We start from the raw sequence: 234,341 nt of genomic DNA on the forward strand, positions 1-234,341 counted from the left end.
TTTAATAACATGCTTTATTATACGTCTAATAATTGTTTTTTAGCTCCATTATTAGATTCCATTGCATTGCTTAACAATATTGCTGAATAAAGGTGAATACAGTCAGCATAATAGCTCTTATGCCACTATGCGTCCATGTTTCAATTGCATGCTTTGTAAATGCTTTACAAACGGCGTATTCATTCATTATTCCACAACACTGTTTCAAGTTAACAACAAAATGAAATTGTTAGCATAGTGGTTACCGTTTCCGCTTGCCAAGCAGAAGGTCGCGAGTTCAATCCCAACCTCAACCGTTTTTTTTTTTTTAATTTATTTTCTACGCCTAATTAATTTAAATCTTAAACATAGATTGTATCACTCACGGCAACCAATTCATCAATCTATCGAAAAGAATAGCCCAGCATCCTTTCCATCGAAATTAGAGCGATGGAAAGGTAAAATTGGTCTCATGTAAAACAACTATGAATGAATTAATCATTCTCACATCTCCTTGAACTAGGGTTACCATATCAAAAACTTGAAAAGAAGGATATTTCATTTGAGGTTTGGAGACTAAGGAGGACAATGATTCCTTTTCTTAACATTAAATGAGGACAATGAGCATTTATCAAACGTTTTAATAATATGAGCGCTATCACAAAATTCATGAATTGGAAAGGTTCAATTGAGATTGCTCATAACTTTTAGTCGTTACCAATTCAATTCATCTTCTCGTTATTTTTCTAAAAAATGCATCAAACTAGCATTCATAATTAAATGTTGATACTTGGAAATGATGCAGTCTAGCTGATTTGCATGAAAACTACAGATATACAGCCTTAAAACCATCCCAACTTTTATCGTGTACAAAAATCAGGATACATATTATCGCTGATTGATACCAACATGGAACATCTAAGCAACCTGTTAATTTTACCATTGATTCAGCATAGGACTCTAAGGCCGCTGGCATAGTGGAAGCGAAGAGGCGCGCTTAGCGTTATATACAAAAGAATTCCTATTGTTGATATTATTCCTTACATTCGATTTCGCGTGCCTCTTCGGTCTCAATATTTAAGCAGCCGAAACAAAATACCTAAAATCCCAGTGAACCAGAACGTCAAAATCGAACACATGGTAGATTCAATCTGTGTGGTTGTGTTCCATTTGGTGAATTTTAACTTAAATTAGACAGATAGGAAATTTTTAAATAATCCTGCTATTATATCAGACCAGGAATCAATTTGACAAATACCTTCTCGAAAATCACACGATTTTCGAACGTTATAATTTATTTTCGAAACATCAAATTTTAGTAAAATAAATTATAATAGTTGAAGATGCTAATTTCAAATAACAGACTAGAGTGGTAATTTTTATACGATAGATGAGGAGATGTAAGTATAGAGTTGATAGTTCCGTTAGAATACGGCAGTGTGAAATTGTTTATATAAAGAGTAGAAAGCGAGCAAGGACAACTTTTATGAATGAAAGTACAAATCGGTTTGATCATCTCTATTTACCAAACTCCCCCGTTGGAGAGGGATGGTGAGGGGCAGACTGATGCAAAATTTGAAATTTTTGCTCCACAGTGCTTAAACGGTTCCAAATTGGGTCCTGCTTAGCCTCCCAAAATTTGAACTACTTTAGTTAGAAACTGACTTGGCACAAACCATTTCATGTTTATATGGGAATTACTATGGGAAAACATATGTTTTTGTTCATATCTATCTAACAATTCACCACATCACTATGCTTTTGAAAATGATAGCAGTGATTGTAGCAAAATTTTTCAGCTACAACTTTGTTCAAACCCACTTTTCAATCAAATGTAAGGAACAAAAGTTATTAATGATTCAAGTCACTGATTTCTTATGATTATGCTCAATCAACTGTTCAGCAGGCAACATTGATGTTTCTGGTGCGAAGAATAGAGCACAAATATCATGGCTACTATGTCACACTGCAGAATGCAGTGTTGCCCACAGAACAGCTGCTTGATCATGCCATAAGATTCGCAATCTCTTAAGCAATTAATATCATTTTAATTTGACATTTGGCTAAAAAACGATATTCCGCAAAGTTGTAGCTTAGAAAATTTCCCGTAGGAATAGTTATAGCAATTTTCGAAAAACCAATATGGAAAATGGGTAGAAGACAATGAACAAAAAGCTTGGTTTTCTCCCATAGTAATTTCCATATAAACTTCGAATAGTTTGTGCCAAGTCAGTTTCTTACCAAATGAGTTTAAATTTTGAGAGGCTAATCAGGACCTGATTTGAAACCGTTTGAGCACTGTGGGGACGTAAATTTCAAATTTTGCATCAGTCTACTGAGGGGTATTCCCCCCACTATACTGTTCGAAAATCCCTCTGTTGTTGTCCGATTTTCGAGAAATTGTTTGCCAAAATTATTCCTGGTTTGTGTGAAATAAGTCTGGTAGAATAGCAGCTTTAACTTAAAATGTTCCATCTGTCAAATATAAGTTAAAATTCACCAAATAAACCACAGCCTAAATGTAGGGGGGTTGACGGCTGTAGTATACTCCTAGTCCCACCATCGAATGGCATTTGCCAGATAAGATGAGGTTGCGACATATTTAAATAAATAAGCTCTGCAAACAACGCTCTTTGAAAACAATTTTATGAATATGTTACTGGGAAAAAAATGCAAGGTTTAAAAAGGAGGACATTTTCGGGCAAAAGGAGGATGTAGAAAAATTATTGAAAAAGGAGGACATGTCCTCCTTTAAGATACCATATGGTAACCCTACCTTGAACTAGCTAGAGTTACGGCTAGGAGTGCTGATAGGTATTCAGATTCAAGCTTTTATTGCTTATTTAGCTGCCCATATGATGTATTCTAGGATGGCTCAAATTCAAACCATCTCTGCAAGTAAATCCTAGGCTGGTGAAGAGGCTCTACATTTATCAGTTGACATCGGTTGTTCCAATTACTGATACTACTACTGATACTGACCATACAAGATCGTTACCTCCCAACCCTAGATCCACTAGTTTCAACACAATGTCGAACATTAATTAAGGGAGATTGTACATCGCCGACCGTAGGTTCATCTCCCGCTCTCAATTTAGGTCGTCAGAAACCGATGTTAGGGAATCTCGATAGGCTTGACAAAGTCAGAGTCTGATCTCCGCTCCAAACGGGTATAGGATCCAAATATTTTACGAATTGACCATGTTCAGTGTTAAGTGTTTGCTTAGGCCTTTAATAGAGCTGACGCGTTCCAGTCCAACTGAATTGATCGAGTAAAGAAAGATTTGCTGCGAATGTGTTCTACTGTAGCTTATAACCTTGCAGCGTTCATCTTCATTCCATTGGAAGACACCATTTCGATACAATTTCGAGGCCTCATTGTAGAGCAGCATTTTATTTAATTAAAAGACTTTTTGCTTATGTTCTGTATTGTTTTGTTCCTTTCCTTTCAAAATACGATAGAGTTCAGATCGGTTGTAAGACAAATGCTCAGATTACAAAAAATCGAAAGGACAAAAGGTCGATAAAGTAATATAATGAGTAAAGCAATCAAATTAATTTGAGCAATCCAACTAAAATTCTCAAAACTGATTTTTCTCTCTGGGTAATGGATAACCCCTTATAATTCAGGAAATTATACTGATCACACACTGCTAATACATACTTAAGAACTTGGGTTACCTTTTGTAAAATGCATGCATCTTCCTTTATTAAAGGGTGTCTCACATCACGATCCCTTTCAAACTTTCAGGTAATACAATATAACCCATTAGTAAGTTTTTGGCATATTTATTTCATTAAACTTCAATACCATAACCGTACGGTCGCACCTTACGCTTAACTCCACTCATTAGGTTCTGTACGACATCTGGCTGCAGCTTCTTCTGTACGGAAACCCATTCTTTCTTTATGTCTTTCTCAGATTTGACCTTCTTGGGATGCTTCCGTAGTGCCTGCTTCATAATAGCCCAGTATTTTTCGGTGGACCTTATTTCCGGTGCGTTGGGGGGCGGGGGGGGGGGGTTTGGCTTCGTACCACTCCAGGACAACATTTGAATAGTGGCACGACGCTAGATTCGGCCAGAAGATCGTAGGGCCCTCGTGTTGCTTCAACTGAGGAAGCAGACGCTTCTGTAGACACTCCTTGAGGTATATCTCCCCGTTTACAGTCCCGGTAGTCACGAACGGCGCACTCGGATTGCCACATGAACAGATCGCTTGCCAAATCATGTATTTGTCAAACTTGTGCTGGGCGGTGAAGAACAGTAGCCCCGGAGGCTGCCGGAAGTCCGCCTTGACGTAAGTCTCATCATCCATGATGAGACAATGAGGCTTCGTCAGCATCTGGGTGTACAGTTTCCGGGCCCGTGACTTTCCCACCGTATTTTGCCGTACGTCACGATTTGAAGCCTTCTGCATTTTGGCCACATCCCTGACCGAAGCATTAGGATTACGCTTAAACGCTTTCACGACACGCTTGTGATCCTGATCACTATTAGAACATCCATTCTGACCGCATTTATCCTTCCGTTCGATACTCAGAGTTTCGTAGTAACGTTTAATCACACGACTCACCGTTGACTGCACGATTCCGAGTTGTTTTCCGATGTCCCGAAGAGAGAGTTGAGGATTTTCCAGGTGCTTGCGCAAAATCAATTCGCCACGTTGCTTTTCGGGTGACGCCATTTTTTCCCAATTTTCGAAAAACTGACAGCGATAAAAATACAGTGTAAACAATACACTTTAAACTACTTCTACCCAAGTTTTCAAGAGAAAATAACCAATGGGTAATGTTCTACAGCGTTTTTTCCGTGATGCAATTTGATGTGGGATACCCTTTATAGTGCTCCTTACCTTATGCAATCAAGAACCCTTCGAAGTTTTCATCCAGATCACCAATATGTATAGCTCTGACTATGTAGATCAATAGCTTTATAAAGAAAGTTATGAATTGGGATGTTAGTAGAATACTCATCCAATACAATGTTGAATCTGAGAATATTTCTACATTCAATTTCGAGGCAATTTTGCCGTTTCCGTTGTTCTCGAAAAAGTCATCGACGGCCTGACTATTGCTTCAGTAATTGAAGTTGGCCACTGTCAACGTCTTAATCGGTATGTCATGCATATTACATGTTGTGCGCACCTCCGAGCACTATGGACACATCTTGCGACGTACTCTACCAGAACCTCAAACGACGTTGATACGAAACGTCAGTGAAGGATCGAGCGGAAACTAACCAGCTGTGCGGGTGTGTGAGAATGGTCAGAATACGTATGAAACAGGAGAAGAACGATAATTAATTGAATGTAAACAAAGGCATTGGAGCAAAAGTGTAGTTGCATCGTTGCATTAAAGTGAAATTTAGTGAATATTAGCATATTAGGAGTTTAAATACTTATTCCAAAGCGGAACTTAGTGGGAATTTTTATAAAGTACAATCGGATTCAGTCTGTTGGAAAACTTCCCAGAAAAAACGTAACCTGTAAGAGAAAGAAGCGGATTAGATAAACCATAAATGTAAGTTGAAATGAATATTGTTAAAATTATTGATAGCTAACGCAAATATACTTAGTTTTAAGCTGTTCACAACACAAAAGTGAAGTGCTGCTGTGGAAATTCGGTTTTCATTAGGCTGGTCCGAACAATTTCTTAAAAATTTATGATGGTTCGACCAAACCCTAACCCTGATCCGGAACGGTCAGGATATAGTTGTGCGGGATGCCAACGTCCAGATTGTGCTGAGGAAGAAATGGTATTTTGTGACAATTGCCAAAAGTGGTACCATTTCGGTTGTGCTGGCGTTACCGAGGAGGTAAGAGACGTTTCTTGGAGCTGTCCGGAGTGCAAGATTGTTGACGTGGGTGATGCTGGTTCATCTGAGCTGCAAGAGGAGTTGAAAAAGCTCGAAGAGGAGAAGAAGAGGCAGAAGCAGGAACTGGAAAGGGAGAAGATTTTGTACCGCAAGCGACTGGAGATGCAGCAAGAGATGTTCGAGATGCGCCAGCAGCTGGAAAAGGAAAAGCGGGAAATGGAACTGGAGTTTGAAAAGACGCAAATGAAGAAGAAACTTGTCGAAGAAGAAGCCCATCAGAAGAAGCTCGACGAGATGCGGACGGAAATGGAGGAGAAGCTGGAACAGTTGAAGATGAAGCGGAACAAGAACACTGATGGTAAAAAGGTACAGGAAGAAGAAGAAGAAGAAGCTGAAAGTAGTGAAAAGAGAAGCTCGAAGAAGAAAAAGCAGAAGAAAACGAAGTCGGGGGAAGTAAAGCCAGAAAAATCGAAGCTCGAGAAGAAAAAGTCGGGAAAAGAAAAACCTGGGAACGTGGATCCGCCGGCAGTAAATGCTGCTGACATTCGAGGAGCGTACCGTAAACACTCGACACCAAAAGTAGCCAAAAAACCTGCAAAGAAGTCAGTTGAACGTCCAATAAGTCTGCCGGAGAGTTTCCTGATCGGTCGAGACAAGAACGATACACCCTTTGGACACCCAGAGGTCCCGAAGAAGAAGAAGGATAAGAATAACAGCGGTAAGCTGATGAACCAAGTGAAGGGAGTATTGGAGTCAGATAGTAGTGAGAGTTCCGAAGAAGAAGAAAGTTCGGAGGTGGAAGAAAAGAGCTCCGAGGCGGAGGAAGAAAGTTCCGAAGAGGATAGTTCTGAAAGTGAGGAAGAGAGCTCGGAGAGTTCCGAGGAAGATCATAATCAGAGAGATTATCGGCGTAGAGTGCGACATCGTCATCAAAAACCAACGAAGGCCCAGCTATCCTCTCGCCATTTCCTATCCAGGAAGTTGCCGACTTTTTCTGGAAAGCTGGAGGAATGGCCCATGTTCATAAGTAGTTACGAGACGTCAACAAAAGCGTGCGGGTTCTCAAACGTCGAAAACTTAGCGCGTCTTCAAGAATGCCTGAAAGGAGAGGCACTGGAGGCGGTGAGAAGCAGACTTCTATTACCCAAAGCAGTCCCGAAGATTATCGAAACCCTGCGGATGCTGTTTGGCCGTCCGGAGGGACTGCTCAATATGTTGCTGATAAAAATCCGCAATGCAGCGCCACCGAAAGCAGAACGGTTAGCGAGTTTTATCAGCTTCGGGGTAGTAGTTCAACAGCTTGCTGATCATCTTGAAGCTACAGGTTTAACCGCTCATCTGGTGAACCCGATGCTCATCCAAGAGTTGACAGATAAGCTGCCGGCGGGAACTCAGATGGAATGGGTGCGGTATCGCAGGAAGAGTGCAATCGTTACGATACGAACTTTGTCCGACTTCCTGTCTAACATTGTCAAGGATGCAAGCGAAGTCACGTCATTCGGAGAAGCTGCCCGGTTTGTGGAGCAACGGCCGTCGAAAGGGAAATCGAAGCGGGAACATGAAGGATATTTGCACGCTCATAGTGGGGTAGAGAGGAGTCAAAGTCCGCCAGTGAAGGAAAGGAAACCGTGTAGGATTTGTGAAAGAGTCGACCATAGAATTAGGAATTGTGAAAGATTTCGCAAACTCCGACTTGCCGACCGTTGGGAAGCTGTACGAAAGTGGAATCTGTGCCAGTTGTGTTTGAACGAGCATGGAAACCTTCGATGCAAGTTAAACTTTCGTTGCAACGTCAGTGGTTGTAATGATCGTCACAACCCACTACTCCATCCAGTGGGTTCGGTTGCTGGTTCAAACTGCAACATCCACGCCATCCTACCGAAACCCTCCGTCATCTTCCGCATGATGCCAGTTACGCTGTATTGTGGAAAGTTCTCTGTGAACACGATCGCCTTTCTGGACGAAGGATCGTCGTATACGCTGGTAGAGAAACCGCTGATCAGCAAATTGGGAGTACGAGGAGTGACCCAACCACTTCGTGTGACTTGGACTGCGGGAGTCTCCCGGATCGAGAAAAACTCGCAGAGAGTAGATCTGTTTATCTCCGCACTAGGATCAGCTCAGCGTTTTCAGATCAAGAGTGCGCACACGGTGGAGAGTTTGAAGCTGCCGCAGCATACTCTGTCTCTGACAGAGATAGTAAAGCAATATAATCATCTACATGGTGTACCGGTTACAGACTTCCAGCAAGCCACTCCGCAGATTCTCATCGGGCTGAAGGATATCCACCTGTACGCGCCGATCGAGTCAAGGATAGGAGGACCGGAGGAACCAATAGCAGTCAGATCTAAGCTTGGTTGGACCGTCTACGGACCAACGGGTCTCGAGAAAACGGATGGTGGAATGGTAGGACATCATAGGTGCAGTACTTTGTCGAATCAGGAGCTCCACGACCTCCTCAGGAACAACTACACTTTGGAGGAATCAGGGATTTCCGTCGCGTTGCTGCCTGAATCCGAGGAAGTCAGACGAGCGAAGGAGATTTTGGAGAAGACGACTGTGAGGGTAGGTGATCGCTTCGAGACGGGTTTACTATGGAAGGAGGATGATCCGCACTTTCCCGACAGCTACCCTATGGCAGTGAAACGTTTGCAGTGTATGGAAAGACGTATGCAAAATGACTCCAATCTGTACAACAAGGTTCGCAGTATGATTGGCGATTATCTAGCAAAGGGGTACGCACACATAGCTACGCCGTCAGAGTTGGCTGCGTTCGACTACAGCAAGGTGTGGTACGTGCCTCTGAACATCGTGTACAACCCGAGGAAGCAGAAGTATCGTCTGGTGTGGGACGCTAGGGCAGAAGTTAAAGGCGTTTCATTGAACTCCAAGCTGCTGAAAGGTCCGGATATGCTTACCGCACTTCCCGCGGTGATCTGCAGATTCCGTGAAAGAGTGATCGGATTTGGCGCAGATATCAAGGAGATGTATCACCAGATGAAAATGCGTGAAGTGGATAAGCGGGTACTGAGATTCCTGTTCCGAGATAATCCTTCGATGGCACCGGTGGTGTATGTGATGGACGTAGCGACATTCGGCTCAACCTGCTCGCCATCTTCAGCACAATATGTCAAGAATCTGAACGCGAAGGAGTATGCTAGGCAGTTTCCAGAAGCAGCGGAGAAAATCGTCAAGAACCACTACGTGGACGACTACTTCGACAGCGCGAACACCGTTGACGAAGCTGTGAAAGTGGCGAAAGAGGTTCGGTATGTTCATTCCAAGGGTGGCTTTGAGCTGCGTAATTGGGTGTCCAACTCAGAGATGTTCCTTCAAGCCATGGGCGAGCGGAAAGCAAATCAGTGCGTGAGGTTCAACGAAGACAAGGAATCAGGTTCCGAACGAGTGCTGGGAATTGTTTGGAGTCCAGCAAGCGACGAGTTCTCGTTTTCCACTAAGCTGAGAGACGACCTCGCTCCATACTTGTCAGGCGAGCTGCTACCGACGAAGAGAATAGTTATGAGCTGCGTGATGAGTTTTTTCGACCCGTTAGGACTGCTATCCATCTTCACCTTTTACGGGAAACTGTTGATCCAGGATTTGTGGCGGAGTGGATGCGAATGGGATCAGCAAATCGACCAAGAGTGTGCAGAGAAGTGGAGCCAGTGGATTACAAGGCTCCCAGAGGTTGAAGAAGTTCGAGTTCCTCGTTATTATTTCCAAGGTGGGTGCATCGGCCGCATAGACTTTAGCAGCATACAACTCCACGTCTTCGTCGATGCAAGTGAAAACGCATTCGGCGCTGCAGCGTACCTCCGCATAGAGACGGCTAACGGTCCACTGTGTTCACTTGTGATGGCAAGATCGAAAGTGGCGCCACTGAAGCATCTATCGATTCCTCGTCTGGAGCTTCAAGCGGCAGTGCTGGGAGCTAGACTCGCAAATTCCGTCGTCGAGATACTGTCCTTGCAGATTAAGCAGCGATTCATCTGGAGCGATTCGAAGACCGTGCTATCATGGATCCAATCGGACCATCGTCGGTACAAGCAGTTCGTTGCGTTTCGGATTGGTGAAATTCTCAACCTTACGAAGCTCGAAGAATGGCGATGGGTTCCGACAAGGTGCAACGTAGCTGATGCAATGACGAAGTGGGAGAAAAAGCACAGTCTGTGTTCCGATGGGCCATGGTTCCGTGCTCCACACTTTCTCTACCGGTCGGAGGAGCAATGGCCGGAGCAACATAGCGTCACGCCGAACGTTTCCGAGGAGATTCGAGCATGCCTTCTTTTCCACGACGTTACGGTGACAGAGCCAATGGTAGACCCACAGCGGTTTTCAAGATGGAAGGTACTAGTTCGGACAGTAGCATGCGCTTACAGATTCGTATCGAATTGCAGAAGGAAGCGAGATGGTTTAAGGATCGAGGCAGTATCGACAACCGAGAATGCGAAGAAGGTAATTAAGAGAAGTTTGCCAGCAACGAAAGTACCGTTGCAACGAGAAGAGTATCGGAAGGCGGAAGTGTACCTTTGGAGATCGGCACAAGCGGACTGTTTCATGGACGAAGTCAAGGTGCTAATGAAGAACCGGCAACTTCCATACGAGGAGTGGCATCAATTGGAGAAGAGTAGCTATCTCCACAACCTGAGTCCGTTCTTGGACGAGCAAGAAGTGCTGCGAATGGAAGGAAGAGTGGCGAGAGGTTCGTCTCTGCCATTCGAGCTCAGGTTCCCGATCATTCTTCCGAAGAAACATCCGGTGACTAACAAGCTGCTCGAGTACTATCATCAACAGGTTGGTCACGGCAACATGGAAACCGCCGTTAACGAAATCCGGCAACGCTTTCACATCCAGAACCTGCGAGCGGAGATGAAGCGGATCGTGAGGACCTGCGTGTGGTGTAAGGTGAGGAAGTGCCAACCGAAGAACCCCAGAATGGCTCCACTGCCGAAGTCGCGTGTTACGCCGAACTTGCCGCCGTTCAGCCACACCGGAGTAGACTACTGTGGACCATTTATAGTTACCGTCGGTCGCAGGTCCGAGAAAAGGTATGTCTGCTTGTTCACCTGTATGTCAACAAGAGCCGTCCACCTTGAGGTTGCTCACAGCCTGACAACTCAAGCGTGTCTGATGGCCATACGGCGCTTCGTATGCCGTAAAGGAAAACCGCTGGAATTCTACTCCGATAATGGGACGAACTTCCAAGCAGCCAGCAAGGAGATCATGAAAAGGATCGAATCCGAATGCGAAGACGCGTTCACCGATTCCAGAACCCGCTGGAACTTCAACCCGCCCAGCGCACCTCACATGGGTGGGGTTTGGGAGAGGCTAGTACGCTCTCTCAAGGCAGCGTTGAACGTGCTCAACGATGGACGAACGTTGACCGACGAAGTGCTGCTGACCACTCTTGCGGAGGCCGAAGATCTGATCAATTCGCGCCCTCTGACGTACGTGTCCCTGGAGCCGGGAGTGGATGAAGCTTTGACGCCAAACCATTTTGTCCGAGGCGTTGGAGCAATACGAACGGAACATTCCGTTCAACCAACGAACGAGGCTGACGCTCTCCGAGACCGTTACAAGCGGTCGCAATTGCTGGCAGATAAATTGTGGACTCGGTGGATTTCCGAGTATTTGCCGTCGATCAACCAGCGCACGAAGTGGCACTCAGAGTCGGTGCCATTAGAACGTGGTGACCTAGTGTATATCGCGGACGACACCACACGGAAGAACTGGATCCGTGGCATCGTAGTCGAAACCTACCAAGGAGCGGATGGTAGAATCAGGCAGGCTGTAGTAAAGACCGCTAAAGGTGAGTTCAGGCGCCCAGTGGCGAAGCTGGCGGTGCTTGAGGTTCAGGACCGTAAATCTGGAGTGGAAGGAACCCCGCCAGAATTACGGGGAGGGGGTATGTGCGCACCTCCGAGCACTATGGACACATCTTGCGACGTACTCTACCAGAACCTCAAACGACGTTGATACGAAACGTCAGTGAAGGATCGAGCGGAAACTAACCAGCTGTGCGGGTGTGTGAGAATGGTCAGAATACGTATGAAACAGGAGAAGAACGATAATTAATTGAATGTAAACAAAGGCATTGGAGCAAAAGTGTAGTTGCATCGTTGCATTAAAGTGAAATTTAGTGAATATTAGCATATTAGGAGTTTAAATACTTATTCCAAAGCGGAACTTAGTGGGAATTTTTATAAAGTACAATCGGATTCAGTCTGTTGGAAAACTTCCCAGAAAAAACGTAACCTGTAAGAGAAAGAAGCGGATTAGATAAACCATAAATGTAAGTTGAAATGAATATTGTTAAAATTATTGATAGCTAACGCAAATATACTTAGTTTTAAGCTGTTCACAACACAAAAGTGAAGTGCTGCTGTGGAAATTCGGTTTTCATTAGGCTGGTCCGAACAAATGTAATCCTGGTATCTAAAGCTTGAGTCATTTGATATCTGGACGCACTATTTATTTTACTGCAGTGCTCCTAGCGGTCGGATCTGGAATGTTCTAGCAGCAGTTTGTTTTGAAATATTTCTTCTTTCAGTGCTGAAAAGTTCGTTATGATTCATTCTGTTTAAAAGAAGTGTTCGTGCAAGCAACGATTACCGCCTTTACCCTAAGCATAACATAGTTATTAAACCAGTCCATAGATGTATGTCACCCCTTGTCCATCTATAGTTGTCACTGTTATTATGTTACAGTAGATACTGATGTGCTGTTCTTTTATGTATAAACAAACAATAAATCAATATATTTTAATGCCTCCGCCATGTCAGGACGGCCAATAAATCGGACTCTTTCAATTTATCACACAACGTAGAAAATCGGGTCTTACTGTGCGCAATCAGAAATTATACTAGGGGAATTTACGTATTCTCGTCAATCTAAGCAGTGTCCACACTTCTATTAGCATTTTCTCAGCGTCACGCACATATATGACGTGTCTGTTGGTTTACATTCATCTGCTGCTTGCTTCTCTATCCATTTTAATCGACAGAATTCTTCAAAACTGTTTGAAAGCGTTTTTACAACGCTCCAAACTTCTCAGGTGAGTGTGACTATTGTCGGCAGCCTCGTTTTCTTCGGCAACCTTCCCATTAGAACTGCGTGTTAACCAGCTGTTCTTTATCGGCAACTTGAAATCAACCCCATTTTAGAGTACGTATGCTTCATTTGAAGAAAAATCTGCCAAAACAGGACTGCTCAGACGTACACATACAATCAGATTGAAGCTGAAAGACTAAAGAATCGTTTGGATGCATTCAGGGAAGTGTGTTGATGGGAAAACATAGTGAAATTAACGTTTAAATTTTGGTTGCCGAAAACAGTCAATGGGTGCCGAAGCCGACATTTACCCTAGATGGAAACCGCGAACCGAAAATAAATTTTAGACACCCACTTGAAAAATCCCACGTGGTCAGGTTCAAAAATCGCGTAGTCGTCTAAATTGACTAAATCTACAGTGTGCAGTGTTCTCAAATATTTCCGTGAGCGGCATAATATGGATCGGCAGGATCATCATAGCAAGCGTCGTAGTGTAACTAAGGATCGGAAGCTGCATTTGAAGGTGTTGAGAACGGTTAGGACAAACCCAGGGCTGTCGGATTATGATATCGCCAAGAAATTGTCTTACTGAGACATCTTCTGAATAATAGACTACATGGGACAGTAAGTGGTTCAGTAGAATGACTAGATTTCTGTCAATAATCCTATTGATAATCACGAGAACTTCAACGTCATCGCACTATTATCAGTAAATCATCCCAGATCCATTAATACCCACAATAAGTGAAAAAATATCAGCCTACTCTACCTCCATTTACATGGCACATCCTGTCCGGCAGACAAACTGGCGAATTTCGAGTTAAATTATGCGAATCTAACCCCCCTACGCTACAGGTTTCGATGCTCTTTGGGTGCTCCAATTCCCGCCTACCCACCACCCGCTCCGAAGGGAAAACACGCCAGACAACATAATTTCATCAAAAATTTCAGACCTGTCCAAATTTCCATCACCATCACCATCATCATCATCATCACTGCACTGCACTGCGCTGCGTTGGTTGCATTGCAAAACAAGTTATCTCTCTCTCGCCCCCCCGATGATGGGTTCAAGTTCAGTCACAGTCACTTTTCGTTCCTGCCTTCGCTTCGCTCTCTTCGATGGGAACCAGTTCGCGAGCCATCCGTCGTCCATCTCATGTCCATCTCGTTTTTTTTTTATTTGTTGCCCGTTCCTGTCTCGCGGCCACTGAACGAATCGTGCACACATATTAGATTTCATTGGGTGCACGCACGCATCCTCAAATTCCTAACTGCCGAACCGCTGGATGTTGGTGGTGATGGAATGATGGTCGGGAGATCGTCGAAACCTGTTGAAAACACCGTTCATCTGCGCGCGCACGCAAAGAGTCCCCCTCCCAAGTTTGGCAACACTCACTCACTTGCTCACATTGCGGGATGTCTAATTTATTCCATTTGCTCGCTTCCCGTGGCTGTTTTTGTTGATGTTTTGGGCCCCGCGTTCGTCATCCCGATGCAGGATGCAACAACGATGAAGGGGTGTCGATACGAAGGGTGGCTCCTAAAGGCTTCAATTATGGAATGAAAATGTCAAAACCTGAACCCAGTCGTTTCCCCCGTCGTTCCGCCGAAAAAATAAAATTCCAGGGCAGGTTGCGCTTGCGGTTTGCATGGCCCAACTACACCGGTCCCCGGCCAGTGAAAGCCCCCAAAACTGCCGCAGCGAGACCAATTTGAAATCGACATAATTTTCATCATTTTCGTATAAAAGCGACGATGCATGCATAAATTTGATAAGGTTGTTATTGCTTTTATATCTTAAGTTTATGTTCTCCTCGGCGGGTGACCGACCCCACGAGCGTAGTGCAGGCAGATTTGGGAAAACGCAACGACCCTAAGTGATGAAATTTTAATTTTCCTGTTGAGGAGTGAATTATGTTGATAACAGATGAGGATTTTACACGCAGAGCGGTGCAAGGGATAAAACAATCGAAATTAGTCATTGTGCATCGGGAACATAACATACTTTGAAGATTCATAACTTATGATCCAAGCCTTTTAGAAACAATATGTTGTAGTAAAATAATTAAAAAAAATCTCAGCGATCCTTAAATATCCAATCTACTTTTTACTAGTTTTACTATAATTGACATTTTCATTGACCTCTACGACTCTCAGAGCTTGAAGCATTCCGTTTCTTCGTATTATTAAGAGGAAATCAAGCTTTATTTCCTCAATCTGATTATTCACTAGCATTTATGCTTCGTTTGTCTTTTTTGATAAATTCATGATATTTCTTAGTTCCTTGAATCGTTACAAGCCGGGTTCCGCCGATAACCGTCGATAACGTCTGCAGTAGAAAACATACATTGTAGACGTTAACACAGACGAATTAATGATATATTTTAAACTGATGTTTTACTGCTTCAGATGTTACCCATTCGATAAATTGTGGAGTGTTATTAATTTCTGTAGTCTTCGTAACACTAGCATCTCTGGCTATCCTTTAGATGTTGCCTCCAGTCTCATCAGATGGACTTTTCCCATGTGAAGTTGGAAAAAATGCCACTGTCTCTTTCGAGACAGCACAAGTTTTCAAAATTAGACTTATTTTTGTATTGTTTTGCACAGCCAGCCAACCATAAATGGTGTTTTCATGTTTTGGACACTTTTCTTTCAATTTGGGAAACAATTTTCTTTGAAAAGTAATAACAGAAATTTTTATTTTTTATCAGTCATGTTTAAAATTTTGGTAGATGATTCGTCATTGTAATTAACAATGAATAAGTACTTGAGGTTGCACAAAATAATGGCTATGAATGGCATCTTGAATTACACACGAATCTTCCATCAGAGCTTGGAAGCTTTGCCAGAAATCACTAGCTTCATCTTCTTTATTATAAATTTCACATCGAGGGGACGTTGTCCAAAAACAGTTTGATTTGTTTGGACAAACTGTACTGAAACAAAATCTATCATGTTTTGTGAGTTACATTGATCGCAACAAACAGTCACATGTTACTTTCTTTGTAAATAAGGAATCTGAATCACCAAAACAAGTGTTTTTTTAAAGACATAAATTCCATGAAGAGCTTTTTGAGTGTTTTGGTTTTTTTTGACAGATACCTACGTGTATTTTGTTTACTACTTGCAGACTTCATCAGTGCCAAGTACTAAATACCACTAAAGAATCCATCTTTTATCTACGACTTACGTACTAATCAATAGGTACTATCTGGGAGGGAGAAGCAGATAGCACATACGGAATTCATTGCATACTCGTTCTACTGTCATGAAAATTTATGCCATTGAAATCAAATCAAAACAGGTGTAGCAAAAGCGCGTGTTTTGCTTTGAGCGTGTAGTGATTGTTTGAGATTATTCAGCGTGCAGTGAGAAACTGTACTTTTCTGTTTGATATTTTATTGCGCTACTAGATGTTTTTTTCAATACTGATTTGTGTGTATTTTGAATGAATTAAAAAGAAACGGTGTCCCATTGAATAAAATAGGTGGAAACATCAGTTTGTCATAAATTGTTTTACGCAAGATTTCAATACCGCCTTGTGTATTCGTGTTCAACTGTAAGAAAAGCATCATAAAATTGCTTGGCTCCCAATGACAGTTCGTGACAGTTGCCGTCTGGCTGCATTTGACGTTCCATTTTTCTCTCTTCGCGACTCTCCCTCAGGGTACTATAAATCAGCAGGTAGGGTAGAGCGCTACTGCGTCGTAATCGCCCATTTCCATTCTATCGAGCAGAAATCATCAATAATATCCATGAATGGTGAAAGTACACAAATCAATAATACGTTTGTTTCGATGCGTTAGCTCACAAGCTACAACACAAAGCCTATGACGGATTTCACGCCAACTCGTCTTCGGAGTTGGCAGCACCCTCTCAGAACCTTATGAAACTTTGTGGGTGTGGAGACTTAGCAATTTTAAGCAACTTTGAGTACTTATTTTTTTCAAAATTTATCTCGCCTAACATTTGATAAGGGTCAAAGTTTTTTGTCGATTTTTTTTTCAAATCGATATAGCTTAAAAATGACAAGCCCTACAAAATAGTGATGTATGGCGAACTTTTAGCAAATAATCTGAAATTTTATAAAAAAATTTAAATAAATTAAAAAATTGGTTTCTACACTCTAAAAAAATATATTTAAAAATTAAAAGTCATTTTCCCAAAAATTGTACCCCTCAGATTTGCTTGATATTTTTTCTCATGAAAGGCAATATAATTACCTAACTTTTCTTCATACATCGCAAAGTGGGCGCTTTTAAGGAAAAAAAGTTGTTCGAACAACAACTTTTTCATGTTAATTTTTTTTTTAGCGTGTTTCACTCAAAGTCGAATAGTAATACGCGCACAACCTTATTAAAATCCGTTGAAACTTAATGAGCATAAAGATTTTGACCTTTTGATAATCTGGGCGTGCTTAAAACAAAAATCTAGCCTAACATTTGAAAGGGCCTAATACAGAGGATTTTCCTGCATTTCGAATGGTGTTTTAATAAATGAAAACTCTAGTGTTTTTGTTTAGTGCATAATTTATTTTCCTATAATTCTCCATACATAATTTGAGTTTTTCATTGATTATTAGTCTATCGGAAACAGAGTGAAATTTTTCGGAGTTTCCTTTGAATGTGAAAATCGCTTAGTAGAAATTATGTTTTGAGAAATAGGTACAAAACAATGAAATTTTTGTGTACCAGGTATAATTTTTACATGACTGAACAGCTCCTTGAGTTCATCGGACATCTTTGTGTATTGATCATTTGATATGAAGCAGAAGTTCAATTTTGTTATGCTTGTATCTGTTTTGTTTAACTGCCCAGTCATACAGTTCTTGTGGAGTTGTGATTGTGTTTCCATAATCTCGAGCAAGACTTGCTCTCTTTGCCATTCGTTTGAGAGTTCCTCCAATTGCGTCACATGGGCCTTTCCCATGAGACGTTGCGAAGAAGTGCCATTCTGCTTCCAATCCATACTTGGACTTGAAGTTGCACAAACTGGCAAAATTCTTTTTATTTTTGTAATGAGCCGCTGCTCCATCTGACATGAAAGTAATTTTTGTGAAACTAATAGATTGTTTAATGAAATCTAACAATTTTGATATAAATAATTGAACTGCTATTGTATCATGGGTCAATACTTCTGAAATAATAATAAAGCTTAAATTTTCCAACTTGTTTTCTTTTATGTAGTAAATTTCGAAAGGATGTATCGTAGCTTGATTATTGTTCCAATGATACACACAGTTGAAACAGTTAAAGTTATTATTATTTACCTAGTGTATCATCAAATTCCTGATGTTCTGATTGCTGATGACTTGTTGATGGTTGCGGCTCTTCAAACTTCCGAGCATGGCTTGATTCTTTTCCATCCGATCGCCTCTTTTTCGGGAGAGGTGTCCTATTGTGCACTAAAATTCCACGACACGATTCACAAATACGCATTGTTACATCCAATTGATGATCAAAGCCCCATGAATGTATTTTCTCTATGAGACTTGATGATAAATTACGTAAATTATTGCGGCTGCAATTGGGATTGTTTATGTTGGCACTACATTGCACCCTTTTAATAATCAATTCAGCAGATTTTTCCATTGTTGTATATATAAACACTTTTTCGTTTCAACAACTATGCAGCACTACACTTTCAACAACTATGCACTACAGCAACTATGAGCATTGTTGTGATATCACCAAACTTAAATATTAGATTATGACGGTAGAAACAGACTGCGGTGCTTTAAGTTTATACCTTATATCTCTCATGTGACTACCTGCGTTGTTATATAACTGCTATATAGCAGGTAACTTAACGATTATTTTAGGCATGCCTTAAATAATCGTTAAGTTACCTGTGCTATTATATGTATTCACTTGAGAGATGAGGTATAAACATATATGCATATTGCTTACTAATGGACACACCTAATACATAAAAATAAATGAATGATTATTTTTCTAATTAAATTAATCACAAATACATGAATTGAAATCTTTTCATGAATAAAACATACTAAGTGATTTTTACTTAGTTTACCTGTTGATTTGGAACAATTTGAGGGTGGTTTTATAGAAGTTGGATAGAGTGTATGCATATATTATAATACAATCCATCACAGGAAAGTGCAAACCATGCTGAGATGGCTGTTCCTCATTAGAACGTTTTGTTCTGAACTCTTATTGGACGATTTGCAGGTAACTTCTCTGTACCCTTTTCAAATGTTAGGCTAGATTTCGCCCAGATTATCGAAAAGTATACCCATAAAGTTTAATCGAATTTTAATAAGGTTGTGCGCGTATTACTATTCGACTTTGAGTGAAAAACGCTAAAAAAAAAAAATAAAAAAAAGTTGTTGTTCGAACAACTTTTTTTCCTTAAAAGCGCCCACTTTGCGATGTATGAAGAAAAGTTAGGTAATTATATTGACTTTCATGAGAAAAAATATCAAGCAAATCTGAGGGGTACCATTTTTGGGAAAATGACTTTTAATTTTTAAATATATTTTTTTAGAGTGTAGAAACCGATTTTTTATTTTATTTAAATTTTTTTATAAAATTTCAGATTATTTGCTAAAAGTTCGCCATACATCACTTTTTTGTAGGGCTTGTCATTTTTAAGCTATATCGATTTGAAAAAAAATCGACAAAAAACTTTGACCCTTATCAAATGTTAGGCGAGATAAATTTTGAAAAAAATAAGTACGCAAAGTTGCTTAAAATTGCTAAGTCTCCACACCCACAAAGTTCCATAAGGTTCTGAGAGGGTGCTGCCAACCACTGGATGAGTTGGCGTGAAATCCGTCCTATACGAGTGCGTTGTATGAATATTTAAACTCATTGTTCTCAAAACAAAAGAAGCGCTCCTTGAAAATCCATTTTTTTTTTGTATTCATTCGTAGAACGAAGAAAAACCTAGAAAAACCAATGGCGTTTCAATGCGTTAGGACGGAATTGAAACCCGTAGAACACATTTGCAATCAAGAAGCAAGGAATCAAAAACATCTCCAAATGACAAAATGACAAGCGATCAACAAACCGAATGATAACGCTACCCAAGTAACATTTTAGGTTTTATGAAGTAATACAAAGCTACTATAAAACAACATTCATAAAACCCTGATCAAGGCTACTTTGCCATTAATGCATCCACCAAAACCTCATTAAGACTAGAATCTGTCTAGTTGGCCCATCCTGGAGAAGGTTCTGAAGGTTATATTGTCGAAGCTCTCCAAGATTTAATTACTGCAAAAAGGTTGTATGACGAACGTATTGAGAACCATTTGAGACCCGTATGTAAGCTACAATAAAAGGTATTTGGCAACAATAAAAACCTTTTTCAAGCCATTTTCCCTAGCCGCTTGCTGAATCGACTAGAAAAATCATTAATCAAGATAGAAAAGGATTCAAAAATACCATCCAATCTTAACAATATATTTGAAATATAAACTGATCATATAAAATGCCTGTTCACGAAGTTTGTAAAAATCAAACTAAATAATTGTAATATGGCGGTGGCTTAAAAGTTGGTTCACATGGGCCATTTGTGAAAAAATAGTTTTGCTCTAATGAAATCCCTTACAAATTCATAAGGTTTTAAAATAGCTTTTATGAAGAAAACTTCCTGACTGAATTGTATTTATCTAAAGCCATTTTGCTTGATCCTATCCCGTTCAGATTTATGGAGGCAAAGTTGCCTGCAAAAAGTTAAACGTCAAAGTTTGTTTATGTTTCGATAGTTACGTTGTTCGATCATTGCAACGAGGTTTTACTCCAGCGTTCTTTCAGGGGATTTTCTCCCGCTGAATTGGAAGCAGTTACTAAGGAAGTGTGCGGAACTGTTTTGCAACATTTCGCATATATCACACCACAGTGCACCATTAAACGATGCAGTTGAAATTAAGTACGTTTGAATGAAATTTCGAACCTATCGCTGAATAAAATTACTGATATGAATCGGAAACCAGCCAATCTCCACATACTGACAGTTTCAACGGTTTGTTGTAGCAAATGCAAATTATTTCGTTCGTCCGATCTGGAGAAGGCTGGTCTGTTTTTAGACTATTTCATAAAGGAGACGGTCAACACCGGTCAGAACGTGATGCAAACGCCAGATGCTCAGTCGTTGCTGAAATTGACTTCCCTTCGGTCGTTAACATCGCTTGAATTTTTCATCCTACTTCGCCTACTCTTCGAGATTTCCTTGTCATAAATATTGCTTTTATTCACTATGAGGATCCAACTTTTGAGTTCAATTTGGAAACATAGTGATTGGGGATTTTATGGTACACTTTAACAAGTCTGAACAACAACAATATATGCTTTTTTCTCTCATTTAAACCGAATTGTTTTATGGTTGCTTTATAATGACAGAACAACTTTATAGAGTATTTTATCAAGGCATTAATGAACAATAGCTAATGAAGTTTATGATTGATTTACAGAACAGTTTTATGGAGGTATTGATAGCTGCTATTAATTATTTTTTAAACAACCTCGACAGACTATAAAAGGTTCTTAAAACAGTAATAGGCTGAATTACTAACCAGGAATGTTTGACACTTTGAAGTGCTGTATTTAAACTAAATGGATTGTTTATTTCCGTTATAAAACCATCATAAATCAGAGTGGATGCCAAGTAGCTGCTGAATTGTTACTTGTGTATGTCAGAAGTGGAAAGCAATAATGATTTACAGCTATCCCCCTCAGAACGCGTTACCCACTGAGTTGCACCCACCGCTTTTTCTCGGCGGGGTTTCAACCGGTCTGATTTTTTGCATGTGAGTAGGGTCAATGGAGAACTAGTCACTCGCAGAAAATCAGAGCGCTTGGTTGAAAAACCACCGAGACAAAGCGGTGGGTAGAACCCCCGAAGATCGAGTTACCCACTGAGTTCTACCCACCGCTTTTTCTCGGTGGGTTTTCAACCAAGCGCTTTGATTTTCTGCGAGTGGCTAGTTCTCCATTGGCACTACTCACATGCAAAAAATCAGACCGACTGGTTGAAACCCCGCCGAGAAAAAGCGGTGGGTGCAACTCAGTGGGTAACTCGTTCTTCGGGGGATACCTGTATATCATTATCCTTCTACCACTCCGATCGAGCTATGTTACACAGCGAGTTTGTCATGTTAGTCGTAGCAACCGTTTTGTCTGTATCGTTGGTTGCTTTATGTGTTTGGATTCACTTAGAAGCAGTTATAGATTTCTAAAAATATCTCAGTAATTTGTGACTCTTTATCAAATCCAAGGCTACGTATAAAGAGGTAAATAAATTTGGAAGGCATTAATAGTTAAATAGCTCCATTTTTGAGTTCATATCCGTTCGAAAAAGAGAGGTTAAGTGTGGGTTATGCTTAGTAGGGTGGAAATTAGATTCAAAACCCCATCCAACTGCCATGTCACATTTGCCTTGGTAGCTACATTTAGTTTCCAACAGGAAGCATGCCACGACGTGTGGTTTTAAGTAGCATGCTAAAGAGTCTCGAGTATCCGTGTCATTGATTTCTAATAAGCAATGTTGATGGATTATGTTTAAATATTTCTAAACTTTCTGCCACGTCCAAGGCGAAGATACACTCCGCAGGATATTAACATTATTCTTTGTCAAATTGGTCCTCTTTGTAAAGATATGTTCTGTAGCCTTGGATATAAATTAATATTGAAGTCCTGTATCCATCTCTTTTAAGCCTGTTTTACCTCTGCGATGTGTTCCTTATACCTTGTTTCAATGTCCTTTTCGTCTGACCAATGCTGATATTATTACAATCTGGACAAGAGATTTTGTAGACACCGACTTTTCCTAAGACATTTATTGAATCTTTTGTTGATCTTAACAATTACTTCAGCTGATTTGTCCTCCTTCTGAATACTAAATCTAGGCCAAACAATGGTTTGGTAATGTGTCGAAATTTACCGCTACCCGTTTTAAACCCTCAGTTACTGGTGTAAATAAGAGTTGTCATAGTACGTCCCTCGTTCTTTTATCGATTACTGCCTGAGTTAAATAGCGATTAAAAATATGTGAGCTAATTCCTTTGATTTGCCTGTATCGCTAAGAGGAAGAGTTTGCATCCTGTGAACCATGTGGTGAAAAGGAGCCATTTTGTGTTTATGGGAATGATTTGAAGAGCTTGGTGTTATTATCTTTGTATTTGTTGATTTTCTATAGATTTTTAATTTGAACGAAGACGTTTCTCTAGAAGATCTAAATGAGTAAATTGATATCCTTGTGAACGTTGCTTATGGCCTCCAAAATTTTTCATGAATCTTCCCTTTTGACAATGCTAGAAATGTCAACCACATACCTATACCAACACTTGGACAACAAGTGCCTATCCTCCAGAATATTTTCCATGAACAATTCACATAAAAATGGGGAAAGCGGAATGCCCATAGGAGCACCTTTAGTTTGTTTGTACAAATATCCTCGGAAAATGAAATAATTTTCCTCCATACAAAGACGAGTAAGCTTGCGATAAGACCGTACTTTGTTTGTCAAAATGGAACCCTCACGTTGCTGCAGAAGCCAGTCCACCAAAAGGCAGATGGCTTTCTTTACTGATACACTCCGAAAAGTGCTGTGACACCAATGAAACCATGACTTTGAAGTTGATTTGCGCATTCTTGTGTGCTGCGAAGATGACAATGTGATCTGAAATTCCTTTACTCTTTGGTAAACATTTGATACTAGGTAGAATAAGGTTTAAAACTTTCAATTGGCTCGTAGTGTTGCCAATAAACGCCTTGTATTCTTTCAAGGTGTAATCCACCATAGATGGGAGGGGTTCAATCCGCAACTGCCTTTATGGGCCATTAGTATTTTTTCCGTCATCCGATTGTCATAGTCCTCTTGTCCAAAATCACTACTGCATTACCTTTGTCCACTAGAATTCCGGCTTTGTTTTTAATTATTTGAGAATTCGAATTGCCTCCTTTTCGGTTTTACTAAGTGAATGTCTCTTTCCGTTTTGTATTGTATCTGAAATAATATTATTGAAGTGATTGTAGTCTCCACGTCAACGATTGCCTCTTGCACGTCATGTATTGAAGAGATCGCATATCCAAATCCATTGTTGAGAAGTTTTCTTTCCCTTGATTTGTTTTCCGTCGATCTTGTTTTCCGTGCTGAGCACCAATGCTACCGACACCAGGGAGGCAGCTCCCAAACCTAGACCCTACCTATCGACCCATCAGCTCATGAACCGGGGACCAACGGCTTTACTTCCCTTCCGAAGGAAGGCGTGATCAGGGACTGGGATTGAACCCAGGCCTGCTGAGGTGAGAGGCAATCACGCTTACCACTACACCACCGGCGTGTTAAGAAGTGTCAATCTGCGTCGAGCGATTTACAACAAAACCTTAGACGGGCTGAACCGCTGCTGTATTAACTGAACTGGTCCCTCTGCTGTGTTGTGTATTCCAAACCGTATTGCAATGACCTCAATTTTTTGTTTTGTAACTTTCTTTTAATTTTTTCCTCGCAGCCCTCTAATACTTTTATTTTAGTCAAAAACAGTGGAAATTCAATTGTGAATTCTTTGATTAATTTCAAATGCAAGGAATAACATTCCAACAACTTTGATTCCAACGTTAAGTAGAGACGCTGAATGTTCGCTTTTACAAATTCAGATTCCATCTTACGAACTACTTTTAAGTGAGTTGGTGTCTTAACCCTAATCTTATGACTGATAGGTATTAGATTTAATTTTCGGGATTTCTTAAAAAATGCTTTGCCTTTCGTTAGTCGATGGATTTCTTTAGTGATATTCTGAAAGTTTGGAAGCCATGATCATTTTTTAATGTTGTCAAACCTCTTAACGGAATCCCTTTATTTATTTATTTATTTATTTATTTAACCACCATCTTTGACATTTTTAGCCATACAGACTGTTTAAAGTGACTTAATCCTATTCTTAAAAACTGGTCTACTTATATTAAAATCAAAAACATCACACAAATCATTAAACAGTCTGCAAAATCAATCGAGAAGATTGTTATAACCGTAAGCAGTACGATGTCCGGGAGTCCACAGAAAGTAATAGTTGCGGAGACGGCGAGCTGGAGTGTGGAAATTGATGTTCCCGAGCAAACAACTGCAGTCAATATGATTACTAATCATGTCAAATATGAACATCCTCTGGAGAAAGACTCGGCGATTTGTTAGTGTTTGCAGTCCAATAAGCGCACATCTATGCTCGTACGGAGGTAAGCTATCTGGATTTGTCCATGGCAGACGTCGTAATGCAAACTTTATAAACTGTTTCTGGATTCTCTCGATGCGCAGTACATGAAAAGCATGATATGGAGCCCAAATTTGTACTCCATATTCAAGAACACTGCGGACCATAGAGCAGTACAGCGCTTTCAGGTCGTACACGTCGTCGAATTGTGCAGTATTGCGGTGCAAAAATCCTAGCATGGAGTTGGCCTTTGCAACTGTCATGGATATGTGCTCGTTAAACCGTAGTTTGCTGCCCAAGATGAGCCCAAGATATTTAATGGCATTAACCCTTTCCAGCGGCGATTGATTCATAGAGTAATCAAAAATGATCGGAGAGTGAGAGCGGGTAAGGGTAATCACTTTGCATTTGGCAGCATTGGCTTGCATTCCATTCATCTGACACCAGGATGGCAATCGCTCTATATCAGCGTGTAGTGCGCAACAATCCACAATCGATTTAATCACACGGTACAGCTTAAGATCATCCGCATATAGCAACTTACAGGAACTTAGCATATCACACACGTCGTTAATAAACAGAACGAAAACGAGAGGTCTTTGGTGACTCCCTTGTGGAACCCCCGATGGTATATGGAATACCTCGGATCTGGAATCACGTACCTTAACGAAAGCCTTCCTGGATGATAAGTATGATTTCAAGCAACAAACGATCCACGGGGGAAGACCAAGGCGGTTTAGCATCATAATGGCTAGGTCGTGAGGGACTTTGTCAAAAGCCTTAGAGAAGTCGATGTAAACGGAGTCCACTTGCTGACGCTTCTCGATGCTACCTATAAGAGTGTTCGTGTAAGTCATCAAGTTAGAGACTGTCGAGCGCTTTTTCATGAATCCATGCTGAAACTCTGAGATTATGGGTTGAACAGCTGGATACAACTTCTCATGCAGAAGACTTTCGAGAACTTTGGCCAAGCAGTTCAGGATCGAGATAGGTCGGTAATTTTCCACTTTGTGCATGTTACCGGACTTGAAGATTGGTGTAATAGAGGCGAGCTTCCAGGCATCCGGAAAAACGCCAACCTTAAGCGATCAATTGAAAATAGACATAACTGGAGTGGCCAACGATGCTGTACAGTTCTTGACAGGGCCCCACAGAGTCACTTTCAATCGAAAATCGTCAACTGACGATGAAGCTGTCAACCATCACTTTCAATTGAAAGTCATTCTGTCTTCTTTTCGAGCAGATCCCCGTCAACATCAATAGAACCACTTTCGATCAGTTTTCATACTGTTTGTTTTGGTTTGACTCGTGTTCATTTCTTCTTTCATTGTCAAATGAACTTTCTTTTGCATTGAAGCGAAGCTGTTCGATCCAAATTCGCGCAGTTTTTAATACTTTTGTTGATTGTTCACTCGGTTCAGCATATGCGCATAGATCTGTGCACGTGATGCGACGTCATTTCGAAATCCAAGATGGCGGCCTCCGATTTCTGAACAAGTGGGAAATATTGTCAAATACCCATCAATATAGGTATTTTTGGAATCGGGATGGCGTCTAGAGGCCGGAAATCGATATCCGACGCCATTTTGAAATCTAATATGACGGCTTCCTATTTCATAAAAAATGGGAAATGCTGATACCGTCCCATCAATATGGGTGACGTCTGGAGGTTGGAAATCAATATCCGACGCCATTTTGAAATCCATGATGGCGGCTTCCGGTTTGAGAAAAAGTTGTAAATTCTATCAAATACCCATACAAACGGGTTTTTCTTTAGAATCAGGGTAACGTCTAGAAGCCGGAGATTCATATCCGACGCCATTTTGTAATCCAAGACGGCGGCATCCAATTTACGGAAAAGTGTCAAATACCCTTAAATATTGTTATTTTCAGAATGGGGATGAGACGTAGATGCCGAAAATTGATGTCACATCGTCTTTAAATCCAAGATGGCATCTTTGTTTCAGAAAAACTGTGAAATACTGATCAATGTGGGTTTTTTTTGGAATCAGGCTGACATCTAGAAGCCAGATATCGATGTCCGACGCCATATTTAAATTCAAGATGGTTGCTTCCGTTTTCAGAAGAGGTGTCAAAAAACCTACAAATGGCATCGAATATCGATTTTCAGCATCTACGCGTCGTCAAATATTCTACAATACGCATATATTGATACTTTCTGAATCCTGATGCCCGCCATATTGGATTCCAACATACCCAAGTAACAATTTTGGTTTTATGAGGGTTCTGTAGACCATGATTTAGACTTTTAGAATGCTATAAAACTTCGATAAAGCCTGCAATGTTGCTTGGGTAGCGTCGGATATCCGTTTTTGGCATCTACGCGTTGTTCCCGTTCCGAAATACCCATATCTTAGGGTATTTAACACTTCATAAAATCAATGGCCACTATCTTGAATTCCAAAATGGTGTCCGGTATCGATTTTCAGCATCTACGCGGCATCCCCGTTCCGAAAATACCCTATTGTAGGGTATTTGAGATTTTTCCTGACCCCGTGACAAGTCGAATGAACCCCGAATTGAAGTGAAAGTGGAAAAAACGAAGGAAACAGTTTTCGAGTCATTCATTGCGTCAATTGAAACATGTATTTGCTTCAAATGAAATTAACTGAAGCACTTGACGAACGAAACAAGCGATAGTCCAGTCATGTTTGAAAAGAGGAATGATCATCGTGACTCGATAACAAGAAACACAATGACTTACACGAAAATGATATTGCTCGAAATAAAGCGATTCTGCGGAGAGTTCATTTTCTTTTGTTTGTTTCGAAAATGCAGAACCCTGGTTCTTGACGAAAGACGGTGGAATACGGTCCGGGCCTGGACCTTTCAATGGATCGACTGAGCAAAGGGCTTTGAGAATAGCGTCTTGACTGAAGATGAGCTGCTGCAGGTGAATGTCGTATCTTGGTAGCTGATCAATGTATTGCTGCGGTGGAGGAGTTTGATCGGGCTCGAAAACACTTGGGAAAAATTCAGCGAAAAGGTCAGCAGAAGCAGTGTCGATGGTGGAGCTTCTACTACCGTAGGTGACGTCCACGGGAATACCAGCTGATCTTTTCCGAGAGTTGATAAAAGAACAGAACGACGATGGATTTTCCTTGAAACCCCTCTGGAGGTTGTCAATGTACTCACGAAAGCGAGCTTCCTGCAAACTATTATACTCTGCTTCTACTAGCTGCACCGTATACTTGTTTGCTGCGGTCCGGGAACGAAAGTAACGTTTTCGAGCTTTACGCAGACGGTTACGCAGATTACGCAATTGCGGATTCCACCAAGGTTGTTGGAATTGCAAACAAGATTTTCGTGTCTTCACCGGAACAGTATCTTGGATTACTTTATAGATGTTGTCGTAGAATACGAAGACGGCGGCATCAATGGTGGGTTGGTCAAGTATTTGTACCCAATCCAAGGTGGCAATATTTTTCGTAGTTTTAGGATAAAGCGCAGAGCGAATGCGAATTTTGAATAGTACTGATTAATTATATAATATGTTCAATATTTTGATATTTTTTTAAGGCGGGCCAACATAAAATAAAAATAAAGTTAACATCAACCTAACGAGATTAAAATAACAATAGACGCGTGTTACTGAATTACAATATTTTAAAATGATGGAATAAAGCAGATGATTACTTACGTTTACTCAGGTTTCAAACACTGCATTTTACAGATTATTCAGAACATACAAATTGTGTACTCGAGATGTCTATCCTCCAAGTACACGAAATTTGTCTGAACACTAGATCAAGAGCCACATGTGAAAAGGGCATACAAGCTTTTTGTAAACAAAGCTTTGTAGGCCCTTTTCTCGCCAACCGAAGGTCACCCACGCAAACCAACAACATCATCGGGAAGGAGAAAGCTTCCCCTTACCGGTGATGTTGATGGTTTGCGTAGGTGACCCTCGGTTGGCGAGAAAAGGGCCTACAAAAGTTTGTTTACAAAAAGCTTGTATGCCCTTTTCACATGTTGTTCTTGAGATGAGATATTTCTGAACCACACTGTCCACTTTTCAAAAGGTCTTCGTCTCCTGAACTACATTGCAGAAAACAGCAACGTATTATATAGCCAAGATCTCGAGATATCGATACTGTAGTAACACGAAGTTTGCCAGAACACTAGTGCCATCTAGTGAGCGAATTTTGAATCGCGAAGAGTTCGATTCAAAAGGTATTAGCCTAAGAAGCCAATTGTAGAAAACAGCAAATTTGTATGGTTTAGGGAAAAAAAAGGTCGAAAGCAGTCGATAAACAACAGACATACAAAAGGTCGAAAGGCCAAAAGCTGATGTAACTATTATGAAACTGATTTGTTATGAATTCAAATAAATTCTCAAAAGTAAAATATGATTTTATACTATTTCCTAGCTAGCTACTCGTTATATAAAATTTAGTTTTCATTGATGTTGTGTAATATTAAATAATAATAAAAATTACTACCTATTCAATATATCCTTGCTATAAAGTTTAATCATGCAAATTATTTGAGATACTGTGCTTGAAATTTGCATCTTTGTAAAACTTGTGAGTTTTAGGATTTGAAAAATTGATGAAACATCAAAATCTTATATATTTATTAGATTTATCCTTCTTTTATGCATGATCAGTTGAAACTACAGTATAAGATATGAGAATCTCATATTTCATTCAAATGTTTGAATTCCCAGAAAATTCGTCCACCAACAACCCACCAACCAACGAACACGTCCTTCACCTTTCGATGTGAACTTTTCCCCAGGAACGGTTCCAAGCATTTAAGCCCCATCAAGAACCTGCACTCATCACGGAGAGCAAGACACACTGCCATGTTTCAACCGTGTTTTGCATGATCAAAAGCATTGATTTAAACGATGCCTGGGATCGCACATCAGGCCGGCCCTCCTTTCCTCTCATGCCTATCATCGTTCACCGTTGTTTATATGTAGCACTCTCTGCACATAACCACACCTTGCCATGCCGAGGGCTAGGGTCGTCGCAGCCAGAACTTGTACTCCACCAAACTCATCATTATCCATCAACCGAAGCAGTCTGCGCAGAGAACTTTGATTCACTCACTTACAAGCCAACCCTTCGCTCCTCCCGTTCCTACCTACGCCGAGAATCACCACTTTGGAAGACGAATAAAAGCATTGAATAATCGCAGCGCACACCAACTCTTACATGACTTGCAATTTTGGAGCATCTCTCGACTCGGATTGAGAGTGAGCTTTTCTTGTAAACTAGATCGGTTCGAAACGTTGTAACATTAATCACTTCAAAGTCTGTCGATCGGAATTCATTCAATTTCATACACCAGTCTATAATAGCCTTCACCGTCAGCCCGCGCCCGAGCACAAGTGTACCAGAATGAGAGTAAAATGCCATCGGAGATAATGTTTCGGAGTTGAATTTAAAGACATAATCATGTTAAGTGCACACCGTGCATAGTGCACACCGACTCCTATGTAACGGCGGGAAGGAGACCGAGAGACCCGGGGGTGAAAAAGTAGGCGAACGTTTTTTTTCCCCTCTGTTTCTTTTTCTTCTTATCCATCTCATAGAAAACGAACGTGCTCGGAGGAACCATTTTTTGCCAGGAAAAGTGATTGATTGGAGTGGGCTATTTCAGAGCCTGCCCAATGAGTCGAATGGTGGGAGCGACGAGGGAGATGTTTAAATGAAAAGCGAAAAATGGAATGTAGAAAGAAAAAGTATTCCAAATATGCGAACGGCGTGTGAAGAGAGGAGGGTCGGATAATTTTATGATGCTGCTGAGAGTGGAGCTTTTGGGGTCTTGTAGTTGCAAGTGAGTGGGTTTGTGAGCTTTCAGAGAGGCGGTGGTAGCCCGATTCTCTCGGTCTCTTCTGTTTTATGAGAAAATTGTTGGTGCTAATAGTGAGAGGCTGTGGCTACGCTCGTTCCTTTTTCGTCAGGTGCTATCTAGCTGTTGTAGGGTTTTACACTCGAAAGCTTTGGCAACGAAACTAGCTCTGCAATTTGAACTATCGAGGGTTCGTCGCTTAGGCTGCGTTGATGTTGTACACTTAATTATGTTTTAACGCGATCTTATTTTTAAATTTTGCCCTCATGCAGGATCAATACCATAATTTTTTTGTTTTTAGATTTTCTGAAACAAGTTGCATTAAATTTGGTTGCAATTTTAGATCACACGATCAAAAATAGAGACAAAAAAAATCGCACAGAACAAAATTTCAGTGTGTAATTCCATTTTTACATTTTATTTATTTTTTTCTGATTTTTTTAAACAAGTTACACTGAGTTTGGTTGCAATTTGAGGTCATACGATCAAATACGGTCGAAAAAAATCACGGTAAAACAGAATTGGGTGTTGCTGTATATGGGGTCGCATTACAGAAATTGAAACGGAGCGTTTTCGTTTGAACGCTAATATGAAATGCAGATGAGCGAGGTTCAAACTAAAAAGTGTTCAGTTTAAGAACGGTCAGATTACCGGGGGTTCACGGTATAACTAAAAATCAGTGTATTGGGGTGTGGAGCGACTTATGAAGTACATGTTCACTAGTGTCACGTATTAAGAAAATCCTGAATTTATCAGATGTATTACACAGAGAAAGGTCTGAACTTTAACCATCGTAATAGCGGCGCCGGTGGTGTAGTGGTAAGCGTGATTACCTCTCACCCCGACAGGCCTAGGTTTAATCCCAGTCTTCGCCGCCGGGATGTTCTGAGGCATAACATCTCTGATCACGCCTTGCTTAGGAAGGAAAGTAAAGCCGTTGGCCCCCAGTTCATGAGTTGATAAATCGATAGGTAGGGTCTAGGTGTGGGTGGGAGCTGCCTCTCTGGTGTCGGTAGCATTGGTGCTCAGCACGAAAAACAAGAACGACGGAAAGCAAATCAAGGAGAAAAAAACATCGCGTAAAATCTCTCCACGTTTAAAAATAAGTTGTAATTGGCGTAAAGAAGGAAATTGTTTACAAGCTTGTATGTGATATTTCACTTAAATTTACCTGAAATAGTGTGTAAAATTATGCCAAATCCACCGTTAACTATGTGTACCATCCCGAAGGCCTTGGTTACCTGAATAATTATGCAGAAGATAGCAACTTCCTAGATGTATCCTATACAGCAACTTCACATGCATACTATCGCCAAGTAAGTAAATTCTGATCTAATTTATCTCAAAAGATTTGCTCATTTAAAAACTTTGCCGTAACACCTCTTAAGCAGGCACCACATGGACAAAAATATTGTGAATACTCAAAACTATTAACAATTATATTGATACAAATGTTGATGTCGGAAATATTGATGAATATAATGAAGAAACATAAAAAAAAGTTTGATTTCGGGTTTCAATATTTACCCTCATTCCCCCTGGCTCTTTGACTAAAGCAGCAGAGAGAGCCTGATATTGGGCATCTTTTATCAGGAAAGTTGTCATTTGTCTCAGAATAGTACATCGGATATAACGAATTTAATCCAGAGCAGCCCTGTACAGGCATGGAAAATCATTTGCATTCATTTCGTGCATTCATTTACATTCATTTGCCTCTAACTTTTTTTATCAACAGCATTCTGCAAAATGATGTATGTAACAAAACCTGCAAAAGCTCTATACATCATTTTGCGGAATGCTGTTGATGGAAAAAGTTAGAGGCAAATAGATGTAAATGAATGTATGAAATGAATGTAAATGATTTTCCATGCCTGGCACTGTATTGATCACTCAGCTAAATTATTGTTGAAAATTAGAGCTTTTATTTTTGTGGGCCAGTCTATTCACCACCAACCGAATCACTGAAGAAATGATTATAACTTACTTCAAGTTAATACCTCATTCCTTCTGGATTTGACGCTCTTACACAAGCTTATGCCTGCCAATCCTCTGGCACGGCCATTGGTTCTTGAAGCTGCCGTCAGTGATAACGGTGGCGTTGATGTTGGAATGATTTTAAGCTTCGGTCATACGTTACCATCATCATGGCTTAGCAATGAGTTTCACCCATCCGAGTATGACCAACCGATAGGACGGTCATTTATTCTTGAAGCCATCTTGAACTCACTCTCATACACTTCTTTCTTATAGTTGCGTAGATCGATTAAACACACCGAGAGAACAATTGAAAACACTTATCACTTGATAAATTTTCATCAATACCACAACGTTACCATGGCCGTTTAAACAAACGCATTAACGGAGCTGAAACTCTTAATGTTTACATCAGCTGTCAATAACTGACGTATAATCGAACCAAAGAGCCAAAAACATCGGCTTCAAGCAAAGTGTTCTTGGATGACTTTTGTGCCACCGGAGTGATGCCTGCATTCAACTCAGTGTTTTTCGAATAACTTACAGTTATTATTGTAGGACTATTTATATCAATTTATGCATGAATTGGTATACTGTGTAGTAAGCACAATGACACCCTAAAACAGAGTTTCTCAATCTATTGGTCGCAAGCCACCGGTGGGTTGCAGAAATTCAGACAACATGATTTATTTTAAATATCGTGCTCAGTTCAGTATGCTGCTGGTTAAAAAAGCTCGATTTTCAAATTTATTCAAATAAATAATCCAAATTGATGGCAGCATTTCATATAATTATTTAAACTCCTAACTTCTTACTATAGCCAAAATCTTATTTTGGCGATTCAAAATCATTTAGGAATTAATCTGCCATATTTATAAGGTTTTGCTTTATTTGGACCTATTTTAGGTTCCTTTGAAATTTTCTATCATTTGATTCATGGGTTATTTTGACAGTTTCAAGGCTCTTTTGGCACCTTAAAGTCAATTTGGAAAGTCTAGGAGCCAATTTCTTCACCTTCGCTTAATCCTTTAATCAGGTTTAACCATATGGATAAAATTGGTTTAAAATTTAAGCTGAGGTGAAGAAATCGGTCTTAGGTAATATTGACTTTTTAGGGCCATTTTTGGCGTTTTGAGTAACATTTTTATGTGTCAAGATTATTATTAGAGTTGTTATTTTCAAGATTATTATAAGAGTTGTAAGGCTGAACACTTAGAAATAACTACTATTGCACGAGAGGTAAATCATGGAACGTAAACTAACTTTTCATGTAACATTAAGTGTACTCAAACCGAAACATAAGCAAGTCGACGAAGAGAACGTTTGATTGAATTAATTTTCTTGTTTCTTTCAGCTTATTCTTATATCAAAAAGGGCCTCTTACATGTGTCGATCTCAGGGATGTTTGGAGTTTTAGTGATTTTAAGGTCATTTTGGTGATTTTCAAGTCTTTCTAGGCCATTTGACTTTCATTAAAGTATTTTAGGTAATCATATAGACCCTATGAGATTGACACCGTCTCAGCAAAACATAAATTTGCCTAGAAGCTCGCTAATTCTAATTGCCAAAAATCTCAGTAAACAAAATTAACCGCCTGCTCGGCAAAAGCACCTCGAAAGCAATACCTTTTACTGAATGTCGGCAATTACGAACGCGTGATATGAATGTTTGCACCCAATATTCTCAAAAACAAATGAAGCGCTCCGACCGAATCAATTTTAACTTCATCCGATAGGCCAAAGTAAATCCATTGGCGTTTCAATGCGTTAGGCCGAGTTTAGAATCCGTAGGCCGAGTTTGGCGTCGAGAAGCAGTGTTAGACTTTTAACAATATCTCAACAATTTGTTTGTGCTTATCAAATCTTACGGTACGGCTCAGCAAAATTTTTATAGTAATTTCAGTGGAATCAATTCTGAAATCTCAGCCGCTTCAGCATTTTTTAACTGCCGAGCTCCAGAATCAGTTTTAAGTGTGTAGGCTAGTTAAACAATTGTGAGACAAATTGTGTATGGGAAATTGTCTACGCAGGGGGCGGGGGTACAACAATCCTAAAAAAACCGTCTACGTAGTTAATAAACAGCCCCTTTGACGTTTCCAAGACTATTTCGGCTTTTAAAGATTATGTTGAGGCTTTTCAGGACGTTTTCAAAGCCTTTTCAGCATTTTAAGGACATTTTGCGATTGTTAGCAGTTCTGAAGGTAATGTCGGCGTTGCCTTTAATTTGTTCTATGAAAATGTTTGGCAATTTTGGAATTGACTGTTGCCCCGGAGTTAGGTTATTTTTTAGTATTTCATCGTTTTGAAGTGCTTTTCTCTTAAGTTTTAAAAATTACTAAATCATTTTTGATACTTCTCATGTGTTTAGAATACTTTTTCAGTGTTTTCAGATAATTTCGCACATCTGGTTGTTAGGCATATTTTGGTTATTTTGGAATATTTAAGCAGATTCAATGCCATCCTGTTTTTAGGTTAAAAGCAAGGGGTAAGACAGCTCTTAATCATTAGCAATTTCAGAGTTGCTTTTGAGGCTTCTCGAGTAACTCACATTGCGCAGTGAGCAAAATCACTGTCATTTGCTTTCTCACTTTTCGCATCGAAGCAACATTTGGAGGTAGCGAAGCCGAAAAGCTGCTGTCAAACATAACAACAGCAAAAGGAAACATCCGGCGTGAAGTGATAGAAAAACTCAATCCATCGGAACAAATACTTCCGATCCGACAAATTATGTGTACCCCGTACATCATCTGATACTAGTAGCAGCGATCCGGTTACCATTGATGGACTTGGACAGCCTGTCACTGAATAAAACTGCGATCTGAGCTCTGGATTACTACGGCGACGTTCTGCTGCCAGCGGGTACCATCCCACTTCTGGTGCTACTGATGTGCCTTCTGGATAATCGTTATATGGTGCGATACACCACCAAGATTTTTGTGCGGCCGTTGACGGAAGTCTATATTTCTGCGTGCATATTTCTTTCAGAAAAAAAAAACATATTTTTTTCGTTAGTTTAATGATGTATTTTATCTATTATGTATTATATCTGGAGCATGTTTCTCGTCGGCAAAGTTCATAACGATGATCCTGTACTTGTTTAGATCAGATCTACTATTGAAAATCTTGAGATCGCCAAGCATCCTTTCCTTCTACTCTTTCTGAACCACATGCTGGATTCGATTTCTTCCAGTAGATCAATGATGGGATTGAAGTCCGGACGACGATCGAGGATCGTACTCACCGGCTTCGGCAATGGTGGCTACACTGGATACTCTGGCCTCTTCTATACCAGTGATTTCACGTTCTCCTCGGTGGACATCTGAAAACGATTCCTCTGGCTATTTTATGGGAACAAATAGCCTGTTTCCACTTACCTTCAGTTAATTCACATCCAACTTTTCGAGAAGGAAGAGTATACGAACAAAAATCACTTCCAAAACAGTTACAGCAGCTGCTGACGGAGGCCCCTTTGGAATCATTCCCAGCATAGTTCGGACCGTTCTCCGAACAAATTCCTTTTGATCCAAGTGGTACTGAAATGCACATCGTTTTAATAGCAGATCTGAACAATCTTACTATGTTTACAAACGAAATTGACGTCTAATATGAGATAAATCTTTTCAAAGAGAGTAAACGGAGTAGGCCGAAAGAAAGAAATCGATGAACGTCGATTAAATTTTGAGGTACATTGAGTTACTCGCTGCAAAAAAGCAGCTCAGAGTAAAGCAGTCTTACCCCTTGGTTAAAGGCAACAATGCAAATTATTAAATTTATTTTGTATCAAAGTCACTTTAACACAATTAAGGTCATTTGTGACCTGTCCAGAGTTGATATTCGAAATTGTGACGCTAGAGAGACATCGATATTAACTACTATGCAGGACCCGTTCCCAGTTTGATGATGGTTTTTAGCCCTTTAATGCCATGTTGGTGTTTTTAAGGTCTCTTTGGCCATACAACATTTTTATACAATATTGGTGCGTTACAAGCTTATCAAATTTCTCAAAACGGGTCGGAATCGACGAAAGCTTGAAAACCGCTGCTCTAAGACCAGTGAAGTTGGCAAAATTCCCAACACGAACGACCGGATCGAAAATCAAATCCACCGCCTCCGGCAAAATTTCAAATGCATGTTTCCTCTACCATCTAGCATTATTAATTGTGAGAAGTGAGCTTTTAGCTGCGAGAAATCGACGGCTAAAGCCATTGTTTACAAAAGCAATTGCGTCCTTTTGAAATTTTGGTACTGAAATACAAATTTGGACAAATTCTCTAAAAGGGTAAAACAAACATGCTAATCGATAAGCTTCCAAACCCGTCAATCAATCCGTCGATGTCCCAGAAAAAAGAAATCCTGTTATGTATCACGCTCAAAGCACGTCATCCTTGTCAATCATAAATGTGTCATCTTGTCTCGCAGAAACATAAACATTCAAAAAAAAAACGCACAATAACCAAAACAAAACCCAAAGATAGCAAATCAGCTCTCTCTCCTTCGCGAGGCACGCCCCATATACCCTTCGAATCGTGTACCACCGCATCAACAACGCTGCCATTCAAGTGCCCTTTCGCCCAACAAGGCATTATAATTTATGACCAGCCTCCGCCACCGCTAACCACCCACCACCATTGCTACCAATTGAATAAATTGATTTTCTTCGCTCACTGCTTTTCACACTGATCGATTCCGTCTCTGATTTACTTTCAGCCCTGCCCAAAGATAACTACAACAACAATACCAAGCAGACAACGGACGAACGGAGAACGTTGGGGTATCTCCGAAATAAAGTAAAAGCCCATCTCTAAATAAACCTGCACGTACCAAAAAGCCATGCACCCAGCGACGGCGACGATCAAGACAACTACTACGACGACGACGACGGCGGCCCGGTGATGATAGTGGAAAAACCGTTACCCAAAAATGCCACCGCCATGAGTCACGGCAGCACGATAACGTCCAGCCAACCGGCCTCCTCGATTGGCACTAGCACCGGGAGCGGCGGCAACCACTGCTGGTCTCTTGGGACATCGACTACGTCGACCAGTGGCAGTAGCAGCAGCAGCAGTACAACGAATGGAACCACAGCCGGACGGCACAGTTGGGATCCCGGTCGGATCGGTGTGGAGCATTTGGCGGGTGCACTGAGTCCACTGTGTATCACCGATGCGAACCACGAAATTGTACGACCGAAGCCGAGGCGGTAAGTAGATGAGCTTTTTCCCACCGAACCTCTATTGGATTTTCCCACCCCTTAATGTGCTCACCGAGTTGGTAGCGACGACGGGCGCGCTACCAAGATAGAAGGAACCCAACAAATGCGTGTTATTGCTTCAAACGGTTATGCGAGAGCTTTCTCGCGCCGTCTGAACCGTTAGAAAAAGCTTCTGTTTCGAATGAATAAGAGGAAGGAAATTTGTTTTGGTTCGTTTTGTTTTTGAACCACATTCGCGATCGAATATTATGTAAGACGCTGTGCGATGTTCTGTCGGCTTGTTAGAGATGTGTTGCACTTGTTCCCATGGGTGGGCTCTCTTCGCGCACAGCAAGCAACAACAACAAACAGCGGTAGCAGCCAAAACAAACGGCTGGTAGTTAGTCAACGGTGACTTGAGGCGAACGGACGTGAGGCGAGTGCAGGGCCAGAATGGTGTGATGTAGGTTCACATTTCCTTCTCTCTAAGACGCGACGCGATGATGGCCAACGGTAGATGGTCTGTTTTGATGGGTGTACGTGTGTTTTTATTGAGAGGAAATTACCGCTACTGCAGTGGTCTCTGATAGTAGAAATTAGCTTTATGATCTGTAATAACAAGTTGTGGTACGGTTATGGTTTCTTTTTACACTTTGCGATGGTGTTGGGAGATTGAGAGTGTAAAATTGAATCATATGGCCATTATTAGGACATTTCGCAATGATATCATGCAGAATGTTAGAGGTGGCTATTTTCGATTCTAATTATTTCAGTTATTCTTGCCAGGTAGCTTGATTCGATCCTAAACTTGTCCAAGAAAAACCCTTTACCTTTTTCAGTAATTACATGAGCCAAATCGAATCTTTGGACTTATTGACTTCAAACACTCGTTCACTTGTGATCATGCTATATATGCTGGATTTTAAAAGGCAAGGACTTAATCAAGACGAATTTTTAAGATCTCATACATAAGAATGTTTTCGCCAGATTGTTTAGAAGATTTGTTGATTTTCAGATATTCTTCCATGATTTCATTTTCGTTTGATCAGGAAAAATATTAAATTTAAGAAGAATTGCTTATCCAGTAATAGTGGAGGATAAATGTGGTTTGGCGTAGTGTTGAAATAATGGGAGATAACCAGTAGATTCGCGTATTTCAAAATTAAAATCATCCCAAATTCAATTAATTTACCTTATTGTAACTCCTTTACATCTATAGTTGTGATAGTGATCCCATAATAATGGAATCCATAAGAAACCAATGTGTTCCACTATTACAAGAACCAAAGTTAGCAACTAGTGTTTCTATTATTGGAGGACGAGTTTTCGAAAAATATATAGAATTTATTTACTATGTAATATGTTTTTACCAAACTAGAGGTTGAAAGCTATATACTGACGTTTAAAAATTGTATGTACCGTAAAAAGGGGTGAAGTGAATCACTAAGGTGAAGTTTAGTTTATTTGTACAGGCTGAGTGTAGCCCCAATGATGTTTAAGTGAATAATATTAAAACACATAGTCCAGCTTACTAAAATACACAATACAATAAAATACATGATCATTCAACGGTTTACTTCGTCAGAGAAAATACAGGAAAAGCGCCGGCGTAGCATCTCTCGTGTCAGGTTGAAATCGAACACTGAAGAAACTCGATTGAACACACGTTGAAGGCCGTCTATAGCACCGTTCATGCTATAGTTAGTGCGATGCTGAGGCAATCTTAACATAGCGTTATTTCGCAGCGCTCGGGGTTGGACGTTCACGTTGATCTTCTCCAGGATTGTAGAACAATCAATTCTACCCTGTAAACTATCCGCGATGAGCAGGGCCCGCGAAGTGTCTCTCCGAGTACGTACACAGAAAAAAAAAGTTGTTAAATATTACATCCAAACTGCTGCAACCAGGTCAATCCATCGGTTGTGTAATATAACGTTGTACGATGTACATCGATTTTGCGAACAAAATTACATCCATTGATGTAGTATTGTATCTGCTTTTTGCTATTACATCATTATTTCATACATCAGCTTGAATTACATTGATCGATATTACATTTTTTTTTTGCTGTGTGGAAGCTCCACATCAATCAGTTGACATCGACTTTCATAACTTGGTAGACGAAAAGGGTTTCTCCAAGGCAGCTTCCTCAGAGCAAATCGAAGAAATCGACGCTGAACGGATTCAACTCTTTCAGCACCATTGTTATAGCTTGGGTTCCATACTGCAGAGCAATATTCCAGGGTGGACCGCACCAGGGAACAGTATAGCGATTTGAGACAATATATATCGGAAAAATTCTTTGCAATCCTGAAAATGAATCCCAAAGATCTTTACGCCTTGTCGATAATGAACGAGATGTGTTGCTTATACGTTAACTGGGAGTACAGAATAACTCCCAGGTCTTTTACGTGCTTGACACGGCTGATAGTTGTTTCCTGAAGTACATAATTGAACATGATCGGTTACTTCTTGCGAGAGAAGGTGATAACTGAACACTTCGCGGGGTTAAGCTCCATTCGGTTCAAGTTGCACCAGTTAGTAAACGCTTCGAGCTGGCATTGGAGGAAGTGACAGTCATCGATAGAACAGATCCGGATATAGATTTTAAGATATGATAGACGAGGGCGTTCGAGGACCAGATTCACATCGTTAAAGTACAACAGGAAAATCAACGGGCCTAGGTGCATTCCTTGAGGTATCTCTGACGTGGCTGGGTAAGTAGCAGACTGACATTCACCAACGGTTACCATCAGCTGGCAATCACTGAGATAAGAGCGAAACCATCGCAGGAGGTTGCCATTTACCCCGAGTCTATCTAACTTAGCAATCGCAATTGCATGGTTCAGTTTATCGAATGCAGCCGACAAGTCGGTGTAAATTACGTCCGTTTGAGCCCGTTCTGTCATGCTTTTCGTGACATACGATGTCAGACAAAGTAGATTAGGGGCTGTCCATAAACGACGTAGACAGTTTAGGGGGGGGGGGGGGTTGACAATTATCCACGGTCCATACAAATTTTAAAAATTTTGTATGGGCAATTGTCTACGCAGGGGGAGGGGGGGGGGTCAAGAATCCCAAAAAACTGTCTACGTAGTTTATGAACAGGCCCTTAGTAGAAGTAGAACGACCGGAAACGAAACCGTGTTGATCACTACTTATATGCTGCTTACAATGAGAGAGCAGGGGCTCCATGATGACTAACTCGAATAACTTCGAAACTGAGCTCAACTATGTGATTCCACGGTAATTATCTACGTCCCGTTTGTTTCCCTTTTTGTGAACAGGAAACAAACGTGCAAATTTCCAACAAGATGGAAATATACCACTCAAGATGGACATGCGGAATAGATGCTGCAACGGTGTCAGCAAGCTGGCGATATGCTTCTTCAGAAATACTGATGGGACACGATCGGGTCCTGGGTTGAAGGACGACTTAAGTTGTTGTGCGGCAGTGGAAATCATCTCGACGTCGATGTCAATTGCACCCAACGCTTGGCCGGAGAGTGGTACCACCACGTAGTGATAGAGTTCATAAATAATATGACCACCATCCAAATGGAATTGGTCACCTGAACAACTTTGCTGAAGACAGCAACGTTCTATATGGCCTGGTTCTCGAGATACAGTTTATGTAGGAAGTTCACATGCACACTAGCGCTGCGTAGTGAGAGAGTTCTGAACCAACATGCCCACCATCCGAAAGGACTTGGTCGCCTGAACAACTTTGCTCAAGACAATAACCTTCTATATGGCCAGGATTTTTAGATACAGCTTATATAGAAAGCACATGTGCACACTAGCGCTGCGTAGTGAGATAGTTCTGAACTAATATGGCCACCATTCGAAAGGACTTGGTCATTTGCACAACTTTGCTCAAGACAGTAACTTTGTATATGTCCAGGTTCACGAAATATTCTATGTTATAACGCCCGTCATAAGTAACATAAAAGTGAAGCGCCTCTAGCGGCGTAGTTCCCAATTAAACCTGAATACAATGACACAGGCTTGTTGGTCTATCCCAGTACAACATATTTGTCCAAGGCAGTATAGCTCTATATATTGAAACAAATGAGATAATCCACCACAGCCCCCATTAGTGAAAATCCCATAAGCTGTGGGAATCCTTATTCGCGGATAGCCCGGCAATAAGGATCCGGCAATAAGGGATACCGGCAATAAGGAATCCGGCAATAAGGATTCCTGACTCTACATTACTAGCTGCTAGGGTAACGTGGTCGTCGGTTAATATCTCATCAGAGAATACGCTGGCAAACTTGTCTGAAAACAAGCGACAGATCTCCTGAGAGGTGGAAGCAACTTCTCCGTTGAACATCATTGACGATGGTAGGCCAGACTCTTTGCGCTGCTCGTTAACGTAATTCCAGAAGGACTTCGCGAATAGCATCGATGGCAAACTCGCTTGAACTCATTAATTATTGAGCCTAACGTAATGATGTTTCAGGGACAGCGTACGATACTTGGTGAATTTCCTTAGTGCCGCTCACTTGGTCGATTTCAACTTTCGTAATTGGCTCATCTGCCAAGGAAGGTGTGACCCTTTTCGGTGAACTCTCTTTGGAACGTGTCTGTCAATGACATACGCCAAGACATGTGAAAAAGTTTGCGCAGCGGTTTCAACGTTATCAGGGTCCAGGACACTTCCCCACTCTATGCTAGACAGCACGTCGATGATACTACTGTGATCAGCTTTCCGAAAATCGTATGACACGTTTGTGGAAATGTCTTCAAAATCCCGAACGTGGCTATCTTGGACAGTGACAACCAAAGGAGGATGATGAGGAACTTGCTTTACTAGTGGAGAAGGTGCCGTGGAGATAACTGGAACAGTGTCCTGAGCGGTAACGAAACAGAGGTCTAAGCTTCGATTGTTCTCGTTAGCTACGTCATTGATTTGAGATAGCGTTGCTGCACTATAGCTATCAAGAAGGCTAACTGATCCTGTATGAAATACAGAGCGTACAGGGTCTGGATAGAGAAATCCACTGTGAGATGGTTTCCACGAAACTCCAGCTAGATTGAAGTCACCCAGAACAATTATCTCATCAACTGGAGTTGCAGTTTCCATTACGGCGAAAACGGACCGACAATGGGTTTCGATAAGTTCGTTGTCACGAACACGGTCAGGAGCAATGTACACCGCACATAAGTACAGTGTGCGATCACTCAGTTCAACGGCAACCCATGCTTGTTCCACACAGTCCCACGCGTCATTTCCTAAAGCTCTCGTCTTCAAACCGGAACGGACTGCCACAAGAATACCACCTCCATTAGATTTCCGACTGTTTTTAGGATTTCGGTCACAGCGAAAGATTTCATACTCGCGTGCAAACGCCTGGCTGAAGAGCGTTCGAGAATCGAGTCAAGTCTCGGTTAGAACGATGATATCATAGCAACGGTCCGATACAGCTAAGCGGTAGTCGTTAACACCAGAATTCATTCCACCGATGTTCTGGTAATAAATGATGACGTTTTGTTTATGACATATAGTAGCACGAGGTTGGACGTTATTCCTGGAAATCACGGTTGATGACTAAACCGTTAATTTTTTGTTTTTCATAAATCCTTTTCCATGATATTGCTCAAATATAAGGGTTAGTATTTCATTGAATAGTTTAAAATAATACTTTTGCAACGGTTCCTCTAACGCACGATGCATTCTATCACTCTAAGTGTACAATTTTGTGGAAGTAATAAAATATGCCACTTTTAACTGTTCCTAAACATCCTATCAGAATCAGCAATTATTGTGGGGCTGTGTTCTGGGAAATATTTATATTATTTTACTTAATTTTGGGTCGCTGAATCTGAATCTGAAACTTTGTTAAATGAACGATTTCGTATCATAAAAATGATTTGTCAAATTTCGTGGAAGCCGTGAAAATCCGCAGTTGACATTTGAGTCAGATTGTGGAACGCATATATTTTTGAGAACCGTTCTAATGGTTCCTTTTCCATAGATTTCGTTTTAGCCAGCATGAAAATTCTTATTCACTCATTGGATATTCAACCAAAACGTATACACTTTTTACAGCTCAAAGTTTTGAATAAGTAGAATTAGTTCAAAAAGTTTTTATGTTACTTCATACGCGAAGTTTGCGATTTTCAGAGTTGGTTGGAAATGCTATCTAACATGAAGCTTTAGTGCGATAATTTATTAGCTACAGAATGATCTTTAGAAGAGGGTAGGTGGATAGTTCCGTTAGAGTACGGCAGTATGAAAATTGAATAGAAGTTGAAAATGAGCGAAGGGCCATTAATGCGACAGTACAAAGTCCAACGCACACCTTTTTGCCTAACCCGTACGATGTACGCGGAGATTTTAAGTATGTCTTCAAATCTACAGGCTGCCGTACTCTAACGGAACTATCCTGAACCCTCTTCTAAAGATCATTAGCTAGCTAATAAATTATCACACTAAAGCTTCATGTTAGCATTTCCAACCAACTCTAAAATTAGTTATAATCATTAAATTGGTGATGCTTACTTTGATATTTGATCAATTTGATTCGAAGTTGAAAAATCAGTTAGGGGATACTTGATCCCCATACAATAAGACACACTCCTGAGATATGAGTGTACAAAAAACTCGGTTTAGGGCCCTGATCCTCCAGAACATTTACACATTCGATCCCGAGATATTCTTCTTTCCTTTGTTTAACGTCGGTCTCTGTTCCGCAATCTAGTGCCATTCACCGACGGACATCGATTGCCATCCATTGACGGCAATCGAATGTGCAAGGAAGGCAGCTTCCACACCTGCGTAGGATATCGCACCCATTCAACACACATGGGCCGGGACAAACGGCTTTACTTCCCTTCCGAAGGAAGACGTGCCAGAGATTTTTATGCCTCAGAAAAATCCCACCGACCTCGGCTGGGATTGAACCCAGACCCATCGGGGTGTTAGAAAGCAGTCACGCTTACCACTACACCACCGGCGCCGGCTATGCCGAGATATGTATAAGAATTAATATTAATTTGTATGTCATAAAAAGGGAATCATGTCTCCCCTAATTCTTAAAACTGCATTTACCGGCAAATTTCAGAAAAATATACTTTTAGGAATGTATATAACATGCCCAGAAGAATAAAAAAAAACATCATATGAAAAGTCCCTGAGTCCACTCTTCTTTACAACAATGCATGTCATCAAAAGGGGATCAAGTCGCCCCCAATTATTCAATGTGAATTATTAAAAAAAAAAAAACGTACTTCTGAGAATTTATTTATCATTTTGGAGGCTTTAGAGCATTCATAAAGTTACATAAGATATTTCCCTGTGAGCACAGCCTCAAGTTTCGATTTTTCGTTGTCGTTTTTAGTTCTATGTGCAACAATCTCAAAAATTGATACCGTAAAATTTTAAACCATAAGATTTAGAAAAAAAATGTTACATCACACATGCCAATTACCGACCAAACCCTGCCATCTCTCGCCCAAAACAGTCCACCTCTTTTTGACGCTGCCGCTGAAGAAATGCAGCACAGCTTAATTACGCCTCCCACTGTGCATGATGATTTTTGCATGTTACTTGGCAGTGATTGTGTGGCATAGAATTCCACTTCCTCCTGCTCATTATATTAGGAGAAGAAAAAAAAAGTAAACTCACCAACCACCCACCGACACCGGCTGATGATGCGGTAACAAAACCGACGGCTTGCTCTGCTTATGTACCTACCTACTTAGTTAGCAACAATGAATGTGGTGGCCACTGAGACCCGGTGATTAGGGTAGCTTAGATCACTATCCGTTGAAGACAAAAAAAAAATAGAGAAGAGTTTTCCTTTCCTCTGTGAGAAGATGAATGCACCTAGCTTAGTGGCAGCTACACCAGCATCATCATCAGATGATAATCAGCCGTGAAAAACTCCCACGGCTTTACCACTTACCGGACTGCGGGGTGTGTGTTGTTTGCTTTTCATCATCACCAACCAGGAGAAAAGCGCCCGAGAAACATCTCGGGCGCCGGGTGTAAGCTCTCACTGATGGACGGATTGCGCAAGACTTTTGGCATCGATTTGACTGACTTGCGGGTAGGTAATGGCCGTGCCCGATGGAAGACTGGTTCAATTTTGAGATAAGTTTGTTAATTTGATTAAAATATTTTAGTAAGGTTCTAAGTCACGACCCACCGGTTGCTATGTGTTGCTACGCTACTATTTAGTGTTCTTTGAAGCGCATAAATGCCTACTCAGATGAGTCCGGGTGCGTTCTTACCTCTAATGAGCCCATAACAAGTGGAAGATTAATTTGTTCGTAGATTAAATGATGTTCTAACTTTAAAAAGTTGTAGTTGTGATTGTTGTATAGATGTATGAACTGTTTAAATTTAACCTCACGTCCGATCTCCACTTCACAACAGTCTAGCGCTGAAGTTTGGATGAGTTCAGATGATTTTTATTATTGCAACGGAATTGAATACATAAGATCTTTCAAATGGGTTCAAGTAAACTCTAATCTATCATTCACTTCATTACTAGAATTCACATTTTGCGAAGTGAAAATAGCTTAAAAGTATGTTAAAACTAATTTTAAAGATGTGCCCCAGACATACATAAACTTGAAATGAATTAATTAAATCATTACATGATTCTGCTGTACATACCTTCTATTCGAATATCCTTGATAGTAAATGTAGATAAACTAAGCTATTATTACACGAAACACTTATTGGTCGCACTGATAAAGTTAAATACGCACTGAGAAAAAACGCATCAAATCAACGACAGGATGTCTGACCTACACTGCCACTTCAAATTTTCTAGGAAGTAGGTAAATCTCCGACTCTATTGTGATTTAATATTTGCGTCACAACAAACATGGGACGCAGTTTTGCTATTGTATGTTTTCTGGTCCTAGCTTATATTCTTACTCCAGAAAATAGGAGATGACATCAGAGCAAAGGCTTCCAGACCGTATCACCTTAATCCCTATTGGAATTTTATTCATAGAATTAATTGGCGAATCAAATAGCAATAGAAGCTGGTGATACCTGGTTGTCAGCTAGCTCCAGAATTTAAGAAATGATGATGTACTAAAAAAAATCAACACGGTTTGACAAATAGTTAATCATTCATCAATCTGGTAGTTGATTAACACTTTGATTTCTCGGCAAATCATTAAAAAAAAGTTGGCTGTTGCATAAAAGTTTAGTAATGTTGTAAATATTTGTATAAAACGTATCAAATTAGTATCTTTTAAGATCAGTTTTATTTATGTTTTAGCATTTTCACAAATGTGAAAATTATGTTTTAGCGATCAGCACATATTGAAGTCAAAAGCAAATACCAACCATTATTCATCAATGAGAAGTTTGGATGGCAAACGTCAGTTTGCTGAAGAATGACGATTTAAAATTTAGATACTGCAGTAAAATTAGACACAACGGAAAGACTCTCTAAACGCCGTGGTCTGTCGATAATAGCAACTCTGTCTGATCCATTGGGGCTGGTCGGAGCTGTTATCACAACCGCTAAACTGTTTATGCAGCTCCTGTGGACGATGCAAAATAAGGATGGGAGCAAGCTGGATTAGGATGATCCACTGCCAACGACGGTGGGTGTGAATTGGTGCAAATTTCACCTGAAATTCATTGCTTTTCTGACGCCTCAGAGAAAGCGAACGGTGCGTGCCTGTACATACGGAGTCAAGCCTCAGAGGGGAAGGTCGCTATACACCAGCTGACGTCCAAATCCAGAATTGCACCTCCAAAGTGCCAGACAATCCCGAGGTTGGAGCTTTGCGGGGCACTACTTGTGACTCAGGTGTACGAGAAAGTAAAACGTTCCATCAAATTTTCGGCACCAGCCTTCTTTGGGACGGATTCGACCTGCGTGCTGCGTTGGATCCAAGCCACACCAACAACTTGGAGTAACTTCATTGCCAACAGGGTGGCAAAAATCCAGATTATAACGGAACAAGGGGAATGGTGGCACGTCCCAGTAGTACACAACCCGACGGACCAGATCTCCCGAGGAATCCAACCTCAAGATGTTCTCTGCAACAATATTTGGTGGCATGGCCCCAGTTGGTTGGCGAAGGATCGCGATCAATGGCCCGAATCTCCTAGCAACTGAAATTGTGAAAATGGAAACGAGATAATGCGTCGCACGACAGTTCATCGAGTGGTACACCGAGAAATTTTCGTCCTGTTTGGATTTGATTCGCCGAACTGCAATCTTGTTACGTTTCATTAAACTATTACGCATGCCAAAGAAGGAACGTACGTCAGGATTTCTTACTGCCGCCGAGCTACGCTGTGCAGAACAGGTACTAGTTCGTCTTGTTCAACGGAAGGCATTTTCGAAGGAGTGGAAAGCGCTAGCAAAGGGAGAATACGTGTCAGGACAATCCCCGGTACGATGGTTACATCCCATGATTTCGAAGGACAATCTCCTTCGAGTTGGTGGACGATTAGAGCACTCACAGGAATCGTACGAAACTAAACAGTCCCAGCGCATCATCATTTCACACAACTCGTTCTACGGCACTATCACGAACGTCTACTTCATGCAGGACCACAGCTGCTTCTGAGTGTCGTGAGGCTTCGATACTGGCCACTTCGTGGAAGAGGTATGACAAGGCAGACGGTACATAAATGCCAAGCAGTAGTAAATAAATGTTAGCCTAATCGTTAATAAATGTGTTTCGCGTAATGTGTATTTAACCGTAGACACGTGTGCTTAGTGCAATAAACGAGAAAGGCCCCGGAACACTATCAAACGGGGTAATTAAGAAACCAAACTAGAACTTCAGAGGAGAAGCTTGAATATGAATGCGTCATCCCTATGGAACCATAAAAGTTGGTGAAACCCCAATTTCATGGCGACAGAGCTATCGGAGCTGACATTTTGCCAATCAAGAAACAACATTAAAAAAAAAATGCTAGCATTTTCTCATATGACGATGTAAATTAGGGTTATGGGGGAACGGATCTAATGTTTGCCTGTGGATCTAAAGATTTAGCACGGCGATCTTTCAATTCTTTTAAGACGGTACAAATGGCTATTTTTGATTGCTAATGAAATATTGTCCAAAATATTATGCAAATTTGGATTTTTTGTCATAAAGCTTATTTAGTAAATTTCAAATGTCATAACATCTTCACAAAGCCGAATAACAGCGAATTGTTTCATTAAAAAATATATAAGACACATTATGCGTTCATCTTTTACTAGGAGGCGACTTGAGTTTTGTTTCTGATTCTTTTGCTATCGTCAGTTTAACAGTCGTGAGTCATTCGTTACTTATCCGGGGATGAGATTTGAACTCGTGACTTTGGTAAGAGAGGTATGGGTGTTAACCAGTACGCCGGGGCCAAGCTCCTCCCCCGGAAGATACGCATTACTTTTCCGTACTTCCTCAGCACTACCTCTAGATCCCGATCTGAAACCTCGTACACTCGCACGTATTGCCTCTCACAGGTAACAAATGAACCTCAGTACCTTACCATTCGCATCATGGAAAACTAATTCAACACTGCTGTTCCTAAATGCGTAGAGATCATACTTTTCCGACTTGAACATAAGAGAAAGTGCTTTTTCCTCTAAATCCGAGTTGCTTCCATCTGAGCAGCATTCGCATCCAGAATCTAGACGATAATGCTTACCCCTTGTAGGCAATTCCACTATCCAAGTCAAAACAAAAGGTATTCTTCACTTCTATAGGGGCTATTCATGAACCACGTTGACCCTTAGGGGGAGGGAGGTTGATTGGCGATTATCTACGGTTCATACAAATTTACAAAAAGATGTATGGAAGATGGCGTGGAGCGAGACGAGGAGGGTCTAGTGTCTCTCAAAAATGATCTACGTAGTTTATAAACTGCCGGTATAGGGCTCGTCATCACATTTAATTTACCTCCAACGTTAACAAAAAAACACTAACCGAGGCTGGCAATGAACAAAGCACACCGAAACAATAGCTTCTACTGGCTATGTGTGATCAAGTGCTCCTTAGCTGAGAGCGAACTGTAAAACTTTGTACACTTTTGATTTTATGCATAGGCCTAGTTCAAGGGATACTTAAGCCAAAATTAGGTATATCAGCCTAATTTGTCAATAGATATCAAAGTATGATGAAAATTTACCATCCCCTGAACAGAAAAAAAAACGTCTCCTGCACCATTCGAAAAATTCATGTAAATTTCTGCAAGATATAGCGCACATAAAATTAACGCTAGATTTGGCATAAATTTACGTGATATTTCGTGTAAATTTAAGCGCAATATCGCATAAATTAGCAATATTGTATGCAAGCTTGTAAACGATTTCGCTGTTTATGCCAAGTATGTATAGCTCAAAATTAAACTAAGGGAGATTTTACGCGATAGTTAAAATTCAGATTTTTTTCTGTGTGGGTGATTTTGATTTTGGCGTGTACACTTGCGATCATACCCAAAAAACATGCAAATTGTTATTGTTCATATCTCCGCCATTTTACGACCAATTTCCATTATCTAAGAGTCATATGAAAGGTATTGAATAAAACTTACTACATTGATATTTGGCCTAATATATTTTTCATGTTTTATATACTAAAACTTCATCTAAAGCTACTACATTTTCGAAAATTCACACAAAATAATCATGAATGATTTTCTCAGAATTTCGCCGGCCAAATTTTGAAATGAGTAGTAGTAGGAACCATTTTTCTATCCTTACTTTAGTGAAGATTTAGTGGAGAAATTAAGATAATATTTTCAATAAAAAAACAACTGATTCAAGTCATTGATCATAAGTTTGGGGTCACCAGTTACTGTTACAGTTACTGCTATAAGTTTAGGCGAAATTTTAGTGTAAAAAATGAAAACAAAATATATGTTGAACCCCATACCACATATTTAAATTGAACGGGCAATGGAATAATTACGACCAAAAATCATTTATACCTTTTCTTTTGAGGGTCACTTCAAACTTATGAGTGATAGATGCATCAAATTTTCACTAAAGTTCCTTGATAGGTACAGAATAAGGGTACAAAATTCACAAATTTCAGAATTTGTCTGACCCAATTCTAAGAAAATCAGTCATGATTATAAAGTGCGAATTTTGAAAAATTTTGTAATTTTAGCTGGAGTTTTAGTAGTTTTATGACGGTTTCGGCACCTATTTACTGTTTGAAAAATATTAAACGTTAGTTTTGTTCTATTTTCTCATTAAAACACTTTACTGAACGGTTTTAACGATCCCTTAGTTTTTCAGCTTCAACCTGATTACATGTTTACGACTGAGCAAACCTGATATGCAATTTCAAAAATGCAAAATTGAAAGCATTACGAAAAGTGGTTAGGTTTTGACCACATATAACTCTGTCAATAGCGGATGGATTTTAATTCTAAAAAAGCTAATCGATTAGAAATTTTGCTACGAATCACTGAAAATTACACAAATTTCCAACTGTTGCAATAGTGAACAAAATTATCACTGATTGCCTGCAAACAGCGCATTCCTCGGCGCATTCCCTAACACAGATTTCAAAATCGAATTCGGTCCTGTCTACCTGAACGGTGCTTATTCAATCACCGTGTGAGGTGGTGTCCGGTTGGTTGTCAGCAGCAGCAGCAGCAGCAGAAGTGCTTTCGGACGTAGCGTTGAACATTGTACACAACGAAAGGCTGCTCTCAAGCAGCGAGCTGCAGCCCGCATGAGCGTCCTTTCACCGTAGAAGGAGGAAGAAGCCTCACCGCTACTGATCGGGATCCATCTTAGTGAGTCGCTGTGGGCCATCTATGCCAAGCGCGAAATCCTCGTTCCAAACAACATACAGCTCGCCAGCCTTATCCGTGTTGAACACCCTTATACCTTAGCGTTATTCAACCATCATGGCAAAACGGTCCTTTTCAGGACCTCCATAAATTTGAAAAATAATATTTTTTGGACATTTTTCAAGGTCATCAATCGGATGTCAGTTCCCATATGTTTAAATCTAACATATTATATATTTTTAAGGCAACATTGGCGGTGCAATTTCCGAATCAAAAGTCGGTCGCAGCATGAAAGTAGTCTGATTTTGATCCAGAGATGATGGATTTTAATTCTGAATACTCAAATCGATAGGAAATTTTTCTACTAATCTGTTGAAATTAAGGATTAAACATTTTTCAAAATGTCACAATTCAAAATTGCAACTGTTGCTATGGTAAATAAAATGATCACCGATTGCCTGCAAAAAGCGCTTTCCCTAACACAAATTTTAATATTGAATTTCATCCAGTCTCATCGAACGCTGTTCATTCAATCACCGCGTGTAGTGAGTGGTGGTGTTCTCCAGTACACAACGAAAGGCTCCCCGCAAGCAGCTAAGCGATCACTGATCGGATTCAGTTGCTCGTCGTGTGCCGCTGTGTCCCATGACGCCGAGCGCGTCATTCACAAAACTGCATAATTTTGATATCAGAAAACGAGGCGTTTCCGTGGTGGGGAAAGTGGTTTCCCTAACACAGTCGCCACAGTCATTTCCGCACCACTATCATCTCCAAAAACATCGAGAACAAATTTCCACGGCATTGTTCAAAACTAGCCGCCAAGCTTCCAACACATCGGTCCTTCTCTGGACCACAAATGACTGATAAAAGAGTTAAATAAAGAGTAAGAGCTTGTATCCAAGACATATCGTCCAGGATTAGCTTGTACTACATGGACATAGACAGAGCACCTTACAAACAGAACTCTCAAATTGCTTCCGAAGTTCAACCTATCGAACTTTTTCACTGATAACGAGTTAAAAAATCAATTTAATATATACTATACTTTTGCTGTGACATACTACCTTTCGTAATCCTACGTCAAATCTACGGTCGTGTCTTGGATAAAACCTCTGAATTTTCTTCAAACGACATATACGCACTACAAAATATGGCTGGTTTCGAGTTGGCGATAATAGAACAGCTGGTTAACACGCAATTCAAATGGAAAGGTTGCCGAAGAAAAAGAGGCTGTTGACACAAACCTGGAGCGTTGTAAAAACGTTTTCAACCCGTTTTGGACAATTCTGTCGATTGGAGTGGATAGAATATCTAGCAGCAGAACAAGCAAACCATTTTGTTTTTGTTCACGACGCTGAGAAATGGCAAATAGGAGTGTAAACGCTGCTTAGATTGACGATAATACGTAAATTCCCCTATTACAAAAATTAAAACAAATTTGTAGCAAAATACCTACGAAGTAAGTTTCATTCAATACCTTTCAAATTACCTTTAGAGAATGGAAATTGAACGTAAATGGCAGATATAAGAACAAAAAACATTTACAGCTTTCCCCCGAAGAACGCGTTACCCACTGAGTTCTACACACCGCTTTGTCTCGGTGAGGTTTCAACCAAGTGCTCTGATTTTCTGCAAGTGACTAGTTCTCCATTGGCACTACTCATATACAAAAAATCAGACCGACTGGTTGAAACCCCGCCAAGAAAAAGCGGTGGGTGCAACTCAGTGGGTAACGCGTTCTTCGGGGGATAGAGGTACATGTTTTTTAGGGGGTGACCCCAAACCAGCCATGGTAAAAACACCGAACGCTTTGGCATTATGAGACCAATGCTTTGACCACTCGTTAATCAGCTCTTGTTAAGTGGAAGATGCTAAAGGCGCCTAAGAGCTACCTTGTGTAGGACGATAATCTTTCATAAGTTGCCCAAAGAAAATTACTACGAGCAGAAAGCGTGTTTTCCGAAATCGAAAACACTCGGCTGCGGTGTTTGCCGAAGTCAGAAACTTATTCCAAAGCATCCATACACCTGTACCGGTGCCCTGTTTGCTACGTTTGGTGTTTGCTATCGAGCACTGGTACGGAGCGTAAAACTCAATGCTCTTGGCCAGCGTTGGAAAGTATCGCGATACTTCACGAAGTTCACCAAGGGAAAAGTTCGCGAGTCATGAGTTTTGGTGAACTTTTCCAACACTGCTCTTGGTGGTGTGTAAAAAAGGCAGTATGAAGTGTAGTGTTGTACTTCGACATGCCTACCCCAAACTTATGATCGTTATGTATGTCGTATTGCAATCACACGGCATACTTCAGGCTGTTGCTGTGCTATAAAATTCGATTGCCAACTAGGTGGCTGCCTAGATACTCTTTGTAAAATTACTGATGTGCCCGTTGCCAAAGCATCACAATATCAGCTTAAATCAACAAAATTGATGCAACGAAGAGACGAAGAGAGTTGCATTAAAGCAACTCAGTCGGCGTCTACAAACAAATTTTCAATTTTGTCTTTCTCCCGTCGTTAGTCTTTCATGAAACATATCAACCCAGGTTTTATGACGTATATGACGGAAAATGAAAATTTATATTGAAAGCATTTCTCACATGAAGACACTTGAAGATTCCACGTAATATGTTAATTGAAAAAGCGGTGACCATAATGAGGTCTTCATTTCACTCGAAAATCAACGATTCTTTCATTGAAAGGGGTGAGCATAACAACGGCGAGAACATTTACAGACAGCCTTTCGTTCTAAGCGTGCTTCTTTTTCATTGTCGTTTCGATCTGATAGTCTTGCTAGGCGTTATAGAAATGATGCGTTTAACACGTGTTTGCAGATTACGTTTCATTGAAACTTGTCCTTATTGTGACCTTAGCGACTAATCGACGATATCTTACTTAGAGATGCCAATATTCCCATAGTTGGGTGTAGTCCTGTATTGAACTCACCATTTTCTACTTATAATGCAGATTATCAGGTGATTAGCATTAAGCTACCGACCCCATGTAATTGTTTAAAATCAATTAATAGTTCTGATACACTTACCCTCACAGATCAAAGGTACCCCAACCAAGCCATAAAACCCGTATGCTGTTTCCTAAATGGCGAATTAATCAAATTTCATGTAAATGGGATTTTTCTCCGCCAAAATTTAGTTAGGGGTCCTCATATTCCTAAATCGGTTCAATTTAAAATATCCTGTCGCGGGAAATTTGAATTACACAATTTCATCATAATTATCCATACAAACAATAGGTTATGGCTCTGATGTGCGAAATTCTCCCCATACAAAAATGGATCAATAATGTCCTCCGGCGGAATATTTTAAAACCAACCGATTTAGGAATTTCAGCACCCAAACTAACATTTGGTGAAGAAAAATCGTATGTACATGAAATAATCAATTTTCGCCACTTCTGACACGGCATGACCCGCAGATTAGTAGATACACATTCGATCGATATTAGTAGCACTTATGCACCAGTCTAACGCCCCGTAAGTTTTGGGGATGGAAGCATAACAATGCGATTACAATTGTTTATCACAGCCGCCCAGGTTTCTTCGCACATAACCATCAGATCTCGAAGTAGCTGTCTTCTTTATCTCGGTCCAATTGTGAGTTGTTGAACGGCGGCCGACGAGAAGATGAACTCCACATTCATCATCTGTGTGGAAGGGTGTTATCTTGCTTTGGGCTCACGAAGGGTGTGTGTGTGTGTTCTACGAAAGGAAAAACAACAGCTCCGGGAAATAATGGCAGTGCATGGAAAATAAATTAATTCCGATGGATTATGGCGTTGGATGCCTTTCTTTGCTAGCGAAGTTTGAAGTTTGGTTCGTTTGGCTGTCTGTATGCGCAAGGGTGTGTGCCTCCGCACAGTTTTTCACCCTTCTTTCGAATGCAAAACGAGGGTGATGACTCTGGCTGTGGGGAGGAAAATTCACACGCTTTCTCGTTTGTGATGAGGTAATCTTGATTTTCTGGCGCGTTCGAGATTAAGTTGGGTATGGAAGTTGTTGATGTGTAGTACTTTTGGATCTTACGTTTCAATGACGGCTATGATTGATGATTCCCAAAATGTCAAGATATGTATCATTTAAAATTTTAAACAAGGAGAGAAAGTTTAAAGAAGCACTTACTTTAAAGGCATCTGGAATTCAGAACGGTGCCTCGTGACAGACTTAAGCTAATGAACCATAATTAAGCACAATTCAATATTCTTCAACCAGATGTTCTTGCGTTCATCTGCCATGTTTTGCACATTACAAGCTCTAATAGCACACTGCTACTGCTAATCACCAACTTTCCCTCCCGAAGAAAGCCTCACGACACATGCTGCCACACATTTCATCTGCCCTTGACATTTGCTCCCTAAAATAACCATGCCACAACAACACGTGCACTTGACCATCAAATCGATTTGGGGCTCATATGTTTCAGTAACTCACAGCCGTCCGCGTATGCTTGTTTTTGGACTGATAAATATATACTCTTATCATCATCGTCGCATGCTGTCTTCATCTCATACCGAGTGCAACAACACACTGACCGACTTCCAGAGACCAGAGCCGGAGTAAATTACAGTCTTACGCCACCTTGATGCACTGCTGGCTGACTGCCAACCGAAATTGCGATAATTGCGCGACTCGTGCTCGTGGATAATTGATTTGCAAACATTGTTGCATGTGTTATCGATCAGCTGGACTGCAGGAAAATACTTTCTTCGTTTATTGCTATAATTTGGTGCAAGCGACACATATGGCTTCTTTAACGATGTACCTCATTGTTCAGGGGGCGAGTTTGTGTAATAGTGCGTGGTAATTAGTTCCTCAAAGTATTGTTAGCCCGAAAAATGAACCAATTTAAGTTATTGAATCAACTGCTCCGTACTATGAGCGAGCTAAATTTCATGCAACTAAATTCATTCGTTCTACAGTTCTACTCTACAGTTGTACACATACCATCTAACTGTGCTGCTATAGCCGCATGTTCCTCAATTGATATGTTCATTGTACGGTGATCTTTCGTACGGTAGGAAAAACCCAACGTTAAAATTGTACGCGTGCTCAACATGAAGACTTAGATCCATAGATCGATATGTACACATTCCCATACGCTTGTATAAACAAAGACGAAGGGAATGTTTCGCTTTATTGATGCCGGAGTTAAAACTGTGGACAAATTCAAAAACTCAGCATCACGATTCCTCGTCACTCAAGTTTTTCCTCATTTCTCTCACTGTTTTGTTTTTACACTGAAATACCTCGGAGTCTAGAATCTGTCACCTGTGATGTGGTCATATTGGGACATACAACTCTAGGTACATGCTTTAGGCTAGGCTTTAGAGCTAAATATTTACGTAGATATAACACTCGACCGTTACTTACATTCGATTGGGTTCTTTCAGAGCCCCGGTGGTGGTGGTGCTAGCGATTGTGTTAGTTTGAAGGGAAAGAAAATACCAAACAAGTGCATATAGTTGAAGCTGGTGGATTTTGTGTGTACCCGAGGGGACACCACTGTGACTCGCGGTTGGCTGGCTGGCTTAGCGTAATGTACAAAGCAATAATCGTAATTCTTGTCTGGAAGTTGAACGAACCAACCTTCAGCTCTCTGAATGGCAAGGGATTTGTTTTTATTAGCAATTGGGAAAACTGATAAAAAGCGGTTTACGCAAAATATTCCAATATGGCGTTGGTAAACGACCTGGCTACTGGAAACTTGAATATTTATATTTATGTTAAGTTATAATAAAGCACAGATAAGAATAGAGTTCAGTCGCTATGGTGGAGGGTCAACTCGTTACGTTAGAAAACTTGAATTAATTATTTACTATCGGTTGGTTATATTCTTATAGGAGAGATTCAGGCAGGGTGTAATATTTTATGAAAATGTTATGGTCATTAGTCTGAAGGTTTTTTATTATCTACTGCAAAAGAAATTTGAGATCCATTGTCTTCGTTTAGGCTATAATGTACATAATGGAACTTTACGCTGGTTCAGTTGTTAATTAAGAACTGTCAAAGACCATTTTTATTCAGTACTAGCTGAGTGTGCCCGGCCTTGCTCGGGTACGTAGTCCCTCCCCCCTCATATCTAAGGGGCTATCCCCTATGACCTTCACATGCCAAATTTGGTTCCATTTGCTTAATTAGTTTTCGAGTTATGCAGAAATTTCTGTTTCATTTGTATGGGAGCCCCCTTTACAGAGGGGGATGGGTCTCAAACCATCATAAGACCCTTTTCCTGCCCCAAAAACCCCTGCATACATATTTTCACGCCGATCGGTTCAGTACCCCCGAGCAAAGTCCAGACAGACAGACAGACAGACAGACAGACAGACAGACAGACAGACAGACAGACAGACAGACAGACAGACAGACAGACAGACAGACAGACAGACAGACAGACAGACAGACAGACAGACAGACAGACAGACAGACAGACAGACAGACAGACAGACAGACAGACAGACAGACAGACAGACAGACAGACAGACAGACAGACAGACAGACAGACAGACAGACAGACAGACAGACAGACAGACAGACAGACAGACAGACAGACAGACAGACAGACAGACAGACAGACAGACAGACAGACAGACAGACAGACAGACAGACAGACAGACAGACAGACAGACAGACAGACAGACAGACAGACAGACAGACAGACAGACAGACAGACAGACAGACAGACAGACAGACAGACAGACAGACAGACAGACAGACAGACAGACAGACAGACAGACAGACAGACAGACAGACAGACAGACAGACAGACAGACAGACAGACAGACAGACAGACAGACAGACAGACAGACAGACAGACAGACAGACAGACAGACAGACAGACAGACAGACAGACAGACAGACAGACAGACAGACAGACAGACAGACAGACAGACAGACAGACAGACAGACAGACAGACAGACAGACAGACAGACAGACAGACAGACAGACAGACAGACAGACAGACAGACAGACAGACAGACAGACAGACAGACAGACAGACAGACAGACAGACAGACAGACAGACAGACAGACAGACAGACAGACAGACAGACAGACAGACAGACAGACAGACAGACAGACAGACAGACAGACAGACAGACAGACAGACAGACAGACAGACAGACAGACAGACAGACAGACAGACAGACAGACAGACAGACAGACAGACAGACAGACAGACAGACAGACAGACAGACAGACAGACAGACAGACAGACAGACAGACAGACAGACAGACAGACAGACAGACAGACAGACAGACAGACAGACAGACAGACAGACAGACAGACAGACAGACAGACAGACAGACAGACAGACAGACAGACAGACAGACAGACAGACAGACAGACAGACAGACAGACAGACAGACAGACAGACAGACAGACAGACAGACAGACAGACAGACAGACAGACTCTCCCGATTTCCTCATTGAATTTATCACTTTAGACCAATTTGGCGCTATTTAGTATCGATAAATTATCTGCGCTACCTGCACTTAGTGTCTAGTGAAAATTTTACAACACCAGCGCCATCATGTTGTCAAAGAGGGTTTTTAAGTGAGGAAGTCGCCGTTAGCGGCGCTTAAGTCAAATAGGAATCTTTACACAAGTTTTTAGAGAAAGTTTGTTCGAGCCTCAACGTCTGTTCTCTGTGCTTTCTCTATAACTGTAGCGTTGTAGGATAGATAGCATCAGTGCTGATAATTTTCATATCATTCGATTGAAGATAAACCAATACAAATATTCAATCGATTCTGTGAAAAAGAATTCTCTCGTGCCCAACATTTGAAGAGCCCCTTTCTCATTCGAACCTCATCGTCACTGTCAATTGAGTCACTCACTTTCATTTGATATTCGACAGTCGAGTATGGAAAAAACCCAGCAAAATGGTCCCGAACAGACATGTCGACTCGATGTCGGATCAATGTAAGGCATATGTAAGGTAGATGTCAACCAAATATCAGGTTGATGTCGGATTAATTTTTGTCGTATGTCAGTTCAATATTGGGTGAACATCGGGTTGGGGTTTGATAGAAGTCAGGTTGGTCTTAGATTTTTCGCCGGAGTGTCGACCAAGGCTAACCCCCCTTGTGAAAAAAATTACACATCGATCTTAAAAAAATCTCTTTAGGAAAAGGATCAAAATTTGCATTTTCCTACGCTTTTGAATACCATACAGTCACTGCAACATATATTATATGAGTGTCAAAATATTATGCACCCAGCCTAAAATATGCAGCCATTCTTGTAAATCTCTAAGCCACGTCTTTCCCGGCTGAAACGTGCTACTCCCGTCATAATACCGTGCACTACTCGATTGTGCTATACGCAAGTAGCACTTGACCTGTCCAACTACTCTCTCCTAAAAATGAAATCTCTCTCTCTCGTTAGTCTCTTTCTCCTTCCAAATATAAGGGACGCGCTCCATTATTTTAGAGTAGCACCAGTGTTTTTTGCACCACTCTGAGTTTTTGGTCGATCCCTGCTCCAAGAAAAAGTTGAAAAGAATTTCTGGGAGTCAAAAGACACAAGCAAAGGCACAGAGAATCTGAAAGAAACATTCAGAAGCGTCTTTCACGGAAAGTAGAAAGGAACTTCTGGGTGAAATGGATAATAATTTCCACTTCCAGAAGAGAAGTCAGGGAAGTAGTCAGAAGATACTCTTGAAACGGAAAGTTTGAAGAATCTTCCGTTGAACGAAGGAAGAAATTTCCGGAGAATGTTGGACGTTACTTTCGTGGAAAGATGGGAAATTCTTCTAAGGCAAGTTGGAAAAAACTTCCGGGAGATGATGAACCTTCCGTGCAAAGTCGGACGAAATTTCTGAGAGAAACTATACGAATCCTTCTTAAGAAGCCGGTTAAAATCATCATGGGGAAGTTGAAAAAACTTCCAGAAGATGTCAGAAAAATCTTCTGGAAGAAACCAGTGTGAATAAGGAGTGACACCCGGGGGAAATCATGTAAATCTTCCGGGTGATAAAATAATACTAAAATTTATTTAAATATGTTTTATGATGTCATAATTATCATACCTATCGAAAATTATTTCTGGTCACTGTTTCCTACACGCAAACCAAAAATGTATTACATTGCACACTGGGCCAAACATGCAATCTAGCGAATCAAAATCAATAACTCCGGAACGAAGCATTTTCGCGACTTGGTGTCTTGGGCAAGGTTTCTCTTCATACTAAGGATCATCTATTGACATAAACAAATAGTTCAAAACTCTTCCGCAAAGATGGCGCCACAATCTAACTTCTTTCTCTGACGTTTTGAAGACTTGATGACTCTCTTCAATACGTAAAATTTACACAGCCTGCTGGTTCCGAGTTTTGGGGAGTTAAAGAAAAAATGGCAAAAATATGGTTTTTTTCCTGCAGTCTCGGTTTTTTTTGCTTGCAACCATATAATGTTATATTTTTTATCTTATGAAAATGCAATAAATAAAGAATTTTTGTGAAGAAACAGACTGGTTCAAGCTTCAAATTTTAAAGATATTGTTGGAATAACGAAAAAAATAACAATTTTGAACTTAAATGTCTCCCAAAGTGCAAAAAATCGCAACCTGACATTTTCAGCAAAAAATAAGCAACACTCGTTAAACAAAATATCAAAATTTGAGAGAGCTACCCAACAAACAATTTTAGCTGCAAATTAGCTTATACTGCCAAAATTTGTCTTATGCAGCTAATTTTTGCCTGTATAAGCTGAGTTGCAGCTAAAATTGTTAGTTGGGTATATTTTGGTGTTTTTGAGATTTCTTCATTTTAGTGGCACAAGTTTTTTTTTATATACATTTTTTTAATGCATTGGAATTGCGATTTGAAGACTCGACATCTTAGGCAAAGTTGTTTATCTTGATAAAATAAACAACTCTTTTGAAGACGTCAAAACTCCACAGTCAGAATGATAGAAGTTAGAAGTAGACGATTTGATGATTTTTATATTTTTTATGTCGTGTTCTGTATACGCTTTCGACTATACAAGCAAGCATTTAATTTATAACATTGTTGAACGACGCACACACTTGCCATGATTCTCTCCAATTCCCGTTCAACAAAAAAGCATGCGAAATCAACTTATCGTACTAAGAGCGCTACTTTTTCGCTTTTAGCATATCCATATTCCAAATCATGGAGAAAGCAGTGGAGCACAGGTTTGATAATCACCCATTTGTGGTTCGAGCCCAGTTAGCAACCTTTTATCTATTTGTTCGATATAATTGATTTCACTATTTGGACTCAATTTTATTGCATTGGAACACAGCTCGATGTATATCATCCTCCGTTTCTGCGGTTTCCACTAACACCCTGCAATGATGAATCCCTCATTATTGTAAGCAAACCTTCCATTCTCTAGTTGGGTGTAGAATATCCACCGACAAACCGACATGAAACATAAACTTAACTCTTGCAGCGATCCCATCTGTCAAAATCATAGAAATTTTTTATCTAGATAAAAAGTAGAAGGGTCTGTGCCTAGGGGCAAGGAAGCTTGACATAGGACCGCTAGGGGACGGAACACATGTGAACATTTAGTTCTTTTAATTGATCAATCATCAATTATCGTAACTCTTTCCGTTTTTTTATTTGTAGGCGTATCATATTTGTAGTATTTATTTCAAAGAGAAAGTTGATGAAGAGAATCCAAGGGACTGTCAACTTGAGTATTTTCGATTCATCTACCCGACTTTAATAGGTGTATTTTGATTTTTTTGTTATTTATGAATTTTTAAGTTTTGTGCATTTTGGTATTAAAGTGTATTCAAATCACCCCTCACAGGATTTCCTTCCGAATTTTATGAATGGGGCGGGGCGAAAAGTATCGTTTGTGCAGAATATGTAAAAAAGAACGGACTTCGAGAGATTGAACTCGTGAGAGCTAATTTTCTCACAAATTTGATTTTATTGGCTTTCTGGGGACTGAATATACACCCAAAGCAAATTATTCCCACTTTTCTCAAATTCTATATGGATTTTTAACACTTCCTTCCAGCGTGTTCTGGAAAATGGTCGGACGATGGTTAATCTCACCAATACATTCGGGCCTACAATTCCACGCCTTCTATAGAGACCAGGTTGAGCCTTGATAGCTAGCTGCTTGCGGGAACTGATGACCATCACAAATGTCCAAATAATACTCTTAACAAATTTATGGTGGTCCTGAAAAGGACCATTTTGTAGTGATGGTCGAGTAATGCTGAGCTGAGCACGACGAGCTACTGATTCCGATCCTAGAGCCTAGCGGTCGGACTTCTTCCTCCTTCTCTATGGTTGCTCATATGAGCTCTGCAGCTCGCTGCTTGCAGGCAGCCTTTCGTTGTTGTTGTTGTTGTTGAAAGCACTCCTGCTGCTACTACTGCTGCTGCTGGACTGTATGTACACCACCACTTACGGTGATTCAATGAGCACCGTTCAGTGGGACCGCATCGAATTCGATTTTTAAGTCTGCGTTAGGGAATGCGCTGTTTTCAGACATTCGGTGATAATTTTGATCACCATTGCAACAGTTGGACATTTGATATTTTTCAATAGTGACCTATTGAAAATTAACTAAGTGTTAATTTTAGCAGATTGGTAGATAAATTTCCAATCGTTTGGCTTGTTTAGAATTAAAATCTATCTGCTATTTGTCGAAACCTGACCTCTTTTCGTAATGTGCCTTTTGGTTTTTTTGAATTTGCGTGGACAAATTGGACTATCTAGCCCTGATGTATGTTTTGGTAGAGGGAAAAAATGTAAACTTTGCGGGAGACGATGTCTTAACACTCGAAAGCAATTTTGTGAAATATGAAGTAAAACAAATCGTAGCTAGTTCTGCATGATGATTTTGTTTGATTTTATTTATTTGTAAAGTCGCCGGGAAATACCAGCTGGCGATTTGTTTTTTATGATAGCTCCTTACTTGAAAACAGGCAAAAACTCACAAACAGGCTACTTTTTCATGGTATGCAGTGTGATAATTCAATAATCAATAAATTATCTCAACATTTAGTGGCAAACCATTCATAAATTTTGGTAACATACAAAAAATTCTATAATCCACATTAAATTTCATATGTAAGCGCCGATTGAAACAATCTTTTTGACGTCACTACAAGGGTGATTGATTAAACGAAAGAAACCTATCGTGCGGAATGAAAGCCGAAGAAAAACTAATTGCACCAATATATTCAGGCCTACAATTCCACACCTTCTAAACACAGATTGAGCCTTGATAGCTAGCTGCTTGCGGGAACTGATGACCTTGACGAATGTCCAAATAATACTCTTTAACAAATTTTTGGTGGCCCTGAAAAGGACCGTTTGTAGTGATGGTTGAGTAATTCTGAGCTGGGTGTTCAACACGGATGAGGCTGTCGAGCTGTATCTCGTTTGGAGCGAGGGTGACACGCTTTGGCATAGATGACCGACCCGCAGCGACTCACGAAGAGCTACTGATTCCGATCCATAGCATAGCGGTGCAGCTTCTTCCTACTTTGATGGTTGCTTATGTGGGCACTGCAGCTCGCTGCTTGCAGGCAGCCTTTCGTTGTTACTGGAGAACAATTTTCAACGCCAAACGCTGAAAGAACTGCTACTGCTGCTACTAATTTCGACGAATGAACACCACCACACAGTGGTGTGGTCGTTGGGAGCGTATGGTTCTGAGTATGGCGATGAGTGTGCAAAATATTAGGCATTTCCATCGTCCCTATTCGCACGCGCCCGATGATTGGAGGCGAATGCTACTTCGACTTGTTTCGGGGGAAGCAGCATATGCATGTAGGTAATTGGTGGATTTGTTAGTTAATTCGACGCTTTTGAACAATGCTGGACATTTACCAGATTTTCAATAGCATTGTTATCGATTCGTAGCCATATTTCTGATCGATTGGTGATAAAATTATTGAAATTGGACCAGGGGCAGCTGAGTTATTAACGTTCAAAATCTTTCTTAATTTGTTACATGTTCCATTTTCGGTTTTCATCAAGTGCACTCCCATATAGAAATCAAAGACGTAGTCCTACGTCAAAAGAATTTGTCCGAAATAGATTAGACACGAACCAAATCATAAATTTTGTAAGCGTGTTCGTGGCCAGGATAAATATTTACGACAAACACGGCGACAGATGTCAGTTTTGTGCTTTGATCAGAAATTTCTTTGTAATTTGTATGATCATTCATGTTGGTTTGTCGGTGGAATATCATCGTGCGTTGTTACAAGTGCCATTCTAGTACGAAGCTGATGATCAGCCGTCTATAATATATAGAACAGACGCTGTTTTGAGCCATATCTAGCATGGAAAACACACGCTAGGGTTGTATAAGCCACGTCCTCTGAAGAGAGGTCAATATGCAACCCAGTTCCAACCGGGGATGATTACCAATTTTTTTTTTTGTCTTTATTAACGAAATTTTTAGCCGCTGGTTGGTTCATCTCCCCACCAAATATTTACTATGGTTACTGGACGCAAGGTCAAATGGACTAGATTCAATCACTTTTATCGGTTAAAGAACTACTCACGTTATAAAGAAGTCAAGTTGAGAAATAATGTTCTAGCAATTTCATCTGGAAAAGTCTCTTCTCTTCTTCTCATTCGCATTTCAAGCTTATTGCTTAGTGCATATTAGCTGATTGCGTGCTCTCAACTTAGTGTTCTAAATGCACTTCAACAGTTATTAACTGAGAGCGTTCGATGCCAATACCAATGCATGAATTAATATATTGTGTGGCAAGCACAATGATACTCTATCTAGGCCCAGGGAGGTCGAGAAAATTTCCAACCCGAAAAGATTCCCTCGACCGGGAATCGAACCCGCCGCCTCCAGCTTGGTAATACCCTGCCTTTACTGACTAGGCTATGAGGCCCCAATCTGGAATATTCAATTTCTTTTAACCGCAAAAAATTGCTCATGTTCAAACAAATAATTCAACTTCAAGAGTAAGATATAACTTTAAAGCTTTTTCAGTAGAAATGTTCAATTGATTTTACTTCTCGAAGACCTGTTTATGTTTATGGTCACCCGTTTGGGGCAGCAAAGCATATATTTGAGCTGCCGTTATAAAAAAATATTCCTCTTCCGTTTGAGGAAATACCGTGAGGAGGGAATCTCATTTCTCACGCACATGTTGTACAGATGTTGAGACCTAACTCCGCAGATAATTTCACCTGGATGACATGCTTCACCTTTCCGTATTTCCCTAGCACCAATGCTTGATCGTGATCGGGAACATCAGGTGGCAAATCATACACTGACATACACACTTAGAAAAAATCACCGACTTCGGTAATTCATTTACCGAATTCTCAACAGCTGAACGGTCGGTAATGTTTTCGGTAATCGAGAACATTACCGAAAAATCTGTAAACTGGATCAGCAAAATTAGCTGTCAAATTTACCAAAAGATCGGTAACGTTTACCGATGTGCATTGCTTGATTTGTAGTCGACTTTACCGGAGAACTGTAATTTTGAGTACGATATGCAAATCGGAAATTACCGAGAGATCTGTAATTTTTTTAAAAAGGTCACCGACTCAACTGCTATTTGCTTTAGTATTGTTTCAAGGTGGCGATCACTGCAACCCATGCAAAAATTTGGCTGCAGTCGTGATCAATAAGTTAGTGTTGCAAAATGCACCACCAATGAACAAAACCGTTGGCGACGATCTGAAAACTTAAGTTTTTGTCGGAAAGATTCGGCGCTACACTGAAAACAAGGAAGCATTGGAAGAAGATTAACGCCTTTAATGTCGATCGAAAATAACAATATGGTGGATTTGACGTTTACCTAGACCGTTACCGAACTCAGTAATGGAACGCTTTGATTACCGAAACTTCAGTAAAATATTTCACCGAAGTCAGTGATGAAGCTTATTTATAGACCTGCCGGTAAAAATGTTTACCGTTTTCGGTAAATTAAAATAAAATTCGGTCATTTCACTTACAGTTTTCAGCAATAAAGCGAGAAAATACCGAAATATCTGTAATTTTTAGCATTACCGATCTAAGACGGTAATTTTTTTACCGAACTCAGGGTCTCTGTTTAAGTGTGTATATTGTATTTAATCCCCCGCATGCAACATGCGTACATCCTCTGCCTTTCCATTCACATAATACATAATTAAATCTTCCGGGTTGAACGTCAATGTATGCAACATCGATTCTTCCGGCTTGAACTTTATGAGAAGTGCTTTGTCCTCCGCAACCAAGTAAGTTGCTTGCGTTAGAACGGGATTTGTGCTTTTACGAAATTGGATGTTTCACCCATGGTGAGTTTCGCACTTCCATTGGCGATGGTGAACTTGATAGTAATCTTTAATTCACTATACAGTGTTCCTCCGAAGAATGCGTTCCCCACTGATTTCTACCTCCTGCTTCTTTCTGCGAGTGACTAGTTCTTGCTCACTTGCACAAAATCAGACCGACTGGTTGAAAACCCACCCAGAAAAAGCGATGGGTAGAACTAGTTGAATAACGCTATATTCGGCGGATAGCCGTAGGTTCATAAGGTTGAATGAGTCATTCGGTCGAATGGATCATCCGATCAAATGTGCTATCAGGTTTAATGGGTTATTAGACAGAATGGGACATTAGATCAAATAGGTCATTAAGCCAACTGTGTTCTTTTTCTTCGTCGCATTTCAAGCTTATTGTTTATCGCATATCAGCTTATTGCGTGCCCTCAACTTAGTGTTCTAGATGCATTTTCACAGTTATTAATTGAGAGCTTTCGGTGCCTGTACCATTTTTGCATTAGTATAATTGTGTGGCTAGTACAATCATACTCTATACCCAGGGAAGTCGAGAAAAATTTCCAACTCGAATAATACCTAGACCGAACCAAGAACCGAACCCAGCCACCTCCAGCATGGTCTTGTTTTGTAGTTGCGCCTTTGCCGTCTGACCTTCTTCTTCTTCTTATTCGCATTTCAAGCTTATTGCTTAGTGCATATTAGCTTATTGCGTGCTCTCAACTTAGTGTTCTAAATGCACTACTTTAGTTATTAATTGAGAGCTTTCGATGCCAATTACCAATGCATGAATGTGTATATTGTGTGGCAAGCACAATGATACTCTATAGTCTATACCCAGGGAAGTCGAGAAAATTTCCAACCCGAAAGATTCCCTCGACCGGGAATCGAACCCGCCGCCTCCGGCTTGGTAATACCGTGCCTTAACTGATTAGGCTATGAGGCCCCTAAGGGAGGCTGAATAGGTGATTAGGCCGATTTTTTAAAAGTGGTAGACTCAGAATGTTCTTTGAAACAATCTTCAACACTCTGGGAGTTTTAGAATTTTTCAGTATCTCTATGCCCCTTCTTGCACAAAGATCCTGAAAACTTAAGACATTAAAAAATCTTGAACTATTAAACATTTTGAAGATTTTTAACTCTCATCATTGTACATGAAAAGAAGTGTCTAAATCTTTCAAGGAAAAAAAATATCGCGTTCTACATCCTAATCATAATATAACCGACTCGGAAACCTATTCAAGATTCTTATTTTGAGAACTAAACTCGAACAAAATTTCGAGATCTTGCGTATGGAGTAAACTACCAGTTGAAGATTTTTCATTGGAGATTTTTTCTTCATTGAAACATGAGCGGTTCTTTCGAGTTCAAATGTGGAGGGTTGATATATTTTGACTACAAATTGGCGCCCAACAGCGGTTTTCGGAATTTGATCAATGTCATAATGTTTCTCCCCTGACTTTTGGATTATGAATTATTACCGCGGCTTCCTACAAATTGACATTTTTAAGTATAATTTATTTCAGTAATGCATGTATGCGATTTAAATAAAATTAATAAAACTATTGTTTGAATTGTGCCACAAAAAATGCCTTAATGAAACGATCTCTATCTTGATTTTAATTTTCTTCCTCTCAGATATTATACAAAAAAAAACACATTAGCATAACAATCGGATGAGAAAATCGTCTATCATAGGGAGGTAAACAACGGCGATGTTCAGAAGCGAATAACCTTTTCCCGGGTAAAATGATAGCCAATTTACCTCCCCCGAAAAACGCAAACTCTAAAATTAACGAGCCTTCTCAGCAGATCACATGCCAAACGAGTTGCAATGTGTTTTCCTAGCGGAGGCGTCGTCGTCGTCTTCGTCGTGTTCATCAAAAACGTTCATAAACCCCTGTTATGACACCTAGCCGTAATTCACTTCACTTTACAGGGAAAAGGCAGTGGAAATTGTTTGTAAGTAGTAAAATCATCAGCAGGGAGTGTGTGTGCCCCTGCTTGTGCGAGCGCAGTTTTTTAAATCATTATTTAATATTTCCTTCTAAATTGAATTATTCATGATGGCTTTTTTCCGGCGGGGCATTGAGGTTGAAAGCGAAAGCACTTCCATTCATTCGAAGAAGCCTACTGCCACCCATCGAGCCCGAGAGGCGGGGGCGGAGTTCATTGGCTCGCGTATTTCGTTCGAAGACTCGCATTTGCGATTGTTTCAATCTCATGACACCATGTTTAGTCCGCGTGTACTCTTCTCTTTTTTTTGCTCGTTGCTGTTGTAATGATCAATTAAATGATGCAAGCTAAATGGGGCTTGTTTGATTTTTCTCAAAATAAATCCGTAAACTTCACACGATAAGTTTGCGGGGAAGAGTCAACAAACTAAATGGATGCTACTCACAATGGCATGTGAATTTCGATAAGCAATGAATGCACCATTTGGTGGATGATTGATGGGAGTAATTTTTGCTAATTTGGATGCCGTTTTTCATTTGCAGAGAGCGTTGGCGTATGTTAATTAGTCAAGCAGTACTCTTCCTTCTATCATCAATCATGCCCTGGTAATGGGTGAGCTGCGTTATCATACACCAATGGAATTCTAAATACACATCCCCATAAAAATGTCAGCCTAATTAACAGCATGAATACATTGCAAACAAAGCATCACATTCTCTCCGGATGTAATCAGGTTAAACACTCAGAAACTGCTTAAGCCCAAGCAAGTAGAACGATGGCTATCGTCTAATTTGTCTCCACTGTTAACTGTCCCACGGAGTGGAAAATTACGCAAACCCCTAGTTGTTGTTAAATAACAGTCGAGGAAAGAAGAAATTAGAATATGTATCTCTCTCAACTGCTGCTGCGCGGCTGTGGCTTGCCTCAACCATTGATCACCCTGTTTTAATGCAACGCCCGCATTGTGTGCGGTTTGAGCGAGTGACTAAGTGAAACAATACCATAATTAGTTATGTGATTTTCCCAAACGAAAGGGAAACTCTTTCTCTCTGAGCTGAATACCAGTCTATGAAGTTGTTGATTGGGTGGGTATAAGTTGCGAACAAAAAAAAAACAGCAGATGAAAGAAGGTGTTGTAGAAACAGATATGAGATTTCGGTGCTACCGTGGAGGTGTCTAAGCGTTAACGTAACAATAACACTGCCTGAATCTACAGTTACCATGGTAATAGATGGTTACTGCAGTGACTGACGTGTATATGTTTCACGATCTGGTATGTACAACTCGAGTGTTTTTGAAACATGTTTGAAATATTACCTGGGATATTTCATTATTTTGTATGATCTGCAAAGTTACATAAGGGGCGATTCAAAAAATACTTGAAGAGGGGGACGGCGGTGTATGTCACATAATGTTTGACAGTACGTGTAATCAGTATGGCAAAATGTGTGACTCAGTGAGGAAGGGGTATTTTTTTACAGGAATTAAGATTGTTTTGTTTAAGCGTACCCTCAGCTGGGAATAGGTAAAGAAATCAACAAGCATCTGCATTTATGGAAATTATATTGAATACTGAAAATATATTTCAATGGTACTAAAAGCTGGAAAGTTTCATAATTGTCTTGCATAGTTTAGCTTAAACTTACTGCGCATATCAATAGTTGCAACCCCGTGATTGATCAGCATTAGTGTCCGTTAGAGTGATGCAAACCTTTAAATATTCGCTCCACAGTACTTAGCCGGTTCTAAATCTGGTCCTGATTAGCCTCCCAAAATTTTAACTTATTTGGTTAGAAACTGGCTGTGCACAAACCATTTGATGTTTTTTATGGGAAATACAATTTTTTGATAATTTCCTTCTGCACTTCTTCTATATTGCTCTGAGAGAAAGTTCGCTAACTATTCTAGTGGGAAATGTTCCCAGCTGTAACTTTGCTGAAAATTGTTGTTAAGTCAACCGACAAATTATTTATGAAATTTGTAATCTTTTGACATGATCAAGCAGCTGCGTTGTGGGCAACATTGTATTGTGCAGTGTGCCTTAGTAGCAGAAGCGCCAACTTCATGAAATTATTGGAGGGAGGGGTTTTGAAAATAGTTCATTTTCCACAATGGCAAAGGCAACAGGTATGGTATTTTTTTTTATTAAGGTTATCTGATCTTATATATATCCGGATACAAACCAGCACAGAGCTAAAAGTCTCTTTAATAAAGATATAAAACAAAAACAAAAATGGCCTATGGATCTTAGATTGGGCCCATCGCTAAGAATCTGCTATTTATCCATTTTAATTAGATGAACGCGTCATTGGGATGGTACAAATGGATATATTTGGTTGCTAGTGAAAATTTGATCGATTGCTGAATGTATTTATGGGCCCAAATGAGGGGCATTTAGACCGACATTACATCCATTTCCCCTATACAAAATATATTAAGGATGCAATTATTTTCCGGATTTTTTCCCCGCTTGTTCTCAATCCCCAGTTAATAAAGGTGGCCACTAGACTGATGCAAAATTTGACTTTTTCGCTCCACAGTGCTTAAATGGTTTTAAATCGGGTCCTAATTAGCCTCCCAAAGTTACAACTCATTTGGTTAGAAACAGACTTCGCACAAGCCATTTGAAGTTTACATGTAAATTACTATGGGAAATCTCAACTTTTTGTTCATTGCCTTCTAGTCTTTTTCCATATTGAGCTGCAAAACAGTTCGGTAGCCATTCTTATAGAAAATTTTCTCAGCTACAACTTTGCCGAAGATCGTTTCTATGTAAAATGAGACAGGAAAAAGTTATTAATTATTTAAGAGATTGGTAAACTTATGACATGATCAAGCAGCTGCTATGTAGGCAACACTGTATTTTGCAGTGTGACATAGTAGCCATGGTTTTTGTGTCCTATTCAACGCCCCAGAAACACCAATGTTGCCTGCTGAGCAGTTGATTGAGCATGATCATAAGAAATCAGCGCATTGAACCATTTATAACTTTCGATCCTTGCATTTAATCAAAAAGTAGTGTTGAGCAAAGTTGTAGCTGAGAAAATTTCCTACAAGTGCAGTTGAAAGTTTTAGAAGCAGACCGATATGGTGAATTATTAGATAGACATGAACAAAAATCTTGGTTCTACCATAGTAATTCCCATACAAACTTCAAATGGTTTGTGCGATCTCAGTTTCTCACCAAATGTGTTCAAATTTTGAGAGTTTAGTCAGGATCCGATTTGGAATCGTTTAAGTATTGTGGAGCGAAAATTTCAAATTTTGCATCACTCTAGTGGCCACCCTTTTAGGCAAATGTTCCAAAATTGAATTTAAATTGATGGTTGGACTGAAATCTTAAATATTGGGATAGCAGCTTCTACAGATATGCTCAATACAGCAAATTCAGGGGGAAATTAGCATTTGGTGTCAGGTAATTTAACAACCGCAGGTTTAATAACAATAGGTATTGTGCTTCCAGAGAATTTTATATCCGTTTTACGTATTAATTCCAAGAATAATAAGTTAGACAGCAGCTGTAAAATACACAAGTCTTCATTGAATCGCCTGCAAATATACTTCAAGTGTGTCAAGCTCATTTTCATACTAGTGGTAGAACTTTGACAGCTTCGGTAGAACTCTACGGTAGCCGCCGGATGGAAATTTTTTTTTAAGCTCAGTAATAAGTCGTGCACAGGGTGGGGCAAGGTGGGGCAAGGTGGGGCAATTGCCCCTCCTTTTATAAATAAGATTTTTATTTTCACATTTACAAAATTATAATATAAAATAACTTGATTTCTTGATAACTTGGATTGAAGGTAAAATAACTTCATTTCATAAAATAAGGCCACTGAAATCCTTTTATTGCGTCAATTTCTTTGAGATGGTGCTTGAAAATTGCACCAAAAGGTGCGTGAAATGACAAACTTCAATTGGGTCGAAAAATTGCACCCCAGTGGTGCATACATAAAAAATCTTGTGTAATTTTTTTTTTTCAGGGTTGTTCTTAGAGGGTTAAAAAAAGAGGGTAAATTTGAGGTTGAAAAAATTCACCTTCGTGGTGGTAAATCGAAGAAAAAGCTGTTTATTGCATATTTCCGGTGCAAAAATATAATCGAGGTGGGGCATGGAGGGACTAATCAAAATGAATAACTCTGGTTCTAAAATTGAATCACGCTAAAAAGTTGGAGGAGCACATTTGACTGAAAATTTCTGGTGGAAATTTTGCAACACTTTGGTGAATGTAGAAGCAAGGTTTATTATAGTTGAAGATGCTAATTTCAAATAACAGACTGTAGTGGTAATTTGTATACGATAGATGGAGTAGATGAAAGCATAGAGTTGATAGTTCCGTTAGAGTACGGCAGTGTGAAGATTGTATATAGATATTAGAATAGCGAACTAGGACAACTTTTAAGGAAGGTACAAATCGGTTTTTTCATCTCTCTTTACCAAACTCCCCCTTTGGAGAGGGATGATGAGGGGTGCCCCCCCCCCCCACACCACCACTGGCAAAAAGAGATGAAAACCGACCCGTTCAAGTACCAACTGTGTGTTTGAAACAGTTCTACCGATTTTTACCGCACTTCAATTGTTATTTGAAGGAAGGCATCCAGTCGTAGGTTTGGAAATTGCCAGTGGTGGCGGGGGGGGGGACACCCCTCACCATCCCTCTCCAAAGGGGGAGTTTGGTAAAGAGAGATGAAAAAACCGATTAGTACCTTCCTTAAAAGTTGTCCTAGTTCGCTATTCTAATATCTATATACAATCTTCACACTGCCGTACTCTAACAGAACTATCAACTCTATGCTTTCATCTACTCCATCTATCGTATAAAAATTACCACTACAGTCTGTTATTTGAAATTAGCATCTTCAACTATGTAAATCGTTGACTTCACGTAGAAGTAATACTAAAAACATATAGTCAAAGTAAGGTTTATTAATTTTTCTGGTGCATAATTCGCATCGTTCTGATGAATGCAAGCTTCATTAAAATTTTATGGTGGAAAATTTGCACCATTCTGGTACATGAAGAGACAAAGCTTGAACCACAAAGGTGCATGGTGAAACAAACTTCACTGACAATATTTGGTGCACCGTTCTGGTGAATGGAGGAGCATGCTTTATTGAAAATTTTTGGTGCAAAATTTGCATTGCTCTGATAAATGAAATGAACGGAATATTTCTGGTGGAAACTTGCACTGGTCTGATAAATGATGGCACAAGCTTTATTTAAAATTGAGCAATATTTAAAATTTCTGGTGGAAAATCTGCACCGTTGTAGTGAACGGATGGCCAAGCTTTTTGGAAAACTTTTCTCCTTAAATTTGCATCCTTCTGCTGAACAGAGAAACAAACTTTAATAATAATTTCTGGTGTAAAATTAGCACAATTCTGATGATTGGAGGGAAGCTGTTTTACTGTCAATTTATGACGAAAAGTCTGAAAATAGGGGCAAGCTTTACTAGGAAAACCTGCAACATTCTAATGATAGGAGAAGCAAGCTATAAGGAAATCTGCACCAATCAGAAGATTGGAGAAGCAATTTTTATTGAACATTAACGGTGAAAAATTTGCATCGTTCTGATCAATTGAAATTTTCTGGTGTAAAATTTTATGGGGGCAAGTTTGTGTTGAACATTTCTGGTGTAAGATTTGCAACAATCTGTTGCATGGGAGGCAAGCTGAATTAAAAATTCCTGGTGTAAAAATTGCACAGTTCTGGTGAATGGAGGGGTAAGCTTTATTGAACATTTCTGGTAGAAAAACTACAACATTTTGGTGAATGGACAGACAACTTAAACTTGACTTCCGAGAAGAACCTCAAGGGTATTGAATTCTGATGACAGTTCTAAAAGAAAAAATTTCTGGGGAAGAGTCCATAAAAATCTGCGAATAATTTCTAGTGAATCCTGCAGATAATGCAGGAAATTTTGAATGAAATTCCAAAGGGATGTTGAGAAAAATTTCAAGGGAATTCCGAGGATAATTTCAAGCGCATTTTGGGAAGAATTTCTGGAGAATACAGAGGAAATTTTTTTGAAACTTTAGGGGAATTTCAGTTCCAATGTGTTCTGAAAAAAAAGTTCAAAAATATTCCGAGAAGAACCTCAAGGATATTGAATTCTTATGACAGTTCCAATAGATTTCTGGGGAGAAATCAAAGAAAATTCTGCGGATAATTTTTAGTGCATCTTGCAGATAGTTTCAAGATTATTTCGAAAAGAATACCGAGAAAATCAAATTCAGTGCCAATATTTCAAAGGGGCGTAATTGCTTTTGTAAACAATGGCTTTAGCCGTCAATTTCTCGCCAATGAAATCTCACCCCTCCAAAATAACTATGCTAGCACCAGCTACCAAGAGGAAACATTTGTCTACCTGTTGGTGCCATTATTTTTCATAAGTGAGCTTTAATTCACGAGAAATCGACCATTGTTTACAAATGCAATTACGCCTCTTTGAAATGTTGGCACTGAATTTTGAGTTAAATTCCAAAGGGATTTTAAGCAAAATTTCAAGGAAATTCCGATGATAATTTTTAGCTCATTCAGTTCCAATGTGTTCTGAGAAAAAATCATGAAGATTTCTAAATATAATTCCAGTGGACTTCTGAGAAGAATTTCAAAAGAGCTCTTAGGAGAGTTCTAAAAAAACCCAAGAAGAACCTCAAGGATACTGAATCCTGAGGACAGATCCAAAGGATTTCTGGGGAGTATTTCAAGAAAATTCTGCGTATAATTTCTAGTGAATCCTGCAGATATTTAGTTCCAAGATGATTCCGAAAAGAATATACATAGAAAATTAAATTTTGAGTACTGATAATTTGTAGCTCTAGCCGGGAATATTTTTTTTGATGAAATTCTTCTGTAACTCTAAGGGAATTTTAGTTGCAAGGTGTTCTGAGTAAAAGTCAAGAAGAGATCTAAAAATAATTCCAGGCGACTTCTGAGAAGAATTTCAAAAGAGCTCACAGAGTTCTAAATATATCGAAAAGAACCTCAAAGAATTCTGAGGATGGACTTTTTCGCAACTGTACAAAGCTTAAAGATAGCTTTTGGATTCCCTTGAAACACCCTTGAAAAGTGGGTATTAGTTTGCCATTGAACCTTGGTCTTACTAAAAAAAATCGTCTAAGAATCTTCTCTGAAAATTTCAAGTCATTTTTTACCATAGTTAAAAAGTTACAGCTATTTATGTGCGTTGCAATAAATTCGGGTTTGTCCTTTATATCATCTTTAAAACATGTTGAATGCTCGGAATTATTTTCTGTCACCCCGACGGGCGGTACTTTGGGACGGTTCACGACGGATGGGATGAAATCTCCAAATTCCATTGGCTGTCTGAAAGCAGTTTGCATTGAAAAAGATGAACCACTACCGGAGCAAAAAATAAATAAAATTAGCTAAATTAAACAGTAGGGAAACAGTGGTGGGTGGACAGCACCATCTCCCACGCACTTTTGAGTACTCCACATCCCCAGATTAAATGAACCATAGAAAAAAATTGCCACTCCTTAACAAGATTCCTGTGCACGCTAGTGAGTCGTTGTCAGTTGTGTTGCAATTTTTCCCTGAGATTGCAATAATTTATTTATCATACGCCAAGGCAAAAATTTGTTAAATGTATCGAAATCATTCGAAGGAGGGGGGAGGGGATGATACTTTGCCTCTATTGAAAATTTTTGGAGGTGAGGGTAAAAGTACTATGCCACTTATCAACAGGAAGTCCACCTTATCCTTGAAAAATGAGAATGCTGTCTAAAAACAAATAATCCTTCCAGTAATTGAATACGGTACGGAGAGTTGCACAAAATTCCATCCTCTCAAATTGCAAAGGCCGGCGCCGGTGGTGTAGTGGTAAGCGTGACTGCTTTCTAACACCCCGATGGGTCTGGGTTCAATCCCAGCCGAGGTCGGTGGGATTTTTCTGAGGCATAAAAATCTCTGGTCACGTCTTCCTTCGGAAGGGAAGTAAAGCCGTTGGTCCCGGCCCATGTGTGTTGTGAATGGGTGCGATATCCTACGCAGGTGTGGAAGCTGCCTTCCTGCACATTCGATTGCCGTCAATGGATGGCAATCGATGTCCGTCGGTGATTGGCACTAGATTGCGGAACAGAGACCGACGTTAAATAAAAGAATGAAATTGCAAAGGATTGAGAATAGGATCCTTAGGATGATCCTGAACTGTCCTCCAAGGATTCAAAATTAGGAGGTCCATCGCCATTATAGTTGAGCCAGTTTTTGCACTAGCTCCAGTATTTGGCCTACGTGAGAATTGTAGCTGATAATAAGATAACATAGATGTGTTGGGCTCTGAGTATTTGTATTTTAGCATAGCAACATATACTGAGCTCAAAGGCAACATTTTAGATCATAATTCTTCCATTAAGTAGCCTTGAAAGTCAATTTCCAAATATTGCTTTTCTAAGAGAGTCGCTTTCTTAGCCGCATGGCTAAAAATAAGACATTGTGTTTTGCGATATTTTTACCAAAATATGTTAAATATTGATGATCTTTATGCTCAAACGCAAAAAAGATCAATTATAATCACGAAATACGAAAAGAAAATCGTTTTTCCACTATACTTCATGATTTTTTAGTTTGGTCAAAAACTGGCGCATCCAATCAATCTAATGTGCGCTTGACATTAGCGTTGAATTTGATGGTTCTGACAGTGCTTTTGGGACATATTGTTGTTATGATTTTTGACATCTTCGATAAACCATTCATCGACATGATGTTGCCTTCTTTTCAACAACTGGAACAATATGAATGCAGTATTTTGAAAATGGCGTTCGACCTTATGACCCATCACCAAATTCTGGATGTGGTCAGTTTGCCAGAGTTCTGGACACTCGATATGACCATCATTGAACATATTTTTAGATTCACATGTGATTTGAATTTGGCCCGTGTTAGAAAATGGCCACTTCCCCTAGAGTATGCAGATCACGCCCCGATGTAGTTCTGGTCACTTGATATAGTTTTTTTTTTCAAATTTGAGGTGTCACGTGATGGGTTTTTTTCGTTTCAGGTCGGTTTCAATCTCATGGGCCATACATACCGGAAAATGTTCCGGTCATATCTCCAGACCAGTTGACCGATTCAAAAAATATTCAATAGCATTTTACAGGACTATGGCCCCCTTCATTTGGTAGATGTTGTGCCCAATTTGGTTTAGTGGTTGCTGAGAAGCACCACTTACTTTATATCGTCACAGACGCACATACACATTTTACGATCGCATAGAACAGAGTCGACTGGTATTTGAAAATCGGCCCTCAGTTTTTGTAAGAAGAGTGAAAAAACAAAACTACTCCACCAGCTCTATCGACAAAGGAAAATTCCATGATAGTTCGGAGGAGAATTCAAAGGAATGTTTGGCAACATTCCAAGAGAATTTTTAGGAGAGCTCAAAAGTCAATCGAAACATAACTCCTGGTGAATAATAAAGAGCGATTTGACTGAATTCTGAATACAATTTAAAATTCGTTATAAGTAGTACTTCAAATTATATTGAAGGTTGAATTGAATATTTTGAGGAGAATTCAAAAATAATTCCGAGGAGAGTTTCAAGGAAATTCAAAGAAGAAATGTTGTCAATTGCAGTATTAAATTTCTAGAAGAATTTCAGGGGAACTCTATACAAAATGGAATTCTGAGTAAACATGATTCCGACGATAAATACATAGGAGATTTAGAAGAATGCTGGGAGGGAGCCTGCTGAAGCCGCTCATTTTAGGATTCCCCGAACTTATTAAACATTTCTAATCACAGTTACGATGATTTTTTTTTATAATATTCCGGAATGATTTTTCTAAGTACAGATTTCCTAAGACATATCTATACATGATATTATGATCTGATATTATATGCATGCTGAAAAAGTATTCCAAAGTAATGAAAAGGCTGGGTTGACACCAAGCATTCAGAAAAAAAAACTACAAGGGACAGCCCTATGGGGTTGTACGCAATGGTGACGTAGGACTACGTGATCTTATATAATAAATGTTATTTGTTAACTGCAGCAGGAGCTTGTGTTTTGTGTAGGAATAGGTATTTTAGCGGGGTTCTCTCTGTTTATACTCTTTGGTATGACTATGATTGCCCTGAAAAGAACCTTTTGATATGGGTTTTAGTTGGAACATGTTCAGAAATTTAACTATTCTGGAAAATCTTGGTGGCCCTGAAAGGGCCGATGGTATTACCGGCTTAAAGCCTTTGGAAGAAGATGATGACGTATGGGAACTGGATCAACAAATCGGACCGGACAATCCCATATTCTTCGGACGAATGATTGGGCACTCGCAAGAGTCTCGACCCGTCTGCTGCTGGACTGGTGTCTGCGACAGGTTGGAAGGCCGCAGAATATCAGTGTCCACCCAGCTAAAGCTCCTCCCCTTTTTAGTTTTTCTCGTTAAACTCCTTCTCTCAACAGGTTGGTAGATCTTAGCCTTTAGCAGAAGACGCTTAACACTTGCTTAACACTTGGTTGCTTAACACTTGCTATAACATTTATTTATTGTCTCTACTGCGCTAAATCAAACGAGTAGAAATAAGAAGGGATGTCGATTACGCGCTCGAATAATTGAACATTCGATAAATATTTAATCGAATAGCTGGAAAAATCTTTACGTAATTTCATGTTTTTTGGTGGTCATTCGAAAATGTCGAACAGCAGAATAAGTTGATCCAAGAGACGTTTCTCAGTGGAACTGACAGCTATAAATCTAGAGTGTGTGAGTGAGTTGGTGTTTATGGTACTGAATGTAAACATAAACAAAGCAGAAATTCATAGGAGAATAAACTGCCAGTTCTACTTCAAAAGTTCTTGGTAAACAAAAAAGTCAGCTGCTTGCTGTCTCGTGGACAGCCTTATTGCAACCCAAGAACCAAAAGCGGTGCGATGCTAGTTTTCATTGCTATGACGACGACTGAATTAAAGGGCTTAGAAGAAGAGGGGTGAAAGTCAGTTCTCTTCATCGATTTCCTCTTTTGATGACCATGGCTACACTAACCTATTTCGCACTATTTCTGCTATGCTCTTCTATCATCCAGAACAACAAACGTAACAATGAATGGGTTTGCCTGATGACTGTGTTGGGGAAGCATCATATGTATGTACGCAATTGGTGAATTGGTTAGTTATTTCGACGCTTTTAAACAATACTTGACATTTTCCACTTTTGAATAGTTTCTTGTTAAAAATCAACAGTCGGAAGCATTGCTATCATGCTAGAATGCGTAGAAATATTTCTGATCGATTGGTGATAAAAATTATTGAAATTGGTCCAGGGGCAGCTGAGCTATTAACGTTCAAAATCTTTCATAATTTCGTTACATGTTTCATTTTCGGTTTTGACAAAGTGTACCCCCCAAAATATAAATCAGAAACGTAGTCCTACGTCAAAATTAGCTCGATTGTTTAGCGAACAGTCGAGAAATATCGTTGGGGGCCTCCCTTAGCTCAGTCGGTAAAGGCGCAGCTACAAAGCAAAACTATGCTGAAGGTGGCTTGGTTCGCATTGGAAAATTTCGCGACTTCCCTGGACATGAGTATGATTGTACTTGCCACACAACTATACTAATACACAAAAGGTTCAGGCATCGAAAGCTCTCACTCAATTACTGTGGAAGTGCATCTAGAATACAGAGTTGAGAGCACGCAATAAGCTTATATTCGGTACATAATAACATTGAAATACGAAGAAGAAGAAGAATAAGAATAAGAAGAACAATAAAAAGAATAGAAATAGTGTTTCCGTCTGAACTCTTTAGGACGTTGAATAAGATATTGAAAATCTCATATCATTAAAACATGTCAATTCCCAGAATCTTAAACAATATTCTGAATCTCAGATTTTAAACATTCCTTTTCATATTCTGGACTTATTTGAAATATTCTTTAAGTCAAAGACCATGGCAAGCCGCGAGTATTCGGCCCAACTCATAGACAACCCAAGACATAGACATAAGTGAATTTTGTCAAAAACAATGAACAATGAATTATTGGCTCAGTAAAGCTAACGCGATGGAGCCTTCCAAATAAACGAACTAGATAAAACAATTCAGAGACCTCATTTATTTTTTATTCAGGAATTATTAAAATCTTCAAAGAAAGAAATCTTGATTTTTTTTTTTGTATATTTTGTCGGTCCTAAATCCCAAAAATTTTAAAAGTTCTAGAATGTTGACAAAAATCTTTATCAAATATAAATGAATTGATATGTATTCTATTTAAGTAAAAAATACATACAATTATGCATAGACCATGCCCATTGGCTTGGCATTTCTCAAGCAACATTGAAAGTTTTATCGAGGTTTTAAAGCATTCTAAAAGTGTAAATTTTGGTCTTCTAAACCCTTAACAAACATATTTCGAGCATACTTTGTTCAGTTTCTTTGTCAGATGTCTCGAAAAATTATCAAAATTCAAGATCTTGAAAACTATTAGAATTCCTAAGTCAGAGATCAACAAGGTTAATTTTTAAATCCAATATCTAAAAAAAATGCATGCTCATCATCATCATCATCATCCTACAATATCGAGTTGGCTGTAAATATCTTCCGTCAGGCATCATACCTATTTCAAACACATCGTCGAATTGGACCATCGATAATTAATTCTGAACTTGTAGAAATCATTTGTTTTGTCCAACCAATTTCTGAACAAATTGTAACTCATGGCTAAAACCATCAGTTAAACGGATATACAACGATCTGCTCGCCATAGTGCTATATTTATTATTTGTTGATCAAAATAAAATCATTACCAGCAACATCGTATCCTAATGTAAAGAGGATTAATGTTTGCCTTACTACCAACCTGATTACCTACGTCCCGAGAGCTGAAATTGTAAATTATCATCATTACAATCCGAAGCATGGATTTTTACTTCTGCGAATTATTCACTTCTTGATTTTTACAACCGTTAGCATTTCCAATGTCAGCAGCTGTCATCCAATACCCACGTGCCAGTCAGCCACCCAATCGGTAGCTTGATTGCAAATCACACACTCTGCTGTAATTTTCCATCAGGGGGCTTTCTTCATTTCCGAAGCATCACAATTTCACGACACCGGAGCACGTGATGATGGAAAGACAAAGAAATTAACCAACGAAAGCCTCCTAGTATGTTGGAACGAAGGCACCAGGATCAGCATCTTGGGTGCAAATTACAGCTACTTCATCACCCCGGTAATCACTTGTTCAGCGTCAGCTGCTCGGGCAATCGACACTCGGCATCACAATTGCATCAGTTGAGGAAGTAATTTCTTGCATTAGAACGCAAATGTCAATATGCACGAATGGCGTGGCCTTCTCGTGTCTGAGGCTGGGATGTGCTTCTGCATTCAGTTTTCATCCGTTGAAGTCAAGGCAACCACTCTCTGTCTCAGATTTCATAATCATAATTAGGCATTACGTTGTTGCCACCGACACTGCTGAACACCAACCAGGGAAAGACTATTTTGCCACAATGAAATAATGATGGCTGTGAATGCCTACAATCGACACTATTATTAGGTTGTACGCCCAACTCGGGGCCCGGTGAGAGCTGGAGAGAGAGAGAAAAGAGGGCCCAGTGCAATTCCATGATGCCACTAGCACTTGTGGTCCAGTATAGTGTAATAGACGGTGATCTTCTTTTTGCATAAACAGTTATTTCTTTCTCAGGGCGAGTTAAAAAAAAACAGCGGGAGATTTTGGGGCGCATTGCAGCGATTATTTCCGTTACGAGCCGATAATCCACGCAAATGCGAATTTTGGCAGGGGTCCTTCGCTTGGGAAAGTGCGATTACATCAGAGATTTTGCATCGCGGTAGCAGCCAAATGTGGGTTAAAGCTGATTTCGTTATCTAAACTACGAACAATTCACTCAACCTGTTTCAGGTTATTTTAGCAACTTGAATGTTTGAGAATTGATCGATTTAAAAATAGCTTTAAGGCTCTCACAAATCCTTCAGTTGCCAAATACTTTGTATCAATTATAGACCATCACATCTCTCATAAAATAATTGCCCATTTTCACTCCCCAATATAACGCAATAATTATTCGTTTGCTAATCGAAATTGCTACCCGCTCTGCTTGCGAACAATAGTCAGATTCGTACACTTAATTCGTCAGCTTTGCAATCCGCACAATCGTATACACATCTATTTCGCCATACCCTATGCAGACACTTATTCTGCGAACCACCTGAACCGGATCGATATGCGCACGATATGATTTCGTAATACGACACTGGCGGCCCGCAAATATCATAAAATTGAATACTTACCAACCGTCAGTCACTCAGTCAGTCAATCAGGCAGCCGATTTGTCGGAGGGTTATTACTTCGAGTGTTGTGTTTTGCAACAATGTTGAAGCTTCTTTCCTTGCCTTTGCATCAGCTTGAGGAAGGCGATCAGGTATGGCCTATATATCAGCCGTCCTCATCGGCACACCACTGCTACCGACGCCGCACTGCCACCGCAGTTTTGGGGGCCGAACTTTCATTATCTTTCTAATTTTGCGTGAGAAAATGGCCCGCACCGCATCATTCAGGTGCGTTCAAGGCCTGCAGAAAACGTCGTCGGGGTAGAAAATTCGCAATCACGATGGAGATCAGTGCAGGATTTGAATGGTGTGTGGGTCTCACAGTTTCAAAGGTGTTGATTGATTTCAGTAAAACGACCAGACGATCACCCGGAGATCGTGTTAAATCTATTTCCATTCATTGTCCCTCGATAGGAGGTGTCAGAGGCTAGGCAGCAGTCAATGCAGCAAACCCCCATGAATCAACTGAATCATCGTCAAGGTGTGAAGAATTGACAAGCGCCCTTATAGCGTGCTTAGAGTGGAGAAAAATAAGCAAACAAGCACGAAGATGGATTGGTGCACTTAAGGAAAGTGAAGTGATGTATCAAGTGCAATACGAGCCGCAGTCAGTTGTCAGCTGGTAAGAGATCTTTGTACTAGGAAAATGGATAGATTGGTTTCGAATAGCTTGGTACGGTACTACTTAAAGATAGATTGAAAGATAAATTTACCTAGATTATGGAAGATTAATCGAAGATGGCTAATGCTTCTATTTATGACGAAGAAAAGGATATTTTATCAACGACTGTACAGGAGACATTTCCTTCCAATCAAAATTGATATTAAATTGATGGGTATTGCTAGGTGTGGTACATCTTGTAGAAAATAATGCACGTATACACATAACATATGTGGAACTCGATCTTCAAAAATCGACCCCATTTCAGTGATTTCAAGTGGTATAGAAGGACATCGATCTATCAAATTGATTATACCAGCTGTAAAATGAGGAAGGGGATCAAGGGAGTAGTCAATTCTTTTAAAATAATTCTAACGTGGTTTATAATTCTATGTGTTCTTAGCACTCCTGAACTTATGTCTTACTATTTATTTAACCATTTGTGTCCTTTACTTACAATTGTATAGCAAGCTTTAACAAATTCATCACCTTGCTTCACACAGCAAAACTGTGGAACCAGTTGCATCAAACTTTGATTTCTAGATTTTGATTAGATTTGATTAGATTAGATTTTGTAGGAGGAAAAATACGACCGCGTAAATTTGAAGCTAAGTGCTTACATTTTGAAGTCCAGAGAGAAGCAGTGAAATTTTGCAACAAGTTGTCAATGTTTATACAGAAGAAAAATTTGAAAAATATGCAGTGTTTTGAGCTGACCTTGCATCGTTCCATTCGCAAAAATTTTGCACACAGGGCGATAAATGAAATCGAGCGCTTATCGATACCTGTAATACCCAAGATTTCAACACTGCCTTTATTTCTCAATTGCCGTCAATTGAAAGTTTCTTCTCAAATCCCAACACAAAGAACCACTCCAAATATTTTGTAACAAAAACCGTGGTAAGGTTGATCGAAACGGCAAAGGCCCTAGGGTGGGACTCACAGCTAGGTGTATCAAAGTTAAGCACTATTTACAAACGAAAATAATCGTTTGGTTCTATTAGAAATTGTTTTATTTATAGTTTTTTTAGAAAAAGATGCCTTTTTAATGTAAACGTTAATATGCGTCAACAGGGTATTTCGTGATGTAATCATAAGTTGACTCACTAAAAGCACAGTTAACAATATTTCAACATACCACAGACAAAATGGTAGCTTTACACCTATTCAACGTAATCGTCAAATCTACGAGTTATTTGCATTAAATTCCATTTAATTAACATAATTTCCGCAATCAATCCAATACAATTAGATCGAAGAGACAAAGAAATATTAGGGGAGAACAGTACATAACGCACCCCCGGGGTAAGACGCACTTTTTCATTTTATTTTGAGTTTTTCTTGGAATTTTAAATCCAATTCTAGGATTTATCATGCAGGATTTTGAGTTCAGATACTATGCTAGAAGTGCTGCTTGATAAGACAACAAAAAAGTTACTTAAAAGCCATGAAAAACACAAATGAAAGTCAGCTGGTGCGTTCTGCCCAGGGGGTGCGTTCTATACCATTCTCCCCTACATCTGTAAACAGGCATAAATACTATAGTACTATTTCCTAAATCCTTTGAAAAGCCCCCCTGTCGAGCTAGTCGAAAAAAGAATGCCCACACGTCAAACTCCGTCAAGCATTTAAACAGCGGAGGAGCAAAAGAGACGACAAATTATCTGGGCATCAATTGTTTACATCTCATTGTGCATTATCTTGACTATTAAAAATTCGCCTTTTCGGTCACTCTGTAACTCCTTACTCCAATGATTAAAATCCCATAAACAAACATCAGTATGTGCGTGAAACATGCTGAACATTTCCTTACCCTTTCACTCCTATGAAAATACTGCCATTCTTTCCGCGAAAAGACGGCAGATGGCTGGTACCATGGTGACAAAGTCCGCTAGATTCCATGGACATATTGTCAGATGCTTATGGAATTTTACCAGGAGTAAAGAGTTGCAGAGTCGCCGTCAACGTTACTGAGCCATACATCTGCTCTTCTTTCGTAATGGCCAATGTCGTAAATGTAAACAATTACTTTTTGCGTGAATTTCTCGAAAATGAAAACTCACTCAAGTAAACCACCACGATAATTGTATAGAGAAAGAGTCCTCCTATCCGATAAAACTGATAGCTTACATGGATTGATTTTTACATACAAGAAACTTATTATAGAAGCCTTTATTTATGTTTTCGACAGTGGTCCTTATGAACGCTCAGTGTCGATATCACGAAAATTTTATTTTGACAGATCGATGCCCAACTATGCCAGTTATACCACTGAGGCAACACAAAAAAGGGGTCAACTTTAAGTCAGCTATTTTGAATGAAGTTCCACATATGTTATGTGACGTATACTACAAATTGATTGCAATAGATGGAAGAACATCCTTGACAGACTCTGAAAGTTTCAATGTCAAATTCGAACGATTCCAAGAGTAAGACTGGGCTGAGAAAACCATATCCAATGTCTCGTTTCTGGTAAGGCAGGCAGCTTTAGTCCGGGAGTTAGAAGGTGATAGCTCTATTGCAGATCCAGCAACCTATTTCAGAATGTCTGCCCAACTAATTTAAGCCTGTATAAGCTAGACTACAGCTAAAATTGTTTGTTGGGTGGAAAGTCACGCCCATTCCGAGGTCACTTTCACTCACAATAAGCCCCACATTTATGTATAACCGTTATCAATTAAATATTGGTATTACATACACACTTCCAGGTTCAGAAATGTTCAACCTGGTACGTATTTAGTTTAATTTTGATATTAAATTTTTAAGGATAATTGGACAGCTCTCACCACCGCCGTTGATTACTTCTTCTGGAATCCCTGGTACTTTTTCTCTCTAACATTTTGTGTATCTCCTGTCAGAATAGCTGCTGGTCTCCCAAAAGTTATTTCCTATGTGTTCCACGACATTTTGACGTAGATGCACGTAGATGCATTATCATGATGCTTTTGAGTTCCTAGTTCCAGTGCCCATCTCCGAGTATTTTCTTAACGAGCATCACTCCATTGTCGTATCGCTTGTGCTCCATCTTGCTGATTACTTATCACTTTTACTTTGTTGACTCCATAGTACCGGAAAATATATAGATATATACATTATTAGCAATGCTGTGATATAACCACAACGAGAATAGTTCAACGGATGTGAAATGAGGGAAAATTTAAATTTAACACGATTTTAAGTATTTCAATGCAACATTCATTTTTTTTGACTAACAATTAACACATTTTTCAATATAATACCTTAACTAATTTATGGAAGTGCTTACTTGTGTTTTATAAAAATAGTATCAATGTTCCGTCATATCGTATCTTCAAGTGATCTTCGCAAGCGCCACAATTCATTCAGGCTCTTTGGAACTGCATGTGGTGAAATATGAAACTCACCTGTTAATGTGAATTGCACTTAACAGTGACCAGTGTCATCACTTACTCACACATAAAATTCACTATTGAAATTCTGGCCGTGTTCCCATTTGTTCTCAGGTAGGTAATATTGGTACATGAGGGGAAGAAAGAAATAGAACAAGTTGTGTGAGTTGTGTGAGTTGCATGCGTTGGTTAGTCGTTTGGGTCATGGTGTTGTGTTCCCTATTTTATTTGCCTCTATTCAGCTCTCAGATCACCCCCTCCTCCCAAACTATTGTGGATGAGAAAAAGAACCCATATTTGGTAACCTCTCGCAAGCTGCAATGCATAAGATATGAATAACAAACAAATCTAGAACGGGGCTTAAACATATAACATTTTCTAAGACTGAACATGATTAGTATAGTATGAATAATAAGAATTGTATGAAGAAAAGACGATCCCAAAAGAAAGTTCCCTAGCAATAAAACTATTACTCTGTGCTAATATAAGTTATTTCAAAATGGGCATCCATACTCAGAAACTATACCCGACCTCAACAAACTGTACCGAAATCAGAACAGCTAAACTACTTGGTAAGATTTTGGCATTTCTATTTAATTGTATTAAGCTACAGAGACCAGACGTCCAAGTTCGGTCAGAAACTTGTGTAAAGTTAAGTAGAAACGTTGCCGTTACGTGGCGCTAGCATCTCCTGATTTCCTCTATAAATTTATCACTTTCGACCAATTTGACGCTAGTATCGATAAATTATCTGCTGAAAATTGCTACTTGGCGCTACTAGCACTTAGTGTCTAGTGTAAGTTTTGCAACGCCAGCGCCATCATGTTGTCAAAGAGGGTTTTTTAAGTGGGGAAGTCGCCATTAGTGGCACATAAGTCGAATAGGAATCTTCACACAAGTTTTTAGAGACATTTTGGAGCCTCAACGTCTGTTCTCTGTGGCTATCTTATATCGAGCTCTTTTCAATAATTGCAACATGTGAACAATTCAGAACAAGTTTAAAATTGTTCTAGAGCCAAATTGGTTTTGAAGGAAGGTCATTAGCTTATCTGAACTATTTAATAAATGGAAACCATAACATGGGTTACGCTCCTCCTAAGCGGGCCATCCGCATCCTATCTCTGTCTTATCTCAAATGCCAATGGTTTGAATGTATCAATATATACATTGGAAATGACGTTCAATCAAATAAACCCATACCCCACTCACTTGGCCAGGCTTCAGAATCGTCCAGTGGGCAGTGCGCTCTACACTCCAAGTTCCCTTTCTTTCAAATTTACCTCAAATTTTATATTTTACCCCTTTGAGTGTTGATTAATCACAATGAAACATTGTGACAGAGCACGGACTTGAGGTTACTAGAATATTAAATAATCTAGGTCCTATTTAGGATTATATCTGAAAAATCCAAATTTGGCCAACGCCCACCAATTCTGGTTTCACTAATAATGTCCCAAAATGCGAATTTCCCTAGATCCTGAATCAAGGATTCTGACAATTGATAATTTTATCGAAAGTATCAGATTCTTTATAATTTCAAAGTATCAAGCATTTGATTTTTAGAAGTTTGCAATCTCCAATATATTTTGGAAATGCCGGTCTTGAAAGTATATAGATTGCTAATGCTTTTTGAAAATCACAGAATCTCGCAAATTTCTCATTACCATTGTTACTTATTGATTTATTTTCTCAGTGTTTTGAACTTTTTCCATGTTTGGGATATCACAAATCTCTGTCTATCTGTCTGTCTGTCTGTCTGTCTGAATGTTGAAAAATAAAATCAAGACTAAAATTCTTGATGATTTGTTTAACTCTTAATTCCGCTTGCAAAAACGCTGTTAAGGTGATACGATCCAGAAGCCCGAGCTCAATTGCCACTTCGCATTTTTCATGGGACAATTATCTGCTACCGAAAAACATACAATAATAAAACTGCTTCTACAGGTTTGCTGCGATACAAATGCCTGAAATTAAAATAGTGTCCGAGATTAACTCCCTAGAAAACTCAAAGTGACAGTGCAAGTGCCTATTATTTGTGGACGCTGGATCGTATCACCTTCAGATAATATATATGAGAAAAAGTTTCAACAATATCAGTATAATATAATTAACAGTTTCGTTGCAAATATTCACAAAATTTTTAAGAAGTTTTCCTGGAATTCTCCTCAAAAAATCTAAATCCTAATTAATCTCTCCTAGGTATGTTGTTCAAAATATAATGTTATTCTTAGACTTAAATACTTTGGAATGGTTTTGAGGTTCAGATTTCCTTAGAATTATTATCGAAATAATCTTGGAATTCATACCAGGAGTTCGTTGGAGCTATTGTCAGATTAGTCTTGGAACTGTGTTAAAAAATCCCTTGGATATTAATTGTCCTTAACCAAGCAACATTGCAAGTTTTATCATGGCTAAGAGACGAACCAGCCTAAGACTAAAAGTATCTATAATAAAGACAAAAAAAAAAGTTTTATCATAGTTTCAAAGCCTTCTACAAGTTGAAATCATGGTCTACAGAATCATCTTAAAACCAAAATTGTTACTTGGGTAGAGTACTTTCAATTTTTTTCTCAGCATTTCTTTTGGGGTAGCTCAGGAGCCCAGCCCAATCCTAATGAAGCTCTCCTCGTAATTACCATATATGCTTACTCATAAAAGCCTTGGAATTCTTCATGTCCTCGAAAATCCAATTTAAATCTATTCAGAACTAAATACCTTGAAATGCTCCTGGAGATCCCGTAAGAATACTTTCCGGAACTACTTAGAAAATCCCTGCAGAATTACCTACACGAAAAAATTTCTGAATTTTAACTATCGCGTAAAATCTCCCCTCGTTTAATTTTGAGCTACAGTTGGCATTAACAACGAAATTGTACAAGCTTGCATACAACATTGCTAATTTAAGCGATATTGTGCTTAAATTTACACGAAATATCGGGACATAAATTAATGCCAAATGCAGCGTTAATTTTATGTGCGCTATATTTCACAGAAATTTACATGAATTTTTCAAACGGTGTAGAGTAACTCCCATTATTGATTAACTATCAATGAAACTGATATCATGAAAGAGTTGCCACGCAGAAGCTCTATGAATTCACCACTTATGTCTTGGCATGGACCGTTTCGGCCACCTCCTCACTTCGTCCATACCTAAATACCTCGTTATTTTCTTTAAATTGCAACATTACTTAAATTATCGGAAATTTTATAACTCATCGAAACATCTTGAAAGATCCCGCAATCAAGTATTGCACTGCTCCGAAGTTCTTTGATCTTCCACTACGTACTACGAATATCCCTGAAAATAATGAAACTGCTTAAAAATCTCTAAACTTCTTTGCAGTTCCTTGGATTCGTCCTAAGCATTCCGAAGCTTTGCTGAAGTTTTCAGAAATTCCCTGAGTTTTGCGGAATTTGTTTAATGTTCCTGAAATTTCCTTGAAGTAAGTTGAACTGCCCTGAGGTGCTATGATCCTCCGTGATGATCTCGATGCTACACTGAAGTTCTCACAATTCTCCTAAAGCACTTAGTACTGCCTTGAAATAAATGGAGCTGTGGTAAAAATCTTTAACTTCCCTGATAATCTCTGGGCATCTTAAAAGATTTCTGAATATTTCTAAAGTTTTCTAAACTGCTCTGGAGTTCTCTGGACTTACCTGAAACGTCTGGAACTTCTTAAAGTTCCTCAAAAGTTAATGGAGCTGCCTGAATTTAGCTAAACTAATCAGATCTTTTAACTTCTCTGAAAGTCTGAACTTTCCTTAAGCTATGAGATCTGCTCCAACGATCTCTGAGTTTCTCTGAAGATCTCTAGACCTAGCAAGTTCTGTTAAGTTTGTTTTTTCTGCATTAATGTTCGTAACTGATGTGTTGTGGCTCACCATTTTTTTGTGTTTTTGATTTCGTCTTGCCTATTTTTGTGTGCCGCACAGCTAAAGTCACTGGTCCTCCCTTAGCTCTGTCTGTAAAGGCGCAGCTACAAAGCAAGACCATGCTGGAGATGCTGGGTTCAATTCCCGGTCCCATCTAGGAATTTTTCGGGTTGGAAAATTTCTCGACTTCCCTGGGCATAGAGTATGATTAGACTTGCCACACAATTATACTAATGAAAAAATGGTACAGGCATCGAAAGCTCTCCACTAATAACTGTGGAAGTGCATCTAGAACACTAAGTTGAGAGCACGCAATAAGCTAATATGCGATCAGCAATAAGCTTGAACTGCGAAGAAGAAGAAGATGAAGAAGAAGAAGATGAAGATGAAGAAGAAGAAGAAGAAGACAGCTAAAGTCAAACGAAGGGCAAATCGAACAGATCACAATAGAGCAAGTGAAACCCGTGGATCAGATTGAAATGTGTCGATCCCTTTATGCACAGTGATCTCTTATTTGAATGCCAGTATTTTACAAGCCAAGAAACCACAACGTAGGGCATTAGTCACGCCCTGGACGTAACATGATGTTTTTTAGACCTTTTCAGACCTTTTGATCTCACATCTTTTTTTCTGAAGTAACCAATTTGCTCATTTTTGTTGGAAAGCTTTAACCGATTTTAGGTAAAAAATTAACAATTGAAAATTATTTTATTTTTGGAGTTAGGTTGATCATAATTTGGTTATTAAAGAATTGAGCGCGGTTTGAGGTCAATTTAATGAGTAAAAAAAAGTTGGAGAAGACAGCTTTCACGGACAATTTGAAATAAATTAAATCAAAAAAACTGCTATAAAAAAATAATCCTTAGTTTATTCAGTAAAGTTTCTTAAAATTACATAATCTAAAAGTTTGTGGAAGGTTCTTTCATGATATAATCAGAAATGAAAAAGTTAAAATTTTATTTGTGTCATTTGAAGAACCACTCTTTTAGTAACTTTTACCAAAATAAAGGCCTATCATAAGGCAACAACTCCAACTATGCTAGTTAAGTTTGCAATATATTGGTTAAAATATGTATGTCCTCCTATTTTGAATTCCTGGACCACTGTGAATTGATGTTGACATAATAAGCTCTCAATTAATAACTGTGGAAGTGCATCTACAAAATGGTGAGTTGACAACCTGGAAGGAGCGGAATACCTAGCCCTGGTCCTCACAAGTTCCTACTTCACGCCTCCTCGAGTCATATGATAACAAAAGACTACCAGCTGAAACATGGACACAGCTGGTTGGCGTAGCCTGGGCAATGTTGCCAGTCCGGCAATAGCAAAGTGAAGAGGTGCGACGCGAACACTGGCGCGGTAACCATAGTACGGTGATAGAGGAAATGCTTCACCAAACCCGAGCGTCTGCTCACCATGGAGGTGCGGCTCAAAACGGCGTCTGTTCTCCATGTTAGGAGCGGCTGATCACCGTCCTAGTGCCAGCGTGGGACTCTAAACAGAGCTGTGCACGATGGTCCCCCGGCGAGACAGGGGGTTGGGGCAGGCCCAACAAGCCGCCCTGGAAAAAAACAAAGTTGCAAATACCGAAGAAAGAAATACGGATCGGAACAATCGGCACAGACCTACGCGACGAAATAAGGACTACGATTGGAAACTCGGAACATGGAACTGCAAATCGCTCGGCTTCCCGGGTTGCGATAGGTTAATCTATGACGAACTTCAACCACGCAACTTCGAAGTCGTAGCACTGCAGGAACTTTGCTGGACGGGACAAAAGGTATGGAAAAGCGGGCATCGAGCGGCTACTTTCTACCAGAGCTGTGGCACCACCAACGAGCTGGGAACCGGCTTTGTAGTGCTGGGTAAGATGCGCCAACGCGTGATTGGTTGGCAGCCGATCAACGCGAGGATGTGCAAGTTGAGGATTAAGGGCCGTTTCTTCAACTACAGCATCATCAACGTGCACTGCCCACACGAAGGGAGACCCGACGACGAGAAAGAAGCGTTCTATGCGCAGCTGGAGCAGGTGTACGACGGCTGTTCGCAACGGGACGTCAAAATCGTCATCGGCGACATGAACGCTCAGGTAGGACGGGAGGCAATGTATAGACCGGCAATCGGGCCAAACAGCCTGCATGCCGTATCGAACGACAACGGCCAACGATGCGTGAACTTTGCAGCCTCCCGGGGTATGGTAGTTCGAAGTACCTTTTTCCCCCGCAAGGATATCCACAAAGCCACCTGGAGATCACCTGACCAACACACAGAAAACCAAATCGATCACGTTCTAATCGACGGGAAATTCTTCTCCGACATTATCAACGTCCGCACGTACCGCAGTGCGAACATAGATTCGGACCACTACCTAGTTGCAGTATGCATGCGCTCAAAACTCTCGACGGTGCATAACACACGTCGAAGTCGAACGCCACGACCCAACATTGAGCAACTACGGGACACCGGAGTTGCCCAGGACTACGCGCAGCAGCTGGAAGTTGCACTACCCACGGAAGAGCAGCTTGGCGCAGCTTCTCTTGAAGATGGCTGGAGGGACATCCGTTCAGCCATAGGTAGTACTGCTGCAGCGGCACTAGGTACTGCAATCCCGGACCGAAGAAATGACTGGTTTGACGGCGAATGCAAACTGTTAGTAGAGGAGAAGAATGCAGCACGGGCGAGAATGCTGCAACACCGCACGAGATTGAATGTGGAGCGATACAGACAAGCGCGGAACAGACAAAACTCGGTTTTCCGAAGGAAGAAGCGTCAGCAAGAAGACCGAGATCGCGAGGCGATGGAAAATCTGTACCGCGTAAACGACACACGGAAGTTCTACGAGAAGCTAAATAGTTCGCGCAAAGGCTACGTGCCGCAAGCCGATATGTGCAAGGACTTGGACGGTAACCTTCTCACGAACGAGTGTGAGGTGATTGAGAGGTGGAAGCAGTACTATGACGAGCACCTCAACGGTGAAGCAGCAGAAAACGAAGGTGGCACGGCAACAGACCTTGGAGCACGCGCAGAGGACGACAGGCTACCGGCCCCTGATCTTCAAGAAGTTGAGGAGGAGATCGGTCGGCTGAAGAACAACAAAGCAACTGGTGTAGATCAACTACCAAGTGAGCTATTGAAATACGGTGGTGAAGCACTGGCTAGAGCGCTGCACTGGGTAATTGCCAAGATTTGGGAGGAGGAGATATTACCGGAGGAGTGGATGGAAGGTGTCGTATGCCCAATCTACAAAAAGGGCGACAAGTTGGATTGCTGCAACTACCGCGCGATCACACTGCTGAGCGCCGCCTACAAAGTACTCTCCCAAATTCTATGCCGCCGTCTGTCACCATATGCAAGAGAGTTCGTGGGGCAATACCAAGCGGGATTCATGGGTGCCCGCGCTACCACGGACCAAATTTTCGCGATTCGGCAGGTTCTGCAGAAATGCCGCGAATACAACGTGCCCACACATCATTTGTTCATCGATTTCAAATCCGCATACGACACAATCGATCGAGATCAGCTATGGCAGATTATGCACGAGTACGGATTTCCGGATAAACTGACGCGATTGGTCAAGGCGACGATGGATCGAGTGACGTGCGTTGTTCGAGTATCGGGGACACTCTCGAGTCCCTTTGAATCTCGAAGGGGGTTACGGCAGGGTGATGGACTTTCGTGTCTGCTGTTCAACATCGCGTTAGAAGGTGTGATCAGAAGAGCTGGGATAGACACGAGTGGCACGATATTCAGGAAGTCCATCCAGCTCCTTGGTTTCGCCGATGACATTGACATTATGGCACGGAACTTTGAGATGATGGCGGAAACGTACATCAGACTGAAGGCTGAAGCTAGACGGATTGGACTTGCCATCAACGCATCAAAGACAAAATATATGAAAGCAAGAGGTTCTAGGGAAGACAATGTTAGCCTCCCACCCCGAGTTCAGATTGACGGTGACGAAATCGAGGTGGTCGATGAGTTCGTGTATTTGGGCTCACTGGTGACCGCCGAAAATGATACCAGCAGAGAAATTCAAAGACGCATTATGGCAGGGAATCGTGCCTACTTTGGACTCCGGAGGACGCTCCGGTCGAATAAAATTCGCCGCCGCACGAAGTTGACTGTCTACAAGACGCTGATTAGACCGGTGGTCCTTTACGGCCACGAGACCTGGACTATGCTCGTGGAGGACCAACGCGCCCTTGGTGTTTTCGAACGGAAGGTGTTGCGTACCATCTACGGTGGAGTGCAGATGGATGACGGAACGTGGAGGAGGCGAATGAACCACGAATTGCACCAGCTGCTGGGAGAACCATCCATCGTCCACATTGCAAAAATTGGGCGACTACGGTGGGCTGGGCACGTCGTAAGAATGCCGCACGACGACCCAGTGAAAATGGTTCTAGAAAGCGACCCAACAGGAACAAGAAGAAGAGGCGCGCAGCGGGCAAGGTGGATCGACCAAGTAGAAGGTGACCTGCGGACCCTTCGCAGACTACGAGGCTGGCGAACTGTGGCCATGGATCGAGTAGAGTGGAGACGACTTCTTCGGACAGCAGAGGACAACAAGGCCTTAGCCTGATTGGTAAGTAAGGAAGTGCATCTAGAACCAGTGGTGGCACGAGTACTGGAGTTTAATGTTTTTTCTTTAACATTTGATGCTTTGTGCAATGACAATAGAGAAGACACACAAACACAAACTTGTAAGCGGATAAAATGTCAACTGTTTTTTGCAGGCAACAGAACATTTTTGCACAATGATGCAGGCAAGGCGACGTAAATTTATGTCATGTAGAATTTAGCTGATTTAATTAGCTAGAAATCATTTATTTAATACTAGCTGAGTGTGCCCGGCCTTGCTCGGGATTCAGTAATAGCTTGAGATTTTGCGCCAATTAAAAAAAAGCATGCGATATTGTACGTACTCCCCCCCCCTATCTAAGGGGCTACCCCTTATGACCTCCACATGCCAAATTTGGTTCCATTTGCTTGATTAGTTCCCGAGCTATGCAGAAATTTCTGTTTCATTTGTATGGGAGCCCCCCCTCCCCGCCTTACAAAGGAGAGAGGGGTCTCGAACCATCACAAGAACTTTTCCCTACAAAAAAAAAAAAAACCTGCAAACAAAGTTTCGCGCCGATCGGTTCAGTAGTTTCCGAGTCTATAAGGGTCAGACAGACAGCAGAAATTCATTTTTATGTATATAGATATATATTGCATGGAATTATAAGATAAGAATGAATACTAACCACTCATAAGCATAGATGTTAAAATTATGCGTATATAAGGGAGTTGATAATTTACTTGCACACGCAAGCTTGCAGCTAAAATGTAATTTCAATAAACTGTTTGAAAAATAATGGGCTACGACTTTTTTCCTATTCTCTACAGTGCAAAATATCAATATCAATACCTACAAAATACTGAATTTCATTAGCCACCTGATGTCAGTATCAGTTCACACAGTTATAATATCAATATCATTCGCCTCAATGTCAGTGCACAAATGACATTGACATCATAAAGGGACCACTGATATTAAAAGTTCTGCCGCAAATGATCGAGCTGCCAGGTAATCAAGTACCGATTTTTATAAAATTCATCAGTAATATTAAAACAATGCAACCACAGACAAACAGACGTAGCTCTTTGTAAAAGTTTTTCTTGAAAACATAGTATCTCAAAACATAAGACCTCAGTAACGACATCTATAGGGCTTCTCGCGGAAAACAAGCTTGCTCGCTGACTCGTAAACAATATTGCATAAAAGTTCTATAGAATGTATAGAAACGTCAAATTGATCTGATGACAGCGCTGCGGCGAATAGTTCGCGGAACTGATAATATTCAAATCAACCGTTAAATTCGTGAACGAAGATACACAATGAAGAGTTACGTCTGTTTGTCTGTGATGCAACGGTTATACAAAAAAGTTGATTTATTGGGATTTTAACTTTTCCCCAGTGATATTCATATGGAGAGTAATATCAAAGCCTGAGATTATGCTTACTACGAATATCAGTGTCGGAAGTGAAATGCAGTGCTAGACCAATATCTCACGTCAATTGACATTGTTGACAGCACGCAGCACTGATTCTCTATCTCTGCCGTTTGCTTGTAATGAAGAAATACACGACCACCCGTGTGCGGGCTGTTTTATTTTGCCCTGGACGATGGTTTTGCAAAAAATGTACTCTTGCCTCTGTCTAGAACATTAAATTGAGAGCCGGCTGAAACTGCCCTAAAGATCTCTGAACTTCCTGCCTTTTTCAGCACTTCCATTACTTTCTCGGAACTTCGGAGAAGTTTCCAATATTTGTCTTAAGATGTCTAAACTTCCTAGCTGACCATCTTTAATATTTGGAACTTGAAGGATCTAGATATTTTTCTGAATTTAATGGAATTGCCCTAACATTTTCGAAATTTACGTGAAGATATGGGGAATTCCCTGAAGCTCCAGCAACTTTCCTGATATTCATGGAACTGTTCTGACATTTTCCGAGCAAGCCCGAAAATCATGTAACTTCCCAACTTGTACACATCCGTTAAAAAAAAGTTGCAGCAACTTGATTGTGATTAAAAAGAGTCCCATAGAAGTTACCTCAGCTGGTTTGTAACACGTGTGCTACTAGGGTTCCCTTATGATCTTAAATTCAACTGATGCTTTGGAAACTTCCGTGAAGATAACTGAAGTTCTTGAAGTTTTCGAAAATTCAATTTTCCTTGGTCAATGTGCAATTTTGTTTTAAATTCGGCGGATTCTTTCAAGTGCTCGTTGTTATCACTAGGGATGGAGCAATATTTCTTCACTTCGAGAGCGTCTAGTCACAATTGAAGACAGAATATAACTCATTTCGATTGTTTGCACTGCAATTTTGCTCATATGAACGCACAGTAATGGATGCATTTTGATACACAGTTTTTTATAAGAAATGCAAATGTTGATCGATAGTTTTGAGCCCAATTAGTTTTGATTAAAAAAAAACAATTCGTGGAGTATAACAGTCCTGATCACAACGATATCAATGCTGAATATTACACTAAGCTGAGAACTGCTAGAATAAGTAAAAGAACAAACCAATGACGTAACCATACTCTGAACCATCTTCTTTGGCCGTAATATCTCATACTTTATTATTTAGAACAATTATAAATATGAAAATAACATATCAAATATTTATGAATTTATGATACGTATTATTTCTGATGTTATATTCAGTTAACCAACGCACTCGTACAATGTTTTAAATTCAAAATACAGTAAAGTCACATGAGCATTACGTGCTTCGTAGATTGCTTGATTCGTTCAAGCTATTAAACAACCATCCCTATCACAGGGGTCAATTTGTTTTCACAATCAAAGCAAATTAAGAGCTCCATTAAACCACCTAAAACAGATATACACATTTCATAACACCACCACTCGACTCCATCCGGCTTATCTAATCCACACATAAAGACATCTCGCGCCTGCCTGCCGACGAGGTTGAGCCATTCCGCTCGCCAAGCGAAACCACCCTCACACCCGAGAATACCCACCGAAAAAAAAAAGATAAACCTTCCCTACTCTTTCGTAATTACAGAGCGCACCATCACCCGCCCGAGCAACAAACAATGGGCAACTAACTATAGGCACAATTCAAATGTTTGCTTTGGTTGAACCGCCGGGCAGAGCCGCGAATTTTTCGTTGTTTTCATCCGAGACTTTCTGGCGGACTTAATTCCTTTCCCATCACTCTGCTGCTCTGCACTGACTAAATGACGGCTTATAGCACATCCTCGACGACCTGCTGGCGTGATGCTATCCATTGAAGCACTGCTACCTAGTGATTTTTTTCGTGGCAACTTTCTTCCCATTTAATTTGTAATATCAAAACGGAAAGATCTCCTCTGACTGTGAATGGTGGAAAAATTATGGCGTGGGCTCTTCTGGTATAGATGCTTACCCTCATCTGGTGAATGGTATCATCGTCTTCACCCGCGCCAGGTCGTCTCGATCCGGCGCGGGGTGGAATGTTTTCCTTCCTCAAGTCAGGTATCAAGTCAGTAAACCTATGGTACAATGTAAAAGGGGGAATTTTCACAAGTTTGGTGAGATTACTGGGTTCGATTACCATGCCAAGCTCGTTAACTTGATATCTGAATTGCGGAAAATGTAGTTGGTTGTGCATGTTTAAACTGCGCCGTGTGGTGTTTGTGGTGTTTCGGATAGTGTCAGAACTTGATTGAAATAATATTCGATTATCGATTATCAAATTTGTTATCCTAATAAGCTAATACAAATTTAGGTAACTGCCAGAGTATCTCACGATTCGTATTACAACATACCTTCTTCGAGATGCCGCATCCGTTCCAAAAATATTACGTAAACCAGAACCAACCGCCTTGGGTGCGATCTTATCTAACCCATAGACAGCGCCAATTGTGGCGGCAGAGCCCAATAGCGTACAGTAGGGTAGCCGTACCTTCTCCCATGAACGTGTACAGCATATATCGCGTAACGCAATCGACCGATCGACCCAATCACGTATGATGTGTTAAAAATAGGGTATGAATATCAGTCAATGTGAAAACGGTCTCACTCACTCAACTCACAGGGTTCCCGTGGCAGATATTATTATTATAGCCCATTCAACCGAAACGCCGCCACCATCGGCGCCGTCCACCGGAAGACCACAACAACGCAAGTAACGCAATGCAAAAAGAAAAATAGCAACCGCTTGGTGAAGAAAAATACCTCCTCAATAGAAAACGAATTGAACCTGCGCGCGCATAATCGCCGCATTAGAGACCCGCACATAACTCTCAACTATCAGGCATATTTATTTGCATACATACAGCACACACATTCAACGCGATCGTTATCGCTGCCGCCTACCGTAGGCTTGCATAATTGTTGAGGATGGACACGCGTTTGTCTGTTGGTGTTGAGTGCATCGTTGAAGATTTTTATCACAACCGTTTACCATGATTCCTTTTCGAAAGAGTATAGCAATCAGCTGAAATGTCGATTCCCTCTGATTAACTAACATATTTAGGCTTTTTTTATTTGATTATTTGGTATGGCTTAACTGTTTCGAAAGCAAAAACTTTGCGAAGTCAAAAGTCTTTCAATCGATTTTACAATTAATTTAAACACAATTCCAAAGCAGTGTCTTATAGGGTTCATGAAGAATTCTTCTGATGTATATTTATCATGTGAATTCTTTTGTGCCCGCAACATCTTTAATTCTTCCAACCGTTTTTACCCGATTGCATGACTGAAGGACCTGTCAAGAAGATTAAATTTTCTCCTTTCGGGTCCCCCAACATCCCCAGGACTCGTTCGGTTTCGCAGGACCTGTGCACCTTCTGCCGAATCACCGCCCATTTTGGCTCTCCGAGCTCCTATAGGATCACCTCCGAGTTACTAGTTCTGTACCTCTAAACCTCCATTAGCGTGAAACGTCCATCGCTAGCTTGGCTGCTTCTGCTTAAGATGCTTACGGATAGTAACATCGGCAGCTTTTGGATACTGCCTACAACTGACATGTTCTTGAGTGTCACCTTCAGTGCTGTAAATTCTCAAAATCATTTGAACATTTTTGATGAAAATGAGAAAAGTAGCTATTCGCTATCAAAGGGGACCTCCTCTGAATGGGTGATATCAGTTGCTTAGTCATTTGACGAAGGCATGGATCATTCTCATTTGAGAAACGCTATATATCATTCGATTGAGTGTAACCTACACACAAACGGAGCTCTGGTCGACATTCCGGCGAAAAAGCTAAGCCAACCCGACACTAACCTGACTTCTATCAAACCCCAACCCGATGTTGACCCGACATTGACCCGACATAAACCCAAAATTGACCCAACATTAACACGACATTGGGTCGACATCGACCTTAAATTAGCCTTACATTGATCCGACATCGGGTCGACTTGTCTGTTCGGGACCATTTTCCTGGATTTCTTCCATACTCCACTGTCGTATATCAAATGATACTGAGTGACTCAATTGACAGTGACAATGAGCTTCGAATGAGAAAGGGGCTCTTCAAATTATGGTCATGTGAGAATTCGTTTACACAGAATTGATTGAATGGTTGTAGTGGTTCATCTTCAATCGAATGATATGAAAATTTACAGCACTGGTCACCTTATCCATTACGAAGATCTCAACCATGATGATCTTCCGGTCCAATATGCGCTTTATGAAACATATCTTACATGTCACCTCTAAATGCCAACCTCCTCTCACGAAAGCCAATTGTCACTCCTAGTAACGATGTGATCAGATCCGGTCCATTCAACAGCATTTCGTTGAACGATTTGCTTTTGCAGCCGCGATCCATGCGAAACTCCAGGAATGTAATTTATACGGGGATCTAAGCTTCGCAAGCATTTCATGACCATGTCGAAGCGTTTTGGAAATTTCAGATCATCTTCCTTCCAGAGTAGTCCGGTTTAAATCCTCTCACCAACTGTATTGGTCGTCTTCTCCAGGGCTCGCACGCTCTGCAATCTTCACAAGTTCAAGTTCCGATCATTTCCAGGAATCTGTGACAAAAGGTCGAAAGGGACAAATGATCTAAATCCCAAATTTGATTTTTTTTTAGTGTAATTTAAAAAAGAGTATATTGTATTGATATTTTTTACATTACATTATACTGCTCACGTACAGAAGAAAGAAAAATATGAATTTCTTAAATATAAGATTTTACTTTCTCATCAATTTTTCAAATCCTAAAACTATCAAATTCTTCAAAGTTCGAAGTGTACATTTTTCCCTTTCGACCTTTTGTCCGTTCGAAATTTGTTTGTTGATCTTCTGTATTTCGACCTTTTGTCCCTAAATCCATTTGCAGCTGGTAATGGCATTCCAATGCCTCATTCAACATCCTGTCTGCCATTCTGCAATTCTCACATGCACAACGATGATGTCCCAAAGAAGTTGACACTGACGTGACGATATTCTAACGCAAACCATACAACGTCCAACCAAGATGGCAACAATCTCCAACTCGGGAGTTCAAATAAGCGACAGTAATTCTTATAAAAAAACTTTTGGTGCAGCTACTTCATAACTGGGAATCTGCACGCCCTCAAAACGTTTGAGGTGCTCATTCAGCTTCTGAGAAATCAACTGTCTCCAGCAGGGAGATCTAGTATGAGCTTCACTTTCTTCGACTGATTCTCTGTCCGCTGCACGTTATTAGTAGGTACAGCATATTTGCAACGGTTCCATCGGTTCTACCAGGTCGTCAATTAGAGCAAGTGTATCGATTCTCTGCTTGCCGTCATAAATACACCGTTACTGGAACCATCCCGAACAATACTGCATGTCTATTTATTTGTTTACCTATTTATTAACTTTTTAACGCGTAATTTTGCTCAACGAACGAACGACCAAGCGTTACATTGCTCAGTCCCCGATATACCGGAAATACTCAGTTTCTTTTCAAACCTGCAAACGATTTAAGCGCCACTCCTTACCGGAGGTCGAAAGCGGAAATTATTTCAGGGATGCCCGGCCTGAAACTCCCAATCTGCGGGTGAGTCAATCGAAACGTCATACAACCAATAATCTAACTCAAAATCACTCAAAATCAATTACGAGAAGCTTTATTTTTAATTAAAAACGAACGCAAACTACTCTCATGGAAGCGCACAACCAAAGTGTTCATTCAGAACATTTATTCGAAGCGCGATTTCAAACGTTTGGATTAATTTAATCGATCATTTGAAATTCTGACCCGGGGTTATTTGAACCAGTCTAATCTAATCAATGAGCTCAAAGATGTCCTAAGCAGTGATCACTGACCTGTTTTCATAACCCTTTACCATTCATCGGCCGTGCTGGTGCTGTCGGAGTGGCTCCTCTACGACGAGACGAACTCTACATCTGCTACGGATGGTTGTCCAGACTAAGCGAGAACCCTCGCGCGCGTAACGCCTGATGACTCACCTTCTCTCGAACCTGACGACGAGAGGTTAGAATCTGCCGGCGGTTTGGTACTAATATTTTCCGAAGGATGCGGTGGGTGGTTTTACGATGTGGACGAAGTAAATGCGTCTTCGTATTAGGGGAGTGCAGGGTAACGTTTTGTTCGGTCTCGAGGACCACGTGTAGTGTTCACGGGTATAGTCTACCACCTGTTTTATCCACGACCGCTATTAGCCTTATTCGCTCTCGAAATAGGGGATTCTCGATCCCAACCAAACTCCCACGTTAATGGGGGACCTATTAACGTGTTCAAGGGTCTTACAAATTGCACAATAGAAAAATTATCGACTTATTTTTCTTACCTGGTTCTAAATACTACTAATGTTCACTATTTGTTTTAGGTTCAGCTTATACAATTCACTAAAGTAAACTATAATACATAATTTAATACATTTTTAGTTCAAATGCTTTTTCAGTGTTTCAAACTCACTTTATTCTAGGCTTTTCCAAAAATTCACCACTAAACCAATTCAAACTTTTCTTTACTATTTCAAAACTTATTCCGCTTTATAAAAATTGAACCGAACAATCTAAGCACTCCAACAAAAGTGATTTGAAAGTGTTCTGGGTTAATCCTTTCAAGTCCCATGACCTTGGATTAACCAATCAAATTTATTTGCGTCGTTTAAATCAAACCCAAAGACAAAACGTAATAGCGTTTGAGTGAGGCAAATTCATTTTATTGCGTCGTGGGAAAATTAAATAAAATCTTTTCTCTCGATCGCCTATACACTGGAAGATCAATTCGAGCAGTTTGGGATGGTACTGTGTTGGTAGGGTATCGAGTAGCTTAAGCCGGGTGCAGTCTAATAAGTATAATTAAAGGCGATATGTTTATTAAATGTTATTGGGTTGTAAAGTTATCGTTACAACTTAATAGTGCTCATCTAACAGTAAGTTGTCTTAATGGATAAAAACTTAGACAATATACAAAAAAGTAGACCCAACAAACATTGGAAGCGGAATAAGAGCTTATTCAGACACAAATATACTTATTCAGCTAAAAAATAGCTTATTCAGCCCTTAATCAGCACAAATTGCTTGTTGGGGAAGGGTCTGTGCCAAGGTGCACGAACGGAAGCTTGACGTAGGACCGCTAGTGGACAAAACAAATTTGAAGAGCATTTAGTTCTTTTAATGATCGATCATCTTTTATCTTAACTCTTTCCGTTTTTGAATTGTAATTGTAATTGTAATCCAAATTTGTAAGTTGATGAAGAGAATCGATCAAAATAACTTGCACCCCTGCTTCTAAGTTTGGTTACCAGATTTCAACTGTGTAGAGCATTTTGTGTGGTTCTGACTATGGGCAAACAGGCGCAGATAAATTCTATTCCTACTCTTTACTGTAATAAGCTTGTTGGCCCTGAAAAGGGCCGTTTTGTTGCCAAAGTTGGTGATGGTTTAACCTCCGAAACCGTATAGAGTGCGTATCTGTCGCTTCAAAGCGTAGTTGACATCCTTGGCCGCTTACGCTTGGCGTGTTCAGTGTAGGTGGCAGCATCACGGGTCTCATTTTCCAGGAACACCTTCAGCACTCCTCGTAGATCAGACCGGAGATACGTCTGACACCGCTACGGCGAACCAGACGGCGGATAGCGGTTATCACGAAGAACCTTGCAATGACGCTTGGCGCCTTCTTTAACAAGACCTTTTCCTCCTTTGCCACGACCCAGTCATTGTTGCTTGTTAGGTAGAAGAGTGGACTACCTAACCTACCACCACCTTCCTACTGCTGCTATTGCTGCTTCTGCTGCCTGCTCACCACGCCGTCCGAAGCGAAAATGATTTGAGGCTAGTAGTAGTAAAATTTACGTTTATTTGTTGGTTTTTAAGTTTCAACACTTGGCTTTACATTTCAATTGGTTAGCCTTTGGCTCTTCAACTTTGTTCTAGTTAATTGGTTATTCTAATGTGATGATTGCGTTTAGCGCTTATTTACAGGACACCCTTTTAAGGGCTTGTTTCCGTTTGAATTAAAAAATTTGATAACCTACCTACTTGAGCACAGAAACCTACCTAACTACTTGAACTAGGTTGCCAAATCACGAATGATCTGGTGCTTTGATCGCAGACAGGCGACTCTGAACATTTCCAACGTGGAAGTCTTTCGCTCCTCGAGTGTTTGAAGACCGGCCTGGTGGTGAATCTCAGAATTACGAGTTCGCGGTGAACTGTTAAGGATCATTCTGAGGATCTTGTTTTGGATCTCAATCAACTCTCCCAGATTGGCATACCATACTCAATATCCGGCAGAATGATCTGCTTGTGGACAGCCAATTTGTTTTTGAGGGGCAGGGTGGACTTCCTGTTTATCAGAGAGTAGAGCGACCTGATCAAGATGTTACACTTGGTGGATGTCTTTTCCACATGGGATTGGAATAGCAATTTGCTATCGAGGGTAAGACCAAGGTAGGCTACTTCACTCGACCATTCAATGGGAGTGCCATCAAGATGGATCTTGACGTTAGCAGGCGGAACAAGCCGAGGTGAATTCGAGTTTGGAAACAGAATGGTTTGTGTTTTAGCTGCATTGATACAAATCTTCCAGCTCTTGAAATCGTCGGACAGAACATCCAGGCCTGATTGTAGTTTACTCGCCAGAGCACGGATCACTCGACCCTTATAGATGATGGCGGTGTCATCTGCGAACTTTGACAGGGGAGCAACGTCTGACGTAAAATGTTGAAAAGGATAAGCCCAAGTAGGCTACCCTGAGGGACCCCTGCATCAACGTAGAACGTATCAGAGGGTACATTGTTCAAGTAGACCTGGAATGATCTGCCCGACAAGGAGTTTTTGATGATCTTCACGAGGTAGATCGGAAAGTTGTATCGATGCAGCTTGTACACTAGGCCATCATGCCAGACATTGTCGAACGCCTTCTCGACGTCCAACAATGCCATGGCAGATGTATTGAAAACGGACTTGTTCCGCTTGATGATGTTAGTAACCCGTGCGAGTTGGTGGATGGTAGAGTGGCCTTTCCTAAACCCGAATTGCTCTTTGAGAAAGATGTTATTATCATTTGAAAACACCAACAGACGGCTGAGTATCAACTTTTTGAATAGCTTAGAGATGGAGGACAAGAGGCTGATGGGGCGATAGCTTTTGGCACTGGTAGGATCTTTGCCAGGCTTGCGTATTGGAATCACTTTGGCTAACTTTCAGCATACAGGGAAGTAGCCAAGCTCCAAACAGAATATAACGGTAAGATGGTTGAAGAAGTCAATACTCAAGTTTTTCAACTCGAGGTTGACTACACCATCCATACCCGCGGCCTTAATGTTTTTAGTGCTTCTAATAGCTGCTATCACCTCATCAGCCGATATTCTACTATAATCATGCACTACTACGGGGGTGTCAGCGACTCTAGAATGAGTTGAGGCTAGACAGCAGCGCTCTTTTATATCTTTTCAAGTTAAAGCAGAGTGATGTGTAACCTCGATTATGACGACTGGGTTTGCGAAGAACGTTTATTTAATGAATACAGTGATAAAATTATCACTTTTTATTTGTACATTGGACAATGCTTGACATTACCACTTTTTCAATAGTTTATTGTTGAAAATCATCTGTCTATTGATGCGTGGAAATATTTCTGATCGATTGGCGATAAAAGTATTGAAATTGGTCCAGGGGTAGCTGAGTTATTAATGTTCAAAATCTTTCATAATTTTGTTACATATTCCATTTTTGGTTTTCACAACGTGTACCCCAATATAGAAATCACAGACGTAGTCCTACGTCAAAATGCTGCACAATGCTGTTCCTGCTGCTGACTGTGCTTGAAATTATAGAGATCGTTCGCCCGGTTCACTTAGGTGACAGAGCATTGTAATACTCCTGACAACCATCCACTCTACAACTTTTCCGGATGTGAAACGATCGTTGCCCGTGGTCGTACAGACACAGTAAACAGATTAAATCACTTCACAAAGCACTGTTTCAGGAACATCTGGCAATGCTTTCCATGACGCCCAGGCTTCTGGAAGACCGAACACTTCAGTTCTCGTGCTGTGGTTGTTATGACGATTTCCGCTGCGGCTGACGTGAGGCCCCGCTTCGTCTTCTTTCTAGACTCCTTCTAGCCTTGGCCTGCAGGTCCTCTGACTGTAGCGTGTACCTTCGATTTTTCATTCCTTTTGTCCTTTCCGGCAAACTCTGTCTTTTTGAAAGTAGCTTTCAAAGGGGCTGTGTCATTACGCCGCAGGTCGTTTCACCGAAAGTCAGTACGCCAAATAAGTCATCTCACCGAGAAAAAAAATCATTGAATTTCAATTATGAAATGAGCAAGTCAAACGCGCACTTTTTTGCCTGTAGATTTGAAGACGTACTTCAAATCTCCTCGTACATCGTACGAGTTAGGCAAAGAAGTGTGCGTTTGACTTGTACTGTCGCATTGCCCTTCGCTCATTTTCAACATCTATTCAATTTTCATACTGCCGTACTCTAACGGAACTATCTACCTACCCTCTTCTAAGACCATTCTCTAGCTCAATTATCACACTAAACCTTAATGTTAGAAAGCATTTGCAACCAACTCTGAAAATCGCAAACTTTGCGTATGAAGTAACATAAAAACACTTTGAATGATTTTAGATTTTAATTTAAATAAACGTATTTTATGTTAAGAAAAAACATATTTATTTATTATAAAAGTGTGCGATTAGGTAAAATCCTCCTAGCGTCTTCGATGCTTTTAAATCCAGATTTAAATACGTTGCAGACATTAAGATGATTCAAACTAATCGTGTGCATTTATTTGCATTATCGCCATCACATGATCCGGATGCAATATATTTTTTCTGACTTCCCCGAGAAGTTCTTTTCCTGCTTCTTCGGAAAGATTCTTATAATTTCTCCCGGAAGTTTCGTCCGACTTTGCACGATAGTTTCTTTATGACTTCCCCCGGAAGACTCTTCTGACTTCCCCTGCAACTTTTACCTGACTTCCCCAGGAGTGAATTTCTTTGGACTTCCACGGGAAGTTTTTTTCAGAATTCCCCTAGAAATTCCTTACGTCTTTTCCTGGAAGTCTCTTCCAACTCAATTTTCTTCGGAAATGTCTGTCACACCGGATGTCTTACCAAGGATGTTTCATCGGACTTCTCCGGAAGGATTCTTCTTCCTTTCCGCTACTTCTCTAAGTGTATTCCGACTTTTCAGGATCGTTTTTACCTATTTTCCTCGGAAATTTCATGTAACTTCTCCCGGAAGACTCTTCCGGCTCCTCCTCGAAGTTTCTTCCAACTACCTCAAATGTCATTCTCGCTTCCCTTGAAAGTGTCTTCCAATTTCCACGAGAAGTTTGTCAAATTTCCCCTAGAATAGTGCATTCAACTTTTCCAGGAAGCTTCCATCAACATATTCCGGATGTTTCTTCCGTCTCCTTTCGATTGGTAAATTTCTAATTAGGTAGGTCCCGGTACAGGTAATTCCCGGAAATCTTGAAATGAAAATTATGGTAAATTTTCCGGAAATGGTTTACCGGCACCTGGGTGGAAGACACCAGAAACACCTGATGAGCAGTGCTGCAAAATATCAATATCAATACCTACAAAATGCTGAATTTCACTAGCCACCTGATGTCCGTATCAGTTCAAACAGTTAGAATATCAATATCATTCGCCTTAATGTCAGTACGCAAATGACATTGACATCGTAAAGCGACCACTGATATTCAAAGATCTGCCGCAAATGCTTCTTATATAAGCCAGCTAATTGAGTACCGATCTTTATAAAACTCATCAGTAATATTAAAACAATACGACGGTTACACAAAAAAGTGGATCTATTGAGATAAAAGTAAAATTTTCAACTTTTATTTAGTGATATTCATATGGCTAGTAATATCAAAGCCGTAACGCCTGATATCATGCCTTCCTACGAATATCAATGTCGAAAGTGAAATTCATTGCTAGACCAATATCTTACGTCAATTGACATTGTTGACATCACGCAGCACTGCTATTGGGACTGCCATGTTGGTTCCTCCATGATGATGAACATAGGAATCCCCACCACCAAGGATTGATTTTAGGGTGTCATCATGGTTTTTGAAGAACGGATGAGGCAATCCCGGATTCGCAGTACACCTAGAACTCTTCGTTGTGCGCTGCTTCGATGATAACTTCAAAGACTTACTCCCGTTGCACTTCTCCAGAAGTTCTGTATTGTTAATGCGATCATGAATATGTATATCGTTTTCAAATAAGTGTGGCGAAGACGTAATAGTTTTCGAATCAATCACTTGAACCAGTCATTTATTGCTTGGAAATCTTATACCAGTACACCGTAGACTACTACGATGAATGACTAGCCTGGGGTGACTTCGTTTTCAGTAGACTTCTTTCGTAGACCATTCGGATCCGCACCAGTATTCCTTGGGACTGCTTCGTGTAGGATCTTCATCAGTTTCACCCGTCACTCGAGCACTTTCTGGTGTCCTTCAATCTGCCTCCGGTGAAGTTCCAGAATTTCTAGCTCCTCCAACAGAAATGTCTCATCAGTTCCTTCAACGTCGACACCACCGACACTTTTTATAAATCCACTTTTAACACTACGAATACCATTCGATTTGCTCTTGGTAGGCTCTACATACCCCGATTGACTGCAGTCAACACTCCATATCTCGATATTGATGGGACCATTTAGATAGGAAGAGATCGATGGAATAAGATACGCAAAAAAAAAGCCATCGAGATAGGAAAAAAAGCGGTTACATATCAAGATATGGAACATCGAGATGTGGACAGTAGGGTGCTTCATTTTGAAAAAAAAATTAAATCTCCTATAGGCCTTGAGGGAAGCTTTACCGATTCATGGGAATTACAATGGAAGAATTAATAAAAAATCCCTTATATCGTCCTAACGTTGGTACTACTGGTCCAAATATTGAAAAAATGTAATGTGTTGTTGCTATGACAACGACCAAAACGCCTGTTGTTGTTACGATCAGCTTTACAACATATCAAGAAAGATATAAATGCGAAAAAAAAAATTCAAAATAGAGTTGGTTGACAGATGAAAATGTGTAAGACAACAGAAATGTACCACTTTTTTCATAATGAAGCACCCTAATAGAGAGTTGACTGTATGACGACGACTCAAAGATTTCAATAGATTATTCAAGAACTTTGTGTGTTCTTCCACTATTTCTATTACCACGTCTAGATCCTCTTCTTCTTTTTCTGAACAATGCAGCTCCTGATATGATGTATCTGATTTATCGTCACACAATGGTAGCACATAGCGGCACCGGTGTTGTTGTGGTAAGCGTGATTAACTCTCATCCCAGCAGGCCTGGGTTCAATCCCAGTCGGCGCCGCCGGGATGTTCTGAGGCATAACATCTGTGATCACGCCTTCCTTTGGAAGGGAAGTAAAGCCGTTGGTCCCCGGTTCATAAGTTGATGGGTTGAAGGTAGGGTCCAGGTGTGGGAGCTGCCTTCTTGGCGTCGGTAGCATTGGTACTTAGCACGGAAAACAAGATCGACGGAAAACAAATCAAGGAAAAAAAAGTGGTAGCACATAATTCCGGATTTGTTGCGTTCAAAAATATGTTCATGTCAAATTTTCTTTTGGTAAAACATCATTCAAATAACTTTGCCAATCGATCCACCCAATCCGTTTTTGGCCCTTCATACAGCGACATTTTGAGGAAAATCAGAGGTTGTTAAGGTTGATCAAGATAAACAGAGAAGAGAGCCAACTGCTATCGGACTTAGCTTCCGTGCTACAATGGGCGATAGACCACTATCATGCATCATGCATATCATCATGTAATTTGGTGAAGTATTCATAAAAAAAATTATTTAACTATTTACGTTTTCAAGCTTTACACGCATTGGCCATCTATCGAGCCTTCTAACCCTATATAAACACAATTTCCCTCTTATCAACTATAATATTAATAAAAATCAATACAAATTTACCGATTGATCTGCTAGTTGGATCTACTGATCAACAATTTCTCCACCCAACCCTACACACACAGCCCGATAATGGCCATAAAAAAGAAGCTCCGCCAAAGGCTGCAGTGATAATGCAGAAAATTGCGAATATTCATCGCCGCGTTACAATTTTCCTCCTCAATCTTGCCACTTTTCCCATGTTTTTTGCTCCGGTTTCTTGCACAGCTTACTTCCTCATCGCGAATCACTTTGGCGCTTGTTGTCTGATGATGGCCGCCACGATGCACCGCATTTCCACGTAGCTAACCACCGCCGTCTAGCAGTTCGTAGGTATCGAACGAAGAGAGTAAGGGGGCAATTTTCCTCCGACAATCAACTTTTAATTAATTAACTGGTTAATACTACCAGTCCGCTTTGGCAGCACATTTGACTACGTGCAGTGCAGTAGTGGCAGAGCCTCGGTGAGATGATAGGAGACAATGGTGCGAAAATGGTGCGGAAAATTGGAGATTGCGTGGCCGGGATCAACCTCAGTGCAAATCTTTCGAATCCATCACTATTGCGGGTTCGAAATTGAAATGAACAGAAACAGAAAATTAATCTATCTTATAAGACTCATTAACTCCCTCGATCGTGAAGGCGCTTGTGAAAACAAATATCATGGAAAGAAAGGGACGTAAACGTGCCTACATGTATACACGCGCTCTGGAGAAAGAAAATTCACTTTCGTTGGGGCGTGAAATTGAAAGGTTGCAATTGAGACAGGTCTGTTGAACTACAACCATCAAGCGCCTCGCTACTGTTACGCCGCTACTGCTGACCCGACGACGACGTCGGCGACGATGGGATACGTTACTATTATGAAGCATAAATTGGCTTTGATGGTCGGATGATAGGTAACTATTACGAACGCAAAATTGGGTGGTGTCTGTGTTTCAATCATACACAATAGCAATAGTTAAACAACGGTCTTTTGAAAAGAAATGCTGATGACTAATGAAGCCTTTTTCCTAATAGATACGATTGGCCAATTTGCAGTACCTTTACGGGTATTATTATCTTATACAATCGATCATGGAGGCCAATTGATGCGGTTAAGTTGGAGAAGAACATTAGTTGGGGAGGCTATTCGTTAGACCTCCATTAGGAAAATTACAATTTATTAATGTTTGCGTCATTATTTGAAATAAATGGTAAATCTTCACACTCAATGGAACTATTATTTTGAGTTAAAGGGCACAAGCGCTGTGGGGAACTATCATAGGTATGGGTTAAATAAATCATTTAAGCACGCACCAGTTCTTTAGTATAAAATAAATCCAAAACCTTAAATCAGCTTGAACTCAGAACACTGCATGTGCTCATCAAGCCTTCAATTAGCATTGCTAATGCTTGCAAGTCTCTAATCAGCATTATTCGGTACACATAAGCACTGGTCACACATATCGGCATTATATGAGCACCACAAAGAGCTACGATTATGAAACCTCAAGTTCGCTCTTTTGGGACTTTTTCATTACTTTTTAATAGACAGGGTCTAGTATAAGAGAAGAGCGGATTCAAAACAAACTGCCTTGGAAACCTATGCCTAGGTGAATTCTAGCAACACTCCCAATGCAATCGAGGTAGGCGTTGCTCGATTGACTCTGGCTTTGACAGTTCGTTTGGCTCAAAACCAGACAGTCCGCTTCTATCTTAAACTAGACCCTCTCTACTTTGTAATATAAAATGCTTACGTTAAATCGAATTAAAACTTCTTGTGACCCATCTTTAAATAGATAGTTTAGAGCTATTAATCTTCCTATCAACATTCAAAATATCCGCACCGTAGAACCACACTCTTTATTTTTACTGAAGCTTAACTCGAGAGCGCTCTCAAGTGTACCTTCAGTGAATACGCAGAGTGTGGCTCTGTAGCACTAAACTATGTATTTTAAGATGGGTTAACTAAAAATTCAATTGCATTTAACGTAAGCATTCTATATTAAAAAAGTAAGTCCCAAAAGAGCGATCCATCCATACCGGAGGATTTGTAAGCATTGAGTCAAGAACAGTACATGTACTAAAACAAACGTGGGAAGAGGGATGATGAAATCTACGAAATACAGCTCTCGAGTGAGAGATTAATTTTCACTGGAGTGAATCTCTATCCGCAGAGATTCTCTATGGGCACCACTGAAGAGAATACAGCATGAGAGCGCGAGAGTTGGAAACTCTGCACCCATTTTTCTCTTACTTGCAATATGTTCGCGCAGGGAAAGCGACTTTTGAATTTGGCCGTTGTTCCTGCCACCATAGGTTGCATAGTTAGTTTTTATAATTTTCTTTAGCTTTCATTTTAAGAGCAGTGAAGTAATTCCAGTATCAAGACTGAGTGAAGCAGTTGAAGTTTAGTTTAGTTTAGCAGATTAAAGTCTGTTCCATTTACAATTTGGCCGCACAAAATAGGTCAATTCTCCAAGGAGAAATAAAGTACAAAAACGCTAAAGGTATCATTTTGTAGGATTTTTATTGAACTTTAAGGGAAGATTACAACAAAAAATATTCATCAGCTTTTAGATCTTTTAACATTTTGAGGGACCCATGTACGATATTTTACAGGTTGATCAAAAGCTTGTTCAGTGTCCATCCTGGATTTTTTAGCCTTTTGCCTTGCTAAATCATCAACTGGTGAGCGAATTTATCTGCAAAGACAAATTTGAATTTATCCGGAGCATCCCCCTTACGTTTCGCAAAGTAAAATTTTTGGCCCGGGATTTGTCCAAAGTCCATGTTTACGTAAGTTTCATCTTCCATCAAAATACATCCGTTATACTTGGTCAAAACTTGCTCGTACAGCTTCCTTGCACGGTTTTTGGCAACCAGTTTTTGTTTCAGCGTCCTGTTGGGATGTTTGCTGGCATGGTACGACCGGAAACCTTCTCGCATACAGATTCACCGCACTGTACTGTGTGTCACACTGAACCTTTTCGCCAAATCTCTACCGGAGATCCCAGGATTCTTTTGGACTGCCTTATGACCTTCGCTCGTAGTTTTCAGTCATATGTTCCACTTCTACGTTTTTTTTTTGCACGATCCAACGTTAGTGTTTCCCGGTAACGTTTAAGCACGGAATTTACAGTCGATTTTGGAAATTTGAGAGCCTTTGCAATCATTCCTCCTGACCACGTTGGATTTTGCACGTGAGTGGGCAGAATTTTTTCACGTCTGTCACGTTCCATCTTCGATAACTTTTGAACAAGTATATGAATCCTGATGAAATTTTTACTACTAAATAAACAATCTTTCCGGTTCAAAACGCTGTCAATAGTTTCTTGCTACGACAACTAGAGGCGCTACAGTAATTTAAAAGAAGCAGCCAAATACTAACTGGAACAGACTTTAGTTGAAGATAATGAAACAGATTCATGTCACTCAAAAAATGTCCGATCTCGAACTCCATACATTCCTGATCATGCTTGGCTCCAAGCATTTTGGAGAAACTTTTACCAAACACGATATTATGGAGCTCCACGAAGGTTTAACCGATCTAAAATTTAGTCGAGTCATCGTAGAGTTCCTTGTTGAGTCTGCAGAACTTCAAGACCAGATCTCCAGGATGTTTTGGAGAATCCTACCGTGTTTTTTTTTCAACACAATAAAATATGTGAAATGATATCCAGGATGGACACTGAACAAGCTTTTGATCAACCTGTAAAATATCCTACATGGGTCTCTCAAAATGTTGAACGATCTAAATTCCAGGATGATTTGAAGAAGTCTTGTATTTGATGATTTTATGCGAAATCATAATTCCATGACATTTTGAAGATCGAGGTTATCAACATGTCAATAAAAATCCCAACTCATATTTTTTTCTGAAAAGTAGACGCATTGTCAAGCAATTTTGCTGAATACATTATATAATTATCTCTGAACGATGATTTTGGACAGAATTTTGTGTAAGTCTTGATCTAATCTAATCTAATCTAATCTAATCTAATACAATCGCAGCCAGTACAAGAAAGCATCCTGGAAAATCATTAGGTTAGATGAGACCTAATCATTTTCCTTGTCAACATTGATGTTTGCAGCATATCTGAGATATAACACAAACATCAAAACGACCAGGCCTACTGCGTTGCATTTGCCGCAAAGATGATTCTGTGGAAGGATTCGAGTTCAAATAAACCGTGGAGGCACCATATTCGAAGCAGTTCCTAAATCGAAGCACTCCATAATGTTCGACTATTTTAAATAATTATTTTTGAAATGTTACTTCTGCAAATATTAGTTTCAGTGCTCTAGGGATGATGGTGTTACAAGGTTTTAAAAAATATCTTGTCACAATAGACGAGTGCGTCATCATTAGGAACGCGTCAAATATGGTGCTGGCACGGTATATCTACACAACGATGCATTTCGTGAATCTTCAGGGGTGGAAGGATGCGTGGACAAACCGTACCAAACGCTCCGAGCTAGGTTATGAGTGAATGTAACAGTAATATGCAATGTAATGAATGGTATATAAAATACAGTGTAATGGAAGGATCTCACCAAATGCCTCCAATGTTAACCAAATTCCCGATTTCCATTTGACGTTTGTCAGCTGTAAGCTTCTCTCTGGCACTTGAAAGTCCTACCTCGACAACATGATCGCACTGAACGATGGGACGTTGGAGGTTTGCTGGCTTGACAGCGGCCCCAGTAACAAGCTTCGGGATATTGTAGGTCCTGCAGACCGTCGATGTACGTGCACTCACGGTGTTCCGAATGGAAGATCTTCCGTTGCTGATGATTGGCCATTTGCGCCAGGAATTGAGCTGCTCGTGAAAATAACTTCTTGAATCTCGGCTTTGGTGGCGACCCAGAACCGGGAAATCGAATCCAGGTCCATCTATGGTAGTTGTTGACCGGATCAGCACCCAAGTATAAATATAACACAGGTCATCACTAGAATTTCGAATCGCGGAAAATGTGCTCCAATTACGAGACAAACTATCTCACATAAATTATTAATTTTAAATTTTTCCAAATTTGCAAACGCGACAAAGAAAACAAACGTCACGGCCGTATGGACGCACAGCCTACTCTACAGAATTTTATGTAAATCTTGAAGCTTTTTACTAGATTCAAAATGGCTGAATTTCAGCTGAAATGTGAATGATTGACCATAACAAACACTTATGCAAACTTTCATGCATGAGAAGGTCGCATCAGATTGATTTGGCATTTGGCGTAGAACTGCTCCATACGCACCTTCGTTCCAGCATAATGCATATGTTCTGAGCTATTTACGAACAATGAGGTGCAGAAAATGGTGAAACAAATCGTGACATATTGTTGTATTAGTTAACCAAAACATCAACGAAAACGCAATTTGTAACGTCACTAATTTCTTGTATCTTACAATGGTTTCACTCACACAGCTTAACCGATTGCTTCATCTCGGCAATCCAGCTCATTGGGTTACGAATGCGTCCTTCATGCCTTGTTCCGATTTGAATTGAACGAAAATAGATTTGATGACTCATTCGACCTAGTAATCTCACACCGTATGAGAGTGACATTTTTTGGGGGTTTAACCAATGTTGCAGAGTCAAAATCATTACCGGTAAAATAGCATGAGCATAAGCAAGTTTGACCGCCCACGTTTGCTACTCTGTTATTTCCAGACCAACAGTAATTACACAGAGAACCAATAGACGATGCTTGGGACTAGCAATCATCCTCAATGTGTAAAAACTGATAATCTCAAACTAGGCCTTACCAGCGCCGGCCGCGCTCGAACACAGGTCAAGAAAGGAAGGGGTAGGAATGTGTTGACGTGACACTAGCTTTTTTGGAAGCCGAGAACACCTCTGCACTTCCACGAGGAATCACCGGGATATTGGGTAATAGGGTTGGGTTTGCAGCAGGGTTCGGGTTCGTTTTGGTAAACGATAAGCTGAATTGATGTCCTAACGATCATATGACGCGAAGGAGCTTGGGATTGAACCCACGGTCTTTTGCTCAGTATGCAAAAACGTTTGCCACTAGGCAGATGAGCTCCTTTTAAACATCGAGTTGCTGTTATTACCATGTAGTCATGTTAACAAATAAAACGATTGACGAATCTCGAATGTGGATGAGCTTGAGATTAGACTCATGTTGTTCTGCTCAGTAAGCAAAAATGGTTGCTCTACGGCCACCGAGCCCCTCATATTACATTATACCATTACTCAAGTAGTTATAACTATTCATACCCGGTACCGACGACAACGAAAAGTTTCGCAAAATACACGAAAAACAAGCGATTTTACCATACATTTTTAATATGAAAGTTTTTCTGCTCAGTAAGCAAGCCACTGCAACCGACGATCTTTCAAATCCTAAAACTAAAAGCTACGAAAGCGTACTTAGGCCTTCATTAAGTTCCTCTTTCACGCGACGTTCAATGTTTCGATTTGCTCTTTACGCATTGTTCCGGCAATCATAACAAGCTATGAGCGACGTGACGATTGTTTAAGCCCTAGTTAAACAAGCTATTCAAATGAAATTACGTTCTCGAGTTTCACTTGGTATGTAATGAACAACAGTAAAACGCGATAATTCATGTAGCTTCAGCGGTTGATGGTTAATATTAAATATATAAACGGTACTGCTTACGGCTACTATGACGGCGATTACGACAGCGACTATGACGGCGAATACGACGGCGCCTACGACAACGACAACAGCGAATTTGTAACTTACTATTTGTCTAGGAAATAACACCTTTGCCCGGCACCTCCACTTGAGCTTCATGTCTGCTATCTTTCACTGTTTGCAAAAATATCTAATAGCAATTACCTTTGTTGTAATACTTCCTGCATTTTCATGGTCATCTGGGAGGAGTTTCGCATCTAGTGCTTTCCCAGAAACCGTTCACATCTTCCAGCTACCGCCCGTCCAGTCTTGGGTGTTTCCAGTAAGGCATCCTTCAGCTTGCTCACAATCTCCGACACTGGAGAGAGACCAGCAGGCGAGCACTTCTGCAAGCCAACAACGTCGGCCACCGAATCACCTCCAAAACTCGCGGCGCACTTTCCCCAGCTACTTTACCAACCGTACCGTGTTCAAACTCGCACATGGTGACGAAACTCTTGATAGAACTACACGCCGAAAGCATAACATCCGAACACGGTGAACCGGCCCCCGGTAGGCAATGAAAATCACAAGCACACTGACACACCGCTGGTTACAAAAAACACACCCGTGCAAACAAACGGATCCAATAAACGTCACTCTTGCGAAAGCAAACCCATCGTCTTCGAACGGCAAAAAAGCAACTGAATTCTCACTGAAAATCAACCGGGAATGCACGAATTTCACCACACCCAAAAGCAAAACACGTTCAGAAGCACTTTTGATACACTTTCGGTATCAATTTCGGTCGAAAACACTTAATTTTTTTGCAAAAATAGTTGCGAGCGAACCAACATTAACACTGATTATGCCGAGCTCTTTCACGCACCTTACAGCGCGTGAATAAACTGAAATTCTCAAAATCATTACCGGTAAAATAAACCATTAACTCTAACATCCTGCAACTGCAAGCTTGCGTGTGCAAGTAAATTATCAACTCCCTTACTAACGCATAATTTTAACAGCTATGTTCATAGGTGGTTAGTATTCATTTTTATCTTATAATTCCATGCAATAAACATCAAATAAATACAGTAATTTGCTATAAATCAACAACATTCTACATGACATAAACTAATGTCGATGCTGGTATTTTCTGCTTCTTTGTACGAACAGTTCAGAAATGTCACGACATTTTTTCCGCTTGCCATTTTGTATTTGTGTATCTTCACTTTGGTAATTGTAAAATGTATCAAATGTTATGGAAATTTTGACGTAGAACTACGTCTTTAGTTTCTATACTGGGGTACACTTAGTGAAAACCGAAAATGGAACATGAAACAAAATTATGAAAGATTTTGAACATGAATAACTCAGCTGCCCCTGGATCAATTGCAATAATTTTATCAACAATCGATCAGAAATATGTCTACGCAATGCTTCCAAGTGATGATTTTCAACAAGAAACTAAAAAAGTGGTAATTTCTAGCATTATCCAAAGTTCAAATAAAAAGTGATAATTGTTTCACTGTTTTAATTAAATAAACGTTGTTCCCAAACGCAGTCGTCATAATCAAGCACCACTTGGTTGCAGATCATTCTGCTTTAACCTGAAAAGATATAAAACAACGCTGCTGTCTAGCCTCAACTCATTTTCGCTTCGGACGCCGTGGTGAGCAGACAGCAGAAGCAGCAAAAGCAGCAAACGTGTCTCCGGGCTGATCTACGAGGTGTGCTGAAGGTTTTCTTGGAAAATGGTATCCGTGATGCTGCCACCTACACTGAACACGCCAAGCGTAAGCGGCCATCGATGTCGTCTACGCTTTGAAGCGACAGACGAACTCAGGTTAAATCGGAGGTTAAATCATCACCAACTTTGGTAACAAAACGGCCCTTTTCTGGGCCAACAAGCTTATTACAGTAAAAAGTTAGCATAGAATTTATCTGCCTGTTGGTCCATATTCAGAACCACATGCCCCCAACGACCACACAAAATGCTCTCCAGAGTTGTAATCTTGTAACAAAGCTAGGAAGCAGGATGAAAGTGACTTTGATCGATTCTCTTCATCAACTTTCTCTTTGAAAAAAATATTACAAATCAAAAACGGAAAGAGTTAAGATAATAGATGATCGATCAATTAAAAGAACTAAATTTCTTCACATTTGTTCCGTGCCCTAGCGGTCCTACCTCAAACTCCCGTTCGTGCCCCTAGGCACAGACCCTTCTACTTTTTTTAAAAAACCAGTCTTCTTGCCACCAAATGGCCTTTGTTTCTGTGGTACTCGCGCGAGTGAGTGAATTTTCCCATGCTTGATTGAAACCCACAAAAAACATTATTTTTCCCTACAACGTTGTCTCGGACGCCATTTCGATCAGAAATGCCGTTCCATGCTACAATTTTTTGAAAAAAAAATCAAAGGCGCTATTTTTAACACGATGCCTCCGGTAAAATGTTTAACGAAAAATAGGCAATATTTGAAAAAAATATTGATCAGCAATTTATCGATAGATTTTAAATTTGTGTGTAGATTTAAGTGGCACCAATAGATTTGAAATTCGAAAGTAAATGACTGAGCTATGATTTACATTACAAGCTTGCCGTTACACATTTTACCGGAGACATGGCAAAATTTTGCAAAAACGTGAATCATTGCCAACTTAGCCAAGTTAGGACAACTACAACTACTATGCAAAGTTTCATGCAAATCGTGGCGTGAAACTGCACAATTGCCCTACATCTTCTATCTCGGAAAGGTCATCAGACATCGAGAACAATCTCAGCGATGAACCTCACATCCATTATTATTGGGTAGTTGTTAACTCACGTCGCCCCATTAAATAGCCTACCACAAACAGAAGTTAAGGGGATATTCATAAACCACGATCTGTAGCCCATACAACCTATTGAAAATGTTGTACACAATCGCTCAAAAACCGTCTACGTACTTTATGAACAGCCCCTAATTGAAAACTTACGCTGCAACAACGGTCTCAGCAAAGCAGAGGGAAATGAATTTCCCCGCCAGCGCAACTCTCATAACAATTATACTATTAGGTAGCTTTTTCTCTTCTCTCTCCCCAAAGAAGGCCTTGGTGCTTTACAGTCATTCCACGCATCCAGCAGAAGCAGCATTGATCACCGAGAGTTCCATTCGAAACCTTTTATCCCTTTCGAAAAAAAAAAGAGACTCCATGTAGAAATCACGCAGACAGCTCTGTGAAGTTTCATGTGATATTTTACAACTCCCAGTCAATAATTGGTTCAATACCATAAGTGCACTGTGTTGTGATTGTTGTGGGGATCACATAAGTGCTTTTCTTCTTTCACTTTTAGCTGGAAAATTTCTGCTCTGACGCTGATGGACAGTTTTCTCGACGTGTGTGTGACTCAATGTGATATTGGGGCAATTTATCGATTTTTACGAAATTGTTATTGCTGTTGAGCTAATCGCCTTACAGCGATAAGAGATCGACTGTTTGATGCTCCTGCTTTCGAGATGGAAACTCATGGCATGGCTCAAAACAATCGTAATTGGTCTGATGGATGCTGGTTACCGAATTATAACACATTTGCATTTTGCACACATCGGAGCTCAGCCGATGCATTTATTGAATTTTGGACACATCACGACTGATTATGGTGTTGATTGTTTGCGGTACGGCAAATTGGCCAAAGTGTGCCGAAATGTGTATCACTTAAGGAAAATGCATGTCACTATTATGCAGGTACATGCAGTTGTGGGTTACCAATTCAGTCAATTAGCCACCAGCTGCAAGATCTTTCGAGGAAGCAATATTCACGCTAGCAATTATACAACGAAATGCGAATGTTGCAAAAAAGAGCAATCCAAGTAACACTGAAAGAACGATAATCGAAACAAAACAATTCACCGAAATTTCTCACCATGCTGACACTGATCATAATTATCAGATTTTCACCCAGATTGACTTTGTGTGAATGCTTTAACAGTCTTATGATAATGGATACTGACATCATTCGAAATTGTTACACCTACCGAGACTAACAAAGCAAAAAACTATTTTAGTATAATTCCATAGAAAACAAAGCAAATACATAAACACCATTCAACTGGACTGTCAGAAACAGATCTGCTAGTCTCGACGGGAAAAAATGGGTCAATTTACGAAACGGCAGGAACCTTTCCCACTCAGCACCCAAGTCCACTCAACATCAAGAAGAGAAACGTAGAGCAAAGTTCGCGCTCCAAACGAACCTTAATGACGCTCCTGGGATGAAAACAGAAATTAACTACGACACCCCATTGGGCTAGGAGTTTTTTTTTATTCTATTCGTTAGATCTAAATCACCGGACTCTTACTGGACCACAACAACACTTGCCTTTTTTGTGGGCTTTGAGAGTAATTGAACTGGCTCGGCTGTGGTGCAATTTTGATACCGGGGGTCGGTCATTCATGGAATTAAAAACGGGAAAAATGGTTCGGGAAGATTGTGAGTTAATATTTTTACGATTTTCCCACCTTTTTGGGGAAACTATCTTCCGTGCGCACTCCAAACGTCCCAGAAAATACGCAGGCGTTGCCAGGGAAGAAGTTCACAGGCGACTGCTCTTGTTGCCTATGATGGCTCTTCGAACAAAGCAGCTTCACGAATTCTATCGAATGGCAAGCACCATGTTATCGTAGTAGGCAAATGAGAGTCCAATCGATTTCTCAACTTTATAAAACTATGCACGTGAAAATTTAACCTAATTATTTTTGACAGGTCAAATAGCTGTTTAAATGGTGTTTAATTCAAGCTCGACGAAGAGAATCGATCAATGTTACCTAATGGACCTAATGCAATGTTCAGCTTGAATTATAAAATCGATTTGCGTTGTCGTTTTCCAGATTGTGATTGAATGATTTTTGAAAGTCAAATTTTCAATGAAAATTTTAAGCCAGAGTCACAATACTGCGTCAGCGTTGACAAAGCGATTCGTCCGTCAAATGACAGATGGAACTCATGTCAAGTTGATTTTCTACCAACATCTCTTACTTGGCGACTTCACATCGACACTGACGCTGACGTTGACGCAGCATTGTGGGTCCCGCTTAAGAGTACATTCACTTGTAGCGAAATGTCCGAAAACAGATAAACTTCATCAAGTTCTCAGAACTGTCAAAATATAGTTGCTGACGTTATCATGCAGTGATTTATTATAATGTAGATTAACATACCAAAAACGGCTCTAATTGAGATATGGCAATTTAGTGTGAAAATCCAGTAAATCCGCATCTGCACCAAACCCCCCGGGCTCTAGCGGCCCCTAGATCCGCCCGTGGAACGAAGCGTTTATAGATCATTAACGGCATTGATGTTCGGCAGGCTGCCAATGCCATAATGTTGATGGACTTAAAACTTAGGCTTAGCGGTTCTTTCTGCACCTAAAAAAAACGCGTGTTATCTGTCATCCCATTTCTGGAACAACACCAGCCTCATGATAATTTCTAGGCCAGTTTTCTGTGATCCATATTTATCAGTCACGAGCATACCATAGGCTTTAAGGTAGCGGCTGCAGGCCCGCTGTTCTGGCTGATGACGGCGGACGTTCAAGGGACGCGGTTCCCAAGATCGTAAAGTTATGAATCGACTTCCTGGAGGCTCCCAACTTATGAAGTCATTGTTGAAGGTTTTACGATACGACGAGGAAAAGTTTACGATCAACAAAGTGCACTCGTGGTGTAAAACAAAACCATTCTTTCAATTACTTTACGATCGCGGGGCGTTTATGATTGCCGGAATGATCGGATGGAACACTCACCACGGACCGAAGAATTTTGCTTCATTAGCTTTTTCGCCCAGCATCGGAAGGTATAGGAAGGAAGCAAGCAAAATTGTCGAGCATCATAATCCTCTTGCCATCACTCATCGGCAGCCAAGTTCATCCAGTTCGGCAAACGGGGTCTAACGGAATCGGTGCGCATAGTCATGAAGACATGGGGTCATTTAATTCGAAAGCAATAAAAGTACCGCACTGTCAGGTAGCCCCAAAGTCAAGTGCCGTACATTTGAAAAGGGTTGTACAGTGTTGCTGCAGTCGGTCGCTTCATCAGGTGGGAATTACAAGGCGCATCTTGTGCTTTGGGTTGGCATGGCAGGTAGATAGGTACCTACCCACTCTCGGCATCTCGTACCTACATTAAAATTAACTTTTGATTACTTTGTAATCCGATCCGTAGCGCAGCGAGCGGAACGCGGTGTATTGATGCACTGCTTTATAGGTGTACTTTTGGAGGTCGGCTAATTAGGCCTTTCGTCAATGATGTAGACCTAGATTTATGACAGGTGAGGACGGCCGCTGGACGGGTTATTTACCCATGTCTTTAGTTTCTAGAGAAGATTTGGGAAGAAACAAGTGCAGTGGAGATCTCACTTTTACATTCGAATGGCTCGCCTTGGCACTAGATGCAAATAAGCATGAATAATTAGTTAAATTTATGGTAGGACAGGCAATTCAAGTTTTTTTTTCGCAATTGACTACAACTCGAACTTTATATGAAAAGGTACAGTAAATGCTCCACAATAAACTCTACTTTGTGTCACTTAGGGGACGACGGGGTAAGATGGGCACCCAAAGAATCAACCCTTGAAAAGAGATAATGAAGCTGAGTTCTTTGCTATAGTATAGCTGGTGGTGTAAACACATTTAAGGCATATGTTTGTCCTGTATTTTTTAAATTATATTTATGGCATTTATTGTTTTAGAGCTATTGTATTATTTAGCATGTGAAAGTAACGTTACTATAAGGAAAACACAAGTCTGTTCGATGTACTTACAGAGAAAATATACAGTTGAGCAATTCCCTACGAATTCGCAAATCGGTTTATTTTTGTATTTTTTGATTTGGTTGAAAATTTTCAGAAACGTTCCTTATGATCGACAATGCCATTTTGCATCTTTTTATCACCATTTTGAATCCAGCCTTATTTTTGAAAGGGGTATATAGAAAAATATCAAGCTTATCTTTAGAAAATTTTTACTCGAAAACTGTTTGCCCGATCGGTTTGGAGTCTTAGGCAATATTTCAGATAATGAATAAGACTATTTGAAAAAATATGCACTCTAAAAAATTACCCAAACAATTTCAAGTAAAATCTTAAAAACAATTTTTCTCAAAAAGGATTTTTTGTATTTTTTTATTTCTTGATATGTTTTACGGGACAAAAATGCCATCTATTGCACTATAGGTCAAGATTGAGAAATTATGGACAAAAACTCAAGTTCTTAGAAAAAAAAATATCCAAAACTTGGTCAAATTACTGTTTCGACTTTAAATAATGAAAGTACACAAAATTTAAAGTTAAAAAAGCACCTTAGTAAAATTTTGCTAAGTCACACCATTTTCGAGATGTAGCGGTTTGAAAGTAGATATTTTCAAAATGTTGGCATTTTTTGTCTGCTAAAACATATCAACAAATAAAACAAATGCAAAAATTCCTTTTTTGATAAAAATTGTTTATAAGAATTTATTTTAAAAATTGGTTAATTTTTTTAGAGTGCATATTTTTTTTCAAATAGTCTCATCCATTATCTGCAATATTGCCAAAGACACCAAACCGATCGGGCAAACAGTTTTCGAGTAAAAAATTTCAAAAGATAAGCTTGATATTTTTCTATATGCCCTTTTCAAAAATATGGCTGTATTCAAAATGGTGATTTGAAAATGCAAAATGGCATTGTCAGTCATAAGGAATGTTTCTGCAAATTTTCAACCAAATTAAAAAATACAAAAATAAACCAAATTCGTAGGGAATTAATTGCTCAATTTTTTTTTAAATTATGAGGCTTTAGAGAAGCTGTTACAGTTTGACTTGTATCGGGGTAAGACGACCACCTTGGTCTCAAGGTTGAAACTGAACGCTAGAAAAAATCCCCTCCGAATAACTTAATCACTTGGACTCATTTGATGCTTTGAAGCCAGTCAAATTGTTGAATAGATCCATAAGTACTAGAGTGGGTCAAGTTAACAACCCCCTGCTCAACACAAAATTTGATCGAAATTGGTTGAGATCTGGATTTGCGGGAGAGATCCAAAGTATGTATGAGAAAATGTATGGGAAATAGAACAAAACTGTTCAGATACCTGTCAAAACTTCAAAAATAGCTCAATTTTGACCAAACCTCCTCTCCTTGAGTGCGTTTCCTTCTAAGCGGAACAACTTTGCCGAAAACTATAAATCTATTCGACTTTTAGACAAAAATTTATTATTATTTTACACAGACATACAAGCTCATATGTAGGCCTGTAGGTATACGTGGAACACTTCAGGCATAACATTTGATAACGGCACAAAAGCATTTGTATACAAACTTTCTAAGGCCCTTTACACGCGAACCAAAGTACGCCCACACAAACCAACAATATCATCGGATAGGGGCAACAATCACCTTTCCGAAAGTGGAATTGGATTGTGTGGGCGTACTTTGGTTCGCGTGTAAAGGGCCTTAGAAAGTTTGTTTACAAATGCTTTTGTGCCGTTATCAAATGTTATGCCTGACTTGACCAAGAGTAAAAGTATTCTATCCTTCTTCCATATTTCACCGTTAAACATTTCTATAGCTATTCTTATGGAAAATTTTCTCAGCTACAATTTTGCGCAATATTGTATTTCAGCCAAACATCAAATTAAATAGTTATTAATTGTTTAAGAGATTGAAAATCTTATGACTTGATCAATCAACTGTTTTGTGGACAACACTGTATTCTGCAGTGTAACATAGTAGCATAGTAGCCATGGTGTTTTAGCTCTATTCTACGCGCCAGAAACACCAATGTTGCCTGCTGAGCAGTTGTATGAGCATAATCATAAGACAATAGTGACTTGAATCATTAATAACTTTTGATCCTTACATTTTATCAAAAAATGGTCTTCAACAAAGTTGTAGCTGTAAAAATTTACTACAGTTATCAATTTTTAGAGCAGAGTAATATGGTGAATTATTAGATAGAAATGAACACAAAATTTGGATTTCCCATAGTAATTTCCATATAAACTTCAAATGGTTTATGCCAAGTCAGTTTCTTACTAAATGAGTTCAAGGGGGAAACGGCCCCATGGACGGACACCAAAAGTTACGCAGAACAGAGAATACTCTCCAGACTTCGAACCGGTCACACCCGGATTACTCACAACATGGGAAGCAGCAGCGGTGGAGGCTTCCGGAGGAGATGCGACGCGTGCCGAACAACGATGACGGTTGAGCACATCCTTATCAACTGCCCGTGTTTCCACGGATCACGGGAGTTGTACGGTCTGGCCGACAACATTCGGGACATCCTCCAAAACGACCCGGTAGCGGAAAACCAACTCATCTGCTTTACGAAGGAAGCAGGAATCTACAAAAATATTTAAAATACGATATTGATAGCAGGCCCGGCAACCCTGCCGGCAGCGGCTGCCAGGGTCACCTGGCAGTTTCTGCCGGTGGGGCTCTACCGGGGTCCTGAATTTAGTCACTATAACACGAAAAATACTATTTTGATAGCAGGCCCGGCAACCCCTGCCGGTAGCAGCTGCCAGGTTCACCTGGCAGCCTCTGCCGGTGGGGCTCTACCGGGGTCCTTTAGACAGCCTTTGAAATGAAAATTTGACAGCTAGCTGAGACAGAAAACATAAGTTTCAAAAACCAAAACTCTGTACATTCTAAAAACTCTGTAAACCCCCTCTTCCCCTAGGAATACCCCCCTCTGGGGTATTCGGAGACGAGCTAGCCAACGGCTGAAAGTCTCCTTAATAAAGATATAAAAAAAAAATGAGTTCAAATTTTGAAAGGCTAATCAGAAACCAAATAGGAACCGTTTGAACCCTGTGGAGCGAAAATTTCAAATTTTGCATCAGTCTAGTGAGCAGGTACTATTGTACTGAAGATCTTAAACAGTATATCAATTCAATTCACTGCTTTCTTCTTCGCATTTCAAGCTTACTGCATATCGCATATTAGCTTATTGCGTGCTTTCAACTTAGTGTTCTAGATGCAATTCCACAGTTATTAATTGAGAGCTTTCGATGCCTGTACAATTTTTGCATTAGTATAATTGTGTGGCAAGTACAATCCTACTCTGTACCCAGGGAAGTCGAGAAGTTTTCCAACCCGAAAAATTCCTAGATCGGACTGGGAATCGAACCCAGCCACCTCCAGTATGGTCTTGCTTTGTAGCTGCGCCTGAGCTAAGGGAGGCCCCAATTCAAGTCACATATCTTGGATATTCTCCCATGCAAGGTGGCTCTGAAAATCAGAGATGCAAAATATCATGAAACTCACTCAACACTCGTCAACGCAAACAACAATCACGAGTAATGGTCGCTGCTCACCGGCAAAACGTAACACTCGCTGCTGATGATGTACAGCATAACGAAAACAGTGAAGACTTCTGCAATACTATCATGAGAAAAATCCCTACGTATTCCAAGTTCGACTCGGTATGCGTGACTGTGTGAGTTACAAACAAACCTGGCAAAATTAAACGGAAACTGTTGGGCTCACTCACCAACACACTCACATAAGCAAGCAAAGCAGCAACTGCTTCAAAACGAGCACATATGAGTGTCATGATTGTCGGCAATGACCAGATCGGTGATGGGTCAACACCGAAGACGACATTCACTAGTTGCTTTTTACTTCTTTTGTCAACTTGATGGATGGTCATGGAGAGTGCTTCGACAAGCACATTGATAGGAATGTACTAAGCGCTACTACCATCAGCTGTTTGATGATCGTGATTGTGATAGGTCGAAACTCTGCCGAAAATATTCCAAAGACTATCAAGTGATCAGTGATCTTTGTTTTCTAGGCATCTGGTTGATCAAGTTTTGTGCTGAAAATCTTCTACATACTTAGGAATTATTATTTTTACACGAGACGTAATTTAGCTTTGACGTAAATCATGGAACGTAAAAAAAACATGGCATGTAAAATTAAGTGTACTGAAACTGAAACATATACAACTCGACAAAAAGTGCGTTTGATTGAATTGATTTTCTCGTCTTTTTCAACTGATTCTTATGTCAAAAGGGACGCCGTCATGTCTCGGTCTCAGGGCACTGAAATTTACATGTCTTTTTCGTAGTGTGTACTATGCAACAATACAAATCAAATTTTCAATTATACAACGAGTCACCTGATTTGATCCCTTATAGCTCAAGATGGTATGGTATGATAACTTAATGTTGCCTTCATAATCCTTCCTTTCTATATAACTGTGTTGTTCCAAGTTGGCTTAACATGGTTAAAATGCATAAATGGTTGTCGCATTTACCCTATGCTTCTTGTTTCTACTTACTCAAACCCAATATCACTGAAAAATTCAATTATGGCTCCAAATAATCGAGCCCCAGATAATCGAACCCCCGATACTCGAGTCCAACCTGTTTAAGGCTTTTTTCGAAAACATCAGTATAAATTCATGATATGGAGGCAACAGGGGATCCACCGGAAACATCCATAAAAGCATTCAATTCATAAACCTAGGTTCTGGATTTCTAGGAAGCTTCTGGATTCTCTCACTACGAATTTACTATATCTATAAGCTGTATCTTAAAATCGTCACCGTCTACGTTCAGAAATTCTGAGCTGACCAGTTCACAAATTAGAAGACATTGGTCACCTGAACAACTTTCCACAAGACGGAAATTTTCTATATAGGGGAAATGGATTTAATGTCGGCCTAAATGCCCCTAGTTTGGGCCCATACATAAATTCAGCAATCGACTAAATTTTCAATAGCGACCAAAATTATCCATTAGTACGCGTCGTTCATCTAGATAAAATTGATAAATAGCAGATTTTTAGCGATGGGCCCAATCTTAGATCCATAGACCAACATTAGAGCCATTTCCCCTAGTAAAGATTCCAAGATATATCTTTTGCAGGGAATTGACTTGCATATTAGCGTGATACAATTCTTTACTGCTGTTCTCTAACCAATACTGTGCAATTTTGCCGAAGGCAGTAACCTTTAATATGGCCAGGATTATGCGATATTCCATGTGGTTGGCATATCCATAGAGGTAACCATTAGACTGATGCAAAATTTGACTTTTTCGCTCCACAGTGCTTAAATGGTTTCAAATCGGGTCCTGATTAACCACTCAAAGCTACAACTCATTTGGTTAGAAACAGACTTCGCACAAGCCATTTGAAGTTTACATGTAAATTACTATGGGAAATCTAAACTTTTTGTTCATTACCTTCTAGTCTTTTTCCATATTGAGCTGCGAAACAGTTCGATAGCCATTCTTATAGAAAATTTTCTCAGCTACAACTTTGCCGCCGAAAATTGTTTCTATGTAAAACGAGACAGGAAAAAGTTATTAATTATTTAAGAGATTGGTAAACTTATGGCATGATCAAGCAGCTGCTCTGTAGGCAACACTGTATTCTGCAGTGTGACATAGTAGCCATGATTTTTGTGTCCTATTCAACGCCCCAGAAACACCAATGTTGCCTGTTGATTGAGCATGATCATAAGACATCAGCGCATTGAACCATTGATAACTTTCGATCCTTGCATTTAATCAAAAAGAGGTCTTCAGCAAAGTTGTAACTGGGAAAATTTCCTACAAGTAAAATTGAAAGCTTTTGAAGCAGACCGATATGGTGAATTATTAAATATACATGAACATCTCAGTTTCTCACCAAATGGGTTCAAATTTTGAGAGGTTAGTCAGGATCCGATTTGGAATCCTTTAAGTATTGTGGAGCGAAAATTTCAAATTTTGCATCACTCTAGTGACCATTGATACCCCGCAATCCCGCATAACTTGTTTTCTTTCATTATTTGAGGAGAATTCAAAGGAAATTCTGAAAATTATCCTCGTGGACTGAGGTGAGGACGGTAGTAAAGGTTGAACACGAAAAACTCCGGACACGAAAATCGTGTTGGGGTTTATGCGTTTTATTTTTCATAGTTCAATGTAACAGCTATGCATTAGTAGTTATTATGCTTATTGTAAGACCATTGTTTTAGTCTTCCTTCTTATCATAAGCAATAGCTCGAACTTTTCTTCTGTTTGTCGGTTGCCAAATGCTGTTTCCGTTGAAATCCTTCAGATCAATTGCAGTTCTACCCTTTTTCTTCAGTATGTGCTTCACAATTGACCAGTATTCCTCAATTGCACACTTAAAAATAACTATTTTTACACGCAACGTAATCCATCTTTGACGTAAATTATGGAACGTAAACAAACATGTTACGTAAAATTAACTGTTCTCAAACCGAAACATACGCAACTCGACGAAAAGTACGATTGATTGAATTTATTTTCTCGTTTCTTTCAACTGATTCTTATGACATTTGGGCCACTTGCATGTGTTGGCAGCCTAGCCAGATATACCGATTTATCGGTATTTATACCGATTTTCGAACTAGATACCGACATACAGATAAGGCTCCTCAGCATACCGATTTTTGAGGTTTTACACCGATTTATACCGATTTTTTTAAATAATCAAAATGATTATTGCCTGCCCGCGCTCGAATTTCGAAGAAAATTATTGTGAAAGACTTGCATCTTTTTGAATATCTCAAGTTTTTTGAGCCTTTAAAATTCTAAAAAAAAATCATCTTCAAAAATGTCTTATGTATACTCTTTCCATTAATGTTTCAATTTCCTCATCGTTTTTGGCTACCCATGAATCGATAAACAGTCGATGGCTCTTTCTGGTAATTTCGGGAGAATCGGGAAATAATTTTTAAACATTATTTAACTTCCTGGATTTTCTTCCAACTTTCCCCTGGAATTTTCTTCCACCTTACATCGTAAATTATTTTACGATTCCTCTCGGTAACTTATTTCGACTTCTCCAGCCTTCACTCAAATGATTCTACCCTCTTCACCCGCCAGTTTTTTTTTTTCAACTTTCCCGGAACTTCAGGGATGCTGCCAGATTTTGATTGCGGATCTACACTAGCTGCAGGAATTTTTAAGAAGTTTTGAAACTTCGGAAAAGTCCAGACATTTGAGTAAGTTTCGATAAATTAAAGAATGTTTCAATAACTTCTGTTAAAATTCTGAAACCCGGTCCAGTGAACTCCAGTGAATTTAAGGAATCATCATAAATATTGTTGATACTTCATAAGTCCAAACAACTTCTGGAAAATTTAAGGTTTTCAGGACAGTTCCATTAGTTTCAGGAGAATTGAGGGAACTTTAGGAAGCTCCGAGAACATCAGGACAGACCAATAAATTTCAAGGAAATCGCTGAAATTTTAAAGGAGTTCCGAGAAACTCAGGCAATTTTCCGACAACTTCAGCAATGTTCCGAGGGGTTCATGCAAATTTAAGAAACGTAAGGGAAGTTACATGAACATTAGCACATTGTAAGAAAATTTATGGGAAGTTCCAGGCTTATTAATCGCAGTGTCGATAACTTTTAAAAATTAGAAAAATCGGGAAGATCAGAGAACTTCAATCAGCATTACAATAAATTCAAGAAACTTGTGCGCTTAAGAAATTTCGTAATCTTCAAGAAATTCTAGAGACCTTCAAAGTTGATTAGAGATATTCCGGTAGTCGGGAAGTTCCAAGTATTTCAAAAATGATCAGAGTAATCCAAAACAGCTCGAGGAAATATGGAATATTCCTAAGTACATTTCAGGAATGTTCCAAAAACTTCAGGGGCATTGCGGAGTCTTCAGGGACGTTTATTGCCATTTGGAAAATTTTCTGGATAATTATAACATCCCCCAGGAGCTTTTTCTTCCGAAATTATCTCCTTGTTTCTTTCGACTGTTCCGTAAGCGCTCTGGCTTCCGACTTTCTCCACATTTTTTTTCCAATCTACCTTAGGAAGTTTCTTCCGTCTTATCCTGGAAGTTCAATTAAACTTCTCCCAGAAATTTCTTTCGTCTAGTTCTGGAATTTTGTCCAGTTGGTTTTTTTTTACTTCTATTTGAAGGTTTTTCCGAGCTTCTTCTGGCTTCTCCTGGAAATGGCTACATCTGGAATTTACTTCCAATTTACGAAACTTTTCTGCCTTCCTTTGAATGTGAAATCCGATTTTTTTGAACGTTTCTTTAAATTTTCGCCAGAAGTTTCTCAATTTATGTCTTGGAAGTTCCGCGGGTGTTTTTTCTCTCAGAACATTCCTCAAATTTCCTCCAGGAGAGCTTCTTTCTTCTTTCTCTGGATGTTGTTTTCAGCTTCCTCCAGAAGCTAATTCAAACATTCCCCGGAGTTTTCTTGCAGAATTTTCCGATCATAGCACAAAAGTTAAAATGTTTGCTTTCAAAAACGTCAAAAATATAAAATTAATTAAAATAGTAAATACCGATAAATACAGATTTTTCAAAACCTTTGTTACCGATAAGCTTTAAAACATTCTGGCAACGCTGTGTGTTGGTCTCAGGGCACGGACATTTTGCATGACTTTTTGGTAGTGTGTGGCCTTAGTTCCGGAGTATTGGCAGGATTCATCTCCTTGGGAACCACTGTGACGCCATTTTCGCTGTACCATTGTTTGGTGGAATTTGAGTAGTGGCAGCTTGCCAAGTCCGGCCAGTATAGGCAATCCACCTCATGCTGCTCCAGAAAAGGCAGTAGTCTCTTCCGTAGGCACTCCCCCTGGTAAATTATCTGGTTCATGGTCCCAGAAGTAACGAAAGTTTCACTTTTCAGCCCACAACTGCAGATTGCTTGCCAGACAACGAACTTTTTGGGGAATGTCGACATCTTTTTGATTTTACATTCTTCCTGAGCACTCTTCCGGTAAACCGAGGTATAAAATTCTTGCCCAGGAATTTGATCGAAAACTACCAGGAGCGGATGGACCGGGATTTTCGTTTCGAGCGTGCAGGATTGAATCACGACGTGCTTGCTCCGGTGAAGCCCTAACGTAAACAAATGAACTTATCAAGGCAACCAATGCCTATTGCTATTCTAGCCACTCTTAGCTTGATTCAGTGAAATTTTGAAAAATTTTACTTAAAAAAATATCCTTATGAGTGCGTTTTTAATGTGTCCGGATTTTTTCGTGTACTTCGTACGTCGTGTACGACTTATTACATTCTGACTGTTGATATTGAACGGCAATTGTGAAGAGCATCTACAAACGGGTATTAAGCAATCCTCTGTCAAGAAGGAAGGTTGTTGAAGCCACCACCATTTGTGGTGTCAGCACTGTAGCCTACAGTTTTTATGCTATGTTTATATGTGCATTGACGACACCAATGCGTTGCGTTAAAATATCTTATGTTAATAATCATTAATGAAACTTGAATTTTTCATGATTAGCTTGCCTAATTTAAAAATTAATATAATAAATATTTAATTCATACATGTACGCGCTTGTTGAACATTTATCACGATTATTTTGCCGCGCAACAAATCAAACATCTATGTATACGGAGCATAATTCTCAATTTTTACATCAGCTGTCTTAGATTGGCAGACAATCGAGCTTCAAGCAAAATTTTGGTGGATGACGTAAACAAGAAATTCATTCAATGCTTGATGAAAATATGCTCTCCTCACCTTCATTGATATTTTCTTTTTTACTTAAATTGATTACATGTAGTACTGATTTTTTACTAAACAGTGAAAAATCAATCAAATCAAAATGTGTCTAAGACCATTTTCCAGCTAATAAATTATCACACTAAAAGCTTCATGTTAGATAGCATTTTCAACCAACTATGAAAATCGCAAACTTTGCGTATGAAGTAACATAAAAACACTTTGAAATGATTTTTTTAAGTTTTCAATCACCAGAGCTCTACATCTTGCGAGTTTTACATTTTCATAAAATGATATCAACACCACGTCTAACAAAAAAGTTCATTGATCTAGAAATAGTGGATCTACTACTATCACCCCGAAAAAAGCATTCTCCAACCTATGTGCACTGAAGATACGACTGTCAAACGTTTCCTCCAAACCATTTCAGCGCCACGACCCCATCAAAAGTGAGAAAATGCTCTCCCTCAATCACCGTCACGCAAATTCCCGGACCGCATTGCTCCAGGCCTCCATCACCGTGCGCCCGCAGCAGTGCCTCAGTGCTACCATAATGTAATGAATGGGTGAAAAGTGCTCTTCTATTAGAAGCAGATCTTTGCTCCACGGCCGCTCGTGGCTGGTGAGAAAATCTGCTCCGTCGTCGACACACGCGAATCAAAAACCACAGTGAGAGCCTCAGTGCGGCGTGGTGAGAGTGTTTCTATCGGTCCACGGCTCCACCGATGATCGTGGGGGCTTTGGGTGGAAAATAAACAAACCAGCAATAAACAACAACCACCAACCGACCGACAGACCGCCGTGAGCCCCAACTACATTTTATTACAATTTCTGCCGTGGGTTTCAGTTTGCTCTTGGCTTTCGCGGTGCCAACACACGTTTCCAACACGACGGTTTAACGGTACGGTTTGTGTCTCGGATCGTCCAACGATTTGGATTATCTAAGCGCGTCGTGCGTCTTCTTTTCTTGGATGCACCCCAGATGCATGAGGTCGTCTCGAATTTGCGCGATTGTGGTCCAATTACTCCGCGGATTGATTGAGGACTTTGCCAAATTTGCGCCGTGCTTAAGTGCTTCTGCCGTACGATGGATTGCATCATAATGGGGGCCACTTTTTGAGGCCACCCGGGCAAATGATGGACTAAGCGCCCGCCACCGTCATGGACTTTCAGTGATTTAGATAATTATAGGATGACGCTTTGCTGTGTGTAGAGAGAGAGACACTGGAGAACTATTAAGTGACCACGAAGTGTCGAAGGTGGACGTGAACCGCTCGTCGCGAAGACCTGGGTGGGACTTTCCGGTCACGTTACGCTCCCGGGTGGACCCATTTGAGGTCTTATACCGTTGAAACCATTCGTGTCTTAGTTGTACCATTCACCAGTGTTCTAAGGGATTTCTAGTTCTGCCGCGCTACCCATGCACACGGACAATGTGTCGAAATCAACCGCTTAAAAGTTCTGTTTATGCAAATTACCAACAAACAAGTGATTGTAGTTAGGCGCGTTACTAACAAATTTCGACCCTGCGCGATCAGCCGTTCGATTACGGTGCATTGCAAAAGAGGCCGCTCGCGCAGAGCGCGTACTCTTGGGCTCGTTCCTGACCATTTGCGAAGAAACATAAAAAGATTGATTAACTCTTTGCGATAGTGTCGTGTCAAGAGGTGTACTTGCGGCCCCCTGCCTTCCTCCAAACAAAAAAAAAAAACCATTCCAATGTCCACCGCTAAACAGAATCGGCTAACCGCTCCTCCTCGGAGATCATTTGAACATGACCAAGAAGTGAAGTGGAGTGCCAAGTGCCGTAACGCGCCTAATTGAGTGGAAACTGAGGCAGAAATTAGTGCTCTACACCGGCGGGTGCCTGCTGTGGTTTGCGGTCGCTAAATTGAATTATTTAAAACGTTCTTCTAGTGAGCGAGCTAGCGACTCGTCTAGCCAGTGATTGAAGCATAATGAGCGTTGACTGAAGTGCAAGAAGAGAGCGAATCATTCAACCATGTGTGCCGTTTTGTGTCGTTGTACTCAAACCTAACCGCAAACAGCATCCCGCGCGCGCCCGCACTGCCATATGGGCCCTGTGGGATGAAGCAAAAAAAAACCCAAGGTGTTCTGAGCTAGTCGAAATGTGTGTGTGTGTGTTTGTGCAGTTTGTGGCTTAATTTGAGTTGTGGCTAGTGAATTGGAAAAGCGTGAAGCGAAACCGATGGATGTGATTATTAGTTTGGATCAACTTCGCCGGAAAGAGATCTGAACGACGACGACGACGACGGCTCTTGTAAGCTCCGGCCATTGTACCGGATGGGAGTTGTTGTTTGGAGACTTAGTACGCCCGTAACCAGCTAATTGGATGGAACTAAACATTTATGTGTGTAGCGGATCTGCGAACCGAGGTTCTTGAAGTGAATCGCACCGTGATGATCTAAAAGTGTGATCTAAGTCCCAATAGAACACAGCTGAGTATGCAGATGTATATGGTTGGATGGCAGACTATCGGTGTCGGTGCGATGTGATTGGATTTGCTTGATTATTTTCCTTAATTAGAGAACATACGGGAGGCGATGTCGTTATCCTGTCCAGCGCGAACGGGACAACAATCTTGGCATGGTATAATTACTACTTGACGACCTGTCGGTTCTCATCGGCGCTGATTTGAAACGGAAACCGATGATGCATAGTTCTAGTCTAGGGTGTTTTACTGTATAGGGTTTTCGTACCGAGATTGGAACAATACTTGACGTGTTAGAAGTAACGGGTGTCGAAATGCTTTCTGTTTATTGATCCGTGTTTTCGGTTGATGGTGGGAAATGTGGTAAAGTGATTCACTTGGTACGTAAGAATGTACGTTATGGGAATGGGAAAATTCTTGAATTTGAGTGATGCGAGACAATTGAACGGTAGTGCTTAGGGTGAACGGGAAACCTAAATGCTTGTGATGTTGTTCGTAATCTTTCGATTGGTTGCTCAAATAGCTTGGTTCACATTACAATACTTGGGTCGATACTAATATTGATATTCACTTAGGATATTCCTTTTCGTCGATAAAATTACCGAAAATATCGAATTCCAATCTACCTTCAGCATCTATTTTCTAATTTCTAGTACAAATCTGATTCTGGTTAAGCACTTTATAAATAATGTTAATAATAGTTTTTTACCGCACCTTCATTGCATACCGAGAAGTACGAATGATTTTTTTAGCAGAGATTGTTAGCCTATAGCTAGTTCAGTTCGGATGAAAAGCAAATGCGTTTTGATTGATTATTTGTTTTGGTATTTTTTTTAATAAAGTTATTTATAAAAAAAAATCATTATTCGCTTAAATATCCAAACAAAACGGTCATATTTGCTGTAAAATATGAAGTTTGGAATCACACAGCTTATTCATAATTGATCACTGTGGGCAATCATTCAAATTCGTGATGCTATTTTGAATCATGCCTAATTTTGTATTCTTAGCATGGAAATATGCCTGTACATCAATACACTGTTGGGGAACTTCAGATGGGTATTAAAGTATGATCGTTTAATGATCGAAATATAGAAAAGAAAAAAATAATTTCAACCCCGAATAACAAAAAAAAATCGACGCACGTCTAAATCTAACTCAACTTGGCTTCAATTTGATCCAATCAAATGCAAGGATGGACTATTGAATCTTAGGCTTCTTTAAAAAGGTCACAAATCTTAAATTGACTAATATAGTACAACTAATTAGAAAATCCTCAATCTTTTATCAACTTCCGATCAAGGTCGTTGTAACGTTTCTTAGTATTTTTGAAATGTACGTTCAAAATTGATTGGACATACATTCGTTGTAGAGTTGTTCGTAGATTGCAAACTAGCTACTGTTTTTTTTTTTTTGTATCTTTATTAAGGAGACTTTCAGCCCTGGTTCGTCTCCGGAAGCAAATGTAATGTCTGACTTCTTGTCCCTCTGTGCTGTGTCAAAACAAACTTACGTTGTATGTATCCTGGGGTTAATTAGACCCCAAATTCAATTTTCCGTATCTCAGTTATGTTTCAATATATTTTTTAAATTTTTAATATGTGTCTAAGTAAAATTAGTGCAATATATGTTAAAACTATTAAAAATAGGGAGGCGGATCTTTAGTTAGGAGAGGTCATTGCAAAAAATGGCCACATCAAATGGGATTATTCTATCTAAGAGATGTTTATACCACGAGATCCTCACTATGTAGGATATTACTCCCTTCAGCAAAGATGTTCAGGAATTCAAGAACCCCTTGTTTTACAAAATTCCACAAAATTTACAATGCAAAACATTTGAAATTTCAAAAATCTATTAATCCATCGCTGAGCTACGGCAATTTTAATTTGGGGTCAAATTGACCCCGGGCACACACAACGAAAGTTTTTTAAGACAATGCGTATGCAAGGATCAGATTACATCCAATATAACATCAGAGTTGGTTGGAAATGCTAACATGAAGCTTTAGTGTGATGATTTATTAGCTAGAGAATGATCTTTAGAAGAGAGTAGGTGGATAGTTCCGTTAGAGTACGGCAGTATGAAAATTGTTAGAAGTTGAAGGTAGTGATGAAAACGTCGCTAGAACTACTCCACAGCCGCAGTCAGTTTATGAGCAAAAAGAAGGACGCACATTTTTTGCCTGTAGACTTGGAGACATACTTCAAGTCTCCGCGTACATCGTAGGTTAGGCAAAAGATGTGCGTCTAACTTCAAAAACTGTCGCATTAATGGCCCTTCGCTCATTTTCAACTTCTAACAATTTTCATACTGCCGTACTCTAACGGAACTATCCACCTACTCTCTTCTAAAGATCATTCTCTAGCTAATAAATCATCACACTAAAGCTTCATGTTAGCATTTCCAACCATCTCTGAAAATCGCTAACTTCGCGTATGAAGTAACATAAAAACACTTTGAATGCAATATAACATATTACAAGAGAACACACCTATTCAAGTAATTTGATTTTATTAGGGTTCTGTAGACCACGATTTTGCCTGCCACGATACGAAGAAAAAACTACAAGGGACAGCCCTATTGGGTTGTACGCAATGGTGACGTAGGACTACGTGGTCTTAATAATAAATGTTGTTTGTTAACTGCAGCAGTAGCGTGTGTTTTGTGTAGGAATAGGAATTTGAGCGGAGTTCTCTCTGTTTATACTCTTTAGCATGACTATAATTGCCACGAAAAGAACCTTTTGATATGAATTTTAGTTTGGACATGTTCAGAAACTTAACTCTGATGACTGTGTTGGTGAAGCAGCATATGCATGCACGTAATTGGTGGATTTGTTAGTTATTTCGACGCTTTTGGACAATGCTTGATATTTACCACTTTTTCAATAATTTCTTGTTAAGAATCAACAGTCGGTTGCTATCGATGCGTAGAAATATTTCTGATCGTTTGGTGATAAAATTATTGAAATTGGTCCAGCGGCAGCTGAGTTATTAACGTTCAAAATCTTTCATAATTTCGTTACATGTTCCATTTTTGGTTTTCACAAAGTGTACACCCATATAGAAATTACAGACGTAGTTCTACGTAAAAAAATATGGATATATGGTCGGGCACGGGTATTTAAAAAGATCACATTTCGGGTTCGGGTCGGGAACGGGTTCTAGAAAATTTGATGAATACGGGTACGGGTCGGGTTAGGGTATTTAAAATTACATACCTGACCAGCTCTAAACAGTACTATGCGTAATGCTCAATCGTGACTCTTCCATTGTTCGTTAACGTTCGTTTATTTGTGAATGATTAGAGAGAAGGATAATGAACCAATTTTGGATGAAAAAAAAGTTTAAAACTTATTTTGATACATTTGAAAAATATGTGACTTACATTATGACTACTTCCCACTATTAATAGAATGATTTGAGCTAAGCTTGAACATTTTGAATATTGATGGACTGCAATACTTATTTCGCTTCATCACAGAGTAAAAAATTGGTTCGATTTGACGGCTCAAAATTGGTTAAATTTTGGGATCCGTCTTCGCATCACCCAACCTAAAAGTAATAGTTGAAGGTGCTAATTTCAAATAACAGACTAAAGTGGTAATTTTTATACGATAGATCAGGAGATGAAAGTATAGAGTTGATAGCTCCGTTAGAGTGCGGCAGTGTGAAAATTGTATATAGAGAGTAGAAAGCACAAAACATATGGTCAAACTAACACTAATGTATTCCATCTAAATACGGCTTCTGGACCACTGTTAAGGAATCATCTGGAAAGAGTGATCGGGATAAAAATAGATCTTCGTTAATCCAAGATTGCTATTTTTAGATAACTTTAGTGTTGTTAAAACCATTTTGGGAAATCTAGACCTTTTTGGCGTTTTACTCTTGGGTCCTTCGTGACTTGTCCGGCGGTGAGATTTGAACTTTTTTTTAACTCTTTATTTGTTCCAAATTCAAAACAAATTACACTTCATTTTAGCCTAGGTGCTCTAGTTACTACAGTAACTTACCAGCATTAATTGTTATGATATATATCTAAGTGTTTTTACATTGTTCCTGCCTTGGCAATTCAGTATTTTAAACAGGTGTTTTTTTAAACCTGCATGTCAGTATAACAATTAACATCTTAAAACTAAAAACTAACACTTCCTAACATTTCCTTTTTAAAGTCGTTATGATGTTGTGTTTATCAATTTTTGTTCTGGTTCATCTCTTTGATTTCAAAATTATTTAAACGGTATACAGACAGTTTTGATGATTTAATGCTTTTTACGATTTAACGAGGGGGACGACTCTATCTACGATGCAGAAAAGATTGTGTTTTGCTGTGGGTACGCTGAATAGATAGAAAGAAGATTGATGACAATTCTGAAGATTTCCTGCAAAAAGATGATGCGCGATGCAAGTAGATACGACAAATGAAAGAAGATTTTTCGAAGATTGATTCGCTAGTGTGAGATTTGTTGAGCATCTAAACTTGAGATTTAGATGTGTCGCCCCCTCGCGATTTAAGGCGTTTTCAAGAGATTCAAAATGGTAACGTTCAATCAGGGTCCGGATTTCGGTGTTTTCTTTATCATTTCTTCGTTTTGAGGTGCTTAGTTTTCTGTTTTCTGATGCTATAATCAGATCTTTTCGCTTCTCTGGAACTGGTTTGGTTTTTGGCGCATTTTTTTCGATGCTATTTCAGATTCTTATACTATTTCGAGGTTTTTCAGCTACTTTGAGGTAATTTGGCATCCAATATCTGTCTTTATTCACGATTAATATTCAATTTATCAAAATGCGTTACAAGTAACATCTAGCGAATTATAAGATGTAGGCCCGATTCCCACCGTTCAGTAGTGCATTTTTCTTTAATTATAATGAAGCTTATAGAAGGCCTAGGATAAAAGAGGAGTAGACTGGCTGGTTTTGAGCAAAACGAACTTTCAGAGCCAGGGCTTTGGAGTTGAAGTCGATCGCATTTTTGAGCATTTTTTAATACAAGAAGTGTTGGAACAAGTGAACTCATTCGTGATTTTTTTTTTTTTTTATATCTAAATCAACTTTAAAAAGATCAATCAATAAGTTCCAAATATTTTATTATTTTCGGCACAGTGGTTAGCATCCACACCTCGAACGTAATTCACGAGTTCGGATCTCATCGCCAGACAAGTCAAAAATGACCCAAGAGCAATTAATAAATTAATTTATTATTACTAAAAAAATTCTCATCGTTTCATATATATAATAAGAGACTGAAAATCATTGAAGATAATTTTTATTACATTACACTTATATCGAAGTCGAAGTCATGGGGTTGGAGTTGGAGTTGGAGTCGGTCGATTTAGAACCGACTCCACAACCTTGGCGAGACTCATCTATCTTGATTGAATTGGTAGTGTTGCTAGAATCAGCATGTAGTTTGTTTTGAATCTGTTACCCTCTTATGCTAGCCGCTCTCTAATGAGGACCACTTGATATTACCGTAGAACCCCGTTAGTTTGAATAGCTAAAATCGTAATCAAACGACGCTCATTTAAATTTTGTGCGTAACGCACCAGTGTGTGGGGGCCAGTTAAACAAATTCTATATTAGTGCCGTTTAACTGTGATTTTAGCTGTTCAAACTAACGGGGTTCCACGGTTTTGGCCTAAAAAGAAAAGAAAACCCTTTCCTTACTAAAATTCAGTTCTGGGCACATGTTTGCTAACTCGCTAATCGCTAATTAGCGAAGAAAAATATGAGTTGACGGTAACCGGTAATTCGAAAATCGATAATTTGCATTTGTATTTATTTTCTATTTGAGTAAAACTTGAAACACCATTAAACCTAAGATAAGATGGATCAACTGGCTGGGGTCCCTGTTGAAAATTATCATATCAAAATCAAGAAGAATTGTCCCGGTGACAATGCTCGCTTCACTTTTCAAATAGACTAATCTAAATTGATCGATCCTCTTCATTGACTCTCTCTATCGTAAGTAATTCTGCTAGAAATTGTATTAGATGTTAGATTTTTGCTTCTAACATCACGACCGTGGCGATTCAAAGAGAAAGTCGATGAAGAGAGATGAATATTCGACCGAATATCAAACTTTGCAGTCTCAAAATTTCACTCAGTTTGTCGGTGACTTGTTAGGTGGAAAATGGCCGATTTTGGTGTAAACGGGATGGGAATAGATGGGACCTATTGAAAAATGACGAGAAACTTGTGCCAACACTCGTCTATGCGTCAAAATCAGCCACTCACAAACTGGACCAAAATCTATACCAAATTGTCTCGTCTTAGCAATGAAGAAATGTATCCAGCTTTCCCTACTTGTTAATGGCGGCCTGCACCCTAGATGGGTGTAAAGTGAAGAGATATGAACATATCGATAATGCACACGTGTTTGTGCTTTGCTGTTCCTCAATTGGGGTTTTGAATCCAGGCCTTAAAATCAAAACAATTTTAACAAATCGAAGAATAACAACTACGCTTACGACCATGTTGATGTTGCTGAGTAGACCACCACTGAGGTATCTACGGAAGCAGTTCCCAATTTTATTTATTTACTCACTAAAGGAAGTCAAAACGCTCATAGCATTAGCAAGAGCATGAGCTAGATCAGCAGTATGTATACATAAAATCAATGGACGATGCTTGGGACCACCGTAGTCGACGCATTTTCTGTGATAATTGCTGCCTTTGCTTCCGACACTTTCAAAACATGCCATCAAATTACAGTACCAAACTCAAATGTCATTTGACAGGCTCTGTCATACGACACTGTCGCCGAAGACCGTCACGAATGTATGTATTTTAGTTTTTCTCATAATAAGAGCTGCTGATGTTGTACTTGTGTGAATTCTGAAAATAGCTAGCAACGATGTCTTAGTAATAACGTTTCTGATCAGACATGGTTTATATAACACAGAATTGAAGAATTATAACGAAATCACACATTATTACATGATAGGGGAATTTACGTATTCTCGGCAACCTAAGCAGCGACCTTCTTTCTATAGCCTTTTTCTCTCAGGAACGCACACATAGGGGTTTACAATCTTTTACAATCTTTTGCTGCCAGCTGCTCTAACAATTTCAGTCGAACGAATTGTCAAAAACTGTTTTGAAACGCTTTTACAAAGCTCTAATCTTCTCTAGTGAGAGCGAGTATTGTCGGCAACCAGTTTTTCTTCGGCAACCGTTCCATTTGAACTGCATGTAAATCTGCTGTTCTATTATCGGCAACTTGAAATCAGCTACAATTTGTAGTGCGTGTGTTGCATTTCAAGAAAACCTTGCTAGATTGCTTTTTCTCAGTGGTAAAAATATAGTCAAATTGAAGCTGAAAGCATAAAGAATCGTTTGCATTCATTCAGCGAAGTGTTTTCTTTAGAAAATCCAGTGAAAATAGTGTTTCAATTTGGGTTGCCGAAAATAGTCTGGCATGCCGAAGCCGTCATTTCCCCTAGTTATTAGATAATTTGATTTTGCCCGAATGTTGTTTTACCGTTTGTGTTGCATGAGAAAGACGACTGTAGACCATGAGTGTGCGAATAAAAAAAGATTATCGCGCAAAACAACGACAATTTCAATCGTTTCAACTCCTGCTTGGGACTAGCATTCATCACCAATGTGTAAAAACTGGTTATCTCAAACTACACAGAAAAAAATTCTGAATTTTAACTATCGCGTAAAATCTCCCTTAGTTTAATTTCGAGCTATACTTGGCATAAACCGCGAAATCGTTTACAACCTTGCATACAATATTGCTAATTTATGCGATATTGCGCTTAAATTTACACGAAATATCGCGTAAATTTATGTCAAATCTAGCGTTAATTTTATCTCGCAGAAATTTACATGAATTTTTCAAATGGTGTAGGCAATACAAGAATGGGTAAGAATGTGGGATGTTGGATAAAAGGGTTGGGTTTGCAGCAGGATTCGTTAGGACGATAAGCTGAATTGATGTCCTAACGATACTATAACGCACAGGAGCATGGGATCGAACTCACTCACGGTCTTCTACTCAGTAAGCAACCAAGTTTGCCACTAGGCAAACGAGCTCCTTATATTACGATTCACCACTTGTGATCGAGTAGTTATTACCATGTATTCATATTACCAAATAAAGCGATTAACGTATCTTGAATGTGGAGGGGCTTAGGATTAAGCTAATGATGTTCTTCTCAGCAAGCAAAAGCGGTCGCTCCAAGGCCACCGAGCCCCTTATATCACAAGATCGAGTTTGACACAAAATAGCTATAAACCCCCATTCTAAGAAGCAGCAGTTAATTAATCTGATTTTTTTATAATTAATTGAAAATTCGATATAATTGATAATGGCCTATCGAACGGAAAGTAAAGTGAATTCGCGTGCGCCTTTTGTACACTTCAAGCATAGAGGTAACTCTAAGACCAGAAGGTCCCGAAGAAACGAGCTCAACTTTTTGGCTCAGCTCTGGTATTATCTTCGGTCCCAAGCTAATCGATGCACCCCTCGAAACCTAGGAAAATCCACGAACCCCTAATGTTACCTGTCAAACTATCATAGCGATTTAAAACAAACATAGTGTAGTACTGGAATTTATATTAGAATGGGATACGTTAATCGTTTGCTTGGGACCAATAGGCTAGTCAAGTAGTGATCCAATTTCAAATCGATAGCTTCGTCTGCTTCGTTGCTTCAAGTGCGCCTTTTGTTTTCGAGATCTTATTTTGCGTCTTGCAGCATTTGAATAGAAGCACCGTACCAAACATTTGTTTGTCACGTATTAATTTTATCTAGATGAACGCGTCATTGGGTCGGTACTAATGAATATTTTTGGTTGCTATTGAAATTTTAGTTCATTTGCTGAATTTATGTATGGGCCCAAATCAGAGGCATTTAGGCTGACATTACATCCATTTGTTCTCAATAGGCTCAATAGGGGAATGGGCGATTAAGCCGAAGTAGATTTTCCCCTATTTTGAAAACTTTTCGCATATTTTGGATGTTGCTTACTGAGATACAGCTACTATTGTTCTTGTGAACAATATAAATGCCTTAATACTTCAATTTTCTTATACCGTGGACCCCCGTTTTTAATCTGAACACTCTTTAATTTGAACCCCACTATCTGCACGCCGTGCAAATTAAAAATTACTCAAATGGAATGGAGAAAAGTGAAATGGAACGATGCAAAACAGAACACATTAAACAGCAAATACGGCTTCCAGAAGCTCCCGTTTATGATGGTCATAGGGTTGCTAGCAGTTCAAATTAAAAATGATCGTCGGTAATATGCAAGAAGTGTCGTTCATATTAATGGGGGTTCACGACCAACTAACAATTTTCGCAATGTAAACGCTTTACTAATTTAATTTATACATCCTAAAGCTGTATTCAAATGTTATACGATATGAGGAAACCTTTACTCAACCTCTAAACATGCAAATCTGGCGAACTTAGTCAGCTACTTTTGACTGTTCGGATGGACGGTTCGGACAAGCTCTTATTGTATATTGCATATCCATTTACACTTCTATACAGCTGATATCCTGCTCTTTAGTTTGTGCGAACTTGAAAGGCGCTTATTCAATGTTTTCCCGATTATCCAATATTCACTACACAGCTTTATTTTTTGTTCGAGGAATTTATTAAGTTTATTTTACTGCGAGTCAAATTAATTGAAATTAGCTATAAGCACACCATCAAATTATTTACACTGAACCGGAACCTGAAATCAAACTCGAAACGATCGCATTGGCAAACCTTGGTACTTCCAACTTACCCAAGTAACAGTTTAGCAGCCTTTTGGCTTTCACAGTGATTTATTGTGGTTTTATTACCGTAATAAGCAATCTTTTCAGTTTAAATACAGCATTTAATAGTGCAACACATTCTTGATTAGTAGTTCTGCATTTTAATGTTTTGAAAACATTTTGAAGTCTGAATATAAAGTTAAAACGGGTCTGGTTTTAAAAATGAACTCTATCCTTGTATAAAACTGTTCAGTTATTCAATCATGAACTTGCTCGGTATTTTTTTGTATTGATGTCACGACAAAATACTCCATAAAGGTGTTTTATCATTATAAAAACAATTATTAAACCGTTCGGTTTCAAACGGGAACAAAAAGCATATATCGCTGATTTTTGGTGCCAATAAAGTGTATTGCAAAACTCCCTACTGTCTACAAATTGAACTAAAAATATGGATTCGCCTAGAGACAGAGAAAAAATAATCGAGTTGGGATTTTAAACACAGAATCACAAGGAAAAGCCGAATACCCTGGACAGACTATGGCTTATATCATGTAATATAAGCTGTCTTGCAATGAGCACTCATACATCTAGTTTTCACTGGAAATCCTATTGATGAGTGCTCATTGCAAGACAGCCTATATTACATGATATAAGCCATAGTCTGTCCAGGGTAGAAGGATAGTCGAGTAATAATTCTAGCGATAGAAGGAGGAATAATTCCAGCGATGCTGTCGACGGAAGGGATAAGGAATGCAATTCCAGAACTTCCTAGGCAACCCAGCAGCTCCCACAAAACCGGTCAACAACAACAGAGCAGCCGACTGAGAAGAGTGAAATGAATGCGGTTCACGAAGCACTAGAAAGCCATCAAATTAGACGCTTAAAATTGATGAAAATGCCCAAAATATTGTCAATACCGTTTGCGTCACATTCTGAATAAAAACAGACCAGCCTTCTCCAGAAATTGCGTTTCGATGATGATCCGAATAACATGTATCAGTGCCAAACTGCTCCAAAAAATCCAAGCAAGCGCACATTAACTTCCTCGCATCATCCGGCAGAAGGGAAATGTTTTGGGAACGATTGAGCTTCCACCTGTTCCAAGTTATGTAGATACAATTCCTGATGAACGGCTTCCAATGCATGATAATCGCCCTTATCGAGAATGCCAGGCAACTTGTTGATTCAACGCTGGAGTAGAAGCTCGGTGTAATGATCGCACAACAAAACTATCGAAAGATAAACAAATTTTGACGTTTAACTTTTTCCAGGCAACTTTACCACCATTAATGTCGTCATAAAACTAAACGGAATAGGATCAAGCAAAATGGCCTCCGGTAAATACAATTCAACCTGCAAATTATCTTCATAAAAGCGGAATTAAAACGTTTTGCATTTGTTAGCGATTTCATGACAGCAAAATAGCTTTTTCACAATTGGCCAATGGAAAATCTATTTTTATGCCACCGCCATATTGCTATTATTCCATTTGTTTTTTTTTTACTATCTTCGTGTTTCAAGTTGTTTTTCCTTGAAAATAACTTCAATCTCATCAATTCATCAATGATAAGTAATAGAGATTACAAAAATCATCAAATTATCTCGGCTGGACACAATGATTAATATAAAGCTTGCTTCATTTAGAATTGGAACAAACTTTTGCTCATATTGTGGTGCTCCTGGTGGACGGATTTGGAAGTTCTTGGCGCCCACGTGTCGGGAATTTTGTCAGCTTTACGTATGTATTTTTGACATTCCGCAAATCGACTGTACTTTGTAAACAATCAACATGGAAGCCGAAAGAAGGAAAAAAATTGTGCACAGTTATTTGGAAAATCCATTGTGGTCTGCATCTAGGCTAGCTAAATAGCTGAAATTGCCCAGAAATACCGTATGGCGCGTTATCAAACGGTATAAGGAAACATTGACGACGATTCGGAAGCCTCAAGCCAATCGTCGGAGTGGAACCAACAATCAATACGAAACTAACGATTTTAAATTGGCTCACCACTTTAGTAGCCTATTGGTCCCAAGCAAACGATTAACGTACCCTATTCTAGTTGAAATTCTATTACTACACTATGTTTGTTTTGATTCGCTATGAAAGTTTGACAGATAACATCAGGGGTGTGTGGATTCATGCAGAACATGCAGGGGTGAGTGAAATAGCTTGGGACTGCTTGGGACCGTTGTTCTGGTACTGAGTGAGCCAAAAATAATAATGATTTTCTTCGGGACCCAGTGGTCTTAGAGTTACCTCTATGGTGGAACTGTCGACCGGAAACTGCGTGGTAAGATTTTGAAGACGATTAAGAGGAATCCCAATCTGTCGGACCGTGATTTGGCCAGAAATTTCGGTGCTGCCCATAGTACCGTGAGGAGAACTCAACTCCGGGAAGGAATCAAGTCGTATCGAGCTAGCAAACAGCCAAATCGGACCATAAAACAGAATAGTGTGGCCAAAATCCGTGCGCGGAAGCTATACGACCAGGTGCTGACCAAGTTCGACGGGTGTCTTCTGATGGACGATGAAACCTATGTCAAGGCTGACTTCGGGCAAATCCCAGGTCAAAAATTTTACTTGGCAACGGCTCGGGGGGATGTTCCAGCCAAATTTAAATTTGTTTTTGCCGGCAAATTTGCACGAAAATTTATGATTTGGCAGGGCATTTGCAGCTGTGGCAAAAAAAACGAAAGTTTTCGTTACAAATAAGACAATGACGTCGGAACTATACCAAAAAGAGTGTCTCCAAAAACGAATTTTGCCGTTCCTTCGATCCCACGAACATCCCGTAATTTTTTGGCCAGATTTGGCAAGCTGTCATTACAGCAAAGTCGTTCAAGAATGGTATGCAGAGAAAGGGGTCCAGTTTGTTCCGAAAAACCTTAACCCACCCAACTGCCTCTAGTTCCGCCCTATTGAGAAATACTGGGCAATCGTGAAGAGGAGACTCAAGGCAAAGGGAAAGGTTGTCAAAGACATCAATCAGATGAAGACCTGGTGGAATAAGATAGCTAAAACGATGGACGAAGAAGGTGTGCGCCGCCTAATGAGCCGTGTTACAAGAAAAATTCGAGAATTCCTTCGAAACCGTGACGAATAATTTTATCCGTATTTTTTCTTAAAAGTATGAAGAAAACGCTACATTTGTATAAAAAAAATCTTGTATTCAATAATAAATAACTGAAATACAGGCAATTGTTTTTGTTCCAATTCTATCTGAAGCAAGCTTTAACAAATAACTATACTTTGTATCCTAAATTAAAAATAACAAGTAAAATCAACTTAGTTGAAGATGCTAATTTCAAATAACAGACTAGAGTGGTAATTTTTATACGATAGATAAGGAGATTTAAGTATAGAATTGATAGTTGCCCGTTAGAGTACGGCAGTGTGAAATTGTATATATAGAGAGTAGAAAGCGAGCAAGGACAGCTTTAGGAAGGTACAAATCTCTCTTTACCAAACTCCCCGTTGAAGAGGAATGGTGAGGGGTATTCCCTCTCCCCCTCCGCCACCACTGGCAAAAAGAGATGATCGCCGACTCGCTCATATACCGACGATGTGTTTGAAACAGTTCTATCGATTTTTACCGCACTCAAGTTGTTATCTGAAGGAAGGCATCCAGTCGTAGGTTTGGAAATTGCAGCTATTGTTGCCTCTACCACGGTATGTGCTCCTGTCATCGTCAACTTGACGATCTCGAGGGACACGGGTAGGGTAGGTGCTGCTACTGTACCTTTCGACCAATGTTTCCGAAGGCAGCCACAATTCACATTAGATTTAATCTGTCACTAAAAAATAGACCACAAAATGAGAACTGTTTTGATAGTTTTGGAAATTCTTTCACTTTAATCATGAGGAATTTATGATGCTTATTGACAATTCATTTTGGAACAATTAATTCGGCAAGATCGGACGATATTAATGTATCCCTTCTATTGATGCTTTACTTTTAGTGCGCTTAGCAACCGTCAAAAACAAATGGCACAAGTATTGATGCCAAATGGCTTTTATTATACTTTTAATAAGGATTTAAAATGGTTCTCAATGCATTCGTCATACAACCTTTTTACAGCAAGTCATTCTTGAAATATCTCGATAATACACTCTTTAGAACCTTCTTCAGGGTGGGCCAACTAGACAGATTCTAGTCTTAATGACGTTATGGTGGATGTAATAACGGCAAAGCTGTCTCGACCAGGGTTTTATGAATGTTTATAGTAGCCTTGTACTACTTCATAAATCGTAAAATGTTACTTGGGTAGCTACGCCTACACTTTAAACTGACGTAAACAAATCTACATGTCCTTCTACAACAAGATCGCAGAGAAGAGGCTTTATAATAGTGCACACGAATCACTTTTCTCGACTAGTTAATTCAGCTTTGTAAAGGAGCAGAGTAACAGCTGTAAAACTGCACACGTCTAAAAGTAAACCTAGTTGACCACCATCATCATCATCATCATCAAGAAGTGAAATTAGCGTTTATTGGCTGCTGTTATTCAGTGCGACTGACAAATTGAATAATGGTTGTGAATAAGTTGAGTAAACGCTCTCCAAAACTATTTTGCTAGCTTTTGCTAGTAGCTATATTTGCTGCTACTTTACAGCACAACGCTGGAAAAGTTGGCTTATAAAGCTGAAAATGTTAGTTGGGTGGTCCCGAAAAAAATACAATTCATTTTCTGGTGTGTTTACATTTTGGACACAGGCACTTTTCAAATGTTTCGCGATAATACTATAGGCAATAATCCACACTATTTTGGATGTAGTATTTGTTTTTCAAAATAGCATTGACATTTTTCAATAAATTGAAGCACGAAAACGTCACTTCTGAACGAAGCAACGTCTGAGACAAAGTTGTATTTCTGAGGAAAATATACAAAAACTTGAATATTTGAAAGCGTATATCTTCAATTTTTATATGTTTTTGTAAGTTCATAAAAATTGCAAACTTTTGGAATATTTAAAACCATGGATACAAAAATGCAAAATGAAAAAAAAAATCGTATAACAACAACTTTTGGTCAATTTTTTTTTAACATTTTGCTACACGAAACGAAATTTAATTATTTTATTCATGTGTTTCACTTGTACATTTTTGCCAAAACACAATCTTTTACATTCCATAAGACAAACCACATAGGTCCTATAGGAGGCAACCCCGGCGTAGTGTTTAGAATCCATACCTCTCACGCCAAAGTCACGAGTTCAAATCTCACCCGCAGACAAGTCACGAATAACACAAAAGCGTTAAAATGACTAAATAATAATAATAATAATAATAAACATAGGTCCTATAAGAATGCATAAACGGTATGTGTGACCATTTATACATTTCATTTGACACATGATCTTCATTCAGTTTTTGGAAGGCATCTGCTTATTAGTTGACTTATACATTTTATGAAAAATCAGCAATAGAAATTTGCCAAAAGTTTTAAGGGGATTTCAATCGCTGTAGTACGCTTGTAAATTCTATACAAGAAATAATATTTGAAACATTCTAAATCGTTATCTGTGCAAAAATTACACAAAACAGCTTGTTAACAAGATGTTTGCAAAAATTACCAAAAGTTGATTCTCTTGTCATGAACTATATTTAAAAAATAAATTATTAATATTAAAGATACCTACTACAGAGCAAAAAAATAATTTTGATATCACATTAAAGTTGATGCACTTCTATCGTGTCAAAAATATGGTTTAATACCTATTACTTGCCAAAAGGGACAAAATTATCATTAATACAGTGCATGAACTGACATTACGCTGCTTTTACTGATTTTTTTTATTTTTGTGGCCATACAAATTACATGAGATTTTCGTGTATTTGAAATATTTCAGTTTACCACTTTTTTAATTTTTACTCAAAACTAGAAACATTTTCGACTCCCCCACTTCATTTCTAATCCAGGCTACGCCCTTGTCTCCTATTATTCGAATTCACTTTGGAAAATATTCAGAGCTTTAATCTTCAAAATCTGATTTATGAGCTGATTGACAATACTGGGAATTTATAGCAGGATGACAAAATCAATCGAAGGTAGACAGAAACGCGAGCTGTCAAATTACTGTAAAACCTTATACAGTTCAAACTATTGTAAGGTTTTTAAATAGTGATCGGATTTCTTATGAATTTAAAGCACATAAACATCTATCAATCCATCACCCAAATGCCAAGGGAAGTTGAGAAAGTTTACACTCCGAAAAGCTCCTCAACCGAACCGGGATCATATCCATCACCTGAAAGTATGCCACAAATAGCTGAATCAATTATTTGAGAAACCGCATTTTTATCGAAAACGACCTTATAGCAGTTTTTTGGATCCGCTTAGATTAATACACTCCTACAAATATCAGAAAAGTTGAACGAGAGAAAACACTTTAAATTAGAGTCCAAAATAATTATTTGCAGTGCACCCACATAGGACCTTGGTTCAGTTTTTTGCTGTTTTCCAGCCTTTGTATCAAATGGACGTATGCGGTTTCTCGAATAAATGAGTCAATTAGAAAATCTGCTGCTTTGGATTAACTGTTCCCCACAATAACAAAATGCAGTGAAAGCATATATCTGATTGAAAATGGGATAAAAAACAAACAATCCAATGATGAAAAAAAATTAATTGCCCGAAAAACTGATCAACTTTTATCAATCATAGAAACCCGGTGAAATTCATTTCTTTACTAACCCGCATTTTTGACTGCTTCTATTGACTAACGGAAAGCATTACCAATGTAAACAGATCAATTTTCCCCCACCAATTAATAAAAACCAAAACACATTGCCTCCAATCAGCCCGCATCTTTGTGCAGCATGACCGAACCGTCACGTCGTCGTAGCCTTACACGGTTCGTTTACCACCCGTCAGGCTGTGTGGATTTGCGTGATTTTACGGTCGCTGATCACTTTACACTAATTTACCCACTGACTGACATATCAACTCCCGCCCGAACCCAACACGAACAGTGAAATATATTTATACAAGAAGTGCATGTTCTCAATTAACTATAACAAATAGCATAATTTTCCCGTGCAATCAATTTCCTCCCGCCTGCCTCCGATGGATGATGTCGATGGCCACTTTGCACTTATTATTTTAAATTTCCCTTTCTTGTCGGCGTATTACCTAATCGGTTATACCCCGTCGATGTCGAAGTTTTCCCTGTTTCACCTCGTCAAATGTGAACCAAGCAGTCAGTAGATATAGCAGTTGTTGATGGTGAGCAAAATGCCCCATAATGAATAACATCAACAGACGGAGAGCTAAAAAAAATGTAGATAGGTACCGTAGTTTGCAATTTGAGTTGATGTTTGCAGTTGTTTTTTTTTCTGTCCAATTTTTTTTCGAACCGCGCACATGTTGAGTTGTTTGTTTTCCGTCTGATTTTCTCTCTATCCCTCGGTAAATTTCGTGGTTAGCTTTTCATTCATTCGTCACTTTTTTATTCGCGGCTACACGAGCGTGCAATTTCCCTCTTCTTTGAATATAGATATCATGAGCATTCGCTAGCTTTTATTATTTGCTCTCCCCCTCTGATTTTTTCGTTCGCTGTTTTCATCTGGACGTTCGTTTTCCACTGCTTTCATGTGCGAGAAATCATAAATCATCCATTTGGTGTGGTTCATTCATAAAAGACTGCCGACTGCGGACCAGCTGTATGTAGCGTGCGCGCGCGGTTCGATGTGTTGTCGGCTGACGGCCGTTATCGCCTCTGCTTCAGATGTTGCTGCTACCATATGCGGTGAATGGGCTACTGAGCTACCCACGCGGTTGCAAGTGCACCCGGGCTACTGGCACCTGACATGGGACAGGAGAGCATTGAGAAGCCGAGGAGTTTTGTCGTGAGGCAGACAGACGGTTCGGTGCTGATGATTTGTGCAAACTCAAAGATTAACCTAGTTTCATTGCTGTGATTCATTTTTTTTCGACCAATTAATGTTAGCCGTAAGCATGCACTGAGAAGGTGGGAGAGGAAACCATGCTGGGGGTGGACGATTTGATTCCCGATTCGGTAGAGGATGTTTTCGGATTGGGTTGGAAGTGTTGTCGACTTCACATAATATACAAAGTGAAATGTGTGGAGGCAGGCCATTACTTTTGGTAAGCTTTTTCACATTTACAGAATCTCGAAATGTCTTTTACAAGGTTCCATGGAGTGCAGTACATTACACAAGGAGTTCTAATTTCATGAGCGATGTCGCAACAGTGCCCGATATTTGTGCTTTAGAATGCTTGAAGTGATAGGGCATACAAAACCGTACTCATGATGTTTGTTTAGGTAATGAACTCCTGTCTCTTTAACTTTCACGATGCCCTCATCACATTCCATAAGGGTAGCGTAAAAGAGAGCAAAATATAGCTACAAATTATCACTATTATACCTGTTTTCCCTGACATGAAGTTGGAGTACTTCAACCCAAAAAAATATTTAATAAGATCGGGGAGATATCTTAACATGTCTTCACCGCTACTTGTACAATACTTACAATATTTCATATTTATTAAACTTAGACTTCCCAGAAGTTCAGTGACGTTCTTAGAAGTCAAAGGCGTAAAAGTGAAGAGGACATCATTTGATTTCAGAGAACCTCGTGAAGCTCGGAGAACTTCTTAAAAATAATGCAAACGTTGTAGACTTTCAAGGAACTTCTTAGATTTTCAAGAAACACCGTATAACTTTCGAAAACTTTTTTTTTAACTAGTTCGTTTATTTACTAGTCTCAGTAGTGTGTGACACTTTGCGAAGCCAAAAATCAGTAATGCTTGAATTTACATTTTAAACAGCAGAAGTTCTAGGTTAGTATTGGGTACCAATTACTCGTGGCGGGCTCGAGGTTTATGGGTAACAATTTCGATTGGAAGGAGCTAGGTAGGAAACTGGTTTCTGAAGCCTCCTTCAGAACTTTCGGACGGTTGACCAAATCCTGGCTGGGCAGGGGCAAGTAGCACAGAAACAGAAGGATAATAAGACTGGGACACAATGGCTGGAAATTGTTTGGAAAGGAGGGGATAGTCACATCAAACTCTAACATCACACAAACAAAGGAATTCATAGATCGCCTGCATGTAGGGAAGATCACGGGTTCCCTACCTCGGGCCACTAGGGTATCCAACAGTCGTGCTCTGGAGGCGTCATTACCCGGGCAATACCAAACTGCGTGATCGATGTCATCATAACCGGTTCTGCACCTACATATATTGCTGTCAACGAGGTTTATTCTGTAGAGATGTGCGTCTAACGAATAGTGGTTGGACATAAGTCTTGACATCAAGCGAATGAATCCCCGACTTACGTCCAGACCTTTAAACCACGCTCTCGAAGAAACATTTCGAATAATGGAATGTAACCACCGCCCAAGAGAATTACTTATCCAATCGTTTTGCCAACTTAAAAGAGAACTCTGACGTACTAATGGGAAAAATTCATCATGTGAAATTCTTCTATCATCTCGCCTTGTTGTGCGCCCACCTTTGCAAGAGAGTCCGCCTTCTCATTGCCTGGGATTGAGCAATGTGAGGGGACCCATACAAAGGTAATCATATATGATCTTTCCACCAGCAAACTCATCTGCTCCCTTACCTTTGAAAGGAAATAAGATGAGTGCCTACCTTGTTTCATCGACCGAATAGCCTCAATCGAACTGAGACTATCAGAGAAAATGAAGTAATGGTCTATGGGCATGTCGGAAATCATCCCCAATGCGAAGTTGATTGCTGCTAGCTCAGCAACATAAACGGAACAAGGTTCCTGAAGTTTCCGAAAAGCGGTTGAGAATTCATTGAAGACGCCGAAGCCAGTGGATCCATCAATGCGTGATCCATCAGTGAAAAATCTTCTATTGTAATTGCCTTGTTGGTACTTTTTAGCAAAAATACGGGAAATTGTGAAGTTGGTCTGGAACTCCTTGAATAGCCTGTTTCAGGGAGAGATCATAGTCAATGGGGGAACTGTAGTTAGTAAAGCATAGACGAGGGAGGTTATAGCACGGAAGGCTTATATTCGATGACATATAATTAAGATAGATTCGCACGAATCTAGACTGGATGCTCAATTCGAGCATTTTTTCGAAGTTTTCTATCACAAGGTTGTTATTGACACTATATTTAATCAATATTCTTAATGAGAGCTCCCAGAAACGGTTCTGCAGGGGTTTTACTCCCGCTAGGACCTCTAGGATCATATTGTGTGTTCAATGCATACAGCCAAGGGCAATACGTAAACACCGATATTGAATGCGTTCCAATTAAGGTCAGGTCTTCCGGGTGAGCACCCCACCATGTCCCGGAAATTGATCGTAGAAAGTTGATCCTTTGTTGACACTTTTGTTTCAAATACGTAGTGTGGGTACCCCAAGCGCATTTTGAATCAAACCAGACTCCAAGGTATTTGAAGGTTCTAGAAACTTCGCTCACATTAGTTGCAGGAAGAAATATAGAAGTCCAGCAAACTTTGTATAAGCTGAATGAACTTCATAGAACTTCAGACAATGTTGTAGAACTTCAGCCATCGAACATGCAGGATTGGCACTCGTTCGATTAATTTTTTGATACGTTGTAGGTGTGTGCTAGTTCTTTTTTTGTATAATTTTAAGTCGCATGTGATCAGTGTGCTGTGCTTAGGTTGTGTTAGGGTTTATTTTGAAGTTTCATTAATAATGCTTTATTGTATACGTGCGAGCAATTTTTCGGATAGATGTGGAATACAAAAGCCTTATTTTCGGTAGAATATAGTTATTTCCTTACAAAGTGACAATTGGTTTGTGTCAATTCAGTTTCTTACTAAACGAGTTCACATTTTGGGAGGCTAATCAGTACCGGATTTGGAACCGTTTAAGCACTGTGGAGCGCTCACCATCCCTCTCCAAAGGGGGAGTTTGGTAAAGAGAGATGAAAAAACCAATTTGTACCTTCCTTAAAAGTTGTCCTAGCTCGCTATTCTAATATCTATATGCAATTTTCACACTGCCGTACTCTAACGGAACTATCAACCCTATACTTTCATCTACTCCCTCTATCGTATAAAAATTACCACTACAGTCTGTTATTGGAAATTAGCATCTTCAACTACACATTTAAAAATTAGTACGCAAATACAAATCGACAATCACTTATAACGCATATGTTTACTGTATTGGAAAGGACCAGGCAATAGATGCTACTTATTTAAACGAGAGTATAAATCTCCAGCAGATACCGATAGACAGGGTTACTTGAAATGCTTGTGAAATTTACTACAGTCAGATATCAAATGTTAGTTCCCTGAAGGTCTCTGAAGTCCTGTGAAGTTCCTGAAGTTTTTCAGAAGGATTTTAAACTTCCCTGGAAATCTATGAACTGAATTTCACAGAACTTGTCAAACGTTCACGTCATTTTCCATAATCATAACGGAATAATTGATGGAGTTCTAAGATTTTCACTGAAGTTCATGGATTTGCCATGAATGTATTGAAACTCATTCTGCAAGATCTTTAGACTTTATTGAAAGTATCGAAATTCCTGAAACTTTTGAATTTTCACTGAAGTTCTGTTGTATTTATGGAACTTCACAGATTTAAAAAAAAAATCCGAAATTTTCCAGAAGTTTTTATAACTACCATGGAACTTTCCTCAAAATCCCTAAGCATCTCTGCGCTTTTCTGAACTTTCCTGAAACTTCCGGATTTTTTTTCATGTTCCGGAAATTTTCCTGAACTTTCTGTCCTAAAATTCTCAGATTTTCTCATAATAATTCCTCAGAACATTTTTTCTTTAAGTAAATGGGACTGCAATGAAGTTCGCTGATCTACCTCAAAGTACACGGATCATCCATGCAGTAATATAACTTCTATACCTCCCTGCACATCCCAGAACTTAAAATTAATGGAACCTTTGCTGACATTCTCACAATTTTTCTAAAGTTTCACGAACAGCTGTGAAGTTTGCGGTTCTTCCTTTAAAATGCTTTGGCAATTTATGAACGTTCATGGAAATTCCTTGCATTTTCCAATATTTTCTTAAGCTTTCGGAGCCAGTGCTGAGAATCGAAAGTTTTCACGCGATATTGACAGTATTATCTTGGACATTGTAACTGGAAGAATTGACTCTCACATAAACCTTCGTCAAAAACTATTTTTTTCGTTAATGACAAAGATTCGTTGGGTAACAAGAATTGTGAATTCGTGCAATCTCTGCCACATTATGGTTATCTAGGCAGTTATGAACGTAGATGAGTTACAAATTTAGATGATACAAAAGCTGCACGTGTTCGACACTGACAATTTACATGATTTCCTTTGAAGATGACCCTTAGCTCGAGTGAAAGGGGGAAGCTGTTTTGTCAATATCGTCGTTTATGGTCGATATTTTGCAGCAATGCTCGGAACATTACTGAAGCTTTTGGGAATTACCTGAAGTTACATGAGATTCTCTAATGTTCCTGCAATTCACTAGGAGTTAATGAGACTGCCATTAGGTTGTCTGGTATACCCTCCTAAGGTTCATAGAGCTTTCTTGAGGTTCTTGAAATTCTCCTAACGTTCTTGGTACTGATTTGAAGTAAATTAAACTGCCCCAAAGAATTTTATCCTTTCTTCAAGTTCTCTGGACTTCAGTGACGTTCCTGAAATATGTTACCCAAACCATCCGTGCCGGGTGTCTCCGAATCACGCTACGCCCCTGCATCAACTCGTAATACTTGTCAAACTGAATTTGTTAATTCAGATTAAGAAGTACATGATGTTAAATTGACTCGCTTACAAAGTAATTTTAATTTTTTACGTATATGGCCTCCACTTTTGTAGGTATAAGGTATAATTTGTTTGCGTTATATGCGATGTATATGATGTGGACCCTCGGAAATCTGACCGTTTTTAATCTGAACACTTTTTAATTTGAACCCCGCTAATATGCACGCCGTACAAGCTAAAAATGGTTCAAACGACATTTAGCTCATGAAATTAGAGCAAAGTGAAATGAAACATTGTGAAAACAGAAAATAAGGCTGCCAGAAATACGCTTTGCTAATGCTCTTAGAGTTACTAGAAGTTCAAATTAAAAATGAATTCCATCAATATGAATGAAGTATCGTTCATATTAGCGGGGCTCCACGGTATATGTGCACACATATCATAAAAATCAAGTTTTATATAGGGGAATTTACGTATTCTCGTCAATCTAAGCAGCGTCTGCACTTCTACTAGCATTTTCTCAGCGTCACGCACATATATGATGTGTCTGTTTGTTTACATTCATCTGCTGCTTGCTTCTCTATCCATTCCAATCGACAGAGTTTTTCAAAACGTTTTGAAAGCGTTTTTACAACGCTCCAAACTTCTCAGGTGAGTGTGACTATTGTCGGCAGCCTCTTTTTCTTCGGCAACCTTCCCATTAGAACTGCGTGTTAACCAGCTGTTCTATTATCGGCAACTCGAAATCAACCCCATTTTGTAGTGCGTATGCTTTATTTGAAGAAAAATGTAGCATTACTGGATTGCTCGATCGTTCAAATATAATCAGATTGAAGCTGAAAGGCTAAACAATCGTTTGGACACATTCAGGGAAGTGCGTTGATGGGAAAACATAGTGAAATTAACGTTTAAATTTAGGTTGCCGAAAACAGACAATGGGTGCCGAAGCCAACATTTACCCTACATGCATTCTGGTTATCTGGGATGCAAACATGAACTGTTGCGAAATTCTCTAAAAAGGGAGCGATCAAGTTTATTGCATTATCGAGAAAATAATGGTATTACCCAACGAACTTATGATTCGGTAAGAAAATCATATAAACACATTCAGTTGATTATGCGGTGAGCATCATACAGCTATATTTATTATTATTATTATTATTATTATTATTATTATCTCTATTTAGGAGATTTTCAGCCGCAGGCTGGTTCATCTCCGGCGAGCTATATTTATTAGGGTGTTTCAAAATATCGATTTTTCCCCACCAAGCTCAATTGTACGGAAAAGTTTGCTATCTGCACTGCTATCTGAAATTTTCCTAGCTGCATCTTTGCTCAATTAGGTATTAATTAATTAGGGAGATGATATTCTTCTGACATGGTCCTTAAACTGCTCAGCAGGCAACATTGGTGTCCTTAACGTGAAGAATAGGGCAATCATCCAGGCTACTATGTATGTCATTAAGTTTAGGATGTAGTCTTTAATAATTACTTTGACGTCTAATATAAAAAAGGTCTTGAACAAAGTTGTAGCTGATAAAATTTCACACAAGAGCAGATAGCAATATTACCCATTTATCATTATGGCGACGGTGAAGTTTACTTTTCCCATAGTTATTATCATATAAACGTCAAAGGGCAAATGAATTCGCAACCAAATGAGCTCAAGTTTTGAGAGAATGATCAGGACTCGGTGTTGCCTTGCAAATGTACCAGGTCTATGAAGATTTATTACCCGATACAGAATTACAAACTTTTCTATCTACCATCGTCAAACGAAGGAAGTGTCGTTTCACAAACTGAATCCACACAGGCCTACAGAATCGTGTTGATGATGGTCTCAGAAATTTGAACAGAAGTTTTCCGTTTGCGTCTACTTTAAGGTGATTCCCTGTAGCGCTCTTTTTCGTGTTACACTTCGCAATTTCACATGTAAAAATAAAAAGGTTTCGTTTTTTCATCAACCATGATGAACTGATCCTCCGAATAGCACTCTTTTTCGGAAATGACAGTTTGGTTGTAAGGCGGATAAAGGTTCACATTTCTAATTTCTGCGCCTCCTTGGATTTTCAGGTATTGCAACTTGGTTAGGTTGGTATCGATCGATTTAAAAGTTTGCTTCTCCTGGGAATTACTCCACGAAACAAGCATTTTAGATGTTCGAGTAGGAGTTGTCATTGTTGCTGATCCAGTTTCACGTAGTTTCATTCCCGTAGCGTTAGCCAACTTGCAACGGAATTACTTCGGTTAGCAGTCTGTCGGCGCTTTAGGGCATCAGAAATATCCCTAAAACCAACCGGTGTTCTTCCTCGGCTTGCTGAAGCGTAGCGTAACGTAGAGCCTAAGAGACAGGGGAGTTCGAAGGATTTTCTGAAGTAGTGGATATGGCAATTTATCATTTTTGTCTCGCTTCGATGGAACTTGTGATAAAGCAAAGTATTTGCAAATTGGAAGCAGAGCCTCCACGACATCATATCCATTCAAACAAGACTCGCCAATGCTGTACGCCGCATACACTTCCTGACTCACCTTCTTAACTGTGTATGCCTCACTTCCTTGGGTTTCCTTCCAGCTTTGAAACAACTTACGCTTAACAATTTCAACTGAGCAAGTACGATAAAAAAAAGTTTGAAGCCTCCAATGTTTCACAATTTTTAATAAATATTAAAAAGATAATAATAAATACCCAAAGAGTAATTTGCCATTTTCGATTGCTGTTTATTGAAATTTCATAATCGGATCTACTTTGGGATCTCTCACTTATGCTCTGTGTCCCATACAGCAATTTATTCAACAGCCGGATACAAGCCGTAAGATTGTATTTTGAATTTTAATATAAAATATGTAGGTTACTATGACCTTCATTGCCCCTTAAAATAAAGTGATCTACAGTGAACTCTCTACAACTCGATATTCTATGGACCATCGGGTTTATAGAATTATTAAGTAGGGGAAATTGATGTAATGGCGGTCTAAATGCCCCATACATAAATTCAACAACCGACTAAATTTTCAATAGCATTAGCATTAGCATTAGCATCGAACAAGTTGCAGAATATTGTAGGTGGTACGAATTCAAACCTATTAAGAGCAAGACAAATATCTATTACTAGACAGATAGTAAATAGGAAATAATTACTATCTCCCAGATAAAGACATATCCCGCTCCAACAGTTAAGGATTGTCCTGGCCACGTCCTTACAACTGGTAGGGATAGGAAAGGTATGTTAGTCCAACAATTGCTTAAGAGAGATGCAGAGAACTCTGTGACCTCTCATAAATGTCTCGGGAATTTAGGAATTATGTTAGTAGGGAAGGTAAGCCATAGGATACACCCAGTCAGTGTTGCTGGAAAATGTAGATTTTTTTATAAATGTTGAAATTGCTGTCCAGAGCGTCTGCTGGAAGATAAGATTGCTGAAATAAAATGAAGATAGAACATGGTGAACTCACCATCGTTGTCACACCCGTAGCTAATTAAAAGGAAGGAATTATGTTGTGTTTCATCATTGTTTTTTTTATTGATTGAGGGGAAAACCCGCGGTAGTGAAAATAATTTTACTACCTCTTCTCCCGTAGACCCATAACCTCTATGTCTTTTCAACTTGAATCATAGTCCATTAAAGGTCAAGTCAAGTCAAATACGAGATTTATGTCATTTTCATTTTTGCGGTTTAGTTAACCGACTAAATTTTCAATAGCGATTAAAAATATACATTAGTACCGTCTCAATGACGCGTTCATCTAGATAAAATGGATAAATAGCAGATTTTTAGCGATGGGCCCAATCTTAGATCCATAGGCCAACATTAGAGCCATTTCCCCTATATAGAAAAAACAAACCCATATCAAATCACCATCGCAGTAGTCCTTAAATTATTTTCACTGTGCACGCTATTTCAAAACTACCCAAATTTGGGTAGATTCCACCCAGATCGGTCAAAACTGAACCTACCCAAAAATGTCAAACTTGTCACTTCAAACACAGTTTACCCATTTTTGGGTAGTTTCAGTTTTGACTGATCTGGGTGGATTCTACTCAAATTTATGTAGTTTTGAAATAGCGTTTGGTCCAAGGGGCAAGACAGCTCTTAATCATGAGCAGTTTCAGAGTTGCTGTTGAGGCACCTCGAGTAACTCACAATGCTCAGTGAGCAAGATCACTTTTCGCATCAAACCAACATTTGAAGGTGCGAAGCCAAAAAGCTGCTGTCAAACAAAAAAAAAGAAACATCCGGCGGAACAAATTATATGTACCCCGTACGCCATCTGATACTAGTCGAAGCCATCCCGTTACCACTGCTTGACAATCTGCCACTGGATAAAACTTCGATCCGAGCTCTGAAGTACTACGGCGACGTTCTGCTGCCAGCGGGCACCATCCCACTACTGGTGCTATTGATGTGCCTTTTGCATAATCGTGATATGGTGCGATACACCACCAAGATTCTTTTGCGGCCGTTACAGAAGTCTATATTTCTGCGTGTATATTTCCCTCAGATTTTTTTTTTGTTTTTCGTTAGTTTAATGTTGTACTTTGTTTTCCAATATGTATTCTATCCGGAGCATGTTTCTTTTTCCGATTTCTCGTCAGCAAAGTCCATAGCGATAATCATGTACTTGGTCAGATCAGATTTACTATTGGCTCCTTTCCTTTCACTTGTTTTCGTGTTGCGTGGATTCGGTTTCGTCCAGGAGATCAATGCTGGGATTGAAGTCCGGACGACGACCGAGGATCATACTCACCGGCTTCGGCAGTGGCTGCTGACTAGATACTCTGGCCTCTTCTATACCGGTGATTTCACGTTCTCCTCGGTGGACATCTGAAAACGATTCCTCTGGTTATTTTATGAGAACAAATAGCCTGTTTCCACCTACCTTCAGTTAATTCACATCCAACTTTTCGAGACGGAAGAGTACGAACAAAAATCACTTCCATAACAGTTAGACGGAGGTCCCCTTTGAAATCCTTCTTAGCATAGTTCAAGCCGTTTTCCGGACATCGTTTGAATAGCAGATCTGAACAATCTTACTATGTTTACAAACAAAACTGACGTCTAATATAAGATAAATCTTTTTAAAGAGAGTAAACGGAGTAAGCAGAGAGAAAAAATCGACGACTTCTTCTTCTTTTTCGCATTTCAAGCTTATTGCCTAGCGCATATTAGCTTATTGCGTGCTCTCAACTTAGTGTTCTAAATGCACTTCCACAGTTATTAATTGAGAGCTTTCGATGCCAATACCAATGCATGAATTTGTATATTGTGTGGCAAGCACAATGATACTCTATGCCCATGGAAGTCGAGAAAATTTCCAACCCGAAAGATTCCCACGACCGGACCGGGAATCGAACCCGCCGTCTCCGGCTTGGTAATACCGTGCTTTTACTGACTACGCTATGAGGCCCCTATCTTTATCTTTCATGTCCTGTTCAAATATGGACGGTTCTTTGAAGCTTCCACTCATGTAATTGGAAAATACAAAAATCCTAGACCACTTAAGAACCTAAAGGATCTTTCTGTCTACTACAGAGCATCCAAAAATGCGTGAATGATGAGGGAGTTGTTCAAAAATTGTTTTTTTTTAGGAATTCGTCCCACTAGTTACTGATTATTTGAAAGCAATGGGCCATCCTGTGAGAGCTGTTCGGCTCATTGTAGTAGAGAGAAGTTGCGAACAGATGACGGAGCCATATTTTGCCATATTATCAATAACCTTAATCAAGTCGGAATGGTCCTTAGCATTGGCTCCAGAATTATCTAGCCTGATGATTCTGATTACATAAAACTGCAAAAAAAGGTTATCTTCCATTTAATTCCACTTAATAAATTTTGGTATCCATGACAGATACGTATTTTGACTACAATGTGCAGTCTTTATCAGTGTTATTCCCACTAAAGAACTTATCAAAATTTAACCCCCTTAAGTACTCATCTCCTAGGTAAAAAAAAAGTCAAGATCACAGGTATAAAAATGAAACTACAATGTCCTGATTCGGAACCTACCTAACTAATAAAAACCAAAGATTTAAGTAAACTAAAGTAGAAAAATCTATACAACTCTCTAATAAGGAAAATCTCAAAGGCTTGGTAGTCACCATAATGAAGTAATGAAATTGGTTTGTAAAAATATTCTGAATATAAAAATAAAACTAGTTGCAAAATTCATGGAATTGCCTAACTCTGAGCATTTTCTTATTTTGATATGCTTAAGAGTCTTAAACTATGTTAATCATCGATTGAGTTTCCACTTGCTGCAATTACGGCCTCCACACGCATCCGGAATGCACGGTAGGTTCTAATAATGTAGTCTGGATCCATTTCTTTCCAGGTACGGGTCAATGTTTGTCTGAGGCTTGCTGTACTCGGGTGGCGTTTAGAAAAGGCCTTGGCCTTCATGACGCGCCATATTGAGTAATCCAGCGGATTAAGATCGGGGCTGGATGGCGGCCACATATCCTTCGTCCAGAACGGAAGATGTTCCTGCAACCACTTCTGAGTGCGGTTCGAGCCCCATCTTGTTGAAATATGTATCGATTTTGGCTTCGGTGGCTTGTCGCCTTCTGGAATGAACACCGGGTCCATTTTTTGCCATCGGAAGCAACCAATCTAAACACCATAACGCTAGCAGGATGCTTGGTCAGATACACGTTCTTGTGCTCGTCGGCCACGTCTTTTACCGGAAGAGAACTAATATACCGGTCGGTTCTGGAATTTGATACGGGATCGACGGTAAACATGCTCTCGTCGGTGAACAGGATTACCGGATTTTTTCGCTTAAGGAAGTTCAACATTCCGTGCCTCGACTTCATGCCGCAATCTTCCTTTACAATCTTCCGTGCCGTAAAGTCACTGATCCCGTGTTCCTTTGCCATTTTTCATATTGAACGCACTGGATTCACCCGAATCTTCCTTTTGATAGCAGCGATAATTCTCGGAACCCGAGCTGACCTCGGACGACCTGTGGCCACCTTCATAGTTGTCCTTTCTTTTCTCGGTCTAAAACCCTTTTGACGGTCCACCGGGACACTCTCACGGCGATTGAAATGTCTTTTTGTGACATTTGCGCGTGGGACAAATCACGATTACGCTGCAACTTCGTCATGGTGCAACTGTCAAACAAAGTAAATCATTTTCTTGTATACACAGCCTACTACGGTATGAGCTATAGGTTACGTGCATGCAAAGAAAACCAAGGCATTGTATGCACAGGTGAAACGGGAACCTTATTTGTACGATGGTGCATACATTATCACGCATACGATATAGTGTCTTTAAGAAAGTTGCTTGTTTTAATATTTTCAAAGAATGAACAGAACCCGTTTTAAAATCGATTGAGCTTGGTGGAGCAAAATCGATATTTTAACCACCGTTATATTGATGCTTATGTTATGCTATTTAGAAATGCAATGCACCACATTTCATCATACTTGCTATTAGATCATATTTTATTCCATTTTACTCAACCCGCTGAACCGATTTCCATAATTAAATCATCACATCGCCTTATCTGCTGCGTTAATAAATACATCTCTCCAACCTCTTTTTTGCTCGATTTAATTATGCAAAAAAGGCTTACTCTCACCCCAGTTCTGAGGCCTGTTCTTGTAAAGGAAAAATGAACCAAAGCTTACAGAAACGCTTAGGGCAAGCTACCATTAACCGCCAACTCACTAAGCCCTGCCACTGCACAGCCCACCACCCCCTCCGCACAAGACCTCACAGTTGACATGATATGTCTAATGCGAAATTGGTTTCGACTTTATTACATGAATTTTACATGAGCTCCATACGGTACGTTACTGAACATTGGCACATTGCATTGGTATGCACATGGTATCAGCCTACGACGTCGACGACAACGTCCATACGGCAGCCTGGTTGGGCTGCAAATTAGAAAAGGAAATGCACATGTAACGTCAACCTCGGCGACGATGAAGAGAATGTTGGTTACGTTTGATTGCGATCTTTCATTCATGCCCAGCAACGCGCAACGCAGGTATCCCACGACCAACGACGGCCGACCGCGAACTAACCGATAGATTTATTTGACATGTGTGTGGCATTAATCCTATTAAGATAGCTCTCTGTGCGCAACCGGTGGATTTTTGTGTTTTTGCAATTATGATTTATTGTTTTCGTGGGTTCAAGCCGTTCGCGCTTTGTTATCTCGATGATTTGTTGATTTGGATTTGAAATGTTGTGCACTCGTGAACGGGGTTCGTCGCTGAACGCGCATTGAAGTCTTTGAAGGAAAATCCAACCTGCCGCATGCAATTGGTTCATAATTTTCACCCAGCTGGGCCAAATTTATGTGAAACCCACCAGTTTCCTGCTCTAAATACCTGCCAATTTCATAACATCGCACCGACATTTCCACCATGCGGTGGTGTGACTTGCAAACCGCTGCCATTTATTCAAATATTAATGTGTTTCTACCGGCGGGTAACCACTGCCGACCGCGTAATGCGGCTGCTGTCCAAAATAATTTAGCTAATACATTTTAACTACATTTGCAGTGTGTATGCGCGCGGGCAGGAGTCATAAGTACAATTTCCCGATGCCTTTCAGTTTCGCTACTCCCCATGTATCATAAACCTGGCCAGTAGTGGTGCCGGAGCACGCGGTCTCCTATATGCTCACCCGCTGACCACCGTACGTCTGTATCGAAACGAAAGTGAAAATGTCGAACAAAGCGAAAATGTTGTAACCCTACCGGTGGTAGCAGCGGCACCAGCAATGGCAACGGCAACGACGACCTAACTCTAAGTACCCGAGCAGCATGACGTGTACGGAAGACTGCACCTGCAGTCTCTGTCGGGAGTTACGCGGATACAAGCTAAAAGTAAAACCTGCGAGCAAGTCGGAACGTTCTTCCGGGAACGGCGAGTGCTCTTCGGCAGCCGGAACTCGACTGCAGCAGCAAGGGTCCAAATATTGTAAAAACAGCAAGCTCAGCCGAAACGATAACTTTATTCTGAAGCGACGGATGTCTTCGGACTACAACAAAGATGGCCGCCATGGTGCAGCCGCAGCACCATCGGCGGGCGCTTCTACGACGGAAATAAACTACGAGTTCCCGGAGACGACGTCCGTAACATCACGGCAGCTAAACCGCATGAAGAAAGCCCAAAGCTATAACGAAATATCCTGCTTTGCAAAAATCAACCGGAACAGATACAGCGGTGGAAGCGTGATCGATCCAAAGATGATCAAAAGTACCACCAACCTCACCGAAGAGGATGACTACTTCAGCTATCTACCACCGTCTCCGCCTCCAACGGTCTCTGCCTCCACGCAAAACATCAAGAACAAGATCGAAAGGCAAAAGGATCACAAAGTGATCATTTACTTCGGCGACAGCATAGGTCAAAAGAAATCCGACAAAACCAAACCTGCTCCACCGACTCCTCCTCCACCAAAGACTACGGAACTCAATGTCTTCCACGCGCAACGCCTTTGCGAGGAAACTGCCGAAATGAACTTCAAACGGCAAAACTCCATTATCGTTAAACCAAAGCGTAAAGATACCTCTGATCAGCCAAAACCCGGAAAGGAATTCATGCAACAGCTCAAATCAGTACTCGAAGAGAAGAAGAAGACTTCCGGTCCCGGAGCACCTACTGCTGATCCAATGGGACCAGGTTGCTCGGCAACGGTAGTGATAACGCAAAAGAAGGCACCTCCGCCGCCGCCGGAAAGCCAAAAAAAATCTTCCGCCACCGTTGTTGGTGAACAACTCCACAAACCGAAACACACCCAGGTAGTAGAGATCCGACGGGTAGATAAGACCGTAGCCACCGAAGAAAACACCGATCGATCCCTACCTCCATTCGTCGAAAGCGTCATCAACGGAGTCATCAACATCAAGATCGAAGAAAGCTTTAAAGTTGCGACGGATATCGTGCAGGCCGTGTTTCAGAACGATCCCGGTGAGGAAGGGTACGGGTGCAACGAAGACGAACCGGGAGATCCATTTGATTGGAGCTTCGTGCAGAACTGGCGGGCACGGTAATGTAGAAAACTAGTTTTAAGATTTATATATGACACTTGGTGAGCACATTAGAAACCTTATCCCCCTCCTCTGCAGACTAATTCCACTGCTATTAACTTTCACTAATCACTCTCTTTTTTCCCTTTCAACAGACCTTCCGGAACGGTTGCCAACGGACACGTGAACACACCGTCCAACAACAGCAACTCCACCTCCGGTGTAAACAGCTCCAGCAGCAACCTCCACAATGGTTCCAACGGACTGTCACCAGGTAATCACTATATTGCCTCTTCTAACCCGGTCACCTCCGGACCGCGGATTCAAAGTCCCGCTGTGGCCACTCCGGCTCCTCGAATCTCCAAGGAGATTGCCGTTCGACCACCAAACGGCAATCAGGTAGATCCTCGGAACTACAACCTGTCGTCGGTTCAAAGTCTACAACAAAGCGGAGAAACTACCGGTTCAAGCGCTGCCAGCAATAGCAGTAACCACAATCTATCCTACAACACCTCGGCCATGATCCCCGAACGGGACGTCGGCCCCAACAAGTTCACCAACGGTAGTAATCTCAAACAGCAACACCAGGCTCCCCTACACGGGCTTCACCTACAAACGAACGGAGCACTACCGTCGCATCACGCCGGACTCCAACAGCAACAACACCAACAACAACAACAAGGACCGCACAGGTCCGTATCGGGACCGACTAAACTCACCGTCCAAAGCTCCCCGGTTAAATCGCAACCGGCCATGATCAGCTCCGGACTGGACAAATCCAACCTCCAGCACAGTGCCAATGGCTACAATGCCAAGCGAATGAACTCAAGTGGCCTTACCAACAGCAATGATAACCTACTGAATTCGCCAACCTCCTCCACGGAACCACTGAACACCAGTAGCAACAGCTCCAGCAATGCCAGCAGTGTTAGTCATCTAAAGCAGCACTTCACACAAAACCATCACGCAATGCCAGCTTACCACCATCAACAATCGCAGCAGAACTCTCTAGGAGGACCTCCTCAGAAAGGTCTTAGCATTACTCGGACCCATCACCACACGGGGACGCACGACTTCCGTGGTCTGCAGCGGGTCAACGAATGCCACAGTTCATCAGATGAGAACCGCTCATCCGGGCACGCCTCCATGTCCGATACTGGACACGGAAGTAGCTCCCCCGGCGGAAACCGTGCCAATGGTCCTCTGGGACCACTACCGGAAGATCGCCTGGCTGCTGGAGTCACAAACCGAAGTGCACGCTCCCGGGCCAGCACAAATCATTCGCGATCCCGGCACCGAGCTACTCCTGCCAAGATCCCATGGGGAGGCGGAGGATTGGAAGACATAAAACTGGCCATTCAGCAACTGACGATGCGCTCCCATACCAGTACTTCCACGTACAGCAGTTTGAGTGCTGGGTCGGAGAGCTCCGAACCGGAGCGAAGGCTCGGAAGATACAGCTCGCTGGAAACTGTAAATACCAATGTAACTAGCGCCGATGAGTTCGTGTGGGTGGATTCGCACAATCGCTTGGTGGAACTTCAGCATCCTCCGTGGAGTCAGCACTGCGTACTACGGGTTTTGAGATCCGGTCGTTGCCGAGAGCACTCGGAAAGGGTTTCCGTGGAAGCGGTTCCTCGATTGGGTTACCTTCTGCAACGGGCTCTGGTTCGAGTTGCACGTGAAGTGCAACGCTTGTCTGGTTGCTTAGGCTTATGTTCAAAGCATGAGGTGTCCGGAGCATTTAAAATTGTTCTGTCCCCTGCACTGGCTGATTCATGTATCAAAGCATGCCTGCGTGCTGCAGCCATGTTTGCAGTTCCGGGGGACAGCGCTCTGAAGCAAAGTAAATCAGCCCGAGCAGGACTTCAGCTTCCAGTTGGAAGATTCCACCGGTGGATGGCCGATGCCAGGTTGGGTAGATTCGTACATGAATACGCCGCAGTCTACCTCTGCGCTGGGCTAGAGAACTTACTGGAGGAGATATTCCTGCAGTGTCTACCGACAGATCCAACGGCAACCTTAACGGCCAGTGGTCTGGAACATGCCATTGCCGGTTCTGGCGATCTGTGGGGATTACTGCAACCCTATGCTCACCTGAATGCAGGACGCGTCGCGTCCGGAGCACTTACCATGCCACGTTGGGCTAGTCAATCGTCGATCAACTCGAACAATCAAAGTTCTGCGCTAGAGCCATGTCTGCTAACGACCTGCGTTGGGAGTTTGAGCGAACTAAAGGATTTAGTTCAACGAGCACAGCTGAGAAGTCCACACGTCACAATGTCACAATCAGCCTTACGAGTATTGTTCTATTTTATGCGATGCTCGCAGCTAGAACACAACGACATCGGAGTCGCTACCAATGGTGGAGGAACGAACATACAGGAGCTATGCTACGAACGAGCCTATGTTGTACTGCCACCACTCGTGGAATGGATTCGTGTTTCCTCAGCTCATGCCGAGTACCGACATGCTCTGCTGATCGACAAGGATGATATCATGCAGGCCGCACGCCTGCTTCTGCCCGGAGTGGACTGTCCACCTCGATTGACCATTTCGGAAGAAGAGTTACCCTCGAAGAGACTTACTCTATCCAACCAAAGTATAGCTTCGTCGAATCATTCCGGCCAAACGCAACCACTACACGGGTCGCTGTCATCTACATCGTCTACCTCGACGACTAGCAGTAATATTGTAAGTATACTAGTTCCACGTGGTTCTTGAATTCAATTCTAACTTATTTGGCTTTTTTCAGGAGGACTCCAGTGAATGTGGACGTCGTGCAACCTACGCTCTGGCCTTCCGTTTGATGCTAACCGGCCGTGCTGAACTGCTTATCCAAGCACTGTCGTTGGTTCCACCAACAACCCGATACGACACGCTAAACCATCAGGGTTTGACAGCACTGATGATCGCTGCGGTCCGTAACGATGATGGTGCCATTCAAACGCTGCTGGATGCTGGTGCCGATCCAAATATAGAAGTTCCATCCGTGGGATATCCAAATTGCCCGGCAATTCATCCGGAAACGCAGCATTGGACAGCAGTTACATTCGCTGCCTGTAAAGGAAACTACCAAGCTCTCCGAACGCTGCTGGAACGAGGTGCCCACGTAGAGGGAGGTGCCCGCCTGAGCGAGGATAAGTGCACACTGACCCCTCTGCAGGTTGCCAGTGGTGGCGGCGTTGTGGAAGTCGTTTCGTTGCTCTTAGCTCACGGAGCACATGCCTTCCTATCTACGCAGCTGAAGGATTCACTGAGCTTCTCAGGCAGTGCCCAACGGGGTTGTTACAGGTAGGTTCGCAAACTCTTCCAAAGGTGAAGTCGTTCTAATTTCGCTTTTTTAAAACAGTGCTATCTCCGTTGCTGCTGCCCACGGACAGCGGGTGTCACTAAGGAAACTGCTATCACATCCGTTAGCTCCAGGAAGTCGTGAAGTACTCTCGCTGGAGGAGATGCTTGCCGAAGGTGATAGTACGAGCCGCACTCAGTTGGATCGACAGACGGAGACTCCACCAACTTTGAACAAAACGCAAATCAAAAGTCTTCAAGAGGCCATGTATCATAGTGCTGAGAATAACCATCTAGGTAAGATCTGCTTAGGTCCAGGATCTTGCCAATTTGATGTTAACCTCAAAATCACTCTAGATATAACGATTGAGTTGCGCGCACTTGGAGTTCCGTGGACCCTTCACTGTTGGATGCACGCCTTGGCAGCTGCCCACGAACTTCGGCTGGACGCAGTTATTGATCAGCTTCTGCAAGACTTCCTGCAAGTCTGTCCAGATGACTACAGTCAACAGTTCGTGACGGAATGTCTGCCTCTACTGTTTAACATTTTCCGCTACAGCAAGGTACTTTACGTCAAATTGTTCAGAAAATCTCAGTTTTTAATTAACTTAACTTCACAGAAGGAAGGAACAACCCTACTGTTGGCAGACATCTTTAGCACCTGCTTTGGCTGGGAACCGATAAAGGCAATCAAAGAACCCGTATTGCTGCCGTCAAATGGATCCAGGATTGATCCCAAGTTCGTCAACAACCCAGAGCTTAGTGATGTGACATTTAGGTAATTCAGAATGATCGAACCTATTGGCAGAAATACTAATCAAATTTGTTTACAGAGTCGAGAATCGCATCTTCTATGGGCACAAGATTGTTCTGGTGACCGCTTCGCCGCGTCTGCAGAGCATGTTGAGCTCCAAGTTGAACGAAGGCACCGGTACGCCAACTGTTCAGATCAACGACATCCGCTACCATATATTCGAGGTATGTTGTTAATGCAAGACATGAAATCGAATTCGTCATAAAAATGATCCAATGCTATATTCTTTCCAGTTGGTTATGCAATTCTTGTATAGTGGAGGTTGCAACAGCCTGGACGTAGCTAGCGGAGACGTGCTGGAGCTGATGGCAGCGGCCAGCTTCTTCCAACTCGAGGGTCTTCTTCGCTACACCGAGGCTCGCTGTGCCGAGATGATCGACATCGATAACGTAGTGGCAATGTACATCCACGCTAAGGTATGTAGGCTCGTTGAGCTTCAATAGCAGTAGCATAACCTAATTCACACTCGAAAACCCACCTCCACCAATAGGTCTACAACGCCCAAAAACTGATGGAGTACTGCCAGGGTTTCCTGCTGCAGAATATGGTCGCCCTACTGACATACGACGATTCGGTCAAGCGGCTACTATTCGCCAAGAAGATACCGAACCATGACGTGCTGAATGGACTGCTTACCACGTTGCAGGTTCGGATCAAAGCCCGCCGAAATGGGGCCAATGCGGCTCCACCCCTTGCGGTCAATGCAATGAGGCCACCGTCCAATAATAAAGCTAAATAAATTTTTATGTAGTTGATTTTTCTAACTGTTTTTAACTATTATGACTAACAATGTCAAAGTTTTGTGTAATATCTACGTAAACTTGCTAATATGTATATGTGCAACTTTAACAGTTGATTAGCCATTTAGAAGTATGTTCGAGCGATATTTATATAACAAAAATCCATTTAAAAAAAACTGTACATTTCTGTTAAACAATAACAACATTAGACTAAGAAGCTGAATTATACAAAGCAATTGCTGTATTTTAAAATCTAATGCTAGGTACATTTTACATACATTTACATACAACATTGAACAGTTTTATCTTTGGAACCTATCATAACACAATAAACATTCCCCATTATTCACACAATATGATATTTTTTTATTTGAAAGAAATGCTTATGAGGTTATGGGATCTATTTCCAGGGAATAAGGATTTTAGCGATATAATCAAATAGGAGCAGAAGCCGAGAGTAGATCCCGTAGGTTATTTTATAGACTCTCACAGGCAGTGTCATAGTGAAGCCCCTAGCAAACCAGAAAAATTAGGCCGCACGCAATACAATGAACCGGTGCGTCAGTGTTAAAATGTAAGCAAAAGCATCATCATACATCATCTGATATAGCTTCGTTTTCAGAGCACAACGATATTTTTATCGATCCCGTAGACATTCATCTCAATTTTTAAAGTAAGATTTACATTTTTGATCGTTGACACTAAATCTATTCGTTGACAGCTCGCTCCCATACATTGTGCCAAACCACCGTCCTATGTTCGAATGAAACCTCAGACCATTCAAATCAAAACATCGAAATCGCCTTTTCGAATGATAACTGCACCGTATGATGTTTTTTTTTAATTGATGATTTTCCTCTCCAATACAGGATGACATTGTTATGAAAAGGGATAGGGTCTTCAGTTGGAATGTGTCATTCTCTCTGCAAAATGGTACTTAAATTGAAATGCATTTGATATTGGTTCAGCCCCTTAACGCAAATCATTCAAAACGATGATGTAAATAATTCTATCGAACGTCATTTGCTTCTCTGGGCAGACTAACGAGGTGGAAGCAAAGCCATCGCTATCAGAGGTGGTCCGAACATTGGTAAAGCGTGGAGCAAGTTTCCTCTACCAACACTACATTTTTGTATCCATGATGAATGGCTGTTCATGGCTATTCAATATGGAAATGTAAACAATCGATCTAATCATCTAATCTAAAGCCTTTGCAAGTCATCCTATCCTAAAATTGTTGTCTTCTGAGCCTTGTATGTTTTACAGCCATTTTTCAAATAAATATCATCTTTCAGCACCCCAAAATGGTGAGGACCACAGGGGAAAGAGTATCCAACATAGCTCTGGTCTTTACAAGCTCCTACCTCACGCTTCCACGTGTCGGATGATGACAGCCAGTATATGCCCATATAATTGCTGGTAGCGGGGTGTGGGCAATGTCATCACGATTAACCCATATCGTGATGATAGCAAGGCTGAGGAGGTGCGAATCGTCGAGCGTCTGTTGACCAGGAGGTGCGGCTCGAACAGCGTCTGTCTGGGATCCAGCGGCTGAAAAAGAAATGCTGAATTGTGTCAGCTGAATCCAAGATGGCAGCCCCATCTACGCAATAACCCGAGCGTCTGTCCACCAGGAGGTGCGGCTCAAACAGCGTCTGTCTGGCATCGAGCGGCTGAAACAAGAAATGTTGAATCGTGTCAACTAAACCTAAGATGGCCGCCCCATCAACACGATGTAGGTATCGCGACCCTGGTACGGTAGCATACTGAATTATAAAAGTACTCAGAAAAATGAAGTAAGAAGAAGAAAAAACGAACGGAATTTTCGGCAACTGACCCAACGGCAACGAAATAAGGACAATGAATGGAAACTCGGTTCTTGGAATGTCAGAACGTTAAATGAACCTGGACGAGTGGGCCTTCTGGCCCGTGAACTGCAAAAGGTGAATGTGATTGTGGCTTCTATTCAAGAAGTACGGTGGCTTAGATCTGGAGAACGTGAATTCAGGGCGGTAGATCCTATCGCCAACACATCGTTCAAATAAAAGTTTCGTAGTGATTGGGAAACAGATGAAGCGGGTTATGCGGTGGAAACCGGTTAGCGAGCGCATTTGTGTTTTGAGGATTCATGGCAAATTCTTCAATTACAGCCTGATCAACATCTACGCACCGACTAACGATAAATCCGATGACGTGAAGGACGCGTTTTATGAAAGCCTGGCTAAAACCTATGGAGTGCCCTAAACACGGCGTGAAGATTGTCATCGGAGATGCAAACGCGCAGGTCGGAAGAGAGGAATTCTTTCGCCCAATCATTGGAACAGAGAGCCTTCACTCTGCAACGAATGATAATGGCCTGAAGCTGATAAACTTCGCTGCTGCTCGTGATATGGCCATCAGTAGCACCCACTTTGCACGCAAGGATATCCGAAAGCACACTTGGAGACACCCTAATGGCGAAACTTGCTCCCAGATCGACCACGTGTTGGTGGATGGTCGGCATTTCTCGGATGTCGTAAATGTTATCGACTCGGATCACTACCTCGTTGTCGCGAAAATTCGAGCGCGTCTATCGACCGTTACGAATTCTAGAAACCGGAGATCGATGCGTTTCAACATCCAGCGTTTGACAGTAGATGGTGCTTCAGAGTACCACCAGAAGCTGAATGAGCGGATAGCGGAAATCAACGTGAACGAGAATCTCAACAATCTATGGGAAGCAGTCCACGGAGCGGTGAGCACAACCGGTGATAGGTACAGCTCAGAGGCGTTTGAGGTGGTTTAACGAGGAGTGCCAGCGAGTGACAGAGGAGAAGAACGTCGCCAGAAGGCGGATGTTGGTGTATGGTACCCGTCAGAACAGAGAGCGGTACAGGGTAGCAAGGTCAGCCGAGAAACAAACCCATCGCACTATGGGCAAAAATGGATCCAAAATTACCCAAAATTCAATACCTCAATAGCCCGCTGAATTCCGGCCATGAAAAACAACTTTTCCGAAGGGAAATCGTCCGGGGAATCGATTACACGTGATCCCATGAACCGGAGAGCCTTGAAGGTATGTGTTTTGGACCATTTTACCCCATTTTCCCCTACTTTTTAGAGGAAATGTTTTTTTACAGCTCTATTTTTCGCGAGATTTTTCGTAAAACATAAGCACTTTATGCATGGTTTTAGAATACTATGTCTTCAAACAACAGTTCATGAGATATTAGGGGAATACGGGGTACACTTTATAGGGGAGTAAGGGGTAAAAGTGAAAATACAATCAATGTTTTTTTAATACAAAATCCATTTTTTTTAATATCATAATATTTTTATAAATTTTTGAAAAAAAATCGAAAAAAAAATTTATTACCGCCCTAATATATAAATAGTCATCCTAATGACAAAATAAAAAAAATACGGGTCTAATATGTTGCGATAAGGAACAAAACTACCAATTTCTAAAAAATTCTGAAAACCACTATATCGTTTTGCTGTATACAGACAAAAAAAAGTGAAAACTATTTTAAAACAGATAGCAGTAAATTAAAACTTATTTAACCCCAATTAACCTTAAAATTTCGAAAAAAAAATCTCATTATTGCAGGCAACCTTTAAGGTCATTAAAACAATCGCATCGTTCAACATTTTTATGAATTAAAATAAATTTAGCGAGGGTTCACTTTTACCCCTTACTCCCCTATAAAGTGTACCCCGTATACCCCTAATATCTCATGAACTGTTGTTTAAAGACATAGTATTCTAAAACCATGCATAAAGTGCTTAGGTTTTACGAAAAATAGAACTGCGAAAAAACATTTCCTCCAAAAAGTAGGGGAAAATGGGGTAAAATGGCCCAAAACACATACCTACAAGACTCTCCGGTCTATGGGACCACGCGCAATCGATTCCCCGGACGATTTCTCTTCGGAAAAGTTGTTTTTCATGGCCAGAATTCAGCGTGCTGTTGAGATATTGAATTTTGGGTAATTTTGGACCCATTTTGCCCATAGTGCATCGCAGGAAAAAAAGGCAGTACGAGGAACGCGTGATTGCTGAGGCGCAAGAAAGTATGGAGCAGAATGATATGCGAAGGTTTTACGCAACTGTCAATGGCGTGAGGAGTAAGACAGCGCCGTCTCCCGCCATGTGCTATGACCGTGAAGGTAATCTGCTGACAGATAAAACGATGGTGGCTGCCAGGTGGAAGGAGTACTTCGAGACGTTGCTGAACGGAGAGAACGAGAGAGCATCTACAAACAGAACACACATCGACGACGATGGTCAAGCTGTGGAACCACCAACGCTAGAAGAGGTGAAAATGGCGATACGAGAGCTGAAAAACAGTAAGGCTGTGGGGAAGGACGAGCTCCCGGCCGAACTTCTCAAACACGGAAGTGAGCAGCTGCACCAGATGATCCACCGTATACTGCTCAAGATATGGGAGGAGGAAGAATTGCCCGCTAGTTGGTTGGATGGTCTCGTTTGTCCCCTCTACAAAAAGGGACACAGACTGGAGTGCGCCAATTACAGAGGAATCACGCTTCTGAATTCGGCGTACAAAATATTATCACGTGTTCTGTTCAACAGATTGAGACCGCTTGAGGAATCCTTCGTCGGCGAATACCAGGCTGGTTTTCGTGAGGGTCGATCAACGACGGATCAAAAGTTTACCCTGCGTCAAACCCTTGAGAAGTTCCGGGAATACAACTTGCAGACTCATAATCTGTTCATAGATTTCAAGGCAGCATACGATTCAGTAAAGAGAAAAGAGCTATGGCAGATAATGCAAGAAAACGGTTTTCCGACGAAACTAATTAGGCTGATTCGTGCAACGCAGGATGGTTCGAAATCATGTGTACGGGTTGCAGACGAGATTTCGGCCTCGTTCGTGACCTTAGATGGGTTGAAGCAGGGAGATTCTCTTTCGAACTTGCTATTCAACAAGCCCTCGAAGGAGCGATTAGGAGAGCTGGCGTGCAGAGGAACTGTACCATCATCACAAAGTCGCACATGCTCCTTGGTTTTGCGGACGACATCGGTTCTTTCCTTTATTTAACGTCGGTCTCTGTTCCACAATCTAGTGCCAATCACCGACAGACATCGATTGCCATCCATTGACGGCCTATAGTAATGTAAACGGGGTATTACTGAAAATTTATGATGAAAAATTTGAAAATAGGGGCAAGCTTTATTTGGTGGAAAAACCTGCAACATTCTGATGATAGATAGCAAGCTACACTTCAAAAAAATGTAATATCGCCGGGATGTTCTGAGGCATAACATCTCTGATCACGCCTTCCTTCGGATGGGAAGTAAAGCCGTTGGTCCCCGGTTCATGAGTTGATGGGTCGATAGGTAGGGTCCAGGTGTGGGAGCTGCCTTCCTGGCACGTCGGTAGCATTGGTGCTCAGCACGGAAAACAAGATCGACGGAAAAAACAAACCAAAGAAAAAAAAAAAAAAAGCTGATGTATGAAATAATGATGTAATAACAAAAAGCTGATTCAATACTACATCAATGGATGTACTTTTGTTCGCAAAATCGATGTACATCGTACAACGTTATATTACACAACCGATGGACCTGGTTGCAGCAGTTTGGATGTAATATTCAACAACTTTTTTTTCTGTGTACAGTAAATATCATAGTTACAATGACAATGATTGTATTGTATTGTTTTTATAATTTTTTTTATTGATTTTTACATGATTTTTTTACGGGTGGTTTCTTTTATACTTAGAATTTTCTCGGGCTAGTGAAATTCCTCGTAAATTTCGATCAAACAATCCTCCCTAATAAAAAAATGTATGGTTATTTTGCTTAACGTCGGAGTATCAGTTAAACCATTTGTGGAACAGTTCTATGATTTGGGTTATCGTTTGCATATGGTATTTTTTATTAGGGCTGAACTTGCCCGAATGTCCCCCTCGAGGTCCCTCTTCTCTCTAACCGGTTCAAATCGCGCGCATCCCCTGCATTCGGCCCTGCGCAACGGTTATCAACCGGTTCAAGGAAAAAAGCAAAAAAAACACGAACTGTCATTTTCGATCCCAAACATTCATCATTTTTTAATGAAAAAGTTCTTGTTCAATCCCTCCCAAAATTTCGTGATAATCCGCCCAGAAGTGACTCTCGGACACCGCGATTAGCTGTAAACTGTTACTTCGATGGTGTTCTAGTGGTGGGAAGTGTTTTCAGTGCAAATTTCGACGGATTTACCTCGGAATTCGTCTTTCAAAATCGCGACTTGCTAGGAACAACACGAGCAGCGCGAGGAAGGAATGAAAAAAGTTCCATCTCGTGCATCAACAAAATAAAATTGAAAATTGATCCCGATCTGTGACACCCTTCAATCGAGAGAACGCGGAACGAGCAGCAGCATTGGCGCCGCTGGAGACCGGAATCGGAGTTCTATGAACACGGACAAACAGAGCAAAATTGACGGCGATTCCAGGTATGTCGGGTCCGCTCGGACGGGCCAAAACAAAATGCAGTCCATCACACTCGAATCACGAGTCCTCGTAAACAGCAGCAGCAGCACACACACGCACTGAATATTTGCAAATCATTTCAAGGTTCTTACTTTTGCGTTATTAGTATGCCTTTATTTCGTGTCTTTCTGCTCTTTTGCGTAGACTCCCGTTGTCTTGCGGACCAAGGGGACGGGAGTGCGGGAAATGTCGTCTCGTCCTTCCGTCTCGTCGCGGTTGTTCTTTGTTCTAAGGAAATCTCTCTTGTGGCTAGTTAGTATATGGGGGGAAAAAATGCAAACTACGTCGGCTTGCGCCAGACGTGGCGGAAACAATAGTCTTTATTTTTCTCGCACTGCGATGTGATTCTATTTTGGAGCGTTATGCGACTGCGAATGGGGAATCTCCATTCAGTGTGATTTTTTTATTATTATTTGGGAGGGTTAGCACCATCACCGAAATCGTTCTTCAGTTCAGGGTAGTGGGGTTCATTCATCCGGTTCGGTTCGGTGGTGGATGAGTTGAGCAGGTCAGTTTTATCGGAATACTCAACAGTCTGCCAGTGGCATCGCCACGATATTAGTTGGTATTGGATTTGTGCTTGGTTTGGGGATACAATCATTGAACAATGAGTCACCCGTACCTGTAAGTATTGCAAGAAGTGAGATTAAACTGTTTACTATGCTACTAGCTGATGCTTATCCATGCTTATCGTCCTACGCTGTTTGCAAACTTTTGTTTTCCTTTGTTTCGTTTGTAATTCATTAAGCAATCATGAATAAACCATTATTTGACAGAGTACGAAAATGTTGGGGATAGGAAAGGAATGTTAGTTCAACATTTACTGAAAAGATACAGAGCCGGAGAACCCTACGATCTGTCATAAATGTAACGGGAATTTACTACCCATTTGAATAGGAAATCAAGCAAAGCTCTTACTGTTATGGGCAGTTTAGGAGTTAGGTTAGTAGGGAAGGGAAGCCATAGGATACCAGCTTATAATGTCAAGAACTCAATATTCTATTGATATCAGGTGTGTTCTGCAGACTGCTGATATTTTGTTAAGATAATTGAAAAGTACATGAAGAAAGTGTAGATTAGTGGGAGGCGGTCCACCCCAAATGAGATGTAAGCAGGTGAGGCACAGAGAATTTGACGTCTCTTTTGGTCCTCCGCTGCTTGAATGGATGACGAATTTTTACGTTAGACAGGTAAACAGTGAAGTTACATCTCGTTGGGTTCACCCCTTAACCTTTTACGTATCTGACCTAGCGATCGCAAAATCAAATTGCTCTCATTTCATCAATTTTCAACCAAAACCAGGCGGTCAAAAATTAGACCGAATTTCATTACAGCTCTGGAATACCAAATCAGGTTCCACCGAATGTGGACCTTTTGGAGAAATTCAAAATATAATGTGTGACGTGACAAAGTTCATGATTTTGAAAGAACAAGTCGATTGGCATTGATTGGTTTCCGTTTAACTTTTGTAACCGTTTCAAACGTTCTTGAATCGGTTGGGCCTTTTAGGAGACATGTCCTTTTTGGAAGTCTCTCTAATATAGTAAAAAAATGTCCTTTTCTCACTAGAACGTGTCGTGTGTAGCGTTATGCTTCGTGATTTTGAATCAGGCATTGGTTTCCTTACTGATATGGCCACTGCGGAACATCTGGAACAGGTTCGGACTAGGCTTCTTTAGGGTCTACTATTTTTTTTATCATCAAAATATGCCGCGTGATATGTGACCACTGTGATCAGACTTCATGGCCTTGAATAGTCATGACAATAAGCATATATATTTTTTTAGATAGGGGAAATGACTCTAATGTTGGCCTATGGATCTAAGATTGGGCCCATCGCTAAAAATCGGCTATTTATCAAGGTTATCTAGATGAATGTGATTGGGACGGTACTAATGGATATTTTTGGTCGCTATTGAAAATTAAGTCGATTGCTGAATTTATGTATAGGCCCAAATTAGGGGCATTTAGGCCGATTTTTTTTTTTTTTTTCATTATTAAAGAGACTTTTAGCCTTGGGTTGGCGGAATTCCAGAGGGAAATTACCCTAACAACATAGTTTGGATCTCTGAGGGGATTTCCGAAAAGGGCGTGGGGCCTCAGAAACAGAGTTTTTAATTTGGTGGCCCTGGAAGGAACCTCCGAAAAGAGGGTGGGACTCCAAAAGGGGGTCCCGTAGTTGCTTAGTGGCTGTCTTCATACGGTCATTTTTTTTTTGGAGAATTCCGTTTTCGTTGCGTTGGTCTGTATAGTTGCTGATGTGGGTGGTTAGTTGTGAGATTCAGGTTCCGAGTGTGATCTGGTATGGTAGTGATGGTGATGGGGGGTTAGGTGATCAGATTAGATCGAACAGCCCAGCTCCCCGCAGGAAAGCTAGAAGGACTGTAATTCTAGTAGGATCGTTACCGAGAGCATCGCGTTCTTGGTGCTTCGTATTGAGCTTGAGCTTGAGCTTGATTGACCGCCCACGGTTGCTACTCTGTTATTGCCAGATCAGCTGTAATTACACAGAGAACCAATAGACGATGCTTGGGACTAGCAATCATCCTCAATGTGTAAAAACTGGTGATCTTGAATTAGGCAATACCAGCGCCGGCTGCGCCCGAACACAGGTCAAGAAAGGAATGGGAAGGATTGTGTTGACATGACACTCGCTTTAATGGAAGCCGAGAACACCTCTGCACTTCCACGAGGAATCACTGGGATGTTGGATAAGAGGGTTGGGTTTGCAGCAGGGTTCGTTTTGGTAAACGATAAGCTGAATTAATGTCCTAACGATCATATAAAGCGAAGGAGCTTGGGACTAAACCCACGGTCTTCTGCTCAGTAAGCAAAAACGTTTGCCACTAGGCAGACGAGCACCTTTTTAATCACCGAGTTGCTGTTATTACCATGTAGTCATATTAACAAATAAAACGATTGACGAATCTTGATTGTGGATGGGCCTGAGATTAGACTCATGATGTTCTGCTCAGTAAGCAAAAACGGTTGCTCTAAGGCCACCGAGCCCCTCATATCACATAATACCGTTGCTCAAATTTTTGTATCCATTCAAACCCGGAACCAACGACAACAACGAGTTTCGCAAAATACACGATACACAAGCGATTTTACTATAAATCTCTTTGATATGTAAGGACCTGGGACCGCGTTTTTCTGCTCAGTAAGCAGGCCACTGTAACCGACGATCTTTCAAATCCGAAAACTAAAAACTACGAAAAAGTACTTAGGCCTTCATTAAGTTCCACATTCACGCGACGTACAATGTTTCAATTTGCTCTTTACGTATTGTTCAGGCTAGGTCCTTTTCAAAATTTACGCGAGAAATACGCACAATCGTCACCTACATCGCAAAACTGGTTCCAAACGACAACAAAGGCATAAGCAACGATGGATTGTTGAACTTTGCTGGCTCCGGTGGTGTAGTGCACAGCAAAAAAAATGTAATATCGATCAACGTAATTCAAGCTGATGTATGGAATAATGATGTAGGGTAGATGTACCAGTCACGGCTATACGCTCCTATCATGATGTGCTCCAATCATGGCATATAGGATTTCCATAGGCCATGATTGGAACACACCACAACAAGAACGCACAGCCATAACTGGTACATCTACCCTAATTGTAATTTTGTAATTTATCCGCACACACCCTGGTCGACCACTGTAAACCAATCTGCCGTTCAGCGTTTTCGGTTTTTATTTCTGGATCTTTAGTTGCCTCTGTGATATACTTACTTGCGGCATACTATTTTGGGAGTGTATATGAGCGTGTACCATGTACGGTAGCTCATCTCTCATCGTGATGGTGGGACATAGTAGACAAATTAGAGAGAAAACAAGGAGGTATTAGTATTAGTTATATGTAAACAAACAAAACAAAAGTTAGATAATGCGGCACTGTAACTACTACTATTTTAGAGGTATGATTCGTCATGTTTAACTCAATGTTTCAATTGAGGCAAACTATCTATCTTACAATTACAAAAGCAAACCTAAACTTACAATTATATGCAAATGCAAAATGAAACTTGACAAATCATCGTCAATTCCCTTATTCCAGGGCAGGGCCTGACGATTTGAATCTAATTTTGATCAGTGAACGGGCACCATATGGTACATTTTCTCACCATGAACCTATCATTTCCAGCCTATCTGAACTATTTAATAAATGGAATCCATAACATGGGTTACGCTCCCCCTAAGCGGGCCCTCCGCATCCTGTCTCTGTCTTATCTCAAATACAAAATGCCAATGGTATGAATGTATCTATATATAACTTGGAAATGACGTACAATCAAATAAACCCGTAACCCACTCACTTGGTCAGGCTTCAGAATCGTCCAGTGGGCAGTGCACTCTACACTCCAAGTTCCCTTTTTTTTCAAATTTACCGCAAATTTGATATTTTACCCATTAAGTGTTGATTAGTCACAATGAAACATTGTGACAGAAGTTGAGGTTACTAGTGTATTAAATAATCTAGGTCCTATTTAGGATTATATCTGAAAAATCCAAATCTGGCCAACGCCCACCCTAAACCTAAACCTGTTCTAATCCACCTGAAATGACTAACGAATGGAAGACTTTGACTACCCAGCCATGCAATAGTCTCATTCCGTGCCTTATGGCAACTTGATGATTCTATTGCGCTCATCTTCTGGCACCACCCAGGGGAGACTTAGTCCTGTACCCAATGCTTAACTTATCTCCATTCCACTCAACTACTCGCAATTTCGTGTGATATAGTGGGCGGAATATTATTATATGAGACAATTCAATGCAGACGTCTTTCCAAATTTGGCAGATCGACAGGTAATCGGTGAGTTAGCACGATAGTTGCTATTCAACAACTCGACAACGTCCCATCGTCAACGCCTGCTATGAGAATTTCCCATAGCAGACGCCAACGAAATGACGTCATCGAGCTATCGATCAACTACCCTGGTTATCGCCTGGTACCTTATAGCACGATGCTAGGAGGCGAACCGGAAGAATCGATGAGCTACCTCCCCCATCGCGTTCTTGGTGCTTCGTATTTCGGACAATGTCAGATAATGTGATCCACCGTTTGTGGAATTCGGCATAGATCACAGATCCTACTATAGAATGGTCCGTATCCCTTGTAGTTGTGGGAGATGTTTGTATGATGTGTTCGAAGTCCGGATACTATGACCTGCTCTCGATGTAACGGTGGGTCCGCCCACCTGGAGATGCCTCTTTTAATTTTTCTGATGGCAGGGGTCGGCCGCCCAATCGCGAGCCCAACCTTCGTTGGTGATTTTTGATACCCATTTTTTAGGGTCCGGACCAGGTACAATTCGCGTACTTGGCCATGCAACGACCTGAGTTGGCTAGTTGTTCCGCTTTTACGTTACCATGGACCCCGCAGTGTCCAGGTATCCGTTTTAGGCCAATATTACGTCCATTCCCCCTATCAAATTTATGTTACTTCATGCATGAAGTTGACGATTACAAAGTTTTTTGGAAGGCTCAATCGCGCTTCACGGAACCGATAATTAATTGATCGTTGTTAGTAACAAAATTATCTTATTTTTGTGTCTAGTTGGAGTTGGGCCGAATACTCGCGGCTTGCCCGAGGTTAAAGAGGTACATTGTCGAAGGATAGGATCACGAAAGCAGCTTGGGGTGGAGTTTCGTTGTCAAATCAGAGTGTTGTCGCCAGTATGTACGACCGACTTTGGTGACCAGTGGGCGACGATGAGACAAACAAAAACTAATAAAGAGAGACAACAAACAAAGGAATGAATTTCTTATACTAGAAATTTGCAGAAACACATAAATCGACTGCATATAGCAGAGATCACGGGTTCCCAACACGTCTCTGATAGGAATATAGGGTTGTCTTCCTTGAGCCTCGAGGGTATTCAAAAGTCGCTCTCTGGTGGCGTCATTATCCGTACATTGCCAAACTGCGTGATCGATGTCATCGTAACCGTTTCCACACCGACAGATGTTGCTGTCCAGGAGGTTATTATATGGAGACGCCCATCTAGCGAGTAGTGGTTGGACATAAGTCTACTAGAACGATAAAACAGCTGATGAAAATACTTTATTAATATTAACATCAGACTTTGGGCACAGAGAACAGACGTTCAAGTTCGGTCAGAAACTTGTGTAAAATAAGTGGGAACGTCGCCGTTACGTGGTGTGAGCATCTCCTGATTTTCTCTATAAATTTTCCACTTTCGACCAATTTGGCGCTAGTATCGATAAATTTTCTGTTGAAAATTGCCACTTGGCGCTACTAGCACTTACTGTCTAGTGTAATTTGTGCAACGCCAGCGCCATCATGTTGTCAAAGATGGTTTTTAAGTGGGGAAGTCGCCGTCAGTGGCGCTTAAGTCAAATAGGAATCTTTACACAAGTTTTTAGAGAAATTTTGTTCGAGCCTCCATGTCTGTTCTCTGTGCTTTGGGTGACATTTATTAGCTAGAGAAAGTAATGAAGGAACAGATTTAACCGATGGAATCCGCTTCTTGCGGTAGTCACATATAGCCGGTCACATACCTTGGTCTGGGCTAGGCAATTTTCAATCTGACAATGCATGTAGATTATCCGTTTTTGCTCGATTATTCAAAAACTACGGCACTTTTCCATATAATTTATGTGCTAGCAAATGCAGATGATGTTTGTGCACCTGCTGGTAGTAGCCGTTTTGAAGATAAGTGATAAGTTGATGACAATTTCATAAATTAACAATTTTTCCTATACTGGAAAAACTGCTTGACTATCACGGAGTTGGTTGCCATCTATGAAATAAAAGCTAGAACTAGGAGCTTTGGAAATGGTCAATTGACATTGAAAACGAATCTTACATTTTTACTCATTAGTATGGAGAAATTTCTAAAAGCGAAGCTCACTCAGTGACTCACTCTCTGAGTAAGATTTGTTATCAGTGTAAATATTTCCATCAGAATATGGCAGTGTGTAAATTTGAATAGAAGTTCAGGTTCAGGTTCCGAGAGAATTTTTTGGGGACACCCATTGTTGGGAAAATCATTCATTGAACCAAAGAATAAATTCGTATGTGAATCTGCAAACCAAAACTCGAGCTTGAGATTCGCAAGCATTCTTATCAGGGTGTCGTCTCTTTGGGAAAATCAGAGAATATCAGGGAATTCATTTTGGGACCTGGGAAATCGGGGAATCTCAGGGAATTTAATTCAAATTCAGGGAAATATTTCTTTATAACAGGAACTTATTAATAAGTATGACTGACTTCGCTAATTTCAAACAACTTAATTACTCGATGTAGTTTGAGGGGGGTTTTTCATTTCAAATTTGAGATAGAGTTGCCAACTTGTGGTTGTTCAATGCTTGATGTTGCATTTTTGAAAGTTGAGCAAAAGTTACTATTATAAATTCAGCTCCCACTGGGTGTTGTCACATTCCTCTGAGATAAAAATCCATTTCCGCAGACACTAGACGCTGTTAGTTGTTGCAACATTTAAGCTGCTAATGGGTATGTGCGTCTCTTAATAAATGTTACTCCTAATTGCGTCTGACAAAATTTAACCTTCGAGTAGATTGGTGCGTCCGCTCGATCCAGCTGTGTCCAACAAAAATCAATCCCTTGAGCGCATTGGAGCGCCTTTGAGTAAATGCAAGAATGGTAAAGAGTTATGTTGGGTTCAGACAAGGCAAGTCATTGATCAACTCAGTTGAATTCAATTGGCTTGAAGAGTTGAGCCTGGTTCAACTTTTTTTTCAATTCGAGTGAGTTGATTAAGTCAGTTGAATGGCATGGTTAATCCACAGACAAACAGACATAACACTCGCAAGTTGTTCATCGAACAATCATTTAACGATCAATTTAAAAGTATCGTAGTTGGCAGTATCGTCACCTGTGGCGGGCATAGTCAATTCCCTTGCGTTTGACGTTTACACACTACCGCCATCTATTACGCCGTACTTCCCACAACAGTGTGCTCAACAGATGGCGGTAATGTTTTAGCGACGATGTTTTACAGTGAGAAATATCCAATGTGTTATGTCTGTTTGTCTGTGGTTAATCAATTGACATGCTTTGTCTAAACCCAGCTTTATGATAATATGATGACTTTTTTCTGAATACCTCTAGCTATTGTTCCTTATTGATAAGATAAGATTGTGTTCTGCTTGATAATCTCAGAGAACTAACTAAATGACTATTTACTACAATAGATCAAATTACTGGTCGCAGTGGTGTTAGGTCCCGAACAGAGGAAAAAAAACTATATGAGAATTTAAGATAAAGGCTGACTGAAAGTAAATTGGTACGCCCAAAAGGACTTGTAATTCGTGATTCAATAAGTTTAATAAGTCCATTAATGGTTGCTTTCCAGTACTTTTATTGAAACTTCAAAGTTACAGCATTAGATGGTTACATTTCTCCAGTTCGAACAAAATTTCGAACCTTCCTCTTGATGGAGCCCATCAGCTCCCGCACAGTGGAAACGGACACGGAATCAGCGCATTTCTTCGATTTTTCCTGCATTTGCTGGATGTCCTTGACTACCCCGCCGCTTCGTCGAAATCGTTGCTTTGAAATTACCCAGTATTTTCGATTGGTCGAAATTCCTGGCAATTCGGAGGATTCATTAGCTTGGGGAAAAAATCGATCTTGTTTTCAGCATACCACTCCAGAACCACCTTGGAGTAGTGGCAGCTGGCCAATTCGGGCCAAAAGATGACTTTGTCCCTGCTTGCGGATGAACAGCAATACACGCTTTTTCATGCATTCTTTGATGTAAACTTGAGATGTCATCGTCGAGCATGACGAATGGTTCCGTTGTCAGGACACAACTGCAAATCGCTTGCTAAATCATGGCCTTTTTCGCGAACTTGAAGGCAAACACGAATATGAATCTTCCAGGCACATCTCCACGTCCAGTCGCGATGTAAAACTTTTGACCAGGAAGCTGCTTAAAATCAAGTTTGACGTATGTTTCGTCATCGATCAAAGTGCAGCCCTCGTGTTTCGTCAAAACACGGTCGTACAAGAGCCTTGCACGCTTTTTGGCCACAGAATTCTGCTTCATGTGCCGGTTCGGATGTTTACTGGCTTTGTAAGACCTTTATCCTTCCCTGGCAATGATGTTGCGCACCGTTTGAAAGTTGGTGTTGTACCTTCTGTCCACATCTCGGATCGAAAGACCGGGGTTGACTTTAACGCACCTGCTGCGCAGCTGACGATCCCAGGTTCCAGTTTTTCGTAGGTCCGCTGATTCCTTTTCACACTCAGGGTTCCCTTGTAGGTTCTTAGCACTCGACCACTCTGGATTTTTCGAGTTCCATTTGACGTTATTTCTGAACGCGATCGACTACTTTGATCAAACTTGCACCGAACAACTGGAAATAGAAGTGTAAACAAACCACTGTCAAAGATTTTCGATTCCCAACACTAGAGGCGTGCTAATTTACTTTTAGCCAGCCTTTAATGTTCTGGCTTGGGAGATTTTTTTTTTTGCTTGAGGTAGTTCTTTTATGATTGATAATGATTCAAATTTACGTAGACAAGCATTGCCTTGACAGCATAGAGTGGTTTTATTGAGTATTTTAGGTATTTATTGGAAACCTGGTTAGCTCGTAAACTTAGCTTCTCAGTGAAGTTTTAGTGCCACGTACTCAGCCTCGCTTGATGACATTGCCATAGTTTGTTGTTTTCTGCTTTCGGAAGTGACGTAGACCTTGAAGAGGTATCCGCTTATTGATTGTCGATCGCTGCTATCTGAAGCCCAATCTTCATCTGCATATCCGGTCAACACTTATGCATCATGCTCGTGGCGAAACAACAATCTCAATGACTTGATCGCCTTCAAGTATCTAACAATCTTCTGCAGAGCTTGCCAGTTGCTATCGCTGGGGCATTGCTGGTATCTTCCCATATGTCCAACAGCATAACAGATGTCAGGTCTGACGCATAGCATAAGCAGCTCGCGGTAGGGTTGATCAGTACCACAGCTCGACTCAGGTAGCGCAAGGCCCTTCTCCATCGGAATTTTCACAGGGTTGCACTTTTCCTTTTTGAAATTTCTAACTTCTCCGCAATCTGTCATCTTGAGTTTCAACGACAATTTTTTCTTCAGTTGATCTATCATACCAATGTTGTCTTCCATCAGGAGTAGATCATCCACGTACACAATCACGTAGAGTATGTCACCTCGGCTCACCCTAGTATACAAGCTGTAGTCGTGTTTGGAACGGACGAAGTTCCAGCATCGAGGACTTTACTTAAGGTCATATAACGATTTCGCTAGTTTGTACACCATATTGCTTGGAGCTTCTACTACTTTTTGAACTGCCATAAACACATCTTCTCTTAGTTCACCATATAGGAAAGCAGTTTTGCCATCAAGTTGATGGACGTGAAACTTCTTCTGAACACTACAAGTGCTGAACTTGTGGTGCTCAGCTTTGGTACTGGAGCATACGTTTCAGCATAGTTCACGCCAGCCTTCTGTTGGAATCCTTTTGTGGGGTGTTTACATCTGTGCGGATTTGCTAGCGCTAGTGTACTAGCCAACTAGCACGAATTTCATTTGCTCCTGAAATCTCATGCTGGTAGACGCTGATTCCCTGTTTGCATTAGGCTGGTGAGCGTTTTTCCCAGCAGCAAGCTCATTAGCGCTAGTGAACTAGCCTAAGTGTAAACACCACATTAGCGACCAAGCGAGCTTTGTAGCGGATAGGGTCGTCAAATTCGTCCTCTTTGACTCGAAATACCCATTTCGATTGCAACGGCCTGATTCCCTCAGGACTTCACAAGTCGTCAAACGTTATTGGAGTGCAAGGAATCCAGTTCATCGTTCACAGCTTTCAACCAGCATGTCTTGTCAGCTCGACTGGAGATCTTATCGAACGTAGTTGGAACATCTACATAGAGAACAGGAAGATTGGGCAGCAGAAACCGTTTCTGTTCCAGTTAACATCATATTTGACTTACCGCAAAACGGGCTTGATCGACGTTCAAAGCACGAAGGGAGCGCAGTATTTGAAGCTTCACTAAGTGTCATCTTCTTGTGGTCTGCAGGGGATGCATACGCAGAAAATAATCTTCCAACTAAAAAATCTCGTAACTAACCGGGGAGCTTGCGCTCCCGTTCGCGATGCCTCGTGGTCGCCGTGTCAATGTTATGACCAGGATCTAGAAACGAAGAGAGCGTGGCCGAGGTGTTGAAAGCAGTATCTGGTTCGACATCCTCTTGACCATCTGATTCGACGTCTTCATTTGATTCTTCCCCCTCTTGCTCGAATCTTCTAGTGTCTGGTAGATTTGCTGCAACACCAGCATCCGTCTCTTCAGCGAAATCGTAAGAAGCTACAAACAAGGTGGGTTCGGGTTCTTCGTTCATCTTGGATATAAGCGGCAAATAGTATTCGTTAAATTTTACGTCTCGTGCTATAAACAAGTTCAGGGTCTTCATATTCCACAGTCTGTACCCATTAGGTGCGTAGCCGACCATCACTGACAACTGACTCTTCGAATCTAGCTTTTTCCACTGCTGAGTGTGAACACATGGACATGCCTTGCAGCTAAACAGTCTGAGCTTAGTCATATCATGCATCTGATTCGTCCACATCCCGATAGGAGTGTTGCTTTTCGAAACAACATTGGTCGGACTACGGTTCGTGAGATAGACCCCAGCTAGTGCAGCTTCATTCCACATACGTTTCGGTGCCTTGGACTTAATCAGCATCATACGAACTTTCTCGATTAACGTTCGATCGAACCTCTCGGGGACTCAATTCTGCTGTGGAGTGTATGCAACAGTTGGTTCTATCTGGATACCCTTCTCGGAATAGAATCGTGCCTGGTCCTTTGAGCAGTATTCTCTGCCCTGATCCACAGAAAGCTTCGAGATTCGGTGGTCCGTCGCAACTGAAACCATCGCTTCATAGTTTCGAAACTTCTTGAATACCTCTGATTTCTTTTTATTGTGAAAAGTAATGCAAAGTGCGTGAAAACATCAATGAAAGAGACGATGTACCGAGAACCATCCCAAGCTTTTGGCGTAATCGGTCCACAAACATCGGAGTGCACGCGTTCTAACGGTCTTTCAGATCTTACTCGTGTTCCGTTGAATGGTTCTCGGCACTGCCTCCCGAAAACACAAGTATCACAAAAATCAAGAATACCTTGTTCCACGGTCATACCTGATACCATTGCCGTTAGTTTACGCAGATTTTGTATTCCGAGATGACCTAGCCTGCGGTGCCACAAATCAGCGTAGAAATCGCCTTTTAAAGGACACATACCTACAATCTCACCATTGTGGTTCATCTCAGCCGATTTTTCTCCAAACGACACTGTTCATAGAAAAATATCATAAGAATTGGTTTTCGGAAGATTTGCTGGTGATTGAATCAAAACGCGTGTGTGCAGAACAAAACTTTTATTTCCATAAAACAGCAAAAAAAGGTTATCTTCCATTTAATTCCACTTAATTAATTTTGGTATCCATGACAGATACGTATTTCGACTACAATGTGCAGTCTTCATCAGTGTCATTCCCACTAAAGAACTTATCAAAATCTAACTCCCTTAAGTACTCATCCCCTAGGTATAAAAGTCAAGATCACAGGTATATAAATGAAACTACAATGTGTTGAATCGGAACCTACCTAACTAATTAAAACCAAAGATTTAAGTAAGCTAAAGGAGAAAAATCTATTCAACTCTAAATGAAATGAAAATGAAACTACAATGTGTTGAATCGGAACCTACCTAACTAATTAAAAACTGATGAAGACTGCACATTGTAGTCGAAATACGTATCTGTCATGGATACCAAAATTAATTAAGTGGAATTAAATGGAAGATAACCTTTTTTTGCTGTTTTATTAAAGCATTCCGCTAACAACCCAATTTCATTACTTCATTTTATTTCCACTAAATTTCTTCTCTACCTTTTCCTCTCTCGGTCCTACGCGGGATTACCGGGGGGTCGCCTGAAGAATTTCACGCGTAGCATCATACTCCCCCCGTTGAGTCCATCGGATCAACAGTTGGGAGAAAACAGATCTTCGATATAGCTCGTCGGTATTCTCCAGTGTTTGTGCGGATCGTAACCACCCGCACTATTTCATCCTGTCCAGGGTGCGTTGTCACTATGCGTCCTAGACGCCACTGATGTGGGGGAGCATTGTCGTCCTTCAATACTACCAAAGTGCCAATCTCGATCTTGGTAACTTCGTTATGCCACTTCGGCCTGGACTGTAGATGATGCAAATATTCAGCCGACCAGCGCTTCCAGAAATGCTCCTTCATCAGCTGGATGTGTTGCCAACGATTTAGTCGGCCAACTTTCACTTCGGAGTATGACGGTTCAGGAATACTCAAGGCCGATCTTCCAATAAGGAAGTGCGATGGAGTCAGTACTTCGATGTCATTTGGATCGTCTGAAACTGGAATTAGAGGTCTGCTGTTCAAGATGGCTTCACATTGGGCTAAGAAAGTCGTCATCTCTTCAAAAGTTAGCCGAGTTTCACCGATGACATGCTTCAAATGGTGCTTAGCTGATTTTACCCCAGCCTCCCACATACTACCAAAGTGGGGGCTGCGCGGAAGGAAAAAGTGCCATTGAATTCCCTTCGAAGTACAGAAATCGTTGAGTTTTCGTTGATGGGCTTGATCGTCAAACAAGATGCGCAACTCTGCCAGCTCATGATTTGCACCGACGAAAGTCGTCCCATTGTCGGAATACATGTTGGTTACCATACCACGTCTGTTAATGAAGCGCTGCAGCGCAGCGATGAAATTCTCGGCCGTAAGTTGGATACCACTTCAATATGAATTGCCTTGGTGGCCAAACAAATAAACACAACAATATAGGCCTTGTATTCAGTTTTATTTCTACCCGGACCAACTTCCTTGAGATACACTGGACCAGCATAGTCGACTCCAGTATTCGAAAACTTTCGCCATAACCCAAAGCCAGTGAATCAATTCATGGGCAACCTACCGAACTATTGCACTTGGAGACGATCCTCTTTATCAGCAGCTTTGCGTTTATAGGCCAGTATCGTTCACGCACGATAGACAGCAAGCCTCGCTGCCCGACATGAAAATGTTCCTCGTGTAACTGACGGACAATGATTTGAGTCACATGGTGTTTCTCCGGCAGCAAGATTTGGTGTCTTCCATCATAAGGTATTGACGAGTACTTGAGACGACCGCCAACCCTAATGAGTCCGTCGGTGTCAATGAATGGAGCAAGACCTTGGTACTGCTTCAACTTCTTCTTTTTATCCTTCAGTGCGTTGAAAAGTTCCTGAAATTCTTCCTTCTGCACCAGAAGGACGATTACATGTGTTGCCTCAGCGATTTCTTGTGCTTGTAAGTCAGACGTATTACAAACCTTCGTGCGTATGTTCTTGATGAACCGCAATGCATACGCCCACGCTCTTTGCAGCCGTCGAAAATTGCTCACCTTATTCAAATCGATGTGTGTTTTCTGATGTACAGCAGTTACAACAGTCGTTGACTTGAGTTCTGGAAGTTCGTTGTCGTCCAAACAAATCCTGCCTTCATCGTGTACTGGATTCTGCAGCCACAATGAAGGTGCACCTTTAAACCAATGCTCCATCGTGAGTAGTTCTGCTGGTAGTACCCCACGCGAGATTATGTCCGCAGGGTTGTCTTGAGATCTCACATAGCACCATTCGTAATCGTGGGTCAGTTCATGTACCGTTGCGACACGATTTGCAACAAACTGGTTCAAAGCAAGCGGTGATTTTTTCATCCAGCTCAAACCCGGGACGCTCAAACATACTTGCGAATCCGTGTGAAGTATCACATTCGAAAAAGAAACTTTCATTGCAGCTACAGTTTTTTCCACCAGACGCGCTAGAAGCAAAGTTCCACACAGTTCGAGACGAGGAATAGTCGTTGGTTTTAAAGGAGCCACTCTCGACTTGCTACAAACCAGCTCAACATTTACCGTGCTATCGGGGGAGATGCACCTCGTGTACAAGACTGCCCCGTTAGCACGCTTGGAAGCATCCGAAAATCCGTGAAGTTCTATTGCTACTGCGTCGCTTGAGATTACACACCGCTTCTTTTGTAGTTTGTTGACAGATGGCAGCTGCTCCCGGAAAATTGTCCACAACTGGTACTGGTCGTCCGGCAATTCTTCGTCCCATCCTAGCTTGATTCGCCACAAATCTTGCATCAGCAATTTTGATGTCGTAGTCATAGGTCCAATGTAACCACATGGATCAAAGAGAAGTCCAATGGCAGAAAGTACGCTGCGTTTGGTTGGTATGGGATTCGGCAGTCTGCCATCAAGTGGGTTCACGATGAAGGTAAAGTAGTCGTCGTTGGGATTCCAAATCAAGCCGAGAGTTTTGATCACACTGTTAATGTCAGCATCTTCAACGTTTAGCAGTGTTTCTTGGAGTTCAACCGGAATACTGTTTCGAACAACTTCACTATTGGAGCAGAACTTGTGAACTCCAAATCCTCCTCGCCTCAGTAGTTCCGTATGTTGCTTGCAGATTTCAATCACCTCTTGCTCGGTATTTGCCCCAGTAAGAAAGTCGTCGATATAGCTGTTATCTTCAATGACTCTGGCTGCGAGGGGCAGCTCAGATGCTTCATCCTTTGCCAATTGCATCAATGTGCGCGTTGCCAGGTATGGTGCACTGGAACAACCGTACGTTACAGTTGTCAACTCGAATGTTCCGACTTCGTTATTTGAATTCAGCCATAGAGTGCGTTGATACTTCCTATCATCTTTGTGGACATACACCTGACGATACATCTTCGGAACATCTGCTGTTATTGCCACAGGAAAGCAGCAAAATCGGAGGAGAATTGTGATAAGGTCGTTTTGCACTGTTCGTCCTGTCTCTAAAGCATCGTTCAGCGAGAGACCTGACGTGGTCTTCGCCGAAGCGTCAAACACTACACGGATTTTTGTCGTCGAGCTTGACTCCTTGTAAACGGCGTGATGAGGTAAGAAGTAGCAATCATTGGGATTGTCATGGACCTCAATCATATGACCGAGGGCCAAGTATTCTGTCATGAATTCAGTGTATCGATTCTTCTTGTTTTCGTTGACGAACGATCGTAGTAGACGATTGAAACGTGTCCGTGCGGTTTCCAAGGAATTGCCAAGTTGAACCTTGTTTTCGTTGAATGGCAGTCTGACAGTGTATCGACCTGTTTCCTCACGGGAAAATGTTCGCTCGTAATGTTTCTCTACGGCTTGTTCTGCTGGTGTGTATGGTAAGGCTTCCTGGCATGTTTCCAACTCCCAGAACTTCACGAGGGTGCGATTGAGTTGTTCGTCGGTGAGGTTTAATTGGCAAACTCTACGATTCGGACCGCCTTGATCCACCTTTACGGGACCGCTGACAATCCATCCAAGATGTGTTTCAACCAACATGGGTGTTCCGCCTGCAAGCTTCATACGGCCGCCCTTCAGTAATTCGAAAAATAGTTCAGCGCCGATGATCATTTGGATTTCGTCGGGAACGTGGAACGACGGATCCGCCAAAGCTAGGCTTGCGGGAATTGTCCAGGAACGTATGTCGACCTTCATGAGTGGCAGATTGGTGGTGATCGTTGGTACCACCAAAAAGTCTAGAAAGGCGTTGAACGAATTAACGCGAGAGCTGATCTTTGCACAAAGCTTATACTTAACTTGCGTTTCAGCGTTATTGACCCCGCTGATTGGGATGTTGACGTTTTCCATGACAATGTTCAATTTTCTCGCAAGAGCTTCACAGATTAAGTTCGAATCAGATCCTGAGTCCAACAAGGCACGGCATACCACAGTTTTATTTCCGGAATCACACACAAGCACTTCTGCGGTCGAAAGGAGCACATGTTGTTTCAGCATGAACGAATTTGCACAGTTGATAGATCCATGTGTTTGTACAGCAATCTCACGATGATCTTCTGCAACGGCGGGAACTGACGCAGTTGATTGGCTTACCAGTGTCTTGTAAGCTGTGGGCTTATCTTCATGCAGGAGAGTATGATGTTTTCGCTTGCATGTTTTGCACGTCCTTTCAGAATTCTCGCGTCACTTTTCAAATAGACCAATGTAACAAATGTAAACAAATCGAGTTAAGCGATACAAACTATCGCTCTTCTGTCTATGTATGTGATACAAAAACATCCATCCAAATTTACTTTCATTTATTTAAGATAATCATTGATCAAAAATTATCCAATGTACAGTTTGAAATGATGGGTACATGATTGTTACTTCGGTCATTCGGACTGCCTAACATGATTGGTGCTCATTTTCCATAGGCGGGGCCAATCTAAAGTTAGGTACTATACTTTGAAATCTGTGAAAGGGAATCTAGTATCATGTAGACAAAACGTCCAATGTAACACTCATTGATTATGTCATTGAGAAAAATCGTCCAATGTAACATGTCCGATGTACAACTCGACTTGTCAAAACGTCCTATGTGATTTTTTCTATGTTGTAGCATGAAATTCAAAGTAAAATTGTGATTTTACTGTTTCTTCTGAATTTTCAACGTTATTATATGCTGACTACATTAAAAATAGTAATGCCAAATGTATTGTTTTTAAACAGTTAAAATAATAATCTGTCGAACTTCAACTTCGATTTTCTCAAAATGGTGGATATGTTACATTGGTCTATTTGAAAAGTGACGCGAGAATTGCACTCACCCGTACAATGGCCGCGTCGTAGGCAATTGAAGCAAAGACCGATTTGCTTCACTTTGATGAACCGTTCATTGACAGTGAGTCCTTGGAAAATGTCACACTTGTAAATCAGGTGATCACCACTGCAGCAGAAACATGCATCTTTGGCCTGGCTGGATGTTTGTATGAAATTCCTCCCTTGAATAGTTTTCTGTTCCGGTTTACTTTTCAGCTTCGTTGGAGCGGGAGGTCGTGGTTCATTGTAGCCTTTCATTTTCTGCAGAATGCGACCTCGCTCGCGTAAGAAATCAACCATATCAGCATACGTAGGCAGCTCATCCACTGGGAGCTGGGATTCCCACAGTTTCCTTGTTTCTTTATCCAACTGTTTGGAAATTACATTGACCAGTATCATTTCCGAAAGTCCTCCCACAGGTAGCTCTCGATTCTTCAAAGCGTCAATATTTTTGGTACAGGTATCGAGTAGGTTCCGCAATTCATTGCCGTTCTCACTCGTCATCTTGGGGAGGTTGAGTAGAGCATCTATGTGAGTGTCAATTATGAGTCGCTCGTCTTCATAGGTGTCTTCTAGCATCTTCCATGCCGAATCGTAATCGTTGTTGTTGATTACGTCTTGGTCAATCTTACCAGCAGCGTTTCCAACAAGGCAATTCTTCAAGTGGTAAAGTTTAATCGCCGGAGACTCATCAGGGTACCTGTTCATTATAGTATTGAACATACACTTAAAAGAGTACCAATTCTCAAGACTGCCGTCGAATGTTGGCAGCGGTACCTGCAGATGAGGTGTCGAATTCTTCACTACCACTGGTTGCTGCGGCACGAAAGCAGGCGCCAACGCATTCATTTTTCTTCGCTGTTTGTCTTCTTCTTCTACATTCCACTTTTCAATTTCCGTTTGAACTTGCACAAACAGCTCGTTTCGGAAGTAGTCTCTTCTAAACTCGTCACGTTGATCCCTCGAAACGAGTTCACAAATCTCCAGATATGACTTCTGCAGATCGTCGTTGCACCGGCGGAGAGTCTCGAGTTGCAATTTGAGCCAGTGAATACTGATGTTTTCCTGATCCAACCGCTCTTGAATCCGGATCATCTTTTCCTTCGCCAAATCACGCTGGTCAATCAACCTATCCAGGTTCTTCGCCATATCTTTCTGCTTCTGTTCCTGTTTCTGCTGTTGCACTGATACGTAACTTGTTGATTGCACACCGAGCAAAGCGTCGAGCAGATTTCTCGGTGTTATGTTTCTTGCCGGATGTGGAGTTTCCTCACTCATGAGCACAACTCTTCACTACACTATTTCACAAATACTTCCGAACGTTCGAGGAAGTTCTTTGCTATTCTTCTTTCACTCGGATTTCGTATTTCAAACACGATCGATCATGTTTCGCGCGCACACACACTACTGCACGACGCGTCGTTTGGCAACTTTCTATTTTTTCCAACCGGTGGAAATCACAAATTTTCGCCAGAATATCTCCATAAATCAACAAAAACCATCACAAAATGTTCATCCGGTTCGAATGGACCAAAATGTTCATAGAAAAATATCATAAGAATTGGTTTTCGGAAGATTTGCTGGTGATTGAATCAAAACGCGTGTGTGCAGAACAAAACTTTTATTTCCACTAAATTTCTTCTCTACCTTTTCCTCTCTCGGTCCTACGCGGGATTACCGGGGGGTCGCCTGAAGTATTTCACGCGTAGCATCAGACACCTTGACACCTGCTATAGTCAGCTTTTTCACCGATAGAAGGTTCGCTCGCAAATCTGGTGCATAGAGAACGTTGTCTATGGTACACTAAACACCGAGACTGTTGACCCCGACGATTTTTTTCTTTGTGCCATGCTGTTATGGACTGGTCATCTTTTGCAACACATATAATGACGGGATTCTTCATTCTTTCAAGAGTTTCGAAATATCCCTTCTGGTTCACTAGGTGGTCACCAGTTCCTGAGTCTAGCTTGAAGGTAACTTTTCTTCGATCGCCGCTATTAGATGACCTACCACTCATCAACGCAACAGCCTTTCCGCCACTTGCTGCATTCGCTTCCGCATGAATCTTGCTTCTGCAGTCCTTGGCCATGTGTCCTTTCTTGTGACACCGATTACAATAACCTGTGAACTTCCGTGGTTTCTGTTTGATTCCAACAAGCGCCGACGGCTTCTCTTTGTGCTCATCGGTCATTTGGTCAGATTTCTTCTGCCAACAATCTTTCTCGAACGGCATCAAGGGTAAACTTATCTTCATCAAGGTTCTCCAACGGTACGACTAACTACAATAATTGTTTTCATATGTTTTACAACAAACTCTACAATGCCAACACCTAGCTACCTACGATGACTAGCCTCAGGAATAGATCAGGTCTTCCCCTGAAGGCCATTGCTTTTATGATAGCACTGTACTGTCCTGTTTCTGGCTTATCTCAAAGCGTCCCGGAATATACTGACCCCTGGCCCAATTTCTCCGAATATATCTCCTAGATCCGTCAGTTCCAACGCTTTAAGTAAACTGTCCAAAATTTAATAGAACCTGCCTTCAGAGGATGTGAAATCTTAACCCGTTTCCAAAGTCCTCCGGACTGGCCCTACCTATTTCCTAGGTCTGCCTTAAAATTTCACACTCTTCAAATGATTTGCATAGTTTGGGTGCGTATAACCAATCTCATACCGTCCACTGAAGCCACCAAATCTACCTCCCGCAGCAGGATCGATGAAGAATCGTCGTCATCCGGGGCAAAACGAACTCAATCAGCCTCTCCCGCTAAAGTAGTAACTCCGCAACTCGGCTCCCACGAAGCGGACAAGCCGCGCCGCACCGCCAACGTCTGTGAAAATCGTTCCAAGAGTAGTACACCAGCAGCAGCAGCAACAACACCTGCAGTCACCGGTACCGCCAGATCTACCGGTTCCGAAAGCGAAGATATGAAGCGTGCTTCTGCGAAGAAGCTTATCGAGCGATACTTTTACCAACTGGTCGACGGATGTGGCAATCCGAAATGCAACAACAAATACTGTGCCTCAAGCGGTAAGGTGGAAAAGCTTACCCCGAATGCGGCCGCCGCCCGTGCTATCCAGCTGTTCACACAGGAAGCCACCCTGTGCGATACGCACCCATCGAAGGTGCCAAAAACCATGGCCAGTGCATCTACATCGACGCCCGGATCTTCGTCGTCATCGGTGGCTACGTCAGTATCTGCTAGTGCTGTTTCAGTTAAGGATGGTAGTAGTAGTAGTGGAAATGCATCTGCTGGCAGTTCGTCCGGATCAAGTTCCGGACTGGATGATTCTACGGTCAGCACCGAAGCTGAATCTGCTGCTTGGCGTTTGATTACCGCTGCCAATCTGGAAGAGATGAACGATAGGTAAAATTTGGTTACGATTCGTTTCATAGCTTTTCGTTGCTTCCTGCTTGTTGTTGGATCTTTCTAAGATAGGCTTGTTTAGGGATAACTTATTACTTTCTTAATTCTAGTTCAAATCTCGACATGGACTCCATGGATGAAGATGAGCAGCGGGAATCGAATATACGAAAAAATCAAAACCACCATTACGAGGGTGGAGGCGGTGAGGGGAGTGTCAAGAGTCCCTATGCTCTCCGTAGCAGCGCTACTAGTCAGGGAAGCAGTTCGCCATTTGCCAGTAGCAGTAGTAATCTCATTGGTGGGAAGAAGAAAACGCTCAGCACTAGCAGCAGTTGCAACAAGGAATCTAGCAAAAAACAACGAGACTCATCGCCGGTAGATTCTCTGGACGAAGCTAAGCTTCGGGAGTTGATGGAAGCATGTAAGCGAGACAATTCGGACACACCGCTGATCCGTACCCTGGGTGCCATTTTTTCCTCGTACCAATCGATAGCGCAAAGCTTTCAAAAAAGACCCTGCTCGAGTATCGATGCGATGCTCGAGAAAGCACCGGAAGATTTGAAAAATCTCAAAAAAGAAGACTTACGAACCCTGGAGGGGGATCTGGACAAGGACGAAGACAGTTGTGCGGAGAAGGCGCCGCCGGAAACGAAGGAAAGGCATTATACGACGGTCGATTTGGTAAGCTTGCGGCGTTCGATGAAAGCGCTATACGAAGCGAATAGCTCCGTATTTGGTCCCATCAACAATGCCTTACAATCGCTAGGAGAAACGCTCAGTGTCGAACTGCGTGTGCATCTCACCCAGAAGGTGGATCTGGAAGAGATCGTTACGGTTTTTGTAATCGTCTTTGAAGTATTACAAATTGGAACGGCCGAGTTCCTGGAGGTATCGCTACCTAGGATTTGTGCTGCCGTTTGTCACCTGCCGGTTTGGGCCCAATCACGGTTAGTACACATCTGGGCGGTACACAGTAAGGATGGCATTCAACCAATGTTGCAGTTGGTGCAGCAGCTGGTAACAATCTCCACCCTTTCGCTGAACTACTATCGGGACGTCAAAATTCACGACAACGAGGTCGTGTGCAATGCGACCAAGGTGATGAAGGTGAGTAGGTTGTAGGCTCTCCCTTTTGCCCGATTTTTTGAAATATACTCCTTTCTAGCTCGTCTTCTACGCCAACATCCTGGCCGGTGACGTGGATCCCAAACACTACCGGGAAGCCGATATGGGTGACATTGCCCCGCCGACCTATCTTTCGCTTATCCCGGAGGATGACGAACCCCCAGTGTACAATAGCAAAGAAAAGAAAGCCAAACAACAAAAGCTAGAGGACCCTCTGGCGACCGAACTGGACGTTAACATCCTAGACTGTCGGAAGCCCCACGTACCGTACGAGGAGTTCTACAACGAACCCCTGTGCGACGTAATCGAAATGGACCACGACTATCTCAACTACAAAAACACTACCTCGGAGGGAGCATACTTTGCGAACTCGACCAAAAAGTTCAGCTTCATGCTGTACTCGTTCATCCTAACGCCGGCAACGAAAACGCTCGCCCTGTACTACGACTCCCGGATCCGGATGTACTCGGAACGACGGTTAACCTTCCTGCATCACCAACTGGGTGGCGGTGGGCAGCAGAACGGGAATCCTTTCCTGAAGTTGAAAATTCGCCGGGATCATATCATTGACGATGCGCTGGTCGAGCTGGAGATGATAGCGATGTCGAACCCGAAGGATTTGAAGAAGCAATTGGTGGTAGAATTTTCCGGGGAACAGGGAATTGACGAGGGTGGCGTATCGAAGGAATTCTTTCAGTTAATCATCGAAGAGATTTTCAATCCGGACTACGGAATGTTTATCAACATTGAAGACACCAACACGGTGTGGTTCAATTCAACATCGTTCGAAAACGAGGCCCAGTTTACGCTGATCGGAATCGTACTCGGATTAGCCATTTACAACAACATCATTTTGGCAGTGAACTTCCCGATGGTGGTCTACCGAAAGCTGATGGGAATGAAGGGATCGTATGTGGATCTGCGGGATTGGAATCCAGTAAGTGTTGACCGAAATTCAATCATCATAATTTAGACTTAAATCAATTCCTCCCAACAGGTTTTGTACAACAGTTTAAAATCGATGTTGGACCACCAAGACAACGACATGGAGGAAGTGTTTATGCAAACGTTTAAAATTTGCTACAAGGACGTGTTCGGCAATGCACTGGAGCATGAGCTGAAACCGGACGGAGACAAGATCTTCGTCAACCAGGACAACAAGCAGGACTTCGTGGAACTCTATACGGACTTTTTGCTCAACCAGAGTATCGAGAAACAGTTCAAAGCGTTCAAGCGTGGCTTCCAGATGGTGACGGACGAAAGTCCGCTGCACCTGCTGTTCCGACCGGAGGAGATCGAGCTGATAGTGTGCGGCAGCAAAGAGTTCGATTTCAACGAGCTGGAACAATCGACCGAGTACGAGGGTGGCTTCACGTCGGACTCGCAGACGATCAAGGATTTCTGGAATATCGTGCACGGGTTGTCGATGGAATCGAAACGGAAGCTGCTGCAGTTTACCACCGGTAAGTGATGCATATATTTAGGGAAATTAATGCTCGATGGAATGCCCATCCATCACTTACTATGCCAGTAAAAATCCAACATGGGTAGCGCTACCTCTTTTCGGAAGATTTGCGACTCCTACAACACGATTATGACAGTCGAACACCTGATTGTTAACTGTCCCTGCTTCCATAACATCCGGCTCCTCTATGGAATACCGGACAGCATGTGTATCGTCCTCTCTAACGACCCGTCCACGGAAGTAGCCCTAATAGTTTTCCTAAAAAATGCTGGACTGTTCTATAGAATATAATAAACCAATATATACGAAATGACTCCGCCTCGAACATGGACACCACTGGAATAAGCCTGGATATCACATGACGATTACCTTACTGCCACGCTAGAAACCAAAAAAGGAACTATAATGAACTCTGTTAAAAAATGCTGTACTAAGGGGACTCCCTTCTGGAGCCCCACCCACCTCTAGGAGAACCCCTTCTGGGGTCTCCAAACTCTCATCTATGTAACTAGGGAAGCCCCCTTCTGGGGCTTCCGGAGATGAAGCAGCCTGCGACTGAAAATCTCCTAAATGAAAGAAATTTAGAAGTTTTAACGAAATTGATCACTTGAAAACTTGGCCGCATTAAACGCTTTAAAATCTCGAATGATCTAAGGTACACAGATGGATGACGCATCAAATCGAAGGGTTTTCATAAAGCTTCCAAATGACATAAAGGAATAAGTTAACAACTTCAGCTTTTTTGAAAACTAACCACAAGATTACAAGAATGCTCCTGGGGTTTGTAAAGAATAATTATTCTTATATCAAGTTCCATGACCTATAACCAGGCTTACTGAAACTCCTCAAACTCACTGGAGGTTTTAAAACACTCTTGTCCTACGGGTTTATCCAGCCCTCACCTCGAGTGAGTGGTGGCAGGAATATGGAAGAAGTAAACAAAAACCCCTCGAGAGAGAGGGAGAATGAACTTCAGTGAGAGGATGATTTGACGTGAGGTGCGCTTTTCGAGCTCCGGATGACTTTTTTGTTCGACGCAAGAAGCTCAAAGTTCACCCAGAGTGAGAGTAAGAGCGTGTGATAGAAAACATGAACATAAATGGCAGCAAACCTCACTCTAATTTTATCCCCCTTCGCTCACAAGCTCTGAAGCTCTTTGGAATGATTTGGCAGTAGGCATTCTACTCCTCAGAAAAATGGTGCGCTCGGCTCATTTCAAACTCGGCAATGATCATTTTTTTTTCATATCACAACCGGTTATGTTGGGATTGATTGAAGAAGGGGTGTTGCTAAAGTCTGGAACGCGCAACAATTGGTCAACTTCAAATTGGTGTATTTCTGTTAATAATGCATAAAAAAAAACCTGAAATTCTGCATTTGGAAGTTGATATACAATGGTTGCTATGATGAGTTTTCACCGTTTGCTCTCCAGTTTTCAAAATGACGTCCAAGCAAGAGGAGCAGCGTGTCAAAATTTTGCTCGCGCAGCAAGAGAATCCAACGTTCTCACACGCCAAGTTGGCAAAATTGCTGGATGTGGCCAAATCGATCGTGACAAACGTTTTAAAACTGTTCGGGGAGCGTCTGTCTGCCTGGAAGCGGCGGCAATCGTAATCCGGACGTGGAAATAAGGCCGCGACGACGAAGAAGGTGGTGGTGAAATATAAGCGGAATCCTAACCTCTCCATCCGGGACGCCGCTGGAAAGCTCAATGTCTCCCATACTACTGTGCAGCCCAGAACTCTGCCCTATCGAACGGTATTGGGCCTTGGTCAAACGGAGTCTCAAAAAAAAACTAATAAATCCATGGAAAAAGAGCAGCAGTTTAAATCTTACTGGCGTTCGGCGGCGAATTGTGCAAAATTTATTGGAGGGGTTAAGCGGAAGGCACGGCAGTTCGGATTTGGCAAACCAAAAGAATAAACGAACATTTTTTCCTCTAAGGTATATGAATTGAACTACCACAAGAAAAATAAGAAGATTTTTGTGATATGAATTTTGACTGAAGGAAACGATTTTTTGTCGATCAATTTTTGCGCGTTCCAGTCTTTATGCAAGCGATTGTCCTGATTTTGGTCATGCTTGGTTGTCGGAATGATTGTACGCAGCCCTGTGCGGAATGATGTACCTACTGCTTCGAACAAGCATTAGGATGGGCGCTGACTGTTTTAAGGAATCCAATTCGATTCTGGAGAATCCATTGCGGGAATGCTGAAGATTCACGGTAGTGGTTTGTGAAAATTAGATTGTGGCAACATCAATAACAAATGTTGACACATGCACACTTCGCTGACGCAGAAAAAGTTCAGTATTGCCAGTAATTTAAAGATAAGACAAATTTGTAATCATGGGTGCCAAACAGTGCCAATGAGTATGTGCCAAAACTTTTTTTTTTATAGCAGACTGTGCGGAGTGACCAACCCCTTGATTGAAGCACAAAGCGGAAGCAGCAAGCTTTCGAAAAACACTTTTCAGAAAAGTTGATGCTTTGCTGACAGAAATGTGAAAACAGAAAGCTCGACAACAAGCATTCAATGTAGATGATTATCGGTATATCACACTTTGTCAGGTTGCTTTTGAATCGACTAAGACAGCAAAGCAAAGCGTAGTGCCTCCGACCAAATTTTCGTCTTAAGAAGGATTTTAGATGAAAAATGGCGCAAATAATGTTACAACATACTAGTGTTGCTGGATCGTCTGGACATTTCAAAAATAGTGTTGATTAGCCTATCTTCACGAAACTACTTCGATGCAATGGTTTGGACAGAGGACCAACTCAACACAGAAAGGAATTGGCGTATTGCAAGGAGATCCACTAACTCCAGGTATACTTGTTCTCTTACTGCATCACACGTTGATGTCAGTCAATAAGCTTCTACCAGAAATCATGCTTGAACTAGGTTGTAGTATCAAATTACCATGTCAAATAGGACACATTCTAATCCTCATGTACTGATACGATCCGACCGCTCAAAATTTATGATTTGTCATCGAGAAGTAAATAGACATCCACACCTGACCAGACACCAACAGGTGGATCTGACCTCAGCCGGATACCCAGAACCAGTTTCGAAAAATGAGATACATGCGTTGAATTCTTCAAATTTAGTTATTGTAGACTTTTTGATGATTGTGACTACATCTTTCATGGCTTCGATAATCGAAAGCCACGTGTCATTTTGGGCAAACAACTTACGATTATGGGCTCTATTATACACACAAAATTATGTTTTTTTTTTTATTTGTCACACGATAGGTTTCTAACGCAAAAGGGAATTGGTCATTTCCAACGGGCATTCCAGAGCATGAGCATGAGCATGATTAACCGCCCACGGTTGCTACTCTGTTATTGCCAGATCTGCTGTAATTACACAGAAAACCAATAGACGGGACTAGCAGTCATCCTCAATGTGTAAAAACTGGTGATCACAAACTAGGCAATACCAGCGCCGGCCGCGCCCGAACACAGGTCCAGAAAAGAATGGATAGGAATGTGTGGACGTGACACTCGCTTTTATGGAAGCCGAGGAGTCCTCTGCACTTCCACGAGGAATCACTGGGATGTTGGGTAAGAGGGTAGGGTTTGCAGCAGGGTTCGTTTTGGTAAACGATAAACTGAATTGATGTCCTAACGATCATATAACGCGCAGGAGCTTAGGATTGAACCCACGGTATTCTGCTCAGCAAGCAAAAACTTTTGCCACTAGGCAAACGAGCTCCTTTTTAATCATCGAGTTACTGTTATTACAAATGTAGGTAGTCATATAATCAAATAAAACGATTCACGAATCTTCAATGTGGATGGGCCTGAGATTAGACTCATGATGTTCTGCTCAGTAAGCAAAGGCGGTCGCTCTAAGGTCACCGAGCCCCTCGTATCACATCATACCGTTACTCGAGTTGTTGCGATCATTCAAACCTGACACCGACGACGACAACAAGTTTCGCAAAATACACGATAAACAAGCGATTTGACCATACATCTCTTTAATATGAAAGGATCTGGGACCACGTTTTTCTGCTCAGTAAGCAAGCCACTGCAACCGAGGGCTACAAAATGGTGAGTGACAATCTGGAAGGAGCGATATACCTAGCTCCGGTCCTCACAAGTTCCTACCTCACGCCTCCACGAGTCATATGATCACAAAAGACTGCCAGCTGAAACATGGACACAGCTGGTTGGCGTAGCCTGGGCAATGTTGTCAATCCGACAATAGCAGAGTGAGGAGGTGCGAACACTGACGCGGTAACCATAGCACGGTGATAGAGGAAATGCTTCGCCAACCCGAGCGTCTGTTCGCCATGAAGGTGCGTCTGACTGGCATCCAACGGCTGAATAAGAAATGCTCTTCCCCGGAAGCTACACCTAAGATGGCAGCCCCATCACGGCGGATAGGAGACCTACCACCTACTGTCTCTGAAACCTTTACAATTGTTACAGAAATCAACAGAGAAAGACATCGAACTGATATAACGGCAACGACTTTTAGCGCAAAGCAACGGACTCGAATTGGATCATGGAATGTATTGACGTTAGCCCAGCAGGGTAAACTGGCACAACTCGCCAACGAGGCGCGACGCATGAAGCTAGAAATCCTGGGACTGAGTGAAGTTCGTTGGCCAAACTTTGGAGAACACAAACTGCCGTCGGGACAGGTACTACTATACTCTGGTATACGAGGTGAAAACGCTCCCCGCCATCGTGGAGTTGGTCTCCTACTTAGCGTCCAGGCAAGTGCTGCGCTCATCAAGTGGGAGCCTGTTGATGAGAGGATAATCGTTGCCAGATTTAGAACACGGGTTCGTAACCTTACCATAATCCAATGTTATGCGCCAACTGATGCTGCCGAGCTACAGGACAAGGAAAATTTTTACAGTCAACTGAATGCCGTCGTGAATAAGGTTCCAAAGGGTGACATCAAAATCTACACTGGCGACTTCAATGCGAAGATCGGCTCCGACAACACGGACTATGAGCGTGTCATGGGACGCCATGGTCTCGGCGAAATGAGCGAGAACGGTGAGCTGTTTGCAGAATTTTGTGGCAATAACGACATGGTGATCGGGGGATTATGCGTGGAGTGCGTTCTTTTGTACGTACAAGCTAGAAGAGCGTTATCAGTGATTGCGGTGGTTCAAGGAAAATTAAATAAAGCATTTCTGAAAACATGACGCTGCAAAGTCTCTAGGCCAATCGGGTGAGATCTTTCCATTTTATCTATTTATATTTTATTTTTTGTCACTGATTTATCAAATGCTCTATATTCACGAATAGAGTTACCAAATCATTCACCCTCCCACTAACACAACTCTTTCCTTCCTGTGACACCTATGAAGGTAGTATGGGTTCCCTGCACCTTCTTAAGTAGATGTTGGATTAACTTTCCCTCCCTTCCCCTGCGATTGTAAGGATGTGGCCAGGTGTATAATGCGATGCTTGTATTGTAGATTTTATTTTCGTGTGGGGAAAATCACTAATCCCAAGTGATATTTTCTGCGTCAACACTCGATATTTTCTGCAAAACGTATTAGTTGACCATTATATAGCCACCCACGATTTGTACAATCGCATATGCTATGCTATGCTATGCTATGCTAGTAAGCAAGCCACTGCAACCGACGATCTTTCAAATTCGAAAACTAAAAGCTACGAAAAAGTACTTAGGTCTTCATCAAGTTCCACTTTCACACGACGGTCAATGTTTCGAATTGCTCTTTAAGCATTGTTCCGGTTATCATAACAAGCTATGACCGACGTGACGATTGTTTAAGCCCTGATTAAACCAGCTTTTCAAATGAAATTACGTTTTCGAAAGCAGTCCAACGGATCTAACCTGAGTGAAGGCAGAGAAAAACTAATCATTACGATCTTAAATATAATTATCAACAGCGAACCGTTTCTCCAATTTCTGTTCTGTAGTGGCCTGGATGATAGATCAACTCAGTAATGTAATTAAGCTTGGGTTTTAACCCATGATCTTCTACTCATTAAGCAAAAACGGTTGCTCTATAGTCACCGTGCCCTTACATTACGACAATCTACGACCGACTTGACAAAAAGCTATTCAAATGAAGCGACGTCTCTGAAAGCAGCCAACAATGTCTTCCAAACTAGCTCACCCTTTCCGAAACTCAAGATTTAAACAATTCAACTATTGGTTATGAACTGCACTTTATGCTCTCGGAACCCAACGATGGCGGTTTATTATGTTGTGGGAGTGCTTGGGATTAAACCCATGATTTTCTGCTCAATAAGCAAAACCGATACCTCCAAGGTTATCGAGCATCTCAAAATCGCAACACTCCACCGCAAAATATGATTAAGTTTTCACTTGGTATGTAATGAACAACAGAAATACGCGACAATTCATATAGTTTCAGCGGCTGATGCTCAATTTTAAATATACTAACGGTACTGCCTACGGCGATTACAACAGCGACTACGACAGTGCCTACGATGACGACATCAGCGAATTTGTAACATACCATTTGTCTAGGATATAACACCTTTGCCCAGCACCTCCACATGAGCTTCATGTCTGCTATCTGTCACTGTTTGTAAAAATATCTAGTAACAATTACCTTTGTTGTAATACTTCCATCAATGAAAACAAATGTTCTTGCATTGCCATGGTCATCTGGGAGGAGGTTCGCGTCTAGTGCTTTCCCCAAGAACCGTTCACGGCCACCAGCTACCTCCCGCCCAATCTTGGACGTATCCAGCCGATTCCAACGGGCATTCCAGATCATCAAAAACCAGAACCCATTCTGCTGTCTCCGGATGACTAGTGTAAAACTCGAAGATTACAAAGACGGCTATTTACTTCTGGATGAAAAATCATAAATTTTGAGCCGTCGGATGGTAAAAGTACATAAAGTTTTTCCTTTTTGGGGCCCTACCGGAACCAGTTCTGGGTATCCAGAGCTCAGTCGTAAAATGTAATCAGATTGAAAATGAATCTAAGGAATCGTTTGAATTCATTCAGCGAAGTTTTCGGATTGGAAAATACAGTGAAATTAACGTTTAAATTTTGGTTGCCGAAAACAGTTAATGGGTGCCGAAGTTGACATTTACCCTATGTATATTAGGCTGGGACAGGGATATATGAAAAAAAATTCTTGTTCCAGTATGATTTCCGGGGGCCTTCTGGGTCCTAGAATAACTGTGTAAAATTTCAGGTCGGTCGGTGGAACTATATTTTAGCGCCAGCGCTTTTAATTTTACATCGGATTTTCTATGGGAAAACTTACTTTTTCAAATAAAAATCTGGTGAGGTCACCCATTATCCTCTAAAAATAAACCAACTTTTCCCTAGGAAATTTTACAAGGAAACTTTTCTTAGAAGACCGCAAAACGATCCGACGCTTGTGGAAAAAGTTATTTAGCCATTACTGATTGCTAACCAAACGAACTGCTCATTATTCTTTTTTTCTAGCAGCACTGCCTGCTGCTGTCTGCGCGAGGCAGTCACGTTGTGTGGGGGTTCACTCAGCATGGAGGAAAGCCGATATAATGCGCAAAGAATCTTCGATTTTGATGAAACTTTACACAGGTTTCCGGTAAAGTACAACAATTATGTTTCACGGGGGTCATTTGGATACAAGCGTGATTTTTTACAAGGGTGTATTTGCTTTGGCGCACAATTTATTCAAACCTTATCAGGCGATGTGCTGCTGCTCAGACTTCAATATTTCATCGGCTTCATTTTTCGGTGGTACTCCACAACTTGCAGTACACACTTAAATCAGATCACCAAAGTCGGTAGGATTTTACCGGGTGAAATCAAGAAAATGAATAAATTTTTGTTGAGGTCGGAAACAAGCTTTACGGCCCTTTCCGCGACATCATTCACAACCCCAAGAGCTTGAACTCGCTGCTGCGCTGTTAAGTAGAAAAGAACCGCCGTCACTTTCAATAAATTTAAAGCACTTTTTTTTTGTTCAAAATCGAAACAATGTTTATGAAAATATGTCACTCTCTGATTGAAAATTTTCCAGCTGAATCAAAGCTTTGATCCTGATGTACCTTTGGTAGTACACTGGGATGGAAAGATTCTGCCTGACATCAACGGAAAGCGCGTTGATCGGCTTCGCAATCTTGTTACTGGAGCAGAGGTGTCTAAACTTCTTTCGGTACCTTCCCTATCAAGTGGAACGGCGGATGCTCAATCAGCTGCGATAATGGAGACAATCAACGAGTGAGGTCTGCAGGAAAGAATAGTTGGAATGAGCTTTGATACAACTAGTATTAAATCTGGCGTAAAAAATGGTATTATAACCCGTCTTCCAGTTCTACTGAAAAGAGACTTCACGGCGAATGAGAACTACCAAAATTTGAGTTTAGTTCACTCATAATCGCCAAAAGTGCAGGAACTCAGCGATGAGTAAATTTGTCTCATGGTTTCCTGTGGAAAACCTAAAAAATCTGCCGGAAAATGAGGTAATTGACGTAAATTTTATTCAGTCTCGGAGTAGTACCAATAGACTGTGTGAATCCAATCTTTACTTTTCTCAAATTCGGGAATTTTTCCCTGAAAAATCCTGGGAAAATATGAGACAAATTTTACTCATCGCTGAGTTCCTGCACTTTTGGCGATTATGAGTGAACTAAACTCAAATTTGGGTCGTTCTCATTCGCCGTGTTGCTACCATTGGCATGCCGCCATCACATCGCCGAAATTCAAACACGTTTTACAACACGAAATATATGGCGATAAGTCGAAGTCGAACAATCTCGATTCTGTCATTGAATTCAAAAAAGAATTCAACCAAAATCGGAGCAACCGAAAATTCCGGACCGTTATGGATGATCCGGAGCTGAGGACCTTAACTGAACCATGGAGAGACGGAAACATCGCGTTTTGTGACGACCAGCTGTTGATTAAACAACAACGATCAGATTACGAAGAGCTCCTCGAATTGGTCGTAATGTTTTTGGGTGGAGTTCCTCCAAAAGGATTAAGATTCCACAAAGCAGGTAGCCTTAGCCGTGCGAGGTGGATCGGTAGCGAAAAATCATCATTTTGAAATCGTGGATGTGCAGCGAAAACTTCGATGATCAGTCTCTTTGGAAGCATAACACAACTTTGGCTCTAAAGGGTGTCCACGATGAAATTGCCACACACAAAATTGATTCGCAAAATTCGAGTTTTCATCCGATTGCCATCAAATTTTCAGGGATTGAGAAATAACTATTAAACTTCATTTTACCATTTTACTCGTATTTTATTTACAGTCCATACGCAAATGCCCGCACCTTGGCCTTAACCCCGGCCATAAGATTCTGCACAACCTGTGAATCAACCGTTTTTTGCATGTAAACCCATACTTTCTTCAGTTCCTCGACTGTCTTCACTACCTTAGGTCGTTTAAGAAGGTGCTGCTTCATAATCGCCCAGTACTTCTCGATGGGGCGGAGCTCCGGAGTGTTGGGAGGGTTGAACATTTTCGGCACGAAATTGACCTTATTGTCCGCATACCACTTCAGCACGTCCTTGGAGTAGTGGCATGAGGCCAAATCCGGCCAGAAGATTGTTGGGACGTTGTGGGCCTTCAGGAGAGGAAGCAGCCGCTTCTGGAGGCACTCTTTTATGTACACCTGTCCGTTCATCGTGTCCTGGGTCACGAAAGGTGCACTCCGCTTCCCGCACGTGCAGATGGCTTGCCAAACCAGGAATTTTTTCGCAAATTTGGACATCTTCTGAGTGCGGACATGCTCCGGAACGCTGAACTTATCCTTGGCCGTGAAAAACAGGTTGCCGGGGATCTGTTTGAAGTCGGCCTTCACATATGTTTCGTCGTCCATGATGCAGCATTCAACTTTTGTCAGCATGTTGAGGTACAACTTCCTGGCACGGGTTTTGGCGGACTTGTTCTGCTTCTCGTCGCGATTAGGGGCCTTTTGTACCTTGAACGTTCGAAGCCCAGCCTTAGTTTTGGCCTTCTGGACAAAACTTCGGCTTAGGTGCAGCTTCTTAGCCACATCCCTAACGGAGGCGTTCGGATTTCGGTTGAAGGCCCCAACTACGCGGTTGTGATTTTTTGTGTTGTACGGAATACTTTTTCCTTCACTTCTGGGCTTCCGATCGGTGGTCAACCGTTCCTCGAACCGCTTAATCACTCGCGACACCGTGGAATTCGCGATTCTCAACGTTTTAGCGACGGAACGATGCGAGAGATCCTTGTTCTCGTGATGAATGCGCAAGATTTTATCACGCACGAGCTGTTCTTTCGACTCCATTTCCGCGAGTTTTGGTCACAGGACTTTAAAACTTGCAGGATGTAAATAATGCACTATGAACTAAATCCACCCAAATTTTCATTAAATTCTACCCAACGGTTAAAAAGTTAGAGCAATTTCATAGTGTGGCAATTTCATCGTGGACACCCTTTATTTCTATCACAATGCTTCATTCGATATTGGTATCGTCTAAGTAGTTCTGTTTCGGCCCCTCGAGTGGATCTGGAATTTTGAGCAGATCTCCACAACTTTCACGATCAACATTACGCTTTGATTGCCATGAAAGCCTTTCAAAATCATCTATGGTACTTATCAGAATGGAACGTGGCCCTTGCTTGTTTCGATTCAAAAGTAGAAATAGACTCTGATTGATTGATTTCTTTATTAAAGACGAAATAGTAAAGAAACTACCAGCTTTAAATGAGCCAAAAAAACCGATCGAAAAATCCGGAAAACGACGCAAACTCAGCGAGGATAAAGTTCCCGTCAGAGCAGGCTTCAAGTGAGTTTTTTACTGTAATGAACATCTCCACCGATTTTCTCGGTGAAAACCCTGAACAAGATTATCTGAGAGGTAAGTAAATAGCAATCAGTAATGGCTAAATAACTTTTTCCACAAGCATCGGATCGTTTTGCGGTCTTCTAAAAAAAGTTTCCTTGTAAAATTTCCTAGGGGAAAGTTCGGTTGGTTTGTTTTTAGAGGATAATGGGTGACCTCACCAGATTTTTATTTGAAAAAGTAAGTTTTCCCATAGAAAATCCTATGTAAAATTAAAACCGCTGGCGCTAAAATATAGTTCCACCGACCGACCTGAAATTTTACACAGTTATTCTAGGACCCAGAAGGCCCCCGAAAATCATACTGGAACTGGAATTTGAATTTTGTCCCACCCTAATGTATATATAAATAGTACAAGGTATTTTCCAACGGAATTTACCAGTAAATCTTTTAAATTTGCCACAAAAATTGCATTTATCTCTATGTTGTTCACTAAAGTTGAATATGTAACAAAAGTCAATTATTTAGATTTACCAAGTATTGCACAGTACAGAAAATATTATTCTTCGCACTTTAGATTTGCACAAATCAAATGATTACGATACCTATCAATATCTCTTCCACAGGCTCGGACCGGGTACCGGTCGGTGGTCTCAGCCGACTGAAGCTGGTAATCGCTCGAAATGGACCCGATTGCGACCGGTTACCGACTAGCCATACATGTTTTAATGTATTGCTCCTGCCGGAGTACAGCACCAGGGAAAAACTCGAGGAACGTCTACTGAAAGCCATCAACTACTCCAAAGGATTCGGAATGCTATAATGAACATTAGAATGCGTAACTCGATGATAGGTTACGATCGCCACGATGATCAGATCATGGAATGTTGTTGTTTTTTTTTTCTCATAAAAGCAATACTACAATGCTTAATCTACGCCAGAGAAGAACAAACTCATAACTAAACGAAAAGGAAAGACAGAAATCCCATCGTGACTATATTGTGAATGCTAAAGTTTTTGTAACGGATTGTGAGATACTTGAGTTGTTTGTTCTCTAATTTCAGACGCGCGTAAGTGTGTTATTTTTTTGTTTATTTTGTCGATCTCGTGAGAATGATTTTTACTATACATGCTAAGCGATCTATTCCGCAATCATCAGTGTATAATATTAACTGTACGCGTTCCCATTTTTGCTCTCGATAGACATTTTGGTAAGAACATTTTTGTTTCGGTTTTACTCTTTTTTTTTTGCGCAAGCAGAATAAAATGCTCTTTCTACAGCAGTACTTATTCTACATTTTAATTTTTCCCCCGAAATTAGGTGAAACAATAAAATTCGAACAATGTGCCCGAGCCATAAAAAGAAAACCAATTGCTGCGGTTCTTATTGTGAAAGAAAATCGCCTTATTGCATGCGCTTTCTCCTAGCATTCTCGCAATCATGACAAGCGAAAGCGGAATGAAGCACCTGCCTGACGGTGAGTATGATTAATTTGTTTTTCGAGCCATCGACACGCGACTTCCACGAGTTTTCTGTTCTTTGCTGGGAGTTTTACCTTTTTGACACCCTGGTAAGCAAGTGAGAAACCGCAAATTCAACAAGCTTTGACTGTTAATTGCGCCCCTATCTCGACCGGTGCCATTTGGTAGTTGATTCAACTGAAAAGTTTTTTGAAGGCGCTATAACGGAAGGTGTTCTTCTCACGCCATATCCGAACTAATCACCATGCGTCTACATTAAACTTCCCGATGTTGAATGTTTCCATTGTCTGTAAGTAGGTAACCCGACGAGTTGACCCATAATATTTCCAAAATTAGGACACACATGGATTACACAAACCAGGAAATACGAATCAAATGTGCAGCATACGGCATAATGAAGTGCCACAATCCTTCAAACTACCCAGATCAAGGGAATGAGGGAATTTGCACGCTATCCAGCCTAACCCGTTCTCTTTCCTGTAATTCATTTGAACTATTTTCCTTGCACAAAAATCCGCATAACTATTTACTAGGGACTCCCCCATTCCAATTTCCCGCTCTCTCCCGCTGCCCGCAACATAAATCTAGAACTTATTCTCACCGTCACCACCCCGAGAATGTTCACCTGTTACCTACTAAATACAACAGCGAGTTAACCCTTTCCTTCCCAGAAGATTTTTCGTTGTTTTGAGATGCTAAAATGTGAGTTCTAGAGGTTCCATACAGTCGAAAATTATCGAATCCATTTACAAACGTTTTTTTGTTTAAAATGAATATTATTTTTCAATAGTTGCTAAGTTGAATTCTCAACAATAGGGTAGGTGTACCAGCTATGGCTTCTTCTTCTTCTTATTCATCGCATTTCAAGCTTATTTCACGGCGAATGAGAACGACCCAAATTTGAGTTTAGTTCACTCATAATCGCCAAAAGTGCAGGAACTCAGCAATGAGTAAAATTTGTCTCATGGTTTTCTGTGGAAAACCTAAAAAATCTGCCGGAAAATGAGGAAATCGACGAAAATTTTATTCAGTCTCGTAGTAGTACCAATAGACTGAATGAATCCAATCTTTACTTTTCTCAAATTCGGGAATTTTTCCCTGGTAAATCCTGGAGAAACCTGGGAAAACATGAGGCAAATTAACTCATCGCTTAGTTCCTGCACTTTTGGCGATTATGAGTGAACTAAACTCAAATTTGGGTCGTTCTCATTCGCCGTGTACTTATCGCAGAGCTGGTAGCGATCAATCCTGTCAAAAATAGTGATTTTAGTGATCATGTTGAAGAGATAAATGATCAAATAGTGACTTATAGTTGTAACAAAGTGACTAAAAAGTGACCTTAGGGAAGACAATTAGACAAAGACAAATAAATGTTATGTGCGATGGGAACCTTTTAAGCGAAAAATTCAATATGACTAAACCTCCAAGTGTCTACTGCCAGGAAAAACCTAAAAAAGCGGGAATTCTCAGGGAATTTTATTTCTCCTGAAAATACTTGGAAGTCTCAGGGAATCTTATAATTACTCAGGAAATTTAATATTTTTTTTACCAAGGAGGATTGCAATTAAATCTGAGAATAACTCCAGGAGATCTTCAAAGAAATTCGAAAAATAATCCAAACAAATTAAGTGGAGACATCTCAGGAATTTGTGAGCAGAAATGAAAATGAATTCTTAGGAGGCTTTTTGAGTAGAATTTCAAGGGAAGGGGTGAGATTAAAAAAGAAATCTGAAAATTCAATGAAAATTCTGAGAATCTTTCCATAGGATTTTTTACTGAGGAGAATTTCAAGGCAATTCCTAGGAAAATTAAAAGAAAATTTGATTCGGAGGATAGTTGCGAGAAGTATTCTAAGTCTATTCTTGTGATATTTTTAAGAGAATACAGAGAAGCGTTCCAAGTGATTTTTTTTTTGCTTTATTAGAGAGATTTTCAGCCTTGGGCTGGTTCATCGCCCGCCAAGAGAATTTCTGAAATGATCCCATGAGAGTTTTGGGAGAATACGAGCGAATTATAAGGAGACCTCTAAGCGAATTTGCCTGAGAAATCTCCGTTGAATATGCAATTGACTATTCTGAGCAACTTGAAAGGTCCCAAAATATTCCTGAAGTTAATGAAACTGCCTGTTCTTTTGTAGTTTGAGAAGCTAGCCTGATGCTCGCAATACTTCTCATCATTGTTTTCAACTTCTCTAAACTTTTTCGAACTTCCTAAAGTTTCCACAATTTTTCTAACGATCATGAGTCTTCTCTAAAGTTTAACAATTCACTGCTCTGAGGATATCGGTTACCATCATTGAACCAATTTCCGCTCATTTAAGCCAATGTTTATGTTTGAAAATTCACAAAAAAAAAACATTTATTATGTTTTTAAATGTTTTTAGCATTATTCGTTAATTCAATCCAGATACTATGCGAGAAAAATCAGAAAAACATCTTAATCTATAGATAAAAATAAAAAAAATATATAAAAATAAAAATACTGTTACCTGTACCAGTTACCGCTCACGGCAAGATCAGGTGTTCCAATTACCGTTCAATTTTTATCCAATTTTCCGCTCAATTTTAATTGATGGTATTCTCATTTCTTTTCTTTCTTGAGATGGAAAAATAGTTAGAGTTTCTGTAACATTTTATTTCATTGCTGTAACACTAATAACACCAATTTTCATTATACAGTTTAATCCTTTACGTTTGCATTCCTGTCTGAACTTTTGGTCGACGAATTTTGATTTTTCTTTTCTTATTCTCTTTCTCTGCAAGTTTCTCCGCCTTTTTTCGTTTCTGTTGTTTGTCGTGTTCCACCTTTTCCTTCTCCTTAACTTTAGCATCCATAAACAAGGCGAATTCCTTGCTAGTAGCAGCATTAGGTGGACGCAATGTTACCCGCTTTCGTTGCACCGATTTAATAGGATTTGGGTGGTTGAAGGATAAATTAAATGCCGCTGTGTTATCCGTATCATTTTCCTTGTCGCTATCACCATGGGGCTCTGACATTTTTAAAAGTCTATCATCATTAGATGGTAACTGACCGAACAACTGTTTCTGCGTTGCGTATTTGTTGGCCATATTAGGATCACAATCTGTGGGATAGAAGAACAATCGTTCATTCAGCTATATAATTAAAAAAAAGTTTAATCTAAATAACATACCGTCATTAGCATATCCTCGAAAAACACTTTCGTCATCACTTAGTTCATCCACAAAAATGGGTTGGGTGCCACTATCGAAAACCTTACTCCTGTGTTGATTTGCTTCTACGGGTTGGACAAGATTCCTATCGCTGTACTCAAGTGCTTCCAAAGACTGATTGTCACTGCTGAAGACGCTGCAGCTGGTTTTCAAATTCCTCCAGAAGTAGAACAGGTTAGTATCAGTTATGTTTCCTTGCCATAGGAGCGAATTCTGCTGGATTCGAAATTCGGTAATCTGTTGTACGGTCAGTCTGCTCTCCAGTAGGCTTATTAGTTTTACTTCTGAGGAATCTGGTGGTGTACCAGACGACCCATCAACATTGGCACTTAATGGTAAAGATGAATAATCAACGGCATCGGGACACCACGGATAAATTCCACTCCGCATGAATCCACTTTGAACGACTGACTCTTTATTAGTAAAATTGAGTAAAGCTTGCATCATAAGAGGACATATTTCAGGTTTAAAAATTGGCGACATACCATTCTGTATGCGGAAACTCAGCACTTGTTCATGCCAGTGCTTTTTAAGAGGCCCAAAAAAACTGACGTCAAAGGGTTGAGTCAGATGCCGCGAGTTTGGGAAAAGTGCCACTAGGATTATTTGATGGTCGTTACAAAATTCAGCGTTCATCAGAGTAGTGTGGCTTTTATGACCATCTACGAATAAGATGACCGGAAGTGGTATTTTTTCTTTCTCGAGCCACGGCTGAAAAATGTTCTTAAGATAATCATAAAATGCATCACTTGTCATCCACCCGCTCGCGGTTTTTCAATCCCCCAATCTGGTGGAGCACTTTTAACAATTTCTCCAGGGAGCCGGCTTTTGTAGGGGAATAGCACCAGTGGGGGGAGTAGGTGGCCGTCGGCGCTAGCAGTAAACAGTGCGGTGTAACTTTCTTTATCATTGTTGGCGTAGATAGAATGCAGGTGTCTGATGTTCTTCGATGCCAAGCATTTCTAATTTCTCACGACTAATTGAAACGCGGTTTCGTCGAGGTTGAAGATCCGGTTGGGGTTGTCCAGTAAATATTCGAATCCCTCCTCTTTCAGATAATCACGCACTTCTTTTAACCACTGACGGATTTGTGGTTCGGCCCGGGTTTGTTCTTACAATATTTATGTCGTAGTTTATCGCGTAAAGTTCCTGCCGGAACACCGTAGTGAGCAGCAGCTTGCCGTATGGACATCCCACGTTTTGCTGCGTCTACTGCCATTTCCATCGCCTTTGCGGAATATCCCTTCTTCTTTGCAGTTGGAGTCATCCTAAACAAGACAAAGTGAAAGGATAGCGAGCGTGAATTGGCTCTCAATAAATTTTTAGCGGCCCTGAAAACCGCTCAATACATTTTGAGTCAGATATATGTAAAAAGCCATTAGTTGTCATGAATCTTTGTATTAATCATAAATAAGACACTCAAATCTACCTACCTGTGCTAGTTTTAGCCCGAAATATCACGTAAACAAAGAACCATTCGCTTAAATTGAAAACATCGACATCTTAGCCAAAACAATAACATCGCGTGACGTTTGACATTTTCGTCGATCAAGAAACTGACCAAAAACTTTTTCTCAGCAATAAGACGTACGTCAGCAAAAGTAATGAAACCAAATGAAAATTTAGGGTTTTTTAAGTTTACGTATGTTTACAAATGTATAAACAGAGTACGATTGATCAGAAAAAATAGCTGTTTTTTGCAAAAGTGAGCGGTATATGGGGCATGAGCGGAGACTGGTGCACTGATGGCATTTCTTTATTTTTTTTTTTTTGCTTTTTAGCGAGATCAATATCTTTCTTCAAGTTCTCGAAATTTCTCTAAAGTGTTTGCAGTTGTCATGAATCTTGTTGTACTACCCAGAATTTGATTGAACTATTCTAAAATTGTTTAAGCTTCCGTGAACTTCTGGACTTATGTGAAAACCAAAATAATTTTCTTAACGTCTCTAAAGTTCTCCGAAAATTCTTGAAATTTTCCGCAAATTTAGTGATACTAATAGAACTAAACTCCCCTGAACTTCCGCTTGTTTTTGGAGCTTAACTAAACTTATTTGAAATGCTCCCGAAATGTTCATATAAGTTCCTGAAGTGCTCGGATCTTCCCTTAAGGTCCATAGACTTTTATGAAGTTCTCGAAATGTTTCTGAAGATCTCTGTACTTTTGTGAAGTATTCGAAGTTATTCTGAAATTTCAGGAACTAATTGTCATGCTTTTCCTGTTCTGAACTTTGATTGGAGAACTATTCACTCCCAAAAAGTTTTCCTTAAGCAATCAGAATAAGTGAAAGTTGATACATGACAGTTGCCAGTATGCAATCTAAGAATTACTCCGTTACACACGCAACGCACGCACGCACGCAACGCAGTTTCAGGAACTTCTTTAAGCTCTCGCTACGAAATAATTCGATTTTCAGAACCTAACAGCTTCTTCAATAGTCTAGAGTTTCCTGATGTTTTTAAAGCTGCCCAAAATATTTCTCAATTTCCTTAAAATTATCTGGGCTGCCCTAAATATCTTTTAAAAAGAACCCACAATTTTACTGGAATAGATTGAATTGCCTTTAAGTTCTACAATTTCCTAATGTTTTATAAAGTTTATAAATGCTCACGAAACATTGCCTTTTCTCTGGAAAGTCCAGCCCTAAAGTTTTTATATGTTTACCTTAATTTCTCTAAATTGATCAAATGTTCCGGTAAATTTTCTGATGTATATATAATTCCCTGAATCTTCTAAAGTTTTCAGATCAATCATAGAATTGATATCCCATAATTCCAAGGAACTCGTTGTAAGTTGCTGCAAATTTCCTTAAGTTAATGGGATTTTTGTGATGTTATATAATCGTCCTCAACGTACTCGGAACTTCACTGAATGTAACAAAACCAATTAATAATATCAAAATTTCTTAAAACTTCTGGAATTTCTTGAAAATATCGTTGCTTGCTAAAAATTCCCGCATTTTTTTTTAATTAATGGAACTCTGTTGATGTTCTTTAATCTCTAATCTAATTTCTATGATATTACACCCTTGAAAGACTCTTACATTTTTCGGATGTTAAAATAATTTTTAATGCGTTCCAGAAATCTTCGCTGAGCAAACTGAAGTTTCCGGAAATTCCCGGAAATTTTCTTGAAACCTTCGTTGAATTTTGTTTAACTGCCCTTTAAATCTATGATCTGTCTTGATGTTTTCGGAGCTTCCCTAAACCTCTCAATTTTTATGAAGATCTCGGTTCTGCTTTAAAATAAATGGAATTCTCGTGAACACCTTTAGACCTTAGACTTACTAAAATGAAGTGAAGCTTATTTCTTTAAAACTGATTGTCATGTCTTAAAAACGTTTGTGTTAGGGGAAACGCTCCTATAGTTGCGGTACGTTAGAAGCGTTAGGTTCCTATAGTTTTTCATGGAGACTCAATACACAACTATAGGAACCTAACGCTTCTAACTTGCCGCAACTATAGGAGCGTTTACTCTAATTATCCGCCAAAGATATGGAACAAAAAAAACCTGGAAAACTCTGCGAACTTTATTTAGCCAAATGAGTGGACACTCTGTAGATAGAGAAAGACGATTAAAAATTAGAACAAAATCGAAAACAACATATCAAGAAGACTGGCAACTTTTCCATTTTCTCGTACGACCGCTATGAGGCAGGTACAATTGCGTCATCTGCCGCTCAAAATTAGCTTATTGCGTGCTCCCAACTTAGTGTTCTTAAGAGATGAACTAGCCTTCGTCTAAAAATCTCTATAAAGATTAATAAAGATTAAAAAAAGAAACTTAGTGTTCTAGATGCACTTCCACAGTTATTGATTGAGAGCTTTCGATGCCTGTACCATTTTTGCATTAGTATAATTGTGTGGCAAGTACAATCATACTCTATGCCCAGGGAAGTCGAGAAATTTTCCAAACCGTTAAAATTCCTAGACTAAACCGGGAATCGAACCCAGCCACCTTCAGCATGGTTTTGCTTTGTAGATGCGCCTTTACCGACTGAGCTAAGGGTGGCCCGCGCCAGCTATGGCTATACTTTCCTATTATCATGGTTCCCGAGGGCAACGACGCTATCTACGATGCAGGGAAAATTGTGTTTTGTTATGGTTAGCTGCGCACACGCTGCGCAGATAGAAAGAAGATTGATAACGATTCTGAAGATTTCTTGCAAAAAGATGATGTGCAATGCAAGTAGATGCGAGAAATGAAAGAAGATTGTTCGATGATTGATTCGCTAATGTGAGATTTGTTGAGCATGTAGAATTGAGATTTAGATGTGTCGCCCCCCTCGGGAATTCCATAATTTATAATTGGAACACACCATATTAAACGTATATCCATAACTGGTACATCTACCTTACATATGGACGAGCATAATGAGCACACAGAGAAGCTTAAAAAAGTTTTTTTTTATATAAAGGCCGTGTATTTTATAGTTGCTCTCCATGATCAGAACCAATGCACTTGCACAAGACAACCACATAGATGGTGCATGGGATTACCTTTCCATCTTCAATGTACAAGCACACTACAGTCAACTTTCGCTCGTAAACCCGCTAAACTTATAACCCAGTGAAAGGCTTTCGTTAGTTGGCCTGAACTGTCAGGCCGAAAATTGGTTGAGGGATACACCGATTGTTTGTTATCATCACCAGTTAGTGAAGTGGGTTATTTTTAGATCAGGATTCAATGTGGTAAGTGATGCGATCGGTTAAAGCAGAATTTGTTTTCATCCCCACTAGGATACAATGTTTTATCCCCACTATAGGATAGAATAAGGCGAAGTGAAAAATTGCAACGAATGGAAAGCAGAAACGATGTAACCACTGAGGAACCGAGCCTCGTTCAATGAGTACACAGAGAAGCTTAAATCAGTATTGACCATTTCAGTGCTAACATTTGAAAACGGCGCAAAAGCCATTTGTAAACAAATGGTTTGTGGGCCCTTTACTCGCTACCCGAAGAACGCCCACGCAAACCAACAGCATCGTCAGGAAGGGGAATATTTCCCCTACCCGATGTTGCTGTTGTGTCGCGTGGGTGTACTCCAAGTAGTGAGTAAAGGGCCCACAAACCATTTGTTTACAAATGTTAGCACTGATTTAATGGTACATTGACAAACATGAGACGGACCGAAAAGTTGTGGATCACCTGTGCTACCATGGGACGGAAAGGGTTAAGCATGGTTCCATTCTGTTGTGTACCAACAACCAACTATCCTATATGAATGCATAATGTAAAAATATGATTGGCTGGGAAATGCAAAACACTTGGATTCCGTTGTTTACGACCCTTTATGCTTGAGTCGTCGTCTCGTGACGTTATATTCGGTTGTGGATAAATACGAGAGAAAGAGCATAAAATGTGTCGGAATATTTCCCCAGGCTAGTCTGGTCGATGAAACAGCATGGTTGCCAGAAAGAAAAAGTTGTCGATGTCATATGATGACTTTTCTGCTGCACTGCCAGTGGACAGAAATGAGATTTTGGGAGACCGATGAGGACTCAAAATAAAATTGAAGCAATAGTCTCGTATTCCTCCCCATTTCATTTGCGCGGAGAGTCACCTTATGGTGTTCATTTTTCAAGTAGTTAACGGTTTGCTGCCTCGATATTTGTGTGATCGAATTGAAAGAGGAAGTGACTTTCATAGATATAACACTAGAAACGCGGCTGAAATAAGAACACCACATTTCTTGACTTCTGCTTCACAAAATTCATTGTATTATAAAGGAATAAATGTTTTCAATTCGATGCCTAGACATAGAATTTAAAAGACACTGCATTTCACACGTTAAAACTGTATTTTGAACAATTATCCAGTGATTTTTTTTTAAATTAATTGACAAATTATGTATTCAAAGGGTTTTTATGTTACTTCATACGCGAAGTTAGCGATTTTCAGAGTTGGTTGGAAATGCTAACATGAAGCTTTAGTGTGATAATTTATTAGCTAGAGAATGATCTTTAGAAGAGGGTAGGTGGATAGTTCCGTTAGAGTACGGCAGTATGAAAATTGAATAGAAGTTGAAAATGAGCGAAGGGCCATCAATGCGGCAGAATAAAGTCAAACGCACACCTTTTGCCTAACCCGTACGATGTACGCGGAGACTTGAAGTATGTCTCCAAGTCTACAGGCAAAAAATGTGCGTCTTTCTTTTGCTCATAAACTGACTGCGGCTGTGGAATAGTTCTAGCGACGTTTTCATCACTACCTAAAGCCCCACGTTGCGAGAGCATTTCCAGTCGATGGTGTGTTATAATGCAATTCTCAGAGAGAAGGCAGTAGTAGTAGATTTATATAAAAAAAAGTAGTCTACAAAGGTTTGAGCCTCGCGCGCGTATTACGGATATAGAGGACTGAATTTAACATTTGATAAAAAAAAAATGCAATTTTGAAGCTTATTTGGAAGATACCTTGAGTTAGTAAAGGGTGATACGGTCAAAATTTGGTCTAGGGAAAACGCGTGTAAATCGGTGAAATTTCTTTTTCAAGTTCAATTAGTATAAAATTCAGGAAAAATATTCAGTTAGGCTTCCGCTTTTCCAAATCTGAATTGCCGGGCCTTACGCTTGACCCCTGCCATCAGATTTTGTACAGCCACCTTGTCCACCTTCTTCGCCGCAGAAAGCCAGTTTGCCTTGAACTGCTGCTCGCCCTTAGCAGTTTTTTTGGTCTTCTTTAGGTTCCGCTTGACAATAGCCCAGTATTTCTCAATTGGGCAGAGCTCTGGCGTGTTGGGAGGGTTCTTGTCTTTGGGAACCACCTGCACGTTGTTGGCGGCGTACCACTCCATGGCCTTTTTACCGTAATGGCAAGATGCCAAATCCGGCCAAAACAGTACGGAACAACCGTGTTTCTTCAGGAAAGGCAGCAGACGTTTATTCAAACACTCTTTCACGTAAATTTCTTGGTTGACAGTCCCGGAAGCTATGAAAATGCTGCTTTTCAAGCCACAGGTACAGATCGCTTGCCAAACCAGATATTTCTTTGCAAACTTTGACAGTTTCATGTGCTTGAAAACATCTGCTACCTTTCCCCTTCCTTTTGCCGTATAAAACTCCTGTCCCGGAAGCTGCTTGTAGTCGGCTTTGACGTAGGTTTCGTCGTCCATTACCACGCAGTCAAACTTCGTCAGCATCGTCGTGTACAGCCTCCGGGATCGCGCTTTGGCCGTCGTATTTTGTTTATCATCGCGATTTGGAGTCACTACCTTCTTGTAAGTCGATAGTCCGGCTCGTTTTTTGGCTCGATGCACGGTTGTAGACGATACACCCAGCTTATTTGCGGCATCTCGGAGAGAGAGGTTAGGGTTTCGCTTGAAACTACCGGCAACTCTCTTTGTCGTCTCAGCGGCTTCCGGTTTTCGATTTCCCCCCGATCCAGACTTCCTGGCTGTCGACAAACGTTCCCCAAACACTTTAATTACATTTGTAACGGTTGATTTGGCAACTTTTAGCGATTTTGCCAACTTTGCGTGCGAGTAGCTCGGATTTTCGCGATGCGCGAGCAAAATTTTGATACGCTGCTCTTCTTGCTTGGACGGCATTTTGACAACTGAAGAGTGAATTCCAAAATCAAAATAGGAGCAACATTCTACACACACACACCTTCAAAATGAGGGGTGTTCAGGTTTTTTAAATGCAAAATTGAAAGAAATACGTCAAGTTGATATTGACCAAATTTTGACCGTATCACCCTTTAGTAAGTTTTCTGACAAATTTTGGGGGTTCGTGAGCATTCCTGACATTGCTGAAAATTATGATAGCATCAGATTGCGGGGTTGCTAGTGTAAGAGGATGCTTTGTTGATTGTTCATTAAGGTGATACGATACGTCACGCTTTTTTTGCTTTTTTTTCTCTCCTTTCTATGTGTCAGTGAATTGATTATCATTGATGCTGTAGTGGTGTGAGTGTACATCATGCACTACCGCAACTACCGTAAACATAGCTGCTAGAGTTCGTTATTATTAGGTCGAATGTGGAACAGTTGAAAAAAAAAAAATAGAAAGGCAAAGAATAAGTTATGTCCATTTTACTGTAAATTTCAACCTTCGTCATTTTTAAAAAGACAAAGATATCTCTTTATCATCCAATATTGAGACTATCACTACATTTCTATTCAATTTGCCAATATTATCGACCTACCACCTTCCAGGACACCCCTACCTATACAGAAAATAATTATGCACCTAGCCACCAAGACCAACAGGTCAAGTCATCATAGTAGTTAATTGATTCAACATCACACTTTGTACACTTTGGTTACATACGACCTGTCCAAAAGTGATTCCAGAGCTCAAAACTCTAGGTACACGGTAAGAAAAAATATCCCAAAGTGACTCATTTTGACAAATCTCGGCACTATATTGGAGGAAGCAAAAAGTAGGTAATGTGAGTCGAAGAGTTTTCATTTTAATGTGTTCAATTTGTGTGGAATTGACAATTCACTTCTACCCAAAAATAGTTAGTTGTACCCAAAAGTAGGTGAATATGATTATACTCCACGTGATTATACTCAAAGTTAAAAGTAGGCAAAAATGAACTGGCCGCTGGATATTTTTTCTTATCGTGTAAATTTTTGTTTTCGAATCATCCTTTTGCCGCCTTTTGCATATCAGCTGATGGCTTCGAGCAGTGCAACCAAAACAACATATATGTTTTCTATAGAAGATTTCTAGGTTCATTTACTTGCTTTTCTTGCCTTGAGAAACAAAATAAGAAATTGTTTTAAACATTTATTAGTAATGGTTTCTAAATTGAACACAGTTTAAGCACCTTAAAAAGCAATAAAACCATTGTTTTTAAACACTTTGTTACAATTAAATCGACAAAACTGGATAGGATGATAAATGATTCGTACGCACACCTTCGTAATGCGGTGTGTAGAAAAAAGGTAAACAAAACAGTTCCAGCTTGCAAAATTATTCGCGGCTCGCGTTTTTAACGATGCAAATGATATTATTTAAGTAAATGTCGTCTTTAAAAGTGAATTAAATTGAAAGTGCTTATAGAAGCACGCGTCGTAATTGTTTTTAGTGTGGTTTTGAGAAGTGAAAGCTAGTGAAAACAGTTATTGAAATTTCATGCCCTGAGCAGAACAAAATTGGCTGATCGTACTTTTTAACGCAAATATTACCAATGCGTGAATGAATTGGCAATATTTTGATGGAAAAGTATTGAAATATGTATCCAGAACTTATTCATACAATTCAGGCCCATTTTTTAAGGTATGTACTTAGTAATTTACTGTTTTGTAGGAAGATGTGTTTCGCACGCATACCAAAACACGTTTATTTAATGATTGTAGGGACAGCCATTGTTGCATAACGTGCCGTATCACCTTAACTCTTGATCGCTTGCCTCATGATGAACTTTGCCTCAAGATAGGTAAATATGTTTACTACCAACCGTCCATACATCGCGAGATGGGCACTTTTAAGTAAAAAAGTTTTTCTTACAGGCAAAGTTTCATCCAAATCAAACATGGCCATTTTTTTAAATCGACTTTAAACTTTAAAAATCGATTTTTTTCAGTGTAGGTCTCAAATGAAATTTTGTTCAGTATTTTTTTTCGATAATTTGGTCGATTTCCTAAAAGTCATCGATACAACATATTTTTGTTGGAGTTGTCATTTTTCCATATTATTTTTTTGAAAGAAATCGGCAGAAAAAGTTTGGCCCTTCTCAAATGTTAGTCTAGATAAATTTTGGAAAAACTGAGTATGCAAAAGTGCTTATTTAGTCAAAGTCTACACATTCAGAAAATTTTATTGAAATCTGAGAGGGTGCTGCCAGCTTCGATTCGATTTGGCGCGAAATGCATCAGTAACTCTAAAACCAGAAGGTCCCGAAGAAACGTGCTCAACTTTTTGGCTCAGTTCTGGTACTTTCTTCGGTCCCAAGCTAATCGATGCACCCCTCGAAACATAGGAAAATCCACGAACCCCTCATTTTATCTGTCAAACTTTCATAGCTAATCAAAACAAACATAGTGTAGTACTAGAATTTTGACTAGAATGGGGTACGTTAATCAATTTGTTTGCCGGCGTCGGTGGTGTAGTGGTAAGCGTGACTGCTTTCTCACCCCAGTGGTTTTGGCTTCAATCCCAGCCGAGGTCGGTGGGATTTTTCTGAGGCATAAAAATCTCTGGTCACGTCTTCCTTCGAAAGGGAAGTAAAGCCATTGGTCCCGGCCCATATGTGTTGAATGGGTGCGATATCGTAAGCAGGTGTGGAAGCTGCCTTCCTGCACATTCGATTGCCGTCAATGGTTGGCAATCGATGTCCGTCGGTGATTGGCACTAGATTACGGAACAGAGACCAACGTTAAATAAAAGAAACGAACTATCAAAAACTTCAGGAATGTTTCGAGAACTACAGGAAAGCCATGAACTTTGGGGAAGTTTCAAGATATTTAAGGATGAATTCCGAGATGTTTACTGTAGGTCTTTGAATTTCAGGTAATTTTCGTGAACTTTGGTGATGATCATAGAACATCACTGTAGAGTTAGTATTATATATATTAAATAGTACACTGAGTACGTCCCTTAGGGTTTCAGTAGTGTTAGTGAAGCTCGCCTGCTCGTCAAGAATATTGTGCGTGGTAAACACATTTATTCAGTTAGGTTCTAGGCACAGATACATAGAGGTGTCGATTATGCGAGGCAAGATCCTACAATCACGTTAATTTAATTAACTTTAGGAATGTTTCAGGCATTTTACAAAAAACCTTTAGAAATTACATGTAAGTTAAAAGATCTTTAGGAATGTTCAGAGAGCTTCGGGAAAGTTCTATTAATTTCAGGGCAGTTTCATGACATCCGGAAAATAGTAGAAACTTGAGGGAAGCTACGGAAACTACAGTCAATTTTAAGAACCCAAGTTCCATTCCTGAAGAACGTCCACAAAACTTTAAAGAAGTTGGGAGTCCCAATTGGGTCAGAAAAATTTAGGAAACTATAATGAAGTTCCGAGAACTCATGGAAAATTCTAAAGACTTTTTGTTCCATTAACATCAGAAAAATTTCGAGAATCTTTCCGAGTTTCCGAGAATTGCATTTAAATTTCATGAATTTCAAGTAAGTTCCGAAAACTTCGAAGTACTTCCGAAAACAGCATAGAAGATACATAATCTTTAAGGTAAGTTCCGATAGCTTCAGAGAAGTACAATAGAATTCAGGGAAATTTTGAAATTGCCAGTGAACGTCACATAGCTTCAGGGCAGTTTTATTAACTTCAGGAAAATTGCAGGAAGTTTACTGAAGTTATAAAAACTTCAGTAGAGTTTAAAGATCTTATAGGAAGCAACGTAGCTTCGGGCAGGGAAACTTCAGGAAAATTTCGAGTACTTTAGATCAGTTCCATTAAATTCAAGCAAAAAGCGAGCACCATCAAGAAGTTCCAAATTAATTATTGATAATCTAGACAACATCAGGGAAGTATAGAAATCAACAAATTGGGTAGTTTTATTAATTTCAGAGCAATCAATGGATCATCATCGGAAGAGTAGCAAGAACTTTAGGAAAGATAAAAGAACTTCAGAGCGGTCTAAACAAATTGTAGGAGCTTTAAAGAAGTTTCGAGTAATGAAAGGAATCATCGAACATTTTGGAGAAGTTTCATGAACAGGCTACGGTGTTATTACTTATTAGGAAACTTCTGTAAAATTCGAGGCACTTCAGGTAAGAGGCAGAACTTCAAGACAGTTTCATTAGCTTCAGGGAAGCTGAAAACTTTTAAGGAAATCTTGGAAATTTAAGGCTATCCAGAGAACTTCGAGGATATTCAAGAAAACATCTCCAGCGAACTTGAGTAAAATTGTGGAAACTTTAAAGAAGTTCCAATAACCTCAGGGAAGCCAGGTCTAGAGATTATCAAAGAAGCTTAGGGATCTCATGGGCAGTGATAACAATTTCGGGCATGTTTTATTTATTTATTTATTTGTCAGCATCAACAGACTCGACATGGTCCCAATTATGGTTTAACCAACAATCAATACGAAACTAACGATTTTAAATTGGCTCACCACTTTAGTAGCCTATTGGTCCCAAGCAAACGATTAACGTACCCTATTCTAGTTGAAATTCTATTACTACACTATGTTTGTTTTGATTCGCTATGAAAGTTTGACAGATAACATCAGGGGTGTGTGGATTCATGCAGAACATGCAGGGGTGAGTGAAATAGCTTGGGACTGCTTGGGACCGTTGTTCTGATACTGAGTGAGCCAAAAATAATAATGATTTTCTTCGGGACCCAGTGGTCTTAGAGTTACCTCTATGGTTTAACCACGTTAAACTTAAAATTAAAATTAAAGTCATAAGTTAAAACTACAAAACATTAAAACATAATCATTGAATGTTTCCATTTCTGGAGAAGAATGAAGAGAAACGTCTCCGAAGTGTTAGTCGTGGCAGGTGAAAATCGAATACTGATGAAACTCGGTTAAATACTCGCTGCAGTCCGTCTATTGCACCGTTGATTGCATAGTTTGTGCTACGTAGTGGCATTCTCAGCATAACATTGTTACGAAGCATTCGGGGTTGGACGGTAATGTTTACTTGCTGCAAGATTGCCATGCAATCAATTCTGCCATGTAACGTGTCCGCGACAAGCAGGGCTTTTGAAGTATCTCTTCTGGTGCGAAGGGGCTCCAAGTCAATCAGCTGGCAGCGACTTTCATAGCTGGGCAAATGAAACGGGTCTCTCCAAGGTAACATTCTCAACGCGAATCGCAGAAAGCGGCGTTGAACGGACTCGACTCTCTCAGTACCATTGTTGTAGTTTGGACTCCAAACCACAGAACAATATTCTAGAATGGAACGTACCAGGGAACAATACAGTGACTTGAGGCAATGGATGTCGGAGAAATTCTTAGCTGTTCTGAAGGTAAAACCCAATGTCCTTGACGACTTGTCGACGACGTACGAGATGTGTTGCTTATATGTAAGTTGAGAGTCCAGGATGACACCTAGATCTTTTACATGGCTCACACGTTCAATAATGGTGTCCCGGAGAGCATAGTGAAAAATAACTGGTTCATTCTTTCGGGTTAAAGTGATGACTGAACACTTCGCAGGATTTACTGTCATTCTGTTCAAATGGCACCAGCTGGCAAACGCTTCAAACTGACGTTAAAATATATGTGAAGGTTAGTTTTGATACATTCAGGACCCACAGTGCTAGTCTTCGAACTGGAGAGCCTGGGATAGCGCTGTGGGAGTCCGTGAGAACCAACGAGTGTTCTGTTAGAAGTCGATGTTTTAAGTGGAAGAATATCTGAAATGATAATCAATCAAACATTTTAAACCACACCACAGTATTTTCTTGTTACCTTCACCATACCACAAAATGCATCCAAGGTGCTCTTTAGGTTATTAATTGCACTCTCCTTGCTCTCGAAATTCCTAACGATCCGTGTCCGTTTTTCAGTACTAATATTTGGAACGATGAGCTCTGGTCACGTCTTCCTTCGGAAGGGAAGTAAAGCCGTTGGTCCCGGCCCAAGTGTGTTTGAATGGGTGCGATATCGTACGCAGGTGTGGAAGCTGCCTTCCTGCACATTCGATTACCGTCAATGGATGGCAATCAATGTCCGTGGGTGATTGGCAATCTAGAACAGAGACAAACGTTAAATAAAGGAATGAAAAAGAAGGGGTGCATCGATTAGCTTGGAACCTAAGAGAGACCCTGCCCGGCGTCCCGGAGGAAGATCATCACTGCTGCCAGGGTGGACGGTTCGTCCCGGATGCTGCACGGAATCCCGTATATGCACCGAAGGTTGTCGAACTGAGGACACACAGAGTAAGTGTTCCGCAGTGAAGTGAACGCCGCAGATGTCGCACTCCCTGCAGAAGGGGGTTCCTCCATAGTTGTGGGACACCTTGCTGTACCCCGTCCTCAACCGCGATGTTACCAGACCAGAAGGTCCCGATGAAACGTGCTCAACTTTTTGGCTCAGCTCTGGTACTATCTTCGGTCCCAAGCTAATCGATGCACCCCTCGAAACATAGGAAAATCCATGTACCCCTCATTTTATCTGTCAAACTTTCATAGCGAATCAAAACAAACATAGTGTAGCACTGGAATTTATACTAGAATGCAGTGGCGTCGTGTCCATATGTGCAACCTGTGCACGACACAGGTGTAAATAATTATGCGTTTAGATTTTTATAGATTTCATGGGGGGAGGTAGCTCATCGATTCTTCCGGTTCGCCTCCTAGCATCGTGCTATAAGGTACCAGGCGATAACCAGGGTAGTTGATCGATAGCTCGATGACGTCATTTCGTTGGCGTCTGCAATGTGAAATTCTCATAGCAGGCGTTGACGATGGGACGTTGTCGAGTTGTTGAATAGCAACTATCGTGGTAACTCACCGATTACCTGTCGATCCGCCAAATTTGGAAAGACGTCTGCATTGAATTATCTCATATAATAATATTCCGCCCACTATATCACAAGAAATTGCGAGTAGCTGAGTGGAATGGAGATAAGTTAAGCATTGGGTACAGGACTAAGTCTCCCCTGGGTGGTGCCAAAAGATGAGCGCAATAGAATCATCAAGTTGCCATAAGGCACGGAATGAGACTATTGCATGGCTGGGTAGTCAAAGTCTTCCATTCGTTAGTCATTTCAGGTGGATTAGAACAGGTTTAGGTTTAGGGTGGGCGTTGGCCAGATTTGGATAGGATAGGATAATCCTAAATAGGACCTAGATTATTTAATACACTAGTAACCTCAACTTCTGTCACAATGTTTCATTGTGACTAATCAACACGCAATGGGTAAAATATCAAATTTGCGGTAAATTTGAAAAAAGGGAACTTGGAGTGTAGAGCGCACTGCCCACTGGACGATTCTGAAGCCTCACCAAGTGAGTGGGTTACGGGTTTATTTGATTGTACGTCATTTCCAAGTTATATATAGATACATTCATACCATTGGCATTTTGTATTTGAGCTAAGACAGAGACAGATCGTTATTACATTTTTTTTTTTGCTGTGCACTACACCACCGGAGCCAGCAAAGTTCAAC

The 234,341-nt window shown here is 40.6% G+C and overlaps 3 protein-coding genes across 6 annotated transcripts; all 3 read left to right on the plus strand.

Annotated features, from left to right (window-relative positions):
- The first annotated feature begins 5,645 nt into the window (after positions 1-5,645).
- On the plus strand, positions 5,646-11,771 carry LOC135702355 (uncharacterized). Its single transcript, XM_065223377.1, has one exon. It carries the CDS (start codon positions 5,646-5,648, stop codon positions 11,769-11,771), a length of 6,126 nt encoding a protein of 2,041 aa, XP_065079449.1.
- A 25,798-nt stretch (positions 11,772-37,569) lies between these two features.
- On the plus strand, positions 37,570-174,160 carry LOC135702370 (ankyrin repeat and BTB/POZ domain-containing protein 2). Of its 4 annotated transcripts, none has more exons than XM_065223391.1 (9): positions 37,570-38,016; positions 169,117-171,655; positions 171,717-172,255; positions 172,314-172,549; positions 172,610-172,815; positions 172,873-173,030; positions 173,086-173,230; positions 173,300-173,482; positions 173,557-174,160. In XM_065223391.1, the coding sequence occupies exons 1-9, from the start codon at positions 37,709-37,711 to the stop codon at positions 173,803-173,805; spliced, it is 4,563 nt and encodes a 1,520-aa protein (XP_065079463.1). In that variant the 5' UTR covers positions 37,570-37,708; the 3' UTR covers positions 173,806-174,160. The 4 variants fall into 4 exon arrangements, with proteins under 4 accessions (XP_065079463.1, XP_065079462.1, XP_065079464.1 ...); XM_065223393.1 differs by lacking the exon at positions 37,570-38,016 and adding an exon at positions 167,654-168,981; XM_065223390.1 differs by having other exon boundaries at positions 172,610-173,030.
- A 5,698-nt stretch (positions 174,161-179,858) lies between these two features.
- Positions 179,859-215,539, plus strand: Ube3a (ubiquitin protein ligase E3A). Its single transcript, XM_065223396.1, has 6 exons — positions 179,859-180,245; positions 200,647-201,306; positions 201,417-202,413; positions 202,472-203,368; positions 203,429-203,894; positions 215,262-215,539. Exons 1-6 carry the CDS (start codon positions 180,205-180,207, stop codon positions 215,456-215,458), a joined length of 3,258 nt encoding a protein of 1,085 aa, XP_065079468.1. The 5' UTR covers positions 179,859-180,204; the 3' UTR covers positions 215,459-215,539.
- The last annotated feature ends 18,802 nt before the right edge of the window (positions 215,540-234,341 follow it).

The sequence above is a fragment of the Ochlerotatus camptorhynchus genome, unplaced genomic scaffold (assembly GCF_037179485.1).
Source record: "Ochlerotatus camptorhynchus isolate MF236.1 unplaced genomic scaffold, CSIRO-AGI_Acam_v1.1 ptg000192l, whole genome shotgun sequence".
NCBI lineage: Eukaryota > Metazoa > Arthropoda > Insecta > Diptera > Culicidae > Ochlerotatus > Ochlerotatus camptorhynchus.

What these genes read in the sequence shown, in the direction of transcription:
- LOC135702355 (XM_065223377.1), top strand. Translation starts at nt 5,646, where the DNA reads ATGGTTCGACCAAACCCTAACCCTGATCCGGAACGGTCAGGATATAGT.
- LOC135702370 (XM_065223392.1), top strand. Translation starts at nt 167,753, where the DNA reads ATGACGTGTACGGAAGACTGCACCTGCAGTCTCTGTCGGGAGTTACGC. An exon ending in GCCCAACGGGGTTGTTACAG is followed by an intron (nt 172,256 to 172,313) that starts GTAGGTTCGCAA and finishes TTTTTAAAACAG; the next exon opens with TGCTATCTCCGTTGCTGCTG. An exon ending in CTTAGTGATGTGACATTTAG is followed by an intron (nt 173,031 to 173,085) that starts GTAATTCAGAAT and finishes ATTTGTTTACAG; the next exon opens with AGTCGAGAATCGCATCTTCT.
- Ube3a (XM_065223396.1), top strand. Translation starts at nt 180,205, where the DNA reads ATGAACACGGACAAACAGAGCAAAATTGACGGCGATTCCAG. An exon ending in CTGGAAGAGATGAACGATAG is followed by an intron (nt 201,307 to 201,416) that starts GTAAAATTTGGT and finishes TCTTAATTCTAG; the next exon opens with TTCAAATCTCGACATGGACT. An exon ending in ATGCGACCAAGGTGATGAAG is followed by an intron (nt 202,414 to 202,471) that starts GTGAGTAGGTTG and finishes ACTCCTTTCTAG; the next exon opens with CTCGTCTTCTACGCCAACAT.